At 38.2% G+C, this 288,358-nt stretch overlaps 2 protein-coding genes and 4 pseudogenes across 3 annotated transcripts; 3 read left to right on the plus strand and 3 right to left on the minus strand.

Annotated features, from left to right (window-relative positions):
• Nucleotides 1–29,085: 29,085 nt before the first annotated feature.
• LOC119511510 lies at nt 29,086–29,564 on the minus strand (annotated as a pseudogene).
• An 18,874-nt stretch (nt 29,565–48,438) lies between these two features.
• Nucleotides 48,439–94,607, minus strand: DTL (denticleless E3 ubiquitin protein ligase homolog). The gene is made up of 15 exons (XM_037811687.1): nt 94,469–94,607; nt 88,241–88,366; nt 87,348–87,446; nt 86,280–86,341; nt 86,073–86,187; nt 73,746–73,811; nt 73,093–73,205; nt 71,872–71,945; nt 70,487–70,590; nt 70,114–70,218; nt 66,338–66,450; nt 60,750–60,839; nt 58,150–58,285; nt 50,956–51,776; nt 48,439–49,213 (listed from the first exon to the last, which is right to left on the minus strand). The coding sequence occupies exons 1-15, from the start codon at nt 94,518–94,520 to the stop codon at nt 49,115–49,117; spliced, it is 2,175 nt and encodes a 724-aa protein (XP_037667615.1). The 5' UTR covers nt 94,521–94,607; the 3' UTR covers nt 48,439–49,114.
• On the plus strand, nt 76,599–77,632 carry LOC119527199 (annotated as a pseudogene).
• A 279-nt stretch (nt 94,608–94,886) lies between the features above and the next one.
• On the plus strand, nt 94,887–201,091 carry INTS7 (integrator complex subunit 7). Of its 2 annotated transcripts, XM_037824343.1 has the most exons (20): nt 94,887–95,067; nt 120,404–120,533; nt 121,360–121,506; nt 125,693–125,830; nt 132,666–132,712; nt 138,955–139,154; nt 139,626–139,748; nt 153,399–153,516; nt 158,133–158,267; nt 159,820–159,917; nt 162,483–162,722; nt 164,269–164,406; nt 165,556–165,762; nt 175,445–175,639; nt 176,181–176,284; nt 177,394–177,462; nt 190,492–190,624; nt 195,150–195,248; nt 196,561–196,746; nt 199,394–201,091. In XM_037824343.1, the coding sequence occupies exons 1-20, from the start codon at nt 94,974–94,976 to the stop codon at nt 199,679–199,681; spliced, it is 2,889 nt and encodes a 962-aa protein (XP_037680271.1). In that variant the 5' UTR covers nt 94,887–94,973; the 3' UTR covers nt 199,682–201,091. The 2 variants fall into 2 exon arrangements, with proteins under 2 accessions (XP_037680271.1, XP_037680279.1); XM_037824351.1 differs by lacking the exons at nt 190,492–190,624; nt 195,150–195,248; nt 196,561–196,746; nt 199,394–201,091 and adding an exon at nt 178,169–179,865.
• On the minus strand, nt 98,269–98,676 carry LOC119525588 (annotated as a pseudogene).
• LOC119527219 lies at nt 180,708–183,591 on the plus strand (annotated as a pseudogene).
• Nucleotides 201,092–288,358: the final 87,267 nt, after the last annotated feature.

Genomic DNA, 288,358 nt, shown 5'->3' on the forward strand with positions numbered 1-288,358 from the left:
TTCCTCCTTCTTTGAGGAAGAAATGGAGATGTCCTTATATAGATAGTGGTGATGGTGGTGAATGCATAAATATGTGATTATACAGGGAACCATTGATTGTTTACTTAGGATGGAATGTATGGTGGGTGAACAAAACTGTCTTAAATTAAAAAATGGGTTGATGGAGAAACCTTGAGGGCACTATATGGAGTGAAATAAGAGACACATAAGGACAAATATTGTATGATGTCACTGATATGAATTAATTATAATATGTAAACTCAGACATGAAATATAGGTTACCAGGATATTGAACAAGGCTGAAGAATGGGGAATAGTTGCTTATTATGAGCAGAATGTTTAACTAGGTTGAACTTAAGTGTTTGGAAATGGACAGAGGTGACCATAACATGTTATCATGAGAATAACTAAAGGTGCTGAATGGTGTGTGAATGTGGTGGAAAGGGGAAGCTTAGAGTCACGTATGTCACCAGAAGGAAAGTTGGAGGTTAAAACATGGGAATGTATAAAACAGTGAATCATATCTATGATTAAGTGTACAAATATTAGAAATCTCTCCCATGAATTAGAATAAATGTATGACACTATAACTAGAAGTTAATAATAAAGGGGTATGTAGAGAAAAATGTACTTATTGCAAACTATGTACTACAGTTAGTAGTATTTTAACATTCTTTCATCAACAGTAACAATTATACTATACCAATACTATGAGTTGATAATGGAGAACGGGGTGGTTAAGGGTATGGGAGGATTTGAGTTTTCTTTTTTTGTCTTTATTTCTTCTCTGGGGTAATGAAAATATTCTAAAAATTGAAAAAAAATTACTTGTGACGGATGCACAGCTGTATGATGGTACCATGGGCAACTGAGTGTGCACTCTGGATCTTTGGATGATTGTATGGTATGTGAACAATCTCAACAAAATTAAATTAAAAAAAGAAAGTAACTATGGGGATGCATGATCCCCACACAACTGTGGGGATGCACGAGTCCAAATTCCATAGGGCAGGCAGCAAACTGGCAACTCCAATGAAAGTGTTTGATGAATTCCTCAGGCAGTGAACTTGCAACTCTGATGAAGGTGTCTGATGCACTCCTCAGGAAATGCTTCGCTGGCTAGCTGAAGAAGAAGTGAAGGTCCTCTCTTTCTCTTCCTTAAAAGTCTTCAACTGACTGGATTAATCCAGATGATTGAAATCTCTCATTGTGGAAGAAACGACCTTCGTTGATATAATCAGTCACAGGTGCAGTCAATTAACTGATGATTTAATAAACCAGCCTTCTGGTTTATTAACCAGCCATAAATGTCCTTGCAGTAATGGTTAGGACAGTGCTTGCTTGACCAGACACCTGGACACCATCACCTGGCCAAGCTGACGCATAAACCTAACCATCAAACTGGTCTAAAGAGGGGCCCCGGGTCTAATATTACTATATATCAACACAAATCCTTTATTGCTAGGGGTATCAAAAAACAATTTTCAGTGGGATCAGAATTGCTCACAGTTTAGAGCACAAAACATTTCATCTTCCATCTAACCTTGCACTCACCTATCTTCTCCTCCATAAATAAAAACTGTATCAATTCTATTGAGTCTAGGAAGCATTCACTGAGTCATTGTAGACTAACCTAGGAGTCATCAAACTTCTTCTATGAGGGGCCAGATTGTAAATATTTTAGGCTTTGTAGGATGTACAGTATTTGTACCAACTACTCAACTCTGCGGTTGTAGTGCAAAAGCAGCCAGAGATAATGTGAAACCAATGGGAGTGGTGTGTTCCAAAAAAACTTTACTTAACGAAAGTAGATGGAGGGCTGGATTTGGCACATGGATTCTAGTTTGCCAAACCCTGAACTAATCTATCTCTCCCTTCCTGATCACATGCTGTTTCTTCTTTCCAGAACATTACTTAAGTGCCTATTATGTGCTAGGCACTGTATTAAGGATATTATTAGGTGTCATAATATTTAAGTTTTCCCATCTTTATTTCTTGTTTCTTCAATGAGCCAATAGCCTTGTTTTTTTCTGTATCCTCCATAAGGCCCAGCACAGTTCTGAGTTGAACATACTTTGATTTCTTATGATATTTATTGCTTCCATTTTTCTGGTCTTGAAATCAATGAGGGCATTAGTTAAATTTACTAAAATCCATCTATTTGTTTTTGATATTCAACCACCTTTCTTTTCATGCCCCTGCTTTCCTCATGGATGAAACTGCAGCTCTTGGCTACAACGCTTATCCTACAGAGCTTTGTTGGCAGTTAACTGTACTGACCACTTATTCAGTCAGTCAACATTTACTGAGTACTTGGTAGTAAACTCTAAACAATGTTGGTTAATGTGAAAGATATAAAAAAAAATTGAAGATTCAATTTCTACCCTAGAGTTTATAAACTGTGGTAGATATTGATGGCCCCATAAACCACACCTCTCAATAGTTAAACCCTTTTAAAGTACTTTCCCACATTGACTATGGGGTTGGTTGTGTGATTTCTTTGGCCAATGAGACATTAGCAAACACGAAAAAAGAAAAAAGTGCTTGCACATTGGGGCTCAATTTCGTGACACACTCCCTTTTCTAACTCAGCCACCATGCTCTTAGGAAGTCCAGGCTAAACTTCTGGAGAAAGGCCATGTGTAAAATCCCTGGAGAATGAGACACCTCATGGAGAAAGCCTCCCCAAATGATGTATCAGACATGTGAAATGCCCTCTTAGATCCTCAAGTCCCAGTTGAGCCTCTAGATGACTGCAGCTGTATGACGTCATCATGCCAACCAACGAAGAACCACCACAAACTGATCCCAACCCAGACGTATACTCATGAAACAAATATGTAGTTGTTTTAAGCCGCTAAGTTTTGGGGATGGTTTACCATGCAGCAATAAATAACTAAAAGGAGGAATATACACACATACATACACACAGAAGCCAACCAAGAAGGTGCACAAGGCCTTGGCTGCTGGATCAAAGATTGTACTAGCAAAAAGTGCTCAAGGGGAAGCCGCATTGGAACAAAACCAGTAACAAATTTCTCCAGGCCCAGAATGACTAAGATTTGCACATGTGGAGAAGTGGAAAAGAGCAACCTAAGCAGGAGGACTGCAAAAGCAAAGTTTCAATCCTCTCTGAACTATGTGCCTTTAAACAGGACATTTGACAGCTAAAGCATCCCTAAGGACTGACTCTCTAACAGTGGATTTCAGGAACATGACACACCAGGAGACATTTTTGATGTGTGGCTGAGGCACTCCCCTCATTTCTCTCAGAACACACACGTCGGTGACAACCTACTCCACATTATTCTAAAGCCAGCCATGGTAAAAATAATGTATTATAATTTTAGAAAACTCCTAGGACTAAATCTCCAGGACCCAAGAGGGGCGTCTTTCTAGGAGGAATACCCAGGAGCAGCTAGCGTAACACCTCCTACTTTATAAATGGTCAAATTCTGGGTCTCAGGCAGGTCTCATGAACCTATTATTATCTACCCCTGGTACATCTTGTTTACAAACATGCTTTGGTTTTTGTGTTGTTAATCTACTCACTACCTAATTTTTTAAGTGTAATTTCATTGAGATATGATTCACACACCATACAATCCATCCAAAGTATAGAATCAATGGTTCATAGTATAATTGCACAGTTGTGCATTCATCACCATGATCAATTTTAGGACATTTACAGAAAAAGAAATAAAAAATAAAAAAGAAGACCGCAAACATCCCACATCCCTTATCCACCTGCACATACTTATTTACCCCTAGTATTGCCCTCTACCCAATTTTAAGACTTACAATAAAGGTAGATTAACAAAGAAAGTGTAGTATTATCATATATATATATATATCAGTGGAACAGAATAAAACATCCAGAAATAGACAGAAGTAAATCAATACTGACTTTTTTTGCTATCTAGCTGTACAATCATTATCATAGATCAGGGCTACTGGATTACAGATCTACAATTTCTAGTATTTCCTTCTAGCTACTCTAATACACTAGAAACTAAAAAGAAATATCTATATAATGAGTCAGTAATCATAATCATTTGTTTAATCCTAATTTCTCAGTTACAGCTCCTCCCTCTCATTTGATCATTCAATCTTTAGGGATAGATAGGCGATGACCATTGTAACTTCTTCATGCTGGAAAGGGGTGTTGACCTTATGGGATAGAGGAATGAAACTGGCTCATGTTCTTGGAGAGAACATAGGAACAATTTGGAGGCCTTAAGTTTCTAAAAAATAAAAATAATAGGTAAAACCTTTATAGAGTCTTAGATAGAGCACATGATATTCTTTAGTGTTTTCAGGAATACTATTGGTTGGGGCTTGCTTGGCATACTGCAGCAATTTTCAATATCTGGCTGAAGCCTGCATAAGGGTAACCTCCAGAATGACCTCTTGACTCTATTTGAAATCTCTTAGCCACTTCAACTTTATTTTGTCCCATTTCTTCTCCCCCTTTTGGTCAAGAAGGCATACTCAATCCCATGATGCCAGGGCCAGGCTCATCCCTGTGAGTCATGTCCCATGTTGCCAGGAAGACTTACATCCCTGGTAGTCATGTTCCATGTAGTGGGGAGGATAGTGAGTTTATTTGCAGAGTTGGTTTAGAGAGAGAGGTCACATCTGAGCAACAAAAGAGGTTCTCTGGAGGTGACTCTCAAAGGACTGGAAGCAGTCCCTTGGAACTCTGCAAAAGCAGTATGTTAAACAGTTCTGAAAACTAAGTTTTATAAGTAGGCTTAGCTTAGCCATTGCAGAGATGAGTTTCATAAAGACAAGCCTCAACATCAAGGGTTTCGCTTATTAAATTGGGAGTCCCTAATGCTTGAGAGAATATCAGGAATTCCTCAGGTGGGGAAGTTTAATAGTTCTACATTTCCCCCCAGTCCTTCAAAGGAACTTTGCCAGTACTTTTTAATTTTCTGCCCAAAATATTCTGGAATGTATCGGGGTATTACCTTAACTTGTCCAAAGTAACAAGATGTCATATGATATTCTAGGTTCCATGTAATTTGTTTTTTTAAGATAAACTGTCCAGACAGGTTAAATTAGATAATCTGCTACAGAAATTTAAATTTTGGACCAAATAAACATCTCTTCCTTTGATCTCACACAGAAGTTGAAGTTTTTAAAATACAGACAATTATCACCCCTTTACCCTGTATTCTGATTTACCTGAGTCCTAATCATGTCCACATGTCCATTTCATCCATATCTCTAATTGAAGTCTGATCTCTTTTTCAGCTTCTTCAACAGTTCCTGTATGGAGTAACACTGACTTTCAGAGCTGCACAACTCTGAATCTCAGGTGTCACACTGTTACCCAAAATTTCAGGCAACTACCAGGTTATGCACAAAGAACACAGCTTCTCAGAATTTAGAAATTACAGTTAAAACTCAGGAATAGATGTGACTGCTGTAAAAGCTTACAATTTAGGAACCTTTACAATAAACCTTATTGAACATTCTGTACTCCTTAATCAGTTATCCAACCTCTGCCCACTTTCTATCCCTGAAAACCTATGCTCTTGAATTCAATTCTTGGAGTTTGCTCATTATAGTTAGTTTATATCCATGAGGCCGTACAATATTTGTCCTTTTGTTTCTGGCTTTTTTCACTCAAAATAATGTCCTCAAGGTTCATTCACCTAATTGCATGCCACATGACTTCATTCTTTCCTGCAGCCACTCAATATTCCATCATATGTATACACCACAGTTCACCCTTCCTTTCATCAGTTGATGTACCCTTAGGCCACTCTGTCCATTGCAAATCATGAATAATACCATCATAAACACAAGTGTGCAAAAGTCTATTCATGTCCCTGCTTTCAGTTCTTCCAAGTGTATACCTAATACTATGGTTGCAGAATCATATGGCAACCTTACACTTAGCCTCCTGTGGAACCACCACACTGCCCTCCAGAGGGGCTGCACCATTCTACTTCCCTACCAACACTTAATAGTTATATCTGTCTCTCCACATCTTCTCCAGCACTTGTACATCTTTGTTTATTTTTCAAATAGTTTTATTCACACACCATACCATCAATCCTAAGTGTACAATCAATAGCTCCCAGTATAATTACATAATTATGCATTCACCACCACAATTTATGAGAACCTTTCCATCCTTCTGCAAAGAAAGAAGTGGGGGAGAAAAAAAAGACGAGAGAAACAATAAGAGTACATACCCTTCCCTCTATATCCCCCTCTTATGCCATTAAGCTTTGGTAATTGCCTTTGTTACAATAATGAAAGATCACTACAACATTACTGTTAATCATAGACCCTAATTTGCATTGCAGATTTTCTATTATATACTCAGACCATTTTATAACACCTTGCAATGGTGATTCGTCATTTGTTCTCTCCTCATGTAAAAACTTTTTCATATTTGGTACATTTAATCACCATCATTGTCCACTCCAGGTTTCACTAAGTTATTCAGTCCCAGTTTTTATCCCCTAGCTTTTCTTCTGGAATCATACATGCCCCTGGCCTTCCTCTTTCAACCATTCTCTCACTCAGTTTTGTTCATTATAATATTGTGCTACCATCTCACAGGATTGTGCTATCCACTTCTTAATCTTTACAATAGATTCTGTTAAACATTCTGTACTCCTGCAGCATCAAATGTCCAATATCTACCCTCTTGCTATCTCCTGATAACCTGTGTTCTCAACTTTAACTCTCAGAGTGTCCCGGCCGGCGGGACGTTCAACGGAAGCTCCAAATCCTGTGAGGGAGGAATGGTATGGGACAAGAGACGTGAGGAACGACAGCAAGACAGGTTTCTGATCAAGCTGCAAAACTTTATTGAAGAGGCAGGGTATATATACCCTAAGGTAGAGGGAATGGCTAGTACGAACGGGTGGCGGCCTAGGATTGGTGGCTGCAAAGGCGGGTGGCAATCTAGGATTGGCTGCTGCTGTTGCTAGGGCGGATGGCAGATGTAAGGCTAGCACAGGATTGGTGGCTACTGTTGCTGGGGTAGAAGGCAGGTAGTAAAGCTAGCACTCTAGGCGCAAATCTTAGGCGCGAACGGCTATCACTTCCATAGAAGGCTGAGGGCAACTTAAGCCGCTATTGCATCAGCCCTAGCGGTCATGTTGCATATCTCCGGCATCGCTGAGGGTGGATTTTATACATGCTACCTTAATCGTCCCCAACATCAGAGTTTGCTCATTATAGTTAGTTCATATCAGGGAGACCATATAGTATTTGTCCTTTTGTTTCTGGCTTATTTCGCTCAACAGAATGTCCTCAAGGTTCATCCATGTAGCTGCATACGTCGTGACTTTATTCCATCTTACAGCTGCATAATATTCTATTGTATTTATAACCATTTTGTTTATCCATCATCTGTTGATTTACACTTGGGCCATTTCCATCTCTTGGCAACTGTGAATAATACTGCCATAAACAATGGTGTGCAAATATTCATTCATGTCTCTGCTTTCAGTTCTTCTGAGTATATACCTAGCAATGGGATTCCCAGATCATATGGCAATTCTATACTTAGTGTGCAAGTTTGAATGTATTATGTCCACCAAAACGCCGTTATGTTGATGTAATCTTGTGTGGGTAGATATCAGTGTTGATTAGATTGTAATTCTTTGAGTGTTTCCATGGAGATGTGCCCCACCCAATGTGGGTGATGACTCTGACTGGATAATTTCCATGGAGGTGTTACCCCACCCATTCAGGGTGGGTCTAAATTAAATCACTGGAGCCATATATGAGTGACAAACAGAAAGGAACTCAGTGCACCTGAGAGTGATGTTTTGAAGAGGAGCTATAGCCAAGAAGGACACTTTGAAGAATGCACAGAAGCTGAGAGAGTAGCTGCAGATGAAAGACAGTTCGAAGACAGCTGTTGAAAGCAGACTCTTGCTCCAGAGAAGCTAAGAGAGGACCAACACCCCAAGAGCAATTAAGAGTGACAGTTTTGAGGAACTGCAGCCTAGAGAGGATCGTCCTGGGAGAAAGCCATTTTGAAACCAGAAGTTTGGAGCAGACGCCAGCCACGAGCCTTCCCAGCCCAGAGACTTTCTGGATACCATTGGCCATCCTCCAGTGAAGGTACCCTTTGTTGATGGACACTTTATGGCCTTAAGACTGTAACTGTGTAACCAAATAAACCCCATTTTATAAAAGCCAATCCATTTCTGGTATTTTGCATTCCGGCAGCATTAGCAAACTAGAACACTTAGCTTCCTGAGAAACCGCCAATCTCTCTTCCAGGGTGGCTGCACCATTCTACACTCCCATCAACAGTGAATGTGTACCTTTTCTCCAAATCCTCTCCAGCACTAGTAGTTTTGTTGTGTTGTTGTTGTTGTTGTTGTGTTTTTCTATAATGGCCATTCTAGTAGGTGTGAGATGATATCTCATTGTAGTTTTGATTTGCATTTCCCTAATAGCTAGTGAAGTTGAGCCTTATTTCACATGCTTTTGAGCTATTTGTATTCCTCTTTGGAAAAGTGTCTTTCCATGTCTTTTGCCATTTTTAAATTGGGTTGTCATTTTGTTGCTGAGTTTTAGGGTCTCTTTTTATTCTGGATATTAAATGCTTATCTGATATGTGGTTTCTGAATATTGTCACCCATTGCGTAGGCTGCCTTTTTACTTTCCTGACATAGTCCTATGACATGCAAAAGCATTCAATTTTGAGAAGATCCTATTTATCAGTTTCTTCTTTCATTGCTCACGCTTTGGGTGTAAGGTCTAAGAAACCATCTCCTACCACAAGATCTTTAAGATATTTCCCCACATTTTCTTCTAAGTTTTATGGTCTTAGCTCTAATGTATAGATCTTTGATTCATTTTGAGTGAATTTTCATATAAGCTGTGAGATAGGGGTCCTCTTTTGTTCTTTTGGATAGGGATATCCAGTTCTCCAAGCACCATTTGTTGAAAAGGCTGCTCTACCCGGTTGAGTCGACTTGAGTGCCTTACCAAAAATCGTCTGTAGAGGAAATACAAATGGCTAAAAAACAGATGAAAAAATGTTCATTTTTACTAGCTATTAGGAAGATGTAAATCAAGACCACAGTGAGATGTCATCTCACAACAATAAGAATGGCTACCATCAAACAAACAAGAACTACACAAATGCTGGAGAGGATGTGGAAAAATTAGAACTCTTATTCATTGCTGGTGGGACTTTATAATGGTACAGCCACTCTGGAAGACAGTTTGGTGGTTTCTCAGAAAACTAGATATTGAAATACCCTAGGATCGGGCAATTCCATGTCTCGGTATATACCCAGAAGATTTGAAAACAGTGACATGAACAGACATTTGTACACCAATGTTCATAGCAGCATTGTTCAAATTGCTAAGAGAAGGAAAACAATTCAAGTATCCTTCAACAGATGAGTGGATAAACAAAATGTGGTATATACATAAGATGGAACACTATGCAGCAGTAAGAAGGAACAAGGTCCTGAAACATATGGCAACATGGATGAAATTTGAAGATATAATTCTGAGTGAAATGTCAGATATAAAAGGAGAGATACTGTATGTTACCACTTCTATGAACTATCTGAGTAATGTAAATCAATGTCTTATATATAGATATCGGGGACCTAGTGAGTAGCTAGTGAGGGGGATGATAATCTAATACGTTCAGATGTTAATGATTGTAAATTCAAAGGTATGGTAATGGATAGGGGTGACAATGTTAATGGGATTATAAGTAACAGAGCTATTGAAGGCAAATAGGATTGAAAGGTGTTGTTTATTTTTATTTATTTATATTTTGAAATAAATTCAAAGTTATAGGAACAGTTGCAAAAACAATACTAACCCCATACACAGAATTCCATCATACCCTGACCCCCCTCCCCCAATAGCCCAATCCACCAGCTTTAACATGCTGTCACATTGCTATTTCTTTCCCTCCCTCCCTCCCTCCCTATCTATCATCCATCATCTATTGCCCTGTCTTCTGAATATATGAGAGCTAGCTGCACAAATCCCTGAACATACACTATAATTCACGTATACACTTCCCATGAACAAGAACATTCTTTTATGCAATCCCATTAAGCACAGCTAAGAAGTACAAGAGATTCAACAATGATACAAGCTTACTTCTATATTCCTTTTCCGCATGTCTCAACTGTGTCCCTTTGAGCCTCCTGTCCTCCATCCTCCAATCCCATCCAAGTTCATCCTTGGCATTCAATTGTCATCTATTTAGACTTTTTTTTTTTTTTTTCAGTTGTGGAAACATATATAAAGCCTAAATCTTCCCATTCCACCCCCTCACTAGCCTTCCATTAGTGGGATTACTCACCTTTAGAATGTTGTAATGCTCTTTCCCACCATCCATTACTAGAAATTTCCCTTCATCTCAAACATCAACCCTACACTCATTTCTTAACTCCCCATTTCCCCTTCCCCCATTTCTCTTAATCCATACTCTACTTTTCATCTCTATGGTTATATTCTCTGATAGTTTCTTTGTGTTTACTGTGGGGCTTAAAATTAACCTCTTAAATCCATAACAATCTTGTTTTCCTTTGATACCACCTTCACTTCAATAGGACACATTAACTATGTTCCTATACTCCTCCATTCCCCCACCTTTACACAGTTGTCTAAAATTACATATTTTACACTGAGTTCAAAACCACTGATTTGTCATTAGAGTTTGTGTATTTTAAATCAGGTAGGAAGTAAATAGTGGAGTTACAGTTCAAAAATTATTGACTTCTATTTGTATTCCATTGTGGTTGGAGAATGTGCTTTGAGTATATTCAAAAAAAAAATTTTTTTTTTTAACTTCTTGAGGTGTTTTATGTCCCAGCTCATGGTCCCTTCTGGAGAAAGATCTGTGATCACTAGAGAAAAATGAGTGTCCTGGTGATTTGGGATGTAAGGTACTATATATGTCTGTTAAAATTCTCTATATCTCTTCTCCTTCTTTGTTTCCCTGTTGGTAGGGCTCCCTTTAGTATCTGAAGTAGGGCATGTCTTTTATTGGCAAAGTCTCTCAGCATTTGTTTGTCTGTGAAAAATTTAAGCTCTCCCTCAAACTTGAAGGAGAGCTTTGCTGGATAAAGTATCTTGGTTGGAAATTTTTCCTCTCGAATTTTAAATACGTCTTGCCACTGCCTTGTCACCTCCGTGGTGGCGCTGAATAGTCACAACTTAGTCTTATGTTGTTTCCTTTGTATGTGGTGAAGGTTTTCTCTTGCTGCTTTCAGAACTTGCTCCTCTCTTCAGTATTTGAGAGTCTGATGAATATGTCTCGGAGTGGGTTTATTTGGATTTATTATATTGGAGTTCACTGGGCATTTATGCTTTGTGATTTATTGTGTAGAAGGTTGGGGAAGTTTTCCCCAACAATTTCTTTGAATACTCTTTCTAGACCTTTACCCTTCTCTTCCCCTTCGGGACACCAATGAGTCTTAAGTTTGGACGTTTTATTTTATCTATTGTACCCTGAGATCCATTTCGATTTTTTCGATTTTTTCTCTCCATTCTTTTTGTTCTTTCATTTTCTGTTCTGTGGACTTCTAGGACACTGAGACGTTGTTCAACTTCCTCTAATCTTGTATTGTGAATATCCAGAGTCTTTTTAATTTGGCCAACAGGTTCTTTTATTTCCATAAGATCTTCTATTTTTTTATTTAGTCTTGCAATGTCTTCTTTATGTTCTTCTAGGGTCTTCTTTATGTCACTTATATCCTGGGCCATGGTCTTCTTGATGTCCTTTAAATCCTTTGCCATGTTTTCGTTCCTCGATTGTAGTTCTTTGATTAATTGTGCCAGGTACTGTGTCTCTTCTGATATCTTGATTTGTGTGTTTGGAGTTGGATTCTCCATATCGTCTGGTTTTATCATATGCATCAAGATTTTCTGTTGTTTTTGGCCTCTTGGCATTTGCTTTGCTTGATAGGGTTCTTTCAAGTTGTAAAAAAAAGATACCAGTCTAATGTTTCAGAAACACAGTTCGGTGGCATACACTTTCTCTAACTAACCAGCAGATGGCGTCTGTGAGTCACCTATACCCCTCAAGCCAGTTCTTCACCTTGTCCCCATGGTGTGTGGGGAAATGATTCTTGTGGGGTTCAGTTGGAGAACTCAGTTTGGGTGTGTTGCTGGAGTCATCTGCCCTGAATGTGGGGCATGTGTCCAGGTGGCCAGGGAGGAAGGGCAGCTTTAATATTCAAATCCCCCAGGTTCCCAGAGATTCAAGGCCACCACAAAAGTCTAAGCCTTCATCTCATTTCAGCCCCAGACCCTCTCTCTCAGTGTCCCACAAACCACCTGACTTGGCATAGCATCCCTGGGTTCTCCGAGCAGGTCCCCCCACCCAGCTGCAATCCTCCAGTACCTCTGACTAGGGAATGCTGTGCTACATCACCAGTGCACGCCGTCCCTCAAGGGAAGCCCCGGGCCGCCAGGCTGTGCAGCGGCGCTCTCAGCCTGATGCAAAGATGGCCTAACGGGGCATCTCCACACCCACCTCCTCGCACAGTTCCTCCTTCCCAGCTCCGGGACAACTGGCAGGGCTCTGGGCTGTGGGCACGGCCCCAGCAGGAGTTTATACAGCCCTCCGGGGAGCCAGCTGCTACCGTGGGGTTTCTTTCTGCTTCCGGCTCCCCCCTCCGTTCCCCTGGCCCCGAGGGTATCTGCAGTGGCCTATCTTCCAGGCCAGACACGGAGAGACTGGCCCAGCCCCCTCTTGCTGTGTTTTACTGTGTGGTTCCCACTAATGCAACTGCAGCCACTCTGGTCCCACCCCCTTTTTTTTAAAGAGCCAGATGGTCTCCAAATGCCAACCCCTGGCTTCCCCAGACCGCCGTGCAGCTGCGGGTCTTCCAGCCAGCTTACTCACTCGTTTCAGAATGCAGACTCCCGGTTTCACCAAGTATATGGCCCCCGTGGAACTAGCAGACCTCATCCAGCTGGCGCATTGCTGTACCCGGTATTCTGGATCACTTTCTGGTTTTTATCTAGTGTTTTTCATGGATGTTTTTTTTGCCCTGTCTACCTAGCCGCCATCTTAGTTCTCCTGAAAGGTGTTGTGTAAAGCCATGTTTTCCACAGATCAGCACCACAAATATAGATAGGTGTTTGCATGATATCCTTATAAGGTATGACATTTGTACAGACAATTGACAACAGAAGGCTATATGGGAAAAATCTACATATTGCATACTAGAGCCTATAATTAATAGGAATACCATACTAGTATTACACAAATACTAGGGACAAATAATTAAGGGCTGACAAGAGCTATGAGATGTTTTGGGTCATGAGCATTGTTTAAAATGGAGTGATGAGGATTGTACAGCTAAGTGATGATAATGTGAGATATGGATGGATTATTGTGGACATCACATATGTTATGTGAACTTTGTAAGTCAAGCCCTCGACATTGAGGCTTGTTCAGGTGAAACTTATGGTTGTAAAGGGGAGGCTAAGTCCACCTATAATTATGCTTAGGAGTCACCTCTAGAGAACCTCTTTTGTTGCTCAAATGTGGACTTTCTCTCTCTAAGCCTAACTCTGCAAATAAATTCAACATCCTCCCCTAGACATGGGATAGGACCCCCAAGATGAATGAGCCTCCCTGGTGATGTGGGACATGAATTTTGGAAGAGATTACCTTTTTGTATATATCCTATATTTCATAATAAGGAAATAACTAAAACTGTGGAAATATAACCTATAATATTCTTTGAAATTTGCTAACTACTTGTTAAATTGCACTTGGAAAGTTATCACTTCTACGTATATATGTTATACTCTACAATTAAAAAATATTTAAAAAATAAAAAAAATCAATTGTCTGTAGATGAAAGGGTCTATTTGTGAACACTCAACTTGATTTCACTGGTTAGTACATCTTATCTTTATGCCCATGCCATGCTGTTTTGACCACTAGCTTGTAATATGCTTTAAAAGTCAGGTACTGTGAGACCTCCCACTTCATTTTTCTTTCTCAACATATTTTTAGCTATTTGGGGGCACTCTGCCCTTCCAAATAAATTTGATTATTGATTTTTCTATTTCTGCAAAGTAAGTTGTTGGGATTTTAATTGGTATTGCACTGAATCTGTAAATCAATTTGGGTAGAATTGACACCTTAACTATATTTTTAGTCTTCCAATCCATGAACATGGTCTGTCCTTTCATTTATTTAGGTCTTTCTTGATTTCTTTTAGCAATTTTCTGTGTATAGGTCCATTATGCCCTTGGTTAAATTTATTCCTAAATATTTGATTATTTTGGTTGCTACTATAAATGGAATTTTTTTCTTGATTTCCTCCTCAGATTGCTCATTGCTAGTGTATAGAAACACTACTGATTTTTGCATGTTGATCTGGTATCCTGCCACTTTGTTGTACTCGTTCATTAGCTCTAACAGCTTTGCTGTAGATTTTCAGGATTTTCTACATACAGGATCATGTCATCTGCAAACAGTGAAAGTTTTACTTCTTCCTTTCCAATTTGGATGCCTTTTATTTCTTTTTCTTGCCTAACTGCTCTAGGTAGAACTTCCAGTAAAATGTGGAGTAACAGTGGGCATCCTTGTCTTGTTCCTGATCTTAGAAGGAAAGCTTTCAGTCTTTCTCCATTGAGTATGATGTTAGCTGTGGGTTTTTCATATCATGTTGAGGAAGTTGCCTTCAATTCGTATCCTTTGAAGTGTTTTCATCAAGAAATGATGCTGAATTTTGTCAAAATTACCTAATTTTTGAAGGCTAAATGCTTCTCTACTGTCTCAAATTTTGGTTCCCTGTTGGCAGCACCATTGACTAAGACCCAAAGCTGGACAATGATCACATCTTGTAGTTGAGTGTTCAGTTCTCTGCAATCCCCACCAAAGCACAAAATCCTCAAGGACAAAGATTTTTCAGGTTCAACTTCATGTCTCCAATGCTTATGCAGTGTCTGACATAGTGTGTGCAATAAATGTGTAATGAATGACTGAGTTAATGAATAAGGAACCTAGAGATATGATAACCAGAAAAACAGGCCAATTAGAATGGAAGACACACGAGGTATATTACATCACTAACATTTATTGGTATAACTCCACTCCAGATTCATGCTAAACACTTTACGAGCCTTTTGTTCTCTCTCTCTTTTTTTGTTTAGCCAAGTTTTAGTTTCATTTGGAGGTTAACTTACTTATCTGGAGAGCCAGAATTCAATCAAGCTCTAATATCTGATTCACAAGTTCATGCCACACTTTCTTTTGATATTGAATACTTGAGGGTTCACCAAATAGAGGCTGCAGATGGAGGGCAGATTGACGAGGAGTCTCCCTTATAGAATTTTGGCTTGGGCCTTGGGAAAGAACTTACTGCTGAGCTCCTACCCAGAGGAGTAGGATGCAGTCAGAAGAGGCCCTCCGAGCTTTTGTAGACCTTAACATTGGCACGGGGAGAAGGACTTGACACCCAATACTTGGCACCCAGCCTGTGGTGGGAGTAATGAGTCCCTCCCAGACTCCTCTTTTCTTCCTCAGGACCAAGTCAATGTTCTCTGGAAGGATTGATGGGCAGTGGAGGGCAGTCAGACCTGCCTATTCATAGTGTGGAGCAGTGTCTTGGCGTTGGGGATGAGGTAGACAAGGGAATCCAGTATTCACGAAGAGCAGGGTGAAGCTGGGGTGACTCACAGGGCAGGATCCAGTGTGGGGCTGTCTTTGGCAGGCAAGCACAGAACTGAGAGGCAGTGTCTAATTGCCTGTGGCTTTGCAAACACCATTTGGCAGCTGTAGGGCAGTGAGGTCATCTGTAGCTTGGTCTCTGATGTCCTAGGCTCAAATCTTAGAATGGCCATTTATAATCTCTATGATTGTGGCAAAATCATTTAACTTTTCAGAGATTACATTTCCTCCTTTTAAAAAATGAAATAAAAAGCTGGGTTGGGGTGACAAATAAATGAGAAAACATGATGAACATCATTCAGTCCTCCACCATCAGAGCCTTAAAGGTGAGCAGTGTCAGGAAAAGCGGCATTATGACTTTCATGGATCCTTGTTGCCCTCCTGGGTCCCCTTCTCCATTAAAAAATATTAAAAAATTCAGGCTGTATTTATCATACATACATATATATATATATATATATATATATATATATATATAAACACAATTTTATTGAGATATATTTACATACCAATCATCCAAAGTGTATAATCAATTGTTCACAGTATCATCACATAGTTGTGCATTCATCACTGCAATAAATTTTTGAACATATTCATTACTCCAAAAAATAATAATAAAAGCAAAAATAAAAGTAAAAAAGAACACCCAAAACATCTATTACTCCCTCCCCTCCCCACTATTCATTTACTTTTTGTCCCCCTTTTTTCTACTCATTTTTCCATACACTGGATAAAGGGAGGGTAAGCCACAGGGTTTTCACAATCACACAGTCACACTGTGTAAGCTGTATAGTTAGACCATCATCTTCAGGAATCAATGATACTGGATTGCATTTCAACAGTTTCAGGTATTTCCTTCTAGCTATTCTAGTACACTAAAAACTAAAAAAGGGATACCTATATAATGCATAGTAATAATCTCCAGAATGACCTCTCAACTCCATTTGAGATCTCTCAGCCACTGAAACTTTATTTTGTTTAACTTCTCTTCCCTCTTGGTCAGGAAGGCTTTCTCAATCCCACGATGCCAGATCCAGGCTCATCCCTGGGAGGCATGTCCCACTTTGCCAAGGAGAGTTATACCCCTGGGAGTCATGTCCCATGTGGTGGGGGAGGGCAGTGAGTTTATCAGCCAAGTGGGCTTAGAGACAGGCCACATCTGAGCAACAAAAGAGGTACTCTGGGGATGATTCTTAGGCACCATTATAAGTAGGCTTAGCCTCTCCTTTGCAGTAACAAGGTTCATAAAGGCAAGCCCCAAGACGTGACCAACTACTATGGTATTCCCCAATGCTTGTGAAAATATCAGGAATTCCCCAGGTGGGGAAGTTTAATGTTTCCACATTTTTCCCCAGGCCCTAAAGGGGGATTTGCAAATTTTTTATTTCTGCCCACATTACTCTGTGATATATCGGGGTTTCATTCTACACTATACAAACCAACCAGATCTCGTCCCCATTCAAGGTTCCATTTGAATAAAATATCCATTCAAGTTAAATTACGTAGCGTGCTGCAGAAGGTATAGATTTCACACCAAATAAACATGTATTCCTTTGGTTTCACACAGAAGTTAATGTTTTAAATAGTCAATACCATCCTATTATATATATATATGTGTGTGCGTGTGTGTGTGTGTGTGAATATATATACATACACACATATATATATAAATTCTGATTTTAGAATAAATTGAAATTAAAATATTTTATGGGCCCCTAAAAGATTGGTGGGTGCTTGGTGCTGTGCCTACTGTGCCTGGTGGATAAGTCAGCTCTGGTGCTGGGCCACAAGTCATTCCCGCAGGCTCGGGTCTTTTTCTTCTTCCTGCATCACAGTTCCATTGCATTCAGGATGGTTCAGGACTGTGAATTCACAAATGAAGATGCATTTTTCCCCTAAGGGGTTTATGTTGAGTCAGTGAGGGTAAGCGTTGCACGTGACTATGTATGGCCATGCTATGTTTCTTTCTCTGCCTATGGATGTTTCTGTGGTTTTCCTGGTGCATCTGCAATTCAGGATATAACTGTTCCACAGTGGAAGGGAGTTGTGTGAAAACCTAAATTATAAAGTTCTTGAAACTTTATTTGTTCTTTCAACAAACCTATTTTTGACTATTACTACATGTCAAACACTGCTATAGGAACTGGAGATGTATGGCAATAAACAAAAAAAGACAAAGTCTCTGTCCTCATGCAACTTACACTCTATTGAAGGGAGATAGCAATAAACCAAAACATTATATTTCAGGTGGAAAGTACTAAAGCAGAGTAAGGGCATAGGGAGAGTGCATGGTGATAAGGTGGGTATGGAGTTTGCTTTTGCATATAAGATAGCAAATATCTCTTTGAAACCATGACTCTGAATGAGATCACTAAGGAAATGAGTGTAGATAGAAAAGAGAAGTCCAAGGACTGAGCTCTTGGGCACTTAAATAATAAATATTTGGGGAGATTTGAGTTGTTTGTATCGAGTTGTCCCTTTCCTCCCTTCCCTACTCTGACAATTCTTTCTCTTTTTCAATTACATTCACAATGTTGTGCTGCCTTCACAATTCATTACCAAAACTTTTTCTGTGGCCTCAAAGAGAATCTCTGCATCCTTTAAGCAATAACTCCCCATAACCCCCATTCCTACCCCCTGGTAATCTGTAATCTCCTATCTGTCTCTTATTGTGCTGGTTTGAATGTATTATGTCCCCCAGAAAAAGCCATATTCTTTGATGCAATCTTATGGGGCAGACATATTAGTGGGGATTAAGTTGGAATGTTTGGATGAGGTTGTTTGCATGGAAATGTGCCCCACCCAATTGTAGGTGATAACTCTGCTGAGATATTTCCATGGAGGGATGGCCCCACCCATTCAGGGTGGGCCTTGATCAGTGGAGCCATATAAATGAGCTCACAAACAGAAGGAAGTCAGTGCAGCTGTGAGTGATGTTTTGAAGAGGAGCTACAGCCAAGAGGGACACTTTGAAGAAAGCACAGGAGCTGTGGATGATAGACAGTTTGAAGATGGCCATTGAAAGCAGACTCTTACTCCAGAGAAGCTGAGAGAGGACAAATATCCCAAGTGCAACTAAGAGTGACATTTTTGAGGAACTGCAGCCTAGAGAGGAACGTCCTGGGAGAAAGCCATTTTGAAACCAGAACTTTGGAGCAGATGCCAGCCACGTGCCTTCCCAGCTAACAGAGGTTTTCTGGACATCATTGGCCATCCTCCAGTGAAGGTACTCGATTGCTGATGTGTTACCTTGGACACTTTATGGCCTTAAGACTGTAACTGTGTAACCAAATAAACCCCCTTTATAAAAGCCAATCCATCTCTGGTGTTTTGCATTCTGGCAGCATTAGCAAACTAGAACACTGATGAATTTGATATTCTAATTATTTCATATCTGTATCTGCCCTTTTGTATCTAGCTTATTTTACTCAATATGATGTCTTCAAAGTTCATTTTGTATCATGTATTAGAACTTCATTCCTTCTTACAGCTGAATCACATTCCATTGAACGTATATACCACATTTTGTTTGTCCATTTTTCCACTAATGTACGCTTGAGTTGCTTTCACCTTTTGGCAATTCTGAATGATGCATTAGAAATGCTATAAGCATTTAAACCACTAAACCACTGGATTTCTATTCTATGAACATCAATATGCAAATATCTGTTCAAGTGCCTGCTTTCAATTCTTTTGGGTATATATCTAGAAGTAGGATTTCTAGGTCATATGGTAATTCTATGTTAACTTTCTGAGGCCCAATTTTCTCTTTCTCTTGTGACTGTACCCTTATCCTGTCTCCTCAATCAGCCTACACTTGCCACTTTTCTGGAACTGACCTCTGCTGACCTGTTCTGTCCTGCAGCTATCCAAGTCTGGTTCTGGCAGATCAGTTTCAGAACTGAATACTCTGCCAAAATATAGTGTGGGAATAAGGCAAATGGCCTGTGACTTCCAAAGTGAGCAGTGTCTTGGCTAGAACCCATTGTTAGCCTGTATCTCCCATGCTGAGAGCTCATAAGAATAGGGAAATATCAGATATAGCACCCTAGATCAAACCAGTAGTTTCTTCTGCCTGAGATTCTGTCCTGGACAGTGTTGTTGTGTATCTGTCCTCCAAGCTATCAGCCTCAAAAGATTATGTGTAAAATGAAAAAAAGAAAAAAGGAGAAAAGATAAAAAAGAAAAAACAGTAAAAGTTAAAACAAAAAAAAAGATTAAGTGTACACTCCAAATATCTTCAGTTCCCCCATAGTAATTTATTATTGCCTGGACAGTAGTAATTTAAGATTAGCCTCATTCATCTAGTCATATGCTAAAATGATTGTATAAGGATGTTCATCATAATAGTAGCGATAAAGAAAAATATTGGAAATAACCTACATGACCAACAGTAAGGGATTGAGTAAATGTTATGGAATATCTATAATTTACATCCTGTAAAATAATTTTGCAGATTTGGGAAGATGTTTATAATATTTTGCTAACGTAAGCACTAACATTTTCATACGGCAGTACAGTGCAGTGTTTAAGAAGAACAATTTAGCATAAAAAGACTTAAAGAGAACTCCATGCCTTGAAATCCAAAAAGTACTGGCTAGGTAGAGAAGGATGAGTCTGCAAAGGAGATTGAGCAAGAGTAATCAAAAATAGAGGAATTAAACAAGCAGAGTGTTGTATCACAGAAGAGAGGGATGTTCTTTTTTTTTTTTAAGAAGGAGGGAATGGTCAACAATATCAAATGCTGAGGATCCAAAATTAAGATTGAAAAATGATCATTGTATTAAACAACACATATCATTGGTGACCTTTGCAAGAACTATTTCAGTAGAGTAGTGACATCAAGATTGGATGGCTTGAGTGGTTAATAGGAGGTGAGAAAATTGAAATAGGAATTGTAAAAACTATTTTGAGAAATTAGATTGTGTAGACAATAAGGGAAAGAGGGTCATAGATTGAGGGGGATGGATGTTCAATGTTCAAAGATTTTTTTCTTTTAGAGAGATAAGCTTGTTTAAATATCTATGAGACAGCTGCAGTAAGAGAGGGAGACTATATACACAAACAAGAGAATGGATAATTTATAGATAAGGCTCATGAAACAGTAGGAGAGGATGGGATATAAAACATGAATGGTATAATTGTGCTTTGTTAGATAGAAGGAAGGAAAACTCTTCAATTGTAATAGGAGGAAAGACATTTGGTAACACAAAGAACTCAAAAGTGATGACATCTGCTGACAATGAGGATGGTGATCAGAGCATCAAAGGCTTCAGGAGAGTGGAAAATGTTTCTAATCATTGTTGTTGACAGTAGGAATGTGAGCTGTCCAGAGAAATTTAGCAAAAATTTCAAACACTTTTTGGTTCCATGTGGGGTTGGAGATCATGAATTACAGTGGAGCTAATCTACCTGATGGTGAGACAAACATTTCTCCAGGTGTCTTGGGTGAAGGCAAGAAGGGGTTGGAGTACTGCCAGACAGCAGAGATGAAAAGTCAGAGAAAGAGAGATTATGACAGTAATTAAAATTATAGACATGGATGTCCCAATGAGAACAAGTAGAGTCACAGTAGGCATTGAGCAGACAAGTTGGAAGGACAAATTGATGAGATCATAATTAGCTACTTGAAATCGTGGTTTCAGAGATAGAGAAGTTATGGATGAGGTCCAAGTTGTGGTGGTTGATACAGAGTGGAGGAGACAGGGTTCATTCCAAAGAAAGCTGAGGAAAGGTAATACTGTGTACCTTCAGGATCTAGGTTGGAGAAGTCATTGAATATATAGGTATGATAACAATACAGGGAATATTTTGAGTAGAGAAAAAGAAGAATAAATTCTAATCCCAGGAAAGAAGTTTCCAATCCAGTGACAATAAGCTTTTTTTTTGTTTGTTTTATTTTAACCCCAGAGAGTCAATTTATCAGCATACCATTGGTTCCCAGTAAGCTTTTTACCACCACTTCACAAACGTACATACCCAGACACTTGAGTCTCCTGCTTTCTCAAATAATTCCTCTTGCTTGCAGGCCTGGGTGGATAGGGATGAGCCAGCTGTCCAGCTCTTCTGTAGAAGGGCAGCCAGAGGGAAATGGGAAGTGGGTGGTGCCTCTGTCTTCACTAAATATGTTTTCCTGCAGTTCATCTTCAAACTTCCTGTCCTTGGAGAGGTGGCCCTTTGTTAGTCTGACAGATTCCCCATGTAGTAGAGTTCAACCCCCCATATGCTATTTGTTGCTTCAGCAGGCTTGTCAGGAACAATCCCTTTTCAGCCTTAAGAGAAATCTTTTTATATGTGCTGCTTCTTCATTCATACTGAGAGTAAATGGGAAGGCAGGGTTGACCTCCCACCCCCCCAGGGAAGGTCACCTTTAAGGTCTAGTGAAGACAAACAACCTTTTTAATGCTCCCAACTCACAAAATACCACAATCCCAACATTTCCCATAAGAAGCAATACGACTTCCCTTTCCTCTGGCCCTTGGGCTCTATGGGGAGCAAAATAAAATGGAGACACTTATTTTCCTCTGCTCTGGGCTTTTAACCCAAGGAGAAGAAACAGGGTAGCCAAATCATAATTTGCAAATGTGCAATGTTCCTAACATGATCTCTGGGCCAGAGTTGGCACTGGAAAAGGAAGGGCTGATGGAGGAGGATGGAAGGAGTGGTGGTATCAGGTTCCAACTCAGGCACAGGTATCAGCTATGGCTTCCACTGCTTGAGGAACAGAGAGAGTGAACACAGGGGCAAGCTGCTGATGGCTTTGCTGAAGAGTGGACAGTTCCCAAAGCAGGCTGTTTGTCTTTACGCCCTCTGGAAAGGGGGAGTCCCATTTAAATGACAAGTCACTGGCCAACTGATGAGGATTGGGAGACCCGTAGCCATTTCTGCGCCTGTTACATCATCTATAATCTGAGAGAGTTGAACAGTATGGTTTCTAAGGATTCTACAGTCTAAGTCTATGATTGAACTGAAATGACATTGGATTTTAACTGTTTCATGGTCATTGGCTTCCAAGGTCTTAATATGCATTGGATAATAAGCACAGAATCCAAGCATGGGTCCCAGGATTGTGGAGGAAGAGAATAATTGGGAAGCTCCACCTGAAGAAGGGATTAAGACCCCATGGCTCTGACTCTAATTCATAGGACTCAGTTTTCTTAACTGTAAAACAAGACTCTGAAGTACGGAAGATCTTTAAGATCCAGTTTTGATTTTCTGGGCTGAATCACTGTCCTTAAACAATTTTGAGCCTCAAGGGCTAAATACTTACTGAACTACTTGCCTGGCATGTGTGCAGTGCTAATGTGTAATATGGTCCTTGTCCTCAAGGACCTCACAATGTATTTTTTAAAAATTCTACATACACAGGAAAAGATAGTGTAACATGCCATGTGATCCATGACCAAATGAGTAATACAGGAACTGCAGGATGGCTCTCCCGAGGTGTGTCACATCACAGGCTGGAAGAAAACATGTATGGGCCAAGACTGGAAGCCTGCACTCCCTGAGCTTGCTTGCCCCATGGCCTCCTACTACCCTGACTTTCAGAAGGGGCACAGTGGGAGCCAGATGGCCTGGATTCAATCCTGGCTTCATCACTTACTTATACGTTTTAGGGAAATTACTCAACCTCTCTAAACTTCAGTTTCTTGATCTTTAAAATTGGGATAATAAAAGTACCTCCTCCTAGCACTCTAAAGATTACGATTATCTATGTAAAGTAATTAGCATGGTGCCTAACACATAATTAGTGTTCTGGAATGAATCCTTTCCCACTCCTATCCTACCCAGCTGCAAGGAAGTCCAGTTGTGGGAATGTGACTCTGGATTAAGGTGGGCTCAAGACAGTTGGTCTGGTCTGATATGGCCCCTGGGGTCAGGCTCAGTGCAAGATCACCCACTTGAAAGGCTAAGTCCATGACTAGATAAGAACTGCAGAAGCAGGGATAGAAAGAATAGATCATTTTCCTCCGGGCCTAAAGGTGATCCTTGCTCTCCCAGGAAAAAGATCCCACGCACAGGTAGAGAAGAGTCAGGTCAGGATAACGATAAAAGAAGGTATAAATACAAGTCAAAGAATGTCAGGGACTGAGGACAAAGACAAGGAGCCAGATGGTGGGGTGCACAGGGCAGGATGAGAACAGGCATGGAACTTGCCCCAGGTTCATAAGAGTTAGTTCTGTGTGCATTGGCATGGGTGATCAGCTCCCTTCTTTAGTTTAGTTGTTTAGTCCTAGTATCTACCCAAACTTTTAGAGTTGCCCTATTCCAGAATCACATGGCCCATGTTCACCCAAGTCTGGATATTACTGGCCATAGATGGCAAAGGACCTTAAAACTGTCTCCCTTCAACTCAGTTCTTGGCATGAAGAGGCCTTAAAGTCATAGCCAATGGGATCCCAGAGTATGGACAGCTTTTGAGTTGATCTGTGTGAAATGAAAGGGAATGCTGGCACCAAATTATATGTGAGTGTGTGTGTTTGTTTTTTATTAATAATGTGTTATGGAAGATGTGCCGGTTTGGATGTATTATGTCCCCCAAAAGGCCATGTTCTTTGATGCAATCTTGTGGGGGCAGACATATTAGTGTTGATTAGGTTGGAATCCTTTGATTGAGTGTTTCCATGGAGAATGACTCAATCAACTGTGGATGAGACCTTTGATTGGATAATTTCCATGGAGGTGTTACCCCACCCATTCAGGGTGGGTCTTAATTGAATCACTGGACTCCTAGAAAAGAGTTCACAGACAGAAGTAGGTGCTGCAGCCAAGAGAGAGCTGAGAGTGGAGCTGGAACACAACCTGGGATCAGCAGATGCCAGCCATGTGCCTTCCCAGCTGACAGAGGTTTTCTGTATGCCATGGCCTTCCTTCAGTGAAGGTATACTTGTGTTGATGCCTTCATTTGGACATTTTCATGGCCTTCAGACTGTAAATTTGTAACCAAATAAACCCCCTTTATAAAAGCCAATCCATTTCTGCTAGTTTGCTTAACGGCAGCATTAGCAAACTGGAACAAAAGGTTTCAGCTTTAAGGTAAACAGCACCTAGCTCAGTTCCTAGTATACAGTGTATACTAAATATGTTTTTTTCTGGATAAATGAATAAACGAACAAATGCATTATAGACACCCAGAGAGTAATGGCTACCTATCCTGGCTCACCTGTTTGAAAATGACGATACTATAATCATGTGCTGCCTTCCATATATAAAGTTGATATTCCAGACTCACCATTAAAAGGCATTCACTTTGCATTATGTGGGTGAACTGAGCTCTAGTCCTGGCCCTGCCATTAATTAGCTGTGTGACCTCAAGTAAATGACTAATTTTCTTTCACTATCTCCCTTTCTTTTTTTTTTCATTTTTAAAATTTTTTAATTGAGATTGTCCACATACCATACAATAATCCAAAGATCCAAAGTGTACAATCAATTGCCCATGGTACCATATTACAGCTGTGCATCCATCACCACAATTAATTTTTTTCCAATTTTTAGAACATTGTCATTACTCCAGAAGAGAAATAAAGACAAAAAAAAGGAAACTCAAATCCTCCCATACCCCTAACCACCCTCCCTCCATTGATTTGTAGTATTGGTATGGTACATTTGTTACTGTTGATGAAAGAATGTTAAAATACTAAATGTAGTATATAGCTTTCAATAGGTATATTTTTTTCCTATATGCCCCTCTATTATTAACATCTAGTTATAGTGTCACACATTTGTTCTAGTTCATGAGAGAGACTTCTAATATTTGTAGTTAGTCATGGACATTGTCCACCACAAGATTCACTGTTTTATACATTCCCATCTTTTAACTTCCAACTTTCCTTTTGGTGACATATGTGACTGAGCTTACCCTTTCTACCACCTTCACACACCATTTAGCACTGTTAGTTATAACAGTTCTAACAATGTGCTACTATCACCTCTGTCCATTTCCAAATGTTTAAGTTCACCCTAGTTGAACATACTGCTCATAATAAGCAACCACTCCCCATTCTTTAGTCTCATTCTATATCCTGATAACTTATATTTCATGTCTATGAGTTTACATATTATAATTAGTTCATATCAGTGAGACCCTGCAATATTTGCCTTTATGTGTCTGTCTTATTTCACTCAATATAGTGCCCTCAAGGTTTCTTCATCAACCCATTTTTTTTTAAGACGGTTTTGTTCACACACCATACATTCTGTCCTAAGTAAACAATCGATGGCTCCCTGTATAGTCACGTATTTATGTATTCACCACCATTGCCACTATCTATATAAGGACATCTCCATTTCTTCTACAAAGGAGGAAGAGACAAAGAAGGTAGAGAGACAAAAGAAAAAGAAAAAAGAAAGAGAGAGGGAAAAAACACACACAAAAAAACATGACAGCTAGAAAGCAACAAAAGGAAAGACAGCATTAAACTAAAGTAGAATAAAGAGTCAGACAACATCACCAATGTCAAGAGTCCCATACCCTTCCCCTATGTCCCCCCCATATGCATTTAGCATTGGTATATTGCCTTTGTTATATTAAACGAAGCATAATACAATGTTTCTGTTAACTACAGTCTCTAGTTTGCATTGATTGTATTTCCCCCCAATCCCACACCATTTTTAACACCTTGCAATGTTGACATTCATCTGTTCTACCTCATGTAAAAACATATTTGTACCTTTTATTACAATTGTTGAGCACCCTAGGTTTCACTGAGTTATACAGTCCCAGTCTTTATCTTTCGTCTTTCGTTCTGGTGTCCCACGTGGTCCTAACCTTCCTCTTTCAACCATACTCACAGTCATGTTTGTTCAGTGTACTTACATTGTTGTGCTACTATCTCCGAAAAACCTCTCACTCCCATCTTTTCCTTTCTGTCTGTAGTGCTCCCTTTAGTGTTTCCTGTAGAGCAGGTATCTTGTTCACAAACTCTGTCATTGTCTGTTTGTCAGAGAGTATTTTAAGCTCTCCCTCATAGTTGAAGGACAGTTTTGCTGGATATAGGATTCTTGGTTGGTGGTTTTTCACTTTCAGTATCTTAAATATACCTCCTTCTTGCCTTCATGGTTTCTATTGAGAAATCTGCACATGGTCTTATCAAGCTTCCTTTGTATGTGATGGATTGCTTTTCTCTTGCTGCTTTCAAGATTCTCTGTCTTTGACATTTGATAATCTGATTATTAAGTGTCTTGGTGTAGGCCTATTCAGATCTATTCTGTTTGGGGTACGCTGCGCTTCTTGGATCTGTAATTTTATGTCTTTCAAAAGAGATGGGAAATTTTCATTGATTGTTTCCTCTATTATTACTTCTGCCCCTTTTCACTTCTCTTCTCCTTCTGAGACATCCAAGACATGTACATTCTTGCATTTCATGTTGTCATTCAATTCCCAGAGACGTTGCTCATATTTTTCCATTCTTTTCTGTATCTGTTCTTTTGGTGTAGGCTTTCAAGTGCCTTGTTCTCCAGTTCCTGAGTGTTTTCTTCTGCCTCTTGAGACGTGCTGTTGTATGCCTCCATTGTCTTTCATCTCTTGTGTTGTGGCTTTCATTTCCATAGATTCTGCCAATTGTTTTTTCAAACTTTTAATTTCTACCTTATGTGTGCCCAGTGTTTTCATTATATGCTTCATCTCTTTTGCCATATCTGCCCTAAACATTTTGAATTGATTTAGCATTAGTTGTTTAAATTCCTGTATCTCACTTGAAGTGTAAGTTCATTCCTTTGGGCCATAATTTCGTTTTTCTTAATGTAGGTTGTAGTTTTCTGCTGTCTAGGCATCTGGTTTCCTAGATTGCCCCAATCAGATTTTCCCAGACCAGAATGGGCTCAAGTCTTGGAAGGAGGCAATAGTATCCAGTTTCCCTGAGAGTGTCTTAGAAGATTGATAACCCTGTGAGGCCTCAAGTCACTGTGCTTTTCTGCCCAGCAGGTGGCACCTGTCGGCCTATAGCTCCAGACTGGTGTAAGGAGGTGTGGCCCATGGTTGTTTTCCCCCAGGCTCTGGGGTCTGGTTCTGAATGGAGGGTGGGTGGTAGAGCTTGGCACCACCTTCTTCCCTTTAGGGAAGACACCCCCTAGGAAGAGGTCATTACCATTTGAATAGTCTCTCTAACTTTCCTATGTCCACCCTTGTCTGGGTCAGAGCACTGGGGACTAAAAATGGCTGAGGCTTTCTCCACTAAGCTGAAAAAGGCTGAGGCTTTCTCCACTAAGCTTTCAGAGGTGGTCTACAGCCCCCCTCAGTCACCCATTGGCCAGAGATAGCACCAGGCCCTCTGGGCTTCCCCTCTCTCCCAGTGAATTCCTCTGGCCCTCCAAAGTCAGTTGTCACCAAAAGCCTCTGCTTGTTGGGGATTCATAGCTTGCATTGAGCAGTCCATGTTTGTTAACTAGAACCCCAGTTGGAGCTCAGCTGAACTATATCCGCTTGCTCGGAGAGTGCTGCTCTCTACCACAGCGAGGCTTTGCAGTTCAGGCTGTGGGGGGAGGGGCTCCCAGCTCGGGTCTGCATTGCTTGCTTACAGATTTTATGCTGTGATCTCAGGCATTCCTCCCAATTCAAGTTGGTGTATGATGAGTGGATGGTCATGTTTGTCTCCCTGCAGTTATTCCAGATTATTTCCTAGTTGTTCCTGGTTGTTTATTAGTTGCTCTAGGGGGACTAACTAGCTTCGACTCCTCTCTATGCCACCATCTTCTTCCTCCCTGTTTTGTTTTCTCACCCCCTGTTCTAGTTTGCTAATGCTGCTGGAGTGCAAAATACCAGAGATGGATGGGCCTTTATAAAAGGGGTTTATTTGGTTACACAGTTACAGTCTTAAGGCCATAAGGTGTCCAAGGTAACACATCAGCAATCGAGTACCTTCACTGAAAAATGGCCAGTGGTGTCTGGAAAACCTCTGTTAGCTGGGAAGGCATGTGGCTAGTGGCTGCTCCAGAGTTATGGTTTCAAAATGGCTTTCTCCCAGGACGTACCTCTCCAGGCTTCAGCTTCTCTCCAAAATGTCACTCTCGGTTGCTCTTGGGTTGTTTGTCCTCTCTTAGCTTCTCCGGAGCAAAAGTCTGCTTTCAACAGCCATCTTCAACTGTCTCATCTGCAGCTTCTGTGCTTTCTTCAAAGTGTCCCTCTTGGCTGTAGCTCCTCTTCAAAACATCGCTCACAGCTGCACTGAGTTCCCTCTGCCTGTCAGCTCATTTATATAGCTCCACCAATCAAGGCCCACCCTGAATGGGTGGGGCCATGCCTCCATGGAAGTATCTAATCAGAGTTATCACCTACAGTTGGGTGGGGCACATCTCCATGGAAACACTCAAAGAATTCCAATCTAATCAGCACTAAAATGTCTGCCCACAAGATTGCATCAAAGATAATGGTGTTTGGGGGACATAATACATTCAAACTGGCACCCCCCCTTTTTTTCCATTTGTTAGCATTTAATGAACCTCCCTCCACATGGCTTCAAGGCACGAGGACACAGGCTTCCCCCCACACCCTTGATCTTCTCCTCAGCTCTTCTGCTGAAGAATTTGGCCTTCATGATGACAGGCTGATTTGGGAGCTTTCCCTTCCCCAGAACTTTGTAGTAGCCCGATTGCACCACATCAAGGATGGGAGCAACTCCAGTCTTGTTTTTAGCAGCATTTACCCATGTCTGCTCACTGACTAAGATCCAAAATTTATCAAGATTGACAATTGGACAGAACCTCTGGTTCCTCTTCAAGTGATAATGTCTCATACCAACCTTCCCAAAGTAACCTGGGTGATATTTGTCGAAGTTGATCCTGTGGGGATGCATGCCACCAGCGTTACCCCAGCCTCCCTATGCTTCCGGTGTTTGCCTATACGGCCATGGCCGTGGCTCACATGGCCCCGGAGTTTCCGGGTCTTTCTCAATCTGGAAGGCATGTCAGGAGCCGAGAAGAAAGATTCTCCCTTTCTTTCTAATCTATAAAAGGCACAGGCTGGACTGAGATAATTTTGCATGGAAGTGTCTTGTGATTTTTTTCTGCCATATGTGTCGCTAGATTTCAGAGATTTTAAAAAATGTGGGTAACCCCCAAATGGTTAAGAAATCCTTGAGCTTTTCAGAGAACAAGTGTAGAAACCTATGCTCCCAACACTATTGCATTTAATCTGATAAATGAGCAAGTCCCTATTGTAGCTATGGAAAACTAACGGAATTCAGAACAAAGGTCTTAGCATGTCTATTCATGAGACAATTACTCTGATTACAGATGAGTTTGAAACCCCTTGATGTATCAATGACAGAGAAAAACATCAGAAGCTCTCACTGCACAACAGTGATCTCTGAGCTGCACAGAATTCCATCCAAGTGGTATTATCACATACATGTAAAGTTCCCCAGTGTAATGAAGATTGCTACCTGATGGAGTGATGTTAAGACTCTGACAGAGAGTTGGGTGGCAGTGCTGGAGGAGGGGTTCATGTCTGAAGCCATCAAATGGCTTGGCTCCTTAATTGGCACAAACTCCCTTAGGATTTAATTATGCTCTGTTGTAGAGCTCTTATGACGATTCAGTGCAAACTACTCAACCTCCTTGGATCCCAATTCCTTTATTTCATAGGGATATTTAACATAGGAAAAGAGAAATTGAATTCCTAAGAGGAAAACCCAAAGAATCAGCAGGGTTTATTTTTCAAGAAAGGTGGGGGGTTATAAGAAGTCAAGATATTAAAGGGGGCTTACCTAGAGTGTATACTTAGGGGCCCTGACTGGATCAAAGAGGCATTAGGGATTTAGGGCAATCTGACCTAATTATCAAAAAGCAGTCAGCATCTCCAGGGCAGTCTTCAGATCCCCTGTCCAGCAGCAATTAACCCCACTGGCTCTCCCAAAGAGTCTCAGGGCCAGTTAGCTCAAGTTGCCCAAGCCCTGTGCTCATGAGGTCACATATTTGACCCTGTGTATATGTGACTAGTGTTCTGTTTCCACATTAGACTGAGCCCTCATTCCATCCACAGTCACACATATGCATCACTGGACATAGAAGGGTTTGGGAGAGGGTGGATGGTGGCTCAAAGTGCACTCTAGCTGAAAGTATACACCTTTGAGTGTATGTGTTCTGCATGTTATAATCATTTCACACATTAAAGAACACATGAAGAGGGAGAGAAAACAAGGGCCACTCCTAAGGTACTTCAGGCTCATGCACTAGCCTCGTAGGAATGACCTAATTTCACTGACTAGGCAATTCTCCTTTGAGAAGTAAGTATTCAGAATTCCCTGTCTTCAGGAAAATCAAAGAACTCTTCTTTCTGTCAGGACTTGTCTCCCTGGGCACTTCAGCCAGTGCCTGTAGGACCAGTCATCAGGGCTTGCAGTGATAGCCATAGCTGAGTGTCAGGCACACAGAAATGGAGGGCTAGGCCTTTTGAGGCAGGTTAGATAGAGAAGGAGGGAGGGGAAAGTGACTCTAAGACCCATAACAAAAGCTCCTTTTGGCACATGCACGCACATCTAGCCCTCTCCCAACACAACCTAGCACCTGAAATGAACCAATGAGAAGTGCAGCTCATCAATCCCTTATTAGCATAATCAAAGGGGGAAGAGCCCCTCCAAGTCCTTATAATGCAAAGATCCTGAGCTCAGAGGGCTTCTCCTCCTTTGGAAAATGCCTATACTCACCCCCTTCAGCATGTACTTTCACATTAAATTTTTTGGCTGTACACACTGACTAGTCCTTGAATTCTTTCCTGAGACTAAGTTAAGAAACCTCACAGTGCCAGCCTTTGGTTGAGGTCTCGATTTCTTCAAGAACTCCTGGGGCTGTCCGGCATCACTTTGACGACAGCTCCCAAAATAAGGTGCAAGCCCTACTTCTCACTTTTCCCTTGCACCCCGTGAGATACTGGCACTGCCTTTGGAACCTTTACTCAGCAGCCTGAATGTACAGAAATAGGACAAGCACACTGACTCAGGAGGCCACGGCTCCTTCCTCCAGCAGGGACCTGGTGTGCCTACCCTGTTTAGGAGTGGTGGCGCAGGCAGGGCTGTGTGGGGACATAACCACATCCTGTCGGGCAGTAATCCTGTTATCATACAGAGCTTCACTGTTGGGCTTTTGTGGTTTCTGGGCTTTTTAAGTTGTTTCCTTGCCCCTGGGCTGCAGAGCACTGGTTATCTAGTGAACACACTTCCTTATCTCCTCCACCTTTTCCACACACACTTTCCATCTTCTTATCCTGAATGAAAACATGGCCTGCCCTGTTCTCTTCCCCTTTCCAAAACAGGCAGCTCCTCCCCCTCCTCTGGTCAGGACCATGGATCCCCCACCCTTGTTTTGCACATCATCCTATTTTATTGGCCCCTTGTAGACCTCCCCCATGCCCAATACGTTTGACTGTTTACTGACAACCTAAGCATATTCTCCTGCCCTCTTCTGTGGCTTAATACTTGCCTCATAGCCTTCCTGGAAACTTCATCACCTGCTACTTGTTTTTACTCCTCTGATACCCTGGCCTCATTATTGTTTTTTTTGTTGTTGTTGTTATTTTTTAAAAAATGTTACTCTATTGTTTTTTAAAAGCTAAAAATGACCCTGAGTTCTGCTCAACTTAAGTCACTCACTGTGGTGCACATACTTTGGATATGGACACCAGAAGGCTCTACCCTAATAATCTCAAATTCTCACAACCCTACTCCAACTACAACCTTCTTAACTTCTACCTGTTTACCACTTCCTCACCTGCTCACCCTTCCCATAATCACACACTCCCTCTTCTCTTTGGCATAAAACAACAGAAATTTATTCTCTCACAGTTCTGGAGGTCAGACATCCCAAACCAAGGGATAATAGCGCCATGCTCTCTCCGAAACCCACAGAGAGAATGGATGAATCCTTCCTTGCTTCTTTTAGCTTCTGGCATTTTCCATCAATCTTTGGTGTTCCTTGGCTTGTTGGTACATCACTCCAATCTCTGCCTCCATCTTCTTGTGGTCTTCTGCCCTGTGTTCCTTGAATCTCTTGCTTCCTCCATATCCAGCCTGGACTCCCTGACCTGCCATTTCCAGGATGTCCGTGAATCACTCATGGTTTTGCTCTTCCCTGGTTCCTTCCTTGCTGACCTCCAATCTTGGGTGATCCCTAGTACTAGCTTTCTTTAGCTCTTCCTTCAGTTAGCTAATCTCTATTGGAACTTTATAAGCTTTCTGTGGTGTATGAGCCCTCCACAAACAATTCCATTAAGACCATGTGTGTCTGACTATCTTCCCCACCATTTGCTCTTCAACATATGAACTGGTCTCTAGTCACTTCAGCACCCTAATACGGTGAGGAAACTGTGGCTCGGAGAGATTATGTAACTTGCATAAATTACCAGAATTAGTAAGTGGCAGAGTCAAGATTAAGAAACCTGGGCTAGACGATATACTATGTCTCATTATAAGAACTCCATGTAAAGTTGCCCATTTTATAATTAGGCTATCTGTACTACTGTCATTGAGTTGTAGGATTTCTTTATACACGTAAAATATCAGTCTTTTGTCAGATACATGGTTTCCAAAATTTTTTTCCCATTGAGTTGGCTGCCTCTTTACCTTTTTGACAAATTCCTTTGAGGTACATAACTTCTAAGCTTGAGGAGTTCCCATTTATCCATTTTTTTTCTTTTGTTACTTGTGCTTTGGGTTTAAGGTCTAGGAAGTGGGCGCCTAATACAAGGTCTTGAAGATGTTTCCCTACATTATCTTCTAGGAGTTTTATGGTACTGCCTTTTATATTGAGGTCTTTGATCCACTTTGAGTTAATTTTTGTGTAGGGTGTGAGGTAGGGGTCCTCTTTCATTCTTTTGGATATGAATATCCAACTATTCCAGCCTCATTTGTTGAAAAGACTGTTATGTCCCAGTTCAGTGGCTTTGGAAAACTTATCAAAAATCAGTTGGCATAGATCTGGTGGTACAGCTCCAAATTCTCAATTCAATTCCATTGATCAATAGTTCTATCTTTGTGCCAGTACCATGCTGTTTTGACTACTGTGGCTTTATAATAAGCTTCAAAGTCACGGAGTGTAAGTTCTCCCACTTTGTTTTTCTTTTTTAGGGTGTTTTTAGCAATTCGAGGCATCTTCCCTTTCCAAATAAATTTGATAACTAGCTTTTCCAAGTCTGCAAAGTAGGTTGTTGGAATTTTGATTGGGATTGCATTGAGTCTGTAGATGAGTTTGGGTAGAATTGACAGCTTAATGACATTTAGCCTTCCTAGCTATGAACATGGAATATTTTTCCATCTTTTAAAGTCACTTTCTATTTCTTTTAGTAGAGTTATGTAGTTTTCTTTGTATAGGTCTTTTACATCTTTGGTTAAGTTTATTCCTAGGTACTTGATTTTTTTCAGTTGCTGTTGAAAATGGTATCTTTTTCTTGAGTGCCTCTTTACTTTGTTCATTTCTAGCATATAGAAACATTAGTGACTTATGTGCTTAATCTTGTATCTTGCTACATTGCTAAATTTGTTTATTAGCTCCAGTAGCTGTATCATCAATTTTGCAGGGTTTTCCAGATATAAGATCATATCATCTACAAATAAAGATAGTTTTACTTCTTCCTTTCCTATTTGGATGCCTTTTATTTCTTTGTCTTGCCAGATTGCCCTGGTTAGCACTTCTAGCACAATGTTGAATAACAGTGGTGACAGCAGGCATCCTTGTCTCATTCCTGATCTTATAGGGAAGGCTTTCAGTCTCTCGCCATTAATTACTATGCTGACTATGGATTTTTCATTTATGCTCTTTATCATATTGAGGAAGTTTCCTTCAATTCCTACCTTTTGAAGTGTTTTATCAAAAAGGGATGTTGGATTTTGTTAAATGCTTTTTCAGCATCTATTGGGATGATCATTTGATTTTTCTCTTTTGATTTTTTAATGTGTTGTAATACATTGATTTTCTTACGTTGAACCATCCTTGCATGCCTGGAATGAATCCCACTTGGTCATGGTGTATGATTTTTTTAATGTGTCTTTGGATTCAATTTGCAAGTATTTTGTTGAGAATTTTTGCATCTATATTCATTAGGGAGACTGACATGTAGTTTTCCTTTTTTGTAGCATCTTTGCCTGGTTTTGGTATTAGATTGATGTGTTAGATAGTATTCCATTTTCTTTGATGTTTTGAAAGAGCTTAAGTAAGACTGGTGTCAGTTCTTTTGGAAAGTTTGGTAGATTCCCGTGAAGCCACCTGGCCCTGGGCATTTATCTGTGGGAAGTTTTTTGATGACTGATTGGATCTCTTTGCTTGTTGTGATTGGTTGGTTGAGGTCTTCTATTTCTTCTCTTGTCAGTCTAGGTTGTTCATATGTTTCCAGGAAATTGTCTATTTCCTCTATATTGTCCAGTTTGTTGGCATACAGTTGTTCATAGTATCCTCTTATAATTTTTTAAATTTCTTTGGGATCCACAGTAATGTCACCTTTCTCATTCCTCATTTTGTTTATATGGGTCTTCTCTCTTTTTGATTTTGTCAGTCTAACTAGGGGCTTGTCAATCTTGTTGATCTCAAAGAACCAACTCTTGGTGTTATCTAGTCTATTGTTTTTTGTTGCTGTTGTTGTTCTCTGTGTCATTTATTTCTGCTTTAATCTTTGTTATTTGTTTCTTCTACTTGGTTTAGGATTGGTTTGTTGTTCATTTTCCAGCTTCTTCAGTTGCTCCATTAGTTCTTTGATTTTAGCTCTTTCTTTCTTTTTGATATATGCATTTAGTGCTAAAAATTTCCCCTTCAATACCGTTTTTGCTGCATCCCATAGGTTTTGATATTTTGTGTCCTCATTTTCATTTGTCTCTATATATTTAGCAATTTCTCTTGCTATTTCTTCTTTAACCCACTGATTGTTTAGAAGTGTGTTGTTTAACCTCCAGGTATTTGTGAATTTTCTATATCTCTGAGGGTTATTGACTTCTAACTGTATTCCACTGTGGTCAGAGAATGCGCTTCGATTAATTTCAATTTTTTTAAATTTATTGAGGCTTCTTTTATGTCCCAGGATATGATCTATTCTGGAGAAAGTTCTGTGAGCACTAGAGAAGAATGTGTTCTGGTGACGTGGGATGTAATGTTCTATATATATCTGTTAAATCAAACTCATTTATCAGATTGTTTAGGCTTTTGTTACCGGTTTGTATATATTATGTCCCCCAGAAAAAGCCATGCTCTTTGAAGCAATCTTGTGGGGGCAGACAAGTTAGTGGGGATTAAGTTGGAATATTTGGATTAGGTTGTTTCCATGGAAATGCACTCCACCCAACTGTAGGTGATGACTCTCATTGGATAATTTCCATGGAGTTGTTACCCCACGCATTCAGGGTGGGTCTAATTTAAATCACTGGAGCCATATAAATGAGCTGACAAACAGAAGGAACTCAGTGTATCTGTGAGTGACATTCTGAAGAGGAGCTACAGCCAAGAGGGACACTTTGAAGAATGCACTGGAGCAGAGAGAGTAGCTGCAAATGACAGACAATTTGAAGACAGCCGTTGAAAGCAGACTCTTGCTCTGGAGAAGCTAAGGGAGGACAAATACCCCAAGAGCAACTGAGAGTGACATTTTTGAGGAACTGCAGCCTAGAGAGGAACGTCCTGGGAGAAAGCCATTTTTAAATCAGAACTTTGGAGCAGACGCCAGCCATGTGACTTCCCAGCTAACAGAGGCTTTCTGGACACCATCGGCCATCCTCCACTGAAGGTACCCAAATGTTGATGACTTACCTTGGACACTTTATGGCCTTCAGACTGTAACTGTGTAACCAAACAAAACCCTCTTTATAAAAGCCAATCCATTTCTGGTGTTTTGCATTCCAGCAGCATTAGCAAACTAGAACAGTTATCAATTTCCTCATTGGTCTTCTGTCTGGTTGATCTATCTATAGGAGAGTGATGTGTGGAAATCTCTCACAATTATTGTGGAAACATCAATTGCTTCCTTCAGTTTTGCCAGTGTTTGTCTCACGTATTTTGTGGCACCTTGACTGGGTACATAAACACTTATGATTGTTATTTCTTGTTGAACTGCCCCTTTTATTAGTATGTAGTGGCCTTCTTTGTCTCTCATAACATCCTTGCATTTAAAGTCTATTTTATCTGAGATTAATATTGCTACTCCTGCTTTCCTTTGGCTGTAGCTTGCATGAAATATTTTTTTCTATCCTTTCACTTTCAATTTCTTTGTGTCCTTGTGTGTAAGATGAGTCTCTTGTATTCAACATATTGATGGTTTCATATTTTTTGATCCATTCTGCCAACCTATATCTTTTGATTGGGGAGTTTAATCCATATACATTCAACATTATTACCATGAAGGCTTTTCTTTTTTTTTTTTTTTAATTCAGTTTTATTGAAATTTATTTACATACCATACAATCATCCATGGTATACAATCAACTGTTCACAGTACGATCATACAGTTATGCATTCATCACCACAATCTATTTCTGAACATTTCCCTTACATCAGAATCAGAATAAGAATAAAAAATAAAAGTAAAAAAGGAACACCCAAACCATCTCCCCATCCCACCCTATTTGTCATTTAGTTTTTATCCCCATTTTTCTATTCATCCATCTATATACTAGATAAAGGGAGTGTGATCCACAAGGTTTTCACAATCACACCATCACCCCTTGTAATCTACATTATAATATAATTGTCTTCAGGAGTCCAGACTACTGGGTTGGAGTTTGGTAGTTTCAGGTATTTACTTCTAGCTATTCCAATACATTAAAACCTAAGAGGTGTTCTCTATATAGTGCATAAGAATGTCCACCAGAGTGACCTCTCGACTCCATTTGAAATCTCTGAGCCAATGAAACTATTTCGTCTCATTTTGCATCCACCTTTTGGTCAAGAAGATATTCTCAATCCCATGATGCTGGGTCCAAATTCATCCCCGGGAGTCATATCCTGCATTGCCAAGGAGATTTACACCCCTGGGAGTCGGGTCCTACATACGGGGAAGGGCAGTGAGTTCACCTGCCGAGGTGGCTCAGTTAGAGAGAGGGCCACATCTGAGCAACAAAGAGGTACTCAGGGGGAGACTCTTAGGCACAATTATATGCAAGTTTAGCCTCTCCTTTTCAGTAACGAGCTTCATAAGGGCAAGTCCCATGATCAAGGGCTCGGCACATTAAACCGCCAGTCCCAATGTTTGTAACAACATCAACACCAGTCCAGGTGAGGAAGTCCAACACTTCTGCACCTTCCCCCAGCTCCTTGGGTGGGGGGGGGAGGCTGTAAATATATTTTTTATTCTCTGCCCAAATTACTTTGGGATGTGTCACTATTTCACTCTAACCTATACTAACCTACCATATCTCACTTCCTATTCAAAGTTCCATGTAATTGTGGTGTTTGAACAAACCGACTATGGAGTTATACTGTTTAGAAAATATAGATCCTGCACCAAATAGACATCTCTTCCCTTGGTCTCACATGGAAGTTGAAGTTTTAAAAGACAGTCAGTTTCGACCCTTATCCTTTGGCCTGGTTTGCCCTAGTCTTAACCAAATCTGCTTCATTCATATCACTAATTGAAGTCTGGGCTCTTTTTCAGCTTTTTTTTTTTTTAACAGTTGCATATCTGCCGAGCTCTAGCTCTGAGTTTCAGGTGTCTCAGAGATACGCATTGTTCCAGAGACCAATCAGGTCATACACTAAGGGATCAGCATCTCAAAGTTTAGAGATAGGCATTACAATTCAGGAATAGAGTTGACTGTTGTAAGAGTTTACAATCTAGGGACTATTACAATAATCATGTCCACATTACGCTATGTTCTAAGATTTAATTCTGAGTTTACACATTGTAGTTAGTCCATATTGGTGAGGCATTATAGCGTTTGCCTTTATTTCTGGTGTACTTCACTCAAATACTGTGTATAGGATCCACTCACCTCGTTGTGTGTCTCATAGCTTCACTCCTTCTCGTAGTTGCTCAATATTCCATTGTATGCATATGCCACAGTTCACCATTCTGTCCCTCAGTCTATGGACCCTTAGGTCACCTCCACCCATTGCAAATCCTGATTACTGTCTCCATGACCAAAAGTTTGCAAATGTCCATTCATGGTCTCTGCTGTCAGATCTTCAAATGACATACCCCATAATGAGGCTGCAGGACGTTATGGTCTCCATATACTTAACTTTTTGTGGAACCACCACACTGACTGAAGGCATTTCTTGAATCAGCCATCCCATCCTTTGGTTTATGTTTGTCAGATATATTTTTTCCCTCTCTCTCTTAATGTCCTTTAACGTACGCATACTGAATCTCTTTAGTACTGAACCTTTCTCCATATCTCTCTCTCCTTTGTTTCTCTGTTGGTAGGGCTCCCTTTAGTATCTCAAATAGGGCAGGTCTCTTGTTAGCAAATTCTCTAAGCATTTGTTTGTCTGTGAAAGATTTAAGCTCTTCCTCAAATCTGAAGGAGAGCTTTGCTGGATAAAGAATTCTTGTTTGGCAATATTTCTGTCTCAGAATTTTAAATATGTCATGCCATTGCCTTCTCACCTCCATGGAGGCTGCTGGATAGTTGCTACTTAGTCTTATGCTGTTTCCATTGTAAGTGGTAAATTGCTTTTCTCTTGCTGCTTTCAGAACTTGCTCCTTCTCTTCAGTATTTGACAATCTGATCAGAATATGTCTCAGAGTGGGTTTATTTGGATTTATTCTATTTGGAGTTCACTGGGCATTTATGCTTTGTGTATTTATGTTTAGAAGGTTTAGGAAGTTTTCCCTAACAATTTCTTTGAATACCCTTCCCCTTCTGGAACACCAATGAGTCTTATATTTGGATGTTTTATGTTACCTATCATATCCCTGAGGTCCATTTCGATGTTTTCAATTATTTCCCCATTCTTTCTTTTGTTCTTCCATTTTCCATTCTGTCATCCTTGAGGTCACTGATTCGCTGTTCAGCTTCCTCTAGTATTGTACTATGAGTATACAGAATCTTTTTAATTTGGTCGACAGTTTATTTCCATAAGATCATCTATTTTTTTATTTGCTCTTGCAATTTCTTCTTTATGCTGTTCTAGGGTATTCTTCATGTCCTTTATATCCTGTGCCATGCTCTCATTGTTTGTCTTTAGTTCCCTGATAAATTGCTCCAAGTACTGTGTCTCCTCTGATCTTTTGATTTGGGTGTTTGGGTTATCCATATCGTCTGGTTTTTTCATATGCTTCACATTTTCTGTTGTTTTTGGCCTCTTGGCATTTGCTTAACTTGATAGGGTTCTTTTAGGATATGTAGGATTATTCAAAGACTAATCTCTAATTTGTCAGGTCTACAGCTTGGTGGAGTGCACTTTCTCTAACTAACCAGCAGGTGGTGTCCACGAGCCACCTATTCCTCTCAAGCCAGTTCTCCCCAACTTTGTCGTTGTGGTGAGTGGGGTTCTGAGCCTTGTGGGGGTCCAATTGGTGTACCAATTTTGCGTTGTGTAGTTGGTGCTGCCCGCCCTGAATGTGGGGTGTGTTTCTGAGCGGTTAGGGAAGGAAGGCAGCTTTAATAACCAAATCTCCCAGGTGTTCCTGGAGATTTAAAGCTGTTGCAAATGTCTAATCCTTCAGTTCAGTATCACCACGGTTTGTCTCTTCCACTGACCCACAAGTCCTTGGTATTGGCGTATGGTCCCTGGGACTTGCGAGTGGGTCCCTCTTCCAAGCTGTGCCCTCCCAGGGCCTCTGCGGAGGGAAGACTGTACTACGTCACAGGTGAGCGCTGTCCCCCAAGGGAAGTTCTGGGCCTCAGGACAGTGTAGGGGCATTCCCAGCCTGCTGAAAGGATGGCTGAGTGGGGTGTGTTAATTTCCCCCTTTCCACATAGGTCCGCCTTCCCAGCTCTGGGACAACTAGCTGCGGGTGCACAAAAGGCTATCGTCCATGCCAGATATTGTGGCGTGTGCGCCATGTTGTTGTTGTAAACACTTCCCATCACACTGGGTTTTTTGGGGCAGCATAGAGCTGTGGCGCTGGCGCCAGGCAGGAGCGTTCCCAGCCCACTGGTAAGATGGCTGTAAAGGGATGCCCACTTTTTCTTGGGAAGTTACGGTGTTTAGCAAATTTTCTCAGCCACTAGACATTGCTTTGTCCCTCAGAGCTATCTTAGCTCTGCTCTTGCCTGGGCTCAAATTGCAAGTCTTTGAGGCTTTCTGTAATGGGCTTCTTAGAGTAATTGTTTTAGAAAAAGATAAAAAAAAAAAAAAAGAAAAAGAAAAAGAAGGGCCCTCCTTGAAGATCTAATGGGCTATTGAAATGCTAAGAGACAAGGAGTTTAGGGCCATTAAGGAACAATCAAGAAAGCAGAGATACCGGCTCTTCAGACAAGGGTCCTCACCCTCTGGATTTGCATATGCACCTGATTCTGTTTGAGCCCTGCCTTTCTCCATTTTATGTTCACCAGAACTCCAAAAAGTCTGTTTTTATTTTTTTGCTGTTTTTGCTAGCTCTATCTCCTCTCCGCTGGGCTGACTGTTCCCAGATTCTCCAGTTTCTGGTCTCAGTCTATCTATGTTAGAATTTTTGATCAGCAGTCTGAGTGTTCAATCAGAGCTGCAACTGTAGTTCTCCCTCCTGGTTCCCAGCACCGACAGCCCCTCCTCCCACAGGACTGAGCCTGGCAGGGAGGGGTGCGGGAGGTTATTCTTACATATTATATAGATATCCCTTTTCAGTTTTTAGTGTATTGGAATAGCTAGAAGGAAATACCTGAAACTGCTGAACTGCAACCCAGTAGCCTTGATTCTTGAAGACTATTGTATAATTATATAGCTTACACTGTGATTGCATGATTGTGAAAACCTTGTGGGTGGCTCACACTCCATTTATCCAGTGTATGGACAGATGAGTAGAAAAATGGGGACAAAAACTAAATGAATAATAGGGAGGGCTGGGATGTTTGGGTGTTTTTACTTTAATTTTTATTCTTTTTTAAGATAATGAAAATGCTCAAATATTAATTGTGGTGATGAAAGTACAACTATATAATGGTACTGTGAAAAACTGTACACTTTGGATGACTATATGGTATGTGAATATATCTCAATAAAATTGATTAAAAAAAATCAGGTCTTTAAAAGCAGTCATAAGGAGGGAAACTATTCCAGGCAGAGGAAACACATTGAACAAAGGCAGATTAGTACAATACAGGCATACCTTTGTTTTATTGCACTTTGCAGATATTGCATTTTTTACAAATTGAAGGTTTGTGGCAGGCACCCTGCCTTAAGCAAATCTATCGGCACCATTTTTCCAACAGCATGGGCTCAATTCTTGTCTATGCTTCAGTTTAATTAAGGTCTAATTTAATTACACATAATGATATTGCATACTTAATAGACTGAAGTATACTATGAACATAAGATTTATATGCACTGGGAAACAAAAAAATTTGTGACTCGCTTTATTGCACTGTTTGCTTTATTGAACCTATAATATCTCTGAGGTATGCCTGTATTTAGGAGATTGGCTAGTAAATCAGTAGGGTTAGGATGCAAAGAATGTAGGATACTAGAATGGATTCTGCCACTATCTAGTTTTGTGACTGGTCAATTGGTGAACTTCACTGGGTTAGTTTCTGCATCTGTAAAGTAAGAGTTTGATTTCTATGGCCCATTTCTGCCTTGATTTGATGGTTGACTTTGTGAAAAGAAAATACTTAAATGGGGAAGGAGAAAGGAGAAATGCATATGGTGTGGAGTTGTAAAAGGTAACCAATTGCTGCAGTATTGGCAATGCTGCAGGACACTCCTTCTACCAGTCCTCCTTTTGGACTTTTGGCTCAGTCCTAGTTATGAACATCCCAAGCCCCATGTTTGAGCCACAGCATGGTTTGCTGAAGGCATATATCTTTTCTTTTAAACTGAATGAATATACTGAATCATGACAGTATATGAAGGCCACTTGGTTCTTCTTTCTGCTTTGAAGGAAAGTACCAAGACTCCACACAAGGGCCTCTAATAGCTTTTCCCTCTGAATAACTGTTATTATCAGTCTACCTAGAACTCCCTCATCCCCATCTCTTGCCTATCTTCTCCAGAGAACTATTTGATTTTCATTCCTTTTTAAAAAACTTTTTAAAACATTGTGGATGAAATAACATACAGAAAGTGCATAAAACAAACACAAAACATAATTATAGAACAAACTATGCAACTTTCCCATAATCTAGGAAATCCTGTGTTCTTTCTCAAGCATAACCCCCCAGAGCCAGTCTTAATTTACTGTAAAAATCACATCTGTTTTGTCTTTTATTTTACCACTCATGTATACAGCTCTCAAAACAAATTTAGCACTGCCTATTTAACAGTTGATATCAATGGAATCATATGGTATGCATTTTATTTCTTGCTTTTGTGCAATATTGTAAGGTTCATCCATATTGTCACATGTAACCAGTTTATTCTTTTATATTATATTTTTTTAGTTTTCTAGTGTCGTTAAAGGAATATTCCAATATATCTGTTCTACCATGGGTAGTCATATGGGTTGTTTCCAGCCTTTGGCAAGTATGCTGCTATGAACATCCTAGTACTTGTGCCTGGTGCATGTGAGTTTCTCTAAGGTACAGGGGCTAAATTGTTGGGTCAGAGGGTATGTAAACCTCATCTTCATTCTCTGCCTTGTATTTGTGGGTAAGCCTCTATTTGTGTGTGTGTGTGTGTGTGTGTGTATGTATAAAGAATTTTAACTTCCGTGCCCTTGGTCCTGTTTTTCTCAATTTAAATCATGTTTGTCAATCCTCTTTTGCTCCTTTAACACAATGGTCAACAGTAATTCTAGCTCTCAGCCCTGCATATTACTCTCCTCTTCTCTTGTAGTTAAAAATGGTTTCCCTTTCCAAGGAATAATCTGTGATTTTTTTTTTTCATTATCAAGTAAAAAAATGTATTGGGAAAATTTTGAAATTTGTTCTCTAGTGCACAAAGTGAAAGCAAATATTTAGTTGATGGAGGGCTGTCCTCTTTCTCAGAGGCACTAGGATATAGGAATTAAGACTGTGAGCTGCCGCTTGCTGGCTAAGTCCATGGGCAAGTTACTTAATTTCTTTATGCCTTAGTTTCCTTACCTGTAAAATGGGAATATTTATACCCATTCATAAGGTTGTTTGTGTGTTAGATGAAACAATCTATAACTTTGTACACAAGCAGTTTGTAAACTTGGTTTTCCAGAAGTGAGGAAAGGGGAAATGTGTATTCAGGATGCCTTCAAGTTGTGTAGTGAAGATATATACTATGAATTTGTATTCAGTGTTTATACTGAGCCTACACACTCTGTCCACACTTTTTGTGGGGTGGCTGGTCAGGGTAGCATGTAAGATGCTCCCTGGGACCACAGAGCACATAGAATGAAGTGAACTGGTCCATTTGGGAATGAAGTCCACAACCCTGGCTTCATGCACTACTGAAGTGAGTTCCATGGCCAAAAAGACATGGAGGACAAAGTGAATGGGATAGGAAATGCTGTTAAAATAAACAGGAAGGGAAGAGAACACCACAGGATAACTCAAATTAATGAGCTGCTCCGTTTGTATGATTTATTGTAGAGAGAGTTGGCAGAAAATGCAACCATTCCTCATCATCAAAGAAACCACACTCTTAATTTTCCTTATCCTGCAGGCTCTCCATGTACAACTCCAGACTTTGTCACTTACATTTCTCGGTTTTAGGAGATAATTTTCTAAAGGCAGATTTACTTAATTACAGGTGGAACATTTCAAGGCCAATGCCTCATTACCTAATTAGGGTGCTGAGAAAAGTGTTTATCATAACTACCCTTCTTCCTATTCCCATCCTTAAATTACTAATGTTCATGTCAACTAGTCTGCTAGTCAATCTATTTGCAAAAATGGATTTTTGGACTCTGAGTCCCTTATTCCCACATAAAGCTGTCTAAATCCAGTAAGGCTTTATTACTAAATAAATATAATTAAATAAATACAATTATCTGATGAGTCAAATGCTAACCCATTAGAGGCAATAATGCCTACTTTAAGTTTTATATTTTGAGTTCCCAAACCACTAATGTTATTTCACAGTCACACTCAATAAATCTTCCTATCATGATTCTTTCCAGATAGTTCTGGGAAATTGTGCAGGGCGTGGGAAAAAGGTGGAGGAGAAATTAAAAAGAGGAAAAGAGTAGTGCTGAATCAGATGTGGTATGACAATATTGCTAACTCCATGTCAACACAGCAAAGGCAGATGGTTCTATGTATAGTTTATTGTGTTGGTAAACATAAATTATCTGGTAAAATATTGCTAGAAGGAAGAGCTGTTTTATAAAATTACTTTTAGATCCTGACTTTTAAAGTGAACAAAGATATTAGGAGAAAAATAATCAGCCCTTAACATCTTCATTTGATTTGATAACTTTGGCACAAAACCATGAAGATGAATGCACGGTGGTGGGACTCTTTGAATGATGTAGATAACAGCACCTAATAAGAGAATGCCACATTCTCTAAGTTCCTGTAAATTGGAAAGCAGAGTCACAAATAGCAGCAGTGGCAGCATAATTTGGTGTTCAGATGCCAACTGAAATCCCAATATTGGGTTTGTCCACCAAAATTTCAAAGAAACATTCATGGCTAGCATTTTGGCACTAACGTGACAATAGCAACAAGTAGGTTACTGGCATTGAAAAGGAACTTGGGAAGCATCTCAAGTGAGAGCAAAGGATCTAGAAGATAGTGTACAAAATCCCCCTCAGCCAAGTTTGAACCTTCTTTTCTATCCGACAAAGTCAGAGCTACTAATGTAACAGTATGGTCTGTTTTAAGCTTTACCTTTTATTTGCCTACTCAGTGGCCAGGGATCCAATAGCCTAACAAATGATTGAAAGTTTCTTCTAAAAGCTAGTCAGCTGTACCTTCCCCAGAAAAGGTGAAGCACATCTTAACAATAATGTTCCGGTTTGCTAATGCTGCCATTATACAAAATACCAGAAATGGACTGGCTTTTATAAAGGGGGTTTATTTGGTTACAAATTTACAGTCCTAAGGCTATAAAAGTGTCCAAACTAAGGCATCAACAAGAGGATACCTTCACTGAAGAACAGCCGATGGCACCCAGCACACCTCTGTTAGATGGGAGGGCATATGGCTGGCCTCTGCTCGTCCTTTGTTCCCAGCTTCTGATTCCAATGGCTTTTTTTCTCTAAGCATCTGGGAGTCCTCTCTTAGCTTAGCACCTCCAAATAGCCTTCTGTCCGCATATCCAAGCATCTCTAAGCGTCATCTTTCAACAGCCATCTCCAAAATGTCTCTCTCAGCTTCTCTTGGGGTGTTTTGGCCTCTCTTCATTCTGTGTAAGCTCTCTTTAAAGGACTCCAGTGATCTAATTAAGACCCATCCTGAATGGGTGGGTCCACCCTCCATGGAAATAATTCAATCAGAGGTTCCACCCTAATCAACAGACACTTAAAACAAAATCATTAATTTTATAAACAAATTGGGTTGTATTCCTGTCATCAGATCTAGTGAAGCATTAACCTTACTCATGTCCATCCAAATGTTGCGTTCCGCCTGCCTATAATTTCCTACCAATACCTAAAGAGCCAATGCATAATGCAGGTTTTCCATAATCCCCAAGAATTTAATGAGTAACTGGTTAATCTGTGATGTGACAAAACTCAAACCTAAGGCAGGCAAAGAATTCTGTATGAAGACCCGTGTAGGAAGCTGTGAGAGCTACCAGTAAGCAAGAGCTCAAGGAGGGCTACATTCAGCCCTTCATAGAATTATGAAGCAGAAATCACCAGTGCTTAATTTCCACAAGGAAGACATTAACTCAGCCCTTCTAGTACAACATTCTTACCCAGTATCTCTTCTGATGCACATTTGTGAACTGTTGCCCATAATACCAAGTTGTAGAAATGATTCTCTCTGTGAGACTATTTGGCTTTTGCCTTAAGAACAATATGAAAGGAAGTTCAGACATTCTTAGGACTGGGAAAAGCAGAAAAAGACATAAGAGCAGCAGTGTGTCTGCTATATGATAGGCCATCAAAAAGCATTTGTTGAACTGACATGTGACCTATAAGATCACACTCATAGGTTAACTTCAAGCTGGGGGTTAAAGCAACATATACACACTTAAAAAGTTGTCTCTAGTCATCCATATTGCACACAAAGCCTCCTATACAGGGCATCCAAAAGCCTTAGTACAGTTATGAGTAAAGCTATGAGGGCTGTTAGGTGTGGGTGGGCTGAAAAGCCCCAACAGGGTAGGTTGTTAGACATGGACTTGATTTATCATCAGTTAAATGTGCAGCCCAGATTAAAAGAGGCATTTTTAGGGACTAATTAGTCAACCCTCAGAAAAGTAAATTAAGGGGCTGGGTTAAAACAGTCGAAAGGAAACTTTAAAATAGTGTGGTGGCAATAGTGCTTGGAGTGTATTCAAATGGAAAGGCTTGGGCTGGAATTACTTCCTTGGGAAAAGAATGACACCATGCTACCCTCCCTCCTTTATCAAGTAATTCAAGTCATCCTAAATGCTCAAGGTCTGACCAACCAAGATGTATTTTATTAAAACCTCTTTCAGCTTGAACTAGATCATATTTCTGGGAATAAACAAATTTTACTCAATGAATAAGAAGAAGGAATTCTTGATAACTACTATAGGTCTTTTGTGTAGACTGCTTTTAGGTTAATGCACAAAGCTCAGAAAAGAACATCAGATAAGGAAAATGCCTTTATTAATTTAGGGTCAGCTCAAAGTCTGACACTGACACAGGCAGGAATAATTATCTCATTACATTTGACCTTTGGCACCCATCTGAAGTACTAGTTTTCCAGGTGGGACACGTTACACCCAATAGACTGTCGGCACAGTTTGCGACAGCCACACTTATCCCAATTCTACTCAGTAGCTCTGCCTGCATATATGCAGGCTACAAGAAACAAAATCATTTACTTTACTTACTCTTTCCTTTTTCAAAGATTTTGGTCTCCCTGGTTTTCAAAGCAAGACAGATAGCATCACTGGTAGATATGGGTCATAAATAACACCTTCTTCCCACAGTCCAGCACTCAACAATCAAACCAAATGTAAGTAGAGTTCCTAAATACTCAGTTAATGGCTAAGGTGTACTTTGTTTTGACCACAGCAATTCTATGATTTCCCTTTATTGATTTTTCTCCTTGGGTAAAACCATGGAGAACCTATGCTTAACTGTCCTGTGCAGTTCTGGCTGCTACAAGCTTAATTTATAAGAATCAAAGGAATTAAAAGCTTTAATTAAAAAAAAAAAGTACACGGAGCTTATTCACATAGTTACAACAGAAAAAAAATAAACAGTGATACCTTTCAAGATGACTGATAACATAACTGTTGATTAAGGGGAGAGATGTTCATAATATTTTACACGTTAACTTAGAGTCAGTATATATACTCTATTAAACACCTAGAGAAGATTTTATGACTTTTTAGTTCAGGGTCATATTAGAAGGCCATTACTTTTTATGTACATGAAGAGAACCTAAGAAATGAAGTTAAGAAAAGCAATATTTATTATTCAGGTCTTAGATTTTCAGCTCAGATCTACCTTCTTTTATAAAAATATCAATTAGAAATCATTACTTTTTCTTAAAATCTGATGGCTTATTAAAAAAAAAAAGCTGTAGGCTCTGGAGAAATGAGTATCACTGCAACTGAATTTGATACCCAGCTTCAATGCATGATTACTGATTTTATATATCTTCCTCTGGTAAACAGCAAAAATCTTAACCTCCAAAAAAAAAAAAAAAAAAAAAAGTGCTGTTGGGGCTGGTAAAAATATGAGAACTTTAAATCTTACCAAGGAACAAGAAGAAACACCTATATTGGAGGGAAAAGATGAATAAAGCTTTTCATTGTTGTCCCAGTTGACCTTTGTCTTAGGTTTTAAAATAGAAAAATGATTTTAACACTGAACCAGTATAAATGAACTTAACTGTACATCATCTTTTTTTAACACAATACTTAAATAAAAACATAAAAAAGCATAGTGAAGAGATTATGTATTTCCAATAAAATTACTTGTTTGAGGCAGAACAGATCCAGGGGTCTTCAGCAGAGGATTTTCAGATAGGTCTACTGCTGTGGTCAGCAGATACTTATTCACTGTGTATATAAGATTTCAGCGTGACAAGAGGCATGTCTTATATTTTTGCCTCCATAAGCTAGTGTTATGATTATAGAGAGGATGCATAATTTAGAAAATGAAGACTATTCATTCAAAATGCTACAGAGTAATAAACTTTTACTTTATGAAATTTTATATACAGCATTCATCCTGAGGAAGCTGCATATGACACTATGGAAGTAGAACCAGAGTTGAAAGGATTTTCTCTAAAAATAAAAAGATGTAGCTTTCTTAAAGACCAGAATTATAGAGCCATTCTTTGTTATATTTTTACTTTGTTTTAGTCAACCACAGTTCAGTTAACTCACTCAGATTAGAATCTATAATTCTGTTGACTGTTCAGGACTACAGTAGTCATCTTGGGACTTTCTATGGAAGTACGTACAGATCTTCCTCATGGAACTGGGAGTAATAGCAACCTAGAAGAAAGTTTAGATTTCAGAGTTTTCTAAAATAAAGTTCAGTTGTTACTTCAACAAATTATCATGAAAGGATAGTTTAAGGTAGGATGCCTAGAAATTAGATTATTTATTTAGCCAGCTTTCAGTCCCAAATACCTTGATGGCAATATTTCTTTTGGTTGGATTTGTACTGAATATAGTAAAAATTAATAGTATGCAAGGAAGGAAGGTATAAACATTTCATGTGAATAGTTAAGCCTCCCCATAGGAACCAAAGAGGTTACAATTATTATCCTTTTTTAAATAAGTGAGTAAATCAACTGCCTAAATTTACAAACGAGACAGGTATTCAAATGGCAGCTGCTACCCTCTTCAGAAGTCTACATCATCATCATATACATAAAGAAAAAATTTCTTTTAAAGAAACTTTAGCTTCAAACATAGAAACTATAAAACCAGGAACATCTTAGACCATCACACTACTTTTTAACATCTCTAGGATTACACATTAGTGAAAATGAATTTTTCAATGAGACTGCTATTCTATTAACAGAGCTGATACCAGCTACCCTGAAAAAATGGGAGTTCTGGGTAGGGGCAAAAAGCAGAGACAACCATTATTTTGAGAGCAGAAAGAAAAGACTAATTGTTTTTTTCTCATTTTCTGTAGTTTATAAGCCTTGGTTGGAGTCTGTGATCCAAGCAGTCCTTAAAATATCTCTAGCTTATTTTTTGCAAACTTATGAGATAGGATTTATGATACTAGGCAGGGAGTATAAACACTTATTAAGCTAGAACCTAAAGTTTTCTAGCTTCTTCCCTTTAAAAGGGCATATCTTGTTGATCGTGATTCCTAGATTGGATTTCAATCATCTTACCACCTTCTCCTTAACAACACACAAGATCTATGATGCCTAACTTCAACAGCAACATCCTTAACCCAACCCAATTTTAACCTGCAAACTGACACCCATAACTCACTCAATGCTCACAACTACTTCTGCCTCTATTATGAGTCATACACTTTTCAAGTCCCCAAGCCTATGTCTGCCAGCAATATCTGTTACTGAAATTATTTAATTTAAATATTACGTCAACCAATAAAATGAGTCCTAAAAAGATAAGTTAAACTAAGCTGAATGCTTTAAAAAAGGGTAGATAAAGGTAAGTTGTCAAAAACATTGCTGCCAACAAGTGTGAGCAAGACAGCTGTAAAAGACTGGGGAAAAATCTGTTAAGATCTAGAAGGATTCTATACTTAAACTGCTTTGTAAATATCTAAGCTCCACTTGACCTGAAATAATCGTAAACTATAATTATAAACTGTAGTTACAAACTGGAATTCTACTTATGGATGCTGGCATTGTGAAACTAAACAACAGCTTTATCCATAAGAAGGGATGGCATATTGTAACAATGGGGAGGGGAGGTATTTTTGAATTGATATTCTGGAAGATGAGGAAGGCTTTGGAGAATGAGGCAAAAGGTTTGAGGAGTCTGGACCCTGACAGGAGGGAGATGGTTGCCAGATAAAATACAGGACACCCAGTTAACTCTGCATTTCAGATGAACAACAAGTAATTTTTTTGGTATAAATATGTGCCATACAATATTTGTCCTGTATTTTTAATGTGCTAAATTTGGCAACCCTAGGAGTAAATAGATTTACTTTTCCTTTTAGCATTCTGATTTCCAAGAAGAGATCTGTGTCTGGCTCCCTTCAAATTAAGAAATCTATGTTCCCACCACTGCTGACTTACCGGACCTGGTGACGTCTTTCCACTTTGTCTTCTGGAATTGGGGGTTTGGGATGATGGACTTCGTGGAGATGGACTCTCAGCCTTTCGTTTGGCTGCCATGGCCAATAACCAGTTTTTATTCTCTGGGGAGCTATTCTCTTTGCCTACCACTTCAGACTCTCCTCCACAAGATCTCAATGGAAGAGGCAGTGTTCCACAGCCTTCTGAAGTATAAGTACCGGCGGGAGAAGGAGTTTCTGTGATACTCACAGTAGCTCCTTCAATCCTGCTTGATTTGCTAAGACCTAGAGAGTCCTTATCAAGGTCTTCTTGGTTACCAGCAAGGCAGCACAAATCCAAATGAAGCTTTTCAACTCTGCCATCAAGTTCAGTTACACAGTTGCAACTTTTCACACACTTTTGTTTCACAGTCTCCAGACAACTTGAGTCTAGCCTCCTCTTAACTCTGCTTCTAGTCTCAGAGCAAGCAGCTCCTTGAGATGACTTCTGGCTCATAGGAATAAGGGCTTTTCTTGGAGATGTCATCTTGTTCTCAGAAGCAGGAGGAGATGAGGAAGGTGTTTGGGTCATCCAGTTTCTAATGGACATCCTGAAAGATGAGGGTGGCTTGGGAGAGACAGAGGAAACAGAGCCTCTTCTATTGATGGGAGACCTCGTATTGGCAGGAGGGGTTTTAACAGAGAATGTGGGAGTATTAGAAGGAAGAGGGAGGTCTCCGGCACAGCTTGGAGCACAAGCTGCTGATGATGGGGAGGAAATGGATGGACTGCTCTTTACCCTGGGAGCTTTGGCAGGAGTATTCTGGCCACTCGTTACCGTTACTGAAAAAGAAGAGAGGGTCAAGAAAATCAGAAGTGAAAGCTATAGGAAAATCCCTGAATTCTCATCAAGGACAATTATAGGTAACTTAATCATTCAGGGGTTGACTTGCCAGTGAGTGGATTATACAAATCATTTATTCTTACACCACTGTTTTAGAATTTTTCTTCCCCTTTCCCAATTGCCAGGCCCCCACCAGCCTATTGTAAAATGTCTACTTGTAAAAATTTAGAAAATATAGAAAAATACAAAGAAGAAAAATTTAAAAGCACTCAGGTTCAGGTAGAACCACTGTTAGTATTTTTCTTAATCCTTGTGGATTGATATATGTATTAAATACCTCAAATTTTTTCTATACAATGAGATTATAATATATATACTTATTCAGTGCTAAGGCTGAGAGGCACTGCACAAGGGCTCTCAAATAGGAATGCAGGTGTTACACCTAGCTATGTGACCTGGGCACATTCCTTCTTCCTTTGCCTCAATTTCCATATCTATTAAATGGCAATAATTTTTTTATCTCCACAAGAAGTCATTTTGTCAATTACTTGTTAAGGTTATCAGGTCTTTTCTGGCTTCCTATCTTAATTTACAAATGGCCACTATTTTCTACAAGCTAAAGAATGCCAAAGAACATCTCAAAATCTCAAGTCAGGTGCCTACTCCCTGTAGAGCAAATCACACGAGTGGATAGGGGCGTTCTCTATGTATTCTGTCCCTCTGTTTATACTTCAGGCAAATTTTTGTATACTTCATTCTTCTTACCTCTCTCCCACTCAGACTCCATTACAGACAACATTATATTTTCTCAATTTCTTTCTCAACTTTCTAGACTACTGAAATAGTGTTCCTGTCTTCAAATACCAAGGAAAGGGCATCTGTTTGTCAGTTACAAAGTCTTTGAATTATAATTCTGATATTTAAATTCAGTTTATTTATTGAACTATATCTATATGCAACTGAATTCAGGATGAGTTAATATACAAATGCATTTTCTTTTTTAGCTGGAACAAAGATTTGCAAGTACTAATCTCAGGCAGTTAATTACCTGGTACTAAGAACCTTTTCATTACTTAAGCAACCTTGTCTTGAAATAGAGAAATTCTACAAATCAACCTTTGCCTAGACTTTTCTCATCGACCATAAGTTGTTGTAGAACCAGCCAAAGTAATAATGCTGCTTCAATAATGATTATTAGTGGAAAACCCTATTTTGTGTCAGGTTTTCATTATATGCTTTAGAAAAGCGTTAATAACAAGGACCCATCCGTGGAACCTCTGGTTCGAGTTCTCACATTCATGTACTAGAGACTCATTACAATTATTATTTCAGGAGGAAACAAAGTTTTCATTTGCTTTACTCTTCAATGCAAGTGAACAGTCCCAGCACAGTCCCCACAGTCATTTGTTCCATTTAAGTGGGTGGAAATGTATGTATAGGGTAGAAAGTCCTAAAATAGTATAGGTTTTACAATATGCAGATTGTAAAATGTAAATAAAGGGGATAAGAAACTGCTGGGCCGGGGCAAATTAGATGTACAAGTTTGATAGAAGAGTGGCATATATTTAAAGTGTTTACTAAAAGTAAGCAGGAAATCTGATGTGTTGTAAAATTGAGGCATTTCTTCTCTTCCCTCAGGATGTTACAATGAGGGTGGGAGTGGATCATGGGGGTCAAGGAGACGTTGTTAACTTTGAAAGGCAGCAAAACTCTTGGTTAAATTTAAATCTTTTCTTTTTTAAAGTAACTAGATCATAAAAATCCAAAAAGTACAGAGGGAAATAAGATGAAAAGTAAAAACTCTTCAAGTTTCACTCATGTTCCTTTGCATCCCACAATTTTCTACATGTCTATAAGCACATACAAAGGTATATGTATATCATACCTTAAAAAAAACCCAGATTATATTATATATACAGCATTCTGCAACTTTGCTCCTTTTTCCAAATAGTACTCTTTTTTTTACTTTTTCATATATGTAATAAAGATCTACTGCATTCTTTCATTTTTTGTCAATTGATTTTTAAAATTATGGTAACATATTTAACAAAATTTTTGCCATTTTAACCATTTTTAAGTGTATAATTAAGTGGTATTCACTGCATTCTTTTTAACCACAGTTTGTCACTATATTGGCCTATACATTTAAATATGACATACACTTTAGTGCTTTATCTACCCAAGTGAATCAACCCCTTATTGATCCCAAGCAGTGTATGAGATCTGACATGGTAGCATAGATTGGGTTATTAGAAGGCTTCCTAAAAGTTAGTTTCCTTTGAGGAATACAGAGAGCTTACTTGTAGTTAATTTGCAAGTTATTTTGACTCAAGGGTTTGCCATCTGGCTTCACCCTACCTTTTCAGTCTTATTACTTAGTGTGCTACTTTAGGATCCAGTTACAGGAGGCTATGCTATGCACTGCTTCCTGAATAAGCCGTACACTGTCGCATCTCTGTCTTTGTTCAGATGGTTTTCTTGCCAAGTCTGCCCTTTTGCCAGGCAAAAATTCTCATGTTTCAAGGCTCTGATGACAATACTACATCTATGGTGAAGCATTCACAAATTTGTTTCCTTCTCTCTCACAGAGCTCCCCTTTCTCAGAAAAAGTGGATTCTCAAACCCCCCCCCCCCTTTTTTTAATACACAGCCAGAAGAAATGTTTATAATGTACAATAGTTTTTATATCTGCCTCCTGGACTAGACTGTGAGCTCCCTGGGGGAGAGGCAGGATGATTTACTCATCTTTATGCCCAGTACACCTGTAATGCCTAGCAAGAAATTATTAAACACTATTTTTATAGATTTCATTATTGCTAAAAGGGATAAGGGTAAAGCTCCAGGCATTAGACACAGACTCGATAATTCACCCCGTTGCCATGTAAGACTGCAGCCAGTCATTTGAGATAGAACAGGTAAGGTAACCTTCTCTTTAAGATAAGGATAATCTTCTTCATCACTCAATAATGCCTAGCCCAGAGGTTCTCAATCTGGGCTGCATAACAGACTTACCTGTAGCTTTATATTAAAAAAAAACAAATGCTGCTTGCCCCCGACCTGAGACCTACTGAATCAATCTCTGGGGACATAAAAACTTTAAAAAGCTCCACAAGTGGCTCTGATGCACAGCCAGGGTTGAGAACCACTGGCCTTGACTGTATTTTGAGATCTCTGGCTGAAACAAAGATAAAGAATAGTAAGCAATAGAGCAGGTACTGGCTGGAAAAAAGAGGGCAGAGGGAAAAGGGTCTGTGACTTGGCATTTCCAGTTGGTGTGTTAAAGGGGCCAGAAGAGAAGATGCATAGCCCAGGCCAGCAGTGAAGGGTTTATGTGGCAGTTAGAAATTTGGAAAAGCAGAGGAATATAATTTTCAACATGACAGTGTGGTTAGCAGCAGCCAACATGATGCTAGAAGCTGGCTTAGAGGGTTGAATGGCCAGTGTGTTAGCCTTTAGCACATCAAAAGATGCTCAACATCATCATCAGCCACCAGAGAAATGCAAATAAAAACCACGAGATACTACCTCACACTCACTTGGATGGCTATAATAAAAAAGACAATAACCAGTGTTGGTGAGAATGTGGAGAAACTGGAAGCTCATTTTTGGGATGTGGAATCCTAAAATTAGATTGTAGATGGTTGCACAACTCTGAGAATATTCTAAAAGTCACTGACTGTACACTTTAAATAGGTGAATTTTATGTAAATAAGTAAGTCTCAATAGAGCTGTAAAAAAACTCAAGGGGAAAAATGCCAGGAAATAGCTCCTACAAAATAAGAAGTCGACAGAAGAACTGTCGACTGAAGAAAAAAAATCATGTATACGATCTTTTTAATACCCTGGTTTCTCAGTTACTTGACCTCCTTCTACAATAATCTTATCCTCGCACTCATCAAAACCACTTATTCTTTGACCTTATTATTACCAATACCTGTAAATTCTCCATTATCTCAATTTCAGTTATCCCTATTTTCCCGGCTCCCTTTCATATTGCAGTTCCAACAATCCTTCAAACCCAGGGGACCCTAAATCCATTGATCCTTTACATGGTCCTCAGGTTCATTAGGTCTTCACTTCTCTCCTTACCCAGGTTAAATCCTATGATGAATCATTATAGCCACCCCCTCATACCCACCCTCAATTCCCTTGGCCCCCTTTCACTTCATATTTGCTATGCTAAACTACAACCCTGATTAAATAAAACTCCACCTACAGTATAGTTGTACACGTTCAGTGAAATATGGCTGAAGAAACCCACACAACTATGCTGACTACTCACTCTCAATTAATGACTACTCAAGTTGATTATTACTGTACAACAATAATATATCTCTGGCCCATTTTCTCTTCTATTATCTAGATGACTATTTCAGACTATATCTCTCCTCAAACCACTACCACCTCCACCCCCCTTGTCCTTATTCTCAGTTGATGACCTTGCTTCTGTAAAGAAAACGGAAGTTATCAGAACAAAAGGAAACTTCCACAAGTTCTGGCTACCCCAGCTATCCAAACCTTCTAATTACTTGGATGAACTATTCATGCTCTGAGCAAAAGCTTACCCTTCTACTTGTGTATTAGACATCACCCCCTCACACTTACTTGAGGATACTGCTCTAGCATATTTCCCTGCACTGATTCCCCACCTCTCTAGTGGACCTTTCCAATCACATACAAAATGCTATAGTCCCGTAAAAGAAAAAAAAAGAAAAAACAAAACAAAACAAAATAAAACAAAACAAAAAACAAAACAAAAAACAAACTTCAACCCTGCCTCTACCTCCAGTTATCACTTCACTTTTTTTCTTCCCTTTTATAGCAAAACTCCCTGGAAGTGTTGGCGATTCTTTGGTCTCCAAGTTCTCTTTTCCCATCTTCCTGAACTACAACCATCAGTCCACCACTACTCCACCAAAACTGCTTTTGTAAGGTCACCAAATAACTCCCTTATTGTCAAATACAAAGGTCAATTTTTAGGTATCACCGTGTTTGATGTGCCAGAAACACCTGACTAAGTTTATCCCTCTTTCACTCTTTAAATGCTTACTCAGCTTCCAGCACACAATTCCTTTCTGGTATTCTTCACTTCCTTAAGCTCTAATCTCAAGGTTCAGAGCCTAGAACTATTCTTTTTTCTATCTATAGCTACTTTCATCTATATGATGATGACTTAGTCCTAAATTTATAACTCTAGCAAGCCTTAAACTGTAGAATTACACATGCAACCACCTAACTGACATCTCCAGTTGGACATTTAATAATCACATCAAATAACCTAATAACCTATCCAAATAGAATCCAGTGGTTCCTACCCAAATCTATTCCTCCTATAGTCACCCCTACCTACATTAATGGCAAAGACATCCTTCCAAAAACTCTGGAGTTATCCTTGATAACTCTCCCTCACATCCCACATCTGATCCCTCAGCAAAGCCTGCTGTAAATATATCCAGAGTCTGATGACTTCATTACCACATATTCTGCTATCACTCTGGTCCAAGTCACCATAATCTCCTCTTCCAGGATTATTTCAATGGCTTTCTTAATGCGCTTCCTGCTTATCCTGATCCCCTTACAATTTATTCTCAACACAGGAGCAAGAATGATCAAGTTAAAAAAAGTTAGCTTATGACATTTCTCTGTTCAAAACCCTACAGTGGCTATTTTGTCTCTCAGAATAAAAGCCCAAGTCCTATAAGAACCTCATTTTTTTTTTACTACTATCCCTCTCCCTCCCTCTCTTTTGCCCACTCCAGTCACACAGGCTCAGCCACATTAGCCACCTTGAGGAACAGAAAACATGCCAGGCCTGCTCCTGCTTTAGGGCCTTTGCACTAGCTGTATTGTCAGCTTGGAATATTCTTCTCCAAAATATCCATATGACTCACTATTTCACTTTTTTCAGGTCTTTATTCAAATGTCATGCTCTCATCAAGGCCTTCTCTGGCCATCTCATCTAAAATTTTAACAGCCTGCTCCCCCATTCTTCCTTACCTGCTTTCCTTTTTCCCTTAGCACTGTCACCTGACATCTATATATTTTGCCTCTTTATCTTGTTTAGAAATGTAAGTTTCATTTATATCCTTAGGATTTCTGACTCCTTTGTTCATTGCTGAATCCCCAGCAACTAAGAACATGCCTACCACAAAGTAAGAAGTCAATAAATATTTGTTGGATAAACTCACACTGTATTCCCAGTGCTCTGTAAAAACCTTAGATACAGTGTTCAGAAAATATTCACAGAAAGTAATGAACACTATGACATGCTTCTTTCCTTTAAAAACAAGATCAAATCTAGTTTATCAATCTGTACTGGAGGGCTAAACCAATCAAATCACAAAAAGCTAAAAATCTGCATGGGATTCTTACCTAGGCCAGCTCTCTCTTCTTTTTTCTTTTGTGAGGCCCAGCCCACCATGGAGAACTTATCTCCTCCTGGTTTCTCCTCTAGGCCTCTATTCAAGCGCCAGATTTTCAATGTATTGTCATCAGAGCAGGTAGCAATCTGACAAGGAAAGCCAGGAAGAGTCAAGAAGTTTCAATCAAATATTGACAATAAAGTAAAAAGTAGATGGGTCCTAAGGACTCATGACCACAGAATTACTTTGGCTAATATAAAAAGTGATATCTGAAAGATCATATATTTTCATTCATTGCTTTCAGGAACCATTTCAGATTTCCAAAGAAGCTGACTCTCTAGTTTCTTTTTTATATACATTCTGTTGATATGCTTTTTATTACCAGTCAGTTCTTACCTAATCTTTTCTCACAAAGTTAGGCAAGTCATTATCTTTATCATCTTCCACAATATAACTGAAATATATAATTAAGACTCTATTAAAATAGACTCTTTTTACTTCCTCATTCAGTTAAATGAGCAATCAGTATATTTCATCAACATTCAATTTCTATGACTTCCTCCTGAATTCTCTATGTTTTCCCTTATTGCTAAAGTAACAGGATCATTTCCAAGATCAGACTTAGCCCATGACTTTAGTAGGCCATGACAAGTAAAATGAAATGAATCCTTTGAGAATCTTTTTCAGATAGGTAAAGGAGCAATCTGGGAAAACAACAAGTTCACTAGGCTGAAAGAAGCTAAAAATAACCTTTGCCCCTTTAAAAATATCTGACCATTCCCGATCTTGGTCCCAAGCCTTTTATGGCAGAGAAAGTCCTGCTTGAAGAGCTTGTGGCAAATGGCCACTGGTACCAGAGCTGTTCCCCAGCATTTGTTTATACAGTTTCTCTATTTCAGTTACTAAAGGGGGGCGGGGGAGAAAACACATTCTCTTAAGACTTGGCCCCCAAGAGACTGGTGCTTTTTCCTTTCCTTACTGGGAGGCCAAAAGAAGACACACATATTTAGCTGTTAAACAAGAAATGCCTGGAATCTCCACAGTCACTATACAGTCTATTAACAATAGTTATTATTTACTGAGTACCTATTATTTGGCAATTTACATTCTTTTTATTTTTTTAAGATCACAATAAAATATATAACATATAATTTGTCATTTTAATCATTTTTGAGTATTACATTCTTTATCTTACTTAATCCTCACAATATAAAAAGCCATGTAATGTAACCTCAACCTCATCTGCAAAATGGGAATAAAATTATTTGCCCAAGGTCACCACAATGAAGTGGCACAACTGGAATTTAAATCTGGCTTTCTTCAATTCCAAAGGCCAGCTCCTTTTTCACCATAGTTTACCTCTCTAACTCTAGGCTTGGAACAAAATTATTTTAAACAGCCTTTTAAAAACAAGGACACTAGTTAGTATAGGTAAACAGCCCTACCCTTGCCTTTGAGTCTTTTCCGTGCAGAGACAACGTATGATGGTTGAAAGATGACTCAATTAGCAGAATAATTTTAAAAAAATTCATCCTAATAAGTTGTACTACATGTAATACATGTGTAAGTATGACGATGCAATACTCCCTGTTAAAAGTATGTATTTTATTGGAACACCCAAAAAATTACATGGAATCTCATAGAAAAAAGTGCCAATGGGCTATAATAATGGGTAATTAATGATGGGGGGGGGGGAAGAGGTCTGCCATTAAGTCGACCACAGTAATGGTTAAAGGGATATAAATTTAAAAAGAAGTCCACTGTAGTACTGACAAGATAGAAGGGATACCATGAGTAGACCAGACCACGAAAGATTTCTGGAAGATGAAAAACAGTTGGGGACAGATAGGCAGAAAAACTTCAAAACCTTGTATGTGCGAAAGGAGACCTCCACAGAAGTGAGATTTCATATAAAACCCAGAATAATCCAAAGACAAAGGTAACGGAGGCTGGGAAAATGAATGGAACTTGGGCTACTATTATATGAAATTCCCATATACACATTGGTGGTAGTGGTATTTTATGTTTCTGACCTTTCAACATTTTTTTTTTTTAATTGTTGTTAAGTAGTCACATAAGTTATTCACTGTAAAAAAAAATAACTAACAGGTGGGTATATCTTCTTCTTTCAGAGTATCTAAAACATTTCAGACATACTTCTTACGTGGTTTAGCCACTGACAGACTAATAGGTTAGACTTTACAGCAACTGATTAGTTGGCCATATGTGAAAACCCAAATTGAACTGTGAAGAATAAAGATATCCTTCAATATGCCACATCAATAACATACAGAAAGTAAAAAAACTTGTTCTCATCTTGGATTTTAAGATGAAGTTTAATTCAATTTAAAAACTTAATTCTATGTTTAAGAAAGGACTGCCTTGAGTGAACCAGAAATCCACCCTAATTCCTTAGTACATAAAACAGTTTCTCTACTGGTAGAGAAAAAGCAGATGTGTGGTTCATTCTGATACAGATCCTTGTGGCCTGAAGATCTTTTAAATCTATAATCAAATATGTAAGTCTACATTACTCTTAAATGAACCCAGGGAAAACCTACAAACCTGTGATCCACTTTTTAAACCTACTATAGAGATTTGCTTACAAACCTTTGTGAAGTCTGACGGACACCAGCATACAGATGTGACCTCTTGAGAATGACCCAGGAGCACAGTAGGAGGATGCCAGGGTGTGGAGACCTATCCCACCATCAAAAAGAACAAACCAGTCAGCAGAACAGTGGTGGGTCTCCCCAACAGAGGCTTTGCATTTCTCCTTATTTGTCCCTTAGTGAACTTTAGGATTGTTACCCTAAGACCCCCAGACATGCCTAGTTATAGTTCAGAAAGAGAGTCCCAATGGGCAATGAAGTATCTATTTCTGTCACTAATCTAAGAAAACAAAATGAAAATAGACAAAATATGTAAATCATATGAGTTTAGATTCCAGGACAGTTTTATTTCAAACCAGGATGACTCAGCTATATATATTTTGACCAAAGTTCAAGCCTGGCATTATCCCTCACCTTTTAGAAGGATGAAGTTCAGCTTCTAGGTAGTGCACTTCAGGTGGAAAACGTAGTCCTTGTCTTACATAACCTACACATTACAGATCTTTTATAGACATCTACCTCCAGGAACACTAAATTAACTGTAAATTCTGAAGGTATATGAATGATGCTACCAGCTTTCTTGGGACATGAGTAGAGTCCTTCTTTCAAACGATACAGACTACAGACAAACTGGCTTTTGCCGAAGTCCAAAGTAATACCCCTTTATCTTGAAGGGGTATAGACTAGATTTTATGGCATCTTAATGTCCTTTTTGGAAAAAAATTCCTCTAAGATCTTATTTCAATTAATTTGCTTAAAGAAATTTTGAATTTTCAAGAAATTTTACCACATACATCTTAATGACTAAAGAAGGGTCACACTGTGCAGTACTATGCATGTGACTAAGAATCCTATTTTCCCCTCATTGGATGCCAGCAGTGATATGCATTTGACAGCATCATACAGCACACTCATTCAAGAGCTGTCAATCTTTCTCACAGGCCATGGGAATTAATCAGCACAATACGGAGTACAACCTTATATAACTATTATTAGCACAAGGTTTTAGAAAAAAGTAAAGAGATGGGGGCTGAGAGGTTATTCTCTGCATTTTCCTGAGGCTCTAAATCATGGCTGATTTGCATGAAAAAAGCGGAGTTGACTCCGGAAAGAGTATTTGAGAGAGTGACTAAGTGAACTTAATAGATTCCTCAGGTTGTAGTTAAGAGATTTCACACACTGATTCATAAGGTTATCCAACTCAATTATTACTCCTCTCTTGGGTTAAATAGCACAATGCAATGATTCAAAAAGCAAAAGAAGCTAAAGAGCAGAGACTAATTTGTGTTGTTGGGTTAATTAAAGTTTAACAGAAAAGGAAGCTTTTTCCTGAGTATTATCTACAAGGATCTTACTTACTGCCTACTCCAATGCCACAGAGACAAGAACTCATTTTCTACAAGGTAGCATCTTTTAGAAAAGATTTCTAAGATAGTCTTTACCCAGTAGTCAAAGAAATTCCCCTTCTTCATCCATTTCAGATGGCTCCAGCCCAATAAGTTTGTCTTCATACAAGGCCCAGGCTGCTATCAGCAAGTTAAAAGGGAGAGGAAATCTTCATGCCCACTTGACCCTAGGTTTTTACTTCATTGGCTTACCCTGCTTGTTCCCTCTAACTGTGCATTTCATAATATTGCTCCTTCCTTAGTTTCTATATTACAATATCTAGAAACTAAGTGTGCATACAAAGGATTAAAATAAGTCTCAAGAAAAAACAAACACTCACCAATAAATGTATATACATTTCTGCACTTATCTATAGGATTCAAGAGAAAAAACAAGAGTAGACCCATTGGAAAAACTTTTTACAATTTGATAATTGAGGTTGTAATAACAATAATGACAACAAAAATCAGCATTTGTTGAGTGCTTACCATGTGCTAGGCACTTTACACAGGGTGTTAAAAGTGGGAGAAAGCTTCTTCAAAAAGTTAAGATAAAATTGCCATATGACCTGGCAATTCCACTCCTAGGTATATACCCCAAAGAAATGAAAACAGATGTTCAAGCAAAAACCTGTTTGCTTCAAGGAAACATTATTCATAATAGCCCCAAAGTGGAAACAAGCCAAGTATCCATCAATAGATGGATGGATAAACAAAATGTGGTATCTCCATACTATGAAATGTTATTCAGCCATAAGAAGGAATGAAGTACTGTTATATGCTACAACATGGATGAACCTCGAAAACACTATGCTACATAAAAGTCAGACACAAAAGGTCACATAATTGCAGGAAACCATTTACATGAAATGTTTAGAATAGGTAAAACCAGATAGAGAGATTAGTGGTTGCCAAGAGACTAGAGGGAGGAGGGAATGCAGAGTGCCTGCTAATGAGTACAGGGTTTCCTCTTAGGGTGACGAAAATATTCTGGAATTAGTGGTGATGGGTGCACATTTTGAGTATATTAAAGTCACTGATTTGTACATTTTAAAATGGTGAATTTCATATGTGAATTTTGTCTTAATTTAAAAGGTAGGGGGGAAGGGCATGTTATGGGCCAAAATAATGTCCAACAAGTTTTTATAAACTTAAGTAATGAGTGCTTTGATAGTTTATGATTATCCTAAACTTGGTGATTACTTCAAAGAAGATTAATTTTTCTAATGAAACTCACATGGCTTTGAAATCCTTTTGCATTCAAATACATTTTTATTTATTATCAATTCCTTATTATAAAATTATTACCATAACTGCATGATTTCACTTTTTTTAAAGCCTCCCCCTCCTTTTAGTATGAAAAGATGAAGCCCAAGAGACATTTGTATCTATGCATTTTGGGGACAGTCAAACACAGAAGATCATCTTCTCTCTTATATGTTCTGAAGGATCCCCAAGTTAAACCCCATAGAACCATGAAAGTACTCTAGAAGTAACTGGCTTTAACCTACAGATGGTATAAAACATTTCGTACACTTAAAACATGAAAAAAAGATCAGTACCTTTCATCACAAAACCTCTTACTCTGCCCAGCTGGAAACCAAATCTAATCTTTATTTCTGCCATGAGATCATTTACACTTCCTAAAGTGTCAGGCTCAATGTTTCACCAGTCAGCGGCACAATGATTGCCAAATGAGTTTATTTATAACCATTTCAATACTATTTAGGGGCTATATCAGAAATGAACAAGGATGGTGGGATGGGGGTGGGGAGTGGAGGGGAGAGTCAAGTGGTAGGAAATCAAAAAGAAAAAAAAAATACACTACTAAATCTTTTTATTTTTTAATCTTGGGCCTGAGTACCAGAGAGTTTAAATATATTACATCTCTTCTTTGCTGGAGAGTGCTGAGGATTAAAAGGGTTTCCTCTTGTAAGATATAAAACTCCTTTCACTGTTTTCATGTACCCATAGTCTTTAGCATAGGGAAAATCCCAACACTTGAGACAACTTGCATGGAATTGCTTTTAAACTACACCCCCCCCCCATCTTTTATTGTAATGGAAAGGAAAAAACTAAGCCATCTCAACTAGGCAAATTCAATTTTAGGAGCAGCAACCTTGCCAGGATCTCAAATATCAGAGCCCGCACACTGAGTTATGTGTAGACAGGCAAGAGAACATCATGTCTGAACTACGTCATTCAGCATTGACATGTGACCCAGCAGAGGCATTCAGAAAGGGTCACACATGTACGTGATAGCCACTGATTGGATGTTGAAAATGGGTTATGAGTGAGAGCCAAGTATCTTTAATGCATGTCTCTAAAGGGAGGAAGTATCCCTTCAACCTCATTCTCAGAAACAATAAAATAGGGCTTTGTGCTAGGGAAGAGGGCTAGAGGAACTTAAGAATTGGCAAGAAAAAAAACATACAAACGTATGTATATGATATAATTATACACACAATTATATATATGCATAATTAAGAAACTGATTTAAAATGATTTTAAAAGAGTAATAGATGAGTGTTTTTTTTGCATAATATTTTATTATGCTTTTTGATATGTCTGAAATTTCAGTTTTGTTTTTAAAGAAAAAAATTTTGAATGATAAAGAGACTTTGGTAGGAATAAAGTTCTCTAGCTAAGTTGGGAGCTAAAGTAGAGAAAGGAATGTAGGTAAAACAGGGTGGAAAGGAGAACAGGAAACCAAAAATCTAGCAAAATAAGATTGTATAAGACCAGATTTAAAAGTGAAAATTTAAAATGTAAGATAGACACATTGGTGCTAGTGATTCCTAAACAAGCTCAGGTCAGAAGAATGTTATAGAGAAGAAGAGAGGTAAAAGTTCTTATCACAATATGGGGGGGGGGAGGGGTGGTCATCCTCAAATATGTACTTTACAAATAAATTTTCACTTAAAATTACAACAAATAAAAGAAAGAAATGTTCTTGCAGAGAAACAGGCAGGTCCAATATAAATGTATATTGGATAGAGAACTCCACCTTGTGATTAATTAGGATATTATATTACTAAAAGTTTTTAAGGTAGTGTTGCAGTTTCGCAGCTCTAGGTAAATAGAGAAATAATTTTTTAGCACTTTCCCCTGGACCAAATGAAATTAAGCTGAAAAATTAATTATGCTTCATGCCAGACAGGTTCTACTCTCATCCTGGGAAAACACTGTAAGATATGACTTCCAGAGGTGGCAGGATCAAGGATGCCATATATTTCCCTTGAGAAGAAAGGGATTTGGTAATATTGTACCTACGGTTCGATGAAGTTTTAAGACATAAAACTCTAAAACCCAAATGCATAAACGATGATCATTTCATCAATGTCAACAACATTTATGAACTCACAGGGAAATTTAAAAGATAAACAATTTTTAGCCCTAGGTAAAACAATGCTTTAATGCTTTCCTTTCTCTGAACTCCCAGCATATTTTATAATTCTCTCAAGAGCCATTTTTCCAGTGGTCAACAAGTGCTAATTGTCATATTAACATTTCAATTTTCTCCACTGGACTTCATAAAATGGACAGCTTTAAATTTCCTAGCTTACAGTAGTCACTTTAAAATCATGGTAATTATTTAAAAAATTATAAATGTGCATAACAGATTGAAATGAGAAATCTGTAAAATCAAGATGATTATCAAATTAACACTATTAAATATATAAAAAACTGACAAAGTAGCAACATTCATTTTAGTAGGTTAAGGATTATGAGAGAATAAAGAATATAATCATTATACAAATATTTTTGAGTGACTGTTTTGTACAAGGCTCTATAGGTAACTTAGGCATAGGATCCTAGGATCAAAATATTTTATTTTGAATGAATTCAAAAACAGGGCTGTAAGGCAATATAATATAGCATGTTTCTTCAGGCAGCAGGACAAAGTATTGGAAGCCCTTTCATAACTCCCTTGAATTCTCAAATTCCTGATAATCTGTGAAACTGTTAGAGGATATGAATGCCAATTTCTGAGAAGCCCTGGCCATGGAGAGTGTTGTATATTCTCTATCAATCTCAGTGAGGTTTGAGCTATGTTAAGAGTCAAGTAGAAACCTTTGATAAACATCTGTTGCAGAAAAAGTTAAAAGTATGTGTTTACATTAAATTTACCTCATCTTGGACAGAGAAATATTCATAAGAATACTTTACTCTCACATCTGTGGGGATTCGGGCAACTTACCTTCCAGATATAGGCAGCTTCATCACTTGAACCACTGATTAAAAACTGGTCATCTGGACTAAGACTGGATTTAACATAAAAAGTAGAGTTCTGGTGTCCATTGAAGGTAGCCACTACCAGAGAAAAAAGCCAAATTACTTGATTCTTGTTATTTCCAGTGTTCACATGACTGCAGATAGCATATTTGTTATAACAAGTTTTATTAGTGTATTGACTATCAAAGCAGATGGTCAAGCTATATAGGTCAAATAATAGGGGCTTGTACATTGGCAAAAAAATAAAAGTAACAGTAGAAAGAGGCTTTATATTAGCCCTGATTTCATGTTAGCCTGAATAATTGCTATGAAGCTGGCTATAGAGAAGAATGTGATGAAAAACATTTTAAATGAACAAGAAGGCAGCCAATGTCCAACCTTCTATAAAAATATCATTATTAGACCCTCTTCCTCCCAGGCAGGGCTTTTTCCATTGCATAATACATTGGTCATACTTCCACTTATACTTCAGGCCTCTTGAGGATAGATTTCATATCTTATTCTTTCCTCACTAGACTTTATAGTTCTTTGAGAAGAGTAAATTCTCAAATATTTGTTGCATGAAAATGTAAAAATCGGTAAAAACAATCACTCAAATTCTGGTTAACACTTATGGATAGCTTAGCTAGGATGTGAAAACCTTTTAAATCCAGTACTTTAAATAGACTAATCATAGAAGTAGCTAGTGGGGCAAATTATATGTTCATATGTTAAAATACTCCAACAAGTTAGGTTTACTATTTGGTTTAGACCTCTCCCGAACCACAGCAAAAGGCAAGTAATCCAATCTAGCAGTGTGCCTGACAGGTTCTTCTATCCTGAGGAGGCCAAAACTTGATGTCCCTGGCATCAGAAAACTAGGAAATACAAGAGCAGAATCTCAGTTACTGGAAGGATACATTTAATTGGGAAAAAAATCAAACTCTAATCTTCTAATAGAGGGAGAGAATATTAGTAAGGGACTAAACAGTTTTCCAAAAGTACTCACAGAAACCTCTCTTTTAGCCAGATTAAGACTGGAAAATAATTTTGTATTTATAGCTTTAAAAAGCCTACACATCAAATTACTCCCACAACAGACACTTTTACTATGAAAGTGAAGTGGATAGGCTGAGCCCACTACCATAGGACTTGCCCTTGGCAAGACTGTTGCTGCAAAGGAGAGGCTAGGCCTGCCTATAATTGTGCCAAAGAGCCTCCTCCCAAATGCCTCTTAGTTGCTCAGATGTGGCCCTCTCTCTCTGGCTAAGCCAACTTGAAAGGTGAAATCACTGCCCTCCCCCCTACGTGGGATCTGACACCCAGGGGAGTAAATCTCCCTGGCAACGTGGAATATGACTCCTGGGGAGGAATCTAGACCTGGCATCGTGGGATGGAGAACATCTTCTTGACCAAAAGGGAGATGTGAAAGGAAATGAAACAAGCTTCAGTGGCAGAGAGATTCCAAAAGGAGCCGAGAGGTCACTCTGGTGGGCACTCTTGTGCACAATGTAGACAACTCTTTTTAGGTTCTAATGAATTGGAATAGCTAGCAGTAAACACCTGAAACTATCAAACTACAACCCAGAACTCTTGAATCTTGAAGACAACTGTATAAAAATATAGCTTATGAAGGGTGACAATGTGACTGGGAAAGCCAGATGGACCACAATCCCCTTTGTCCAGTGTATGGATGGATGAGTAGAAAAATAGGGGCCAAAAAAAAAAAAAGGCACCCAGTGTTCTTTTTTACTTCAATTGTTCTTTTTCACTTTAATTTTTATTCTTATTATTTTTTTGTGTGTGGTAATGAAAATGTTCAAAAATTAATTTTGGTGATGAACGCACAACTATGTAATGGTACTGTGAACAACTGAATGTATGCTTTGTATGACTGCAGGGTATATGAATATATCTCAATAAAATTGGATTTAAAAAAGAAAAAGAAAGTGAAGTGGGATGTGAATCAATGCAGATACACGTTATAGATGTACTACAAAAATTCCCACTAATAAACAGGATCCTATATTCTGAACACAACTTGAAAACTCTAATTTTTCATCTTGTCAACTCTAAACTATGAATGGAAAAGTATGGACTGAATTTTTCACTAAATCTGTAAGCTTCTATTGCCCTCTGCTGGCCTACGAAAGGCTAGTGTCAATTACTTTGTAAATGTTTCAAAACTTGACAAAAATCCTTTTCAAATCTATATTGTAGTTAGTTCAATTTAATCTTTCTTTGATGATTTGGGCGTTTAACTTAAAGTGTTCAGAATCATTCTTATGAGTATCACTTAGTATTACACAATACTGTGAATAAAAAGTATGGTAATCAAGTATTGAGCCCTGCATTCTTTCTGAAGTTTAGAGAAAAACAACAACAAAAAAATAAAAACAAAAAACAGAAGCAATTACCAGATGTTAATATCAGAGAATTAGTCCTGTCTTCCCAAATACACAAACTCAAACACACACACACACACACACACACACACACACACACACACACACACACACACACACTGGTTTCACAGTTGACTGTCACTTGATTTCTAAAGAACGGATCTATCTGTCTGTCTGTCTGAAAGCCAACCCAATGATTTCAGGAGCAAGAAAAAGGTTACTAAATTATTAGTAAAGCAGTCTTGGGTATATTTGTTTGAAGACAGAGAGACAGACTAAACTCAAGGCCCATTTAGTGCCACACTAACAAAATGGCATAGAAACAGCTCTTGTACATCTCATAATATAATCAGGATTAGGCTTTTTATCTTTTGGGGAAAGATTCTGGAAAGCCTACATGAGTAAATTAGAAGCTGCCCGAATTCTGATTTCAATCACTAAAGTAGCAAAATAAGTTATCAAACTTCCTCCCCTTTCCAAACACTCCTACTTGTGTTTAGACAGTATCAGATCTAATCCAGGGCATTGGAAATATCAGTAGTGATGCTGCCACAGATATCAAAATGCCAATAATGGTTTGGCAGTTTCTGGAAACTTTTGTGCTATTTTGAGGTTTATTGTTTATCAGCATCTTACTTTAATGGGAATTGGGTACTTCTGGGAATTGCTACGGAATTCAAAGTCTGTTTCTGACAGCTATACCTGAAGAAGAATCACGTCAATATTAAGTAGCTTACTTCTTTAACTGATACTGTCCTTAGAAAATAATGTAAACCAAATCACCCTCTTACGGCATGTGTCAGAAATGAGTATTTACAGCCATTCTATGGCTTTTTAAAAATGACATTTATTTATTAAGTATCAGATTCTATTTTTAATTTTGTTGAGGAAAAAAATGGTGAGGACTAGGGGAAATATCTAGAGGTAATGGCTTCTGTCCAAGATTAAGGAGGAAGCTGAGGTAGGATGGAATTATTTGGGGGCCTGAAAAATTCACCCCTTAATTTTTAACTAACAACCTCAAACAAGACAAGAACTGAGCAGAACAGCCCTCTCTACTTCACAGCTTATTACACCAAAAAAAAAAACAAGATAATTCTAAATATAGCCTAAGAAGATGATTTCAGGTGAGACTCACTATTGAAATAAAAATAAATCACCATTCAGAGCAGGATTCTGTTTACTTGTAAGTTATCACAAGGAAAGTACACCTATGAAAACATCACTGAAACTAATAAAAGATTCCAAAAGTACTATGGCCTAATATGCTTGGTTTAGGAAAAAAAAAATCAACATTAAATTATCATTAACAAAAACCCTTATTAGTTTCCTGGCAAGAGTGACTTGAATGACTTACCTGGAGAAGTCTTCAATCCAGTCATATTGAACATATAGATGTTATCATCTGTGCAGTTAGCAAATAAAGTAGAGCCAGTGGAATCCAAAATCAGATTTGAGTATCCTGAAAAAAGGAAACTTTGTAGTTAGCATGTTCTGATGACAACGAGTAGACCTGAGGCTAAAATATGGAGGATAAAAACAGATCATTCCAGAAGAATAATCATCAGAATTCTGTTTCCCCCATATGTGTGTGTGTGTGTGTGTTATCTATTGAGCCTTAAAAAGATAAAACCACATATTAGAGTTTATCAAGTCTGTATTGCTGAAAACTACTTTGATATTTATTACTTATACTTCCAAAAAGCCCTACAGACTATGCAAAGGCTTACCTAGTTTTCTAGTGCTGCTACCTGGGTACAAGAAAGACTTGGATGCTATGGGTTCTTGTCGATAAGCAGTATAATTCTTACGCAAATCCCATACTTTGATTACCCTAAAAGCCAAGACAAAGAAATAGTTATTTTGTAGACCCTCTCTCAACTCCAACCTGCTTCAACTACACTGAATGTGAAATGAGTTTTAATCTAATTCCTCTGGTGTATCAGTGAGGTATAGTGAGGACATCTCATTGGGAAACAGATCGAACTATCTCATACTATTGCCTCCAATGTCAAGCTTACAATTCTGGCAGAACGGAAACAGATGTGATCTGACCTGTGAGTCTACCCCAAGGGAGAGGAAAAGGAAGATGAAGGCTTGATGCTGACAGTCATTGTCCCATTGTTTTTAGGAAAAAAACAAAACAAAACAAAACACTTCCTAGCCTTTAATACTTTGCCTTCAATATCATAAGTAACAAGCTCTGTCCCAATGGCTATGTTTCTATATATAACTCTTTAAATAACCTAGTCTAAAAAAATTTCCTGTGATACAGAGAAAAGTATCTTTTTCACTTCTTCTATTGGGATAATTATCTTAATCTCCGTTTAGTTTGTAGGCTACTTGAAAACACAAGCTTGTAAAAGAGTGGTATCCTTGGAAACAAACAGCCCATACTTTCAGTCATTCACAAGCAGGCCTAATAACCTACAGATTCCTTCCTTTGTGCCTGAGAATTTGGACTACATAAAGTTTAATGTCCAAAGGACACAATGGAAATCCTAGTTTAAAAAGCCATCAACTTCTTAAATCACTATTTTGAAGGGAGGGATGCCTTGGAGATAAAATAGGCAAATAAGGGGCAAAAGAGTATTTAAAATGTGCAGACTTATTTAGAAGCCAATGATTCAGACCAATCATGGACAGCAGGCAGGTGAAAATCATTAGGCTTTACTATCAATCTAGTTAAATTATTCCCAGAAATGTTAACTTCATGCCTAGAATCAAATTCCTTCTTTTATGATACTATTAAATCTGAAAAGGTAAAATCCAAAATAATAGAAATTTTATCCCTTAAAATAATAATCATACACTATATTATACTACATAAGACAAGCAAGCCAGCCATCCAACTTCCTCTCTATATCATCATCACTGCTAACACCGTTCTTATGTGCTCACAGCTACACTTCTGCTATCTCATTTAACTATTCCAGCAAGAATCCTAACTAGACATTTATAGTTCTAAATCTATAGTTCCTCTTCAACAGGGGTACTCATTATGTTGAAAGCTAAAAGCATACACATTCAAATATAATGCATGGTCTAGGTGACTTCCCCATTAGAACTCATGAAAGGGATCTCATCAAAAGAACCAAGAAATAAAAACTCTTACCCATCCACAGCTCCTGCTGAGACTAATATATTCTCATCCTGAAAGAGGACCACAGTAACACTCTGCTGAAAATCCTAACAGCACAAGAGATAAAAAGAAAAGAAGGAAGTTCATCTTGAGGATCACAATCTTCACCATTAAGCACCAAGGTGCTAAAATGATGGCTTATTTTCCAAGCACTGAGTTAGACTAAATCTTCCCTCACCAATAATCCTAATCAGATATGCATGTTAACCAAGAAATAATTTTAGCAAGGAAATGACCTAACCATCAATACGTTATAACATACAGTGTTAGTACTTTGACACAGGAAACAAACAGGTGATTTTAAAGATTTTACTTGTCTAAGCCTATTGGAAAAAGTCAAAGGGGCTCAGTGGAATTCTACCCCCCAATTGCTTTTAACAAGTCTACTTGGCTCAGAACCTGATTAAATGCCTGAAATATTATTACTCATTTTAACTTCATCTAGCCTCCACAGAATACAAACCAACCCTGTCAGTTTCCATTCATCTTTCATGTTTTAAGTTCTAAAGTTTCAGCAATCACTACTCCAAAATATTATCTTGAAGTCTACAAACCAGGAATACGGGAAAATTAAATACACTAAAGTGAGATTAATGGGTGATTTTTTTAAAAAAGAAAAGATATCTATTATGGACATTGTTTGAGCTTGGACTATAAGCTACTAAAGGCACTAAGTTCTACCCAAGTGTTTCTCAATATATTAAACAATATTTTGCCAAATATTAAAAAAAATACACCAAAAACTCACATCTTTTCCGTAGTTCATATTATGAAAACAACAGGGACCCCTCTAATAGAAACTGTATCATAGTACTTAATACACTTCTTTAAACTATCACCTCCCCCTTTTTCTAAAGAATTACATTATATTGTAGTGAGTATGTAGGCATGGGGAGAGAGTTGTTAAAAGTTCAGACCCTTGGGCCCTACCCCAGATCTACTAAATCAAATCTCTAGAGATGAGGCCCAAGAAACTGTATTTTTAACAAGTTCTCCAGGTTACTCTGATACACATGTCTGTGAACTACTACTGTAAGTACTGGATAAGTATTAAGCAATAACCATTCATATGAAAAGGAAATGATTTACATTCACCTAATCCATAGCTCTGATTTTAGTCCAACAAAGTCCCTGAAACGAGATTGTATACTACTGTTAAGATCTTCACACATGTACACATCTATAAAATCTTACCACAGAAGGAGCAAGTCCTTTTGAATTCTGTTTCTTCTTGGGTTTTGAAGGGGTTTGCTTGTCCAAGGCATTGTGAGCACCACTGATTTGATTCACTTGCCTATAAAACCCATCTGAAAGATATTCCAAGGAAACTGAGTTAGGTTTCAGAACTTTTGATCCAATAATGAATGTAACATTTGTACATAAAACCCCCAAATGAATTAATTTGTGATTAGATTACTGAATTAGAAAACAAACCAGCGGTACTTCATCTCCTATGATGAGATTATAATGTATAAAAAAGAAGTAAGCAGGAGATACATCATTGTTTTCTGCTTAATGGCATGGGGAAATGTGAGGTAACATTATCCAATTTTTAAAAACCAAACTAAAGGATTTAAATTAAAACAAAAGATAACATTTACCACTGAGTCCACGTATTTATAATTTGAATTCCATCAACAACTTAGGCAAATCATATTATAACCTAGAACGCAATATGAGGTAATATGTGAGGCGCAATCACTATGATACTGAGAATGAGAAGTGAGCAGAAATGGGGAACTGTGAACACATGTGCCTCCTGGTGGTCATAAAATGAAATCACTAACCCTTTCATTTAATTATGTGATGATTCCACATCTGGCAAAATTAAAACAGAACCAGACTACCTTTTTTGTTGCACCTAGTGTCCCAGACCATAATGTTGCCATCTCTTCCACCTGTGCAAAAGACAGCTGTGGGGAAATAAATAGTTCATTAAGAGGTCAACAAAACCAGCCAATGACACATGCATTTCAAATTAAGTTTCTTACAGTAGTATGTGCTAGGTACTGATTTGGGCCCTGGAGATTAAAAATGAAAAAACATTTGGCTCAACAACAAATAAAAGAAAACAAAGTTGTGAAGGGACAGGATTACAAATAGCTCAAGACATTATGTTGAACAAAAACATTATAGAACTATTCATACTATACGACATCCTTTGTGTAAATACTACATAAAGTTATAGTAAAAATAATGATAAGCAATAGCCAAAATATACTGAGTGGTTATCATATGCTAGACACTATCCTAAGCACTTTACATAAATTATCTCGATCCTTGTTATCAACCCTATGAAGTAGTTATTACTATTCCCACTTTACAGATGAGAAAACTAAGGCACAGAGAAGATAACTAGTCAAAGGTATGCTTGGCAGTATGAATCTAGAACCCATCTGTACTCCAAAATTCCAAGTTGTATTGTCTCAGTATAAAATGTGGACAAGATCCATACCAAATTTGTGGAAGTGGTTGCCCCTGGGATGGAAGATGGAGAATGGGATTGAAGTGGAAACTTCAATTTTATCCATAGTGTTTATTCTTTAAAATTAAACCAAAAAAGTTGTTTCCTATATGGAAGAGTGAGCAGTTAACAAATAGATCCTCTTGCATTCGCTATAAACTCTGGACAAAATACAAAATCCAACCACCTGAGGGTTTTGTGGAGACTGAACAAAATCATGTAACATTTTTAGAGGAGTCACCTGAACGAAACAAGTGACTGGCCTGGGGTAAGTTCTTGTAATTTCTTTTTATGTGTGCGTGAATATATCTTGAGCGCAGCTGTAGCTGCAGCATTGGTACCGGGCAGCTAAAACTCTAATGGAAAATCGGCCATCTTTCCAGATAGAGGAACCCGGATAGGGAGACTCAGGGCAATGACAGCTGCCACAAAGGGGGAACCGTGGAAAAAGCCAGTGAAAGGGAACCCGAATTCTGTGCTTAAATTCAGTCCAAATCTCTGGATGACTCTTGAACCATGTATATATGGAAAAAGTGAAAGGAACTTGCAACTAAGATTATAATTAAAAGAACTGAATTGAAATCTGACCTGCTGCCCTCCTGCAGGTGTGACTGTCTGCAATTTGAGTCTGACCAAATTAACTACTTGTTAAAACATCAACTCTTTTCCTAGTAAGATACAGAATCTGGAGTCCAACATATCATACACAATGCCCAGAATACAATCCTAAATTACTTGGCATATGAAAAACCAGGGAAGTATGAGCCATTCTCAAGGGAAAAGATAATCAATAGAAGCCAACACTGAAACAATGCAGATGTTGATTTATCAGACAAGGTTGTCAAGTAGATATAACTATGCTTTGTAAGGTAAAGAAATATATGCTTATAATCAATGAAAAGATGAGAAATCTCAACAAAGAAAAACACTTATAAAAACTTTACTGTGTAGGCTTAAGAGCAGAACGCAATGAAAAAAGAAACATTCAGTAAACCTGAAGGCAGATCAAGAAAAGTCATTCAATAAGAAGGAGTGTGAGAGGAAAAGAAAAAAAGACCAAACATTATGCTAAGTGAAAGAAACCAGTCACAAAAGCCTACATATTATATGATTTCATTTATGTGAATGTCCAGATTAGACAAATCTAAGAACTAACCCCCCCTCACCTAAGGCTCAGAGTGGGGAGTTCGGGGCAGATGGGAAGTGACTGCTAATAAGTAGTTTCTTTTTTGAGATCATGAAAACGTTCTAAACTTAGATTATAGTGTTGGTTGCACAACTCTGCGATACACTAAAAACCATTGAATCGTACACTTTACATGGGTGAATTTTAGGATATGTAAATTCTATCTGATTAAAGATGCTTTAAAAATTTGAAAAAAAATGAACAAAGCCCTTGTGGTTCATAGAGCAATTTCAAAAGATCAAACATATGAGTAATTGGAGTCCCAGAAGGAGAGGAGAGAGAGAATTTGGTAGAAAAAATATTTCAAATAAATAATTTCCCAAATTCAGTGAAAATATAAACTTATAAATTCAGAAAGTTCAGCAAATCTCAAAGAGGATAACTTTGAAGGAAACCATCTCAAGGTAGAGAAAAAGTCCCGAAAGCAGCCAGGGAAAGCAATACATTACAAAGAAGGGACGTGATGATTTAAATGATAGCAGAATTCTCAACAGAAATCACGGAAAAGATAATGGAGCAATATCTTCAACTAATGAAAGAAAAAACCTGTCAACCCAGAATTCTGTATCAAGCAAAAATATCCTCCAGAAATGAAGATAAAAAGACATTTTCAGGTGAATAACTAAGGGAACTGATTGCCATCAGACACATACTAAAAGAAATGTCCTTTCTAGAGCCTTCAAAATGGTAAATACATGGATAATTATAAAAGACTTTCCTTTTAAATTGCATTTCTTGTGGGGTTTATAAAATATAGAGAAGTAAGGCATTTAAAAATTATTTAACATAAAGGATAGAGGGAGTGGTAGATGGACCCATAAGACTGTAAAAATTTCTATATATTACATGAAGTGGTATAATATTAGCTCTATAGACTGAGAAAAGTTAAAGATTTATATTGTAATCCCCGAGTAATCACTGAAAAAAAGTGCAAGGGGCGCGCGTCAGAGTCTGACTGGAGGCAACCGCGGCGGAGGCGCAAGCTGCCGGATAATGGCTGCCTGCAGAGCCCATGAGAGGGAGAAGCGGCGGCGGCTACCCTGAGAAACCTCGACCTTGAAGATGATGAGTAGCCAGCAAAAGTACGATCTAATACAGGAGGTAGGCCGAGGTAGTTACGGTATTGTGTATGAAGCAGTCATCAAGAAGACCTCTGCACGGGTAGCAGTGAAGAAAATTCGGTGTCATGCACCTGAAAATGCTGAACTACCCCCTCCTGAGTTCTGGGCATTAGCAGTATCAAACGCCAACATCCAAATGTGATTCACTTGGAGGAATGCATCCTACAAAAAGATGGGATGGTGCAGATGTCCCATGGTTCCAATTCTCCCCTTTATCTACAGCTTGTATAGACTTCATTAAAAGGAGAAATTGTCTTTGATCCCAGAAGCACCTATTACTTGTGGTTTGTGATGGATTTTTGTGACAGAGGAGATATGAATGAGTATCTGTCGTCCAGGAAACCCAAAAGTAAAACTAATACCAGCTTCATGCCTTAGCTGAGCATGCCCTAGCTTTCTTGCATAAAAAACCAGATCATCCACCGAGATCTCAAGCCTGATAACATCCTGATTTCTCAAAACAGGCTGGATACCAGTGACTTGGAACCCACACTGAAAGTGGCCAATTTTGGTTTAAGTAAAGTTTGTTCGGCCTCTGGGCAGAACCCAGAAGAACTTGTCAGTGTAAACAAGTGTTTCCTTTCCACAGCACATGGAACAGATTTCTACATGGCTCCTGAAGTATGGGAGGGACATTACACAGCAAAAGCTGACATCTTTGCTCTGGGGATTATCATCTTGGCCATACTGGAAAGGATCACATTCATAGACACAGAGACAAAGAAGGAACTCTTGGAGAGTTATGTAAAACAAGGAACTGAGACTGTGCCTGTAGGAGAGGCACTTCTGGAAAATCCCAAAATGGAACTTCTCATTCCTGTGAAGAAAAACTCAATGAATGGGTGAATGAAACAACTGATTAAGGAAATGCTGGCTGCAAACCCTCAGGATCGTCCAGATGCTTTTGAACTAGAACTCAGATTAGTACAAATTGCGTTTAAAGATAGCAGCTGGGAAATGTGACACACATGTAATTTGCAAATATCTTGGATGATGTGCTGCTTCTATTTTAACAGTGATGCAACATTATATGGCTGAAAAAGAATATAAAAGGCTAAACTCCACCTTTAAGGGTTTATATTTATTGTGGGTTTTTTCCCCCCTCATTTTTCTTTAGTCTAGGATGGTCATTTAATCGTTAGTATGTTTTAAATGTGTATTACCAATGTGGGTGTAAATTTTTTTTAATGATCATTGATAGAAGTTTGGTCCAGTTTTCTTGAAATATGTCTCTAAGTATTTTAGACATTCCCTGTCAGTATTAGGAATTTCCACGGAAGAAAAGGTTTGCATGCTGGTAATGCAACCTTTGAAGCTTTGTAAAAGAAAACATATATTTATATATTTATGTATATGTAAGTATGTGAATGTGCATTTTGCATTCCATATGAAGAAAAGCCACTTCCGTTTAAATTATTTGATGTAGGCTTAGGTTTTTGAGATTTGCTGGTAAAATCACTGATGGAAAATAAAAGAATCTTCCCTCAAAAAAAAAAAAAAAAGAAATGCAAAGAGGTATAGCTAAAAAGCCAATACATAAATTAAAATGGAATTCTAAAAACAATAGTGAATTCAAAGAAGGCAGGAAAGAGATAAAAGAGCCCCTCCCCCAAAAAGGTGGGGGAGGACAAACAGAAAATAATAAAACAGCAGATATAAATCCAACCAGATCAAAACTACTTTAAACATTAATGGCTTAAATACTCCAATTAAAAGGCAGACATTATCTGAGCAGATTTAAAAAAGCAAGACCTAACTATATGTGGACTATGAAAGACCCATTAGCAGTATAATAAAACAGATAGGTTTAAAGAAAAAGAATGGAAAAAGATGTACCATGCAAACAATAAGCACAGGAGGCAGGAGTGGCTATACTAAATATCAGACAAAATAAATTTCAAGATAAACCGTATTAACAGAAATTAAAAGGGACATTTCATGACGATAAAAGGAACAATCCCTCAAGAGGACAAAACGGTTCTAAATAATAACAGAGCCTCAAAATACATGCATAATAACAGAGCCTCAAAATACATGAAGAAAAATTAATATAATTAAAAGGGAGAGATAGGTAATTTGGCAATCACACTGGCAGATTTTAATACCCATCTCCCAGGAATTGATACAACTGGATTAAAAAATCAGTTAAGATATAGAGCATCTAAATGACATTATTAATCACTTTGACCTAATTGATATTTATATAACATAACACATATAGAATAATACACATACCACTTATAGAATAATACAAATCTTTTCACCAAGATAGACTCTATGCTGGGCCATAAGACAAGTCTCAATAAATTTAAAAGGAAAGAAATAATACAGAGTATGCTTTATGACCACAATCAAATTAAGTAGAAATAACAAGATACCCAGGAAAACCCAAATATTTGGAAATTATATAATATAAGTCTAAAATATCCATTAAACAAAAAAGATATTTCAAACTAAACAATAATGAAAGTACAACATACCAAAATTTGTGGTATGCAGGCAAGGAAATGCTTAGAAAAATTTATAGCTTTAAATGCTTATATTAGAAATGAAAGGTATAAAGTCTAAAGACCTCTAAGATTTCACTCAATCTAGAGTGGAAGCTAGAGAATAGCAAAGTGAATCTAAAGTAGGTAGAAGGAAATAAAAAAGAGCCAAAATCAACAAAATAGAAATGGACAAGCCATACAGAAAATCGATAAACCCAAGAGCTGGTTCCTTAAAAAGATAAACAGCAGTGATAAATGCTGAGGTAGAATAATCAAGAAAAGAAAGATAAATCACCAATACCAGGAATGAAAGGGGGGTATTACTACAGATCCTACAGATAGTAAAATAATAACAGATTATGAATAACTTTATGCCAACACATACAACTGAGATAAAATAGACATATTCTTTGAAAGATACAAACTCTCCTAGCAATCTATAACAAGGATTATACATCATGATCAACTGGGGTTTATCCTAGGAATATAGTTTCAACATTTGAAAAATCAATGACTTACCACATCAACAATTTAATGAAGAAAAACAATACCATCATCCCAATAGGTACAATAAAAGCATTTTAGAAATTGTGACATGAATTCATGATAAAAACTCCCGGAAAACTAGGAAGAAAAATTCTTCAATTTGTTAAAGGGTATCCATTAAAAGCCTAGAGCCAACATCATAACAACTGGTATTATAATGCTTTCCCTCTAAGACAGGGAACAAAGCAAAATATCCATTCCTACCACTTCTGTTCAACATTGTAGGAGACATCATATACAATGCAACTAGGCAGAGGAAAATGATATAAGATAATAAAGGAATCTATGGAACAACTAATAGGTGACTTCAGCTTGCCACAGAATCAAAGTTAATATACCTCATTGCATTTTTTATAGATAGCAAGCAATTGGGAAACAAATTTTAAAAGTTCCATTTACAAAGCAACAAAAAAAAACTTAGGAATAAATTTTAAAAATTTGTGCAACTAAACTAAACCATGGACTCGAGTTAATAGTACAATTATAAAATGTGCTTTCATTTCACACCTAATCATGTCACTTTCACTCTTCATCAATCAACTAATGCAAGGTTTTAGTAATAGGGTGGTATATGGAATCCTGTATTTCATCTATGATTATTTTATAAACCTGCAACTTTTCAAATAAATAAATAAATGGGGGGGGGGGCAGGTGCAAGACTTCCATACAAAAATGGTAAACCCCTGCTAAAAGAAATTAAAGACCTAAATGAACAGAGAGATGTGCCATGTTCATTGACCCAATCAACGCTGTTAAGACATCAATTCTCTGGAAATTGATCTGTAGATCACAACCTCAATAAAAATTCTAGAAATTTTGGTAAAAATTGACAAGCTGATTAAAAAATGTATATGGAAATACAAACAATCTAGAATAGTCAAAAGCAATTTTGAAAAAGAAGAACAAGGTTGGTGGACTCACATGATTTTATTTCAGAACTCTAAAGCTAAAGTAATTGAGCAAATGTACTGGTGAAAGGCCAGTCACGTGGATTAATGGAACAGAACAGAGTGCAGAAATAGACCCACCCATATATGATCAATTAATTTTCAACAAAGCTGTGAAGTGATTCAATGAGGAAAGGAAAAGTATTTTCAACAAATGTGCCGAAATGACTGGATATCTGTATGGAAGAAAATGAACACCACTTTCTTCATACCATAAAACAAATTAAACTCAAACTGAATCGAAAAACTAAATGTAAATCTAAAATGATAAAACATAGGAAAAAAAACTTCATGGGTCAAGTGAAGAATTCTTATTTTAACACAAAAAGTATGAACCATAAAAGAAAAAAAGATAAATTTGATTGCATCAAAATGAAACTTTTGATCTTTGATCATAAATTTGATGTAATCAAAGAAAACAAAAAGGAAAGTCACAGAATAGGAGAAAATAGTCACAATATATACCCTTGATACAAAGGACTTATATCCAGAATATAAAAGGATTTTTACACTACAATAAACAACCCAATTAAAAAATGGGCAAAATTTGAACAGACACACAACAAACAAGATATACAAATGTACAATGAGTACTTGAAAAGGTACTCACCATTATTAATCATAACAGAAAAATTAATTAAAATAATGAGAAACCATTAGCTAAATGGCTAAAATTTAAACAGTTAAAATTTAAAAAGATGAATACAAGTGCTGTCAATAATGCGGAACGACTGGGAACTCACACACTGCTCATGGGAACATAAAATGGCATGAACACTTTGGAAAACTGTTTAGTGATGTCTTCAAAAGTTAAACATATACCTCCCATATGATCCAGCCATTCCACTCCAAGAGAAAAAAAAACAGGTGGACACAAAGTTTTTACATGAAAATATTTGTGACAGCTTTAGTTACAATAGCCTGAAACTGGAAACAACCCAAATGTCCATCAAACAAATTATAGTATATCCATACATTGGAATACTATGAACCAACTGCTGATACATGCAACAACATGGATGAATCTCAAAATCAGGCTGAGTGACAGAAGCCTGAGACGAATGCAAACTAATCTATAGTGATAAAACATATATTAGTGGTTGCTTGCGGTTGGGGGTGTGGATATATTAAGTTCCCCAAAAAGAGCCATGATCTTTTAAACCAGTCTTGTTTCGTGGAAACTTTTGATTGAGTGTTTCCATGGAGATGTGATTCAATCAACTGTGGGGGAAATGTCTGAATAAATTATTTCCAAGGAAATGTGGACCCCACCCATTCACTGGAGTCCTATAAGAGAGCTCAGAGCAGCTGAGAGGGACATTTTGGAAAGAAGCTAAGAGCTGACTGACACTGACACTGACACTGACACTTGGAGATGTTTGGAGATGTTAGCCCAGAGTTTGCTCTGGAGAAGCTAAGAGAGACAAGCCCAGAGACATTTTGGAGAAAGCCATTTTGAAACCAGAACCCAGAAGAAAAGGATCAGCAGACACCAGCTAACAGAGGTTTTCTGAACGCCACTGGCCTTTCTTCAGTGAAGGTATCCTCTTGTTGATGCCTTTAGTTTGGACAGTTTATGGCTGAAGAACTGTACATTTATAGCCTAATAAATCCCCTTTATAAAAGACAATCTATTTCTGGTATTTTGCATAATGGCAGCATTAACAAACCGGAAAAGGGATAAAAAGAATGGACCTCAAGGAGGCATGCAGAATGTTTTGGTGACAATAGAAATATTCTGTATGCAACTGACAAAACTCATTGAATTTTATACTTGGAACAGATACAGTCTATTGTACACAGATTATTTCTCAATGAAGTTGATAAAAGAAACTAAAGAAAAGAAATCCTAAGTCTAATATGGCAGTTTTAACACTTACTAACTCTAGGTATTAAGTGTTTGCTAATTATTTTCCACTTAAAAAAAAATTACAGCTATTGCCCATCTTTCAAGTGCTAACACACCTATGAAGAGGTGACAGTCAGGTAAACGTAATTATAATATAATGGGATAAGTACAATAAGGGGTTTATATGGCTATGAGGTAGCATTGAAGAGAGAGCATTCAACTTTTCACTTGTGTATTGTCAGGAAAGATTTCACAGGATTTGAAAACTTCAAACAGGACCTCACCAAGAAAATTGGGATATGGAGGGAGAAAAAGAATTTCAAGGAAAGTGACCAGCATGTTCAAAGGCACAATGGCAGGAAATAGCATGATGAGCTCAGGGATCTACAGAAAGATACTGCAGCAGGAGTGTAAAGTGCAAAGAGGAATACTGCAGAAGGTAAGGACCACATTCTGATCCTCCTGGAGCTTAAAGGCTAACCTACAAGCAGTGGGGTAGAAGGGAAGCCCATTAAAGAATTTTAAGCAGGGTAGTGATTATCAGAACAGCCAACAATAATGTAGAAAACAGGCCGGAAAGGATATGAAAACTGACAGAAATCCAGAGAAGGGCCATCAGTGGATATAAGAGTGGAGATAAAATACAAAGATATTCGGGAGATAAAAAAGGATTAAACATTGAATAATGGATGTTAATGCAGAAGGGTGTTTGTGATTGAATGGGTTATCCACTTTCAAGGGCAGGAGAAAGATGATATTGACAAGGGGAAGTCATGAGTTCACCTTTGTGTATGTTGAATTTGAAGTGCTTACAGGAGAGTTTAGGACTGAAAATACAGATCTGGATTGATATAGTAAAAGTGAAAAACAACCAGATTGGAACACATGAGACTGTCCAGGGAGAAGTTATAGATTGAAGGGAAAAGAAGGCCAAATATCAAATCCCAGGCCATTTCAACCCTTTGAGGTAGATAAAGAAAAGGAGCCTATAACCAACTATGAAGGAATAAACAGAAAGACTGAATGAGAAGCAAAAAGGAGTGGTATCACAGAATGCAAGGATTGCAGAAGTAGAACTAAGAAAAAGCCTAAAAAGTTTTCACCATTTCTGACAATTAGGTAATTAATGACCTTAGCAAGAGTGATTCAGGAGGAAAGCTGGTAGTAAAAACATTGAACCAAGTTGAAAGAAAAAATTTAGACAGCTTTTGACTACTCTTAGAAATTTAGATAGGAACTTAGAAACTTAGATAGGAAAGAAGAAAGGGTGGTAGCACAGGGCAAAATGATTTTTTTTGTTGTTTGCTTTTTTTTTTTGATAAGCCAGACATGCTTGAATTTTTCTTAAGTAGAAACAGCCAATAGAAAGAGAACTTGAAGATACAGGAACTGTGGGGGGAATAGATGATAGTTTAAGGTCTTTGATCAAGGATGTTGCTCAATACTAGCTGCACAGTGGAGTCCCTTGAGGAGCTTAAAAAAAATATGCCTGGCCCATTTTCCGAAGATTCCCATTTAATCAATATTTTAAAAACCTCCCAGGCCTAGGGGGAAGGACTGGCTTTAAACTGGAGAATGAAGAATCTTTCTTTTGAATAAGACAAAGAAAGTGCAAGTTTAGGAAGTTTGTAGCAGGGGAAATGGAAATACATTTATAATCAATTTTAATTACCCACACACATTTCTGGGTCAATTCCCTTGCTTTCAATTTCCTTTAAACTTAACTCCATAAAAATCACTAGTTAATATTCAATTGATAGAATGAATCATTGGAGCTAGCAGCTGGGCTAACCTGATACAGCAAATAGACTTTTGGAAGTGTCTTATAAAATGTAGACATTCAGGGAAGGCAAATCCTAGTAGAACAACTATTTCCAGTTAGGATTGTCTATAGCCTGCCCATGTAGGTCTAAAAAAACTGGACCAATAACCTTTTCTATCATGCTATCTACAAAACAAAAACAAAAACACTGAACATTTATACACTTGGTCCTCAGTCTTTTTTAATGCATTAATATCCCACCTCATTTTTATGCTTACAATATTTCTGTGAGTTAAGTAGAATAGATTACTAATCACATTAAGAAATGAAGACCTAGGGAGATAAAAATGACTGCCTTAGAGCAAAGTCAAGAATAAAATACTAAGGTTTCTGTGTATGGTTATAAAGGTTGTGCCCTATATAAGGACATTAAGCTGAAGGTGTGAGCAGGGTCTAAAATTCAGTCTGTGTTTTACTAACCAAACAAGGTGGGCCTTAGAGAAGGTGTCTACCTACACTAATTCAGTTAAGACACCAAATGGATTATTTATTGAGAGCTGTGATAAGAGCCACCTGCACCAGTTTCTAACTCTGTGCTTTTTCTACTAGACCACATTGGCAAAGATTCACATGTACAGAGTTTTAAAAATTAAGCAAAGGGACTAAAAGACATGGTGCTTCTCTTTCCCATTACTCTTTAAAACTATTTTCATTATCTTAAATTATTTTTATAAACTCAGGGTGAACTCTGACACAGGAGTATACTAAACTAGAACACAAGCATACCTAATTTTATACAACAGATGTGTTAATGAAGTTACGCAGTGATTAAAAAAATATCATACCATATATTTCCTCCTCAGGGTTCCAGTGTCAACAGCAGCCATAGTCAATTCAAACTGACATTTTTATTTTTGGCAACTAGCTCACCAACTCAGCTTAATATTCTGAATGCTCCAATGATAAAATGCAATATTCCTTTTAAAGTTAAAGTATTTTTTAATGATAAAGAGAACTGTAATGTTGTCTTGTTATTCTGGGATTAAAGTTTGTCATTCTATTTGTTTCTCACTAAAAATATTTTAGTGAGAAACAAATGGAGGAAGGAGAAAAAGAAAAACAAAACAAAAAAACCCCAGAAAATAGTGAGAAACAAATGGAGGAAGGAGAAAAGAAAAGAAAGAAAACAAACAAAACCCAGAAATAAAGAGCTCATTCAGATACCTCTACTAAGTTTTTCCCCAGATGCTACAGCTCTATTCCATGCTACATCACTCTTTAATCTTTCTCTCCATTTTAACAGTGAAGTAAATACAGAAAGATCAATTATGAGTAATAATAGTTTGAAACTACTAAGGGATTGGATCAATTAAAGTCATTACATGGTAAATTTTTTAGTAGATAATCATGTGCAGTTTTTTAGGTTTCTACCCCAGCCTTATACCCCATCTTTAAATTTAATAAGTAGAGTTAAAGTAACTATTTTACAAATAGAGTAAATGAGTGTCCAGTACAAGGTTTTGACTACAATGGACACTCAAAGTTGAATAAGAAACCTTTTGGTTGCTTATCTACAAGATTATAGAAAAAAAACTACCTGAAGACTCTTGATATTCAGGAACAAGTTGTTGATAATGCCCATAAAAATCAGACTGCAAATCAACTTAATTTCATTGAGATTTTCAGTCATACTAGAATCTCCATTGGTAAAGGAGCCACTCTGACAGGGGAAGGTAGAAACAATCGCAGCTTTTTAATACCCTACCATAAAAGAGGTTAAGAAGATAAAAAAGGATGGGCACAAACATACCTTTCTCAAATTTAGAAAAGGCAACTGACTTGAGGCTGCATTGATGACCTTTGCATGTTCCCATCAGCTCACCAGCTTTTACGTCCCAAAATTTGGCTGTTTGATCACCTGCCTGCTGTAACCTTTCAAAAGCAAGGGGAGCACAATTTAATATAACAACCATTTGCCAGTATTTACTCAGATCCCAATATAATCGAAGTCACTTACAAGTTTAAATTCTCCAGGGACCCAGGCCAGGTCAAAGACAGCATTCCAGTGAGCCATCCATTCTAAATAAAGCAAATGACGAATGTGAAAGGTCTAGACTGTGTTCTGTGGTAGCCATACCAACAGCAGTTTAAATGCCTTGGAAGTTGTAGTAAAAAGATCAGTGGTCAGCACCCCAGGGTACATGGGGTCAAAGAGAATTAGGGGACTGAGAGACATTATACAATTCCTTCACAATCATGTCTGAAAACTAGCACCTGATGTCAAATTCCTTTCCATGAGTTGACTAGTAACATATTCTCTATGATGGACTCTTTCTGAAACATTCTCCAGTTCAATAATCTTCATGATGCTCTCTGAATGGAGCGTTAACTACTTTAGTTGACCTTTAAGGTCCTGCACGCTTTGGTTTTTATCTCTGTTACAAGTCTTATCTCCCACTGTCTTCCATGTATCTCATTCCCGCCAAACTGGTTCACTCTCTATTTCTTTACCATTCTATGCGTTCCTATCTCTAAATTTTTGCTAATGGGTTTTCCTCCATTTGGAGCATTCTATTCTATCTCCATTGGTCTAAATACCTCAGTCTAGCACAAATGTCCCATCCTTCATGAAAAATTTTTCTGGCCATCGAGCTTTCTCTTTGATACCTATACCAATATCTTTTCTTTGTACTTCTGTTGCATCACTTATAGCCTTTGTTTTATCTTAGTTATTTCAACACTTGCTTTATTGATTCCAAATTGCCAGCTCCCTAAGACCAGTAGAACTTTGCCTATATATGGAAGATGTTTATCAATAGAAATATTTTAAAGCAATGTTTCCCTCAGCCATATTAAGTTTATAAGGTTAATTTTTAATCCTAAAATGTAGTTTTCTTAACTTTCAATAAAGGCATTGCCATAATTAAGTTATTGACAAACAGGCAGCACACCATCTACTTTTACCCTGGTCCCTAAACAGACTTAATTCTAAATGAATAAATTTGGAATGTATTCAAACAATAATTTACTTGAGGTTTTATGAATCTTAAAAATGTAAAAACAAAACTCATAGACCTAGCCTTACCTTTGAAGCACTTCTTTTTGCAAGTTTGTGATCCTGTGTCATATAATCTAACAAAGCCTTCTTCATTGGCAACTGCTAGTATATGCTCCATATTGGGAGCTAAGTAAGAAATAAACAAAATACATAAAGATTACTCAAAAATTTAAAATTGAGTGTAAAGATATATAAATAACAGACCAATTGAAAGCTACATCGTAAACACAAATAATCGATATGGAAATAGGGAAGAGGATTTTAACCAAATTATCATCTTATATGCTAGGGAGATAATTTGAATCAAAGATTGCTTAAAATTGGCCATAATATCTAATTCAGACAATGACTCAAAATCACCAAAATTATCTTCAGATAATCATTTATTTAGAGAAGGGCTAAATAAAGAGAAGTACTGACCAACGGCAAATAAAGGCAGGCAATGATACAGGACACCAACAGGCTGCGTCTATTAGTTTTAAATTCCCTTTCACAACCTTTCACCTTTTCTTTATTAAAGCATTAACAGTGGGGATAAGTATTTCTACATATGTACATATGTTCCCCAATGGATCACTGAAAGAGACAGATTCAACCATATCAAAAAGAGTATCTACTGGGCAGCAGTTTTCATGGGGCTGAACTTCTGCAATCCTTTTCCTTTATCAGTTAAAAAAATATTGCTATAATTGTCCTATGCACAATCCTATGCAATGTCTTATGCATATCGAATGGTGCCTAGAGACTAAGGGAAGTCTAATAAATCTGGAAAAAACAATTATTAGAAAAATTCTACCATCTACCTAACTTACTTTTCCGTGAAAGGGAGATTTCCCAGCATATTTAGGAGTATATCACTTTCTTTAAGTGTGATACAGATCATTTCTGTCCAGGCTTAGCCTAGACAGTAACTTCCTTACCAGAAGAGAAGGTGCACCCAAAAGGAGGGACTGGGACTCCTGTTTCTCCATAAGAAGTGTGCTCATCATTATAGCTGCATTGGTAACCAGTTAGAAGGGACTGTAAAGGGTACTGTGAAGACCACCCTAAAATAAGAAACAATTTCTTAAAAAAAAAATTCCAATATATCATCACATTTCAGCACTTTTAATAAATGCAAAAGTAAATATTTGTTCTTAAAAGGTTTTATATACTTAACATAGATTCACTCTACCCCTGGTGTTCTAGAATGTACAGTTTCTAATATTTTCCTAAGGGGTCCTAAGGAAGAAATGAAGAGCACCTCCAACTGCTAGTAAGGTATAGCTTTGGGTTTACCATCTTAATGGAGACTCTGGCTAGTACAGAGGGGTTGAAAAAACAAGAAGCATTTTCAAGTTAAAAAAGATTTTCCCTTTTCTTCCATCAAGGAAATAAGCATAAAAGCATTAACATTAAAACTACCTTTCACTTCCTTCAATTAAAATTTCATTACATTTCTGGAGTCTCTAAATCAAAAACACTACATACACTCAGAGGCTTGTTTTTATTATATGGATGTGTGGGTTAACACATTTAAATATATAAAAGAAATAGTCATTCAGCAAATACTGAGAAACAAATGTTCATTAAGCATTAGAGGAAACAAATCTATTGAAAGTTGTTTAAATAACAAAAACAGAATGATAGAAGTGCTGAAGATTAGTAATAAGAATCTGTGAGGCAGGAGAAACAACCACCATTTGTACCAAATAGAAGGTCAAGTTTTTCCCTAAACATGATCCCTCAAAACAGAGGAAATTTGCCTTCAATTTTAGTTCTTACATCCTCTTACATCTTAGGGCACTTGCAGTTCTTGCTTTCCAGCAAAAAGTACTCTTTGGAGAAGACATCAGCCTGACATGACCTCAGACAAATCTAGTGTTGGAAGTTCATAGAGATAACCTGAAAGAGTTAGTGAAAAGGAGACAATAAAATTTAATCCAGATTTAGTAATTATTCCTGGGAGTATTACCTCACAATTCCAAGGTTAGATATCCTTGTAAACAAGCCTTTAAAGACCACTAAAAGAAATACAGTAAGTGGCTATGTTGTAGAGTTCACATATATCCACCCACAGAATGAATTGAAAAAACAAAAGCCTCTAATGTAAATGTGTACTCATGGTTTGGAATAAAACAAAATAATCTAGTGACTGTAAGCCATGATTTCAAGAAGGGCTGAAACTCCATCAATTTAAGTGGAATTGAAGATGATATACTCTGGAAAATGTAATTTCCTTACAACTAAACAGTAACCCCTTAGGACTCATCGACCCAGAGACTAATAACCAAACACAGATGAAAGGCCTAGCACTGGCTTAATGACTGGGTCTGTCTCTCCCTCTATTTCAATACTCCCCACAAAACACACACTGTGTACCAGCCATTTTGAACTATTTTGGTATCATTATTGTGCTATGCTGTTTCCTGAATATTCAGAGAATGCTTTTCTCCATAACACTCACTTGGAAAAACCTATTCTTTCCTCAGCACACAATGAAGTCCCTAGGTTTACATGTAGATTTTTCAAGGGTTATGCGAAGGCAGTTTTCAGAGAATCAATTTCTAGACACTCAACTTCCACAAATATGTTTCTAAAATTGATGTTTGAGAAGGTTAAGGCTTTCCCTTTTCTCCTCTCCCTTCATCTGCACCTAGAGACTAAGGAAAGTCTATTTAATAAATCTGGAAAAAGAAAGGCATACCCACCCATGGATACTACATTTTGTATTGACCCAGGGTATAAAACCTGGGACCTCAACTAAGAGACAATGCGTAATTCCTTTAATAAAAGCACCATAAACACTCACTGAAATCCATCTCTTTAAAAGATGTATTCATTCACTTTCAATAGACTTGTTTCCTCTACTGCTTAATGAACATTTGTTTCTCAGTATTTGTTGAATGAATTAAAATTTTACTTTTAAATAATTACTTATCAAAATTAGTAGTCAATGCTACTAAATATACAAATATAAAAATGTTTTTGCATGTGGGAAAGCAAATGAATGTCAACCGTGTAGAAATTCGAAAAGGGATGGCATTCAGGAAAAAACATAATCAAAGCAAACTGGAGTCTATGGTCAACAGTAACATTGTAATATACCTCCATTAAATGTAACAAAGGCAATATGCCAATGCTAAATGTATATGAGAGGGGGATATAGGGGAGGAATACGGGATTCTTGGTAGTGGTGTTATTTGCTGTCCTTACTAGTACATTGTATTGTATGACATGTTATTTTTCTTTTTATCATTTTTTTCTTATTGCTAAAAAAAAAAAAAACAATTTTTCTTGTAGTTATCAGTATGTTCAAGTGCTGATTGTGGTGATAAATGTACCACTTTATGATGATACCACGAACAACTGATTGTACACTGTGAATAAATGTATGGTATGTGAATATAACTCTATAAAATTGTAGGAAAATACATATATAGGAGTAAAAGTGTTGGAGAAAATATGGTGAGAGGGATGATGCCTCACCAATATGGACTAACTACAATGTGTAAACTCAGAATTGAATCTTAGAACATAGCCTAACGTGGACACAATAATTGTAATAGTCCCTAGATTGTAAGCTCTTACAGCAGTTCACTCTATCCCTGAATTGTAATGCCTATCTCTAAACTTTGAGATGCTGATCCCCTAGCATATAACCTACGGAGCAATGCATATCTCTGAGACACCTGAAACTCAGAGCTAGAGCTCGGCAGATATGAATGTCAGTATTAGTGCATACAGCCACTGTCAAAAAAAAAAAGGCTGAAAAAGAGCCCAGACTTCAATTAGTGATATGAATGAAGCAGGTCTGGTTAAGACCAGGGCAAGCCAGGCCAAAGGGTAAAGGTTGAAACTGATTGTGTTTTAAAACTTCAACTTCCATATGAGACCAAGGGAATAGATATCTACTTGGTACAGGATCTAAATTTTCTAAACAGTACAACTCTACAGTCGATTTGTTCAAACACAACAATTGCATAGAACTTTGAATAGGAAGTGAGATACAGTAGGTTAGTATAGGCTGGAGTGAAATAGTGACACATCCTAGAGTAATTTGGGCAGACAATAAAAAATATATTTACAGCCTCCCCCTCCCCAGCCCCAAGGATCTGGGGGAAGGTGCGGATGTGTTGGACATCCTCACCTGGACTGGTGTTGATGTTGTCATAAACATGAGGTTTGATGTGCTGAGCCCTCGAGCATGGGACTTGCCCTTATGAAGCTCATTACCACAAAGGAGAGTCTAAACTTGCATGTAATAGTGCCTAAGAGTCTCCCCCTGAGTACCTCTTTGTTGCTCAGATGTGGCCCTCTCTCTCTAACTGAACCATCTCGACAGGTGAACTCACTGCCCTCCCCACTATGTGGGACCCGATTCCCAGCGGTGTAAATCTCCCTGGCAATGCAGAGTATGACTCCCGGGGATGAATGTGGACCCGGCATCGTGGGACTGAGAGTATCTGCTTGACCAAAAGGGGGATGCAAAATAAGATGAAATAGTTTCAGTGGCTGAGAGACTTCAAATGGAGTCGAGAGGTCACTCTGGTGAACATTCTTATGCACTATATAGATAACACCTCTTAGGCTTTAATGTATTGGAATAGCTAGAAGTAAATACCTGAAACTACCAAACTCCAACCCAGCAGTCTGGACTCCTGAAGACAGTTATATAATAATGTAGCTTACAAGAGGTGACAGTGTGATTGTGAAGACCTTGTGGATCACACCCCTTTTATCTAGTGTATGGATGAGTGGAGGAATGGGGATAAAAACTAAAGGACAAATGGAGTGGGATGGGGGGATGATTTGGGTGTTCTTTTTTCACTTTTATTTTTTATTCTTGTTCTGGTTCTTTCTGATGTAAGGAAAATGTTCAGAGATAGATTGTGGAGATGAACGCATAACTATGTTACCATACTGTGGACAGTGGATTGTATACCATGGATGATTGTATGGTGTGTGAATGTATTTCAATAAAACCAAATTTAATAAAAAATAAATAAATAAATAAATAAAAATAAAGCCAGATACAAAAGACCACAAAAAAAAAAAAAAAAGAAAAAAAATTAGTAGTCAATATTGTTTTGATCAATTGTGTACTAATACTAATTGTAATGATAATTCAATCCAGAGGAAACTTTTTAACACTTGGAGTCTTACGATGACAAAAAACATTAATATAGATATATTTTTGAAGCAGAGGAATATGATCAATAAAAGAATAAAAGAACTTTCAAGCCGAAAATTAAATTACATTAGGATAAATTCTTATGGAGGAAATTTAAAAATGGATTTGATTAAGAATTACTATAGTGTTTATATTCTACTAGATACATTTAAAAGACAGATGTAGCACTTTTATTTTTAAATGTTGATATTCACAATATGCCAGAAATTATATTCTCTGCATCTGTTTAAAGTTAATGATAAAAAATTTGAGGTTATCAACTTAAAAATGCACAAGAGTAATCAGATTTCTCTTTTAGAACAATCACTCGTAGCAATGTGAAGGAAAAACTGGAAAGGGGACAACTAAGAGGCCATCTGAGAGACCTGCAATAGCACAGACAAGAAGGAAGGGAAATGGGATGGTAAGGCTAGAACACCTTCAAGATAGGGTGAAGAGTGACTGCCAGGCTTCTGGTTGGGAAGACTCGTTTAAAATAATGGGAACACTCCCTAAAATAGGTAGTAAAGCAGGTTTGAGGGAAAAGTGAGTTCAGTTTTGGGTATCTGAGTTTTAGATGGCTTTGAGACTGACCGTCTTGGTGAAAATAGCCACATAGCTTTTACAGGAATGGGTCAAAAGCATAGGGCTTGGAAAATAGGTAATGGTGGAAGAAGCCCCAGTTATGGCTCTGATTATCCAAACAAGTGGGCAGAAAAAGGGGCCAAGTATGGAACACCAATATTGAAGAGGAAAGGAGATGGTCCTATAAATTGCAGTTTCCAACACAGCAATGAACGAATATTCGTGAATTGGAAAGAAAGAGGGGAAGAGGTAGACAGATTGGAGATTTCGGAGAAAATCCATCACAGAAGAGAGGCTAAGTATTAATAGTTTGCCTCCCTTTACACAGATAGTAAGGAGTGGAGCTGGAATTAGAACTCAGGCAGTTTAACTCCAAAGCCAAAGTGTTACACTACCACTCATGACAGAGGACAGAAACATTTAGAATATAATTTAAGAGGGGAGTAGTTAAGGGTGGTAACAAGTTTTAGACTAGGAGTGGGAACTTGAGGAATTGCTTCTCAACATTCTTTTCCTAGACCTACCACTTAAAATATAGATGGTTCTCTCCCTTACTGTTTTTCACACGGTTTCAAGGGAAAGAAAGACTCTAAATGGGTAGTAACTCCCTTATCAGAAAGTTTCAGGTTGATGACTTCCAAATTTAAGCAAAGGAGGGACTCAAGAAATAAACTGGATTTCTAACTAACATGGAAATACATTCAAGTGAGGCCAATAAAGTGAAAAACAAAACATTTTGATCCCAATTTCTGTAAATAACACCACTATGAATTACTTCTGGCATCGAAAAACATTTGGAATAATAAACAACCTATTAACAGTGGTTACCTCTGAGGGTGTGGTTGTGGGGATCGTTCGCATAATTTCGAATTTTTATGAACATATATTAATCATGGGGAAAAAAAGATTTTGACCCTTCTAGCAGCAGATGTCCTGTCTTCTCTGCTTGACAGAGTTCCTTAACATTGTTCTGGTCATATGCATCGGTGTACCCTCCAAACATAGCAAATAAGGGTTCATTAAGGTTCTACAACATTTAAACAATGAATACGCGTCCTGGCGATCTCACACGGTCGTGAAGAAAACCAAAAAAAACAAAAACCAAAAAAAAACAAAAAAACGCACCCGGTTCCCAATAGACGCGTAACGTTGACCTAAGGCCTGAAGGGAAGTTGGAGGCCAGTTAATTCACCTTTCCTCCCGCCTTCAACCTACTATTTACGATTTTTAAAAAAGTATTCTGAGGGAATGAAAGTATAGCTTACTTCAGTAGTCCGCATTAACACTAATTCACTCTTGCAGTGGGAAAAGTCAGCTGGGAAACAGAATTTGAGTCTGCCCTGGTTTGAGGTGTTGTGTTCGGGGAGATGAATCCCGCCAGAAGCAAGCAGCGGTTAAGACCGTTACTCACCATTTCTCGGGACGCCAAGCTGGGGTTGGCGGAGCACAGAACTGAAGAGCATCTGGGCCGGGAAAAAAGGTTCAACTGAGGGAAAATCTGTGGAAAAGCCCACAAATGCAGCAGAAATCGTGGCCTGCGCCCCTCAGAACACGACTCGTTGTTGCCTCCAACTCCCGCCACTGCAAGCTCCGGCCACCAAACTCCGCGCCAAACTGACGTAACGGCCTCTGATTGGCTTCTGCCGCTGCGTCCGGGCGCCTTAGATTCATTTCTCCCGCCCTAACCCCGCCTCCTTTTCTCCCATCCGCGGGAACCTGGAGCCCAAGAGCTCCCTGAGCGCCTGCGCGGGGGGCCGAACAGGCGCTGGCGAACCGCGGGGTGGCCAGGGCGCATGCGTAACACGGAAGGCCAACGCGCGGCAGAAAAATCCGCGAGAAGGTGGCGGGAGAAGATGGCGGTGCTGTACCCCCTTTTGCAGTTTTATAAATAGGTTAGGCGAGGAACTATTTGGGGTATGGCGTCAAACTCAACTAAGTCTTTCCTGGCAGATGCTGGCTATGGCGAACAGGAACTGGATGCTAACTCTGCCCTAATGGAATTAGACAAAGGTATTCAAAACAGCGAGCTGAATGGGGAAACGGGGGGGGGGGAGCGGGGGGAGTGGCGCCGCCAGCGGTGGTAGCCTCGGGAGCGTTGGGAAAGGCGCTTGCGCTTCTCTGGGCGGGGTCTCCCCCCCCGCCCTTGTGCGTTTGGTGAGGCAAGCGCTTTGGTCGTTTTGGGAAATTGAGGAAAGACTGCAGGATCGGCTGATTGGTCTTGCAGCGATGAACCAGTAGCGAGCTCTAGTGATGTCCCGTTTTGACCACTTGCAGGCATAGTCCTCTTATTTTCCCAGTAGAGTGACTAGTTTCTAAAAATGCTGAGGCAACTGCGAAATTGTTTTTCAGTACGTTCAGCTGAGACCTGGTCTTCACTGAGGGTGCTGAATAATCGTACACCGACTGTATAGAGAATCATTCGATTTCCTTAACTCTGTTACCTGTTCGTTGCAAGGCGGATTAAATACTGCTAAGAAAGTCCGAAAAAGCTTACTCTCTGCGGAAGAGGTCCACGAGTTCTATTTCCTTAACAGGGGAACAGCTTGGTGTAGTTTAGAATCCGCTTGCGGTTTAGACTGAGTTGAATGACAATTGCGGTGTGTTATGATCATGAAAAAGTCACCTAACTTCACCTGGTCTCAGTTTATTGTCTGCATAGTGGTTGCAGACCAATGACCTGGCAAGATTGTTGTAAATATTCTTACATGATTGTATGCAAAAGAGGCCTGTATTAAATGCTAAAGAGATGTCCTTTTCTTCTTATAAGTGGATGTGGAAGGCCAGATGAATATTTGTCAATAAATGAACTCAAGTATTAACGTTGAAACCTTTGTTTTATTGTACTGTAAGGATTTTTATTGTGTTGGGGAAAACTTATTTTGTATTTTACCAGTATACATGTATTGAGAACTGGACTCTAAGTCACAACTATCTGTCCACTTTGAGCCTCTTCCCAGTTCTCTTAGACATGTCTGTTAACTTTTTGGGGACTTGAGGTTTGTTTTGTTTTGTTTTGTCTAATCTCTAAATATTTTTAGTAGGTTGGTCTGGATAAGAGTTTCTCAGACTTCTCTTAGGCCTTTGTATCCTTTTGATCAGCATAAAAATGTCACAGCACCTCAATGGGATATTCCTTTGGTTGAGTCACGGTATCTTTAGTGCATCCCCATCAACCAAGAAAGTGATGTTACTCTGCTTTCTATTATCAAAGCTATAGGGCTTTTTTCCCATTGAGACATAAATTTATAATACTAAATATGCTTTTTAAACACTACGCTATCTTTCCTTCCCTATTCTGATATACTCCTCCTTTATTCCCCAGTGAGAGTTGCAGATCTGGGTTATATATAATATCCCTTTCATTTCTAAAGACACTTTCTACCACTCTGGTCCAATGGGACCTTGTCCCATGCTGGCAGTAGGACAGTGGTTGTTGAACATGGATCAGGATGGGACACAGAAGAAATGAGAAGTCTAGAATTGTTTAATTCCTAAACATTTGCAATTGTGCTAAGGAAAAAAGACTAACAAGTTTTTTTCTGTCTTAAAGAGATGAGATAGAAACATTTCAGATCTGTAAGAAATAAATGGCCAACCTTTGAGTGTTTAACTATAAACCAGACATCAGTCATAGATACTGAGTAAGTCATCTTCATTCCTCCCAGTGATGTGCTAGGTGAGTCTCAGGATGTGAAAGATAATTTGTACAAGAACAAAACTCTTGTCCTTACATCACCATACTGTACCTTTTAAATTAGGTTGTGGGAATAGCTGGTTTCATTAAAATATAGTTCAGCATTTTAAATATTGAATCCTATCGTCTTTTACTTGTTAGTGAAAGTATTTCTATTTTGTGAACCAAGAGATAATAGGGTCAAAAGGCTACAAGTTTTAACCTTCTTACAGTTCCAAAACTTCTAGATCACTTTCCCAAATTGTACTACTCCAAGGAATACCCTTTCTTTTCCTTTCCTTCCCTTTCCTTCCCCTTCCTTCCTTCCTTCCTTCCTTCCTCTCTCACTGTCTCACTCTCTTACTCTCTCATTGTCTTTCTCTTCCTTTCAGAAATTGTATGTGTATAGAAAAATCATGCAGAAAGTACAGAATTTCCATGTATCTCCCCCTTCACACACAGGTTTCCGTATTATTAACACTTTGTATTAGTGTGCAGCCTTCACTACAATTGGTGAGACAGTATTATTATAATTATATTATTAACTATAGTTCATAAACTGTTAGGCTTCACTGTCTTGTACAGGTGTATGGTTTGTTTTTTTTTTAATTTTATTTAAAACTTTTTATTTAAGAAAAACTAAAATTTCCCATTTTAACCACTTTCAAATGTACAAGTCAGTGGTATTAATTTCATTCACAGTGTTGTGCTACCATGGCCACAATTCATTGCCAAAATTTTTTTCTATCACCCCAAACAGAAACTCTGTACCAATTAAGCATTTACTCCCCATTCCCTATGCGTACTCTGGCTCCTAGTAACCTGTATTCTAGTTTCTCACTATATGAATTTGCATATTCTAATTTCCTAGAAGTGAGATCATACAATGTTTGTCCTTTTGTGTCTGGTTTATTTCACTCAACATGTCTTCAAGGTTCTTCCATGTTGTGGCATGTATCAGAACTTCATTCCTTTTTACAGCCGAATCGTTTTTCCATTGTGTGTATACACCACATTTTGTTTATCCATTCTTCTGTCAATGGATGCTTGTGTTGCTTCCATCTTTAGGCAATTTTCAATACTGCCACTCGGAACACTGGTATGCAAATATCTGTTTGAGTCGCTGCTTTCAGTTCTTTTGAGTATGTCCCTGTAAGTAGGATTGTTGACTCATATAATTGTCCACATAACTTTCTGAGTAACCAACCTCCAAACTCTCTTCCACAGCAACTGTACCATTTTACGTTCCCACCAGCAATGAATGAGTGTTCCTGTTTCTCCACATCCTCCCCAACACTTGTTATTTTCTGTGTTTTTTTAATAGTAGTCATTCTACTAGTAGGCATGAAATGGTATCTCATTGTGGTTTTGATTTGCATTCCCCTAATGACTAATGATGTTGAGCGTCTTTTCATGTGCTTTTTGGCCATTTATATATTTTCTTTGAAGAAATGTCTATTGAAGCCTTTTATCCTTTTTTTTTTTTTTTAACTTTTTATGGTTTTATTTCACACAAATAAAACTTGCACATGAGCTGTCTATTTGTTTTCTTCACTGAGCAGCCTGGCATTGGGATTGGTGACTCTGATGGCCAGCTGGGCAGCCCTTTCCACGATGGCTTTGCGGTTCTTGGAAGAAACGTTGTGAGCAATGTCAGCACAGTAAAATTTGTTGCACATCAGCAGCACTTCCAGCTACTTGACATTGTGGACCAGGAACTTTCGGAAGCCACTGGGCAGCATGTGCGTCATTTTCTTGTTGCTCCTATAACCAATGTTGGGCATCAAGATCTGGTCCTTGAATCTTCTCCGCACCCTGTTGCCAATGCATCTGAATTTCCTCCAGTTATACTGAATTTTGACATATTGGTCTGACTGGTGCTGGATAAACTTCTTGGTCCTCTTTTTGATGATCTTGGACTTTACGAGGGGTCTGAGGGCAGCCATGATGCTAGGTAGGAAACGACTGCCACCTCCGTGGGTAGCGCCGAAGAATAGAGAGGGCTTTTGTCCATTTTTCAATTGGGTTGTTTGTTTTTTTATTGTTGCAAGAAATACCATTTCTGAAGTTTTTTTTTTTTTTTAATCTTCATTTTATTGAGATATATTCACATACCACGCAGTCATACAAAACAAATCATACTTTCGATTGTTTACAGTACCATTACATAGTGGTACATTCATCACCCAAATCAATCCCCGACACCTTCATTAGCACACACACAAAAATAACAAGAATAATAATTAGAGTGAAAAAGAGAAGTATTTTAATAGGAGTTTCTCACACACTCATAACCACACACATACTTAACACATGAATTATTTTATCATGCTTGTACTGGGGATATGGCAGTTAACAAAACAAAATCTCTGCTCTCATAAAGCTTGTATTCTAGACAGAAGATACAGAAAATAAAGAAGTATAGTAAACATATTGTGACAGAGAATGATAAATATTATAAAGAAAATGAAATAAGGGAAGGGGACTGGAGAAAACTGGGTGTGTGGTTGGGGTTGGTTTTTTATTTTATATAGGATAATCAGGAAAGGCCTAGCTGAAAAAGCTGAGGAACAGCAAGCACAAAGCCTCTGAGGTAGGAACCTGCTTTGCATGTTATATCTGGAGCAGAGTGATAGGCAGTTAGGACAGAAAGATAGCCAGAGACCAGTTCATGTACGGCAGTGTAATTGAAAAGACTTTAATTCTGAGTGAGATGGAACCCATGGAGGGTTTTGAGCAGAAGTGTGACATGATCTGACTTAAATCTTTGAAAATAATCAGTCTGGTACTTTACTGAGAATAGATTGAAGAGAAGGCCAAGGACAGAAGCGGGGAGACCGGTGAGGACGCAATTGTAATAATCCAGGCAAAATGAAATAGTGGCTTGGACCAGGGTAGTAGCAGTGACGCTGATGTGAAGTGATGAGATTCTGAGTGTTCTGAAGATTAGAGCCACAGGATTTGCTAATGGATTCAATGAGGATGTAAGTGTGAGTGGTCAAGAAAACCTTACAGGATTTTTTGGTCTGAGCTACTGGAAAGATGTATTGTCATTTAGTGAGGTAGGGTGAAAATTGGATCGGGTTGGGACATGTTAAATTTAAGGTGTCTCTTACATATTCAATCTGAGAAGTTGAGTAGGCGTTAGGTATACTGATGTGACACTTGAACTCCATTTTAAAGAAATACCTTGTGGTACTAGTGTCCTGAGAAACATACTTGGGAAATGCTGCCATTTATTATTCTATTATATATTTATAATCTCTTATATTTTCTGTTGAGCCTGTTGAACAATTGTGATAGTAAGCTACTTGTTTCTAATCCTTATAAGGATAAATAGATGCTATTTTGAAGCTCATTCAAGTCCAGTTCTTCAGGATGTAGTTACAGAGGAAAATGATCATTTACGCTACAGCTGTTCAACACATTCTTTCAACAAATATTTAACAAATATTTACTGATCACTTATATTATGCTAGGTATTGTGTTCAGACTTGGGGATACATTAGTGAACAATACAGCCTTAAAGAATACAAAGGAGACAGACCCTGCCAGATCAAGAATGGCCTTGTTGTCCAGGATAAGAAATTGGGATTTTATGTTAAGTCCAGTTGGAAGACAGTGAAAGTTTTTAAACTGAGGGCTCATATGAATTGATTTACATTTTAAAAGATCAGTCTGGCTCCTTTGTGGGGGTCTTTTTGTCTGCCTTTTTTTAGTTTACAAACTGATTGTGCTGATTGAGCTTCTGTGAAAACAGAGCATATTTAAGCAGTTAAATGTCAATCAGATATAACTTACAACATTTATGTACATTTTGTGGGTAATCTTTCCTATATGTTATAGGCATGATAAAGGACCATCTCATATAAATTGCTCTATTTAGTGTGACTTTTTCTGTATTGCAGCTTCTTCATAGTCATTCTAGATCAGCTGACAGGAAGATGTCCTGATGATTTAGGAAAACTTATACAAGATCTTCTTCACTCTGGGGGAAGGGGAGAGAGTCTCCCATAAATGACATCACTCAGCCTCTCAGTTTTCATGTAGGTTGCTCTTGGAAGAGCAATCAGGAAGAATGCAGTGGCCCTCAATTCCTTTATGCAGCTGGGGAAATGGGAAGGGGAGAAATGTAGAGGGCAGAATTGCTGCTAGAGATGTTGGTGAACTTAATGCTGTGTTAAGAGTTTGATGGCGTGCTCAATGAAAAATTTAATTATGATACACAGAATTGATATTAATCAACTACCTGTTCTCTCTCATTTCTCACTTGATGCTAAAACGTCTGAAATTCTTAGACTGAAAGAGACCACAGTTTGCTGTTAAACCAACTATATTGGCACAGATAGAGTTGGTGTTACGATAAACAAGTATGAGGTCCCTTCTTCTCCATAGCCCCTGCCAGAAGCCTCGGCAGCAAAGTTTGTACCAGGTGATTAATCCCAGCCATAACTGATTGATTCAGGAGTAGACATGTGACCCACACTGAATCGTTTCTTTCTCTTGAGAATCTGTATTACTAGACAGACTGACAGTGTTGAGAAGTAGACCTATAAGATCATGGAGAATCAAGGCTGAGGGCACACTTTAGTGACTCAGCAGCTTCCAAGACCCTTCTTCGGTTCTAACTGAAATTCATAGACTCATTTTTATGTATGGCCAAGAGCTACTATCTTATAACTTACAAAGTGAGTTATTAAATATCCCTAAAAGTTGAAGTTCATAAGCTGAAATTTGTTTAGGATTCTAAATCAGTATTCTCCTGAGATGTAAATACAGCACAATTTTACATACACCCACTATGTATCTATGCAGACAAAATTTCCCAAATTTTGAAGAAGATGCTTTATTAATACATCCATCAGTTGAGTTTAACTGTCATTTCAGTTGTTCTCATTCTTTTTGAGTATAAATTCCCAAGTCTTTGTCAGTATCAGTTTAATAAACTGTGGGTCGTTAGGTTACCTTATACTGTTTCTTCTCCCTTCCATCCTTTTTTAATGACTAGACCTTAAGATGTGTTGGTATTATGGTTCAAGTTTGAATCATCCTTTCCTCCTAGCTAAAGAAAATTGTATATTCAGATTCTCCTAAAATGGGCTCGTATGGTAATGCTTTATTAGTTGTATTCTTCATAGTTGATATTACATTTTGGTGGTTGCTTAGCATCTTTTCAACACTCTTCCTGTGCTTGAGGAATTTCCCACATCATGAATCTTGTCCTTCTTTCCAAGGTGGAAGCCAAAACTAACTTTCCCAGCTTTCCTTGCAAAAGCGCAGGATGTGACATAGGCTCTGTGCGTTGGACATACATGCTCTAGTCTCTCTTATTTGGGAGTTAGAGATCCAAGAAAGAAAGGTTGAGTTTTACCCTTGGGAAGACGGTTGCTGCAAAGGAGAGGCTAGGCCTCCCTGTATTTGTGCCTAAGAGTCTCCTCCTGAATGCCTCTTTGTTGCTCAGATGTGGCCCTCTCTCTCTGGCTAAGCCAACTTGAAAGGTGAAATCACTGCCCTCCCCACTACGTGGGATCAGACACCCAGGGAAGTGAATCTCCCTGGCAACGTGGAATATGACTCCCGGGGAGGAATGTAGACCCGGCATCGTGGGATGGAGAACATCTTCTTGACCAAAAGGGGGATGTGAAAGGAAATGAAATAAGCTTCAGTGGCAGAGAGATTCCAAAACGAGCCGAGAGATCACTCTGGTGGGCACTCTTACGCACACTTTAGACAACCTTTTTTAGGTTCTAAAGAATTGGGGTAGCTGGCGGTGGATACCTGAAACTATTAAACTACAACCCAGAACCCATGAATCTCGAAGACAGTTGTATAAAAATGTAGCTTATGAGGGGTGACAGTGGGATTGGGAATGCCATAAGGACCAAACTCCACTTTGTCTAGTTTATGGATGGATGAGTAGAAAAATAGGGGAAGGAAACAAACAGACAAAGGTACCCAGTGTTCTTTTTTACTTCAATTGCTCTTTTTCACTCTAATTATTATTCTTGTTATTTTTGTGTGTGTGCTAATGAAGGTGTCAGGGATTGATTTAGGTGATGAATGTACAACTATGTAATGGTACTGTAAACAATCGAAAGTACAATTTGTTTTGTATGACTGCGTGGTATGTGAATATATCTCAATAAAATGATGATAAAAAAAAAAAAAAAAAAAAAAAGAAAGAAAGGTTGAAATGTCCACTCACACTTCCCTGCCCTGGCAGCATCAGTTGTTGTGTATTCTTTTTTTTTTTTTTTTTTAAGATTCAGGTTTTTTATTTATTGTAATGGGCACAAGCACATACGCCAGAAGATGACATAAAACTTTCCAAATGCTTTTTTTTAATTATTGTGGTTGTTCACATATCATACAATTATCCAGATATCCAAAGTGTACAATCAGTTGCCCCCAGTACCATCATACAGCTGTGCATCATCACAATTAATTTTTAGAACATTTTCATTACTCCAGAAAAGAAATAAAGACAAAGAAGAAAAAAAAAAGGAAACTCACATCCTCCCATATCGCTAACCAACCCCCCTCCATTGTTGACTCGTAGTATTGGCGTAGTACATTTGTTACTGTTCATGAAAGAACGTTGAAATACTACTCACTGTAGTATATAGTTTGCAGTAGGTATATATTTTTTTTCCTATATACCTGTGCCACTTTGAATATATTGTGTCCCCCAAACGCCATTATCTTTGATGTAATCTTGTGTGGGCAGACGTTATCAGTGTTGATTAGATTGTAATTCTTTGAGTGTTTCTTTGGAATGCACCCCACCCAGCTGTGGGTGATGACTCTGATTGGATCATTTCCATGGAGGTGTTGCTCTGCACATTTGGGGTGGGTCTAAGTTGAGTCACTGGAGCCATATAAATGAGCTGACAGACAGGGAACTCAGTGCAGCTGTGAGTGACATTTTGAAGAGGAGCTACAGCCAAGAGGGACACTTTGAAGAAAGCACAGGAGCTGCAGATGAGAAGCAGTTTGAAGACAGCCATCGAAAGCAGACTTTTGCTCCAGAGAAGCTGAGAGAGGACAAATATCCCAAGTGCAACTAAGAGTGACATTTTTGAGGAACTGCAGCTTAGAGAGGAATGTCCTGGGAGAAAGCCATTTTGAAACCAAAACTTTGGAGCAGACGCCAGCCACGTGCCTTCCAAGCTAACAGAGGTTTTCTGGACACCATTGGCCATCCTTCAGTGAAGGTACTTGATTGCTGATGTGTTACCTTGGACACTTTATGGCCTTAAGACTGTAACTGTGTAACCAAATTAACCCCCTTTTATAAAAGCCAAACCATCTCTGGTGTTTTGCATTCTGGCAGCATTAGCAAACTAGAACAATACCCCTCTATTAATAACTTCTAGTTGTAATGTCATACATTTGTTCTGGTTCATGAAAGAGATTTCTAGTATTTGTACAGTTAATCTCGGACATTACCCACCACAAGGTTTACTGTTTTATGCATTCCCGTCTTTCAACCTCCAACCTTCTTTCTGGTGACAAAAATGACTCTGAGCTTCCCCTTTCCACCACATTCACGCACCATTCAGCACTGTTAGTTATTCTCACAATGTGCTACTATCACCTCTGTTCATTTCCAAATACTTAAGTTCATCCTAGTTGAACATTCTGCTTATACTACACAATCGCTCCCCATTCTTTAGCCTTATTTTATGTCTTGGTAACTTATATTTCATCTTTATGAGTTTACATATAATAATTAGTTCCTATCAGTGAGACCCTGCAATATGTGTCCTTATGTGTCTGGCTTACTTTACTCAGTATATTGCCCTCAAGGTTTCATCATCAACCCATTTTTTTTTAAGATAGTTTTGTTCACAGGCCATACATTCCATCCTAAGTAAACAATCGATGGTTCCCTGTATAGTCACATATTTATGTGTTCACCACCCTCACCACTATCCATATAAGAACATCTACATTTCTCCCACAAAGAAGGAGGAAGAGTCAAAGAAGATAGGCAAAAGAAAGAAAAAACAGACAAACAAAAAAACATGACAGTTGGGAAGCAGCAAAAGGAAAGATAACCTTAGATCAAAGTAGAATAGAGTCAGACAACACCACCAATGTCAAGAGTCTCACACCCCTCCACTATGCCCCACTCTTATCTGCATTTATCTTGGTATACTGCCTTTGTTACATTAAGGGAAGCATAATACAATGATTCTGTTAATTATAGTCTCTAGTTTATGTTGATTGTATTTTTCCCCCAGTACTTCCCTGTTTTTAACACCTTGCAAGGTTGACATTCGTTTGTTCTGCCTTGTGAAAAAACGTATTTGTACACTTTATCACAATTGTTGAACATTCTAGGTTTCACTGAGTCCTACTCTTTATCTTTCCTCGTTTCTTCTGGTGTCCTACATGCTCCTCACCTTCCTCTTTCAACCATATTCATAGTTATCTTTGTTCAGTCTACTTACATTGCTGTGCTACCATCACCCAAAATTGTGTTCCAAACCTCTCACTCCTGTCTTTTTCTATCAGTCTGTAGTGTTCCCTTTAGTATTTCCTGTAGGGCAGGTATCATGTTCACAAATTCTCTCATTGTCTGTTTGTTAGAGAATATTTTGAACTCTCCCTGATATTTGAAGGACAGTTTTGCCGGATATAGGATTCTTGGTTGGTAGTTTTTCTCTTTCGGTATCTTAAATATATCACCTCACTTCCTTCTTGCCTCCATGGTTTCTGCTGAGGAATCCGCGCATAGTCTTATGGAGCTTCCTTTGTATGTGATGGATCGCTTTTCTCTTGCTGCTTTCAGTATTCTCTCTTTATCTTTGACATTTGATAATCTGATTATTAAGTGTCTTGGCATAGGCCTGTTCAGATCTATTCTGTTTGGGGTACACTGCGCTTCTTGGATCTGTAATTTTATGTCTTTCATAAGCGATGGGAAATATTCACTGATTGTTTCCTCTGTTATTGCTTCTGCCCCTTTTCCCTTCTCTTCTTCTGGTACACCAACGATCCGTACAGTCTTGTATTTCGTTTCATCCTTAAGTTCCCTGAGACGTTGCTCGTATTTTTCCATTCTTTACTCTGTCTGTTCTTTTCTGTCTAGGCTTTCAGGTATCTTGTTCTCCAGTTCCTGAATGTTTTCTTCTGCCTCTTGACATCTGCTGTTGTATGTTTCCATTGTGTCTTCCATTTCTTGTGTTGTGCCTTTCATTTCCATAGATTCTGCCGGTTGTTTTTTCGAACTTCCGATTTCTGCCTTATGTACACCCAGTGTTTTCTTTATACCCTGTGCTGGTTTGAATGTTTTATGTTCCCCAGAAAAAGCCATATTCTTTGATGCAGTCTTGTGGGGCAGACATATTAGTGGGGATTAAGTTAGAACGTTTGGATTAGATTGTTTGCATGGAGATGTGCCCCACCCAGCTGTGAGTGATGACTCTGATTGGATAATTTCCATGGAGGTGTTGGCCCACCCATTCAGGGTGGGTCTAAATTAAATCACTGGAGCCATATAAATGAGCTGGCAAACAGAAGGAACTCAGTGCAGCTGAGAGTGACATTTTGAAGAGGAGCTACAGCTGAGAGGGACACTTTGAAGACAGCACAGGAGCTGCAGATGAGAGACATTTTGAAGACAGCTGTTGAAAGCAGGCTGTTGCTCCGGAGAAGCTGAGAGAGGACAAATATCCCAAGTGCAACTGAGAGTGATATTTTTGAGGAACTGCAGCCTGGAGAGGAACGTCCTGGGAGAAAGCCATTTTGAAACCAGAACTTTGGAGCAGACGCCAGCCACGTGCCTTCCCAGCTAACAGAGGTTTTCTGGACACCATTGGCCATCCTCAAGTGAAGGTACCCGATTGCTGATGTGTTGCCTTGGACACTTTATGGCCTTGAGACTGTAACTGTGTAACCAAATAAACCCCCTTTATAAAAGCTGATCCATTTCTGGTGTTTTGCATCCGAGCAGCATTAGCAAACTAGAACATAGACTTTATCTCTTTTGTGATATCTTCTCTAAACTTTTTGAATTGATTTAGCATTAGTTGTTTAAATTCCTGTATCTCACTTGAAGTGTAAATTTTTTCCTTTCGCTGGAACGTAACTTCATTTTTCTTAGTGTAGGCTGTAGTTTTCTGTTGTTCAGGCATCTGGCCTCCTTGGCCACCCAATCAGGTTTTCCCAGATGAGAGCAGGCTCAGGTTCCAGAAGGAAGAAATATTCACTATCCGGTTTCCCTGATGGTGTGTCTTAGAGGATTGACACACCCTGTGCTTTTCTCCCCAGCAGGTGGCACCTGTCAGCCTGCCACTCTAGACTGGTGTAAGGGGGTGTGGCCTGCAGCTCTCCTCCCCCAGGCTCTGGGGTCTGGCCCTGAAGGGAAGGTGGGTAGTAGAGCTGGGCCCCACCTCTTTTCTCTTGGGAAGCTGTGCCCCCTAGAGAGAGGTCATTTGCATATAAATAGATCTTTGTTTCTCTGACTCTCCTATCTCCACCGTTGTCTGGGTCAGAGCACTGCGAGCTGAAAATGGTTAAGACTTTCTCCACTGAGCCACCCAGGTTGACAGAGAGACAAAGAGACAGAAAATCCCTTTTCAGGGTCAATCTTTGGTCCCCAGATTCACCCGTCAGCCAGAGACAGCACCCGATCCTTTGGGCTCCCCGTCCTGAGACAGATATGTCCCCTGACTCTCCAAGGTCAGTCGGCTCCAAAAGCCTGTGTCTGCTTGTTGGGAATTTGCAGTCTGTATTGAGCAGTTAACATTAAAACCCCAATTGGAGCTGGGCTGAGGTATATTTGCTTGTTTAGAGAGTGCTGCTCTCTAGCATCGCCAGGTTTCCATGAGGGAGGGGCTCAGCATGGGTCTGCAGTTTTTACTTACAGATTTTGTGCTGCAATCTCGGGCATTCCTCCCAATTCATGTTGGTGTATGATGAGTGGACAGTCACTTTTGTCTCCCTGCAGTTATTGCAGGTTATTTACTTGTTGTTCCTGTTGTTTATTAATTGTTCCAGGGGGACTAACTAGCTTCCACTCCTCTCTGTGCCACCATCTTAGCTCCTGTCTGTTGTTGTGTATTCTTAATGTACAGTAGCAGCAGATACGGCTGCAACATGAAGGTAACAGTAGAGCTAACTGTAGCATTTGGTGTTGACTAGCAACAGTGCTGTTTCCTCATCTAACCAGTCTGGCAGTGGGGTAGTAGCTGTTGTTCCTAGAAGTTTAGCCTTGAAACTGTTTATTAGTCTTTTAATAAACTTATTTTCTGCCTAGTCAGCCAGAGTCAGCTTCTGTTACTTGCAGCTAAGAACCTTACTAATACATATTACCTGGAAGTTGTGCTATTTTGAGAACTTGGCTAATGTATACCACAAACCCCACATTTACCATAATTTATATTATTCCTCCTCAATTCCCTGTAATTTGTCATTTTTAGAATTATACTACTTGAAATAAATAATTCATATAGCCCATTCTTTAGTCTTAAACTCTGTACTTCCAGTTGTTTGCTAGAGATACATTTTAGCATAATGGTTAGGACCATAGACATTGGAGCCAGATATGCCAGGATTCTAACCAAGTTCTGCCATTTCATTAGCCACTGGATCTTAGGCAGTTGCTGAATTGCTCTTTACCTGTTTTCTCATCTGTAAAATGGGGATGATAATAGTACCTGACTCCTATGATTATAGTGGAAATTTAATACATGTAAAGTGCTCAGAGTGTCAGGAAGTGTAAGCACTTAATATCATCACATCGTTAACTGTTATTTGGACCATTTTTTATTTTCTTTCAGGCATCCAATATACTTTCCCCTTTCCATTTTTACTTCTTTATCCAGTTAAAATTACATAGTTCCTCATTTCATTAACTTTCTTACCAGTTCTTTAAAATCTCATCCGATACTCTATTCTAGTCATGTGTTCCCAAAGGCAGCCAAACATTGCAGGAGGAAATCATACAATAGAGTAAGTGACTGATCATAAATGACCTCAAACATTGTGCTTGTCAAATGAAACCATTCCGAGAACCAGATTCAGCAACTTACTAGTTTTCTAACTCCAGAATAATCAGTACAGGCAGGCCATCAAATAAGATGTCAAGTAGTAGAGGTTAGCTTGAGGGTCCAGGTGCCTTTCTTCAAGCAGCTAGCAGATGGCCTGGGCTCCTGTTTGCCTCAGAGATTCAGGAGGTTTGGAGTGGAACCCTAGTATACCTATTTTTGAAAAGCTTTGCAAATGTTTCCGAGGCAGAACTAGAGCTGAAGACCACTAGCCTGGCAGAATGCTCTGCACATTTTAAGTGCTAAATAAGTTTAGAATCGTCAGTGGTTTTACTGTTGCCAAATGAATTTTGAATGAATAAGTAATTTACATTCAGCCTGTTTTAGTTTCCCCTAGTCTACCTGCATGTTGCAACTGAATTAAGCACTGTTAATTCAAGCACTAAAAAGGAAAAGAGAGCTTTTTCTTTGGAGGAATAATAAAAAGTAAAATACAGAAACAGCAGTCACATCCCTCTGCCTTAATTTTATCACCAATCTCAAAATCCTATGATCAGGGTATTCTTCCTCAAGTTGGGTGTAGGCTAGCAACACAAAAAGTGAGTAACCCCACCCAGCCCTATCCTCTTAGACCAGGATTTGATTGTGCTGAGCTCCTTCTTTAGGCTTGATTTATATTGGAGTCAAAATTGACCTTAGAGTAAGCAAGATGGATACCATAGTTGCCCCAGCCTAGGATTATTGCGAAGGCCTTTTAAAACATGTTTCCCTTTCTCTTTCACCCTAGCTCCTATCCTACAGAGCCAGACTAGCTTCCTACTTCCTCTCTCCTAAGGCTGTTACATCAGAAAATGAAAAGAGATTTACTATTCTTTACCTTGTTTACCTTGATGGCCCTATTAGGGGAATGAGGATCTACTTTATCTTGAAGGAAAGTACGAGTGGCAATACTAGAAATCAGAATTATCTTTGGTATATTTTAAACCAGCATGTTTAAACAAATTCATATGGTTTATGATAAAGTTTTCAATGGCAGTTAAAAAAACACAATTGTATTCTGTAGAGAAGACTCTATTCATGGGCTGCTTCTTTCTTTATGTTTTTTTTTGTTGTTGTTTTTTGTTTTGTTTTTTTTCCCAACCAAGGTTAATTCATTACAAGTAGAACTTTATATAATCCTTTTCATTTAACTCACCTACTGGCAAGAAGGTGAAGAAAAAAAGAGGAAGGAAAAAAAATTCCTATTACTATGGATTTTCCAACAACTCCTTCTTCCAGCAAACACACATAAGTAGAAGTCTGTTCCTTCTCTCTTCATCTCACTCCCATCTGCAGCCTTTGCCCTTCTTCTCCCCTTCTCTTGTGTTCTTCATTGTCCTATCTGTGTTATCTCTTGACCTCTTTTTCCTGTCAGACCTTTCCAAAAGTCTTCCTCAGGCTACATGAGCCACTGCCAGCCATTTAGAGTGTCCCTATTTGCTTTACTCTCCCTACTGGGTTTAGTGAGAAGAAGGCTCCTAGCGGTTCTGTGGCAGTTATTTTTGTATGTTTGGGGGTAGGGTGAGGAGCAGGTGAAGGAGGTATATGTTCTCAATATCTCAAGTTAAAAATGTAACTTAACTTTGAATTAATTTTCTATGGAAACTTTTATTATAAGTGGTTATTAGGTTCTATAAGTACTGAAATGCAGTGTATCCCATGAGGAAATATGTTTCAAGTACCAAACAACTAATTGTGCATTTACAGAACATTATGTGTTAGTACGTTGTAGAAATTGTCTGTGTAGATTTAGTTTGTGATTGTCTTTTTTTTTTTTTTTTTTCTCATAATAACCCTTGGTTGACTTTTTTTTTTTAATCATCATTTTATTGAGATATATTCACATACCATGCAGTCATACAAAACAAATTGTACTTTCGATTGTTTACAGTACCATTACATAGTTGTACATTCATCACCTAAATCAATCCCTGACACCTTCATTAGCACACACACAAAAATAACAAGAATAATAATTAGAGTGAAAAAGAGCAATTGAAGTAAAAAAGAACACTGGGTACCTTTGTCTGTTTGTTTCCTTCCCCTACTTTTCTACACATCCATCCATAAACTAGGCAAAGTGGAGTTTGGTCCTTATGGCTTTCCCAATCCCATTGTCACTCCTCATAAGCTACATTTTTATACAACTGTCTTCGAGATTCATGGGTTCTGGGTTGTAGTTTGATAGTTTCAGGTATCCACCACCAGCTACCCCAATTCTTTAGAACCTAAAAAGGGTTGTCTAAAGTGTGCGTAAGAGTGCCCACCAGAGTGATCTCTCGGCTCGTTTTGGAATCTCTCTGCCACTGAAGCTTATTTCATTTCCTTTCACATCCCCCTTTTGGTCAAAAAGATGTTCTCCGTCCCACGATGCCGGGTCTACATTCCTCCCTGGGAGTCATATTCCACGTTGCCAGGGAGATTCACTCCCCTGGGTGTCTGATCCCACGTAGGGGGGAGGGCAGTGATTTCACCTTTCAAGTTGGCTTAGCCAGAGAGAGAGGGCCAGATCTGAGCAACAAAGAGGCATTCAAGAGGATACTCTTAGGCACAAATATAGGGAGGCCTAGCCTCTCCTTTGCAGCAACCGTCTTCCCAAGGGTAAAACTTATGGTAGAGGGCTCAACCCATCAAACCACCAGTCCCCTATGTCTGGGGTCATGTTAGCAACCATGGAGGTGGGGTAGGCAAATACCCCTGCATTCTCCACAGGCTCCTCAAGGGGGCACTACATCTTTTTTTTTTTTCCTTGTTTTTCTTTTCTTTTTTTTTTAACTTTCCCTTCTTTTTAAAATCAACTGTATGAAAAAAAAAAGTTAAAAAGAAAACAAACATACAATAAAAGAACATTTCAAAGAGACCATATCAAGGGGGTAAGAAAAAGACAACTAACCTAAGATAACTGCTTAACTTCCAACATGTTCCTACTTTACCCCAAGAAAGTTACATAATATAGCAACATTTCTGTGAACTTGTTCCTACTATATCCATCAGAAATTAACAGACCATAGTCATTTCTGGGCATCCCCATAACGTTAAATAGCTTATCTGTTCTTCTTGGATTATTGTTCCCCCTTCCTTAATTGCTCTCTACTGCTAGTTCCCCTACATTCGACATTATAAACCATTTGTTTTACATTTTTCAAAGTTCACATTAGTGGTAGCATATAATATTTCTCTTTTTGTGCCTGGCTTATTTCGCTCAGCATTATGTCTTCAAGGTTCATCCATGTTGTCATATGTTTCACAAGATCATTCCTTCTTACTGCCGCGTAGTATTCCATCGTGTTTATATACCACATTTTATTTATCCACTCATCTGTTGAAGGACATATGGGTTGTTTCCATCTCTTGGCAATTGTGAATAATGCTGCTATGAACATTGGCGTGCAGATATCTGTTCGTGTCACTGCTTTCCGATCTTCCGGGTATATACCGAGAAGTGCGATCGCTGGATCGAATGGTAGCTCTATATCTAGTTTTCTAAGGAACTGCCAGACTGACTTCCAGAGTGGCTGAACCATTATACAGTCCCACCAACAATGAATAAGAGTTCCAATTTCTCCACATCCCCTCCAGCATTTGTAGTTTCCTGTTTGTTTAATGGCAGCCATTCTAACCGGTGTTAGATGGTATCTCATTGTGGTCTTAATTTGCATCTCTCTAATAGCTAGTGAAGCTGAACATTTTTTCATGTGTTTCTTGGCCATTTGTATTTCCTCTTCAGAGAACTGTCTTTTCATATCTTTTGCCCATTTTATAATTGGGCTGTCTGTACTATTGTCATTGAGTTGTAGGATTTCTTTCTATATACAAGATATCAGTCTTTTGTCAGATACATGGTTTCCAAAAATTTTTTCCCATTGAGTTGGCTGCCTCTTTACCTTTTTGAGAAATTCCTTTGAGGTGCAGAAACTTCTAAGCTTGAGGAGTTCCCATTTATCTATTTTCTCTTTTGTTGCTTGTGCTTTGGGTGTAAAGTCTAGGAAGTGGCCGCCTAATACAAGGTCTTGAAGATGTTTTCCTACATTATCTTCTAGGAGTTTTATGGTACTTTCTTTTATATTGAGATCTTTGGTCCATTTTGAGTTAATTTTTGTGTAGGGGGTGAGGTAGGGGTCCTCTTTCATTCTTTTGGATATGGATATCCAACTCTCCCAGCCCCATTTGTTGAAAAGACCATTATGGCTCAGTTCAGTGACTTTGGGGGCCTTATCAAAGATCAGTCGGCCATAGATCTGAGGGTCTATCTCCGAATTCTCAATTCGATTCCATTGATCTATATGTCTATCTTTGTGCCAGTACCATGCTGTTTTGGCAACTGTGGCTTTATAATAAGCTTCAAAGTCAGGGAGGGTAAGTCCTCCCACTTCGTTTTTCTTTTTTAGAGTGTCTTTAGCAATTCGAGGTATCTTCCCTTTCCAAATAAATTTGATAACTAGCTTTTCCAAGTCTGCAAAGTAGGTTGTTGGAATTTTGATTGGGATTGCATTGAATCTGTAGATGAGTTTGGGTAGAATTGACGTCTTAATGACATTTAGCCTTCCTATCCATGAACATGGAATATTTTTCCATCTTTTAAGGTCCCCTTCTATTTCTTTTAGTAGATTTATGTAGTTTTCTTTGTATAGGTCTTTTACATCTTTGGTTAAGTTTATTCCTAGGTACTTGATTTTTTTAGTTGCTATTGAAAATGGTATCTTTTTCTTGAGTGTCTCTTCAGTTTGTTCATTTCTAGCATATAGAAACATTACTGACTTATGTGCACTAATCTTGTATCCCGCTACTTTGCTAGATTTGTTTATTAGCTCTAGTAGCTGTATCGTCGATTTCTCAGGGTTTTCTAGATATAAGATCATATCATCTGCAAACAATGACAGTTTTACTTCTTCTTTTCCAATTTGGATGCCTTTTATTTCTTTGTCTTGCCGGATTGCCCTGGCTAGCACTTCCAGCACAATGTTGAATAACAGTGGTGACAGCGGGCATCCTTGTCTTGTTCCTGATCTTAGAGGGAAGGCTTTCAGTCTCTCACCATTGAGTACTATGCTGGCTGTGGGTTTTTCATATATGCTCTTTATCATGTTGAGGAAGTTTCCTTCAATTCCTACCTTTTGAAGTGTTTTTATCAAAAAGGGATGTTGGATTTTGTCAAATGCTTTTTCAGCATCTATTGAGATGATCAATTGATTTTTCCCTTTCGAGTTTTTAATGTGTTGTAATACATTGATTGTTTTTCTTATGTTGAACCATCCTTGCATGCCTGGAATGAACCCCACTTGGTCATGGTGTATGATTTTTTTAATGTGTCTTTGGATTCGATTTGCAAGTATTTTGTTGAGGATTTTTGCATCTATATTCATTAGGGAGATTGGCCGGTAGTTTTCCTTTTTTGTAGCATCTTTGCCTGGTTTTGGTATTAGATTGATGTTAGCTTCATAAAATGAGTTAGGTAGTGTTCCATTTTTTTCAATGTTTTGAAAAAGTTTGAGTAAGATTGGTGTCAGTTCTTTCTGGAAAGTTTGGTAGAATTCCCCTGTGAAGCCATCTGGCCCTGGGCATTTATTTGTGGGAAGATTTTTGATGACTGATTGGATCTCTTTGCTTGTGATGGGTTGGTTGAGGTCTTCTATTTCTTCTCTGGTCAGTCTAGGTTGTTCATATGTTTCCAGGAAATTGTCCATTTCTTCTACATTATCCAGTTTGTTGCCATACAGTTGTTCATAATATCCTCTTATAATTTTTTTAATTTCTTCAGGATCTGCAGTTATGTCACCTTTTTCATTCATTATTTTGTTTTTATGGGTCTTCTCTCTTTTTGATTTTGTCAGTCTAGCTAGGGGCTTGTCAATCTTGTTGATCTTCTCAAAGAACCAACTTTTGGTGATATTTATCCTCTCTATTGTTTTTTTGTTCTCTATGTCATTTATTTCTGCTTTAATCCTTGTTATTTCTTTTCTTGTACTTGGTTTGGGATTGGTTTGCTGTTCATTTTCTAGCTTCTTCAGTTGATCCATTAGTTCTTTGATTTTCGCTCTTTCTTCCTTTTTAATATATGCGTTTAGTGCTATAAATTTCCCCCTTAGCACTGCTTTTGCTGCATCCCATAGGTTTTGGTATGTTGTGTTCTCATTTTCATTCGTCTCTATATATTTAGCAATTTCTCTTGCTATTTCTTCTTTAACCCACTGATTGTTTAGGAGTGTGTTGTTTAACCTCCAGGTATTTGTGAATTTTCTAAGTCTCTGATGGTTATTGACTTCTAATTGTATTCCATTGTGGTCAGAGAATGTGCTTTGAATAATTTCAATCTTTTTAAATTTATTGAGGCTTGTTTTATGTCCCAGCATATGATCTATTCTGGAGAAAGTTCCGTGAGCACTAGAAAAGTATGTGTATCCTGGTGATTTGGGATGTAATGTCCTGTAGATGTCTGTTAAATCTAATTCATTTATCAGATTGTTTAGGTTTTCAATTTCCTTATTGGTCTTCTGTCTGGTTGATCTATCTATAGGAGAGAGTGATGTGTTGAAGTCTCCCACAATTATTGTGGAAACATCAATTGCTTCCTTTAGTTTTGCCAGTGTTTCTCTCATGTATTTTGTGGCACCTTGATTGGGTGCATAGACATTTACGATTGTTATTTCTTCTTGCTGAATTGCCCCTTTTATTAGTATGTAGTGGCCTTCTTTGTCTCTCAAAACATCTCTGCATTTGAAGTCTATTTTATCTGAGATTAATATTGCTACACCTGCTTTCTTTTAGCTGTAGCTTGCATGAAATATTTTTTTCCATCCTTTCACTTTCAGTTTCTTTGTGTCCCTGTGTCTAAGATGAGTCTCTTGTATGCAACATATTGATGGTTCATTTTTTTTGATCCATTCTGCGACTCTATATCTTTTAATTGGGGAGTTTAATCCATTTACATTCAACGTTAAAACCGTAAAGGCATTTCTTGAATCGGCCATCTTATCCTTTGGTTTATGTTTGCCATATTTTTCCCTCTCTCTATTAATATCCTTTATTGTACCCATACCGAATCTCTTTAGTACTGAACCTTTCTCCAAGTCTCTCTGTCCTGTCTTTGTTTCTCTGTCTGTAGGGCTCCCTTTAGTATCTCCAGTAGGGCAGGTCTCTTGTTAGCAAATTCTCTCAGCATTTGTTTGTCTGTGAAAAATTTAAGCTCTCCCTCAGATTTGAAGGAGAGCTTTGCTGGATAAAGTATTCTTGGCTGGAAATTTTTCTCACTCAGAATTTTAAATATATCGTGCCACTGCCTTCTTGCCTCCATGGTGGCTGCTGAGTAGTCACTACTTAGTCTTATGCTGTTTCCTTTGTATGTGGTCAATTGCTTTTCTCTTGCTGCTTTCAGAACTTGCTCCTTCTCTTCTGTGTTTGACAGTGTGATCAGTATATGTCTCGGAGTGGGTTTTTTTGGATTTATTCTATTTGGGGTTCGCTGAGCATTTATGATTTGTGTATTTATGTTGTTTAGAAGATTTGGGAAGTTTTCCCCAACAATTTCTTTGAATACTCTTCCTAGACCTTTACCCTTTTCTTCCCCTTCTGGGACACCAATGAGTCTTATATTCGGACGTTTCATATTATCTATCATATCCCTGAGGTCCATTTCGAGTTTTTCAATTTTTTTCCCCATTCTTTCTTTTATGCTTTCATTTTCCATTCTGTCATCTTCCAGGTCACTGATTTGTTGTTCAACTTCCTCTAGTCTTGTACTATGAGTGTCCAGAATCTTTTTAATTTTGTCAACAGTTTCTTTAATTTCCATAAGATCATCCATTTTTTTATTTAGTCTTGCAATGTCTTCTTTATGCTCTTCTAGGGTCTTCTTGATTTCCTTCATATCCCATACTATGGTCTCATTGTTCATCTTTAGTTCTGTGAGTAGCTGCTCTAGGTGCTGTGTCTCTTCTGGTCTTTTGATTTGGGTGCTTGGGCTTGGGTTATCCATATCGTCTGGTTTTTTCATATGCTTTATAATTTTCTGTTGTTTTTGGCCTCGTGGCATTTGCTGAACTTGATAGGGTTCTTTTAGGGTTTGTAGACCTATTGAAGTCCTTATCTCTAATTTATCAGATCTACAGCTTCGTGGAGTACACTTTCTCTAACTAACCAGCAGGTGGCGTCCACAAGCCACCTGTTCTCCACAAGCCAGTTCTCCCCTGCTTAGCCTTTTTGGTGAGTGGGGGAGTGAGTCTTGTGGGGCCCAATTGGTGTACCAAGCTTGCGTGTGTAGTTGGTGTTGCCTGCCCTGTATGTGGGGCGTGTTTCTGGGCAGTCGGGGAGGGGGGGTGGCCCTAACAATCAAATCTCCCTGATGATCCTAGAGTTTTGAAGCTGCTGCAATAGTCTAATCCTTCAGTTCAGTCCTGCCACAGTTTGTCTCTGCCACTGACCCACAAGTCTTTGGTATTGGCGTATGGCTCCTGAGACTTGCAAGTGGGCCCCTCTTCCAGGCTGTGCACCCCGGGTCCTCTGTTGAGGGATGACTGTGCTATGTCACAGGTGAGTGCCGTCCCCCCAGGGCAGTTCTGGGCTGCTGGGCTGTGTAGGGAGGCTCCCAGTCCGCTCAGATGATGGCTGAATGGGGCTTTGTTAATTCACACTGCTCCACCTTCCCAGCTCTGGGACAATCAGCTGAGGTTGCAGGGAAGGCTGATGTCCACGCCCAGTTTTGTGGTGTGTGCCTGTTATTTGAAGCACTTCCGTCACACTGGGTTGTCTGGGGCAGCTCTGGGCTATGGGGCTGGCGATGGGCAGGAGTGTTTCCTGTCCACCAGGATGGTGGCTGTGAGCGGACACCCCCCTTTTCTTGGGAAGTTGTGGTGTTTAGTGAATTTTCTCAGCCACTGGATTATTGCCTTTTGTCTCAGAGCTCTCTTAGTTCTGCTCTTGACTTGACGTGCCCAAATTGCAATTCTTTGAAGCTTTCTGTATTGGGCTTCTTAGTGTAATTGTTTTACAAAAGGAAAAAACGATTAAAAAAAAAAAAAAAGGGCCCTCCTCAGAGATCTAATGGGTTATTGAAATGCTAATAGACAAAGCAACCAGGGCCATTAAGGAAAGGTCCACAGGGCAGAGAGATCAGCTTTTCTTCGGGATTTGCATATGCGCCTCAAGGCCTGAGCTCCGCCCTTCCCCTTTCTGTGTCCACCAGAACTCCAAAAATCCTCTGCTTTTATTTTGGAGTTTTTCATGTTATTTTTTTTTTCTATGCCTGTCTCCTCTCTGCTGGGCTGGCAGCTCTCAGATTCTCTGGTGTCTGGTCTCAGTCTATCTATGGTTGGAGTCTGGATCAGTAGAATGAGTTTCCGAGAAGGGCTACCACTGCAGTTCTCCCTTTTCCTTCCCGGAGCTGGCATCCCCTCCTCCCACGGGACTGAGCCTGGCAGGGAGGGGCGCAGGTCCCCTGGCTGCAAAAACTTACAGATTTCGCTGATCTCAGCAGTTCGACATTTTCATGAGTGTTGTATGAAGTATGCCCAAAGACAGATTGCTCTGTGGTGTCCAGTCCACGCAGTTCCTGGCTTTTTACCTACTTTCCTGGAGGAGTAACTAAAACTTACAGCTCACCAGTCTGCCATCTTGCCCCGCCTCCTCGTGATTGTCTTTTATATTGAAGCATAGTAGTAGCCAGTATAAAACCTTCAGATAAATATATTCTTTGTCATTTTTTAATGATGAGCAAAGGCTACTTAACAAAGATATTCTAGTAAATTTATTTCTTGTGCAGATATAATTTATTCCTTGTTTATTTTTTTAAATCAAGTTTAAGGTATAATTTATGTGGTAAAATTCATCCTTTATTAAATGTATAGTTTGATGAATTTTGACAAATGTAAGCAGTCAAGAAATTTCTAGCACAGTCAAGACATTTGAACATTTCTTTCATCTCAGAAAGTTTCCTTTTGCCCCTTTGCAGTCAGTCCTATCTCCTCAGTCCCTGGCAACCACTGATCCCTATAGTCTTTTTTTTTTCTTCCCTATAGTTATCCGTTTTTCTGAATGTTATATTAATGGAATCGTACTTTGTGTAGTCATTGGAGTCTGACTTTTTTTTACTTAGCATAGTGATTTTGAGATCCACCCCATTGTCACCTGAAACAGTAATTGGTTCCTTTTTATTGCTAAGTGGTATTCCATTGTATGGATATGCCAGAATTTGTTTATTCACTCACCAGTTGATGGACTTTTGGTTGTTTCCATTTGGGGGCTATTATGAATAAAGCTGCTGTGAACATTTGTATCTTTGTGTGGACATACATTTTCATTTCACTTGGATAATTATTTAGTAAATACCTTGAAATGAAATTGCTGAGTGTAAGGTTAAATGTATGTTTAACTTTATAAGAGGCTGCCAAATTGTTTTCCTTAGTAACTATAATTTTACATCCCCACAAGCAATGTATGAAAGTTGTGATTGTTCCACATCCTCTATAGCACTTGATATTATCAGTCTTCTTAAATTTTTTACCATTCTAGGGGTATGTAGTGGTTTTTAATTTGCATTTCCCTGATAGCTAGTGGTGTCAAGCATCTGTTCAAGTACTTATTTTCCATTCATATTTCTTCTTTAATGAAGTTTCCCTTCAAGTCTTTTACCTGTTCGAGAAATTGGGTTGTTTGCCTTACTATTGAGTTGTAGGAATTATGGATGAAATCCTTTATTAGATACATGTTGTGTAAGTATTTTCTTCCAGTATATAGCTTGTCTTTTCATTCTCTTAACAGCATCTTTGAAAAGCAAAAGTTTTAAATTTTGGAGTTCACTTACACTTTTTAATTTTGTGGTTCTTGCTTTTGTGTTAATTTTTCATCTAACCCAAGGTCATAAAGATTTCCCCTATGTTTTCTTCCACACGGTTTATAGTTTTAGTTCTTAAATTTGAGTCTGGTTCATTTTGAGTTAATATTTGTATATGGTACAAGTTAAGGGTTGAAGTGCTGTTTTTGATTTATAGATGCCCAGTTGTTCCAGAATCACTTGTTGAAAGATATCCTTTCCACATGGAATTATCTTGGCACCTTTGTTGGCTCATTGGTTTGAGGTTTTTCTTTTCTAATGCAGACATTTAATGTTAATGAATGTTCTTTGAAGCACTCCTTTAGTTGTATCCCACAGATTGTGCTTTCATTTTCATTTAATTCAAAATATTTTTCTTATTTCCCTTCTGGTTTCTTCCTTGACTCATGGGTTATTTATTTATAAGTGTTTTGTTTAATTTTCAAATATTTGGGAATTTTCTACATTTCTTTCCCTTCATTTCTAATTTAATTCCATTGTGGTCAGAGAAAATACTTAGTGTGGTTTCAGTTCTTTTTAAATTTTTTGAGGTTTAATTTATGGCCTAAATATTCTTAATCAATTCTTAATCTTTTTTTTTTTAAAGTTTCTTCTTCAATATACCATGTATCTAAAAGTGGCAATTGACCAAATAGCTATTTTATATACCATTTTTATTTTTAAAAGGTAATGAGTAACAGTTGTACTTTATTTACTTAATTGCTAAGAATGACTAAGAAATTGTTACTTTATTGTGTAATTCATTGGTATTTGCATTTTTGCATTGTAGCTACAAATTTGCGATCTGTTCTCTCCTTTATATACTTTTTGTAGGTCTAAGATCTGGCAAACTTGGTGAACAATGTGAAGCAGTTGTTCGCTTTCCCAGGCTCTTTCAGAAGTATCCATTCCCTATTCTCATCAATTCTGCATTCCTAAAGTTAGCTGATGTTTTCAGAGTTGGGTAAGTCTTTTAAAGCTTCAGTGTCCTAGAGCACTTTGTTTATAATTCTGTTTTATATTGTGGTCTTTGTTCTTTTTGCCTTTTAGGATTGCCACGTGACTAATTACAATTTTAGTGGACACGTGTTCAACACTTTGGTGTGAGATTTAATGGGGTTTCAAGCAAAAATGAAGAGTATAATTCACACCGTTTCTTTGGATAACAGGATAAATCAAATTATAACAATTTTAATATATTACTGTGTATTTTGAAAAAATCTTTGGCTTCATTCAGATTGTTTTGAGAAGTTTCTGATTTAATTTAATAGCTTGTTTTGTAACATGAAATGCATGTTTGTGAAGTGCCTGAAATAAATCCCAATTCTTTTTTCTCCCTACCATTCTTCCTCACTCCCCTCCTTTCTTCTATTCCTTATGTACTGATGTGCGCATGCACAGACACACACACACACACACACACAAACACAAACATGCTAAATCAGACTTGAAGGAGAAAAGTTCTTGTAGGAATAGCCTAAGAGAGGAGAAAGACTATCTGACCTCTCGGCCTTTGTTATAATATGAGAGGAGATTTAGTTCTGTTCCAGTGCTCCTTCTGTGTTACTATCATTTTGGTGTCCTGCAGCAGGAACTAAGTAAATAGCTAATTGATTATGCTTAGTACCTACCTAAAGTATAAACTTTAGGTAACTCCTTTAGTGGTGAGTAAGAGTGAAAAAAATTTGCCTGTTGCTAAAATATAATATCATTAGTATTGCTTTGATCCCTAGTTAAATAAGTACTTCCCTAACGTGGTCTAATTTATTTTATCTGTTTTTTTTTCATAGGAACAATTTCCTGCGGCTATGTGTTCTTAAAGTTACCCAGCAAAGTGAGAAACATTTGGAGAAGATTCTAAATGTGGATGAATTTGTGAAGAGAATTTTCTCTGTGATTCATAGTAATGATCCTGTGGCAAGAGCCATCACTCTCCGGTATGCTGTGTTGCTATAATTATTTAACTCAAGATAGTTTAAGCTGTAATTATCTATTGAAGAGGCAGTATATTTGCTGTTTTCATTCTGAATTTTAAGGATTTATTTTTGGTTTATGAACTAAGATTCAATGTGAAAATGTGATAACTATCCCATTCTGTAAATTATTTTTAGTTAATATCTATGATACTATTTTAGTTGTAAATAGTAGCCTGTGTTTGAAATCTTCCCCTTTGTAGGTACACTGATCAAATAACTTAATGGATCTGAATACAGCTTAGCCTCAGCTCATTTTGAACTTCTGCCTTCCTGACTCTATTCTCATTGTTTCCAGTCAGTTTTTTTGTATTAATTCATGGTTATGTACTAACTTTTGTATGCCATAATTTATATTTGATCTCATTGGAGAATACCAGATATAATCACCAGAGTATCTTTAGCCTTTCTTTTTCTTTCTTGGCATTTAAAAAAATAATTTGTTTTGTTAGAATTTTATTTTGTAAGCCATCCAGCTTGAACCGTATTCTTTTTTGCTCCACTGCCTGTGGAATCATATGTATAATTTTTTCAGATTTTTTACTTACCCTGCCCACACAGATCCCTTTTTATTCATGGAGTCCAATATGTCACTTCTTCCTTAAGTTTCCATTTTCCCACAACAGGAGCCAGTTCTTCGTTCTTGTTCAGAATCAAGTCCCGAGTACTTTTGTTGTTCCTCTGCCTTTTGAGTAGTTATATTATAAGCAGCTAGTTGATATTTTAAAGTCAGTTATTGATTTTCTCGTTTTTGAACTACATTCAATAGAATAGAATTTAAATTTAAGATATTCTTACCCTATGATTTAGCAAATTCACTTACAGGAATTTTTTTTTATAAATCGTTTTATAAATTGGTGAATATTTATTTTATATATAAGGATGAGCACCGTATCATTTTTGTAAAAAGTGAAAAGTTGGGAAAAAATCATGTGTCTATCAATATGAGAAAAGTTACTTTAGAGACTACTAAATATATAATCATAAAGAATATGAGGTAAGAGTATACTGACATAGAGATACTAAGTTAAAAAAAAACAAATGTCAGTTGGTATCCATTTTATTAATTTATTTTTGTCAGTAATATATGTTTATAGATACTCAGAAAAGAATCTGGAGGAATGTATTCTGTTAACAGTGATTATTTTTGGCAGGGTTTGGCAGTGGTCATTGGATTATGGATTATAGGAGACTTTTCCATATGGTTTTGTAATGTTTGAATTGTTTTTACAAGCGTGAATTGTCTTTAATCAGAAGACAAAAATAAAGAAGAAAGAGAGATAGGAGAAATTAAGTGGTGGAATGAATTGGCTTTTTTGTGTAAAATTTACTTAAAATGAAATGCACAGATCTTGTGAACATTCCCTGAGTATTAACAAATATCTTGTGTAACCCCACCCTTATCAAGTCATAGAATTTACCCTCACCCCAGGGAGTTCCCTAATGTCTCTTCCCAGTCAGTTCCTACACCCACCTCCCCAAAGGCAGTCCCTGATGTTTTTTTCCTCACCACAAATTAGTTTTTGTCTGTTTTCAAACTTCATATAAATGGAGTCATGCAGTCGGTATCCTTTTATGTGACTTCTTTCACTAATCATAAGTTTTTGAGATTAATCCATGTTGTATATGGTAATTCATTCCTTTTTATTACTGAGAAGTTTTCCCTTGTATACTACTATTTCTATCACAGTCTTTCCATTCTATTGTTGAATACCTAGTCTGTGTCTGATTTGGGGCTTTTATAAATAAAACTTCTATGAACATCCTCTTACAAGATTTTTTGTGAACATGCTTTCATTTCTTTTGAATATAGGAGCAAAATTTCTGGGTCATAGGGTACGTTCATGTTTAATTTTATAAGAAACTGCAAAATCTTTTTCCAAAGTAGTTTTTACCATTTTATATTCCCATCAACAGTGTATGAGGATTCTGGTCACTTCACACCTTCACTAACTTTTGGTGTTGTTGGTCTTTTAAATTTTAGCCATTCTAATGGGTGAGTAGTGGTTTTGATTTGTATTTCCAAGATGGTGATGATGTTGAACACTTCTTCATATGCCTTTTGGCTGTTCACATATCTTATTTGGGGAAGTGTCTGTTCAAATCCTTTGCCCATTTTTTTCATTAGATTATTTAGATTTTATTATGTTGCTTGTCTTTTTGTTATAGAGTTGTAGGAGTTCTGTATCTATTCCTTTGTGAGTTACATGTTTTGCAAATCACATAGTAAATAGATGAGAACTTCTCTCAGGGCCTAAAAACCATTGTCTTAGTTTCCTGGCTGCTATGACATATACCACACAGTGGGTTGGTTTAAAAAATGGGAATTTATTGCCTCGTGGTTTTGGAAGGTAGAAAACTTGCTTCTTTTGGGATGGGTAGCATTCTGGCCAGCTGGTGTTCCTTGGCTTTCTTGGCTTTCTGGTCACATGGCAGTGTCCTTTCCTTTCTCTTCCAGATTTCTGTTTTCCCTAACCCAGCTTCTACTCCTCCCTTGGCTTTTTTCTATAATAAAGCCTCTAGTAATTGGATTAAGACCTACCCTCACCTTAACTAAAAATAACATCTTCAAAAGGTCCTGTTTACAGTGGGTTCATACCCACAGGAATGGATTAAGATTAAGAACACATTTTTTGGGGGGGCACATAATTCAACCTACCACACCATGAACAGGATTACTACCAATTTTATGCTTTTTCTTAAGTTATATTTCAATATCATTGTTCCTTTTGTTTTGTCTCTGTAACTCTAAATTGAATAATATATGCCTCAGAATAAAACAGTTTCAAGCTGTGCAGCTCTCAAAACCACCTCATCTACTGGAAATGTATAACCAAGTGACCAAACCATGAATGTGTTTATCTTATCTCCACTAACTGTTGCATATGTTCTTTCAGTTTGTACTATGAGCTTTTCAAAATGTTCTGCTCTAAAAAGGGAAAAGTAATTTAAGTAATTACTTTCACAATTTTTAACAAATGATGTATCCCACTCTCCCAGTAACACTCTTTAATCCACATTTGGGAAGCAGTGGCCTAGTCAACTGGAGAAAAATTTAGCTAGTATGTGTACGGAGACTTGGGTTCCAAGCCCCAACTCACATTCTAATGCACACACATTTAATAAATCACTTTCTTTATGCAAAATGAGAAAAATAAAACCTACCTTAACAGATTCTTTTATTTTCTATATGATAAATTGCAAAATTATGCAAAAAAAGTTTTAACATCACTATGGAAATGTCAAGACTCCGTCTCCTGAAATGTATCTTTGTTAAAGTATTGGGCTTATAAGTGAATACATTTTCATTCCTTCCATATGCAAGTGTTTATTTGACTATAATGCTGTTTTAATAAAGAAGATATGATACAGGAAGAATCTTAATTTTTATAGACACATGACGTTTTGTTGAGAAGGATTTTGTTAAGGAGAAAAACAAACTCGACAAAGAAAAGGTTGGGGCTGATGAATGATGAGACCATTGAGAAGAAGGTCCTGTACAGTGTATTTTAAGGAAGATAGATGAAAGTTGGGAAACTCTGACCTCAAGCAACTTAATTTCTAGTGAAATTTATTAATAAGAAGACATGAAGGAAGGGGACAAGTGATGCCTTTCAAACACTAAGCAGTTTTTAGAGTCAGAATTATTTGAACATAAAGAAAAGAGGAGTGAGAAGAGGGAAGAGAACATATGTTAAAGATGTTTTGCTTTTTACCCATTACCTTACACTTATAAATTAAGACAAAAAATAAAAGAAAAATCTGGGAGATAGTCACTGTGTTTGAAATGTAGTGCTAAAAATATTTATATTATTAGTGACCAGTGAGATTATACTTTTAGCCTTTTTGTATTTCATAGTAACAAATTGTTAATATTAGCCTAATTTTGTTATATAAAATATTAGATTAATAGACGTTTATTATTTATTTTGAAAAATAACTCATCTAATTTTTCTTACATACTGACATATGTATAAGTATTTAGAATATGAGTCACTGCTTCATCCCTAAAGCTGATGCTTTATTAGCCTGAGATTTATGGAATTATCTACAAGCTTTAATTTTGGTAATCTAGTTTTGCCTTGGTTCTTCCTTTCCTTACCTGGAATTTATTGTGTCTCCATTCTCCTTGGGTTTCTCTTTTCTCTAGGATGTTGGGAAGTCTGGCATCAATAATTCCTGAAAGGAAGAATGCTCATCACAGTATTCGTCAAAGTCTGGATTCACATGATAATGTAGAAGTTGAAGCTGCTGTTTTTGCTGCTGCAAACTTCTCAGCACAGTCTAAGTAAGCATAGGCCTTTTAATAATTTGGCTTCCCAGGAAGAATTTTTTGAGAAATGACTGACCAGTATTTATAAACATTAAAGGATACAGAAAATCTAAATGGCAAAGTTTATTTTCCAAGAGAGTTTATATATTGAGGAGATGACTTGAAACAGAAAACTGGAGTGCAAAACGTTGGCATTAAACTGTAAATGCAATAAGAGTTTCCAGAAGGATGGGATTGGTACATATTAGAGTAGTTGGGGAAGGCTTCACTGGGAGAACAGAAACTTTGTCAGTTGAAGGGCCTTCCCCGAACATAAACATCCCCAATACTAAATTACTACTTCTAATGTTAAGCTTTGGCATGTAGAACTCTATGCACAGTTTGAGACTTAGGGCAGTAATTTGAATTGAAACTAGTTTTAAACAAATTTAACTTAGGATGTCATGTCCCACACTATTATCTTACAGAATAGTTTCTTTTTTTTTTGAACGAAAAGTTATTTTGTTTGACTTGACTGTTTACCCTCTGTAAAAATATAATATACTCCCTTTGCTGACTGGTATCAAAAGAAGCATTGCCTTCTGTGGATTGCTTTGGTAAGGAGTATAAAAAACCTTAAACACCCAGAAAATCCACTCTTAAGAATTTATCCAAGGAATCAACAATGTGTACTTATATTCATTAACAAGGATACTAGTTGTAATTTAATTATAATAACAAGAAATTAGAAGCAACCTAAATTCCAATCAGTAGAAAAGTACTTAGATAAATTATATGATTGTATAATAGAATACTATATTAAATTATAATATGATTGTATAATAGAATACTATATTAGCTTTTAACAAATATAATTTTTTAAATATTTGCATGTGATCTTCCAGATTTGTGTAAAAAACACAAAAATAAGTATTTGCTTTTTATGTGAACAGAGAAAAGACTAGAAGGATATATATAAAAATGGTATCTCTGGATGATAGGATGGTATATAATTTTTATTTTCTTATCATGAGCTAGTTTTGGTTTAATTCTCAGATGAATAATAAATGTGGTTTTTAACATTAAAAATAGCATTTCCATAACCTCTTCTAAATTTGGATAAGACTTGAAATAGTTAACCACCTTTCTTCAGATTTTAATTATATGCATATTTTTCTCTGTGTTGTCCTGGTCAAACCTTCAGAATTACAGGATTACTCACTAGAAAGGGAGAGTAGGGATAGAAAATATATAATTTTAAATTTGCTGCTCAAAATTAATAGGAGTGGCAGTCATAGGGAGAGAAATAGGTGAGTAAATACAGTTCCTATTTGTGCTTTTGAAAATATGCTTTTTTCTTCTTACTGAGAGAATTTTTTAAAATCTCTTTAATTGGATAAGGAATTATATCTAGTGAATGTTTACCATCTCATTACCACTGCCAAGATTTCAGTGCTTTATGATCTGTCAGATTAATATATACTTCCAGTGCTTCTAGAAATAGTTTTCTCAATTTAATTTCTAAATTTAGGAGGTTAACTTGTAATTTAGTAATTAAATTTCACATATGAGAATCATTTTTAGTTTAGTTTTTCTCTTGTGTTATTTTCCTAAACTAATTTTATTTCAGCTGTGGGATTTCTTATCTGACTTGGAAATCATTAACACTAAGTAACATATAGCAAGATTCGTCACTTATGGAATTGATGACCAATAAACATCTAAATTCTTATTTATGTGGAAGTAATTTTTAACATACCAGACTTCAGTCTGATACTGTAATTTGTGCTATTAAGAAATACCAAATTAGTCCAATAAGAATGCCTGAAAGACCAATCTAAAAACCACTATATATCAGAGTTTAACTTTAAAGAAATAGATTTTTTTGATGTCAGTGTTTATCTCTTGCCCCAGAAATAATGCCTGACTTGAGATCAAATATTTCAACAATACTGATGTATTTTTGTTTTAGTATCTCTATTTATTAATTTTGGAATTTAAACAAATCAGCGGAACTGGATAAATAAGCCTTTGAGAATTTATTTAATCCTGTCCTTCCCCTGTATACTACCATAACCACATATAATTTGTTCTAAAAAAGTTAAGATTTCATACTTTTAAAAACCTAGTCCCTGGGTCCTAAAATTAAGAGTTACAAATTCAAATGCTTTTGAGTGCCAACCAAACATTGTCAATGAGGAAAGTGTCCTCTCATGGCCACTAGGGTGAATTGGAGAGGGCGTGTACCTTCTGAAAATGGTAGCTGCCCCTTGGCACCAGCAGATTGTTACTATGTAGGAATGTATGTCTGATGTTGTCAGATCTGATTTTTTTTTCCAGGAGAAACTGGAAAATGAGATTTTCTATTTAGTCTCAACATATATAAATGTTAATAAGAAAAAAAAATTAGAGAAAAAAAGCCTTCAAGACCTGAGCAGATTTTTAAATTTTGAGTTGTTATGTAAGTTATTGTATAGTTAGAATACTTACTGAGTATCTGCTGTGTCTATACACTATTCCAAGCAACCGGGAATGCAGAGGTGACAAAAGTAAGGCCTTATTGTCATGTCTTGATGTTCTAGTGGAATAAATCAGATGACATACAGTTGATCCTCATTATTCCAGATTACACATTTGCCTATTTGCTGAAAATAAGTATTTGCATGCTTTCCCACTTTTTCTCAGAGATGTGCAGTGCGTAGAAAAATTTGAGTCACTTGATATACATTCCCAGCTAAGATCAAACAAGATGATGGTCTACCTTCTTGTTTCAGTTTTCATGCTATAAGCATGTGTCCTTTCAATGTGGTACTAAATATAACCGTGCTTTTTGCATTTCTGTTCTTTTTTTGGTGATTTCATTGTTTAAAATGGCCCCCAAACATAGTGCTAAAGTACTATCTAGTATTCCTAAATGCCAGAATGCTGTGATGTACCTTGCAGAGAAAGTACATGTGTTAGATAATCTTCATTCAGGCATGAGTTAATAGTGCTGTTGGCTCTGAGTTCAGTGTTAATGAATCAGCACCTTCTTTAATGAATTCCATTTACCTGCCCCCCCCATGTGATTTATGTTTATATGTGCTTAAATTTGTGTTGAGAGGCTTTGTTTAAATGTTATAAAATGTTCTGAAGGCAAAGATAACTATTTCTAGGTGAGGTTTAATGAGGGCAGACTCTGAAAGCTGGTGAAAACTTCCTGGTGAATCACTGTGTGCATATTTGAGGAAGCAAAAAATATAAGGTGTCTTTAAACAGAAACATATAAAACAAGATTGTTTATTGCTCTTATTAAGGCTCAAAGGAACCTAACACTGTATTTCCACTAGGGGAAATGGTTCAATATTTACTAATTCACTGAATATAGAACAAAACTGCAAATAACAAGAATTTACTGGATATGTAAATACATAAAATAATTTCAGGTGCTTGTTAGAGTTATGAGAAAATACAACGGTATTATGATAGGACCTGAGTTAGCTGCTTTAGCTAGGGTGATCAGGGAAGGCCTTTTTGAAGAGTTGATATTTGAACTGAATCTCTGTGATAAGAAAACAGGCAGCCATGCAGAAATCTAGAGAAAGAACATTCCAAGCAGAAGGAATAATAAGTGCAAGAGCTCTTTGAAATGAGAACAAGCCATCAATATATCTCATATACTTCTTGCCTTATACTTTGAAGACATTTATAACTTACTTTTTCTTATGTGAATGTGAGACTGATACCAGCTTTTTGGTATCAGAATTCCTTCACATGTTTAAACACTACTGAAGTCCTCAAAGAGCTTTGTTTATGTGGATAATATTTATTGATATTTACTATATTAGAAATTTAAAATGATAAATTTAAAATATATTTATTTTAAATATAACAAACCTATAATATGTTAACAAAATATTTTCATGAGGATAACTCTTTTCCACAAAAAAAAATTGAGTAACATTGCTTTACATTTTTGTAAATCTCTTTAATGTCCATCCTAATCAAAGACTACCTGGATTCTCACATCTGCTTCTATATACCTGTTGTGATATATTATTTTGGTTAAAATATATGAAGAAAATTCAGCCTTACACAGATATATAGTTGAAAAGGGGAGGACTATTTTTAAAGACTATTGATAATTATGAATATTCTTCTTTGATACTTTATCAAAGCAATAACAGTTGATAATTTCTTAAAGGTAAGTTGCATTATGGACCCTGAAACCTTATCAGTGAATTTTTTGTACTCCGTTATATTGCAATCCATTGAGATTTTTTGCCTCTGTATGATTTTATAACATTATGTATTGGTCTTTTAGAAAATACTGATTCACTGTGTTATGCAGTTCTTCTACATGCTGACACATTTCATTATATAATATCAAAAGATCACATTTGTTAATATCACCAGTCTTACTCAGAAAGTCTTTTAAGTATTAAGCTGTCAAATTTATTATGACAGATAGAAGCTTCCTGAAATTCTGGTTTTTGCTTTAAAGTGCAAATGTTATAATTGGCAACAAATATACCCAGTTATTTTTCTTGAAGTTAAAGCTCACTTGATTCATTTTTCAAGAAAATGTCTGCTAAATAACCAAGTCTAGTAACTACGGTATTTTATGAAAAACAGCCAGTTCATCTCATAACTCAAACAATGGAACTGGTACTTTTTCTGGGGGTAATAATCATTGTGGTACTTTATATGTACTTTCTATTTTGTCAGAGAATATAAAGAAAGTACTCAAGCATTGAGATTTAATAAAATTAGTAATTTTTGCTGTTTTACCAAGGACATTCTTAAGTGAAACTGGCTTTTTTCTTTTTTTTGTCAGTGCAGAGTGATAAAGATTACAGTGACTTCTAGTACAGTTCAGTGTCACTGCCTCAGTTCTTGCTAAGGTGCTAGTAGTTTTATTCACTGTTGCTTTTGCAGCAAAGGTGAAAATATCAGTATTGTTGTTACAGAATAAATTGTGAGGTTAAAAAGTACTCACTTTAAAAATTTCAGCATAAATTGTGCTCACTACCAAGAATTCATGTAAACGGAGATGTTCTGTGATCAGATAGTGCTGACATCAGACATTTACAAGCAAAATAGCACGTTCAGTAACATCTGTAAGGAAAAGTGAAGTTGTGTAGGTGAGCTATTAACATTCTTCATGTTTATGGCTGTCTTTAATCTGACAGATTTTTGTATTGTTGGAAAACAACAATTCCTTGATTTTGTTTATTGACTTTTCATCCAGCAGGCATTCAGCATTGTCAGTTGTACAGGTCTCTCACCTGTTATGTGCACTTTACCTTAATGCATTACAATAACTTATCCTGTTATCATATCTAGTGTGGAAAGCTGTAACAAACAATTTTTTGCTTTTGAAGAGCGTATCACATCTGCATTTAAAATATTCAGTTTCCTGTTTCTTTAAATTCTAAATTGTTGGTCTCAAAATGAAGCCATAGTATAACTGGCAACATAATGCTTTTCAAAAAATGTTTTGTTACATAAGGTACAATAAGGTAAATCATTAACATCTATAAAGTTGAGGGATAACTTTAGTCATATTTTTGTTTCTTATTTACAATTTTGCCATTTTCTTTAAAGTAGATTATTCCCTTCCATGAGTTAGAAAACTCTCTGAATATGTCCATTCATCTTTTTCAGCAACTTCAGACCTAGATGGTACAGCTTCATTTGAGAAAATGAGTCTTCTAATTTCTCTTTTTAAAGCTAATAATTCACCCTTAAATATAAGAGAAATATACAAATATTTTATAAACTTTCTTTTACTTTAGAATAAAATATTGAGAAATTTTTAAATAAAAATAATTTTAGATAATGTTAAATTTTATCAGAATCTTTCAAAACTTTATTATAAAGCAAGGCAAAGTGTACTTTTTGTCAGGATTTCAAAATGATGTATTGGATGATGATGTTACAGAGATTATAGCAGATTTAATTGAAGATAGTAAGAGCATAGTAGAATAATTGAGAACCAGCTTACTCTCAGAAAACACATTGATATCCTAAACCAACTCCCTTATAATATACTAGAAAACACAAGAATGCACTAGCATACATTCCATTAGCTGTCAGATGACATCATCGCATGTCATGTAGCTTCAGGAAAATACTGTACACTTGTGAGACAATGAAAGTTATAAGGCAAATAATATTTTAATGACAAGAAATATTTTATTTAGATATACATTGGGCCAAGTCTGATCGTATTATCTCTAGCATATTTTCTTACATATTATATAATATTTTATCACAAATGTTTGTAAAATTTTGCAACATTCAGTAATATTTATATTATGATAGAATCAATAGTCATACTGAACCAAGCAATGCTTTGGAAAGTACTTTACACATATATTAAAAAAACATGACTAACTTTATGTAGTTGTGCATTTATTAAGATTCTCTTATATTTGCTACTGCATTTCTACTACTTCATATGTACTTTTTACAATTCAGAGTATTAGAAATAGATTTTTGTTGCTTATATAATCACAATTTGCATGTTAAAAGCCTTTCTTGAGAGTATATCCTAAAACATCATAGACTGAGATAGTGAGTGATACTAAATTTTTTAGTGACACTTAGCAAATTAAAGCAGTACTAATACATCTTTCCTTTAATATTATGTAACAGTGATGTTGACATAAACCTCCTTGGTGGCTGGACTTTTTGTTTTGATTGTCTTTCTTACCTTGCCCCAACCCTGCAACAGCACCTGCCTCTGAATATTAGTTATGATTTGGAGTATTGCATTTCTAGTGTTCTTTAGTTTGCTATTTGTGCTCTGTCTCTTTTAAGTCCTTGGAAAACTTAACCAAATTTAATGTTTTTGTTTTAAAATTTTTACTATTCTCTTTTTCCAAAGGGATTTTGCAGTGGGAATCTGCAACAAAATCAGTGAAATGATTCAAGGTATGTATGCTTCATTTAGTATTATGAAGTGACTCATTAGAATTTGTATTAGTAGTAGTTGCTAACCTTTATTAAGTACTTACTGTATGATAGGCACCATTCATTCATTCATTCAAATAATATTTATTTGGTCTCAAAATGAAGCCACACAATGGCTGTAGGTGCTGAGGATACAATAATGAACAAAATAAAATCCTTATTCTCATGTAATATACATTCTAGTGTTGGGGCTGGGGGGAGCAATAAACAACAATATGACATGTTTGCTTTGGAGAAAAAAAAACAAGGTAAGTGTAGAGTCCAAGAGTAGATAGCAGAAGGTTGGGGAGACTTTTCTGTTCCAGATATGTTGGTCAGGGAAGACCTCTGCTGACGTGGTATTTGAGTGGGACACGAAGGAGGGAAAGGAATGAGCAATGCAGATATCTAGGGGAAGAACATTCTGATTAAGGGAGGAGAATGATATTAGGAACTCTGTGGCCCTCTCTTCATTCTTATGATGTACCTCTAGTGGCTTCCAGTTGGAACTAGAATCCAATCCAAATTCCTCACCATGGTCTACAAAGCCTGGCTTTCAAATCTTATCTGTCATGCCATGCTTAATGTTTATCCTCATAATGTTCATAAGAGGGAGCTCTGGGCTATAGCATTTGCACAACTCTGGAGAGCACCACTTTCTTTGTATTCTTATAAATGGCATTCCTTTGAATTATGCAACTTAGCAGCTTTGGAGAGGTAATATTATTATCACCATTTTATGTAAAAGGAAATGGGGCTCAGTCATTTGTCCAGGATCACACATATAAAATTGCATTCTGGTTTTGAGGCCCATGCTTTTTTTTAAAAAAAAAATAGTTTTATTGAGCTATATTCACATACCCTACAAGCATCCATGGTGTACAATCAGTTACTCACAGTGCAATCATATGGTTGTGCACTCATCACCAAAATCAGTTTTTGAACATTTGCCTTACTCCAAAAAAAAATAAAAAGAAAAGTAAAAAAGAAAACCTAAAACATTCCATCCCCCCCCATCCCACCCTATTTTTCATCTCGTTTTGTCCCCATTTTTCTAGTCATCTGTCCATACACTGGATAAAGGGAGTGTGAGCTACCAGGTTTTCACAATCTCACAGTTGCACCATGTAAGCTACATAGTTATGCAATCATCTTCAAGAATCAAGGCTACTGGGTTGCAGTTTGACAGTTTCAGGTATTTCCTTCTAGCTATTCCAGTACACTTAAAAACTAAAAAGGGATATCTATATAGCACATAAAATGCCCTCTGGAGTGACCTCTTGACTCCTTTTGAAATCTCTCAGCCATTGTAACTTTATTTTGTTTCATTTGCTTACCCCTTTTGGTCAAGAAGATTTTCTCAATCCAGCGATGCCAGGTCTAGGCTTATCCCCAGGAGTCATGTCCCACGTTGCCAGGGAGAGTTACACCCCTGGGAGTCATGTCCCACATGGCGGGGAGGGCAGTGAGTTCACCTGTAGCATGTTGAGGCCCATGCTTTTAACCAAGATACTATTTTGCCCTTCTAGGGCATGAATTTCTTAAGGTAATTATGGTTTACTTGCATTTAAATTGTCTTTCAATTTAAAATTAAAGAAAACTTGCCCATTTTGCGTAAATAATGAAAATCACTTACTTGATGGCCAAGATACAGTGATTGAGCTTTTGTCCTATTCTCTTTATTCCTTTGTCTTTTTTCCCACTACTAGAAAAAGGCTTTTCTAAGAAAGGACTTTCTTCATTATCTAATCTTACTTTTCTCCCTCCCATCTCCTACTGGGCTCTCCATTGACCAAACTCAAACAGAGGGCAAATAGCAAGAAAGCTCGTGGATATAAACTCCTGAGAGTGTTCTGTACATCTGGGTGATGGTTATGTGGGTATCTTCATTTGTAGAAATTGATTAATTTGTACACTTAAGATTGAGCACAGTGTTTTTTATAAATATTCCTAAAAAAGAAATTAAAACACTGAGGAGGAGAGGGGATATGAGGCAGGGGTCTGCCGTGGGGAAAGGCCTTAGTAGGGAAAACACTGAGGAGACTTTTGCAATGATCAATGTAACAACAGCCACACTAACATTTATGTAGTGCATTGCATGTATTCAACCCTGTACTAAGCATTTTACATGTTTTAATTTCATTTAATCCTCATGATTCTGTGACATAGATGTAACTGGTATGTTGAATCATATGAAATTGCTAATATTCCAGTAATTTAATATGATTCATTGATATCCCAGTTATATACATGGAGAATCAGAAACTCAGAGAGGTTAAATAGCTGAAAGGGAGTAAACACTTTGACCTCATTCTCCTCCCTCTCATCTCTTATAGGGCTCTCTTGGCCCAAGGTCACATAGAACTAGTAAGCAAACCCAGACAGCCTATTCCAGAATCTAAAATAATTGCTATGCAGTACTGCCTCATTCCTTTCATGCCATCAGTCATACACATTTACCTACACTGATAACCCGTCTCTTGCTGTGTTCCTCTGTGTCCTCCTAAGTCCATAAAGTCTGTACTGTATCCTGACTCCTTTCAGTAAGATTTAAAAATACCATACTCTCTCTTCCATGGTAATTCAAGTTTTCTTTGTGACATAGATTCATCAGTCAAGAGTGAGGATGTAACTGATGGAATCAGAGGTTTAAGAGAGAGGAGGTTTGATAGCCATTTTGAGAATAGGAGAAAAATTGACTAGGGAAACCTGTAACGATTGCTGGGGAGCAATGAGGATCCTGTTGTGGTTGGAGACCATGAATATTTAGGTATTATTTGAAAACTATTTCATATTCCGCTAATTCTGCTACATCTCTAGCCTTTCCCTCTTCTCAGAACTCTGGAAACACATGTTCAACTTCCTGTTTGGCCTCTCCATTTGTATATCTAATACACGTCTCAAACTTACTATGACCCAAACAGAAAACCAAATCTACTTCTTCAGTCTTCTCCATCTTAGTAAAGGACATCACTATCTTTCTAGTTCTTCAAGCCAAAAATGTCTACATAATTCTTGAGTGTCCTCTTTTTACCCACCACATCCAGTCTTTCAGCAAATCTAGTTGACTCTTCACCTAAATTATATCTTAATTCCATTTCTTCTTTCCACCTCATATTATTATCCCCTTAATTCACGTCATCTTCTCTTTATTGGATTACTGTTCTAGCCTCTTAATTGGTCTTTTTGTTACTCTTCTTATTCCTCTACCATCTATTCTTCGTATAGCAGCTTTTAAAAAGGCAAATCAAATCATAGCATTCCCCCTTTTAAAACTATCCAGTGGTTTCCATTTACATTTAGTCTAAACTCTAAACTTCTCCGCCTTGACTTACAAAATCTTACATGGTACCTCTCCCGTGCCTGTCTCTATCCTTGTCTCCTATGCTTCCCCTTAATACCAGCCACACAAGGCTTATTGTCCGTTTCAGAGCCTTTGTACCAGAACACTCCTCCCTTAGAATACCTTATAGTTAGCACCTTCTCATCTTCAAGTTTCATCTTAAATGTTACCTCCTCAGGCTTTTGATACCGTTTTATTTAATGTGATCACCCTTGCCCTTAGTTAAAATCATTATTTATTTAATGTTTCACATTATCCTATTTTATACTGTTTGCATGCAACTTTTTACTATCTTATTTTTTTCTGGTTTATCTCTTTATTGTCTTTCTCCCCAAAAGAATGTAAGCTCTTGTTCACCACTTCATCCTGAGTACCCAGAACCATTGGCAGACATGTAGGTTGTTCAAATATTTGTAGAAAAGTTGGATAGATGGATGAATTTTGTAGAACATGGCATGCTTATTTTGCAGTTGCCTTCAGGGTTGTATTTCATTATCGACTTGATTTAGAATTACTAGTACCAGCCCAGTTATCCATCTTATTTACCAGATTTGGCTCCATTTTATTTTTCCTGTTTCTAAAAGTATACCTACCCTCAAACACTGATTTGCATCTATCGAAGATATTTCCAGCAACCAGTCACCAAGTGCTGTTTACCTTTTTGATACCTCTTAAATGTATCTTTTCTCCATCTCTCCTCTTTAAGCGAAGCCATCATCTCTACCTCAGCATTCTACCAACTGGTCTTCCTAGCCCCACTTTCTCTCCATATAATCCATGCTGCTTATACTGCTTGTCATTTGCATTTCTGATTAAAACAGGGGTTTTTTTTGGCTCTCTATTACCCTTAGACTCTGGTCCACATTTCTCAATAACATCTTTTTTGGTGTGGTCTCTGCCTGTGCCTCTAGCTTCATCTCATACCGCTCTCCGTTTCTAACACTATACTCCAGTCATACCAAACTTCATTCCATTCCTTGGTTTCTCTCAACTCCTAGTCCTTTCATTTTCTGTTCCCTTGTTTAAAACAGACACACGCACACCACACTGAACTGCCGTATTGCTTGCCTAATTCCTTATCCATCAAGTTTCAAATTAAACATTCTCATAGAGGCTTTCAAAAAAAAAAACCCCAAACCATAATGTAGGGAAACATTGTAAACATAAATCGTATGTACAGAATTTTATTTCAAATGTAGCAAATAAATCTGTATGTTCTGAGACAGTTGAATCTTTTCATGTGATTCACTTAAGCAGCCAATAAAGAAAAGTGTGAATAAGATGTATGTTGTTGACTTACTGAAAATTAGATTTCAATTAGACCAGGCTATACATTTGAAATAAAGTGAACTGTCTGGAAAACCAACTGCATTTTCTAGGATGGACAAAATAATTTTTTGGGGTTAAAACTGAAAAATTTTGTCCCTAACAGCAGAAAAGAGGCCAAAATGTTATGGTGATGTCGTTTAAAGTTTCACTCCTTTTAGCAAGAACAAATAGAAATCAAACTATTGTCAAGAGACTGTTTTTACATCCATAAAGTTAATGATGATAATGGTGGTCTGTTTAGTTTGCTAATGCTGCTGCTACGCAAAACACCAGAAATGGATGGGCTTTTATAAAGGGAGTTTATTTGGTTACAAAGCTACAGTCTTAAGGCCATAAAGTATCCAAGGTAAAGCATCAACAATGGGGTATCTTCACTGAAGGATGGCCATTGGCATCTGGAAAACCTCTGTTAGCTGGGAAGGCACGTGTCTGGCGTCCACTTGCTCCTAGGTTGCATTTCAAAATGGCATTCTTCAAAATGTTGCTCTTGGGGAGTTTTGTCCTCTTAGCTGCAGCTCCTCTTCAGAATGTCACTCTCAGTTGCTCTGAGCTCCTTCTGTTTGTTAGCTCATTTTTATGGCTCCAGTGATTTAATTCAGACCCACCCTGAATGTGTTGGGTAGCACCTCCATGGAAATTATCCGATCAAAGGTCTTGTCAACAGTTGATTGAATCATATCTCCATGGAAACACTCAAAGAATTCCAATCTAATCAACACCAATACGTCTGCCCCCACAAGATTGCTTCAAAGAATATAGTTTTTTCTGTGGGACATAATACATTCAAACTGGCACATGGTCAGAGACAGAAAACAAAATATTGGCAGAATTCCTTTATCAGATGACACTGTTGGATATCAGAATACTACAATGTGTTCACACTGACAGTTACTTCACGGTGGGAAAACCAGTGATTTGCAAAATATTAATTGGCTTTTGGCATATATGTAATACATTATAATTGAGAAGTTTTTGTTCTCTATCACTGCAAAGCCATGCTGTAGAAGAAAAGATTTCATTTGTTTATTTAGCTGCAACATTGACTGGAAAAGATGCCTTGGAATTGGTCTTTGTGGCATCCAGTTGTGTATGCAGTAAAGAACTGCATTGCTACACAAAGTTCTGAGAACTTAAAAACATTCCCCACGTGGGCTATTCATAGCCTGATCTTGATTCAGTGTTCAAGGAAATAATTTAATATTTAAATATAAATAATTTGCAGCCAGAGAGAGAGAGAGAATGTCTTTTTAGTGTGTTATAAGAAATAAGTGTAAATATAAGACTGCTTTCTACCATGCCTTTCAAAGGCATGTTCTATTATCAGCATGTATTTTTATAATTACTGAAAAGTTAATGTTGTTAAAATAAGTACTTTTGAGCAAAACTGTTAAACTTACTGATGAGCTCTAGTATAATTTTAATATTATAAGCATAATATTTTGATGGTATTTGTTTTTAAATAGACATTTTGTCGATTGAATTATTCATTTAAATTCTGAAATGTTATTAAGGATGATGATCAGAAATTGCCAAGAATTCTTTTTTCATTTAGGTTTAGCCACACCAGTAGACTTGAAGCTGAAGTTGATCCCCATCCTCCAGCACATGCACCATGATGCAATCCTGGCTTCCAGTGCTCGTCAGCTTTTACAACAGCTAGTCGCATCCTATCCTTCCACCAAAATGGTGATTGTTTCTCTGCATACTTTTACTCTGCTTTCAGCTTCATCTTTGGTGGATACACCTAAGCAGGTAATTTCATTTTCTTCTTTAAACTGCCTTTTCTTCAGTAAACTTGCATATTGAGTACATGGTAAATATAGGTGCTCTTAAGTTTTGGTGACATTAAAGTCTTTTTCCCTGATAAAGATCAAGTTAGTTTCTTTTTGCTTAATTTTTGCTTCTCTTTATTTTATAGAATTTATTCTTTCAGCTCTTAAGGAAAATGGTCTAGCAAGGGGGAAAGGAGATATATGCCACGGCATGGAGTTGGCAGTAAAGAAAAGAAGGAAGAATTGTCTTTAAAATTCCAGGCCCATGGTTAGAATCCTCCAAGTTCAATGATGGTATCATTGTTTTACACACAAGGAGAAAGAGGCTCAAACGTGCTATGATTGCAACTATCCCTTTTTCAAATCTAAAAATTTCACTAAACCACACTGCTGTCCCTAATGATAATATCCTTGATAATATTGTTCATGGAATGACCTGCTTCCTTTGTAGATCCAGCTTCTATTGCAGTACTTGAAGAATGACCCAAGGAAAGCAATAAAGAGACTTTCTATTCAAGATCTGAAATTACTTGCTATTAAAACACCACATACTTGGAGTAGAGAAAACATTCAGGTATATAGAGTTTTGAACTTTGATGTTCTGTATAGAAAAACAATATAATAAAACATAATAGAGTAAATTTATTTATATTTTATGTCATTTTTATCATTTAAGTGGATGAATATGATATTTGATACATTGTTAAAACGATTGTTGATATTTGTGGCAAAAGTTGTTTTATAAGTAGCCAAGTAAATATCAAAACTCCTATTCTTCAATGTTTAAGTTTGTTTTAGAGAGTTAGACTTGCCTCTCAATTGCTTGTTAATTTTCCCATTGCAGCACTAAGGCTAATGGAGCAGCTCAATTAAATTGTATTATTTTATTCCTCTCTCCTTTAGTCAAATTAGGGAGAACAATTTAAGCACTCACTATGATTTATTATGGAGAAGGTGCTGAATGGATAACTTGGCAAACTATATTTCTTCTTTTCATGGAGAGCAAGAGACATTGTTAAGTTTTCTTTTGTAAATGCAAGAGCAGACCTCAGTCTCTAGACTTCTAATGTGGCACCTTTTCTATCATTTCTTAGGTTAAATTAATGTTTACATTTATTTTTTCTTCAAAACAGAAGCCTGTTTTTTTTACCCATTACCAATAACAGATATGCCATTTTCTAAATAATGCTATTTAAATAATGACAGAATGTTAGAATTTGGCCTTTAATTTTCATGGTTTATTATTGTTTTTAGTTTTTATGGGGTTTTTTGTTGTTTTTATTTACACATACTCCATACCCATCATATGGATTATATTTTTATCTCTTGGCAATGTCATGGCTTCAGTGTAACATAAGATTTTTGAATTTCAAATGATGAAAACTAAGCTGCTCTTAATCTTTTCATTTGTAATTTTCTAAGCACATTTTCATATAATTGATTTGGTAGTCACAAATACCCCAAGAGATAAGAGCAGTTATTAGTATCTGCATTTAATAGATGAAGAAACTAAGGTCCAGAGAGGCTTAATATGCCCAGGGTCATACAGAATTAAGAGAGCATCTGTCCTCAGATCCCTTGTCTAGGGCTTGTCTACCAAACAATACTGTCTTTTTAAGAAGACAATGTGCCCAGCCACTTCAGACATTTTAGGGAACTTGTGCATGAAACCAAACCCAGTTAACTTGAAAGAGCAATTAAAAGCATTGTATTATTCCTTCTCATTTTTTTGTTATTGTGAGATAGATCATATATACAGAAAAGTATGTGTATTCAGTAGTTTAAATAAAAATTGTAAGTGAAAACCCATGCAGCCACCATTCAGCTAGAAATGAAACATTGCAGGATCATAGAACCCTAAGTCCTCCTTTGCTCCCCTTTTCACCAATAGTCCTCCCCTGATCAGAACCACATACCTACCCAGAGGAAACCACTATTCTGACTTTTCTGATTATCATATCTTGGCTCTTTATAGTTTTACCATCTTTGTATGCCTTTCTAAAACATATTGTTCAGTTTTGATTTTGCTTCTTTTGTTCAATACCATATTGGTAAAACTTATTTATGAAGCATGTTTATTCTCTTTAATTGTTGTCTTATATTCCATTGTAGGACTGTACCACAGTTTATTTGCTCTTGATGGATTATTTCTAACATGGGGCAGTTGCAAACAGTGCTGATAGGAATATTCTTCTGTCTGTCTCCTGGTGCAAATGTTCAAGTGTTTCTTTAGTATATGCTTAGGAGTGAAATTGTTAACATAGAATTTTCAGTTTTATCATATAATGTCAGGTTGTTTTCCAAAGTGATTGAACCAATTTACATTTCCAACACCAGTGTATGATGAGAATGCCCATTGAGCCACATCCTTGCCAACACATAAAATTTTCTGACTTTTAAATTTTTGCCAGTCTAGAAGGTGTTTTTTTAAGTTTGTATTTCCTTGATTACTAAAGAAGTTGAAGCTCTTTTTAATACATTTTTTGACCACTTGGATTTCCTCTTTAGTGACATGGCTATTAAATGTCCCTATTTTTCTGTTGGTTTGTAGTCATTCTTTATATAGTCTGGATACTCATCCTTTGTTGCTTCTTGACAATTCTACATAAATTTTAGAATCAACTGGTAAATTATGCACACACAAGCCGAAACCTGTTGATAACTTGATTGTGATTGCATTGAATATAAAGATCAATTTGTAAAAAAATTCATGTCTTTACAGTGTTAAGTCTTCCAATTCACAAACATGTTATAGCTCTCCATTTATTTTGGTCTTTTTAATGTATTTTTTGCCTTAGACTGTTTTGTCTGTAATTAACATAGCTACTTGAACTTTTTTCTGAATGTACTTACATGGTAAATCGTTTACCATCATTTTACTTTCAATCTTTATGTTCCAGATATTTCTTATAAACAGCATTTAATTGGATAATTTTTAATCCAGCTCTGCAGTCTTTGTTATTTTTAAATGGAGCATTTGGTTCATTTTCATTTACTGTGATTATATATTGGGTCTTCCGGTTTGCTAATGCTGCCGTTATGCAAAATACCAGAAATGGATTGGCTTTTATAAAGGGGGTTTATTTGGTTACAAATTTTTACCATTCTGAAGCCATAACAATGTCCATATGTTCTAGTTTGCTAATACTGCGGAATGCAAAACACCAGAGATGGATTGGCTTTTATAAAAAGGGGGTTTATTTGGCTACACAGTTACAGTCTTAAGGCCATAAAGTGTCCAAGGAAACACATCAGTAATCGGGTACCTCCACTGGAGGATGGCCAATGGCGTCCGGAAAACCTCTGTTAGCTGGGAAGGCACATGGCTGGAGTCTGCTCCAAAGTTCTGGTTTCAAAATGGCTTTCTCCCAAGACGTTTCTCTCTGGCAAGCTTGCTCCTCTTCAAAATGTCACTCACAGCTGTACTGAGTTCCTTGTCTTTGAGTCAGCTCATTTATATGGCTCCACTGATCAAGGCCCACCCTGAATGGGTGGGGCCATGCCTTCATGGGAATATCTCATCAGAGTCATCACCCACAGCTGGGTGGGGCACATTCCAAGCAAATCTAATCAGCACCAAAACATCTGCCCCACAAGACTACATCAAAGATAATGGCGTTTGGGGGACACAATACATTCAAACTGGCACATCAAATAAAGGCATCAACAAGAGGATACCTTCATTGAAGAACAGCCAATGGCATCCCGAACACCTCTGTCAGCTGGGAAGGCACGTGCCTGGTGTGTGCTGGTCCTTTGCTCCTGGGCTGTATTTCAAAATGGCTTTTTCTTCTTAGCTTAGTATCTCCAAATGTCTTTCTGTCCACATCTCCAAGTGTCTCTAAGCCTCAGCCAACATCTCTTTTTGTGTCGGCTCTTTTTAAAGGATTCCAGCACACTAATCAAGACCTACCCTGAAAGGGCAGGGCCATACCTCTGTGGAAATAATCTAATCAAAAGTATAACCTACAGTTGGGTGAGTCACATCTCCATGGAAACAGCCTAATCCAAATACCCCACAAGATTGGACTAAAAACATGGCTTTGGTAGGGGGTGGGGGGATGGGTATAATGTATCCAAACTGGGTTTTAAATCTACTGTCTTATTTTGTGCTTTCTCTATTTCCCCTATTCCCTTTCTCTCTTTTCTTGGGGGGGGGGGGGGGTCTGTATTATTGTTTTTTTAATATATTTCCCTTTTTTTTCCTTTGAATGATTTGGAAGTTTATATTTTTTTTATTCTAGAAATAAATATCCATAGTTATTTCATCAAAGTCTAAAGTTAATACTAAGAAAAATGAAGTGGGAGGACTTACACTCCCTGACTTTGAAGCTTATTATAAAGCCACAGTTGTCAAAACACCATGGTACTGGCACAAAGATAGATATATTGATCAATGGAATCAAATTGAGAATTCGGAGATAGAGCCCCAGATCTATGGCCGACTGATCTTTGATAAGGCCCCCAAAGTCACTGAACTGGGTCATAAAGGTCTTTTCAACAAAATGGGGCTTGGGAGAATTGGATATCCATATCCAAAAGAATGAAAGAGGACCCCTACCTCACACCCTACACAAAAATTAACTCAAAATGGATCAAAGATCTCAATATAAAAGAAAGTACCATAAAACTCCTAGAACATAATGTAGGGAAACATCTTCAAGACCTTGTATTAGGTGGCCACTTCCTAGACTTTACACCCAAAGCACAAGCAACAAAAGAAAAAATAGATAAATGGGAACTCCTCAAGCTTTAAAGTTTCTGTACCTCAAAGGAATTTGTCAAAAAGGTAAGGAGGCAGCCAACTCAATGGGAAAAAAATTTTGGAAGCCATGTATCTGACAAAAGACTGATATCTTGCATATATAAAGAAATCCTACAACTCAATGACAATAGTACAGACAGCCCAATTATAAAATGGGCAAACGATATGAAAAGACAGTTCTCTGAAGAGGAAATAAAAATGGCCAAGAAACACATGAAAAAATGTTCAGCTTCACTAGCTATTAGAGAGATGCAAATTAAGACCACAATGAGATACCATCTCACACCAATTAGAATGGCTGCCATTAAACAAACAGGAAACTACAAATACTGGAGGGGATGTGGAGAAATTGGAACTCTTATTCATTGTTGGTGGGACTGTATAATGGTTCAGCCACTCTGAAAGTCAGTATGGCACTTCCTTAGAAAACTAGATATAGAGCTACCATTCGATCCAGCGATTGTACTTCTCGGTATATACCCAGAAGATCTGAAAGCAGTGACACAAACAGATGGTCTCTTTGAAATGTTCTTTTATTGTATGTTTTTTTAATTTTTTTAATTTTTATTTTTTATACAATTGATTTTAAAAAAGGGGTTTAAAAATAAATAAAACAAGGAAAAAATTATGCAGAGCCCCCTTGAGGAGCTGGTGGGGAATGCAGGGGTGTTGGCCTGCCCCACCTCGATGGTTGCTTGTGTGCTCGCGGACATAGGGGACTGGTGGTTTGATGGGTTGAGCCCTCTACCACAGGACTTGCTCTTGGGAGGACTGTTGCTGCAGAGGAGAGGCTAGGCCTGCCTAAAATTGTGCCTAGGAGTCTCCCCCTGAATGCCTCTTTGTTGCTCAGATGTGGCCCTCTCTCTCTAGCTAAGCCAACTTGAAAGGTGAAATCACTGCCCTCCCCCCTACATGGGATCAGACACCCAGGGGACTGAATCTCCCTGACAATGTGGAATATGACTCCCAGGGAGGAATGTGGACTCAGCATCGTGGGATGGAGAACATCTAATTGACCAAAAGGGGGACATGAAATGAAATGAAATAAGCTTCAGTGGCAGAGAGATTCCAAAAGGAGCTGAGAGGTCACTCTGGTGGGCACTCTTACACACAATATAGACAACCCTTTTTAGGTTCTAATGAATTGGGGTAGCTGGTGGTAGATACCTGAAACTATTGAACTACAACCCAGAACCCATGAGACTTGAAGATGATTGTATAAAAATGTAGCTTACGAGGGGTGACAGTGGAATTGGGAAAGCCATAAGGACCACAGTCTTTGTCTAGTTTATGGATGGATGAGTAGAAAAATGGGGGAATGAAACAAACAAACGAAGGCACCTAGTGTTCTTTTTTACTTTAATTGCTGTTTTTCACTTTAATTATTATTGTTATTTTTGTGTGTGTGGTAATGAAGGTGTTAGGGATTGATTTTGCTGATGAATGTACAACTATGTAATGGCACTGTGAACAATCGCGTGTATGATTTGTTTTGTATCAATAAAATGAATATAAAAAAATAAAGTTAATACTGCTACAGAGATCTTAGAATACACTTAACTCCATTTGCATCCTTCTACACTTTTATTATCATTTAATTCTGTCTCTGTATGATTTTTTGTTCTTATTGTTTTTTATATTTAGTGTTCATTTGCACCTTCTACTCTCTTTGCTCTTCTTTCTTCCTGCACCTTAGGCTTGGAAAGTTCTTTGGTGAAGGTCTTGTATTAGTAAACTCTCCCAGTATTTGCTTGTCTGAAAATTTTTTCATTTTGCCCTCATTCTTGAAAAAATATTTTGCTGGTTTGTATATATTATATTCCCCAGAAGAAGCCATATTCTTTAATGCAGTCTTGTGGCAGCAGACGTATTAGTGTTGATTGGGTTGGAATCTTTTAATTGTTTCCATGGAGATGTGACTCAATCAACTGTGGGCAAAACATTTGATTAAATTATTTTCATGGAGATATGGACCCCCACCCATCCAGGGTGGATCTTGATTTAATTACTGGAGTCCTTTAAAAGAGCTCACAAACAGAAGGAGCTCAGAGCTGCTAAGAGGGACATTTTGGAGAGAAGCTGAGAGCTTACACTGCCACCGACACTTGGGAATACTTGGAGATGCAGGCAGAAGGATGTTTAGCTAGGAGATGAAGCCCAGAGTTTGCCCCGGGATATGCTAGGACAGGACCCCCCAGGTGCCTGGGAGAAAGAACCAGGAATGCGCAGGAGCTGAGAGAGGAGCTGAAACACAATCCGGAATCAGTAGATGCCAGCCACGTCCCTCCCGAGCTAACAGAGGTTTTCCGGATGCCATCGGCCATCCTTCAGTGAAGGTATCATTTATTGATGCCTTAGTTTGGATACTTTTACGGCCTTGGGACAGTAACTTTGTAACCAAATAAACCCCCTTTATAAAAGCCAATCCATTTCTGGTGTTTTGCATAACAGCAGCATTAGCAAACCAGAACAGATACTTTGTCTGGGAGTGGAATTCTCAGGGTATGGAGAAGACTTCTACTGTCTACTGGCTTCCGTTATTGCTTAGAATTAGCAACACTTTTGAAGGAATATTTTTACTGCTTTTGAAATCTTCACTTTGTTTTGGTATTCTGCAGTTTCATTGTGAAATGTCTGGTTGTAGTTTTATTTAAATTATCGAGACTTCATTGGGCTTTTTGAATCAGAAGATTGGTGTCTTTCAACTGTTTGTGGAAGTTGTCAGCCGTAATTCCTTCAGATATTGCCACTGTTTCTTTGTCCTTTCTTCCTGGATCGCCAGTTGAATGCTTGTTAGCCCTTCTCCATTTATTGTCATTGACGGCCGTCATGAGAGCAATTTTATTGGAGTATTATAGGTGAAAAGACTGAGTAGAATGGGTTCAGAAGAAAAACTAGAGAGAAATTGGAGATCATGGATACAGACAACTTTTTTAACAGTTCTCTAAAGGGAGTAGATAAATGAGTTGGTATTGCTAAGGGATGATGTCATTTGCCGTTAGTTTTTTCGTAGGAGGACTGCATGTTTTATATCATGAAAGGACCTAGTAGAGGGGAAAAAATTGTAGGTGAGACTGGAAGGGATCTAAAATACAAGGATTCACATAGGAATGGGAAGGAAGACAGAGTAGTATCTGGGTACTAATATAGGTGTGTAGATAGATGTGGAAGAAAGTCTCTTGTGATTGTTTTTATTTTTTTTTGTTAATTAGGAAATGTGGTCATTAGCTGTGGGTGAGAATGAGGGAGACAAAGCTAGAGGTTTGAGGAAAATAGAAATGCAAATAAAGTAGGGAAATAAAAGATTACCAGGTAGTTAAGACATTAGAGTGAAGTAATATATTTAGTATCTGGCACATATGTAAATGCTTTTATTAAGAGTAGCTCTTAAAAAACTATGTTAAAGATTAAGGTTATTTTGTAGTTTTCCTTTTTATGTACTTTGACAGTAGGGTTAGGGTTATACTGTTTTAATAAAATAAATTGGGAGCTTTCTCTTTCTATGCTTTGGAATGGCTAAGAACTATAGCATAGAAATTCTGGTTTTTGAGGATGTATCTTTAAAATTACCATAAAACTGTCTGAAACCTACATCTTTTTCCAGGGATAGTATTTTGACCACATTTCTGATTACTTAAGTGGTTATTGCCCTGTCATGGTTTTTCTTTTAATCTCTTCCTGAATCAATTTTGATAATTTATTTTTCCATTTAATTCATTTGTTAGATTAATTCGTATTAATATAAAGAATCCTTATAAATATTTATATCTTTGTATTTGAAGTTTTCTCTTTATTTTTGTTCCTAACATTACATATTTGTGTTCCAGTTCCCAGTTTCTTGATTAGACTTGCCAGAAACTTAGCTTTTTTATCATCATTCTCAAGTGTTGGGTATGGTTTTTTTTTGTTCTTTTTAATGAAAGCACTAAGGCTGTTAATTTTGAGTATTTTTTAATAGTGTTACATAATCCGTTTACATTTATTGGTATAACTGAGATTTTTTTACTTTTTTTTCCATCTTATTTTATGCTTTCTGTTTCCTTTGTTATTTTTTATCATTTTCTTTGTTCTTTTATTTTCCACTGAATTAAAATTTTTAAATGTGAATTAAACATAATACTTTTGTTTTATCTGTCTCTGAATTCAATATATAAAAATATAAGTCCTTTATATCTCTATAAACATTAAGAATGAAAAGCGTGTTAGTTGAAAATGTTGCAAATTTTTGCAGACTTGAATTCTCTTTCCTGCCCTCTCCTTCCCTATCTTATTAAAATAATCAGGAGTTTAATTACCAATTATCATTTTTTTACACTGTGAAGCTTCTTTTTCATAATAAATCTTTTTTTGTTCCAGTGATATTTCATAATAAATCTTTTTATAATATTTGCCTTGCACCTGCAACCACATAACAGTTACTTAGATGTACCATATATTCTCGTATCTTGGTTTTTTAATTCTGATTTATCTTTCTTATGGATTTTTCCTTTGGTTATTTTTTTCCAGAAAAAATAGTTGATAATAGGCTTCCTGCATTCTTAAATGTCTGAAAAATGTATTCCTTTTCCTTTCACATGTGAATATAGAATTCTTGATCACAGTCATTTTCCCTCAGAGTTTATATTTTTGGTGTCTTTGTTCCCAATTGAGGTTTTGTTTTTTTAATTGAGATAGAGTTATTTTCATAAGTATTGATCATTATTAGAAAAGACAGAAACTGATTTGTATAGAAGTACCCAGAAGTATTATAACCCTTAAAAAAGTTTCAGTATCTTTAAATCAATAAAGATTATATAATCTATTTAAGACTTAATTGAAAATATGTGCCTGTAAATGTTTGTCTCTCCCACAAGGAATTTTTTCTCATTGTGGCTGAAACCTGAGTATATTGATTATGATTAAATGGATGTGGTCGAATAATTATTTTTTTAAGTCTATACATATTTTTGACAGTATTGAAATACAGCAGGGGAAATTAGCATGTTCAAATGTTTTAATCTTTACAAAGTAATAGTGTGTTGATTTCAAATTTGAATTTTACCCTCAGCTAACAAAAGTATTCATTATTCTTCTAAGGTGTCCTTTGTTCCCCACCCCCACCTCCACCCCCGCCACTTATTGGTGATTGATTTTTGAGTTTTGGTTTTGATTTTTGGCATTTCAGGCTCAAATTGGGTCCATACCATTGCTAATTCTACTGGTATGTTGTTTGGTATTATAATTTCCAGGTGGAATCAGATATCCCATGCTTAAAGGAAATACTTTTATTCTGAATGTTTTAAAAACTTGAAGAAAGGAAAGCCTAAATCAAGGCTCGAGCTTAGTATATTATTATTGTTGTTATTATTATTAAGATAGTCAAAAACATAATTATTTCATAGGAACAAAAATATATTTAATGTGTTTATATTTTCTTTCAGATCTTGTTATGCCTTGCTAAAATATCTATTTTAATGTCAACCTTTCAATAGCTTATAATATTCTAATATTATATTCCTATTTGAAGAGGATATTTTATTTAATCTCCTTGTTACAAAGGAAAAAGGAATTATTTGTTCTGGATATTCTTAAAGATATAATTTTATTTTTGACCTTTTTCTCTCCTGGGAGTTTCTGATTTGTACCTTGCCTGGCAGTAGGAGGAATGACAAGTTAAGCCTGAGAAATAGTTCTTTTAGTAATCTTTTTCTTTGCAGTTAGTATGGTGGAAACAGAAAGTTTAGAGGCATTATGTCACTGATAGTACTTTTAAATGTAACATTTTCTTTTACCTTAAAGATTACAACGTTCTTTTTACCATACTTTTCTGGAACACATCCCTGATGGCCAGTCCCATTCTAGGGTAGAGGAGAAGCCCCTATTTAGGGACTGACCCAGAAAACAGTAATTCAGGACAGAGACTCTGTTTGAGTAGTGTGTTGAGCCAGCCTAGAGAGAGAAATTCTGTCTAAACAGTCTGTGTGAGAAAGAAGGTGGTGATGAAGAAGACAGGGGACTCCAGATGAAGACAGTTTTTACCTTGTGTTGATAGGAAAAATAGTCCTGGCAAGAACAGTTTTGCAATATGTCCTTGAAACAGGAACTTGAACCAGAGTTCATCATTGAAATATGATTGATGGGCCATCTCTGGGGAACTTCATGATTTGCTCTATTATACTTACTAATAATTTGAATTACTGAAACTTTAAAATCAGAATGTATTTACTGAGAGCATTTTAGGTACCCAGTATTGTGCTAGGTGCCAAGAAATCAAAGATGGCATTGTAAATAATTTTATCAGAAGATTTTCCAAACATTTTGTTCAGTTTTTCGAATGGTAAGATTCTTCTTGCTTCTTTGAAATTATCAATATCTTTATCACCTTGCATAAAATGGCTCACGTGCCTTCCTGGTTATCTCAGATAGTTGGATGTGTGTATTATGCACAGAGCACTCTGTAAGACATAGTATGGAGATACATAGAAATACAGGACATGGCTATTTGGTTGGGACTCCTGGTAGATATTTCTTCTTGGACTTCATACCTCCTTCTATTTTCTGTCTTTCCTCTAAAATCAGCTTATTCCCAAATTCTCTAACTTCATAAATGGAATCATAATTCTGTGGTCACCAGGTATGAAATTTTGTAATGGTCATTGAATCCTTCCAGTTCTTACCCTCATATTAATCTCCTTCAAAATCCTCACATAATTCATCCTGTTCTCTTCATTCCTATAGCGAAGTTATAGTTTACCACCTGCCTGAATTACCTAGATTGGCCTCCTTAACTCTCAGGTACCTTTGTTAATTTGTTCTGTTTACCATTGCCAGAATAATCTTCCCTAACACTTGAGATGCCATTTTTCCCCTCCAGTGGCTTTCTTTTTCCATTTTCATAAAGTTTAAATTCTTCTCTCTAAATTTTATGGCTCTCTATAATCTGACCTAATCTTACTTATTCAGCATTTATCTCCCTTTGTTTCCTTCCCTTTTGGACATATCACCTCTTTGGCCACAAATAAATATCCCATATTCTGGCATTACTTCCACAGTTCTTGTATGCATTACCTAACCTGTCTTCCCTTCCATCACCAGAAATCTACCCCAACTTTCAGGTGCATTTCATTCTTCCCATGATAATTTTTGCTGCTGCTCTTTCTATTTTTAACTAGGTTTTCTTTTATTTGAAAAAGTAATACATTTACATGATAAAAAATGCATCGAATTTTAGATTGGGAAAGTTAAGTCTTTTTTTTCCATCTTCATACCTTCTCTGCAGAGGTGATTCCTGTTACTAGTTTCTTAACGTGTCCTTCTGGATTTATTTCATCCATAAGCAAGCATATATGTGTGTGTCCTCTTTTTTCTGTACAAATAAAAATATTACTATATACATGTTCTGAACCTTTTATCACTTAATGCATCTTGGGGAACATTCCATATTAGCAGAAATAATCAGCTGCCTTCTTTTACCAGCCATGTGATGCTCTCTATATATTTCTAGTTCTTTCTTTAGAGTTGTTTCCAGTAGTCTTTGTGTTATTATTTACATTGCTGCAATGTCTACTTTGTAAAAATCATCATTGTGAACATAAATTTCTAGAATAGGAATTTCTGGGTCAAATGACTTGACATTTTTAATTTTGATAGTTAATAAGGTTTACACCGTTTTACCCTGCTGTCAACTATGTTAAAGCAACTGTTTCCCTTATATGTTGTCAAACTTTAATCTTGACCAATCTGATAGTGATTTTAATTTAAATTTTTAAAATTATGAGGCTAAGCTTCATATTTAAGACACATTCTTGTAGGTTATTTCTACTGAACTACTGTTTTACCTTTGGGTTGTTTGCCTATTTACTAGTAAGAGCTTTTTATTATTGAGGTTATATATTAGTATAATAATATAATAAATTAATATTTTAAATATCAAGTCCCTTTATTGATCTCATGTGCTGTGGTTTTTTTTTTCTAGTTTTGTCAATTATATTTTGACCTGTTAGGCAGCTGTTTATTTCTTTATTATTATTATTTTTTTAACATAATAAAATTTGTCACTTTTTTTTCCTTTTTGGCCTCTAGGTTCTGCTTAGAAAGGCCTTCTTCATGCTAAGATTTTTCCCCCATGTCAATGCATGGTACTTTTTGCAGTTTTGTTTTTATTTACCATAAGGAAAGAAACAGGGATCTAGTTTCATTTTACCCGGATGCCTGATCAGTTGTCTTAGCACTGTTTACTAAATGTTTCCTCTGATTTGAAATGCCACTATTATAATATATTAAATTCTAGTGTTTTTTTTAATCTATTTCTGGGCTCAATTCTTGTTCATTGATTATTCATGGGCAGGTAAAAAATTTTGATTTGTATAGGTTTATTACACATTTTAATATTTGTCAGGGCTTATTTTGTCCCTGATTATGCCTTGTCAGAATTTTTAAATATTTTTTCTGATATGTTATTTTTCCGTATGATCTTTAGAATCAGATTGTCTAAGTCCCTTCCTCCAAAATCTTGTTGATTATTTTGATTGGGATCATATTAAATTATTTATTGTTTAATTTAACCCTTTCGGAAATTTTGATACCCCTCCCCTCAGCTCCTGACTTGGTTTTCCTCATTTCTGAACCTTTGTCTTTGTGGGAGTATGGGTATTAGTTTAATTTGACAAGGTGGTTATTTGACTATTTGTATTACACTTAGTCGTGATAATGAGTCCTAAGTAAATATACAGGATGAGGCAAGAGTTACTTGTACTATGAGCATTACAGCTCAGTGCACTGAAAGAAAAACTTAGCATCTTGTTTTTGGTAATACCTCAGATCACTTAGCCAGGAGTAAAGTAAGTGATCAGAAATAGGAGGAGCATAGCTTACTCACTTCTAAACTAGATAGAAGTACCATATCTTCTGTTATTTTTTTAAATACACATATATGAACTAATATTCATATCTGTTAAGCAGAAATGTGGTAGAAGTTCTGATTGTGAGGACTAAACAATACATATTTCAGAATAGTCATAATAAAAGGTCATTGACATGATAACTTTTTTTTTTTTTAATAGACTTCATTTTTTAGAAGAGTTTTAGATTTACAGAAAAATTGAGAAGCTAGTACAGAGGGTTCCCATATACTCTGTACCCAGTTTCCTCTATTATGGACATCTTATGTTAGTAAGATTTTTTATTACAATTAATGAACCAGAATTGATATATTGTTATTAGCTAAAATGCATGCTTTTTTCAGATTTCCATATTTTTAACCTAATATCCTTTTTTGTTCTAAGATCCTCTCCAGGGTACCTTATTACATTTAGTCATCATGTTTCCTTGGGCTCCTCTTGGTTGTGGAGGATTGACTTCAGTTTTTTATCATGGAAAACAGACATTGATATATAAATTTTCTAAAATCTAGAAAATGAACTGAGACCATTAGAAGAATATTGTTTAAACCTCTATGTTTATTCCTCTTCTGCATTTCAGGCACTCTGTGAATGTGCCCTCCAGACTCCTTATGACAGCTTAAAACTAGGGATGTTGTCTGTCCTTTCCACATTGTCAGCGACCATTGCCATCAAACATTATTTCAACATAGCTCCAGGTGAGGAGGAGAAAGTAGATAACATTTGGATAATTTTGGTAATTGCTTCATTCATGTTGATCTTTCAAGTTAATATAAGTTGGGTCCGCTATAAAAGTTTTAGAATCAGGAAGGTTTCATTTATTTGATTTATTTGAAAATAATTTCTTAACAATGCCTGTGATAAAATCTGTATCATTGATCTTAACTCAAGGATACCATTTTTCTAGATTTGCCCTTTTATGAATTATATGCAAGTGATTACAGTATTTTAAGATGCTTAAAATAGCTGATTTGCTTTTATATGTCTCTGACTCAAAGTGCCCTTTGAATTTAAGTACATTTCAAAGGCCAGGTGGTTGTAAGTTTTAAAAGCAAATGTGATATGCTTCCTTTTAGGTGTGTGTTATCTCTCTGGCAAATGATTAAAATAAAATTTCACCCCAATTCAATAATGCTTTCCTAGTTGCCTATTTAAGATGACTAACTAAAATGCCTTCATTAATGCCCAGTGAGCAACTTGCTTATCTAACATATTTAAGGCTAAAGTTTTTTTTTAAATGGAAGGTTTGCATTATAGAATATGTATTGCTTTCTAGTCAATTCATTTTAATTTAATTTATTAAAGAACTATAATGTACATTTGTTTTTTTTTTGTTGTTGTGGCTGCAAAACATGTGAACTTACTTTCTGGGTGAAAAGAGTTTTCTGCCATGTAAGTCTTCATAGAAAGGGAGCTGAAAAGACCTGATAGTCTATTGCCAAACCTTCCTGCCAGCTAGAATGCAAATATGTGGCCTGGACTCAACTCATCATTTCCCATGCCACAGATCAAATTGGGAGTAAGTGACAAAAAGAGGTAGAGACAAGGGAGAATCCATTCTGGTGATACAGCAATGACCATAGGAACATCCGGTTTCCAGGGCACATGGTAGCAGAAGCTGTTTGCCATGTCTTGTACCTGTGGTAGTAAGGTAAGCTCTGTCTCCAAGTAATCAGTAACAATGGCTCCAGTGTCTTCACTGGACCAATTCCATGGCCTGATTTAGGCTGTGATCTTGGTTGCTCTAGCCTCACCTTGTCCATTTTCTGAGCTTAGTTTTCCAGCCTTCCAGTAATTCTGTAAAAGCCACCCTGTATCAGTTATCTATTACTACATAACAAATCATCCCAAAACTTAGTGGCTATGCAAGTCTGTTTAATAAAAGAATGCAAAACTTAAAACAGCAACAATTTAATGGCTTAGAAACATGACCATTTTATTTGCTCTTATTTGGGAGTCAGCAAATTTGAGTTCAGCTGGGCTGTTCTCTTCTCACCTGGGATCACTCATAACAGCTGCAGTCATCTCAAACCTTGACCAGAACTGGATGGTCTAAGATGTCCTCAATCAAAGCCTGACAACTGAAAGGCTTTGGCTGAGTCTCTCTTCCATGTGATTGTCTGGTAGGCCAACTTGGGCTAGTTTACATCATGTTTGCAGGGTTCTAGCTATAGCAGAAGGCAAACCACCAACACATATGCATTTTTTAAGGTTTTCCTTGCATCGTGCATTTCACTGTCTGATGGGACAAAGGAAGTCACATAGCCAGGCCCAGATAAGTGGAGAAATAAACACCTCTTGGTGGGAGGAATGAGAAAGTCACATTGCAAAGAGATATGCCTGCTAGATAGGAAGAGACTATCACAACCTTCTTTATAAGCAATCTACCATATACGCAGTGTGCTTTCAATAAATTTCCGCATAACTCAGCCAGTCTCAACTTCTTAGCTTATAGTTAATATCCTTGACTGACATCATACTTTGAAAGATCTGTAGTAGGCAAGGTATTAGTATCTCATAACTTAAAAGAGCTTTTCCGTATAAGGTCTTGTTTAGTCTTTACAAATAGTCTTTTCAGTGAAAGTGAGACAGCTGCAAAGGACTTTATAAGTATTGAAACTGAGGCTCTCAAAGGTTCAATAATCTGTCCAAAGTCATATATTTATAAAGTGCTTAAGCCTAGACCTGAACCCAAGAGTTCTGAGTCAGTGTTCTTTTATACATATATATATCAAACTGACCTAGATGCATGCTGCCTTGCCTTTTCATTGATTTTTAGTTCCAAACACATTTATAAGCATTGGATCAGTTTATAGTATTCAGGTACTCTTCAAACTAGTTATTCTGTTGTCCTCTTATTGAAGTTTGTTGAATTATAGTATATATATGGAATTAAGCAAAAGGCTTAAATAACTAGACTAGGTAATGTTCCTAAGAAATAAGAAGTCATGACTTTTCTAAAGTTAGTTTATTTCCATAGATAATAGTAAATGTTACTATAAATATATTTCCATTGATTAGGTTTTTAAGTATAACCAGAAGAAACAGTTTATAAAACAAACTTAAATTTAGTATGTCTAAATTATCAGTAACAAATGGCTCATAAACATATAAGATCTTGAATAGCATGCATATCTAAGAAAAATGAAAATTAAGCAACACTGAAATACTATTTTTGAATCTATCAGATTGGCAAAGATTCAGATGTTTGATAACATGCTAGTGTCCACAGGGGTGTGGGTAATAGCTACTTTTGTTCCAAGCTGATGGGAATGTAAACCATTAAAATTCGGCATTTGCGATTTGTAATTATTCATAAAAATCACGACTGATCCTGAAATTCTACTTCTAGGAATTTATCCTGTTGGTTGACATTTGAAATATGACATATGTACAAGGTTGTTAATGCATCATTGTATGTTATAGCAAAATACTGTCCATCAGTAGGAGATGTAATAGTATGAAAACTTCCATCAATAGGGGACTCATTAAAGAAATTGTGATATACAACTAGAATAGAAATTAATACAATTTGTTTAAAAGAATATACTGGCATAGAACAATCTCAGTAGTATGTTTAAAGGAAAATAAAACAAAGGGCAGGACAGTGTGTAAAAAAAGGAAAGAAAGAATGTATGTTTGCAAATTTATGGACTCTCTGGATTGATACGAAAGTACTTGATAATATTAGGTGGATAAGGGACAATGGACTAGGAGGAAGACTTTTTACTCACCTGTTAGTTTTTTCTGACTTTTGTAAGAACTTTTTGAGCTATGTGAATTTATCTTAGAAAATCATTTCAAAATAAATAAAAATTAAATAAAAAATTATTTTTTCCCTACCAAAGTTAACAGAAATACGATTTTTAAAATATTGTATATTACAAGCAGGATATTGGCTAATATATACATGCACTGATTTTGTATGATCTTTTAAATTGTATTGGTGTACTAAAGGGGGAAAGATTCAAAATTAATATTCCAGAAAGTTAACAGTAAGGGCATTCTGGTTTGTATGATTTGGAATGATTTTTGTTTTCTTTTTTGGCTTTTTCTGTTTTGTTTTGTTTTTTTCCTGATTTTCCATGATGAGTCTTGATAGGGAAAATAAAAAGGTAAAAGCAAGTGGCAAAACGTAAAAGTGGAAAAAGAAAGAAAAAAATTTATGTTTGTAAATTTATAGATGTGTCTGCATTGTTCATATCACATGGACAAGAAAAAGAATGGAGAAGGTACAATTTCCATAATTTTGAAAAAATGAACATACAATTTCATCTTTCTTACCTATGCCTATTTTTAAAACACTGAGGCTTTCACCTAAGCTGGTATTTTTATGTTAAAGTGGAAATGAGTACAATGACCATATGTCCCACTTTGCCTGGGATAGTTTTGGTTTATGCCTGTTGTAGGTATTAATACTGCCCCCTTCAATCTCAAAAATATGGTCAACCTTGGTATGGAGTGGACAGTGAATCATGGAAAGATAAGCAGGGGAAAGGAAGACAGGAATGAGAGGTTCTTCGGAGAGGTTAAATTAGCTTTGCTCTCCTCATTCTTCTTGAAGCTTCTTTACTTATAATTTAGAGCTTCTCTACTATAAATAAAAATATTCACAACAAAAAGATTTACATTACAGAATTTCAAATGTGGATTTTAAAAGTTGCTGCAATCTATAGCTCAGAACTTAGGTATAAAGAACAAGAAGTAATGCTTAACTAACAAGTTTATGACCTTCCTAATAAGGTACTTAATATTTTTGGGCTTTGATTTCTTCTGTAAAAATAACATTGACTCAGACAATCCCAAAATCCTTTCCAGCTCTAAAATCATGAATTCTCGCATAAACCTTTTAAGGTATAAATATAAAATATACATGCCAGCAATCTGAGGCAGGAAAAGCAAACTTAAAATTTTTGGCTTCTCTTTTCTCTCCTCTCCTAAGGTATGGTTTTATCTGACAAGAAGCCTATAATGACATCGATTTTAATCAGAATCCATTTGAGCTCCCAAGATACAGTCTGTAGTTGTTTTGGTTTTTACAGTTTCTCAGACACTTTCTATTAATACTTTTACAATAAAGTCCTATGTTGATTTTAGATCTTGGTTATCATAAAACAATTGGCACACACATAAATACCTTAACAAAGGTAAGAGAAATGGTGATGTATATTGATGATGGGGAAGAAGTAGTAAATTTTGGTCAAGTTTTCTATTGGAGATTTTCTTTTGAAAATGAGAAAAGTAAACCAATAAGTTGAAAAGCTTTTGAACTATGTAAGTGAATTCCCATTTGTGCTTTTTTCTGCTTTTTTAGGAAATGTGGGTTCTTCCCCCAGGTCATCTGATTTAGTCAAGTTAGCCCAGGAGTGCTGTTACCATAATAACAGAGGCATTGCAGCTCATGGAGTGAGAGTCCTAACTAATATAACTGTCTCTTGTCAAGAAAAAGGTAAGTTTGATCAAGACAGATACGTACAAACTTTTGACTTGGTGCTTCAGGCAGAATTTTGTGGTTTTTGTTTTTTTAATCCCTTGTTATTTCTAGCATGTGAGCTATGATCTGTTACAGTTGCCTCCTTTCAAAGTGTTTTTAGAGCAAGATTTTTCAAGCCTCCTTAATCCTTGTGAAAAATTAAAAATATGTGGACCTCAGGCTTGCAACTGTGGAACTGAAAGTTTTTGTGAAGCATTGCCCATTTACTCTGACTGCTTATCTTTATGGTGCTGTTGGTAGGTGTCACGTATGACTGCCCCTGTGATGTAAGATAGTCTGTTCACACATACAAAAACCTGGAAAGTTTAGGAGAAAATATCTTACGTTATCAAGGGGCTTAAATAACTAGTTTCACCTACAGGTAGATGACTTAACAGAGCAATGTTAATAAAAATTGCACAGAACTTATTTCTAGCCCTCTGTAGTATTAAACTGACGTGCATAGTTAACTGATGTGCATAAGAAAATAATGTACGTATTTTATTGTATTCTTAGCGTTTTTGACCTTAAGACTGGAAAAGTTCTGCAGATATTCATACACAGAACTTGCATTTTGGATCATCCATCTGTTTCAGTGCTTATTTTGATCTTTATGAAGGATCATAAGCTCAACAGTTTCTCTTATCCCCACCAGCCTTCATCACTTCTAGTTCCTATTACCAATACATTTTTTAGCACCCTGACCTTCACTAACCTTTACAGTGTTGCCAGACTCCTACACTAATGCAGGAGTCATTTCTTAAAGTTGGATGTTGTTTCCAATTTGAGTAATTAAACCTGGTTTATTTTTGGCATAGTAATGAATATTTTTTACCATGTAACATAGAAAACTATAGTATGTATTCAAAGCTAACATATCTTAAATGCAGTTAACTAATACCATTCAGAATTTTCTGGAACCTCTGGAGAAATGTTAGCCCTAAAGTAGTGAAAAGATTCTGGTGCTATTATATGAGGTATCTGAATGGTTCATTCTTTATGGTCAGACTTATTACATTAATTGGATTATATAGTGTCTTCATTATTTCCTAAAAACAGTTCAATTTTCATTAGAAGCTGAAAAAAATTCACGTCCTTGGTGAAAACAGTCCTGCATAATTTATTTCTGGTTAGGAAGAGTAATACATACCTTTTGTTTGATGTTCCTAGTATTTTCCTTAGTAAACTATTTCATTTATTTATAGCTTTGCAACTTTAGCTCATGCTTTAAAGTGTGTGTGTGTGTGTGTGTGTGTGTGTGTATATATATATATATATTTTTTTTTTTTTTTTTTTTTTTCCCTAGTCTTCAATAAAGTGGTGGAAATACAGCAGTCTGAAGATAGCCTTTATATTTCAGAAGTAATGCCACATATGCTTTTTCAGGAAGATTAAGTTTATGCATTTCAGTGTTTATCTTAGGCTCCTTAATTTTTTTGTTTTGTGTGTATCTTTGTGCATGTGCATGCATGCATGTGTGTGGTTAATCCTTTTACTTGACCATTAAAAAACTTTGTTTTTCCTCTAGACCTTTTGGCCCTGGAACAGGATGCTGTGTTTGGTTTGGAATCCCTTCTGGTACTTTGTAGTCAAGATAATAGTCCAGGTGCTCAAGCCACTTTAAAGGTGAAGCCATCAGTTATTTTAGTATAATGTCTATTTTTATTGTCTAAACTAGGAGTTGGCAAACTTTCTGAAAAAGGTCACATAGCAAATATTTTAAGCTTTGCAGGCAGTCTGCTGTCTGCCACAACTGCTCAGTTCTACCATTGTAGGGCAAAAACAGCCATAGAGATATGTGAAAGAATGGGTGTGGCTGTGTTCCAATAAAACTTTATTTACAAAAACAGATGGCAGGCTAGATTTGGTCAGTTTTCAGGTCTCTACCCTAAATAAACATTTGCACTTGATCTTCACTCTGAAAACTGGCCTTTATTAAGTCGTAATAGATACATAAGATACAGTCCTAGACAGTATAAAGCAAAGTTAAATAGGCAACGCTCTTGAACTCTTAGAAGTTTATAATCTGAGATAATAGCAATAAGAACACAAAAATCTCATAGGTGTATAAGTATTTATTTCCTGAGTGTAGAAGCTGTACTTTTTAGGCCAAGGGAGGAATTATTGTAAAGAATTTTCACCTTCACTTAATTACAGAAATACGCTTGGAGATGTTTTAAGATTTTTTAAATGGGAAATGAGACTACTCACATTGGATGAAATATGAGCTATAATTTGTTATGGTCCAAAATTAGTAATTAAAAAACAGAGTTAATAGAAGTAAAGGACTATTAGGTAGACATTGGAGAATGTAAGAACTTTAGATTTTCTAAGGTATGGTTTAAAGGAAGTTGTGACTGATTTTCGCAGGTTAAAAAAATAATGTGGTCTTAGTGATGTCATAGCTGATAGTCAAGAGGTGGCAAAAAGAAAGGAAGTGGGCAGCATATGTTTGGCAAGTAATTCATCCCCAGAATCCCTTGGAACCACAATATATTTAATTTTAAATTAGAAAAAAAAAAGCAAAAATAAATCCTATCCCCCCAGTTTTAGGGGTGTATAAAACATTGGACTGGGAACATAGATGATAAGAAAGATCCCTACTCTCAAGGAGCTTCCCATCTGGAGTAAGATACTGACTTTATATAAGGGACTATAATACTAAGCAGAATGCAGTAAGTTCTCTGGTAGTAAAAACAAAAATGTATTTCTAATGAGAGGATAGAGTGTTAGTGATTAATTCCACTAAGGCTATTAGGGAAGACTTCAGGAAGCAGATGCCTTGAAAGACGGAGTAGAATTTTAGTATTAGGGAAAGATCATTTGAGCATGAGGGACCACTGTTGTAAAAGGCATAAAAGTAGAAATTATCTGTTTTATTGGAAGAATGATGAATGGCCTGCTATGGCTGAATGAAATAGTAACAATGAGGTTGGAAAAGTAGTCTGTAGCTTGATCATTTAGGTTATCAAATATGCTAAGGAACCTGGCCTTGATTCTATAACTAATAAGGAAATATTAAAACTTTTAAGTAATAGACATGCCCTAAGCTTTGTTGTAGTTATTATTGTTGTCATTTGAGTGTCTTTTATGTGCCAGACTTTGTTGAAGTCTTGTATGTATCTTTCTTTCAATCTTTACAGTAACCCTAAGGTGAAATTTATCCCCTCTAATATTCATGAGGAAATTTAGACTCAGAGAGAAGAAGTAAATTGCTCAAAGCTACCCAGCTAATAAGGGACAAGCTGAGCTTCAGCCTTGGGTCTGTCAGACTCCAAAATTCATTTTGTTTTTCCTGATACCACATGGAAAGCTACATGGTTGTAGTGTGACGGATGTGTTGAGGCAGCCATCTCTTCATGATACTGGAATCAGGGAGAGATTTATGTTGTGATAGACAGAATGGAAAGGAACTAAAGAGGTGACTACTTGTCAACAGTGGAAATGTCTAGAATTAGCAACCAGTAGCAACCAGCTGGCTTCGTAAAGGTAAGAAAACTACTGGGTTTCTAGTTTTGGTGGCTGGTATATTAGTGAGGCCATCAACTAGACTTGAGTAGGAGAAGCTCTAAAGCCAGTTAGTTTTTAGATTGCAGTTGAGAAATGAGAAAAAATTGGAAGTCTCTCCCCCATTTCAGTGTGTGCTGTGTTTAAGGGTCACCTAGGTCATCTTTTTAAAAGTGCAAAGTCTCAGCACCCCTCCCCCAATTAAATTTGGCATGGGCAGGGACTAGGAATAAATATATATATATGTTTTTATATTTTTATATATATGTGTATGTGTATATTTTATTAGCATCCTGGGCGATGCTGGTGTAAGTAGTTTACAAGTCACACTTCAGAAAAGTAATGAAAGTGCAGCAAGTGGTCATGTTTAAATTTGGGATATATTTGCCTCTTTGGCATTATTCCTTATAATTTTCTTCTCAAGTCTTTTTTTTAATAGTTTTAAATTGAAATGAGTGGTAGAGCCCTGACTTGGTGTTTAGTTTTAAATATGGTATACTTTGCAAATCCTAATGTGGGATTCAATACATAAAGTTTTCATTACCAAGAAAAATGTTATGCCTACAGAAAAACCTACACTTGATTTTTCCCCAGTAAATGTAATAAAGTTCTTTTCTTTAAAGCTTCCCTTAATAGTTTCAAAGTGTTGAAAGTTGGCTGGCCCGTTTTCTTTCTAATGTACAGATTGCTCTAAATTGTATGGTGAAGCTGGCCAAGGGCAGGCCCCATCTTAGCCAGTCAGTGGTTGAGACCTTGTTGACTCAGGTGCACAGTGCCCAGGATGCTGCCCGGATCTTGATGTGCCATTGCCTGGCAGCCATTGCCATGCAGCTGCCAGTGCTGGGTGATGGAATGCTTGGTGACCTCATGGAGCTCTACAAAGTGATTGGACGATCAGCCACAGACAAGCAGCAAGAACTTCTGGTAAAGAGCCACTTTTTGAACGTGTTGTGGGTGAATAGGATCTGGTTGAGTGGAATTTTACCTAAGAACAAAACAAACAAGCATACACACAAAAAATAGATTAAAGTAATTATCTAAGATCAAGAGCTTGCTGAAGTCAAAACAGAATTAGAACCTTTTCACTTTTGATATAGAAAGCCCTCTTCAGTTCAGATTTAAAACTTTCTTCCTCTGCCCTGTTCAAGGATGCTTAGTGAAGCCAGAGCCTTCAATCTGATGTTTCTGTCTTATTACGAAGGAAAAAATGATTTTTTTTATCTTATACAAAGAAAATAAATAGTGAACTAAGCCTGTTTTGTACTTCAGAAAATATAAGTTAAAGATCTATTGATAACAATGAGTATAAATTAGCACTAATTCTTCCTTTCTTAGTTGCTTAGAATCCAACTTAGGCGTCTGTATATGTTTGGGGTTAGGAAAGGTGGATAGTTAGAATGACAGAGAAGCTGTGGAAGTTATAATGTTTAGTTATAAAGTCCTCCAAGGCTAAGAGTAGTCTACATTCTAAATAGGCATAAATTATTTGTAAGCCGTAAGTTGCCTACTCCGTGTTGTTCCAGTTCATCTGAATTTAGGGCTTGGGGGAAAAAAGTCATGAAATCGCATGTTCAAACCTGTTTTATCTTTAATCCTTCAGAGGGCATTGTGTAAAAAGATTGCCTCCATCTCATCATTTCCTATCAGAAAAGGTTACCCTGATGACTAAATGGCAGTGGTCCTGGAAATGACAACATAGTTACACAAATAAGTGTGGACCTTTTTATGGATCAGTGTTTGAATACTGAAAAGCAGTTAGCCAGATTTATTTTTATTGAAGTGGCATTTTGAGCATTTTTTTTAGTACTACTTTAAGGGAATTTTAAATTATGAAACATAACTATTCAACAAATGTAAGGAATAATGCAATGAAAATTCTGTATCTACCACCTAGCTTAAGAAAAAATATATATATTTCCAATACAGTTGAATCCCCCTGTGTACCTTCCTGCCTGATGGCATCTTCTCCATACTCCCAAGGTGTAACCACTATCCTGAATTTGGTATTTATCATTCCCTTGCATGTTGTTATACTTTTACTACATAAGTATATATCTCTAAGTAATATGCAGTGTTTTGCCCATTTTAACTATATAATATTAGGCTACATGTAATCTTTACCATTTTGCCTGTTTTTGCCTATTTTGTGAGAATCATCTTTGGTCATATGTATATATCTCTAGTTCATCCATTTCACTGTTAAATAACATAAGCAATTTCATTGCTGATTATATCATAATTTATTTCTCCATAATTATGAGCATTGTTTCCAGTTATTTGCTGTTATAAGCAATGTTCTGAGTCAATGAAATAAATTGCTTAACAACTTCCAAATAAAAAATTAATAAATGTCAGCGGAAAACAAATTTTGTTCTTTTTTGATGGGCTCAAATTTATTTTTTCCCTTTTGGGTAGGTTATTTTTTATAAAATTCTATGATTTCCTTACTTTGCTTTTTATTCAATGTTAGGTGAGTTTGGCTACTGTGATTTTTGTAGCCAGTCAGAAAGCGTTATCTGCTGAAGTAAAAGCAGTAATTAAACAGCAGCTTGAAAGTGTCTCTAATGGATGGACTGTATACCGGATTGCCAGACAGGCATCCAGAATGGTATGTATGATCATTTTACGTGGACTAGATTGGTAGAAATATCAGATTATAAACCTTAAATAGTGTGATTATTAGTCAGAGTCAAAACGGAAAATAAAGATGGGAGTACCTTTTAGTCATGGGTTTGAAAGCCATCAAGGAAAGGACCTAATTTTTAACTTTTCATATATATATTAATAGTGTAAATTGTGTATTAATAGTATATGTATAAATGTGTTGTAGGTATAAATTAGGTAAAGTTCCACAGGAATATCAAAAATCTGAGCTCTTTCTGGCTATTGGATGTTAATGCCACTTTGATTTTGCTGTATATCTTCATAACGAAGGCTACCTCCCACTACTGCTTCTGTCTGCCTTTATAAATACACCACGTCTTTCTTATCATCCTCTCTCCACTGGATCATTGTTTAGTAGAAACGGGAAAGATGTAGTATGCTGTACCTTTCTCGGGTTTGAGAGGAAATGTTGAGCTTTGAGAGGACAAAATCCATTGGGGAGAAGTCTGGAGGGCAAAGTTTGAGAAGCAGTACTCTAGGTGATTGGATTGAAGCACATGTTCTCAGTTTTGCAGTGTTTCTCAGATAGGAGGGGGTGCACTATTGGCAAGATAATTCGCTGTACCAGACTGTCTCAAGCATCCAAGCATTGCAGGACATTATTAGCATTCCTGGCCCCTAGGCATTGAATGGCAGTCATACACCTACTCCCCCTCCCCACCCCCAGTCATCTGGAGAACCAAAACCAGCTTTATATGTTTATACAGTCCTGCCCCTCTTAATAATCACTTGATGGAATTTACTGGAGTTCCCCTCACCCCCACTAAATAGCTTACCCAGAAAGACATACAATAAATATTTATACTTTATTTTGGACTAAAATTTTGGACTTAGGTTATAGTTCCTTCTGTTTTTTTTTTGTTCATTTGTTTTTGTTTTTTTTGTCTTTTAATAAAGAACTTTAGGCACTATGTTACATAAAAGCAGCTCAGCATATTTTCTCTGAGGAAATATTTAGACTGCATCTCAACGAATTATATAATAGGAAGAATGATAAAACTTCTCCAAGGTTTCAGTTTGTCTTTTAGCTGCTGCATCAACTATTTCAAGTGTAAGAATCTCACCATATGCCTCTTTTTTTTTTTTCCCCCAGGGTAATCATGACATGGCCAGAGAGCTTTATCAGAGTTTGCTGACTCAGGTTGCCTCAGAACACTTCTACTTCTGGCTGAATAGTTTGAAGGAGTTCTCACAGGCAGAACAATGTCTCACTGGATTGCAAGAGGAGAATTATAGTTCAGCACTTTCTTGCATTGCTGAGTCTTTAAAATTCTACCACAAAGGGATTGCTTCCTTAACAGTAAGTCCTTTTAATTGTCCTTTAGTGATGATGACTTGTGTGCAAATGGTCCCCTTATCTTTTTGAGTTACCCTTTTTTAACTACTGTGAAAAACTTCTAATGTATATAATTTGGCAATATCAAATAATAAATAGGGTCTGGAAGTAAACCTTAATACACCCTCCCAACATCCATAGCTTCATATAAAAGTTTACCATTTTGTTTTTATAAAGTATTGGATACCACAGTGAGAGGATTGCTGAATCCATGCAGAAAGTGTAATTGGTATAGATCTGGGATCCTTTCTTTTCCAGACTTCTATTAGTAAGACCCCAATCTGGATCACTACCACCATCAAACATAAAAACTCGCCCCCCTCTCCCATCTCTTATGCCATTTTCTCTGGCAAAAAAGTGAAGGAGTTGCAGAGAGAGCAGACCCTTAACATTTCTTATATTGTCTTGAAATTAGTTAAATTACCAAGTAAAAACCTATTCCATAAAATGAGCATTTTCTGAATTAACTCAAGGAGTTTTTCCTCATAAGAGTAGAGTTTATAAAGTCAACATTAAACATTTAAAAAATATTGTCATACAACATTTAAAATTATATTTGTTTAAATAGGGCTATAATACTTTCAGTACTTAATCACATACATTTATCACATACCTAAAATATTTTAATGGTGTGCCATCCCAAAAGAAATGCTTCAAAGTAGAACAAAGATTAAGTAGATATCACAAAAGAGACAAAAAAATTCTGTCTACTATGGGGCACATAGTTTTTGAAGTATGATTTTTTTTTTTACAAGGATCAATTGCCTAATGTTTAAGACAATAATGTCTCCTCTCCATTTTATTTTTTAATGCATTTTTTTATTGTGAACTTTAACATGTATACGTAACAGTGATAACTTTAAAAGTATGACTCAAGAAGTAGTTAGAGAATCAATTTCAAAGAATGTCATGAATCACAGTTCCCCAACTTCAGCTGTTTCCATTATTGTAAAATATAGCATATGTTCTAGTTTGCTAATGCTGCTGGAATGCAAAACACCAGAGATGGATTGGCTTTTACAAAAGTGGGTTTATTTGGTTACACAGTTACAGTCTTAAGGCCGTAAAGTGTCCAAGGTAACACATCAGCAATCGGGTACCTTCACTGGAGGATGGCCGGTGGTGTCCGGAAAACCTCTGTTAGCTAGGAAGGCAAGCGGCTGGCCTCTGTTCCAAAGTTCTGGTTTCAAAATGGCTTTCTCCCAGGGTGTTCCTCTCTAGGCTGCAGTTCCTCAAAAATGTCACTCTTAGTTGCACTTGGGATATTTGTCCTCTCTCAGCTTCTCTGGAGCAAGAGTCTGTTTTCAACAGCCGCCCCCAAACTGTCTGTCATCAGCAGCTCCTGTGCTTTCTTCAGAGTGTCCCTCTTGGCTGCAGCTCCTCTTCAAAATGTCACCCTCAGCTGCACTGAGTTCCTTCTGTTATGTTAGCTCAATTATATGGCTCCACTGATCAACTTAGACCCACCCGGAATGGTGCAGCAACACTTCCATGGAAATTATCTGATCAGCATCATCACCCACAGCTGGGTGGGGCGCATTCCAAAGAAACACTCAAAGAATTACAGTCTAATCAACACTGATAACATCTGCCCACACAAGATTACATCAAAGATAATGGCATTTGGGGGACACAATATATTCAAACTGGCACAACATACATACAGAAAGGTGTCAACTTTCGATGTACAGCTCAACAAGCAGTTATATAGGTAATTTCAAAAATTGTTATGGGTTACAGTTCCACAGTTTCAGTTCTTTCCTTATTATGCAATATAGAGTATACACAGCACAATTCAACAAATAGCAATAGAGCAAATTTCAAAGGATGCTGTAGGTTACAGTTCCATGTCATCTACCTCCTTCCAGCTGGTCTACACCCCAGCATCCAAATATATATATATATATATATATATATATGTAAGTTTCAGTATTCATAGAGCTCTGTCAAATCCTATCATGCCTGTTGCTACCCCTTCCTCTCAATCTCCTTCTCCATCTTCAGGGGTGTCTAGGCAGTGGACACCCTAACTTGTTCATATTGAAAGGGGATGTCAACAGGCTGGGGAAGGGGGGCTGCATCTGATTGTTCTTAAGGAGGCTGCTGGATTTTAGGACTTGTCTGGCATAGGAACAATGGTGGATTTAACTTCCTGAGAGATAAAACTTAGTGAGTGAATCTTTTAGAGAATCTCAGGTACAAACCTAGGCATTTGGGGACTACTTTTGGTAAGGGCATAGCATACCGTGACCATATGGGATATCTAGCTGGAGCTTGCAAAAGAGAAACCTCCAGGGTAGCCTCCCAACTCTATTTGGGGTCCCTTAGCCACTGTGACTTCAGCTTATTACCTTTCTTTCTCCCCCTTTTGGTCAAGTAGGCATTTTCAGTCCCTCGCTGCCAGGGCCAGGCTCATTCCTAGGAGTCATGTCCCACGTCACCAGGGAGATTCATTCCCCTGGGAGTCATGTCCCTCATAGGAGGGGAGATTAATGAATTTATTTGCCAAGTTGGGCTTAGCAAGAGACAGGCCACATCTGAGCAACAAAACAGGTTCTCTGGAGGTGCCTCTTAGGCGTAATTATAGGCGGGCTCAGCCTCCCATTTACAACCCTAAGTTTCACAAGAGCAAGCCTCAAGTCAAGGGCCTGATTTATTTAGTGGGTTCTTAATTTCACTTAATATGTATTCTATCCCAAGATAAACAGTTAGTTTCTTACATTATCTTCACTTACTTGTACAATCCTCATCACTATCAACTTTGAACGATTATCATAACATAATGCATCCCAGAGCTCTTATCAACTGCGAATTATTCATCCCTAGTATTAGTGTAGTGTTGGTGAGATACTCTTATTAAATATAGTCTTTAATTTGTAATGGGTAGTTTTTCCATATACCAACCACTCTGTTTCCTCTCCATTTTAAAGGGTAGCATTGACTCCGTGAATTCTTCCCTCTTGATTATTCTGGGAAAAAGGTTTGTTGCCCATGGCAAATGGTTCAGATTAATAGGATTATTTCATTTTCTAGTTTATGTGGAATATAAAATTATTATTCTGCCATGATAAGTAATGGTAAGAACTTTGAAACAACGGGCTCCCAAAACAGTGAAGCAGATACAATTATGTTTTTTTAAAATTCTGTTGAATATTTAATACTTTTAATGATTTATGTGGTATGTCTTTAATGAGGCTTGGCAGTAATTAAGGACTGAATTCTGGCATAAGACAAAAGCACTCAATTGACATCCTTGTCTTCGTCTACATTCTGCCGTTAATACGGTGTGACCATAGGCAGGGCTTTGGGCCTCAAATTTTCTCCCTTTTTTTTTTTTTTTTTTTTTCCCCCTTTTAATTTTTATTGAGATTGTTCAGATACCATACAATTATCCAAAGTTCCAAAGTGTACAATCAGTTGCCCCTGATACTCTCATACAGCTGTGCATCCATCACCACTCTTAATTTTTGTTCAATTTTAGAAACTTTCAGTACTCCGGACAAGAAATAAAATGAAAGATGAAAAAAAAAAAAAAGAAACTCAAATCCTCCCATATCCCTAACCATCCCCCCTGAATTGTTGACTTGTAGGGTTGGTATAGTACATTTGTTACTGTTTATGAAAGAACATTTGAAGTACTACTTACTGTAGTATATAGTTTGCAATAGGTATATATTTCTTCCCTATATGCCCCTCTATTATTAACTTCTAATTATATTGTCATACATTTGTCCTGGTTCATGGAAGAGATTTCTAATATTTGTACAGTTAATCATAGAATTTGCCCACCATAGGATTCAGTTTTATACATTCCAATCTTTTGATCTCCAGCTTTCCTTCTGGTGACATATATGACTCTGAGCTTCCCCTTTCCACCTCATTCATGCACTCAAATTTTCTCCTTTTGAAGTGAAAAGGTTTTTTTTATTCAACAGACTTTAAGCACTATTTTTCAGACACTGTGCTTTGGGGTATAAAAAACAAGGAATGATTTTCCACTTGAGAATAGTCTAGAGGGAAAGGCAGTGTGATCCTTACAGGTATTTGAAACTTCCCACATTTCTGATTCTACCACATTATCAGTTGATAAGCTGTTCATTTGGCAAATGTGGGTTTGACAGTAGTTTTCAGTCTCTTTAACTGAGCAGATGTGAGCATGGGGGAGTGCCCTTTTACTTTCTGATGCATGAATAATCCATACTTGAAATCGTGCAGCTGTGAGGATCAAGCTTTTTATGTGCTTTAGCCAAACTAAACAGTCGCTCAAAATTCTGTGCTTATGGGAACCCTATAGCAGCATTGCACATTTAATTTCCTAACACAGTGATTAATAGACTTGTCTTACTTCTTAAGAATGAAAATTTAAAAAGCATTTCTATTAGTTTTTTATGCTGTGTAACAAATTACAAAGTTAGTGTCTTAAAACACATTTGTTTATTATTTCACAGTTTTAGTGGGTCAGAAGTCTGAGTGTGGCTTAGCTGGGTCCTCTGCTCTTGGTCTCACAAAGGTGCAATCAAGGTGTTGGCCAGGGCGAATCTCATCTGAGGCTCAGGGACCTCTTTTAAGCTCGTGCAGTTGTTGGCAGAATTCACTTTGTTGCAGCTGTAGAGCTTGGGGGAGCTTGCGTCTTCAAGATCAGTAGGAGAATCTCTCATTTCTAGACTCTCTTTTAAAGGGCTCTCATGATTAGGTCAGGTCCATCCAGAGTAATCTCCCTTTTCTTTAACTTGAAGTTAGTTCATTAGGAACCTAAATTATATCCTCAAATTCAATCACTTTTGCCATATTCCATTAGTTAGAAGCAAGTTAACAGGTCCTGCCCACACTCAAGGTTAGAAGATTATGCAAAAGTATGAATACCAAAAGGTGGGAATCATAAGAGCCATTGTAGCATTCTGCCTAAATGGTGTTTTTTATTTTTGTTGTTGTTAAATATTGACTTAAATATATACATATTTTGTAGGGTATGAAAACAAACACTACAACACCCCATTTAGTAAATGGATCATTGAAATTCCTTAGTGCTCCTCCATGTTTGTGTACCTTTTCCTACCCCACAAAGGTAACCATTGTCCAGAATCTTGTATTTGCCATTCCCTTACCTTTCTTTATAATTTAGCATCCTTTTTTGGTAACTCTAAATAAGGTGTTGTTTTATGTTATGTGTTTTTGAGTTTTTTATAAAAAAGAATTACATGTTTTTTCTTTGACTGGTTTTGATCATCTAAATTATGTTCCTAGAATTCATTTGTCTTTTTGCATGAAGCCGTAGGCCATTTTAACTGCTGTGTACTTCTGCATTGTATGACTGTCCATCAATTTATTTTCCTATTCTAGGGTTGATGAACATTTGGGGTTTTCTAGTTTGGGGAGGATTACAGACAGTAGTGCTGTGTACATTCTTGCATGTTTTTTGATGCACCTATGCAAGGATTCTTGAGGTCACTAGTTGTCAACCAGGGATTGTTTTTTGCTGCCTAAAACATTCTTATTCTTACTCTTCCACCTTGTCCTCCTCTTCCTCTCTTTTACTTGATTAACTGCTATGTATCCTTCAGGTTGCAGCTTAAATGCTACTTTTTCCATGCAAGACCTGATCCTTTTGGACTAGGTTCTTCCTTGCGTCCTATAAATCTTCTTTCATAGCACTAACCATACTTTATAATTGTGGCTTGTTCTGTTGTCTTTTTCTCTGGACGCTTGAGTTCCGTGAGGATAGAGACTGCGTCTGTCCTTTTCCTTATTTTGTACAGAGTACTTAGTAAGGTGGCAAAATCTGGGTTTAGTAGGATTGATCCTATCATTCATTATCATTACACCAATTTCCTCAAACAATGTGTCAGTCTTTCATCCATCTTATTCTAAGCAGAGTGTCAGATACCTACAGAAAAATACATAGCTTGGTTAATAAATCATAAAGAAGACTCATTGTGCCCCCCTTCCAGTCACAGTATTCACCCTTCTACCTAGAGCCAACCATTATTTTGATTTCTAGAACTATAGATTGGTGTTTGTTTTTTCAACCTTATTTAAGGAATCATGCAATATGTTTTTTTTTTATTCTAACTTACTTTACTTAGCATTATGTTTGTATGTTTCATTCACGTTTTCTGTTGTATATTATAGTGGTTCCTTCTCTGTGGTATTTCACTGTATAACTATTATACAATCTGTGTTTCCATTTTATTGTTGAAGAACATTTAGGTTATTTCCAGTTTGGAGCTATTGAGAAGAGGCTGTGAATGTTCTTATACACATCTTTTGGTAGAGGTGTCCATTTCTTCTGGGTGGTGGTGCTGGGTTATAGGAAATGCTTAGGTTCAGCTTTTATAGATACTGCCAACAGTTGCCCATGGTATTTCCAACTTACACTCTTACCACTATGCCTTTTGGGGTTCATAGTGCTTCTTGAATCTATAACTTGATGACTTTGCCCAGTTTTGGAACATCTGGCCTTTGTCTCTTCAAATATTGCTTCTGGTGCCTTTCTTTTTCATTTGGGTCTCCCAGTAAACATATGTTAGTTCTTTTTACCAGGTTGTATAAATCTCTTAACATTCTTTTCTGCATTTTCCATCTTTTTTTCTTTTTATACTTTACTCTAAATGTTTTCTTCTGACCCATTCAGTAATTTTCTCTTCAGCTGTGTCTCCTATCAACCCATTCATTGGATATGTAATTTCATTTATTGTATTTTTTTTACACTTCTGGAATTTCCATTTGATTCTTTTATATTTTCCAGTTCTTTGACAGGATTCTCCACCTTGTCATTTAATTTATTTAACATATTGATCATAGTTCTTTTTAAATTCGTGTCTGATATCTCTTGTGGTTTGTGTTTTTTTTCCCTTTTTCCCCCCTTGGTTTGATGAAATTTGTCCTTTTTGAATGCTTATTTTGTACTATCTTTTGGACAGAATACGTGAAAATCACAGTGATTACATCATCCAGAGCCTAAGTATTCTTTCTTTGCTCCTAGCATGCAGTTAGGCTAAGGACGGATCATCTTAATCCAACCAAGAATTGAACTAATTCCAAGCTAGACTTAAGTCTTTGTGAAGCCAGTATATTTTTGTTTTGTCTTGACTCCTAGGGGTATAGCCCTTTGTTCTTTCAACCAGAAGCCTGACGTGTTTGTTTTCCATAGCCGCTCTTTCTAACCATGTGAGACCACCAAAAATGCTGCTTAATTTCTCATCCTCCCAGTAGAAGTTTTCAGATTAACAAATGGCACCAAATGTCAGTTTTGCTTCCTTGAGTTTCCTTCCCTTCTCTCCATGATATGGGCTGTATAGTTCTTGCTGCCTTAGTAGTTCTTCAGTGCTTTCAAATACATGTTTTTAATATTTTGTTCATTTTTCATAGTTGTTCTTAGCAGAGGGTTAGTTCTAGTTCACCATTACTTGAAGTTTGGCTTTGTCTCTTAAAAACTGAGCTTATCAGGTAGTTTTTTCTTCAACCACACTGGTTTCTTTAGCTAGTCCATTTAGAAAACAGAATGTTGTACTACAAATCAGAAATTCAGTGAAATAGTATTATGTGCTAATTTAACACAAATTTAACTCTGCGTGTTTAGCAAAAAGAAAAGACATAAAGAAGAAAAACAACAGTTGAAATAGGGGAAGAAAAATAGCAGTTCAAGTAGTGAGAACGCTTTGGCTAGCCATTCTTCTCTATTAGCTTATATCCCAGAGTGAGCATTAGAAGGAAACTTTGAGTCTGCTGTTCCCTCATCTCAATAGACTGAACTTGCTGGAAATAATTCTTTCCTAAAGAATTTCAGGAGTAGTTTTGATTGTATACAATTTTTGTTTTTCCTGCTGACCTTAGAACCCAACATCCATTTAAGCTTTAACTACACTGTAAAGAAAAGTAAATATATATTCCTTTTGTTTCTCATTGGTATTAATCATTTCTGTAATTTAAATTTTCTTTTGCCTTTATATTGTCTTTTAAAGTCTGTCTATTATGTAAAATCTATCTTTTCTCTGTTTTTTTTGAACACATATGCTGTATCTAGAGTTGCTTTCTTCGGTATAAAACAGTCCAAGACTGCACAATTATTGTCAAGGTTACTATCTTATATCATCAATCAAATATTTCTTGTTCGTCAGAAATAAATCCAGAGTGACAGCAAATCTCCCTCATTATCTATATCTTACCTCTCTTTCAGTTTTACAATGTGTGGTAGAACAGTTTTCCAGTGTTTTTTTTTTTGTGTGGTAAGATGGTCTGTACTATATTTATAGTATCCTATACATCTCCTTGTACCCCTGAACCTTCTAAAGTTGCTGACAAGCAGTAAATTGAAAATAGCAAGCAGCAGCTTAAGGGACTTGGGGATAAGGGTTGGATTTATCCTCCCATAAGATCAAATCAAATCTAACTTAAGAAATTTAAAACAACTGGAATGATCTCTTTAATTAGGCTATTTCATGGCTAAAATAAAACATCCCAAAAGTCTAAAAACCATAAAGTTAAATATATTCAGTATACTTATTATCTCTAGCTTAGATAAAATACTTCAAGGGCCTTTGTCATTTTGAGAGAGATAGTAGATCAAGTGTGTGTTCTGACAAAGGATGTACAGAGTGGCTTGCTATTTTGAAGAATAAAATTTGACCGCTACCAAATATTAAAACCTATCACTTGACAATTAATAGTAGAGAGAACTACACTAAGGTAGATATGTGCTCTTGACCAGACGGATAATATTGTAACTGACTTCTAGAATCCCAAAGCCACATGCCTGGCTCTCCTGCTAAAAGAATAATATGAGAGTACATAAGAAACAGTATCAGCACGTTTCAAGTAGTTGTGTCATAGAGGAAAATTAATTTCACTATGCCTCCATTTATTATTAAATTAGCAAATTTTAGTATGTTCCTTTTATTGAAAGCACAGTGGTAGGTTCTCTGCTAGGGCAGTTGGTAAATAGTTGGATATTACTTTAGTTCTTTGCCCACACTGGCTTGACTAACCGTTCTTTAACCCTTCTACCTAGTTAATGCTACTGTTGGCTATCCATAACTTAACTCCTGTCACCCTTCAATACTGACTGAAAACATACTTGTATTATATATAAGCTATTTTTCCTTAGTTGGCCTCTCTGTGCTTTCTAAAATGTGCACTCAGAAATCATTTTTAAAATTAATCTGGACTAGCAGTCTAAGAAGGCAGTTTTGAGGCAATGTTCTTTTTAAATGATTGTTTGGAAACACTTTTTTTTCCCCTTATCTTTCTTTTCCTCCTCACTCCTCCCCGACTTTAAAAAAAAATCTGTTAATGACTCAAGTGATAGGAATTTCAGATTAGAAAGGTGTAAGGGTATTTGGGGGGAATGATGATGTCCTTACAGCATCCCTTATAAGATGATATTTTGTTAATGATGGTCTAGCCACCTCTTGAGTTGTAGGGTCTCTGTGAATGTAGGAAATAAGGAGCCTTTGAATGTTATTGGAATGCCCCGTTTTTCAGTGCTGATATAAATAACAGTAAGTTTTTCTTTCTAACCTTACATAATTTCCCTTATAATTTATGTGTTGATCCATCAGTGTTAGTACTACTTCTCATTTGTACAAACTGACAAATACTTAGTACTGTACCACTGTTGGGTTCACTTTGTCTTAATTTTTTTTTCCAGGCTGCCAGTACACCACTGAATCCTTTAAGTTTTCAGTGTGAATTTGTAAAACTCAGGATTGACCTTCTGCAAGCCTTCTCTCAACTTATCTGTACTTGTAATAGCCTAAAGACAAGTCCCCCACCTGCAATTGCCACAACAATTGCCATGACCTTAGGAAATGACCTTCAGAGATGTGGTCGCATCTCCAATCAGGCATGTCTTAACTTTATTTTCAGTGCAGTTTTTATTTACGTTTCAGAGGTTTTTGAGGTTGGTTGTAAGATAAGAAATTCTGAAAGTCAGTGGTTAGACTCATAGATATTAAGCGTCAAATGTTTATTAACTCATCTGTCTTGCCAGAAATAGGCTGTTACTAGAGAGTACGACAAGGTGATTGATGATGTCTCACTAGCTGCTATGTATTTATATAAAAAGAAAAGGTTTGCATTTTAGAGTAATTTGAGAATGTTTATAACTCTGTTAATTATTTCAATGGAACTTGAAGCTAAAAATGCAAATGTTTCTTTTTCTGTATATCACATATAACTTGTGAACATGCATTGTTTTGTTTGCCATCTTTATGGATTTTATTTAACAAGGTTTATAAAAATGAATGGAATGACAATGAAAGAGTTCAGGTGTTTTTTTGGATTTTTATTGTTTGAGTATGGTTTTTGTTACATTTTGATTTTTTTGTTGTTTATACAATAATGATAATATGTTTGTCATAATTGATCATTTTCCTTCTTTACAGATGAAACAGTCAATGGAAGAATTTCGAGGCCTTGCATCCCGATATGGGGATCTTTATCAGGCATCTTTTGATGCTGATTCAGCAACTTTGAGGAATGTAGAACTATATCCTATTTTCTTATTTGGGGAAGGAGTCCTTTTAAATGTAGAGTAAATACTTCAGTTATGCTTAATTACAAAATTACATAAGCCTACAGATTTATTATAATTAATAATGTCCCCTTTGAAATCTAGTATGAGCAGTGTATGTTTACTTTTTAAATCCAACCAAGCTTTAAGAGAAAGTGGTGACCCACAGGTGATCTTTTGTCACCTCTAGGAAGAGCATCCATACACATATCCTACCAGTGTTACATAGTGTGTGCTCATTTGTGCTACAGAGGACAACACAGTACATTTTTCCACTAGACAACCATTTTCTGTTTTACTTTTTTGCATGGTTAACAGCTCTGGTTCCCACCACCTTTATTAATCATCTATTCAATATTTTAGTCATTACTTTAATTCCCTAAACCCTCTTTAAGTTCTCCATATTTACTTATTAGCAGCCTCAAATCCTCTTTGAAACAAGGCAAGAAAAATCATTTTTTAATTTATAGGACTTATAAATTAGTAGTTCTTGGCATTTTGGTTTATTGATTGAAAATCAGTGAATGCTCTGGATCCTCTGCCCTACAAAACGTGTGTGTATATACATATGTGTGTGTGTGTGTGTGTGTATGTGTGTGTGTGTGTGTGCAAATACACCCCAAAATTTGCATGTAATTTCAGAGTTGTTGACTGATCCCTTGAGTCTCAGTATATGAGCCTCTGGTGTAAAAGCATTCTGAAGACCATTGATTTTTTTAAACTTTTATTAGTGAAACCTTTTTGTTTGTTTGATTCAGAGTTTTACCCAGAAACCCTCTATATCTAAAACATTTAAAAAAAAAAAAAAAAAAAAACAGTTACTGTAATTGAATCAAGGGAGCCTAGCGCCTGTTGTTTGGTTTCCTCTTCCCCCATGAGACAACCTTTCAAATGTCCTTCTTGGAGCATTTTGAGAACCACTATTATAGACAGCATGTTATCCCTTAAATGGAAATTGAACCTCAGACCCTTTGAGTCAAAAACATTGTGGTTACCATCCTAATCTTGACTGTCATTTAATATTCAGATGATAAAATCTATAGTGGATTTCTTTATTTTCATGTATAACCTTAACATTAATCCAGACAGCAGCAGAGCTGTTTACTGATATCTCACACAATTGAAGCCCTAATTTTGGATCCAGAAACAGCAAGGTAATTCTAATAGTTTACATTACAAAAATCTTTCAGATATGCCAGTTTGAAACTGTTATGTACCCAAGGAAAGACTATGTTCTTTAATGCAATCTTGGCGGGGGGAGGGGGGAGCAGACTTATTATGTGTGGGATCTTTTGATTAGGTTGTTTGCATGGAGATGTCTCTCACCCGGTTGTGGGTGAGACATTTTGATTAGATTATTTCCATGGAGGTGTGGCCCCACCCATTCAAGGTGAGTCTTAATTAGCTTACTGGAGTCCTTAAGAGGAGCTCAGAGGCCAACATAGACACAGATGCTTGGAGATGCAGACACAAAGACATTTGGAGATGCTGAGCTAAGAGATGCAGCCCAGGAATAGCTAAAGAGGGTCCCCAGACCCTTAGAGAGAGATGCCGTGAGAGAATAAGCAAAGATGCACAGGAACTGAGAGAGAGAAGCTAAGAGTGACAGAAGCCCAGAGACTTTTTGGAGAAAGCCATTTTGAAACCAGAATCCAGGAGCAAAGGACCAGCAGATGCCAGCCACGTGCCTTCCCAACTGACAAAGGTGTTCTGGATGCCATCGGCTTTTCTTCATTGAAGATATCCTCTTGTTGATGCCTTAGTTTGGGCACTTTTATAGCCTTAGAACTGTAATTTTATAATGTAAAAAATCCCCTTTATAAAAGCCAATCCATTTCTGGTATTTTTGCATTCCGGCAGCTTTCGTAAACCGCAACAATTACCTATTCATCTACAACAATGCTGTAGAAGGAAAAGATACTATAGAAGAAGAAACAAAAAGGATGATCTCCACCAGCATTACCCAAAGACACATACTAGTGTCCAAATCTAGCTCCATTATTTACTGGCCTCCTGCCTCTTTTTTTTTTTTTCCTAAATACTAATTTGGAGAAATAATCGAGAGGGACTTCTCTATCCTATTTAAACATTTTCTATTATATACTTAATTAAACTTTGCTGTGGAAAAATTGAGCTAATAATACAATTAAACTTTAACTTGAGATTTTTATTCTTTGGTTTCCCAAACAAAAATTCCTTCTTTTGCTTTATTACAGTTCTTCTCCTCTCCCCATTAACTAAATAATTGTTCAAAACATTTTTGTTAATGAATGAGCCTTTCATTTTTCTCCATTGTAGTATTCTGTTTTTGAATAGTGGAATCCTATTTATAATAACAATCTAGTATGACCTGTGATTCTAAGATCAGCCTCCTCAAAGAAAATATAGTCAACAAAGCAGTTTAAGTGTCTCTCCCCTAAAGCATTGACTTGCCATATCTTTTCAAAAGGGTAATAACAAGATCCTTAACTTCTGTTTAAAAGTAGTAGCTATTCTCAGACTAAGTCACTTGGTCCCTCCTCATCTAATCTATTTTAATATCTTTGTGACATACTAATTTTCAGGTTTTTTTTCCACTTATCCTACTCTTATCTGTGTTTGTTTTCCCCTCAAACATGGAATATTCTTTTTCTGTAAGCCAAGTTACTTCCCTTTTAAATTTCAAAATTGTCCTTGAATAATTCACATCTTTCACAGAGTTTTTCCTAAGTAATTAGTATATCTGGCTCACACTATCTTTGATCATGCCATACTCACTTTACCTCTTCAGTACACATATGTCGTTGTATTATTGATTATTGTGTTTAATGTTTTCCCTAAATGACTTTACCAGAGAGATAGGTGCATTGTCTGCAGGAATGGTATAAAAGGAGTTATCTATACATCTCACACATCCCCCAGCACCCCTTCCTACCACCCTTTTCTACTCTTCTCCATCCCCACCCATCCTTAAACCCATTCCCCTAGCCTCTGCCCTTCACAGCAGTGAAAAATTAGAAAATTGGAAAAAAAAGCTTTTACCTTGAATGATAGTGCTTTGGGTCTCTCATGCTCAATAATGTACAACTGCAAGGTGTGGAATCCTTCTGAAAGTTCTGTTCTTAGTATTGTATACTATTGTGACTTCTAAATAAAGAAGGACCTGCTGCTGAGAAGAACCTTGAGAAGGTGAAGCATACCCAGAATTATTCTCTAAAAGTAGAGTTAATTGACTGTATCACTATGGTTTTTATAAAAGTCTGTCTATCTCTTCTATAATGTAGATGATTTTGGGGGGAGAGGAGACCTTGTCTTGTTCAACTTGTATCTCCAATAACTAACATAGTGTCTGAGCCAGTATATTCAATAAATGTGGCCCGGAAGGGGTAGATGTTTGTGACTTAGGAATGTTATCATCCATCTTACACCATCTTTGCAAGATTGTCAAGAAAATGTATTTTGAGATACTCATCTATTATGTCCTTCTACGCTAGCTTTTTCTTCACTCTTTATGATTCCTTTGCACTTAACATTTATTTCCACTGCCTATTAAATAAGAAAATGACTACTAGCCATGACAGAGCAGGTAGTACTAGACTTTCCTTCCTGCTGTAAACAACTAGAAAACTGGATAAAACATGAACCATCTGTTTTTGGACATTGGACAATAGGAAGCACAGGAATGTAAGCACTGGGAGAGACACAAATGAGGTAAGACCTACCACAGTCCCTGCTTTCTGTCTGGAGGCACTTTATAAACTGCTGCTAAAGGAGGAATCCAAGCAGAACATGGTGGTCTTGCTTAGTTGAAGATGCAGTGATCAAGGTTCGGAGAACCTGAGGAAGCTAGAAATTGCAGGTAAGGGTACAGAAGGGGGAAGAAGCTTCCCAGAGAAAGAGTTTCAGAAATTCAGACTAGAATACCAAACTGAATACCAGACTGTGTTGGCTAAATACCAAACTGTGAAACCTTCATAGGCTAAGCAAACCATGACTACTAGGAAAAGAATAATTACCAGGAAACTATAAGCTGAACAATTATCAGAGCTGATAAGGACTGAGTCATGTTTGAGTTCCAACCAGCCAAATTGGAGAGAGCTTCGGAACACCCATGGTACTGAGGAGACACATAAAGGGGCATGACACATGTGTAGCAGGACAGCAGTAGTTCTAAAGTAAAGACTACTCTATACCTGTCCTAACAAAGCTTTTAAATAAACTTAGAAAAAATTCAAGCTGATGTACAAGTAACTTGACTGTCTACCAAAAAAAGTTAACATTCATTAAAGATAACAAAAACCAAAAGCTCAGCACTATAAGAATCACAAGAGTAGTATCCAATTACTAGGCATGTGAAGAAGCAGGAAAATATGACAAGTTACCACAAGAAAATTTAGTGAATTAGAAAACATACTTAGAAATGACGAAGGTAATCGAATTAACAGGCTCAGACCATAAAATGGCTACTATAAATATTACCAGAGATTTCAAGGTAAATGGTTAACATAATGAGAAGAACCAGATGGAATTTCTAGAGCTGAAAAATACAATATTTTTATTTTGCTTTTCTTTTTGAGGAATAATTTTGATGGATATAGAATTCTAAGTTGACTAGGTTGGCCTTAACAGTAAATTAGATACTGCAAAAGAAAAGATCAGTGAACTTGAAGACATAGTAATAGAAACAGAAACTATCCAAACTGGAACAGATTAAAAAGACTGACAAAAAGGAACAAAATCAAAATTGACCTGAGGCATAATATCAACTGGACTCAATACCATGTCATTGGAGTCTTAGAAGGAGAGAAAAGGGAGGCCAGGAAAAATGTTTTAAAAAATAATAACTGAAGTTTCCGAATTTAATTAAAACTATAAATCCACTGATTTGGAAAAGAATCCCAAGCAGAATACACATAAAACCACAACAAGGCACATATTATAATCAAGTTGCTGAAAAACAATGATAAAGAAGTGGCCAGAGAAAGAAGACTGTTATGTACAGGGGAAGAAAGGTAAGAATAACCATTGATTTCTCATTAGAAATAATGTTAGCCAGAAGAAAATTGGAGCAACATCTTTTAAGTCCTGAAAGAAAGAAAAAAAATGCCAAACTAGTGTTTTATTCACTAAAAATATCCTACAGTAATTAAGCCTAAATAAAGCCACTTTCAGACAAAATATAAGAAAATTTGTCACCAGCAGACGTGCACTACAGAAATGTTAAAGGAAGTTCTGGCGGAAGAAAAATTACTTCGGATATAAATTTAGATTCACAAAATAATTCAAGAGCACTAGAAATGGGGTGAATATGGGGATAAATTTTTATAACAGATTGTTCTTCTCGTTCTTTAATTTTAAGAAAAACAAGCAAAAGTAATAATGTTTTTGGGGGTTATAACATGTAGAAGCAAAATGTATAAAATAACAAATGAAAGGAAGAGGGAAGTGACAGTAATATAGTGGTAAGATTTTTACACTTTACATGAATTGGTATATTATTTGAAAGTAAATTGTGATAAATTAAGAATAAATATTTTAAACTCTGTGGGGCAACCACTGAAAAATAAACAAGCCAGTAGAGGAGATAGAATGGAATACCAAAAAGAAAAAAATATATGCAATCCAAAAGAAGGCAGAGAAAGAGGGAAAAAGGAAGAGAACAAATGGAGAAAGTAGAAAACAAATCATGAAATGGTATACTTAAACCCAGTCATACCAGTAATTACAGTAAATGTAGATGGCCTTATTCTAAATAGATTGTCAAAATGAAGACAAAAGCAACAACCTCTATGCTTACTACAAAAAAAAAAAATTAAGACCCAGATGGATTAAAACGGGGGCAGGAGGCTGGACAGGAGTGTGGAGGGACTGATGGACACTTGGTCAGGTAGCCTGGCATCACGGAGTGCAGGCCATGGGCTGGGGGGATGGGCTGGGTGGGTCTTCCCACTTCACAACATAGAGACAAGGCTCTGAGGCTTCCAAGGGCTTGGCTTGGACCACAGTTGGCTGGGCTGCAGTTTCCTAATGGAGCTCTTGTCTGGGTCAGTAACTGGGGGGGACTCTTCCACCTGCCCATGTCTCAGGGCATCCACACCTCCCCTGCCAAGTGAGGCAGGGCAGTGTTCATGGCAAGGAGCACAGAAGAGGCCCACCTCAATTCCTGTGCTCAACATGAATGCCCTGTCAGTGAGCAGACTGCGGCCATTGCCACCAAGCTCCATTGCCACCATGCTTACCTTCCTGCCACTGGAGGTCATCTAACTTACTGGTGCCTGAGCTTAAGCTGGGACCTGGCAGGGCAAAGCCACTCCTTTAGGGACCCTGACGGTCTTTGTTGACAGCCCCTCTATCTGACCAAGAACCGGGACTTCCAGTACAGCCAGTGGAAACTCAGCGCCATCAAGGTCCTTCTGACCAAAAGCAACTCAAACAATTGCATTGCTTGGCACCAGGTACATGGTTATTTTACCACGGTGGACCTGGGCCAGGTGAGCAGCTTCTACATCAACCAACTTCATCTTTGGCTACTCAGGCCACACCGAGAACTCTGGCAAGCCTTTGGAGAGGAACTTCTACACAGACATTGTCTCTGCCTGACAGGCTCTGTGTACATAGCATGGTATCAGCCCCAACAGCATTATCCTTTATGGGCAGAGCATCGGCAAGGTGCCCACTGTGGACCTGGCATCACATTTCTAGTGCACTACCGTCATGCTGCACTCCTCATTCACCTTTGCTGACACCAGGAAGACCTGCTTCGACACTTTCCCCAACATTGAGGTGTCCAAACACATTGCCCATGCTCATTATGTATGGCATGGCGGACGAGGATCATGGGCTGGCAGTTTACAAGTGCTGTTACAAAGCTATGGAGCCACTGTGGGTGAATGGCACTAGACACAATTAAATTGAGCTCTATAGCCAGTACTTGGAGCACCTATGCTGCTTCATCTCCCAGGAATGCCCCACCAGCATGCCTAACCAGGCCTGCATCTGCAAGCCACACAGGGACTGCTTCAATAAAGAACCCTACCCCACCCTGCCTCTGAACTGCATGAGAACCCCCTGCTGCCTCAAGCTTGAGACAGCAGGTGGGAAAATTACCTTGTCTGGACCCAGGGGCCATTGACCAAGTACATCTGACCCCTCCTTTCCTTTTGGAAACAAAAAGAAAAAATGTGAAAACAAAAGATTTAATTTTTTTTTAAGTGAAAGAACGGAAAAAGATATATCATCCTAACCTTAATAAGAAAGCTAGAGTGACAAGCACTATTGTGAATGATAGAATACATTTCATCATGATAAAGGGTAAATTCAATGGGAAGACATAATCCTAAACACTTACGCACCTACTAACAGAACTGAAAGAAGAAACAAATAAATCCACAATTACAGTTTGAGATTTCAGCACTTTTTTTCTGAGTAATTGATAGAACAATTTGAAAATTGGTTAGGAAATTGTGTTATTCAGGGTTCCCTAGGGAAGCAGAACTGACAAGATATGTGTTTGTGTGTGTAAATATGAGATTTTTTTAATAAGAATTGTCTGATATGACTGTGGGGATGGGCAAGTCCAAATTCCATAGGGCAAGACACAATCTGAGAAAGTTCTCAGTGAATTCTCCAGGAGAAGCTGGCCGGCTGAGGTAGAGATGGAAATACTCTCTTCTAACTGCTGAAGTAATCACTGTTCCTTTTAAGGCCTTTGGCTGATTGGATAAGACTTTTCTCATTGTTGAAGGCAGTCTCCTCAGTTGATTGTAGATGTAGTCAGCCATAGAATTACTGATGATTAAAATCCACAAAACAATCATCACAGTAACCACCAGGCCAGTGCCTGCTTTACCAAACAACTGGACATCAAGTTGACACATGAATTTAACCATCACAGTTCACCCCTTGTCAACTTGGCAACCATACATATCTCCTTAAACCATACTTAATCTAAATAAAAACAATAACTAGTATTTTTGCCTACAATACTCAACTCCCCTTCATACAACCAGAATGTACTAACATTCTCCAGCATAAGGTGCAAGTCCTTGGGTAATATGCACTCTTAAACTTGATATCTTATATTTAAATACTACAGTGTGAAGTTAATACAACTTACGTCATATAAGGGGATAAGTTAGGGGAAAAAAAACAAAGATATTTGCTTTATATATATATACAAACATACTCATAACAAAACAAGGAAGAAATATTCATAACCATTACAGTTCTCGTTTCTGTAACCAGTCACATGGTTGAAGCTCTTATTTATAACTACCTTCTCCCACTACCCACAACATATTCCCTTTACCCTCAGCAAGCACCTCCCAGCTGGCCATGTTTCTTTCCCTGGTGGGGTTATCCAGACCTTCATTCCTGAAGTTTTTGGGCCATTAGTAGTCCTGCCTGGATTGGATTGTTGCAGTTTTCCATTTACTTTAATCACAGGGCATGGTAGTACTAAGAGATATCCTAGGGGGTTATCCTGTATTCCAGGCAAACTCTTCTTTACCTCCAATGTGTAGTAGCAGTCCTGTTTCACCTTGACAATCAGGATCAATCATCCCAGCCAGTACAGTAATTCCCTTCTTTGCTTGTTGATTCAGAGGCATGAAGAGGGTACTAAAGTGCCCGGATGGCAGTCTTAACTTCCAGTTCTATGGGATTGTTATTGTTTCTCCTGGTGGAAGCACTGCTCCTTTTGGAACTAAGATTTGTAGTCCAGGAGAGCTTAAAATGGCAGAGACAGGAAGCAAAACTTTTTCTAGCGAACACTAAGGGTAATACTGACTGGTACCACTCCAATTTCCACCCCTTGATTCCTGAATCCTGGCTATGGGAGAAACAGCACCATTGAGTGGATGCTGATTTAGAGCATACAAGCCTCCTGGAGAACATTACCCCAGCCCTGCAATATATTGCCAACTAGTTAGTGCTGTAATTGAGTCTTTGAAAGGCCATTCCACTGGTCTATCAATTCACCTGCATCAGGATGATGGGGAACATGATAAGAACAGTGAATTCCATGAGCATGTGCTCATTCCTGCACTTCATTTGCTGTGAAGTGGGTTCCATAATTAGAAGCAATGCTGTGTGGAATACCATGATGTTGATTGAGGCATTCTGTAAGTCCAGGGATGGTAGTTTTGGCAAAAGCATTGCATGCAGGAAAGCAAACCCATATCCAGCATATATGTCTGTTTGAGTTAGAACAAAATGCTACTGCCTTCCATGATGGAAGTGGTCCAGTGTGGTCAACTAGCCACCAGGTAACAGGCTCATCACCTTGGGGAATGGTGCTGTATCAGTGCCTGAGTGTTGGTGTCTGCTGCTGACAGAGTGGGCACTCAGCAGTGGCTGTAGCCAAGACGGCCTTGGTGAGTGAAAGTTCATGTTGCTGAGTCCATGCATAACCTCCATCTCTATCACCATGGCCACTTTGTTCTTGAGCCTATTGGGCAGTGACAGTAGTGCCTGGGGAAAGAGGCTGACTGGTATCCACAGCAAGGGCCATCTTATCCACTTGACTATTGAAATTGCCCTCTTTTGGAGTATAGCACACCTCTTCTTGGGGCCTTTTGGGACTTAGTCTAGTTATAGGTCTGAAAAAAAGAGGGGTGGAGGAGTGGGTCATGAGAAGAATTGGAATTATCTTGCAAGCCAACTATCTCAGGGCATTCCATTGCAGTTTCATCTGGTGAAACAAAGATTAACCTTTTCAGACAGGAATGAAGACTGTTTCCTCAGGGGAGGTGGCTACAGGTTTATCAGACACACCAGGTTTAATCTGTTTGGTGGAGGTTGGATGGCAGATTCCTCAGGGCAGACCATTATAGGTTTATCTGGCAAAAACTAAGAAGAATCTAGGGTTTCAACTTCCCCACCGCCATCAACCCATGTCCCCATTCCAGTATTCAGGGTCCCACTCCTTTCCAGTCAATGCCTTTACTTTAACAGCAGACACCCTGCAAGGTTGGAAATTTAATTTACATTGTGATTCAGCCATTTGCACAATAAGACTCAGGGTCTGGTTCTCAGACTAACTCAAGTCTGTAACTACACAAAAGAAGAGTTTCTTTCAGGGCACACAGAAACTTTCACATCCTTCATGCAGTGCTTAAGTCGGGAATTTGAAGACTTGAGCTTTCTTTTATAACTGTATCCAGCGTATTTATGAACAACCAGCCAACATCATATCTTTTAACTCCACAAAACTCTGTTAAGGTGTTAAAAACACTCTCACCCAGAGCCTTGCTTCTTTTTATTTGAGTAGCCATATCTAGTGGTCATGGTTTGTGTACTCCATTGCCAGCTCACACCATGGACCATCAGTGCCATTTTGATTGCTGGAAAGAGAGTCATTAGTGTCTTTGAATCTAGTAAGATTAGAGATGAATTCCAAAAACCCCAGAACCAGTTCAGAAATCTCATTCTTAAAGGATTCTATTTCTCAGGAACCTCTACCAGTACCAAAGCTTTATTAGTCCGCGTTCTCTAGGGAAACAGAACTGACAGGAGATGTATATATAATGTAAAAAATTATGAGATTTTTATAAGAACTGTCTCACAGACTGTGCAGATGGACAAGTCCAGATTTTTTAGGGCAGGCACAATCTGGGAACTCCAACGAAGGGAGAATCTGGCTGGCTAATGTAGAGATGGGAATTCTGACTTCTGACGACTGAAATTGCTCTCCTAAGGCCTTCACCCGATTGAATGAGACTTTTCACATTGTTGAAGGCAGCCTCCTCAGTTGATTGTGAATGTTGTCAGCTATTGATACAATCTACTTACTGATGATTAAAATCCACAAAATAGCCCCACAGTAGCAGGCCAGTGCTTGCTTGACCAAACAACTGGACACTATAACCTGGCAAGTTGACACATGAACTTAACCATCATAGATACAGAAGATGAACAGCATTATCAGCCAACTAGATATAATTGACATTTCTGGAAGACTATACCACCAACATTAGCATACACATTGTTTTCAAGAGCATTTGGAACATTCATCAAGATAGGCCATAAAACAAGTCTCAGATATTACAGCATTTAAATCATGCAAAATATGTTCTCTGGAAGAATTAAATTAGAAAAGAATAATGAAATGATCACTGGAAAACCCCCAATATTTGGAAATTAGACAACACTTCTAAGTAATTCAGTAGGTCAGAGAAGAAATCAAAAAGGAAATTAGAAAATACGTTGAAATGAATTAAAGTGAGAATAAATAAAAAATCATAGGATGACTCTAAAGCAGAACTTAGAGGAAAATGTATACCCTTATATATTTATATTAAAAGAACTTTTAAATAATCCAGGCCTCCACCTTATGAAACAAAAAAGAGCAAATTAACTCAAGATAATTAAAAAGAGTAAAAATTAATAAATGAACAAACAGTAGAAAAAACAATGAAACAAAAGTTTGTTCTTTGAAAAGAGCAATAAAATCGATTAAACTAGCTATAGCTAGTCTGATCAAGAAGAAAAAGTAACACAAATTACCAATATCACATAAAAATAAAAAATAATAAAAATAAATGCCTATAGACATTAAAAGCATAATAAGGGAATAATAAAAACAACTTCATGCCAATAAATTAGATTATTTAGATAAACAGGATAGATTCAGATATTCTTCAGGAACATAGACATAAAAATATTTAAGAAAACATTAACAAATTGGATCCAGCAACATATAAAAGGATAATACATATGACCGAGTAGGGTTTATCCCAGGAATGCAAGGTTGGTTTACATTTGAAAATCAATTAGTGTAGTTTGCCATATTGAAGAATAAAAGAGGAAAACTGAAGTGGGAGGACTCACTTCTGATTTCAAGACTTAAAAAGCTAGTAATCAAGATGATACAATATTTGGCTTAAGAATAGACTGGCAATAGACACTCATATGTATGGTCACTTGATTTTTGACAAAAGATGCAAAATAATTCAATGGATGAGGGATAGACTTTTCAACATATTGTGCTGAACAACTGGATATGGGGGTGGGGATCTTAATCTTGACCTTTTCTGAGACCATATACAAAAATTAATTCCAAATGGATATTGATCAAAGTGTAAAAGGTAAAACTCCAAACTTTCTAGAAGACTACATTGAAGAAAATCTTCATGACCTTCAGGTAGGCAAAGATTTCTTAGGATGCAAAGAGTAGTTACCATAAAAGAAAAATTTGTTAAATTGAATTTAAAAATTCGAACATCTGCTCTTTAATATATGCCATATAAGAAAATTAAAAGACAGGTTACAGACAGAAAACATTCTGTCATAGGACATGTATCAGTATATATAAAGGCTGCATAAACTCAAGATAACTCAATTTTTTAAAATTGACTAGAGATTCAAATAGGCACTTCAAATAAGTAGATATGCCAGTGTCCAATAAGCACATGAAAAGATGCTTAACGTCATTAGTCATCAGAGAAATGCAAATTAAAATCACAGTTGGCTCCCACTAAACACCCACTAGAACAGCTAAAATTAACAAGTTCTTCATTATCAGCTATTGGAGAAGTTATGGAGCAGCTGGAATTCTTACATTGTTGGGAATGCAAAATGATTCAGCCACTTTGGGAAGCTGTTTGGCATTTTATGATAAAGGTAAACATGCTGTTCTGTATGGCCAGCAACTCTACTCCTAGTTATTTACTCACAAGAAATGAAAACATATTTCTACAGACTTATTTATGCAGAAACATTCATAGCTGCTTTTTTCATAATAGCCCAAAACAAGAAAATCTCAATATCCCTCAACAGGCAAATTGATAACAAATTTTAGTGTATCTGTTACTACTCAGCGGTAAAGATGAATCAGTCTGTTGATTCAGTCTGTTGATGGAAAAATACTTGAACAATTCTCAGAAACATTATGCTAGATGAAAGAAACCAGACACAAAAGAGTACATACTGTATGACTTTGTTTACATGAAATACCAGGGAATGTATGTCTCATTTATGGTGATAGAAAGTAAATCTGTGATTGCCTGAGGCCAGGAAGGGGAACTCCAAATGGGTACATTTTTGTAAATAATTTGTATCTCAATAAAGTTTATTTTTAAAATTAATAAAGGAATGATCCTTTTGTAGGAGGAAAATTTAGCCCCTTTTATTACAAGCACTTTGTAAAAACACTTTAACTTCTTTATGTTTTATTTGTGTAGCATAGTTTTCCTTAAAGTCCATCATATAAATGAGATTCAGTTCTTGCCTTAGTGGGACTTAAGATATACTACTGTGTAGGAAATAGAACTTTGGGGCCAGGTGGACATACAGCTTGCTCGTAGTTGAATATATGCTTGTTATTTCATCACACTGAGCTATAGGTGTCTCATGCATAAACTGCAGATAGATAATGATGCCTATCTCCTAGAGAGTCTGTACAGGTTAAATGAAATCCTATATTAAGTATCTAGCTAAAGTGCCTTCACATAGTAGGCGTTAAAGGTATAATAAGAATAGTTTTCTTCCCAGCACAGTTGAATTACCTAAACTGCATTTTCAAATAGTCCTCTTAAAGTTTAATTAAAATACAAAGAGTATCCCTTTTCTTACTTCAAAGCATTTTTAGAAAGGTTTTTGAGTTTGAAGCCAAGTAGAGAAAAAAGGAAAAAATCTCTGTAAAACTTGATCTCAAACCATTTTCCAGCATGCTGTCATAAAGAGCTTTAGATTCATGCTGTTTCCCCAGCCATGAATGGCCTACATACTTTCCATTTCTCCAGATTTTATCCGTACTACTAGCCTAGTGATTTGTTTGACTCATCTTTTCTATGACACTCCTTGGCCCTTTTCATATTCTGATCTTATTGTTCATATATTTTTTGTTGGTTATTCAGCACCTGTTTCCTGGCTTTATTGATAGTTATCTTTTCAAATGTCTTAGGTCTCTTTCACCTTACGGTTGGAACTGTCTCAAATGCTTTTTACCAACTAACCAGAGTGGTTAAGACTTACAATTTGGAGTCATATATGGGTTTCAATTTCGGCTTGCCAAATTGTTATGGGACTATAGGCAAGTAACTTAACCTCTCCAAACCTCCGTTTCCTCATGTGTAATATAGAAATAACATGCCTATTTCATTATTTTAAAAGTTTAAATGAGAATGAGTGGAAAGTGCTTGACACATTATACGTTCAAATAGTTACTGTTTTGGTTGATTAATTTATACTGATTTTGACTTCAGTTTCCAGGAATACGGATCTACTGGAGCAGCCCATGCTGATAGTGAATATGAGAGAAGAATGATGTCTGTATATAATCACGTTTTGGAGGAGGTGGAATCACTCAGTCGGAAATATACCCCCGTTTCTTACATGGCAAGTGGTATTTGTTTTATTGAGTTTTTATTATGTTAAAGTGGATATTTATGCAACCCTGGCACTTCAAGATAAAATGCCAGTGCCTGTGTTCTCATCTACAAAACAGTATTCATTTAGTAACTAACCTTATCACATCATTGTGAGGATGAAATGAAATAATCCGTATTGGCTGCCACATAGTCACATTAGCAAAATCTGTTCTACCAGAATGCAGATAAAATTTTTCTTTTTTAACAATTTAACCAAAGTAGTAATGGTTCTCAGTCCTGGTTATATTTTAGAATCACTTTGAGAGCTTTTTAAAAAATACATCAATAGCCCAGCTCCACACAGACCAATTCACTCAGAATGTCAGGTTGAGGCCCTGTGTCTTAGTTTGTCAGGGTGCTATGACAAATCCCACACAATGATTTGGTATAAATAATGGGAATTTATTGGCTCACAGTTTTGAGGCCAGGAGAAGTCCAAAATCGAAAGCCTCAGCAAGGCATTTTTTTTCCTCAAAGTCTGTAACATTCTGGTTCTGGCTGCTAGCGATCCTTGGGGTCTGTTGGCCTACATTCTTGCCTTGTGTCACGTGATAATGCCCTCTCTTCTCTTCTGGGTTCCATCAGCTACTGACTTCTGGCTCCTCCTCATGGCTTTCTCTTCATAAAGCTTCCAGTAATCTGATTGACCTACCCTGGTTCAGTTCACCGACCTCAACTTAAAAGTATCTTCAAAAGGCCCTATTTATGATGAGGTCACACACACAGGGTCATGGATTGAGATTAAGAGCATGTCTAAATTGGTACACAGTTAAACTTAACCATACCCAGGCATTGGTACTTCTAAAAGCTCCCAGTGATTCTGTCATGCTACCAGGGTTAAGAACTGCTGGCCAATTGGAACAGAAAGAACTGGGCTTGTTTTCTGACTGACAATAAATCAGTTTCTGCCAGATGATGATATTAATGTTTTTTAGTGTACTTTCCATCTTTTAGCCTACCGAATCTCTGCTGTCTTTGACGCTGTTGAGCACTCCCTGTTTATCAAATCTTCTCCCCTGAATTCCCAATCACAGGACAGACTGACACATCCTTACCCAGACGTTCTTCTCCCTGTCTGGCCATTCACCAGTCTTCTTTAAACTTTACACTTCAGAGAATTTCTCTTCCCCTTCCCATGAGTTAGATGCTTGTACTTCCTATAGCTCTTTCCTGGCTTCTGCTCTTCTTCATTCTGTACTGTTACCATTTATCAAATTTTTGAAAAGAAATTGGCAGGATGTGTTAAAGAGTCAGATTGGAATTAAGGAAGGGTACATTCCGTGACATACTGCTTTTTAATAAGATTGCCAATCTGTATTAGTTGAGTTGAATTGATACAGGGCAATGTGACACTGAGATTGATTGCTAAGAGAGATTGTAAAGACTGTCTTTGAAGGACATGCACACATCTCTGTAAAACAGTGATAAAATTATTTTTATATCCCTATCAGCTCTACCCTATGAAATTAAATATTACCAAACATTAACTTTAGTGTAAAGGAGTTGAATCCATTAAATATAATGGAGACAGAGAGAAGATTTGCCCAAAGAGACACAAGACAAAGAAAAGAGCCCTAGGTTCATTCAGAACCAGGTTCAAATTCTGGCTCTGCCTTTCAGCATTCTGTGACTTGAAATAAACTTAATATCCTTTTCTATAAAATGGAAGTAATACCTACCTCATGGGGTTACTGTGAAGTTTAAAGGAAATAATGCATATTGCCTGGCACATAAGGAGTGGTAGTAAATGTCAGTTCCCTTTTTCTCCCTTCCCAAATTGTTTTTCATAGATATGATACCTTTTAAGCACCAAATTCAATGCAAGTATTTATTGAATCCTAGGAACAGAAAAATGACAGTGTCTTCCCTTAAGATGTTCACAGTCTGGTAAGAAAGGTTTTATAAACAAATCAACATAATAGAATATGTGTGCAGTAATAGAGTTCTGCACATGGTAGAGCTATAGCACAGAAAAGGAACTGGGTAACTCATGTCAAAAGATGGGGGAGGGGAGATAAGGGGAAATGGGGTCGTGGTACAATTCTGAGACCAGATGTCTTCGAATATGAGTTTTCCAGGCAGGTAAGAAGGGATAGGGAATTTCATGCAGACAACAAGGTGTTCGAAAGCAGAGGCTTGCAATAGCATGGTGTCTTATGGGAATAGTGTATTATTGCTACAACATGGAGTATAGTCTTGGGACTAGAGAGGTGAGACTGGAGAGGGGTAGGCATTTGCCAGATAACAAAAAGCTTTGTACACAGTGTTAAGGAACCTGGATTTTATTCTATAGGCACTGGGGAACTTTTTAGGAACTTTAAATGGGTGGGAGAGGGAAGAGGTTAAGATACAATGGTATGTTAGTAAGTTATGTGTACACAGAACTTGGAGGGCATGAAATTAAAGGAATGAAGAGTGGTTACAAGGCTTTTGCAGTAATCCAAGATAAGAACCAAATTAATATAATGGTAGTAGGAATGAGAAGAATAGATATATTTGAAAGATATTTAGGGGCAATATTTTCATTAGATGACTGCTAGGTTTCCAACTTGAATGACCAAGTGCACAAGTGGCTGACCCTTTACTGAGAAAGAGAATATAGAGGGATGGTAGAAGATGATGAAGTTTTCATTTTGAGGCATGTGGTCTAGTGAAGCTGTCTTATAAGCAGTTGGATAGTAGATCTTGTGTCAGAAGAAAAGATTGGCTGGGATGCAATGTAAGGTCATCACAGCATAAAGGTTCTTAAAGTCTTAGGGGTAGAGGAAATTGCCTGTGAAAAACATACAGATGGAGAAGAAAAGATGGCTACGGGAAAACATCAACATTTTAAGGAAAAAAACAAAAGAAAAGGATCTTAGGAAAGAAGATGGAGAAGGAAAGAATTTTAAAAGTAAGGGCAGGGACCATTAAATGGAATTTCAAGTGTGTGGTCTGCATTATCAGATGTCACAGAGATATAAAAAAATACATAACTGAAAAGTGTCTCCTGTATTTGACAATTCAGAGAGTGTTGGTGATGAGTTAGTTTTGCTGATTTACTAATCGATAATTTGTAATTTCACATCTCCAGGCTGTTACATTTTTTTTCCTTTTTTAAAGTACCTTTATTAAAAGTGGTTAAGTACACAAGCTATTTGTGTTTGATTTTTTGAATTTTGTGACTATATGAGTTTAATGAGTGTTTCAGAGTTAATGTGCTTTTTTGGTAATTGTTTGGAATAAAGTTTGCTTGTTTTGTTTGTTTGCTCTTTTTTAAAAATGTGTCTTCTTTGTTCTTCTCTTACGGTTGGGTAGTTTCTTATTACTAGCACTTTTTGTGTGTGTGTGGTAAATTAGTCTGTTAGTTTTTTCATTGATAAAACATGGAGCACACAACCTTGGCTCTCAGCAACCTCACCTGGGGACTTGGTAGGTAGAATAATCCTGTTGATCCATCTTGTTTGGATTCCATATAAATTAATTTTCTGGATAGCTTACCTACAAAGCATTTTGTTTTTTAAAGGTTTTTCTCAAATATAATAAACTTTCCTCACTGAGTACCTGATAAGGACTTGTTTTTGGTAAGGGAGCAATTGCCACATAATGCCTTCTAAAATTCCAATTTGAGGTAGTAATTCATAATGAGAAGCTGTAATATCCCTAAATTTACATTTAGAATTGATACAAGGGGGTGTTTACTGTTGCTGGTGAAATGGCCATTTATAGCAGACATAACGCTCTGGACAGTAGAGTGAGGGAAGCATGTAGACAGCATTACTCAAGGTGTGACCAGAATGGATCCTAGGAGATCTGCACAGCTGCAGAGACCTCAGTCCTCCCAGAGACTGGCTCCCATCTTAATCCATTTACCATCTGAAGTTGTCAGTTAGAGAAATTTTTCCCCAGATGAATGTACCACAAATTGAATGGCTCAAAGCAAGAGAGATTTACTTTCTCTCATTCCTGGAGACCAGAAGTTCCAAATGAAGCTGTCAACAAGGCCGCACTCCCTATGAAAACTCTCAGGGAGGATGCTGCATTGCCTCTTTGAGCTTCTGATGGCTCCTGGTAATCCTTGGTGTTCCTTGACTTGTAGATGCATCAGTCCAGTCAGATTGTTACTTTTAAGAGTAATCTGCTGACAGATGTACCTATAGAGGTGTGCCCAGAGTGCTAGTTGCTTCAGAGCTAGTCCAAGTATTACAAGTGGAGAATTGCAAAATATACGTCCATTCTTTTAAAAGGTAAAAGGGTGACTATCTGACGAGAAACAGCCTGGGGTCATTTGTGGTCCTCCAGGTCCACCTTTTAAAGATATTTTTCTCCTTAAACACTATGGTAACATTAAAGGCTCCACAGGTATAGTATGATTCTGCAAATGCTTCCCAGATTTCTAGTTACAGCAAGATTAATAGTGCACATTTGTAGTTTTACTTCTTCTTGAAAGTACCATTTTTTGGTGGAATTTTAAATTTTGTTTTTATTTGATGTGTTTTTCTTTTTTTCTCCAGCACACAGCATGCCTCTGCAATGCCATCATTGCTTTGCTGAAAGTTCCTATTTCATTTCAAAGATATTTTTTCCAGAAACTGCAGTCTACCAGCATTAAGGTATGATAAGAAGAATGTTAAGGTGAATGTCAGTTAAAAGCTTAATTATGATCTCAAGATAATGAGACATAGCTCTACTTCAGTATTTGACATTTGCTTTTGAAAAAACTTATAACCTCTAGTTGTAAGCCTTTCTTTTATCAAGTGACTTGGTGAAGAGGGTGAGATTTGGAAGTTAAACTCTCTCCCTTTTTAACTGTCAATTCAAATGCAGTGAGACATTTGTTACCTGGAGTTCTGTCCCTTACTCATAACTCTAAGAATAAGTTGAGTAGTTGTCATCATAGTTACTTATAAGATTCTTGAACTGAGTCCATAGCTGATAAACCTATTCATATTCAACTTAGAATTAATCAAGTCCAGTAAAATATCACCAGTTCCACCTCCTAAGCACTTTTGCCTTTAAATAACAAGTTTGAGGAGCTGGCCTCTCAGTAGAACTAGTATTTTTAAATGTTTCAGCCACTCAGAATTCCAAAGCTATTTTTGGTTCAAAGAATGTAATTGTTGGGAAAGGGTAAAAATTGTCATTTCTGAAATTTCCTGGATTATCCCTGTCTGTAAATGTCTTCAGTGCACTTTTGCATCCATTTGAATGCTTTTGATTATAAATAATACAGTACCCCATTTCAAAACAACATAAAAAATAAGGAAAATAGATTAGCTAAGAAGTCCTATGATAGTCTCCAGGGATGACTTAATTTAGTGGCTCAAGAACATCATCAAAAGACCCAAGTTTTTTCCATCTATTCATTCAGCAAAATTGAGCTTTCTGTAACTGCAGTATTAGGTATTTGGGTTTTCAGTATGTTTTTAAAGAAAAACTAATGAGAGATTTTAAATGTCATTTGATTCATCTGAAGAAATTGACTTGATACTGTGGTGACCTGATTGTATAAACAATCCTGGAATTTTAAGTTCATTTGTATTCAAATTTAGTCTACTTAAGATTTCTTATCTAAGACCAGAGAAACATCAACTGAACTTGAAATTTTACACAGTGTATTTCCCTTCGGGAAGCATTTCAGTGTCAAAAAAATGCCCCACCACAAAAATTGGGAGAACAGTGTACCCTCATTTTTCTCTAATCCTCTTTTGTCTTCAAATAGAACTGAGAGTTGGGGTAAAAAGCACCCATGTCTGGTTAGTCCCCGCACAGTCATGCCGTCAGTATTTTGTGCATGTTGTGTGTGTGTGTGTGTGTGTGTGTGTGTGTGTGTTTTAACTTGTAACCAGTGTTTACCACAAACATGTTTGTTGGAAGGATGCTTATTCTTGGATGTTGACATTTATTTTAATGTTGGTATTCTAGCTTGCTCTGTCACCATCCCCCCGGAACCCTGCAGAGCCTATCGCTGTCCAGAATAACCAGCAGCTGACGTTAAAGGTAGAGGGAGTAGTTCAGCATGGATCTAAACCAGGACTCTTCCGTAAAATTCAGTCTGTCTGTCTGAATGTTTCTTCCACACTACAAAGTAAATCTGGACAAGACTACAAGGTAATTTAGAAAAGAGGCAGAATTGTGAAGCTGATTTTATCAACTCAATGATGAAAGTTTTCCCATGTTTTTCATGGTTAAGCAGATGGCAGTTATACCTCCAATGGGATCAAATGAACATAAGTTAAAAGCACATACAGGATCTGAGCAGGCTGATAAACAATACTTCTCTTTTCTCATCCTGAGTTCAGAAAAATTTGATAAAGAAACAAACTTCCAGGCATACAGAGGTCAAAATTTGAGTTTATTGCTTTTAGGGGCTGTCAAATAACCTGGCTTAGATCCTTGACAGCAGGGACTTCCAAACCTTATGCCTCTGAATTGAACTTTCCTATCCAATCTCAGCCTGTACATGAGAGCCTGCCCCCATAAAACTTTTGACAGGGAAGAGCACCTTGATACCCAAAGAAAAAGAGAAGGTTCTTCTTCCTGTCCTGAAATTTGCCAGTCAGAAGAGCTCACCTCTTCCCCTAGAGGCCAGTACTGTTAAGCTGATGAAAGTTTGCTCCACATGGAAGGAAGTATCAAGAGTGGGGAATGTGTGTCCCCAGCCCATCCCACAAAAAAGCACTCATCTGTTTTTCTGTTTTAAATAAATTCTAGTATTTTCAAAAAGAAAGTATATGGTAGCATTGATATGTAGTCAGATAAAATAAAACCTTTCCTTAATGGTATAACCATAGGAATTTGCTGTTTTGAGAAGTCACGAGGTAGGCAAATATTAAACAAAGACTGGCTTACTTTGTTAGCCAAAGCTAAGATTCTGAACTTACACCCATGAAATACCAATGTTCCAAATATAGAATTCTCTTTCTTTAAACATCTTCCAACTCCCTGGTGGTTTATCCACAGTGAGTGGAGCAAGGGAACAAATGCATAGTTGTATGAGCAGAATTGTTCAAATGCCCAAATTGGCTATATCCAGGTTTATTATCGGCCTGCCTTCACGGAACTCAGGTCATATAGTAAGGAAAGAATATCAGTGATGATATTAAAAGAACAGCATCTAGTTCTCTTCAGAGTTTTTAATCTAAAAAGCCAAGGGAAGGTCTAGTTTAAGCCACCAGTACTTTCTTTACTTTGGTAACATAATCTCTCTGGGACTCTGTCAACTCTCTTATAAGGCTCAGCCTTCATTCTTTCTCTTCCTCTCTTCTTTTGACTTCCATAACAAAGCATGGTGCTTTATATAGCCATGCAGTAAAAAATTTGGTGAATTTATTTAAATGATACCAACTAGTGTTTATTGAGCATTTGCTGTAGAGTACAACTTTTAAAGTTGAGTCATCTCCATTGTTAGAGAAGGTTGTAATGAGAATTTATATAGTTAAACTTATCCCTGTCTTCACCTCTCTCCTCACTTTGAGTTTGCAATGACACTAAGCAAGATTTTCTTTGTGCCTTGTATATAATGATTTCTACTGTTAAGAAAATATCATTCAAACCTAGAAGTTGTGGTCTTCTGTTTGTTGACTTAACCCTCAAGAGGCATTGGTTAAAGACAAGAAGCTGGCATAATAAGCCATCTAGCACCTGATAACTTTGTAATGTTAGTGATTTTGCAGCCATCCATTCAGGATGATCAGACTGCCTAAGCCTGTTCCTCCACCTTTTAAGGATGTTCTTGTTTAGTAGGCATATTCTCTAGGGAAATTTAAAAGCCCTACAGAAGTTGAAAGTGCTAAAAAAAATAACTTAAAAAAAATAACCTATATTATAAATAGATAATTCCAAGATCTTGTATTGGTTGGCAGTTTCATTAATGTTACAAGTAAATTCCTCTGGAAAACTGACTTAAAACTGCTTATTGAGTTACAAAGCTTCAGGGTAAATTTAATTACACAACAGAAACACTCATATAAACATAGAGCAATCTGATCAAATATTCATTAAGATTACCTTCATGTGCATTCTCATAATAAGTCTGTTGACATGGTTCATCTTGGGCACAGATAAGAGTACACTAGCAGGTTTTATTCTGTTCTTTGAAGGACAAAGGCATGAGTTTCTGGGTAAGTAAATGAATGAGCCCATAAATCTGTTTTATAACATATCCAACTGCCATTCTGTACAAACCACTGTTCAAGTAAGCAGTGTACAGCTCTAAAAGTAATTTGTTAAGGGAGGGAGGAATCCCTACGTTATTTAAATAACTAATATAAAATCAGACTAGCGGGGGCGGGGGGAGAACCTAGCTTAAATTACTTAGTGTTTTGTTCTTTTTTGTCCCTTAGATTTTAAACTCCCTAAAATGGGTGGTTGCATTCTGTTTCTTCAGAACATCTCTTCACAGACTGAAGAAAGATGGGGATTGGAGATGGGGGCGAGTAAGCAAAGAAGAAAGACCAGCATACAAAGGGGCTGAAAAGGGCTTCGGGAGCTTGTTCTATCTATTCAAGGATAGTGTGGGCTCTGGAGTTAGCCTTCCTGGGTTCACATTCAACTCCACCATTCATTAGCTGTGTGACCTTGGAGAAATTACTTAATTCTCTGCCTCGGTGTACTCATTGGTAAAGCAAGGTATATAGTAGTAACTGCCTCTTGGTTGTTGCAAGGATTAAATAAGCACTAAGAACAGAGCCTAGTCTATAGTAAGCACTCAATAAATTGTAACTATTGTTATTATTTAACAATTCTTTCATTCCAGATACCTATTGACAATATGACCAATGAGATGGAGCAGAGGGTTGAGCCTCATAATGATTACTTCAGTACTCAATTTTTGTTGAATTTTGCTATCCTTGGAACACACAACATTACAGTGGAATCTTCAGTGAAAGATGCCAATGGTATCATGTGGAAGACTGGTCCCAGAACTACAATATTTGTAAAATCCCTGGAAGACCCTTACTCCCAGCAAATTCGCCTACAACAGCAGCAAGCCCAACAACCCTTACAACAGCAGCAGCAACGAAATGCCTACACACGGTTTTAACCATGCAATGAATACACTATTGACTTTAAAGGGACTGATCAAATTGGCAAAAATAATTTGCTTTTTTTATGAGTTAAGATATGAACATTATATGGAGCTTACTTATTCATTGATTTCTATAATGTAATGTTCTGGAAAATTATTTTTTACTTATAAGCTTTTGAGAATTGGGTTCCAAGCCAGAAAGATTTTTTCTTCATCCTTAAACCAAGTCTTTTACCTCATTTTAACATTTTCAGTGTTTTGTTGGTTTGTTTTAACTGTTGCTGGGCTTTTTCTTTCAAAAATGTAGTTACATATTTGGATCTTTGAATTAGTAAATCTGATTACTTCTCTACCAAAATACATCCTTTGCTGCCTGACACAGAGCTGAAATTCTGAGCTTGGCAACAGGAAGTTCTGATTAGTAGGTGTGAGATTTACTCCTAGTGGTAAAAACTAAGACCTTCCGTCAGTGGACTTGAAAGCATCCCTTTAAAATATCCAGTTTTCTCCTTTATGAGAGCATGCAATCTAGCAGGTTTGAAATAGCCTATTGGATTATTTCAACTATTTACCTATCGCCTCCTGTGCTAAAGCAATCTTAATTTATTGTTCTAGTGTTTAATTGTCCCAAAGAGCAGCTAGCAATTACATAGAAAGATTAGAGGTTAGTGATATCTTTGTTTTTTCTATTATGTATGAGGCTGTGTATAATACAGACTTTTTGCATTGTTTCTAAAAGTGAAAAAAATCACTCACATTTAATATCTTAATGTTTTAAGTTTCAGGTGAAGAAATGATCTTTTCCTTTGATTTGGTTTAGTTTTCTGCTTGATGAGTTGTGTAATATTGGACTTGATTGTCTAGTAAAAACAATCTACTTTATAACACAACCTCAATTAGTTGGGATGCTCAGGGAATAGAGTTTTCTGGTTAACCAGAAAACTCCTTTTTATCAATTTCAATACTGGCTGTAAACCATTATAAAGTATAAAAATATACTTGCTTGTTTTAACACAGTATACTAGGTATAATTTAACCTTTCTTTTCTTAATTTGGGATCATTTAATGCTTTAGAGTCATGATTTCTAAGTATCAGGGATCATAGGCTTGCAGAGATTGATAATCCAGGCAATTAGGCTGCATCCTAAAAGGAAGTAAGGCACAGTCCCTGGAAGTTTCTTTTTTAAATGAATGTCTCAACTTATTTTGCTTGTGTTTTTCTCTTCAAAGTTGATGCTGATTCAAAGGAGGATAGGGTTTAAAAGAAAATGAGTGCCTTTCTTCTCATCACGTGTCCTCTAGGAGTGAGAAGTAATTGGAAACTCAGGTTCCTCCAAGATCACTTGGCTTTATGAGCTACTGACTCAGTGCAACACACTTTACTGCCAATGGCCAGAACATTGTCATAAATCCTGTGTAAATCTCCTGTCTGCTGTGAATGACATCCCTTTAGATGTGGCCCAGTTGTACACAGTGTACAATCTCTATAATCAAAACAGCATCTGGGAACATACGCCTTCGGAAAAACTGCTGGAGCCATGTGGAGGATGCGTGGAGAGCCTCTTGCCCTTTTACTGGGTGTAGAAAGATCTGAATCAGAAAGCCTAGGTTCTACTTTCGGCTCTGAGAAGTTAGCTCTGTGATCTGGGGCAAGTCACCTTATCTCTCTAGACCGTAGTTTCCTTGTCTATAAAATGACTGAGTTGGAACAGATTTCTTGACTCTAGTCTAGAGTTTTATTATTAGATGACTGAAAGATTAAAGATGACCCCCAAAAAAAAAAAGTTCTTAAGTTGGGAAAAAGACTTTATTTTTTCTTTTCTTTTCTTTTTTTTTTTTTTTTATTAGGTTATTTTCAGAATGAAATTTTACAATGTGGGTTTCAAGTTTCTGGTGCTGTTGTTTCAAGGCAGAATTCTCCAGGAGAAGGGTAGCAAATCTTGTAAGCCACCAATTCCCCTAATCCCCTTTGAAACCTTCCCAAATTTTATTTTTTTTAAAAAATAGATTTTCATAGCTGTGGTTATAAACTCTGATTTGGTATACTACAAAGCCCCTGACACAAACTTAAAAAGGAAATACTAGAATTTAAAAAAAAAAAAAAATCCAAAATCCAGCCAAAGTAGTTCAGAGTATGAAGAAGACTATCAAACAAAAAGACTAAATTTTTTATTTCAATATATCCATTAGATGCAGGATTGAAACTTTGTCTGATTTTATGTTTGATATTATATCTACCACATTTTTGGCATAAATTGTTAAACAATTATGTGAGGTGGAGGGAAACTGTAAAATTTCAATACTAGGCTAATGAGTAAAAAGAAAAAGAAATAAAAGTGCAGCAAAGAAAGATAAGCATACTAACTATGAAGTGAACAAGTTCCCTGAATTAGAACTATGAATAATAAAGGGTTCTGGCTGATGAAATCTAGGAAGACAGGACTAATTTCCCAGTGTTTAGTGACTTTGCAGTGTAACAGGGTAGTTAACAGCGCAGCCACTGGAGCCTCACTGCCCAGCTTCGTATCTTAGCTCTACCTTTGTGACTATGAACAAATTGCTTAATCTCTATGCTTCAGTGTCCTCATTCCCATAAAAGTACTTCATGGGGCAAGTGTGACATTTAAGTGAGTTAATATAGAATTTATATTATGTAAAGCACTTAGAAGATGCCTAGCACGTAATAAGCAAATATATAAATGTTTGCTATTATTATTATTACTACTACTATTATTATCTTCCCTGGTATTATTTTTCATAATGTTGGATCAGTTCATGATCTTGCCATTTTATTTATTCCAAGTAAAGTTACCTTTTCTCTGCTACTAAAAAGCTATCATCCCTCATCTTCAATTTGAATATGTTGAGTAATAACAAAATAACTTTAATGGCGACCTAAACAAAATGGAATTTCCATCTACCACAGTGCTGGAAATCTTATTTAATTAAGTACTTAAAGATAAATATACAAAGAAAATCATGTAAAATACTTTCTAAAGCTACTGATCACCTCCAATGCTAACAGCAATAGTAGATTGACTATTTAGAAATTAAAGTACTATTGTATTCCAGCTAAAACTAAAGAGATCTTCTGACAAGAACTTGCAGGTAAACAAACGAAGATGGCAGATAATTTGCAACTAGAGGCTGTAAATCACTTTTCACATTAAGACATGATCCAGAGAACAAACCAACCAAGCAAGATTCTTAGTCAAGGATCCCAGAGATGCCAGTTTAAATCCATTTATAAGACTTCACTTGCCATGGATCTTAGTTCACTTGATCTTTCTGTGCCAAGATCTCCCAGCACTACATTAAGAATAAAAGGATTCTTCCACTTGATAAGTAGTTTATTCAGTGCTGTCCAATAGAACTTTCTTTGATGATAGAAATGTTCTGAATCTGTGCTGCCCATTAACAGCCACCAGCCACATGTAGCTGTTGAGAACCTGAAACATGGCTAGTGTGATTGAGGAACTGAATCTTTTGTTTGATTTTTATTCATTTAAATTTAAATGGGCTTTTGTGGCTACTGTCTATAGAATTGGGGAGTACAGGGAGTGAAAAGAAATGAGGACTCACTGTTATTATCTTAGAACCTAGGTAACCCTTAAGTAGGTTTCTAGAGAAGAGGGACTACATTCAAATTATTTGATGCACCAAAGGTTTTGGGTAGAAGAGTAGGTGGATATTAATGAGGATATTCAGAGTTTGTGTTTTCTTTGCTAATGGTAACACAGTGCTGTTGTTCAACCAAACACCTAGCTCTGTTTCCACAAATCCCCTTGTGTTTAGCCTTTATCAGTCACACAAACATTAAAAGTATGATGGGATGTAGTGAGAAGTCCAAAAGTCTGGTGAGTTGGCTTAGGTTTCCTACCAGCAGCACTTAAGCATGAGGTTATGGTCTTTTCATTTCTTACCCAAGAGCACAAGACCTTTACCACATGTGCTGTGTATTTTATTGGTTCAGTTGGAGCCAGTCCTTTATCCTATGGTATCCCCCAGTCTGAAGCACACTTTCCATGGGTAAATTTGATTTTGAAAGATAATTGGTATTTAAACCAAGCAAGTCATGGTTTCCTCCTTAAATGACACCAAAACCTGGAGCCATTGATTTCCATATTCTAGTGAATACTGATGTTCTAAATTTTCTTAGTTTTCTAATCTACTACAGTTACAAAACATTTCTCAGGCTGTATCTTTTTTCTTATTCCTCCCGCTTACTTGCTAAAATCTTCTAAAGCAGTTTTGCACAGTCAGGTTTGTTGTGCAAGAACCGTGTATCCCCTTTGTTTATTATGTAGGTCTGGCGAAAAACTGAAACTTGGTGAAGTGAGTTCACAGGATGTCTTCCTTATAGATCATGTCTATAGGTCTGGCTTTTGTATAGTGACACCTAACTGACAAACTAACACTAAAAATACTGTTTTATTGTTTCCAGGTAATTTTTTCTTAGTAAAATTATAAAGATGGAATAGTACCAATGAATTAGAACAATCAGGAAAACAAACATCAACCAAATACCCTTGAAAGTCAGGATGGGTTAAAGAAAATCAGGTATGCATAGAAGAAAAATTCTCTACCTCACCTTTCTCTGGTTTTCTTGGAGATTTCATTTGTGGGTTTTGATGAAGTTTAGTTGTGGCTATGAATCAAAAATATTTAAAATAGAGGATTAGGACAAATAAAGCAGAGCTAAATTAGACTGAAGAATTACGCGAAGTTAACAGTGTCTAGTTCTCCTGTTTCTCAAGAATATGGAAAGTAAAATAGGCTGTGCTGCATTGCTTTTTCCCCAATTGGAGGCAGTACAGCTAATGAAGCTTTTTTGCTTATGTATCTTCTCATCCTGGCAGCATGAAATTCTAGTGAGATGAGCAACATGATTATAATTGTTAACACTTATGACTCCTGCCTTGCCTTCTCTTTCCTATCCCACCCACCAACAAAGGCAGAGATCATGTGATAAGAACAATCAGCTCTGAGGTCTCCCTACTTGACAGGAGAAGTAAATTAAAGAACGGTAGAAATCAAAGTTGGGGTGGGGGGGAGCAAATGACAGAGAAGGACTTTTCTGGTGTGAGCCACACAATGCCAAGCCCTGAACAGGAAACTTACAGGGAGAGTCCTCAAGCAACTTGTAGTTTCATTTGATAGAAAAAGACCTCTATTTTGAAAGAATGTGGAGACAGCATTTAAAAAAAAAAAAAAAAAGACGCTATTGACAGCGCAAAAGAGTGCCATTTCTGAAATTCTAGTTGTATCCACTTCTTATATATATAGCATTCAGGGAAGAATTTTAGTAATTAGAAAACTGGTGATCATTTGGCGTTTTCTTCTTGCAGTACTTGGAATGCATGTGTCCCTTCTCGGAGAGCCTCTTGGCATAATCAGGGACAAAAGAACATTTGGAAAAAAGATATACCCCCAAAGTGTAAAGTAAATATCCAGTCTTGAAAAGGTAGCAGCTTACATTCAGAAAGAAATACTGTCTCATGTTGCAGAAACCGCTGCTGCTTCTGGCCAGGCTGTTGGATGACACAGATCTCTCAATGTCACATTTGGGGTACCAGGGCATTAGGAAGAAATAATCGTAATCATAAAACCACTTAAGCAACATCAGATCTGTCCTCTTAATAGTGACTGTGTCCCTTGGGATGCTCAAAAGCACATTAGCCCTGGCTAGAATTGTTCACTCAGGGAGTGCGTGCTCACCTGGAATCTCCTTGAGGGCCCTTACACTGAGAGCCCATGTGTCTATCCTTAGCATTACATCCCCCATTGCCTCACCCCATACATACCAGAAGTGGCTGACCAGCTAGCTGATGGAAAGAACTTTTCCTTCATCCAGAGCACCAAAGGTAACTTAGCTGACGTCACAGGGCACTGTAGCTCAGTCAGCAACATTTGTCTGAGCAGTGACGTCACAGGGCACTGTAGCTCAGTCAGCAACATTTGTCTGAGCAGGAGTTTGTGAATTTGGACACATTTCCCGGATCTATGCCAAAAGTAGGGCAGGCAGGAACACAATTTTGAAAATGAGTAACCTTTGATTGATTCACTAAATGTATATTGAATATCTACAGTGTACCAAGCACCAGGAATGTAATGATGGACAAGCTCCTTGGGGTCACAGTCCGTGCCACTTCCTCTTTTTGCACAGACCATGAAAAGGAGGGTGGTAATCCACTCGGCTTTGATTGCACTGGGTGAGCCTGAGTTTCATGTGGTTGACAGTTTTCACCAGTGAAAGAAGAAAGGAATGGGTTTGGAGAGGACCACTGGTCATCCTGTGCTATTCCCTGTGTGGCTCTTCAGAAAAGCTGTCTCCGCCTGAGTGTTCCCTCCTTCGGTATTTAGCCATCTTTAAAGTTTAGTAAGATTTTCCTTATACCCATCTAAACCCCTCACTGCAATTTTACACCTCCTGTTTCAATTTTGTGTTTGAGGGAGATGGCAAACTCTTTAAAACCTAGGTCATTAGGGAATAGATCTAATCAGAATGCTGTCTCCCCCAACCCCAACTACTACACACTGAAAAACCCATCTGTCCCTCCAGACCCAGCAAAAGCACCCTCGCCCTGACCCCTACCAAATGTGATATTTTGTATCCTGTGACTGATACCATAATCCAGGATGGTCAGTCTGCCTGGCCCTTGGGGCCAGCATAAATGTGGACAAATAAATGGTGGCTAATATTATCATGTCTTGTTAATAGGAACAAACAATTCTTTCCACTCTTACACCCCCCATCAGCCCCCTGGCTATTCTCTGAGTCTCAGTTTCTTCTCTCAACATCTCTCTGAGCTTTGGCTGCTTCATCCATGAAATAGGAATAATAACCACCCCACTGAAGAGTTGTGAGGAATAGTTGTGATAATGTGCACAAAGCCTGGTATTTGGCAGATGCCCACCAAATGTTGGTTACCTTCCCTGTCTTCGGTGGAGTGGCCAGTTTGGCTTAGTGGCCCAAAGAACAAATGAGAAACTTAAAGCCTTATCACTTACAGTGATGTTTCAAGTCATTTCAGCAAAAAAGGATGATGATCCAGGTCATTGAGGACCTAAAAGGGACTAAAAGTTCTTAGATTCAAGAGGAGTTTCTTCTCTTTTCTTGCGGGGAGGGCATTTCCACCTCCTAGGCTTCCCTAACTGCACAAAAGTCTTGAACCTTGGGGGTGGAAGAAATGGGAGAGGTGTAGCCAGCCCAGTGAGCCAACCCTGGCTTCTCTGTCATTCTTTCTGAGTCTTATTTAGTCAACTGCAAAATAAATGGGGTTATATCCAAAGTTAGTTTATGCTATCAAATCTATTGGACATAGCCCTATGGTAGGCTTATGAACACTTCAGACCTGATCTATCAGAACTGTTTCCCTCTAGAGCAAGGTTGTTTTTTTTTTTTTTAATCATCATTTTATTGAGATATATTCACATACCACGCAGTCATACAAAACAAATTGTACTTTCGATTGTTTACAGTACCATTACATAGTTGTACATTCATCACCTAAATCAATCCCTGACACCTTCATTAGCACACACACAAAAATAACAAGAATAATAATTAGAGTGAAAAAGAGCAATTGAAGTAAAAAAGAACACTGGGTACCTTTGTCTGTTTGTTTCCTTCCCCTACTTTTCTACACATCCATCCATAAACTAGACAAAGTGGAGTTTGGTCCTTATGGCATTCCCAATCCCACTGTCACCCCTCATAAGCTACATTTTTATACAACTGTCTTCGAGATTCATGGGTTCTGGGTTGTAGTTTAATAGTTTCAGGTATCCACCACCAGCTACCCCAATTCTTTAGAACCTAAAAAGGTTGTCTAAAGTGTGCGTAAGAGTGCCCACCAGAGTGATCTCTCAGCTCGTTTTGGAATCTCTCTGCCACTGAAGCTTATTTCATTTCCTTTCACATCCCCCTTTTGGTCAAGAAGATGTTCTCCATCCCACGATGCCGGGTCTACATTCCTCCCCGGGAGTCATATTCCACGTTGCCAGGGAGATTCACTTCCCTGGGTGTCTGATCCCACGTAGGGGGGAGGGCAGTGATTTCACCTTTCAAGTTGGCTTAGCCAGAGAGAGAGGGCCACATCTGAGCAACAAAGAGGCATTCAGGAGGAGACTCTTAGGCACAAATATAGGGAGGCCTAGCCTCTCCTTTGCAGCAACCGTCCTCCCAAGGGTAAAACCCACGGTAGAGGGCTCAACCCATCAAACCACCAGTCCCCCATGTCTGTGGTCATGCCAGCAACCATGGAGGTGGGGTAGGCGAATACCCCTGCATTCTCCACAGGCTCCTCAAGGGGGCACTACATCTCCTTTTTTTTTTTTTTTCCTTGTTTGTCTTTTTTCTTTTTTTTTTTTTTTTTAACTTTCCCTTCTTTTTTAAATCAACTGTATGAAAAAAAAAGTTAAAAAGAAAACAAACATACAATAAAAGAACATTTCAAAGAGACCATAACAAGGGAGTAAGAAAAAGACAACTAACCTAAGATAACTGCTTAACTTCCAACATGTTCCTACTTTACCCCAAGAAAGTTACATAATATAGCAACATTTCAGTGAACTTGTTCCCACTACATCCATCAGAAATTAACAGACCATAGTCATTTCTGGGCATCCCCAGAACGTTAAATAGCTTATCTGTTCTTCTTGGATTATTGTTCCCCCTTCCTTAATTGCTCTCTACTGCTAGTTCCCCTACATTCTACATTATAAACCATTTGTTTTACATTTTTCAAAGTTCACATTAGTGGTAGCATATAATATTTCTCTTTTTGTGCCTGGCTTATTTTGCTCAGCATTATGTCTTCAAGGTTCATCCATGTTGTCATATGTTTCACCAGATCGTTCCTTCTTACTGCCGCGTAGTATTCCATCGTGTGTATATACCACATTTTATTTATCCACTCATCTGTTGAAGGACATTTGGGTTGTTTCCATCTCTTGGCAATTGTGAATAATGCTGCTATGAACATTGGCGTGCAGATATCTGTTCGTGTCACTGCTTTCCGATCTTCCGGGTATATACCGAGAAGTGCAATTGCTGGATCGAATGGTAGCTCTATATCTAGTTTTCTAAGGAACTGCCAGACTGACTTCCAGAGTGGCTGAACCATTATACAGTCCCACCAACAATGAATAAGAGTTCCAATTTCTCCACATCCCCTCCAGCATTTGTAGTTTCCTGTTTGTTTAATGGCAGCCATTCTAACCGGTGTTAGATGGTATCTCATTGTGGTCTTAATTTGCATCTCTCTAATAACTAGTGAAGCTGAACATTTTTTCATGTGTTTCTTGGCCATTTGTATTTCCTCTTCAGAGAACTGTCTTTTCATATCTTTTGCCCATTTTATAATTGGGCTGTCTGTACTATTGTCATTGAGTTGTAGGATTTCTTTGTATATGCAAGATATCAGTCTTTTGTCAGATACATGGTTTCCAAAAATTTTTTCCCATTGAGTTGGCTGCCTCTTTACCTTTCTGAGAAATTCCTTTGAGGTGCAGAAACTTCTAAGCTTGAGGAGTTCCCATTTATCTATTTTCTCTTGTTGCTTGTGCTTTGGGTGTAAAGTCTAGGAAGTGGCCTCCTAATACAAGGTCTTGAAGATGTTTTCCTACATTATCTTCTAGGAGTTTAATGGTACTTTCTTTTATATTGAGATCTTTGGTCCATTTTGAGTTAATTTTTGTGTAGGGGGTGAGGTAGGGGTCCTCTTTCATTCTTTTCGATATGGATATCCAACTCTCCCAGCCCCATTTGTTGAAAAGACCATTATGGCTCAGTTCGGTGACTTTGGGGGCCTTATCAAAGATCAGTCGGCCATAGATCTGAGGGTCTATCTCCGAATTCTCAATTCGATTCCATTGATCTATGTGTCTATCTTTGTGCCAGTACCATGCTGTTTTGGCAACTGTGGCTTTATAATAAGCTTCAAAGTCAGGGAGTGTAAGTCCTCCCACTTCGTTTTTCTTTTTTAGAGTGTCTTTAGCAATTCGAGGCATCTTCCCTTTCCAAATAAATTTGATAACTAGCTTTTCCAAGTCTGCAAAGTAGGTTGTTGGAATTTTGATTGGGATTGCATTGAATCTGTAGATGAGTTTGACATCTTAATGACATTTAGTCTTCCTATCCATGAACATGGAATATTTTTCCATCTTTTAAGGTCCCCTTCTATTTCTTTTAGTAGAGTTATGTAGTTTTCTTTGTATAGGTCTTTTACATCTTTGGTTAAGTTGATTCCTAGGTACTTGATTTTTTTAGTTGCTATTGAAAATGGTATCTTTTTCTTGAGTGTCTCTTCAGTTTGTTCATTTCTAGCATATAGAAACATTACTGACTTATGTGCATTAATCTTGTATCCCGCTACTTTGCTAAATTTGTTTATTAGCTCTAGTAGCTGTATCGTTGATTTCTCAGGGTTTTCTAGATATAAGATCATATCATCTGCAAACAATGACAGTTTTACTTCTTCTTTTCCAATTTGGATGCCTTTTATTTCTTTGTCTTGCCGGATTGCCCTGGCTAGCACTTCCAGCACAATGTTGAATAACAGTGGTGACAGCGGGCATCCTTGTCTTGTTCCTGATCTTAGAGGGAAGGCTTTCAGTCTCTCACCATTGAGTACTATGCTGGCTGTGGGTTTTTCATATATGCTCTTTATCATGTTGAGGAAGTTTCCTTCAATTCCTACCTTTTGAAGTGTTTTTATCAAAAAGGGATGTTGGATTTTGTCAAATGCTTTTTCAGCATCTATTGAGATGATCAATTGATTTTTCCCTTTCGAGTTTTTAATGTGTTGTAATACATTGATTGTTTTTCTTATGTTGAACCATCCTTGCATGCCTGGAATGAACCCCACTTGGTCATGGTGTATGATTTTTTTAATGTGTCTTTGGATTCGATTTGCAAGTATTTTGTTGAGGATTTTTGCATCTATATTCATTAGGGAGATTGGCCGGTAGTTTTCCTTTTGTAGCATCTTTGCCTGGTTTTGGTATTAGATTGATGTTAGCTTCATAAAATGAGTTAGGTAGTGTTCCATTTTTTTTCAATGTTTTGAAAGAGTTTGAGTAAGATTGGTGTCAGTTCTTTCTGGAAAGTTTGGTAGAATTCCCCTGTGAAGCCATCTGGCCCTGGGCATTTATTTGTGGGAAGATTTTTGATGACTGATTGGATCTCTTTGCTTGTGATGGGTTGGTTGAGGTCTTCTATTTCTTCTCTGGTCAGTCTAGGTTGTTCATATGTTTCCAGGAAATTGTCCATTTCTTCTACATTATCCAGTTTGTTGCCATACAGTTGTTCATAATATCCTCTTATAATTTTTTTAATTTCTTCAGGATCTGCAGTTATGTCACCTTTTTCATTCATTATTTTGTTTATATGGGTCTTCTCTCTTTTTGATTTTGTCAGTCTAGCTAGGGGCTTGTCAATCTTGTTGATCTTCTCAAAGAACCAACTTTTGGTGATATTTATCCTCTCTATTGTTTTTTTGTTCTCTATGTCATTTATTTCTGCTTTAATCCTTGTTATTTCTTTTCTTGTACTTGGTTTAGGATTGGTTTGCTGTTCATTTTCTAGCTTCTTCAGTTGATCCATTAGTTCTTTGATTTTGGCTCTTTCTTCCTTTTTAATATATGCGTTTAGTGCTATAAATTTCCCCCTTAGCACTGCTTTTGCTGCATCCCATAGGTTTTGGTATGTTGTGTTCTCATTTTCATTCGTCTCTATATATTTAGCAATTTCTCTTGCTATTTCTTCTTTAACCCACTGATTGTTTAGGAGTGTGTTGTTTAACCTCCAGGTATTTGTGAATTTTCTAAGTCTCTGATGGTTATTGACTTCTAATTGTATTCCATTGTGGTCAGAGAATGTGCTTTGAATAATTTCAATCTTTTTAAATTTATTGAGGCTTGTTTTATGTCCCAGCATATGATCTATTCTGGAGAAAGTTCCGTGAGCACTAGAAAAGTATGTGTATCCTGGTGATTTGGGATGTAATGTCCTGTAGATGTCTGTTAAATCTAATTCATTTATCAGATTGTTTAGGTTTTCAATTTCCTTATTGGTCTTCTGTCTGGTTGATCTATCTATAGGAGAGAGTGATGTGTTGAAGTCTCCCACAATTATTGTGGAAACATCAATTGCTTCCTTTAGTTTTGCCAGTGTTTCTCTCATGTATTTTGTGGCACCTTGATTGGGTGCATAGACATTTACGATTGTTATTTCTTCTTGCTGAATTGCCCCTTTTATTAGTATGTAGTGGCCTTCTTTGTCTCTCAAAACATCCCTGCATTTGAAGTCTATTTTATCTGAGATTAATATTGCTACACCTGCTTTCTTTTGGCTGTAGCTTGCATGAAATATTTTTTTCCATCCTTTCACTTTGAGTTTCTTTGTGTCCCTGTGTCTAAGACGAGTCTCTTGTATGCAACATATTGATGGTTCATTTTTTTTGATCCATTCTGCGAATCTATATCTTTTAATTGGGGAGTTTAATCCATTTACATTCAACATTAAAACCGTGAAGGCATTTCTTGAATCGGCCATCTTATCCTTTGGATTATGTTTGCCATATTTTTCCCTCTCTCTATTAATATCCTTTATTGTACCCATACCGAATCTCTTTAGTACTGAACCTTTCTCCAAGTCTCTCTGTCCTGTCTTTGTTTCTCTGTCTGTAGGGCTCCCTTTAGTATCTCCAGTAGGGCAGGTCTCTTGTTAGCAAATTCTCTCAGCATTTCTTTGTCTGTGAAAAATTTAAGCTCTCCCTCCAATTTGAAGGAGAGCTTTGCTGGATAAAGTATTCTTGGCTGGAAATTCCTCTCACTCAGAATTTTAAATATATCGTGCCACTGCCTTCTCGCCTCCATGGTGGCTGCTGAGTAGTCACTACTTAGTCTTATGCTGTTTCCTTTGTATGTGGTGAATTGCTTTTCTCTTGCTGCTTTCAGAACTTGCTCCTTCTCTTCTGTGTTTGACAGTGTGTTCAGTATATGTCTCGGAGTGGGTTTTTTTTGGATTTATTCTATTTGGAGTTCGCTGAGCATTTATGATTTGTGTATTTATGTTGTTTAGAAGATTTGGGAAGTTTTCCCCAACAATTTCTTTGAATACTCTTCCTAGACCTTTACCCTTTTCTTCCCCTTCTGGGACACCAATGAGTCTTATATTCGGACGTTTCATATTATCTATCATATCCCTGAGGTCCATTTCGAGTTTTTCAATTTTTTTCCCCATTCTTTCTTTTATGCTTTCATTTTCCATTCTGTCATCTTCCAGGTCACTGATTCGTTGTTCAACTTCCTCTCGTCTTGTACTATGAGTGTCCAGAATCTTTTTAATTTGGTCAACAGTTTCTTTAATTTCCATAAGATCATCCATTTTTTTATTTAGTCTTGCAATGTCTTCTTTATGCTCTTCTAGGGTCTTCTTGATTTCCTTTATCTCCCGTACTATGGTCTCATTGTTCATCTTTAGTTCTTTGAGTAGCTGCTCTAGGTGCTGTGTCTCTTCTGGTCTTTTGATTTGGGTGCTTGGGCTTGGGTTATCCATATCGTCTGGTTTTTTCATATGCTTTATAATTTTCTGTTGTTTTTGGCCTCGTGGCATTTGCTGAACTTGATAGGGTTCTTTTAGGGTTTGTAGACCTATTGAAGTCCTTATCTCTAATTTATCAGATCTACAGCTTCGTGGAGTACACTTTCTCTAACTAACCAGCAGGTGGCGTCCACGAGCCACCTGTTCTCCACAAGCCAGATCTCCCCTGCTTAGCCTTTTTGGTGAGTGGGGGAGTGAGTCTTGTGGGGCCCAATTGGTGTACCAAGCTTGCGTGTGTAGTTGGTGTTGCCTGCCCTGTATGTGGGGCGTGTTTCTGGGCAGTCGGGGAGGGGGGGTGGCCCTAACAATCAAATATCCCTGATGATCCTAGAGTTTTAAATCTGCTGCAACAGTCTAATCCTTCAGTTCAGTCCTGCCACAGTTTGTCTCTGCCACTGACCCACAAGTCTTTGGTATTGGCGTATGGCTCCTGAGACTTGCAAGTGGGCCCCTCTTCCAGGCTGTGCACCCCGGGTCCTCTGTTGAGGGATGACTGTGCTATGTCACAGGTGAGTGCCGTCCCCCCAGGGCAGTTCTGGGCTGCTGGGCTGTGTAGGGAGGCTCCCAGTCTGCTCAAATGATGGCTGAATGGGGCTTTGTTAATTCACACTGCTCCACCTTCCCAGGTCTGGGACATTCAGCTGAGGTTGCAGGGAAGGCTAATGTCCGCGCCCAGTTTTGTGGTGTGTGCCTGTTATTTGAAGCACTTCCGTCACACTGGGTTGTCTGGGGCAGCTCTGGGCTATGGGGCTGGCGATGGGCAGGAGTGTTTCCTGTCCACCAGGATGGTGGCTGTGAGCGGACACCCCCCTTTTCTTGGGAAGTTGTGGTGTTTAGTGAATTTTCTCAGCCACTGGATTATTGCCTTTTGTCTCAGAGCTCTCTTAGTTCTGCTCTTGACTTGACATGCCCAAATTGCAATTCTTTGAAGCTTTCTGTATTGAGCTTCTTAGAGTAATTGTTTTAGAAAAAGCAAAAAGGATTTAAAAAAAAAAACAAAAAAAACAAAAAGAAAAAAAAGGCCCTCCTCAGAGATCTAATGGGTTATTGAAATGCTAATAGACAAAGCAACCAGGGCCATTAAGGAAAGGTGCACAGGGCAGAGAGATCAGCTTTGCTTCGGGATTTGCATATGCGCCTCAAGGCCTGAGCTCCGCCCTTCCCCCCTCCGTGCTCACCAGAACTCCAAAAATCCTCCGCTTCCACTCTGGAGTTTTTCGTGCTGTTCCTTCTCCATGCCTGTCTCCTCTCTGCTGGGCTGGCTTCCCTCAGAGTCTCTGGTGTCTGGTCTCAGTCTATCTATGGTTGGAGTTTGAATCAGTAGAATGAGTTTTCGATAAGAGCAGCCACTGCAGTTCTCCCTTCTCCTTCCCGGAGCTGACAGCCCCTCCTCCCCCGGGACTGAGCCTGGCAGGGAGGGGCGCGGGTCCCCTGGCCGCAAAAACCCACAGATTTCGCTGATCTCAGCAGTTCCACATTTTCATGAGTGTTGTATGAAGTATGCCCAAAGACAGATTGCTCCGTGGTGTCCAGTCCACGCAGCTCCCGGCTCTCTACCTACTTTCCTGGAGGAGCAACCAAAACCTACAGCTCACCAGTCTGCCATCTTGCCCCGCCTCCTGGATATGAGCAAGGTTTTTAAGACTCATCTCCCCCAAACATAGACCATGAAGCAAGAACACTTAAAATTGCAGTAAGAAGTTTAGGTTGAACTATAAGAAAGAACTTAATGAAATGTGCAAATAGTTAAATACTAAAGGAAGGAAACATGTGGACTGTGAGATTTCTTCTGAAGGGCCTTGAGACAGGAGATCTGCTCAAACACAGGAATGTTTGCCAAGAACCTGTCTGGAATTAGAGGGATAGATTATATGACCGCTAAGTCCCATTAGATCAGGAGGATCTCCAGGAGGCTACAGCTGCTTTGCCTGGGTGCTGGGGATGTGGCCCTTCTCCCCACCAAACCCATGCCCCCCAGACAGGGCTCAGGCAGTGCAGATGTAGATATAAATAACCCCATGACTTTCTGTCTTTGAAGCAAATGCCTCCAGCCATTGCCCAAATGGGATTGAGGGAACAGGAGAAGGGTGCACAGAGGAGGGAAAGTGTGTGTGTGAGGGGGAGACAATGCAGGGAGGTTTCTGAGAAATGAATGATGGTGATGAGGTTTTGTTTTATCTCACCTCCTAAGTGTGTGTCTATGTGTGTTTATATGAGTTATATGCCTATTCAAGGAGAGCAGCTGTCCTACTTTTGAGGAAAGGGGTGGGAACGTCCTCCAAAATGTTTCTTCCTTTCTTTTCCCGCTACCATCATCCTAATTCACGGTCTCATTTGTCTTCCTAGAATATTGCTCTAGCTTCCAATTTTTCTGGCTGCTAGTCTCCGTCTCTGAGTAATCCTTACTTAACATTGTTTCCCAATTCACCCTTCTGGTCAAAAACTTTAATTCCCATTGTGTTCCAGATGCAGCCCAAATTCCTCAGTCTATCATTTAGGACCCTCTATAATTGGACCCCAGCCTAGCAGCCTAGACTCACCTCTTTTTCCCCTACTGGGTGTATCCCAGACTGCAGGAAAATTAGCTTCCTGAACATTTCATTTTGTACTTTTGCACCTTCATAGCTTTGCTCATATTTTGCCTTCACCTAAATACTCTCCCCTCCACCCATAAAAAAACCTGTCCATCCCTGTATGTGCTGAGTCCTCTGTCTCCCTCCTTGGCCAGTATGGCAGTGTTCAGTCTTGTGTAAAGTAGGCCACCTGGCCCTTGGGCCAGCATTAATGTAGACAAATGATGGCATATGTTACCATATTCTGTTGATGAGAACAAGCAGCTCCCTCCACTGTCCCACATCATAGATTCTCTGGCCTCAAGCCCAGGTTCACAACCCTGCATAGATCAGTCCTGACTGATCCATCTGTTGACCATACCTGTTGTTTACCTCTAGACAAGAGGGTATAGAATAAACTTTCAACCAGCTCCCAACTTGGAGCAGTGTAAAGGCAGGAGCATAGCTCACTGGTATCGTAGTGGCCCAGTATAGGCCTAGAGTGCAATGAAGTCTCTGGATCTAAGGTTTCAGCAGGAAAGAATAGACTGGTGACTAGAGCGCTCAGAAAGGTGGGGAGGGAGCGGATGCTCATCTATCTATTTATATATATATATATATATCTATATATATATATATATAGATATATATATATAGATAGATAGATATATATATAGTCATTCTTATTCTCCTCCAGCAACAGCCTTTTCTTGTTCAGAATTTAGAATGTGATGTTGCATCTCATGCTTTGGGTTTCACTGTTTCCAGCCAGGTTCTTCTCTCTCTTCCCTCCCTCCCTCCCTCTATCCCTTTCTCTCTTCCTATCTTCCTTTCTTTCTCATGGGTGGATTGAGTGCCTATTATTTGCAAGAGATGAAGTCCCTGCTCTCAGGAAACTTCAGAAATTATATATTCAGCGTGATTGGCAAGTGTTTGTCCATGGCAGGAGGATCTAGCTGAGGTGGCAAAATCTCACTGAGGTGAGATTTAAGAAAGACACTGCATTATTATTCTCTTTGATGAAAGAAGTACATAAAACACTGCCTGGAAAACCATGTGGAAAGGGGAGTGGGCAATGGAGGACACAAAGAGAAAGACAAAGGGCAGGATGTCAGAGGTGTCCTTCAATTTCTCACCACTCCAGTCCAGCCTGACTCCAGAGCCAGATGCAAATTAGAAGCTTAAGGCTCAAACCTGATGTGTTAACCACCGCTATATTGGCCATCTGTTAGGTTGCTTGCCAGCTTGTGTTTCCCCCTTGTTTTAGTTTCCTGGCTGCTAAAACAAATACCATACAATGGGTTGGCTTAACAACAGGAATTTATTGGTTCACAGTTTCAGAAGCTAGAAGGGTTGCTTCCCCCTGAGGTTGATTTCTTCTAGCTAGCCAGCAATCTTTGGGGTTCATTGGCTTTTCCATCACATGGCAGTGCACATTGTGGCATCTTTTCCTTTCTCTTCCGGGTTCCATTGACTTCCAGCTTCTGGCTGCTCCCAGTGGCTTCTTTTCTCCATGTCCAATTTCCTTTGCTTATAAGGACTTCAGCCATATTGGATGAAAGCCCACCCTCATTCAGTTTGGCCTCACCCTAACTAATGACATCTTCAGAGGTCCTATTGCCAAATGAATTCACAGTCATAGGACTAGGGGTTGGGACATGAACATGTCTTTTATGGGGGGCATGATTCAGTTCCCAATACCCTTCTTACCTCATGCCCCAGCCCATTTGGTCTGCTTTCTACAGCTCCCTTCCGTTCCAGAAGCTTTGGACCGCAGGACCTCCTGGGTGGCTGGACCTGTAATGGGTAACATTGGGAGTGGTCAGAGGCCATGTTCTCTGCCTTATAGATAGAAACGAAGATTCAGTTTGATTTCTGCCTAGAGTTCCGTGACTGCCCTTGAGTCCTTATAATGCAGTGAAATATTAATCTTACGTGTTTTTTTTATGTGTACTTCCGATGCATGCATGATCTTTCCCTAGCCAGACGCTTCCACAATGCCCCAAAGAGAAGCAGAGGGTTAAAGCAATAATGCAAAGATAAAAGAACAATGTTCAAAATAAGATGTTGAAAATAAAAAGGGATAGAGTTTTTACCATCACAATAGGAAGGAAAGAACAGTGAAATAACCAAGTCACTTTAGATGTGTTGATTTTCTCATTGTTCCCTGAAATCTAACACATTTCACACCTCTGTGCCTTTACACATGCTTTGCTTCTGGGCAGGCAATGCTCTCCTCCCCTTAGCTCTGCTCAGCAAACTCCAGTCCATCTTTTAAGATTTACCCAGGCCAAAAGTCCTCTCTAAGAAGCTTTCCCTGAAAGCTCTACATAGCTGGGTGCTACCCTAGCCTTCTGTTCTACTCTCCATTAAAGCACTCTGCTTCTTATAACTCCTTATTTACATTTTTGTCTCCTCCTCTAGGCTGTAAACATCTGATGAGAGGGATTTGGTTCTTCGCCTCTGCATTCCTCATCCCAGCATGGTGCCTGACACATAGTAGGTAGTTGATGAGAGTTTTTTAAATTACTTAATGCAGAATTCAGTTTCAAATGGCCTAGTCTTATTGCAGTTTCTGGTCCTAGGAACCTAGTCACTGAGAATTGATTGTAAACACTTGAGCCATGGCCCAACAAATTCCTGGGCATTTCTGGTTTTCAGTCCTCAACACAATATCAGGTGGCCCTAACCAGGATTGCAAAGAGCCTGGCACTCACTGCCGCGTACTCTGGCAGCCTGATAATAACTACAGCCACTGCACTTTCTAGGCAAAGTGAGAGAGCCCAGACTCTGCAGCCTCCTTGGTGACCAAGAAGAAGCTTTTCATCCCTGTCTCTGGGCTTCAGTTTCTCCATCTGCCATGTGGCTGTGGGTCCTAATTAGAAAGCTCTTAGAGATTGCTGAAAGGACTGTTACTGTACAGCAGTACAAAGGGTATTATGTCACAGTGGTATAAGAGTACAACAAATAATGTGAACTAGGAATAATAAGGGCATTTATCCTAGAAGCGCATTGATTTAAACCACAAAAGCTCTTTGGAACAGGGCTTGAGAATTATAAAAGCCTGAGCAATCAACAACCCCTGTGGGAGCAGGGCTCAAGCCAGGCTGTTGCTGGAGAGTTCATTCAGTCTTTATTGGCCAACCAGTTTTGTCCCTCAGGTATTCTCACTTTGGTGAAATTTTCCTGCTGTAATGGGTCCAGCCTGTCTGCTGGGTTCTGGGGAGAAACTACGGTTACTTCCACATCCCTTGCATAAGAAGCAAAGAATTGGTTGGAGTGCAGCTCAGTTGAATTTTTGTTCTCTGTGTGATGAAGACAGGTCTCTAGATAATGAAAAAGTAATCACCACTTTTGCTTCTAAAATCTGGATGGCAGAGAGGTCATCTGGGTCGCACCTTGACCCAGCCATTACTATCTCTAGTCAGCAACTTGGGAAAGCCACCCAGATACACAGTGTCTCTGCAAAATAAAAAGTCACCCTAACAAGTATATCATCCTGGAGTGGAAATGTACATTTAAGCATGGCTCCAAGAGCAGAAAGAGCAGAACATGGAAAGAAAAAGAATTGTGACTGTGGTTGCACAAAAATTTAAAACTTCCAAATGGTAAAAAAGCATCATAAAACCGACTACAAGATAAAAAGAATAAACCGTAGGGGATATATTTGCAACATTTGTAACAGACAAGGAAGTAATATTCTTAATATATAAAGGTCTTTAATAAATAGTTAAGAAAAAGACCAGCACTCCAACAGAAAAAGAGGCTGAGGACAAAGAGAATCCACAAAAGAAAAAATGCAAATGTTCAAACAGTTGCTAAAGAATTGTAATAATGAAAGAACTGTAAATTTAAACAATGAGAGTTTGTGGGGTGGGTGGGTAGGTTGGTACAATTTTTCTAGATGAACGAGTGTGTCAAAAATCATGTAAAGATTACACTTCTAAGATGTTTTTCCTAAGACAATGATTAGATGAGAGAGCAGAGATACGAAAGGATATATATGAAATGTGGTTTATTAAGACAAAAATTGGAAATAATTTAAAGTTTTAACAGTAGGGATTGATCAAAAAAGTCTGCTAATGCCATACAATACAATTTAAGACTGATGATGATGTACATCTGCTGATTGACATGGAAATACGTCCATGATATATTCTTGAGTTAAAAAAAAATAAGGTTATAGCGCAGTGTAGTATTTTTTTAAACTATATATTTAGTTTGCTCTCAAAAAATTATGTATTTATATGTATATGTGCATAAGTAAGCATTTGAGAGGTCTGTCAAAATAAGGTCACTATTTCTAAATAGTGCATGTATTACTTAAGTAAAAGAAGCAATCAAAAGGTTTGCTTTAATTTTTACATGGGCCTGCAGTTAAAAAAAAAAAAATCACCTCAGCTCTGCGACTTACTTGCTAACATATGTTTCAGGCATGTAAAATAACTTAAGAATACATTTCCTTATGACTCCAATCCTGAAACATGAATGGAAGTCCCCCAAAATGCAAGGCCCATTTAAATTATATACGGTCTTTAGAACAGCGCATATGCAAATACCTGTTTACGCCACCTCCTTTGTCTGGGCCAGGGCCTGGGAGATGACGGCAGGCTCTCTGGACTGCCCTCTGCACTCTTCCCTGTGTCTTTAAGATATAATCCACCGGTTTCATCTTGGGGATCTCAGAGAGGGCATACATAGCCCTGGAGTTGGGAACATGAGGTAGTAAAGAAGGCTAGGAGCAGACAAAGAGCTGGAGAGAGAGGCATGGAAAAGGGACCATAGCAAGGAGGAAATAGGAAATGTCCCTAAGTCAACTCCGTTTTCATCTTTTTTATTTTTAAAGCACACATGCTTACCTAATGGCTGCCTGTTTCCTAAATCATAAAATAATATCTGGACACAAGGAAGGATGGGTGGTTAAATTTAAGTATAATTTTAGTATTGTTTACCCCAGAAACATGTAAATTCGCTATTTTCGTCTGTCAGTATTGTCAATCGAATGTATATCAACCTTCATTGAGTGCCTGTGGAGGGTATAGGATTGGTTAGGCCTGTGGGAAGTACCAGGGTGAGTACATTCTTGCCTCGGGCCCACTCATGATGTTATAGAAGTTCCTGAAATGTGAGACAAAATGCAAGCTGTGATAAGTGATACCACAAAGAACAACAAAGGAAAAGATGAATTCACATCAAAATTCTGTACATGCATTCCTGATTTCTAATTCCATCAATATTGTGTGTGCATATGTATTTTAAAGAGGCTGGTTACTTCCATGTAATAGTTATCTGTGTTGTACTGGCCCCAGGAGGGACAATTATTGGAGCAGACTAGGGTTTGCAGCAGCTTGTAGTAGTGGACTTTCCCTCCAGGGGGCTGCCATTAATGGTCTTACCTCCCTAGACAACTCCCTTTCCTTGTATCTCTAGTTGAAAATTCCACGTTCCTGGAAGAGAGAATCTGGCTGGTCTAATCTGGGCAGGTTAGGGTATAAAACATGGTGGCCTGAAAGCTCCTAGGTGTGTGGTGGTTGTGTGTATGTCAGAAGGTGGGAGGGGAGGTTGAACTGTTCCCCCAAAAAAGCAGCTGAGAAGATAACCCACTGGGTGTCCACTGCAATTCTAAGTATGTATCTACCTTTCCTATATGCGTGTCTTTAAGTCACTCAAATGTGAAAACAGACGGCATGGAGATGCCCAATGATTGCCTTCAAATTTTACATTGTGTGGTATGTTCCATTTAGTTTACCTCTTTTCTGGCAGTAAAAAGCATCATGTGATTACTTGCTGTTTGTTAAGTGATAGTAGAGTCTGACTGCTAGGTTGCCTTTCAAAAGTGTGCTACCCGTATATTTAGGTACTATTAGGATCATGTATTCAGATGCTTAGTCATTTGCTCAAGCAAACACTGAGTAGCAACTACGTGTTTGATCCATGGTTGCTTTGCAGTCTAGGGTGGGAGTCCATGATACATATAACAGTGAAGTGATACAAGCTATAAAAAATTAAAATCCATCTTATCTTTTAACTCCTTGCCTTGGTTATAGATGATATGCAAGAAATATCTATTTCCAAACAGACAAGCTTCCTTAATTGGGAATAAACACAGCTGGTAACTGCAGCAGCAAGCACAATAACAAATTTCATTGCAAATCTACAATGCACAGAGCCCTTAATACAACTTTTAGGGCATCAGAGAGAAAGAGGAGGTCTATTTCTGGCCCTAAAGAAGGAGCTGACAGTCTCAAAGGAGAGATTGTGCCGGTGGCTCAGAATTTCCACAGAGGAAGGGCTTGGGGGCCTCATTTGGTTGGGAGGGAGTGGTCTTGGGAACCTGGCTTGCTGTATTTGCCTGAAATTGGGAAAATACTAGCATGGCAAAGAGGGAGGTGAATGTGTAGTGGTGGAGTGGGGTGATGATGGAGATTAGATGCGGTGGCTGAAGCTTCCCCAACCCTGCCCTAGAAATCAGCACAAGACATGGGTAAAAATATATCATACATATACAAAAGAAACATTGGGAAAATGCAAGTGGGAATCAGGGAACTTGGCCTCTGGTACCAGTTTTGCTGCTGACTGGGGCAGGTCTTCTGGACCATGGTCAGAGCTCTACAGCCTGCCTTCTTTACTTCAGGAGGTTCTGAGGACAGATGTGAGAGCAGATGTGATGTGTAAGATAATCAGATAAACCTTGTCAAAGCAACCTTGGGTAAGGACCTCTATTCACTTGGTTTACCTGGTCAGGGCACCCTGATCTTGATTTCAACAGCGTGGCAGAATCTACCCAGTTCACATATGCAGCGGCTTTATACAATGCGTAAAGACAGCAAAAGGAGTAGATGAGAATAACTAAATCTGCCTGACTGAAAGAGAATTGCTTTGCTTAATTATAAATTTACCCAGCCAACCCCTAATAAAATACGATATATGCTATTATATGATACAATATGATCAGTTTGCTTCCAATTCCCTTCTTACTAAGAGACCAGAAAAGGCACTTGATCAAGCATGACTGAGATGAATGTAGAGGCAGGGTTGTGTATGGCAAGGAAACAGAGACTGGAGTCACTGCAAAGTGTCTAGCATCCCAGCTCTGCCACTGACCAGTTGTGCAACTTCAGCCATGTTAGTTGAGCTATCTGGGCCTTAGTTTCCTCATTTATAAATTGGAGATAACAGAACCTGTTTCGTAGGGTTATTGGGGGGATTAAAGATTAACAGAGACATAAAGTGTGAAGGATATACTAGATGCCAAATAATAGTGGCTATTTGCTTCATTCTTGTTTGTAATAAATTATTTTTCCTCTTGCTTGTTCTGAGTTTTCCTAGTCCTCACCTGGGTATACTCTGCTGCTCATGACCCTTGTCAAACTGGGCAACAATGTTCTTTTCTTAATTTAAGGTCCCTGATTCTATATGAAGTATCTGGTTTTAGACACTTGTCTCAACTCTTAGACCGACCAACAGAGATCTGAGTGCACCATCCCAGCCTCCTGCCTGCAGGGATGGGAGAGTGGTGCGTGACCAGGGGTCCCAGCTGAGTGCTGGGTCAAGTGAAGAGAGGGATTGGGGGTCAGCCGTCCTAATTAGGAGTAAGCTGTAAGGTTGCTTCCCAGCCTGAGATACATGATTTAAATTTTTTTCTCTGTTTACCTCATTGATCCAAAGAGACTAGCCAAAACCTAGAGAGGCCAGCTGACTCACCCAAGGTCCCACATTGAGCAACGACTGGACTGTGATTAGTAGGTCTGGCCTTTGGACCATCATCACAGAGCTGGAAGAGACCTTGAGCTGTTGAGAACAGAGCCAGCTCCCAGTGGAAACTAAACTCATGAATGCAGCATTCAGTGGGCTAACAAAATGCCACATTGATTGGTAAAATATTTCTTGAGAAAATATATAACTTGATAAGAAAAAAAATGCAAATAGTTTTTACTATGTCCATTCATTTAACAAAATATTTAGCAACAACACTAGGCAACACGTAATGCCCATTAAGTTCTCTTTGAGAGTGTTTCCTCCTCTTGTAACCCTTCCTAATTGGAGATTAGGAGAGGGAGGCTCTGGGGATGACTTCCGAGCATGTTCTTGAACTGGGGATCAGCCTGTGTTAAATCTCCAGGCCTCCTGCCAGACATAGACTTGTGATTGGGAATGGAGAGGAGAAAATAGTGTGAAAGTGAACCAGGCAGAGGTCAGAGAGAAGATTGCCACAGATCAGGGGTCAGCTGAGAGGTGAGCAGGAACAGTGTCAGTCTCTAGCAGAGACACATGGAGATGTAGTGACCAGAGAGGAGGGGAACAACGGAGATAGGAGGATTGGGTATGGGCCTTAAGCAAAGAAAGGAAGCAGGAAGCTTCTCTGTCAGGATCCACCCAATACAATTTGTATTAGTCAGAGTTTAATCACAGAAGCAGAACTATTATGAGTATTATGGAATAAGGAATTTATTATGAGAATTAGACCTTACACAATTGTGGTAGGAGCTGGGGAAGTAGAGATCTAAAAGGGGAGTTGAAGGATTATAGAAAGGTCACTAACAAGCCCAGCCAGGAGAATGGGGCAAAATTTGCAGAAGGCAAGGCAGTTCTGGCTGCTGTAATGGGACCACAAAGGGGCTGGTGTAGAAGTCTTTGGAAGAATGTTGACCCATTGTGGCTCCTGCCTCTGTGGGTTCACAGCTTCGCATCTGATGGTGACGTGGGGTCACTGTTGATCAGCAGGTCTTGTAGTCACAGCAGGGGAGAATGAGGACAACCAGGAGCCACCTGCCTCTCACCGCCTCTAACCAACGATGACCTTCAGAGTGAAACAACTGTTGTGTCACTCTTGGCCACCTCTAACCCAGAACCATAAGGGAAGAGAGTTCTGAGAAATGTAGTTTCCAGTGTAACCAAGGTATCACTAGAACACTGCAACACTGGTCAAGGGAAGGGGAACAATCTCAGTTCTTAGACACATAAAGACTCAAATTTTTGAAGTTTAAAAAAGTGTGTAGTAGAGAGGAAAAGTTTGTCAGAGTATTTTTGTTCATCATGATCAAGACTCCTTGGGCTATAAGTGACAGAAATTCTAAAACAAACTGGCTTAAGCAAAAAGAGAGAGAGAGACCACTTTGGGGAAAAACTCTTGAAGTAGCTCAAAGAATCCAGAGACTAGTTGTCAGATAATGCCACGGTGGTCAGACATGACACCACAGAACATATTCTCTTCCCCTGTTTCCCTCTGTCTTTCATTGTCTCATCTCTGCTTCTCTCTGGTTGGTGACCTCATTCTCCCAGTCTTCTCATGTGGCAGCTCTGGGGCTACATTTATATAGCTCCATGACCAGAAAGGAAAGAAAGTTTTCCCCCTCAGCTTTATTTAGAAAAATCCCTGGTTTGGGGGATCAGTCCTTGGATGAATCCCCAGACCACTGGCGAGGTGGATAGGATGCTATTTTGCTTAAGCCAGGGCCACATGGCCGCCATATCTGTGACCTGGAGAGGAAGGGGCTAGGGTTATTTTATCAGCAGCCTCCCAGAACCATATGAAGGAAGAGAGGAGCAGTTCCCCTAGGTTGCAAGCTCTGTTCCCAAAAGAGGGAGAGTGTGAGGCAGACAAAAGTAGCAGCTGTCCATCTTGGTGTTCCACTGACTGGATGAAGTATTCCTTAAATTCATTCTTCTCATTCTTTAATGTTATGACCACAGCAGCAAGTCTCTGATATACTCCACTGGCATTCCAAAGATTGCAGCCACAAGGAAGGAAATACTTCCCACAGGTGATGATCAGGTGGTAAGAAACATCTCAGAGCCTTAGAGAGATTGAGCAACTTGATCAAGGCCATGTGATTATTCAAAAGAACTGAGATTGACAGAATACCCCATGGAATAAATTAGCAATCTGCTTTATAGATCGCTTTGTGGAGATTTGTGCTTCCATGAATACATTTTCCAAGGCCTGATCAGATTATTTTGCTGACTGGAAAGAGCAGACAGAGGCCAGAGTGATTACTGAGAGGTTAAAGAACAAAAGACATTACTTGGAATCTGAGTTCAGGACGCAGGCAGGTGAGGATTACTCATGGCGTGTGTGTGTGTGTGTGTGTGTGTGTGTGTGTGTGCGCGCGCGCGCATGTGTGTGTGTCTGTGTGTGTGTGTCTGTTTGTGTCTTTAGACTGCTAGATAAGAGAAAAGTCATTGAAGTCATAGACATCTTTTTGAGGATGATAATAAATCCTGGGATTAGGATGCCATGCCCTGAAAAAGGTGGGCAATTTGTCACAATTTGTGGCTGAAGTTACCAAAGCCAAAGTGCTACCTAAGAGCAGCCCTGCTAAGGACATAGAAGGCCTGATTTTGGCTTTAACCTAATGTGGGTTTAACTGCATGTTAGTCCAGAATTTCATGGTCTTCTGATCCAGAAAAAAAATAGCACTTCCACTCCAACTAATGCAACAGCCCTCTCTGCATCATACCCATTGGTCATTGAGGGTTTGCTTGTACTAACCTTATGGTGATAAAGAAATTTGAAGTTTTTGATGGAAATCATTTGCTATGTCAATACTACAACAAAAGTCTTCAGTATAATTTATTTCCTTGCTTGCCTGACATGGTATATATTATTAACAATTCAGAGAAATTCTTCGTAGCAAAACCAAGTTTCCTTTCATTACTTAGGTTCATCCTACATGTACTTGTACCTGTTAAATAAAGAGTATGGAAGTTTCCATTTAAAAAAAAAAGGTGATAGGATCTCATGGTGCCCTGGCTGGCCCTTCCACCACCCTCACTGGCTCACTGCTGGTTCCTGTTCCCAGCACTACAGGGAACAGAGTAACTTGTGCACATACTGGGAGCATGTATGTCTGGCCCAATGTATGTCTGGTGGTGGCCTAAGGGATTCAAGGTCCCTGAACTTGCCCTGCATCTAAAAGGCAGTGCACTGAGTTTTCTTTGGGAACATTAAGGGTGGGCAGACAAGTGACTGCCTAGGGCAAGGGATTGCTGCTATAGGATATTCGGTACAGTGCCCCAGGCCATGAGAAAACTGGTACCTAGGGAAGAGGGGATATTCATATCCATGTAAATGGGGGACTTCCCAGGGTCAAATGTGCATGCCCAAGACAAGAAGAATGCTCAGAGAGGATCTGTGCGTATAAGCCTTGAAGGAGAGTATTTCCACAGGTCAATCTGCAAAGACTGGGAAGACTGAGAAAGTCTTTTTTTTCTTCTTTTTTTTTTTTTCTTTTGTTTTTTTTGGGGGGTTAGCTCCTGCTGTTCATGGAAAGCTCTGCCATAATACTAGCTTGGATTCAAACAATAACACATTAAAATACCAAAATGTCCAGATTTCAACAAAATATTACAAAACATACAAAGAAAGAGGAAGTGATGACCCAGGCAAAGGAGGAGATTAAAACATTAGGAACAAGGAGGATCAGACCTGGGACATACCAAACAAAGACTTTTTAAAAATGATCTTAAATATGCTCAAACAGCTAAAGGAAAACATGGACAAAGAATAAAGGAAGTTCTGGTATATGACAACATGGATGAACCTTGAAGACATCATGTTGAGTGAAATGAGCCAGACACAAATGGACAAATATTATATGATTGCACTGATATGAAAAAATTAGAATAAGCAAACCTATAGAATCAGAATCTAGAATAAAGGTTACCAGGGGTGGGTTTGGTGGTAAGGAATAGGAAGTTAAGGCCTAAAATGTACAGAGTTTCTATTTCGGACAATGGAAATGTTTTGGTAATAGAAGGTGGTGATGGTAGCACAACAATGTGAATGTAATTAATAGCACTGAATAATATATTTGAATGAGGTTAAATAAGGAAATTTTAGGTTGTATATATGTTCTAGAAAAAGGATTTTTTTTAAATCCATGGACTGCACAACACAAATTGTGAACCTTAAGGTAAACCATGGACTATAGTTAATAGTACAATTATTAAAAATGCGCTTTCATCAATTGTACCATATATACTGCACCAATGCAAGGTGTTAATAATAGAGGGGTATATGGGAATCCTGTATTTTATGCAGGATTGTTCTGTAAAACCACGGCTTCTCTAATAATAATAATAAAAAGAACTAAAGGAAATCATGAAAATGATAGATGGACACAAAGAGAATATCAGTAGAGATATGGAAATTATGAAAAGGAACCAAACAGAGCTGAAGATCACAATAACAGAAATTTAAAATTCCCTAGAGGGGTTCAACAACAGATTGGAGCTGGTAGAAGAATCAGTGAACTTGAAGATAAGACAACTGAAATCATTCTATTTGAGAAGTAGAAAGAAAAAGATTGAAGAAACATGAACAGAACCTGAGTAACCCATTGGACACCATCCCAGAAGGAAAAGAGAGAAAGGAACAGAGAGAATAGTTAAAGAAATAATGACTGAAAACTGCCCAAATTTAATGAAAGACATTAACAGACACATCCAAAATGCTCAAAGTACTCCAAACGAGATAAACCCAAATAGACCCAGGCTACTGCGTATTATAATCAAACTGTCAAATGCCAAAGGTAAGAATTCTTAAATCTGCAAGAGAGAAGCAATGTGTCACAGACAAGGGAGCCTCAATAAGATTAAGTGTCAATTTCTCTCCAAAAACCGTGCCAGCCAGAGGCAGTGGGATGACATATTGAGAGTGCTAAAAACAAAAAATTGTCACCCAATAATTCTATATCTGGAAAAACTGTCTTTCAAAAATGAGGGAGAGATTAAGATTTTCCCAGATGAACAAAAGTTGAGTAAGTTTGTCATCACTAGCCCAACCCTGTAAGAGATAACTAGAGTGTTCTGCAGTTTTAAAGGAAAGGATGACAGATAATAGATCAAAACTGCATGAAGAAATAAAGATTTCTAGTAAGGATAATCATGGGTAAATATAAATGCCAGTACTGTTGTAATTTTGGTTTGTAATTCTACTTATTATTTCCTACAGGATCCAAAGGGCAAATGCAAAAAATGTAATGAAAAATCAGTGATTTGGGACTCATACGTATAAACATGTAATTTGTGACAAGAACTACATAAAGGTGGGAGATAGATGGATTTAGGAATATAGTTTCTATATAGTATTGAAGTAAAATTGGTATGGAAGGAAACAAGATGATTATGGATTTAGCATGTTAAATTTAAGCTCCATGGTAACTACAAGAAAATATCAGAGAACATGCAAGCTTATTGAGACAGAAATTATAGTACAGGTTGCTAGGGGTGGGGGCACAGGGAATGGGGAGTTAATGCAAAATGGGTGTGGGGTTTCTTTTGAGGAGATGGGAAAGTTTTAGAAGGTACCACAGCATAGTGTATGTGATTAATCCCATGGATTGGTAAGTGTGGGAATGGTTGAGATGAGAAAGTTTATGTTGTTTTTATGTTCCCACAGTAAAATTAAAAAAAAAAAAAAGCCACTAAAGAGAATTATGATTAAAGGCAATACATGATTCTGGATGAGATCTAATAAGGAAGAAGAGAAGACTCAAAATGACATTATTGGTTCTTATGAAAAATTGGAATATAGACTGCAAGCTTTATATCAATGTTAAACTTCTTGAACTTTATAATTGCACTTAAGGTGGTTTCATCAGTGAATATTTTTGTCCTTAGGAAATATACATGGAAGTATTATGTGTTCAAGGAGCATGATGTATACAGACTATACTCATGTTTTCAGAAGATAGATTGACAGATAGATAGAGACAGCAGATGGATAGATAGATAGATGGATTGATAGATTGGTGGATGGAGAAAGAGCATGATACAGCAAATGTGGCAAAATGTTAATATTGGTGGATCTGAATATCTGGGGGCCTAGGGGTATGTTGGAGTTCTCTCTGTGGGTTTGTATTACTTTTGTAACTTCCTGTAAGTTTGAAAGTATTTCAAAATAAAATGTTTTTGTAAAAAATCATCTGTTGAGTTAAAAAAAAAATTCCAGATATCAGGACCCACCCCAATTTGGAGCTCCATGGAGAATTCCCATGAATGGGCAGGGCTGAAAACAACTCCTTATGGTGCAAAATGCTCTTTACCTTTCAGATAGACTTTATGTGCTTTATTTTCCTGACACCTCACAACTCTGGGGTGAAGGTCCAGCTGGGATACTAACAGCAGTTAGGTGGCATATTTAAGTTCAGAAGACTGTAAGTGGTGGAATCAGGACTAGAACCTGGATTATTTCTCCTCATCCAGTCAAAAAGGGCCACCTAGGGCTTGGTCTTATCCCACTGTAAGGGATAAGAGGAGTAACACATAAAAAGCCATAACTAATTAGAATAGGACCACATTTCTAAGTAATATGATCAAAGTAATACCCTTGGTTAGCATTCAAAAATCAGCATGTCCCACAAGTACAGCCCTTCCTAAAATGTACTACCTATGTACACTTTCCTTGTGGAAGATGGCCTCTTTTCTTGTTCTGGCAATTATTGCTGTGTGACCCTTGGAAATTTGCTTGATCTCTCTCTTCCTTAGTTTCTTTTTCTATATATTGATAGTGTTGGACTTGGGCCCTCTCTACTCTTACCTGAGATCATTATATCTGTTCAGGGACTAGCCCTCTGCTTTCTTAATGTCTGCTGATACCTTCTTCATAGGACAAAGCCTTTCATGTGCAATATGGTATAAGTAAAAACTTAAAAAGTGATGATTCCTACAAAAGACTCAGTCTCAGTTAAGTAAAAAATGGCAGTGATTGACAACTGGGGGAAGGGGAGCATGCAGAAGAAATTAGGGAGGATGCAAATCCATGAAAGGAGCAAGGAGATATGGCTGGAGAGTACCCTCAGGGGCTGCAGTTGACAAGAAAAGAGGGGTGGTGGCAGCAAATGTAGCTGAAGTCTTTCAGTTTTACATAAGCAAGGGGACCTTAGATAAATTATTTGATAAAATTTGAACTCTGAGCTCTTACTTCTGCCCCTGCCTTTCTGGAAGGTCTTGATTGAGATCCTTTTCCCCAAGTGTCCTGCTATCTTGAGCCCAGTAAGCACAAAATAGTCACTAGTGTCCTCAATGAATGAAACATTCATGTTGGCCCTTGCCCAGCCCAGCCACAAGAGATGGAAGGAGGAACCCAGAAGATAAGAGATATAAAGAGAAGCATAAAACTATTAAAATAGTCTCAGGAAGGTTAAAGCCCTGACAAAGAGGGGGCTTGCAATAGAAGGGTCATGTTCAGAGGAAAAAGATGGACTTGACCCCTGGCTTGGGAAATAGTATAGTTTTAACAAATGTCAAAGAGGAGCCATTCATCTCCTGTAATGGTTAGGTTCATGTGTCAACTTGGCCAGATGATGATACCCAGGTGTCTGGTCAAGCAAGCACTGGCCTAACTGTTGCTGCGAGGACATTTGTGGCTGGTTAATAAACCAACAGGCTGGTTTATTAAATCATCAGTCAATTCGCTGCAGCTGTGACTGATGATGTCAACGAAGGGAGTGGCTTCCATAATGAGAGAATGCAGTTGGCTGGATTTAATCCAATCAATCAGTTGAAGACGTTTAAGCAAGACAGATAGAGGACCTTCACTTCTTCTTCAGCTAACCAGCGAAGCGTTTCCTGAGGAGTTCATGGAAGTTGCCAGTTCATTTCCTGAGGAGTTCATCCAACATCTTCATTGGAGTTGCCACTTTGCTGCCTGCCCTATGGAATTTGGACTTGTGCATACCCACAGTTGCGTGAAATACTTTTATAAATCTTATATTCATAGATATCTCTCGTTGATTCTGTTTCCCTAGAGAACCCTAACTAATACAGCTCATAAGTCACTTGCTTTTTTTCCACCATAGGGGACACAGGCAAGTCTCTAAATACCCAGAGCTCAGGGCTTGACGCATAATAGGAGTAGAATAAAAGTTTGCTCAATGGATAAAGAATGAATGGGAAGAAATAAAGAGGAGAATCCTCTTCAAGATGAACAGATTTCCCAAGACGGTTGAAGAGATCCTAATGAAATTGTGCCAAAATGTCATTGTGTCAAAGGTCATTGTGATAGTTCCCTAAGAAATTGACCCTGAGATGGAGATTGTGTGCAGGAAGTTTACTGAGGAATGTCCTTGGAATCCACGTTTATGGGGGAAGTGAAGGGAGTAAAATGGGCCAAAGGAAGACTTAAATTGTGATGTAGAAATGACAAAGGCTTCAGGTCATTCCCATGGGATGTATCTTCAGAGGTGACCCACTTGAGGCAAGGGGCCTGGGTCTTTATACCTCTTCATCAACCAGTCACTGGATATAGGCTACACCCTTGGAGGAGACATGACCTTGTACTACCTGTGAACTGTCAGCAGCCAACACTCCCGGCAATTGAGGGAATGAGTGAATCAGCCTTGAAAAAAGACTCTGTGGACTGCTCCCTAGCACCACAGCATCCACTAATGTATGTAATCCAACTGCCTTATTTTACAGATGAAAAAAAATCAGAAATGAACTCATATAGCTGGTTAAGGGCATAGCCAGGACATCTCTCCCAGGATTACCAGAGGATTCCCCCCCAGCCTTAGTTTACCTGGAATTTGGATGGGATTTGATAGTGCCATCAATATGGATAAGGAGAAAAGGAGATTAGATCAAAGGGTCTCAATCCTAGTTGCCTTTGGAATCATATGGAAAGCTGGTAGAATAAAAATTATAGGACCCCATTTATAAAGATTCTATTCCTGGAGGATTTGGGCAGAGCCTGAGAACCTGTATATTAATAATTGCCTCAGGTGATTCATACATTGCTTGTCTCCTGGCCTGCAAGTGGGAACCAGCAGCTAAAATAATAGAGTTGAGAAGATTTCATTTTGTTGGACAATCTATACTTAAAGAGTATTGCCAAATGATGTCACTTTGGAAGGAGATCTCAGGTGGGTCCAAGGGGCTCACTCCTGAGCTGTCCCATTCAACAAACATTATCAACAACTTGAAGACATTAATAGACTGTATATCCAATGAAGATAATTCCCAAACTAGAAGAGTGCTAATTCTTTGGATGATTGAATCAAGATTTCAACAGATTTCAACGTGTAGCCCTTAAGTATGATATTGTAGACTGACATGTATTGACATTGAAAGTTGCTCATACTATCTTAAATGAGAGTGGCATAGAGGCAGGGGAATATGATGTTTAGAGCACAAACTCTCGAACCTAATAGACTGCCTGACTTCAAATCCCAGCCCCATCATTTACTTGCTGTGTGACCCTGGTGAGTTACTTACTTCCCTGTGCCTCAGTTTTCTCATGTGTAAAATGGTAATAATAATATCTAATCAGAGTGCTTACCTCAGAGGGTTACTGTGAGGATTATGTGAGTTAATATGTAAACAGCATTTATAACTTTGCCTAGCACATAGTAAGTACATTATAAGCATTGGCTGTTATTATGTGTTGTTTTTTGTCATCTATTGCTGTTGTAACAAATTACCCCAAAGCGTAGTGACTTAAGATGACAGTTTATGACTTATGATTCTTTGGGTTGGCTGGGCAATTCTGCATCGTGTGTTATTGACTTGTGCTCTGAGACAGTTGGGAGGTCCCAGAGGGCTTCATGCACATGGTTGGTTGATGGTTGGTGCTGGCTGTCATCTGGGAGCCCTGATGGTGTTCTCAGTTGCAAGCTCCACTTCTCTCCTACAAGTAGCCTTGGGTGTGGCTGGCTGGGCTTCCTCACAGCATGGTGATGAGTAATGAAAAGAGTCTTCCAAGGGATGAAAGCAGAAGTTGAGCTCTCTTAAGGCTGACCCTGGAAGTTACCTAGTGTTACCCCCCTGCTATATTCTATTGGTTAAAACAAGTGTCACACCCAGCCCAGATTCCAGAGGAAATAGACCCCACCTTTCAATAAGAAAAGTGGCAAAAAATTAGCAGCCATTTTAATTTACCACAAATGTTTAATCCCACTTTTATAAAAGTGTGTATATGTATGTGTGTTTATGCATAGAAAATGTCTGGAAGGATATACAACAAAATGTCAACAGTAGTTATCTTTAAAGGTGGAATTATGGTGTGGTTGTTATTTTCTTCTTTATCCTTTAATGTTTTGTTTGTTTGTTTTTTCACCTGAATTTTCCATATACACTTTGTGTATTGCATTTATTAGAAAAAGCAATTTCCATATTTGAAAAAGTATAAGATTTTATAACTTCATATGAACTAAGATTGTAATAATTCTATTTAAAAAAAAAATAAACAAAAACCTGGCACAAATTTACACAGAGTTAATAAAATCACAGTAGCTAGATCTAGAATAAAGAAGGTCCCAATCCCAGTCCCCCATCAACTAGGCGACCCTGGAGTGTTACATGCAGTGCTGGGCTCTGAACACTAAGAAAGATAGGCAAAGGCAAACACAATGTATCAAGGTGCAAAAGGGGAGGCAAAGGGTCTGTGAACCGTTTCTCATAGAGAAAGAGGCTCAGAAGAGACACGACAGTGAAACTGGCCCTCCCTCAGCGTGTGTGGAGAGCTGCTGTGGGGAACAGGTATTATTAGCTCTAGTCCTGCCGGATTAGGAGCATTGAGTGGAAGTAATTCAGAGGCAGATTTGAGCTTCACACAAAGAACTTTCTCAATTGTAAACAGATGAAGTAGGAACAACAAGTTTCCTGTTCCTGGAGACAGAATGCCCAGGTCTCCGGTGTCCTAGAGAGAGGAATCCCACCTTGGGCAAGTAGCTGACCTAGAAGACTTTCCAAGTGCCTTCCAAACCCAAGGTTATGTGACAATAGGCTTATGTGGGAGTGGAAACAAAGTACATGGTCATTTATTTAGGAAGCTTAAATCATATCCAGCTAAAGGCAGTGACCTGAAATAAATGAGTTCTTAAGATTCCTTTTATGAGTCTATAAATGGATATTACCCTTGCTGTGAAAACATGATGAATTAACAAATATTATCAAGTCAACACTAGGTATACAGCAATGTCCTGGGTGTAAAGATGCAGTCTGTTGGTCCACAGGTTTACAACTTAATAGAGAGGAAAAACATAATCACCCTATAAAATTAACACTCCTAATATAGTCATTACGCGTGAGTACAAGGGTCCTGTGAGGGTGGCAAGGTCCAAAGAGTAAATGATTGCTTTGTAATAGCAAAAAAAGCCTGAGGCCTACGGAGGTGGGAGCCTTAAGTTGTAACCCAGAGGTGAGCGATGAGAGGAGCCTGGGCTGAGGCTAAGCAGGAGAGGCCTTGCCCTGCTCCTCTACATTAACATAAACAGCCTTGGTGGAGGAGGGAAGCCTGCATGCCGGTGTCCTGAGTTGGCTGTTCCTAAAAAGTCCACCTTGTGTCTTTACTGAATAATATAATAATTGTAATCACTTCCATTTACCGAGAGCTTAGATATGGTGGGTTTGTTACATGGATTAACTCATCAAATAAGTTCAACAGCCACGTAAAGCACTGACTGTTATCTCCAGGGACCAGGGTCCAGAGATATGAAGACCTATGGTTGACCTCTTTGGGGGTGCCTGTCTCACTCCCAAGAGCCCTCTTAAATGTCCTTTGTGCGCAGTGACAGCTCCTAGCAGCCATCCTTCCAGCGTGAACCTTGCTGTCTTGACCTCAGCTGAGTCAGAGTCCCTTCCCCAGAGTCCCTTCCCCAGGCATCAGGAATTGTGACCTAAAAGAGATCCAGGCCTTCCATGTAATGAGAGCTGCAATATAGAAAGAGGGCACTGTGGGCAGCACATTCCACTCTGAGGAGAGAGAGCGAAAGAGACAGAGAGAGATGAGGCAGATGGCCAAAGAGAAGTCAGTGGGCAGTCATCCACTTTCTCGATTCTGTGATCTGGGTGCCTTCCTGCTCTCGGGTTTGAGACAATCCTGTATCTTTACGCTTATGCTGTCTTGAGTGTCTGTTCCTTGCAACCAATAAGTTCTTACTAATACAAGTATTTTGTGCTTCTGTTAAGTAAGGAGCCAGGCTTCCAACTTAGATTTATCTACCTCCAGAGTCAGTCAGTCCATGGGGGCCTCCTAGACCTCTCAGCAGTTTTAGGGTGACATTTTGTAAAAAGAGGTCTGGTGAAATAGCTTGCACTTTGATTCAGGAACGTGGATCCTATGCCAATTAGTTTGTCAGTAGCCTGATAACCTGATAACCAGCTGCTCAGATGAGGGCAGGAGGTTGACCAGCCACGATCCAACTAGAGTATACAGTTCACTAGTTCCCCATAATTACATTCTTCCTATAACAGTGTGCACCTTTCCTATAAAGTTATTGTTTTCCAGGTTTTAATGACATACCACAGAAGCAGTTCCTTTCGGCACTAGAGTTTCTAAGACTTTCCCAGCTGCCCCAGCATGACCTCAGCCTCCCACCCCCACAGACTCTGCACACAGCTCTTTACACGCTGCAGGTCCCTCACCTATCAGAACTCTCATTCCCCACCCCTTCTTGCAAGTCTCCTTGTGGCCTCTGTCCACAGACTCCCCACCTGGTTGGAACTGATTGCCTTGAAGCTTGTCCCTATGTATAATGTAGCACTGATGACATGCTTGTGCTCTGACTTCTTTGCCCACCTGTCTCCCTGTGCCTCTGGAAGGCAAAGTCTATGTCCTGCTTGTTTTTGTCCCTATAGCAGTGAACAGCATACAGTTGGTACTTAAATGTTTGTGGAGTGAGTGATTGAATAAATAAATGAATAAGAAAACAACAAGCTCACTCTTTCCCAGATTCATTTTATTTACTCTCTCTATAGTCTAACACATTGAATATGCTATATTTTACTGCACTTGCAATGTTTCTTTTAGGATAATTTTTCTTACCTGTTTTTTTTCCTTGTCCACCTGAAGGACTATGAAGGGAAGTCCTTCTGGCTCTCCTTCCCTTCCTACCACAAGGCTTTATGTACAGTTGGTATCAATTCATGTTTTGAGCGTGTGTGTGGTTTTGTTTTTGTTTTGCAGAACTCAGAATAATAGGAATCCTTGTGCTTGTTCTTTGCCAGGGAATTTCTTGGCTGGCTATTTTTTTTTACTGTTCTGTCCTTTTCCCTCCTCTCCTAGAGGCTGGCCACCTCTTGACAGTGGACATAGTGCAATACAGGGCCTTAGATTCAACATGAGTGACCTTTGGCTTAGACAGCCCAGACAGGAATTTACTCAAACATGCAGAAATAGAAGCATCGATTTTATTGTCCTGATTGCACTTGGGCAAATCTAAGACATCACATTCCTGCACATTCAGACTTGCCTGAACAGAACAAACAAGAACCCAAGTGACCTCTGGGACATCACCACCATCCTCGCCAGTTCAGGCAGCAGGTGCGTGCAGTACAATGGATGAATGCCCCCGGGGGCCATATGAGCCCTGCTTTCACTCCAGCTCTTACAGGTTTTGTTTCCTTTCCACTATAAGGTGGAGATAGTGGCTTGGCAAAAAGAAATTGACAGACATTGACTAGGATGTGGACAAGTAGGAGCCCTCATGCATTGTTGATGGGAATGTCAATTGGTGCAGCTACCATGGAAAATAGTTTGGCATTTCCTCAGAAAGTTAAGTATAGAATTACCATATAACCCAGCAATCCGAATTCTAGATATATACCCCCAAAAGTTGAAAGCAGGCCTCAAACAAGTATTTGTACATCAGTGTGCATAGCTTGTACATCAATGTGCATAGCAGTATTATTCACAATAGTCAAAAGATGGAAGCAACTCAAGTGTACATCAACTGAAGAATAGATAAAATGTGGGGTATGTACACAATGGAATATGATTCAGCCATAAAAAGGAATGAAGTCCTGATATTTGTGACAACATGTATAAGCCTTGAAGACATCATGTTGAGTGAAATAAGCCAGATCTTACTTCTACAAAATAACCAGAATATGCAAACTCGTAGAGACAGAAAGTAGATTACAGGTTACCAGAGGCAGAGGTGGAGGGGGAAATGGGGAGTTAAAGCTTAATGGATACAGAGTTTCTGCTTGGGGTGATGGAAAAGTTTTGATAATAGATGGTAGTGGCAGCACACTATGAATGTAACTAACTTCACTAAATTGTATACTTGAATGTGATTAAAATGGGAAATTTTATGTTAAATATAAGTTACCACAATAAAAACTAAACAAACAAACAAAAACATGGAACTGTATAACACAAAAAGTGAGCCCTAATGTAACGCTATGGACTTTAGTTAATATAATTATAATATTGGTTCATCAGTTGCAGCAAATGTACCAATTAATGCAAAATGTTAATAGGGAAGACTGTGTGTAGGGGTGGTGTATGTGGGAACTCTATACTTCCTGCATAATTTTTCTATAAACCTGCAACTCCTTTAAAAAATAAATTCTATCAAAGCAAGAAAATAAGGAAAGATAAGAAGTAATTTGACCAGAAAGTAAATGAGGCTAGAGAGGAGAGAGGGCTGAGAAGAGGGTTGCCAGCCAGGAGAGGCCTGGGTGAGAGGAAGGCTCTATGGGTGTTCACAGTCGCCGCCACTTTGTGGTGTTCAGGTCTCCTGGACCACATCACCTTCATTTAGGTAAGCCAGGGCAGCCTCTGGAGAGGAATAAATGTGCTGAAAAGGAACTCACAAGGAAGGAAAACTGACCTTGAAGTGCCTGCTTTATGCTGGGCTTTGTGCTAGGCTTTTCTTTTCATTTTTATTAGGAAGCATATTGAAGAAATTTTATATATATATTACATTAGTAATAATGGGCTCTGCACAACTAATTTCCTGTTGCCAGATCTAGCTTGCTAGGCATTTTTCAATATTTCAATTCCCTACCATTTCGGCAAGATGTTTGTGAAACTGCTTGGCTCTTTTATAGATAATGTTTGTGAGAGAGCTTGCTCTTGTATTTCTGATCTTCTGTGTAGCTCTCATTTTAGTCAATATCCTGAGTCTCATTCTAGTCCCAAAGCTGCAAAGTAACTCGAAGGCTTGAGATTGAACCTTTTTGGCTAATATGGCTCTAGTTGTCCACCAAAATCTGTTCTTGCCCTCAACCTGGTCACATCTCCCAGCCCTCCTTGCAGTTAGATATGGGCAAATGGCTAAGTTTCCTCCAAAGGAATGTGTGCTACTTCCAGGTCTATGCCTTAAGACCTGGGAATGTCTCCTCCCTGTTCTCTTTTCCCTACGCACTTGCTGGAACCCAGATACTGTGATGACTCGACCTTGGCTATGCAGTAACATCAGGCCAAGGGAATGGAGGAACAACAAGGTGCAAGAAATCTGGTGTTCTGGTTTGCTAATGCTGCTGGAATGCAAAACACCAGAAATGGATTGGGTTTTATAAAGGGGGTTTATTTGGTTACACAGTTACAGTCTTAAGGCCATCAAGTGTCAAAGGTAACACATCAGCAATTGGGTACCTTCACTGGAGGATGGCCAATGGTGTCTGGAAAACCTCTGTTAGCTGGGAAGGCACGTGGTTGGCGTCTGCTCCAAAGTTCTGGTTTCAAAATGGCTTTCTCCCAGGATGTTCCTCTCTAGGCTACAGTTCCTCAAAAATGTCACTCTTAGTTGCACTTGGGGTATTTGTCCTTTCTTAGCTTCTCTGGAGCAAGAGTCTGCTTTCAACGGCCGTCTTCAAGCTGTCTCTCATCTGCAGCTCCTGTGCTTTCTTCAAAGTGTCCCTCTTGGCTGTAGCAGCTTGCTCCTTCTGCCTGATCTTATATAGTGCTCCAGAAATTTAATTCAGACCCACCCCAAATGGGTGGGCCAGCACCTCCATGGAAATTATCCAATCAGAGTCATCACCCACAGTTCGGTGGCACATCTCCATGGAAACACTCAAAGAATTACAATCTAATTAACACTGATAGGTCTGCCCACACAAGATTACATCAGAGATAGTGGCGTTTGGGGGGGGCATGATACATTCAAACTGGCACACCTGAATTCCTTAATGATCAGGTGCCGTGGAGTCGCCCTGTGCCTGGAATCCTCACCGTGGACTATTTCGTGAGATGAAGCTATCTACCACCTTTAAGTTATGGGATTATTGATGGGTCTCTTTGTTAGAGCAACCTAACCTTACCTAACTAATACAGAAACTGGTACTGAAAGTATAGTACTGTTGTTACAAAAACCTAAAATATGTGGCATGGGCTTAGCAGTTGGGAGATGAGAAACTTGATATTATAGACCGAAAAGCCAGTGTCCCTTGTTATGCTGAAACAAAAACTTTTGACAAAACCATTACCTGTAATGATTTGAAAGACAGACCACTTGCCTACTAATATCTAGAGATATTGTAGTGGAACTTATCAATCTCTTTATTCCTCAGTCTGTATCCTTCAGTGGTTCACATTCAGAATCTCTGAGAGATGATCTAATTGGTTGTCCAGGCACACAGTAGGGGACAAAATGATTGGGTGACACTCTCGTGCCAGACCATTTCCTAGGTCCTGGGCAGCCAATAGACACCTGCCTTAGGGTTGGTGCCAGTCTCTGGCCCTATTGGTTGTATCTAAGGTAGGGGACTACCATCTTAAACAATAAATGATGGAGGTCAGAGGATATTAGCCTAGGGATAAAATATTCAAGTTAAGAAATAATACTCATCACAATAAAACTCTTAATAATCTGCATCCAGGGATGAAGAAAATAATCAATAGGAAACTTTTTAGAAATTATGTCACATAGCATGGGACTTTACAACTCAAATATTTGATGATTGGATACTTACTAGCAATAACCCAACCTAAAATGTGATTTGTTGACAGTTAATTGATTAGATTAAGGTGGGTCCAAAGTTATCATTAGGAAGTAATAAGCTTAAAACTTCATGAATCTGCTAAAATGAAAATTACAATTTCAGTCTAAAAGGTGGCAGTCCAATGTCTAGAATAAGGAGAGTCAGTGAGTTAAGATTTGCAAGTGTTCACTGAAGAATTTCCAAGAGAGAGCTGGAGTGGATAGATACAAACAGTCCTGTCACTTCAGGAAGCTCTGCTTCATTTTTCAAAAATGACAACTGACTCCTACCAGAAGCCTCAAGCTCAGATAGGGAGGGAAGCTGATGGGAACTCGCTGCCTTCAGTGTAGCAAAATGACTCTTCTAAACACCAAGATTTACAAGAGAGGCAAGATCTTATGGAGGTTCACTTTAAAAGCAAGACACTTCTTTCCCAGAAGCAAAGCTTGCCTCATTTTCTGATTTTCTGCTGGTCAAAACTGGATCACATGCTCTTCCAAAACCAGTCCTTGTGTCCAGAGAAATGTCATGCATTGTTTGGTTCAGAAACCCAGGCCTGAGCTAATTGCCTTGGCAAGCAGCACGGGATTTCCTCTAGATAATAAAGACCCACCTCTGGAGTTGGGGTGTGAGGTGATCATCCCTTAAAACTACTGGGCCAGTGAGTAAATACCTGAGTGAAAATTGGGGTACAATCAGGAAATGGCAGAAAGAATTCTGTGCCATCTTCCAGAAAGTGTCCCCTACAGTCTCTTTCTGCAAGGAGTTTATAATTAGAGGGGAGACATAATTGAACTTTACTCATAAACAAGCTTATATGAGAGATATAAAGTGCTATGGGAGATCAGAGAAGTCCATTTATAGCACCTGGTCAAGGAGCTGGGCCATGACAGATGCATTTTTGAAAGGTACGGAACTAGAAGAACATTCTAGACTAAGAGAACAACATGAACTTTCACTAGAATTGAAAGCCCCGGAGGTGAAGTGGTAATTTAGGGGTGGCAGGGAATGAGTTTGTATTTGAAGTAAAACAAACATCTAAGTGAAAATATCTAGAGAACTTTTGAGGCAGGATAGGGCTGTAGAGGTAGTGTTAGATGACATCAGCATAGGAGCAATCATCACAATAAGAGCTTCTGTTTATCAAATACATAATATTTATGTCAGACCTGTTCTAAGCACATTATTCATATTATTTATTTTAATTCTCACAATCCAGTAGAGATCTTCCTGTGTCAGTTTTCCAAAAAAGACAACTGACATTCAAAAAAGTAATTCAGCAAAGCCATTCAGCTTATCAATGCATAGGATTCAAATCCATATATCTGGAGTCTGGATGCTGGAGCTATGAATGGAAAAGAGTATGTTTCCTCTCTTTATTTTCAAAATGTAGCAATCTTAAAACTTTGACTTTTTATTAGTATATTTGTCCAAATGATTTTGTTAGTCCATGTTCCCCCCTCTCCCCCGCCCCCCGCCCTGCCACCACCCCTACATCACTTGGGATCCTTTTGGCTACAAGTAACTAGAAGCACTGACTCACAAGCCAAAGCAATAAGGAAAAAGTATTACCTCATATAACAAAAAGTCCCAAGGTAGGGAAGCCCCAGGGTTGATTAATTCAGTGGCTCAATGTCATTAAGAACCCTGGTTATTTCCGTATATCCCATTCTGCTGCTTCGGCGTGTCCGATAGGCTCATAAGCTAACTCCCCTCATGGACGAAAGATAGCTGTTCAAATCAACACATCTCTATATAACAACAGCCAATGGGAAAAGTCAGGCCATCTCTTCCTGTGCGTCTTTTACTAGTCAAGAAACCTTTCCCTAAAACCACCTGGCAGATCTGCCCTCACATCTCATTGCCCAGGGTGGTATCACAGGCCCATTCCTAATCAATCACTAGCAAAGAGAATGTGATAGGCTGATTGGCCTAGTGAAGTACATGACCAGGTGGAGGACTGGATTAATCAAACAGAATCAGCGTTCTCTTAGGAGAAAACAGTGGGCAGGGTTGAAAGGGTAGGGTAAGGGATAGGGGGGTGAAGGAGGTTGGCAATAAAGACATTGGGTAGGCAAACAACGTCTGTTACATTTTTCATCTAATCATGCATTCACTTCCAATATTGCTGCCAAGAAAGTGAAAAATGGTTGTGTGGGTGGAGAGGATTTTACTCCTTTTATATGTAAAATACAAATATCATATAGCACATAAACAGATATACAGTATAACTATAATACTAGAAGTTCACTGTGGGTCTGTTAAGGAAACAAGTGTCTAAAAAGACTCAGGGGTGATAAATGAATTTTTAAAAAGGTTAAGAAACACTGATCTACATCAGTGTGTCTTTATTCAGAAGTGAAGTCTCCTGGAGAAAATGAACTGTGCTGAAATCCTTCTGGGCAGTTACTTAAAGGCAGCATTTTAAGGAAGTATGTAAATAGGACTTTCGTCGAGGCATCCAATGGTGTTGATGGTGATTATTGTAATAAGACACTAATACTCTGGCCTCTCAGTATCTTCTACCCCCTTCTGTCCAGATCTATAAATAATACAGCAGCCAACATTTATTGAATGCTTTATTTATACCAGTCGCTCTCCTGAGTACTTGACATGCATTAATAACTTGGTATATCTTCACAACCAGTGAAGCAGTTACTATTATTATCCCATTTGACAGGTAAGGAAACTGAGGCACATGAAAGTTAAATAATTTTCAGAAGAAAGTGGCTGAAAGAGGGTTAAGAAAAAAAAAAAAACATTGAGTATTGAAAAAAGTTTAAATACATGCAGTCCTGACTTTGCATGGTAGTGCAGAACCATAAAAATGATCATGTAACCTGAAGCCATGCAAAGCAACCTTAATAATCAACAGAAAAAATTATGATTGTCTTGTGCCCTTTAAAATTTTTTGTGAAAACATTAAAAACTCTCTTACTATCAGTTATAAAAATATAGGGAAATGAAAAAAAAGAACACTAAAATGAATATATAGTTAGTACACTAATTTAAAACAATAGAACTTTGAAAATAAGTGTTTTATTTCTTTGTAAAAAACTTAGAGTAGTTTGAACAGTGCTTGTTTTCTTTCATAAAGTAGTATGTGGAGTGAGCGTCTTTTCTACATGATGAATTGTGTTCCTCTTTTCTAAATTTGGATCAGTTTCCAACATTTTATCCTTTGTGCTTTTAGTGTTGTGAAATACCTCCAAGTGTCCCTTTAAGGTGAGTGTGTTATCTGGACTCGCTTTCTTTGGGACGTCTTCACCCTTTCTGTCACAACTACTTTCCTCTTTTATGTCGGTGAGCGCGTCTTCACTGAGTACCTCTGGCTGCACATGTAGTTGGTGGCATTGTCAGCATTCCCAAGGCCAGCTATTACTTCTATAATTCTATTTACAGTTGGCTCGAATTTCACTTCCAGTATTAGCACTCCTCATTTCTTTGTGGAAGTTTCATCTTTGTTGGCCAATTCCCTTTTCTCAAATATCTGTTTTGTAAATGTCACATGAGTTTATCTGAAGAGAGAAGAAGGCCACGTGACTACTATGCTTTCCAGTCTGTGAGTGCCAGCCATCAATAGATTCTGAAAGAGGCGACATGACTGGTCATAGGTCATAACGTGCCTCTGTTATTTATAAAGTGATTTGTGGACTGAAGAGCCAGCAGCAAAGTTTGTGTTTTGCTGCACTTACCATGGTAACTGAAATTTGAACCATGTTGTTTGGGGACTGGTATTATTTAACTAAGTCATGGTAACTGAAGTCCGTGCATATCTGGACATGCAAAGTGAGAACTACCTGTACATTCAAAGTAGGCAGATTAGTATAATAAACCCCATGTATCCATCACCTAAATTCAACCACTGACAACTCATGACCAATCTTGTTTCTGCAACAACCCCACCCATCCCCCCTTCCAGTATTCTTTTGAAGCAAATCCCAGACTTCTGATCATTTCATTCATAAATATCTTATTCATAATGCAGAATGGATTTGAGCCCAGCTCTTTCAAATTCCAGATTCTAAGCTCTAAACAATTATACTCTGTATCTTCCTGGTGGAGGTAGTAGACACAGAAAAATAGAATAGCCCATGAACAGCTCCTTTAACCCTGACAACAACACCGTGAAGTATAATTGTCTGTATTTTTTCAGATGAGGAAATTCAGAGACAGAAGAGTCGAGCAACTTGTCCAAGATCACACAGCAAGTAAGTAGTTGAGTCTGGCTTTAGATCCAGATCGCCTGATTCCATGTTCTGTTCTCTTTTCTCTATATCACAACTGTACGGAAGGAGATTCCTTAGCCTCCTCCATGTCCGGCTCTCTCTGTGCCCAACCTCCTCCTGCTCTGGGTAGCTCCCAGTTATGGCCAAGAACTTAGGGAACCATATATTACCTCTTTTTCTCTGCACTCCCGACTTATTGGAATATGCTTTCAATGGTGGGGGTGGGGGTGGGGAAGAGGATGCGTCATTAAACTGTGCACAGGTGTTGACTCTTCCAATCCTGGAGGAATGGCTCCTACTGGCTCTGAAGGCGTTGCTGGTGCTGCACTTGTTGAATGCTCCGAAGGTCCCAGAAGAGCCCTGGCCTATCACCACCCCCTCCCCACAAGTGTCCTCTCTGCCACTGACTCAAAAAAGTCCTCGCGGAGCACATGGTGGATTGAATTCTGGTATGTCCCCAACTAGGCCTTATCTGGGCCTAGGTTTAACTACTCTCTGCTTCCTGCCCAAGCACCTCAGCTCTTGGCTGTGGCCCATGTGCTGGCATTGGAAGGAATGTTTGCTGGAGCTCTCTGATACTGTGGAAACAGCAGACAGAAGGAGGAAGAGGAGGAGGAGGAAGAGGAGGTGAAAGAGGAGGAGGAGGGGGGGAGGAGGAGGAAGAGGAGGAAGAGAAGGAGGAGGAGGAGGAGGGGAAGAATGAAAACAAAAAAGACAAAAGAAACCCTCCCTGTCACTTTATCAGCACCTCCCTGAACCCTGCCACTAATTCTAATGGGATTTGCCCTGCTCCAGCACATAATTCCTCAAGCACTAGGAGCCTAGGCTCATTATGGCTTCTCAGTAGCCTCTTTCCTTTCTCTTCTACCACTGCTTTCTAATTTCCCTGCAAATCTTCCTTCTATCCTGAAGCAAATGCACGTTTTCTCTTCTCCTGGAGGCAGTCACGGAGGACAGGGCCCTGTCAGCCCCCTTGGCTGCAGTTTCCCCACAGGTTCAGAAGTGACTCTGGGTGTGGCTGGGACAACAATATCTGTGGAAGGAGGAAGGAGGTACAAAGAGCAGAGAGATTAGGGGCTGATAGATGAAGCAGGAAATGGGTGACTCCATTTAATATCTATTTAGGTAGCAGGTGCTGTAGCCTTATATATGGCATCTTTATTGAAATGTACAGCTGCTATTTTGTCTGCCCCAGCACCTCCCTCCCTTATTTTTGGCAACAGCATTCATCTACACACACTCTTTCCTCTGGGGAATTTTCTCTTTCGGTTCCACATGGTTCTGGTGAGACTGCCAATCGGAAACCTCTTCTTCACTCACCACAGATGCAGGCATGCAATCCAAACCTAAATAATCAGAGCCTTCCCTGGTTTTGTATTTACTGATACTGGGAAAGAGAAGCCTCTTTCCTTCTGGGGTTGCTAGTGTAAGAAAGGAATAAGTTTCGTTTTCACATAGAGACAGCATGGAATAAGGGAAATGGAGGCAAAACCAGTTTAAACAAGCCCCAGACAAAGAGAAGAGAGAATCTGCCTGATGTAAAGAGACATGAGGTAGTATCAGAGGCGGGAACTCACAGCAAAAAAATAAAAATTTGGGGGGGCATTGGCTAATCAGTTCAAAATCTCAATAATGAGCTAGTTGGCTCTCTGGGATTGGCTGTACAAATTAAAATCTCAAAAGATGAATTAGTTAGTGTTCTCGGATAGGCTGTAACCTCTGTAGTACCCAGTCAATGGGGAAACAGGGGAGGGACTTGCGAATTAGGAGTAGGAGATTTAAACATCGCCATTCTCTTCCTCTGGCGCGCCAGCCTTCCGTGTGTTTGGCTGGACGCCCCATCTTGCAAGATCGTAAATAAATTCTTTTCTCCTCCAGAACCGAGAGAGCGTTTATTCCCTTACAGGTACCACTTTATTTCCGACAGCTAGGAAGAAGTTTTAAAAAAACTGGAACTGTCTGCAACCATTTGCAACCATTGCCACCCCTTGTATGGAGGAAGTTCATTTGAAGTAGCAAAAAATGAAGAGCACAGAAAGAAGCCGAGTTGATTGCTCATGTGTGTGTGTGTATATGGGAGAGAGAGAGAGAGAAGAGATACATAGATAGATACATAGATATAAAGAAAGAGACCTGACAACTTTAGTCTTTGGACTAAGTCATAACATAAACTAACAGTACCTCTGTAAAACAGTAAATTCTCTTTTCTGGCATAAGCTAGTTTGGGTTGGGTTTCAAATACTTAGAACAGAGAGTCCTAATAGTCTCCTTCAATCCTCACAGCAATCCTATGAAGTGATTGAGGCTCAGAGAAGTCGCTTGTCTAAAAGCCACTTAGGCAGTCACTTAGGAGCCAGATTCATACCAGGTCTCTCTGATCCCACAGCTCTGCTGCTGGCACTCTGCCAAACTGCCTTCCAAAGATGGGTAAACCTGGTTGTTCTGGTTTGCTAATGCTGCCCGTTATGCAAAACACCAGAAATGGATTGGCTTTTATAAAGGGGGTTTATTTGGTTACAAAGTTACAATCTTAAGGCCATAAAGTGTCCAAGGTAACACATCTACAATCAGGTACCTTCACTAGAGAATGGCCAATGGTGTCCGGAAAACCTCTGTTAGCTGGGAAGGCACGTGGCTGGCGTCTGCTTCCTCCCAGGTTGCGTTCTAACATGGTGTTCTCCAAAATGTCTGCATCAGCTTCCAATGGCTGTCTTCAAAATGTCTGCCTTAGCTCCAGCAGTGAGCACCTTCTGTCTGAGCTTATATAGTTCTCTAGTAAACTAATCAAGGCCCACACTGAATGGGCATGGCCATGCCTCCATGGAAATACTGAACCAATAGGTTCCAACCTAATCCACACTAATACGTCTGCCCCCACAAGACTGCATTTAAAGAATATGGCTTTTTCTGGGGGACACAATGTATACAAACCAGCACACTGGTCCTTCCCCAAAGAAACGAAGTCTGCAAGGTAAGTTAGACATTTTATACAACTATAAAGCAAGACAGAACACAATGCCATAACAGAGGTAGAAATAAAATTCAATAGGGCCCCCTTAGGTGGGAGTGACCACAATTGTGCCTCAAGGCAGCCCAGGCCCAGCTTTGGGGGATTCCTGAAGACTTGGATGCCTAAAGAAACCCCAAAGTGACCAGTCTCCCAAAGTTGCTTTGGGTTTTCATGGGCACTGGCCATTGACTGATGTGAGACCAGCAGCTTAACAGAACCCTGAACAGAAATTTATTACAGCAAACTGTGACCACTATTTGCAGAGGTTGGTGTCTGTGACTGTTTGTGCTTAAGCAAGTACCATGAAATGGTTAGGCTTAAACAATGGGAATTTATTCGCTGACAGTATGAGGCTGGGAAAAAGTCCAAGTCAAGACATCATCAAGGCAATGCTTTCTCCCCGAAGACTGTGACTGCCAGCAGTCCTTGTTTCCTCTGTCACATGTCAAAGCAAATGACAGTGTTTCCTAGTCGCTCTCTTCTCTTCCAGGTTTCAGCTTCTTGCTTCTCTCTGTAGAATTTCATTCTCTTATAAAGGACTCCAGTAATAGGATTAAGACCCATCCTGATTGAGGTGGGTCACACTTAAACTGAAGTAGCCTCATCAAAAGGTCCTGCTTACCATGGGTTCACACCCACAGATGTGATAAGATTTAAGAACATGTTTTTCTGAGGAACATAAAGCTTCAAACCACCACAGTGACTTTGCCACTTGTATTTGCAGTCACTCTGAAACCTTAGCTCTGGGAGCTAAGGCCTGATCGTTGCTCTGTTGCCTGCTCACTCTGCCTCCATTACTTCCTGCTACAATCTCAGTGAGCCTGCAGCTGAGTGGGGGATGGAAAAAGGTAAGTGCGGATATTTATTTCCCTGGCATCTATCTAGGAAAATGAGTTTGTGCAAGATATTTGCAAACTATTTGCATAGTGTGCAGGTAATCAGTTGTTTTCAACTTTTTTTTTTTCCTACTAGATCCCACTTTAAGGGGGGCAAAATAACCCACAACCAATCTATCACATCCTCTCTCACCTACCAGTGGAAAAATAACTTAAGGATACTGTTGGAGGATCAGGTGTACATGTGTTTTAGCAATCAAGGAATAAATGATTCAGTTTCAAACTGCACTGCATAATTGTCTTTAGGTATAATTACTGGAAAATTAAAGGCCAGAAATTCCACTGAAGCAAATATGCATCATTACTCACTTTAAAGTTAAACAAATCCAACCTAACTTGATAATAATGAAGCAAACTTAACAGTGAATTATAATTAAAGCGAGAATAGCAGCAATTGGAGACCTTATCCTACACATGAAAACAATGATAAAGCATCAGTCTGGAGAATAGCAGCTATGGGCAATGCTCCATCACAGCTTTCTGCCAGACCTCATTCTATCCAGAAGCCAGACTTCTTGGTGGAATACTAAATTGGAATTCTCAATAAAATTTGGTAACTCATTAATTTTGGTTCATGAATTCCAAATTGGATTAACCTCTAATAATTTACTTAGCAAGCTATGAGTAAGTAGGTCTTAGATATAAATTAAAATAAAATTATATGGTTTTGTAAATCATTCATCCCAAAGGGCTGAAGGAAGAATTGCTTTCTGGATCAGTTTGTGGCCTGCCAGGGTTGCATTTTAGAAAAAATTAATTAATTTTTAGAGCGCCTATAGGTTTACCAAAAATTCATTCAGAAAGTACAGAGTTCCCTTATACCTCCCCATCACAATTTTCCATCATTAATATTTTGTATTAGTGAGGTACCTTTGTTACAACTGATGAACCAATATTATTAAAGTTATATGATTAAAGTTAATAGTTTCGAATTCACTCTTTGTGTTGCATAATTTTATGATTTAAAAAATTTTTATGGTCGTTATATACTACATAAAATTTCCTGTTTTAACTACTTTCAAGAATACAATTCAGTGGTATTAATTACATTCACAATGTTGTGTTACCATCACCACCATCCATTACCAAAACATTTCCATCACCCCAAGAAGAAACTCTGTATCCATTAAGCATTAACTCCCCATTCCCATCCCCACCTCCATCCCTGGTAATCTAGAGTAGACTTCCTGTCCCCATAAATTTGCAACTTGTGGTTATTTCATGTTAAGTGAGATCAAGCAATATTTGTCCTCTTGTGTCCGGCTTATTTCACTCAACATGATGTCTTCCAGTTTCATCCACGTTATAGCATGTATCTGAGCTTCATTCGTTTTTACGGCTGAATAATATTCCTTTGTGTCTATATACACATTTGTTTATCCAGTCATCTGTTGGTGGACACCTGGGTTGTTTCCATCTTTTGGCAATTGTGAATAATGCTGTTATGAACATCAGTGTGCAAATGTTTGTCTGAGTCCCAGCTTTCAATTATTTGGGGTATATATGGCAATTCTATGCTTAGCTCTCCAAGGAACCACCAAGCTGTCTTCTCATGGGTAGCATTTAGATAATCATTGGCCAAAAGGCATGGGGAGCACAGCTAAATTGTTGTTCATTGGGGTCTCAGACCATGGCAGAAGCTGAGACCTGAGAGCCAGTGATTTTTCTTCATGTTTTCTGCAATAAGAGTTATTATGCCAGGACCTCAGGAAAAAGTGCATGTTGCAACCTGACACTCTCAGTTAGGTTAGCATAGAGGTTAATGTGACTTGGAAAATTTTCACACTTGCTAATTTTAAAAAGGTACCCTCCTCAAAGCAATGAAGGTGGAGGCTGGCAACTCACAGTTGAGTTACAATATTTTATTTGTGACTTAAAATTTAGATGAAGGAAAGACTAGCAAGCAGTCTGCCAGCTAACCTAGCAGGCAGTACCAATTCCAGAAGCCCCCAATGCCTGGGTCTTTCTACCTTAGGAAACAACGGTTTACAATTGGGTAATACTCTTAAACTCTCAAAACACATCTGCATATATTACTTTAATCTTCAGCAGAGGGGTGTGATTTTTGAGGTGACCTGAGGCAGTGTGCCGCTCCCTGACCTCTTTTCTTTCCTTTCTTCAACCCTTTCCTTCCTTCTCCTTGGGTCCATGTCCTTCTATATTTTTCCTTTCTCTTTTGTTCTCTCTGTTCAGTGTCTCAGCATCTACTTTAATATTGCACTCAGGCCTCGCTCATCCTTGGGGCTGGGCCTAAAGTACTTTGCAGGGCTGCTCAGAGTTAACGAGATGGCTGATCCTGAAATCACAGTCTCAACCTAGATTTGTCAAGTCCTTTTTTTAAAATCAAAATAAATGGCTTTTCAATTGAAGCAGATAGGACCCCACAGGTGAAGCCCATTTGCTCCTGGATAAGTTTTCTTAAAACCGAGGTTTACTTGTGAACGACTCGCAGCTCTCCAGCGAGTCCAGGACACTAATTTTTTCCTACCTTGACACCAGATTGTTTTAAGAACTAAATGAACGAATAGATATAAAAGCACATTGCAAATAGTTAAAGTGACACTGAAGATGAAAGGGATTGGTATTAATATGGTAACATTCCCTGGCCACCATGTTTAAAAATCACCCCCTTCCTCATGTACACATGCTGGCTCCCCTTCCTTGATTTATTTTTAAAAACTTTTTATTTTGAAATACTTTCAAACTTATAGGACAGTTACAAAAATAATACAAACCCCGTACAGAGAACTCCAACATACCCCCATTCCCAAATACCCTGATGCAGCAATTTTAACATTTTGCCACATTTGCTGTTTCTATCTATCCATCTATCAATCTGTCTGTCTATACATATAATATCTATACTTCTGTCTGCCTATCTATTTATCAATTCACTTTCTGAACACTTGGGTGTTCATGCTTCTTGAACACTTAATACTGTCATATGCATTTCCAAAGAACAAGAATATTCACTGATGTAACCACATTAAATACAGTTATCAAGTTCAAGAATTTTAGCATTGATATAAAGCTTACAGTCTATATTTGATTTTTTTTTCATATGTCCCAAAAATGTCCTTTTAGCCTTTTCTCCTCCATTATCAGATCTTATCCAGGATCATAGATTGTATTTTATTGTCATTGTCTCTTTAGTTTCTCTTTCTCTTTAAAGTTTTTACTGTGTGAGCATATAAACAACATAAACTTTCCCATCACAACCACTCCCAATGTGTGGAATTAATCACAAATTTTTATGTTGCAGTACCCTTACCTGCATCCGTTACTAAAACTTCTCATCTCCCCAAATAGAAACCCAACACTCATTATGCATTAACTCCCCATCTCCCTGTCCCCCATCCCTGGCAACCTGTATTCTAATTTCTGTCCTTATGAGCTTGCATATTCTCCAGTACATTCTTGTAGTTACCATGTGTCTTAAAGTTAGCTTCTTAAATCTGTTACAGTCTCGTTTGATCTGATACCAACTTAACTTCAATACTATATACAAACTATGTTCTTATACCCCTCTGCACTACCCCCCCCCACCTTTATGGAGTTCTTGTCACAGATTACGTATTTATACATTATGAGTCCAGAAGCACTTATTGATCATTATATTTTATGCATTTGCCTTTTAGATCCTGTAGGAAGTAAAAGTAAAACAGTACTGGGATTTATATTTATCCTTGTCATTACCCTTACCAGTGATCTTTATTTCTTCATGCAGTTTTGATCTATTATCTATTGTCCTTTCATTTCATACTACAAAACTCTCTTTAGCATCTCTTGTAGGGCCAGTCTACAAGACTGATGAAGAACTCCCTTGGCTTCTGTTTATCTGAGAACCTCTTAATTTCTCCCTCATTTTTGAAAGAGCGTTTTGCCAGATCTAGAATGCTTGGTTGGCAATTTTTTGCTGTCAGCACTCTAAATATGTCATCCTACTGCCTTCATGCCTCCATGGTTTCTGGTGAGAAATCGGCAATTAATCTTACTGACGCTCCCTTGAATAGAACACATTGCTTCTCTTGCAGATTTCCAAAATCTCTCTTTATCTTTAGCATTTGACAGTTTGATTATAATATTTGGGTTTATGCTAGATGTGTATATTAAGGTCTTTTATTAAATTTGGGAAGTTGTCAGCCATTATTTCCTTGAATATTCTCTCTGCCCATTTCTTTCTTCTCCTTCTGGGACTCCCACAATGCATATATTTGTATGCTTGATGGTGTCCCACAGGTTGCTCCGGCTGTGTTCACTTTTCTTCATTCTTTCTTCTCTCCACTCCTCAGACAGGATTATTTCACTTATCTTAATATTAGATTCACTGATTCTTTATTCTGCCATCTCCAGTCAGCTGTTGAACCCCTCTAGGGAATTTTTAATTTCTGTAACTGTGGTCTTCAGCTCTGTTTGATTCCTTTTCATAATTTTCATCTTTCTATTTATGTTCTCTTTGTGTTTGTTGTTTTCGTGACTTCCTTTAGTTCTTTGTCCATGTTTTCCTTTAGCTCTTTGAGCATATTGAGGATCATTTTTAAAAAGTCTTTGATATGTTCCAGGTCTGATCCTCCTTGTTGGTGATGTCTAATGCTTGAATCTTTTTTGCCTGAGCCAATGCCTCCTGTTTCTATGTATGTTTTGTAATCTTTTGTTGAAACCTGGACATTTTGATGTTTTATTGTGTTATAGCTGGAATTTAGACTCTGAGGTATCTGTTCATTAGGCTTGAATCTAAGCTAGTGTTATGACAGAGCTTTCCTTGAATGCCAGGAGCTAACAAAAAAAAGGGGGGGGGGGGATTACCTTTCCCAGTCTTTGCAGATTGACCTGTACAAGTGATCTCCTTCAGAACTTATCCAAAAATGAGTTTAGATAATATCTCAAGGCTAATGCATAGGGTTTTCTCTGCTCCTTTCTGCACATGTGTCTTGTCTTGGGCATGCATATGTGGCTGTAGGAATTCCTCCATTTACATGGATGTGAATGTCTCCTCTTCCCTAAGAAACAGTTTCCCATGTTCCCAAGCACTGCACTCTATATCCTACAGCAAGCAATCCCTTGTCCCAAGCAGCCACAATTTGCCTGACCTCCCATAGTATTGTGTATGACTGCTCCATGAGATGACTGCTACATGCAGGACAAGTTCTGGGATGGTGAGTCCACGAAAAGTATCCTGGTTCAGTCCTTCATGCTGCCACCGGAGATATGAGGCCAGACATCAGTGTTCCCAGTATGTGCACAAGGGTTACTCTGCTTCCTCCAGAACCAGAGCTAGGGATCCACGCTGGGAGTGTGGGCCAGCTCTGTGTTGAGCCAGTGAAGGGATGGGGAAGGGGCCAGCTAGGGTGCCTCAAGATTCTACCTCTTTTTAGTTGCCTTTTTCCTGATTCAGTGCTTGCCCTGTTAATGCAATCCTTTAACTGTTAACTGGAGCTTTGAGAAAGATGTTTCTGTTGGTCCTTGCCAGTTGTTCTGTGGAGGGAAGGAAGCCGGAAGCTTCCCACTGCACCATCTTGATCTGATTTATATATATATATATATATTAGTATTTATCACCTTCTAAGATACTATATGTTTTACTTGTTTATTTTGTTCACGCTCTATCTCCTCCCACTAGGAGTAATGCTTGTTGAGGGCAGAGATGTTGTGTTTTGCCCACTGCTATCTCCCCAGCACCTAGAACTTGGCCTGGCATGATGAGGTACATCCTCAATAAATATTTGTTGGATCAGTGATAACTGTACATTTATATCCTCTCATCTTCAACAGGCTATTGCCTTCCAAACATTTATGACCTAGCTCAGGTATCTCCTCCCTCAGGAAACCTCCCGTGGCCTCTTTCCTCTTCCCTGGTTTGGGGCTCCTCTTCCACTATCTTAAAGAGATATTCTCAGCATTTTACTGGATATATAGCATTTCAGTGACTCCACTGTGGGCTCCTTGAAGGTGTGTATATTCTGGCCATGGGTGGGCACTTGGTACATGATTGTTGAATGAGCCAAAACTGAGGAGCAAAGGAAGGGCGTGGGCAGAGGATGGATCAGAATTGGCTCACCTGGGGCTACAGAACTTCTAGTACTATGCCCATGAGCTAAACAGTCAACAATATTGAGCTATTCAAAATGAAGCCCACCATGACATATTGTTGGGGTGCCACAGAGGGAACAATACATGGAGAACAGTGCGCCATGTACTTATTTATTTATTTATTTTACCCCTAACCACCCCCCTCCTTTATTGACTCATAGTTTTGGTGTAGTATATTTGTTCCTATTGATGAAAGAATGTTAATATACTATTAACTGTAGTACATAGTTTGCAATAGGTATAATTTTTTCCCTTTATACACCACTGTCTTTTGAGGCAAACTGTGAGGTTTACAAATTGTGGATTTGTAAATAAAGAAATAAAATAAAAATCAATAAATCAGAACAGAGACACACAAAGCAACTTTAAAGATCCAAAATGAAAGCCTCCTAGATATTCAAAACAGGAGTCTCATCTGATTAATATATTGTTTGGTTTGCTAGAGCTGCTGTTATGCAAAATACCAGAAATGGATTGGCTTTTATAAAGGGGATTTATTAGGTTACAAATTTACAGTTCTAAGGTCATAAAAGTGTCCAAACTAAGGCATCAACAAGAGAAGGCCGATGGTGTTTCGAATACCTCTGTCAACTGGGAAGGCACGTGGCTGGCGTCTGCTGATCCTTTGCTCCCCGGTTGCATTTCAAAATGGCTTTCTCCAAAATGTCTCTGGGCTTCTGTCTCACTCAGCTTCTCTGAGCTCCTTCTGTCCATGAGCTTTTTTAAAAGACTCCAGTGATCTAATTAAGACCCATCTGGAATGGGGGGGGGGTCACATCTCCATGGGAAAAATCTAATCAAACTTCTCACCCACAGTTGGGTAAGTCACATCTCCATTGAAACACTCAATCAAAAGGTTCTACCCAGCAAGATTGGATTAAAAGATGATGGATCTTCTGGGGTCCACAACAGTATCATTAACATAACTGAAGGGGCATGGAGTCGGGAGTGGGGGTTGGCCACAGAATGGTTAGGAAGGAAGAACTAGAGGGCTTTCCTTTGTCAGCAGAGGCCCTGGATTGAGAGTGCCCCCTGGACTGGGGATGCAGATATAAGAACTTTCTGGAATGTTTACTTGGAATTAAACCCCATAGGTGGGAGCAGGGCTCTTCTTGGGAATGGGAGAGGTTGTGGGACCAGGAAGTAGTGGTGAGGTGGGGCTCAAACATAATAAAGAGAATCAGGATAAGAATTCTCTGCCTCATAAGGGCTGTATTGCTCTTTGCATTTAAAAAGGAAAAGTACGGGAAAGAAAATCTTTGAAAGTCATTGTGCTCTGAGTAAAGAATTAAGGATCTTTGGCTGATACTTCTTATCTTCACAGAATCCGGAAAGGCATCACTTGCTTGCCAAACTGATACAACTTTGGGCTTTCACAATGCTGGGGTGGGGATGAGGATGGGGGAGCAGGGGTCTGTGGTTACCCTTTTGTTTGTTCATTTATTCGTTGAAACAGTTTTTGAGCCAGACCCAGTGCTAAATCCTGGGGATGCAAAAAAACAAATGTTAATAACTATCCACTAAGAACATTAACCTTCTGTATTTGTATAATCTATAATCCAGTCTGCACCAGCATTCTCTTGATATCTCCCCGTGAGGTTTAAGAAGGGCAGCTGTAACACAGGGAACAGCAAAGCAATTCAAGCAGAGAAGTCTGGTTAGAGGAGTAAAGCGCCAGTCCACAGCGGGGAGCCTGGGACCAAAGCATCACAACCTCTTGCTGGGAACCTTGACTGGGGCCCATTAAAGCAGAAATACAGCCCCAGTTAGGCTACAGGCATTGTCACGCATAATCACTTAGCCAAAATTATCACTGAGCTAAAGGAGAGAAGAGTTTAGTTAGGCAGATATTTCGAGAATGCCTGCAGAACCACTGGAATGGTTGTTGACTTTCTTCATCAATAGTGAAAATTTTACCAGAGTTCCTGTGACAAAACAAATGTTTATGATGCCTTTCCTGACTCCCCAAAGACCTACTCACTTGAAGCAGAAAGATTAAAGGGATCACAGGCCACCCTTCCTGATATTTAAATAAACATTCTCTGGGTTTTAAAAAGTGAATTTCTCCCAGATACACTTTACACAAATGATTCCCTAGCCTGTATGCATTTTGTATTCTTTTTATATTCTGTAAATATTTTGCATGTTAGAGACAAGGAGATATTCACTGTCTACTTTGGATGTAAAGGGAATATAAATTGAGAAGGAGAATAGGAAATCATTGTCCAATCTCTGTCCAAGTTGTTGTCTGTTTTCCATTCATTAGAAATTTGTTAGGGGTCTGCTCTGTTCAGCGTTGTGCTGGGTACCAGGGTGATGGAACAGGATGGGAGGGGAAGGTAGATACAGAGAATGCAGCAGCTGATTCTAGTCTAATGAGGGTGTTAAAGGTTAAGTTCTCTGGGTCTGAGACAGAGATTTCAGAGCAAGAAGTTTATTGGGAAGTATTCTCAAGAACACCACTGGTGTGTGATTTAAGGCAGCAGAGATGGTGGGGGATATGGTTCAGGTGTTGAACTGTAATGAAGCAAAAGTCTCAGTCAATCCCACAGGGAGCTCTGAAGCTGAGATGACCTTTCAGAGATGTCCTGAGATGTCCTTGCCTGAGGCAAGGGATATGTGCTTTTGCACCCCCTTACTGAATGTCACTGGGTGAGGGCTTCCCACTTGGGAGGGCAAGACAACTCCCATCTGTGGAGGGAAATTCCTGGGAAGGGACTTAGCTGTGAACTTTGAGCAGGCAACACCCCCAGAAGCTGGGGGAATGCATGTCTTGGACCTGAAGAAGGTAGGGATCTGGTTGGCACACCACAGTGTCCACTACAAGGGAGTATAACACAACAATTTGAATAATAACAACATGCAATATGACAACATGGTGCTCTAATGAAGGCACAGGTACAGTAGAATAAGTAATCAGAAGGTGGAGGGATCACATCCGATAGGGCCTAAGGAAAGCTTCCTGAGGAGGTTGAGGTCACTGGGCATGTGCAAGCCCCCACCCCTCTGCCTTCCCAAGAGAAGAGCAAAAGTGATGGAATCACCCATTCCCAAGTCATGAGGAAGGAGACTGGAGTAGAGGGGAGGAGGAGACACCTACAATTTTCTCCTATCTCAGCACTTCCAGAGTCACAGCCCAATTGGCAATCACTTCTAGCTCCAGCGTTAAATGGGCTCCTCTGGATCATAACCCCTGACAGTACTGGTGGAAGGCTGCCCACAGTGGGGCTCTGAGATACATTCACAGACTGCCCGGCTGACTGACTGGCTTACCTGACTGAGCAATCCTTTTTCAGTCCACGAACAAACCGAGTCCAGATGGCACTTTGCCAAGACAGTGGCATTTTCAAAGTTATTTATCCCTATCAAGGCAGGTTGTTCACCATTTTCAAGGGTGAGGGTCAAGCTAGGAAGCTCAGAGCCACCTTTCTCATTTTATAATTCTGCTCAGTTACACCTCTGATAATTTCCATTTGGGCAAGGCAGAAAAGCTGAATAATGGTTTCCCTCCCAGTGCCTTGCATAAATTTGTGAACTGCAACATACAACTTTCCATGCTAAAGTTCAAAAGCTTTGCTCCAAATAGGCAAAATTAAGCAAATGAAGCAAAGCACTTTAGCCACGTTCCAGATAGGGCCTGAATTTCCACAACAGTCTCTGAGGGCTGCGCCCTCCCATGCTAAGAGTTGCTGAATTATATTGACCTGAAACAACTGAATTGAGACCCATTGGATGGTGTAGTAGTTATCTATTGCTGTATGACAAATTATCCCAGAACTTGGTGTTTTAAAACAATATTTTCCCACAGCTTCTTTAGGTCAGGAATTCAGGAGCAGCTTAGCTAGATGGCGCCTGGTTCATGGTCTCTCATGAAGGTGTAGTCAGGATGTTGACATTTAATGCTTGACTGGGGCTGGGGAATCAACTCCCAAGACGGCTCACTCACATGGCTGTTTGCAGGAGGCCTCCATTCCAGGCAACATGGATCTCTTGCAACACAGCAGGTGGCTTCCCCCACAGCAAGTGATCCAAGAGACAGTGATCACTATGGAAGTCACAGTGTCTTTTGTGACTTAGACTCGAAAGTAATACACTGTTATTTTTGGCCAGTTGTGTCTAAAGGAAGTGAGTCACTAAGTCCAACCCATGCTCAGGAAAGAGTATCAAACTCCACCTCTTAAAGAGAGGCATATCAAAGAATTAGTGCACATATTTCAAAATCGCCACAGAGGGGAAGTGAGGGAGTGTTACAAAGAGCCCTGAACAAAATTATGGATTCTCATCTTGTCAGCAGTGTCACCCCAGTGCTCTTGCCTCTCAGATGTGTTTCTCACCTCCCCTCATCAGTCTAGCCTTTTATTTGACCCCTTTCTAGGCTCTCTGTGTCTTCTAAGGAAGTGGTTAATAAGCTGAGGCACTAATCCCCTCCTAAGTAACACCAATATTTCATTAGTGGAACCTTCCTCTGCTGGTGAAAGTGAAAGTTATCCTTGAAGGAAGAATTAATTTGGATGGCAGATCCCTAGATAGCATTGTGGGAGTGACTGCCCAATGTACTTATAAATCTAGGGCCTCTTCTAGGACGTTTTCATGCAACAAAGGTTCTAGAATAAATGTCCAACATGCTGTATTTTCCCCCAGACTGCTCTGCTCCTTTCTGACCTCTGTGATAGAATCAGCATCAGGCCTGGTGATGGCTCCCTTCTGGGAAATCTCTGTTTTTGATCCTACGTTGGGATCACATTCCCAAGAGATACGCTTCGAGCCCCTGCTAAGCAAGCATAGTTCTGTTCCCTGAGAACCCCCTGCCCTCTACCCCACTTTTCAACTATTGAGGTGAATCATCTTCCATCCTAGGGTGGGAATCAGACTCAAACCATTCCTTAGCATCCTTCTGGATGCTCCTCCAGGGCCACTGTTAATAACTATGCACTCTCCGGGCCCTTCCCTGTCAGGTCTGGATTCAGCAGGAACACAGCTGGACCTGCAGCTGGTCAATGATTTTAGATTTGGCTTCAGTGGTTGGTTCCAATCAACAGATGATGAGAAAAGCCTTGCTCATGCTCTTCTGATGTCCAAGGAAGGAGTCCTCCTCTCTTCCCAAATCAGCTCCTCCAACCAACCTTCTTGTTTGTGTTAAGGCCCCGCCATTTTCCAGCTTCCCAGCCTCTCTCAGATGGCTCCAGGACCAAACTAATACCCATCTATGCTGAATGCTAATGGCTAGATCTCCTCCTCCATCTCTTGCTTTCCCTCCTCACCATTGCCATGCCCTGGGTCAGTCTCTAACCAGATAATTAATTGCAGGAGCCTCCTAACTGTCCTCCAGGTTCTGCTTGCTGCATTTCAAGCTACACAGTGTTGCTGGCTTGCTCCTCAGGTTATGCCCCTTGAAAACTTTCAGTAGTTCTTTAGTTGTTAAGGATGCACTCTACACCCTGGCTTTCTAGCCTCATTTCCCACCATTTGACTTCCTTTGTGTGGCTAACCAGCTAAATAAAACTATAAGTTGTTTTCCAAATATATTCTGACATTTTCCCACCTCTTCTTTTGTTGTTCTCTCACCTGTAATGTCTTCCTTCCTCTCCCTACTTCCATTTCTCTTTCTCCTTCAGATTTCCTCTCACTTTTGTTTTGAGCCATGTACCTCATGAACACATATAAAGAAATCTCACCACAATTTTGGATATCAAATCCAACAACATATACAAGAATGATCCATCATGATCAACCAGTGTCCACCCCAGGAAAACAAGGTTGGTTAAGGATTCGAAGAGCAATCGATGTAATTCACTGTAGTAATTTTCTCTTGCTGCATAAAAAATTACCACCCACTTAGTTTAAAACAAGATGAATTTATTATCTCATAGTTTCTGGATAGTGTGACTGGATGCTCTGTTCAGGGTCTCACCAGGCTGAAATCAAGGAGTCGGCCGTGGCTGCAGTTCTCATATGGGGCTCAGGGCTATTTTCCAAGCTTAGTGGTTGTTGGCAGAATTAATTTCCCTGTGGTTGTAGAATTACATTAATTGTCTTGCTGGCTGTCAGCCATGGGTGGCCCTCAGCAACTAGAGGCTGCTTTTGAGTCCTTTTCTTGGGGGCCACTCCATCTTCATGACAGTATTGTGATGTTGAATCCCCCGTGTGCTTCAAATTTCTGACCTCCTCTTTTGTTATCAACTAGAATAAGTGCTTTGCTTTTAAAGGACTCCTGTGATTAAGTCAGGCCTATCCAGATAATCTCCATACTTAAGGTCAACTGATTTGTGATTTAATCTACCAGATCTTTTTGCAGCGGTGCCTAGGGGCAGGGAGGGTGCATCTTAGAATTCTGCTTACCACAGTCTGTCCTCTGGATCCCGAAGATTCATGTCTTCCATAATGCAAAAGACATTCACCCCCTTCCAAGGTCCTCAAAAGTCTAATCTCATTACAGCATCAGCTCAAGTTCAAAATCTCACCTAAATCTCAACAACTTAAGGGTCCAAAATCCCATAATGTAAATCATATAAATCAGTTTTGGATGAGGCTCTTAAATAAAATCCATTGAATACAATACTTGGAGCACAATTTCACTCCACCTGTGGACCTGTGAAACTAAAGAGACAAATTATTTGACCTCAGCACTCCAAACATACAATCATAGGACAGGCATAGGATAGCAGTTACAGAATTCCAGTTCAAAAAGTGGAAATATGGAAGGTAAAAAGGAGTTACTGTTACAGAGCAGTTTTGAAATACAGCTGGGCAAACTTTTTCAGAGTTCACTGACCAGGTTTTAAGGCTTGGGAATAATCCTCCTTGGCTCTAGGTTCTGTCCTCTGGGTTCTTGTTTCCACTTTCAGGGTCATTGTTCCTTTATTATAAAAGACAACAGAGTAGGAGGAATATTTGCTAATTATATCTCTGATAAAGATCTGGAATATATATAAAAACTTTCAAAACTCTATAATTAGAAAACAGACAATGCATTTTTAAAATGTGCAAAAGATTTGAATATACACATCACCAGAGAAATTATACAGATGGAAAATAGCACATGAGAAGATGCTCAACATCATTAGTTATTGGAGAAATACACATAAAACCACAGTGACATACCACTACAAAACTATTAGAATGTCTAAAATTAAAAAGACCAACCATGCCGAGTGTTTGCAAGGATGTAAAGAAATAGAACTCTCATCAACTGCCAATGAAAATGAAAATGGCACAATTATTTTGGAAAACAGTTTGCAGTTTCTTAAAAAGTTAAGCATATCCCTATAATTTAATCCAGCCACTATACTCCTAGGCATTTACCAAAAAGAAATAAAACCTGCTTTATTTGCAATAGCCCCAAACTGGAAACAGCCCAATGGTCCATCAACAGTTGAAAAGATAAACAAATTGTGATATGTCCCTACAATGGAATACTGTTCATTATTAATATAAGTATATACTAACGCCTCTAGCTGGAGTTTAATCCCCCCTCTCCTTCCCTATCCTGCTTTCAGTTACTGGATTTAGTGACCTGCTTCCAAAGATTAGAAAGAAAAAGTAGTAACTTTATGGTAGAGATACTTAGCACACACCACCTTAATCAAGTGGTCAAGGTTGGTATCACCAATGATGATTCATGTAGATATCATGTGCCACCCCCACCACCCATATGATTTTGTGAGAAGTGCACTTCACCTCTGTGGTATTTTTCCCCCAAACTCATAACCCCATGCTAATCATGAGGCAAGCATCAGACAAACCCAAGTTGAGGGACATTCTACAAAATACCTGGCCAGTACTCCTAAAGACTGTCAAGGTCATGGGAAACAAAGAAAGACTGGGAAACTGTCATAGACCTGAAGAGACTATGGAAACATGGTGATGCATTGAGATCCTGGGCAGGATAACTGGTCAGCATTCAGGAATAGGGATGGTGGGGCCAGGCAGTCAAGAGAGACATACTTCACAGTCAGCACAATCATCCTCCATGCATTCCTGAGAAACACCCATTCCCAGGTCTGCCCAGAAACCAAAGAAACCAGGCAAAGAATGGGCAGGCCACACAGTCATCTAGCAGTCATAGCTAAGATACCACAGACTCCAGGACTTAGAGAGTAGACTGACTGACTTCTCAACCCCATGTAATGGGGCTGTGGGGAGAGACTGAGCTTTTAAAATATCAAATATTTCCTCAGGATGGGTTCAAGAATGGGGTATGAGACGTGGCTAGGACTGTGTGTAGGATTCAGCAGTGAATTCAGCTGTGATTTGCTGGGAACGGGAACTGCAGAGGGAGAGAAAACGAGACCAAGGCTGACATGGTAAAAGCCACTAGACAGAAGCCCTTTTGCTCTTATGACGGAAGGTGGAGCGAGGTGAGCCCTGCAAGCTCTTCATGACATTGGCATGGGGTAGGGGAGATTAGCCCTCACCCATGGAAGCATCATGAATCCCGCCAAGAGAAAGAGTTGAAATTAGTTGTTTTCTAGACCCACGAAATAAAAAAGGGTTGGACCCACTGTTATCGTCTTGATTTGGGTTGACCAGATACTTGTTTTATGAGAACTGGGGATAGGACTACTTGTTTATGAACTTTGCTCCTCAAGATTAGACTGGCACACCAAGAATTACCTAGACCATTTCCACTAATTGCCATCTTTAGCACTATTAATAGAGAGTGTTTACATTATCAATATTATTACTGCTGTCATTCCAGTAACCAAGATTCCTGACAAGTACTATGTCTCCATTCTAACAAGGACAGACATCTTTTTGTTCAGAATTCCTCTGATTCTTGACTGCTGAGTGGAGTGTTGACTGAGGTTTGGGAAGAGATTGATGATAGCATGTGTGATCCCATCAGGGACAAGGCAGAAGAGGGGGTTTTCCTGACTGTCTCCCCTAGATATCAGTGCTTATCTACTCATCCCACCTGTGCTGACACCAGTTACCCATGAGTTGCTAACATGTGCTATAATCTTTAGATTATAAACCTTCAGAGAAGAGGCAAGCTGCAAACTAGAAAGGCATGTTTAGCTAATACCCTCGTCAAACAAGTCATCCCAATGAACCAACAGAATCCTCATCCTGACTCCAAGTCTTCTAATCGTGAGCATTTGAAACACTCAGCTAACATAGAAAACTAATTTTAACTAATAATTTCATCTTCCTCCCTACTCTTACCAAGTCTTTTATCAAAATTTCCATTGAGACATGGGTCCATCTCCTTCTCCCTTTCCTGGGAATGCTTTAAATGGGTAACAGAGTGATCCAAAACAGGCAATGGTAAGAGAAAAGCAATGAGTCTGAATTCAGTTTCTCAAACTAGAACTACAAACCGTCTCTTAAGCATGAGGACAAGTTGTATAACATTAGAAGTAGGTCTTTTTGTTTTTCTCCCAAAACAATTAAAATCTTCCCTGTGATATTCTATAATTCTAGAAACTCATGTTTCCTATGGGCAGCTATTATTTTATTCCTCTGTTCTTTCAGGTTTGTTATTTGCAATAAAGAAGAACATTCAGATCTTTCCATGAATTATGTTAATTCTCTAACATTGTCTCTTTCTATTCCTTCTCTTTTAACCTCTCTGATACATGTTAGAGGCCTCAGATTTCACCCCGCTTCCCCACAAATAAGATGCTATATCCACAGTGCACATAAAGGAAAGTTTCTAAAGAGTTAGAGGATTGGGTTGTGTACCTCATAAGAAAATCTCTTGAGTTGTTTTTCCATCTGTGCTAGGATCTGATCCTGAGTCAGTCAGAGCCAGACTTATCTCTTTCCACTCTATCTCACTGTCCATTTTCATAAGAAAAGGAGAAGCAGAGATGCTACAGATGGTTTGCTTTTGAGGAATTCAGCATCAGCTTTTCATACTTTTGGTTGTAACTCCCTATTAAGTTATTAATAATTAATAAGGTAATAGCCTACAAATATCTGTAAGTTATATAACAGGATTATTATAAAGATACTATAAATATTTAATAAGGTAGTGATACCTTATTAATACCTAAATATTATTAAAATGTATCTCACAGAGTTGTAATGAGGGGAAAGATGATGCATGTAAAATGCCTGACTCATCAGGGATATTTGACAAATAGTAATTATTATGGATACCATTAATTTGGTAGAAACATATGCTCCAACACTGGAGTCAGAGTCAACTCCAACCAGAGTTTGAATCCTAGCCCTTGTGAGTTTGGGCAAATTATTTGAAGTCAGAAAGCCTTGGGTTCCACGTCTAAATCGTAGGAAATAGTTCCTACTTCATAGTGTTAGAAAGATTAAATGCAGTAGTTTTATGATTTAGCATTGTGCCTACCACATAGTAAATGCTTAATAAACGTCAATTATTATATTATTGTTATTTTGAGGCCCATATAATTCTAGTTTTCTTTGGTTGTCCCTAATGGCATCACACATGCTATTTCCTTGTTAATGACCCACATTAACATTTTCCGTTTTGAAAAATCTATGATTTAAAAATTCTGAAATCGACTTGGAAGAAATCCATTGGATTCTTTCTGATTTTTATGGCTTCTATTTTGATTGTTCTTCATTTTTCTTAAATTCTCTAGGTCCTCTCTGTTTGCCATTATTATTTTAATTTAGGACACTCTTGATGTACAACCCATAATTCAGAACCAGCACATCTTGTGACTTGGAAACTTTTTGTCTAATAACAGTCATGCCCTTGATTATAACTATAATACTTGATTATGTCTACAATTGTTTTTTCCAGTCTTCTAGTCTGCCTGCCTTGGAGCCCCTCTAATGCCATGAGAAAGGACCCACCATTGTTTTCATATGATCTTTTATATGTTTATGTTATGAACTGGTACCTTTTCCCGTTTACATGGATGGTCTCCTCTCACTCGGTGGCTGTCATCCCAGTTTGTTTCTATTTGTTGTCCAAGAGTCAGGAAAGCCTGTTTTCTTTCTTCTTGTCCTCCTCTTGCATGCAGATTCTCCATTTTTTTTTTTTTTTTTTGAGACTATAATCTGATTAAAACATTTGTGCCATTTACTAAGCACAAATAAAGAAATTCTTAGTTGGCTAGCAAGAAGATATAAGTATTCTATATTATACAAGACTACATCTTATAAGATATAAAGTGAGTTTTTGTGATAAAATTCCACTTTAAATATTCTAGGGGAGCTCACTATTTCCCATAGTAAATTCCTTTGTAAAGTAGATAATTGCCCACTAATGTATGTTTGTACATAAAAATATGAGAATATTGATATTGGTTCAGATCATAATTCATTTGGGATTCTGTTTCCAGGAGAAGTTTATGAACATTGTCAGGTCCACTGAAACTCTAGCTGTTTCAGTTCACTGGCCATTATTTTTTAAAATGATGATGCATGAAAAATAAATAGACTTCTGGGTAACCTAATGGATTAAATGCATTTGTTTGTTTCTGTTCTCTCCCAACAAGGGGACCACAGCAAATGAGAGTTGTCAGTGACATTTTGGAAGAAGGGAAATAGGTAGATGATTATAACTATCTTAGTAGAGAGGAGAAAGCAGAAATACTAGTACCTTAGGTATCAAGAAGAAGCAAGCTAATGCCTAGGCAAAACACCAGAAAGAAATTGGAGGTACATGATTGGAGTGGAACTGAAAACCAAAGAACTGTGTTAAAGTTTGTATATAGAAAAGTTAGACTCCCCCAAGATTGTCTGCTACTCCCACCATGACACAATCGTATCCCTCGCCAACCCTCATGTCTGGACTACCTAAAGTTTTACTCTTTGGAGAGACTGAACTAGAGAGGCTTAGATGCTTGATGTGGCTTAGGTCAGAAAGTAAAATGCTTTATAAAACCAGGAGAATAGTTTTAGTATGTTCAGTTCCCAGGAGGCTGCCAGCCATCTTTATCTCCTATTAAGCAGAAGATTAGAGGATTCTTCCTTGGGAGACTGACCGCATCTCCTCCTAGAAAACTGCAAATAAAGATATTTTGGGGCTCCCCCAAAACTGCTATATTTTTGCCCAATAATCCTACAGATAAACCAGTCATCAATTACGCTTCCTACGTACACACAAAGATAGCTAGAGCTTCAATCAACAGTTTAGTGCCTCATTCTTATACATGCATGGATGACCAAGGATCACAAGAAAATTTGGGGGAAGTTTCTAACATGAAAGATAGATAAAACAAACAAAAACAGGAAAAGGGGACTTGGAAGAAAGGAGGCAATTCAGAAAGTACAAGAAAGACATATTTCTCAGAAAGATAAAAAGATACTCATCAAAGAAGAGACAGAAATGTAAAAGATCATTAAAAAACAAAAATTTCCCAATACACCTCTTATTATTATGGGAATTTTGTATTTTCTGCATGATTTTTTCTGTAAACCTACAACTTCTCTCTATTCAAAAAAAAAAGAAAGAAAGAACAAAAATTCTTAAATATATACAAGAAAATTATATATAAGACATGAAAGAATAGCAAAAATCAGAATTTTAAAAACTTAGAAATTAATGACAGAACACAGGAAAAACAGATATAAAAGAAAAAATAATTTCAGAAATGAAGACTAAACTAGAAGGAATACAGTGCTGATAAAGACAACAGAGATAGTGTATAGTATATGACGGCTATGTGCTCAGGCAGTATAGATGTGGCACAATCACAAAAAATGGGGATGGGTGGAAATGGAGAGCATATGCATGAAAAGTAATTTTTAAACTATTCTCAGTAATTATATCTGTAGTGGTAGTATTAGTATTGTTTTTCTGAGACTGTGCCTGTAATGTTGAATAAAATAAATGAGTTTTGGAATTTAAGAATGGGTTTTAAACATTGTATTAGGGTTCTCTAGGGAAACAGAATCAATAAGCGGTGTCTCTGACTATCAGATTTGTAAAAGTGACTCACACAACTGTAGGTATGCATGAGTCCAAATTCTGTAGAGCAGTCAGCAAACTGTCAACTCCAAGGAAGATGTCCGACGAACTCCTCAGGCAATGAACTGGGATCTTCAATGAACGTGTTTGATGATCTCCTCAGGAAACGAACTGGCAACTTCGACGAACTCCTCAGGAAACGCTTCACTGGGCAGCCAAAGAAGAAGTGAAGGTCCTCTAACTGTCTCGCTTATAAGTCTTCAACTGATTAATTGGATTAAATCCAGCCAATTGCATTCTCTCTTTGTGGAAGACACACCCTTTGGTGAGTCATCAGTCACAGCTGCAGTCAATTGACTGATGATTTAATAAACCAGCCTGTTGGTTTATTAACCAGCCGTAAACTTCCCCTCAGCAATTGTTAGGCCAGTGTTTGCTTGAGCAGACAGCTGGGTACTATCACCTGGCCAAGTTGACACATGAACCTAACCATCACAAACATATTATTGGAGACTTTTATAAAAAGAATGAATACAGAAAGAGAGAAAGCCACAGAAGCAAGAAACGGAAATCTGGAAAACAAGGGAGAGACTAGGAGATGCCACCATGTGCCCTCCCATGTGGTAAAGGAGCAAAGGATCACTGGCAGCTGGTCTTTGGGAAGAAAGCATTGACTCGATGACGCTTTGATTTGGACATTTTCTCCGTCTCAAAACCATGAGCAAATAAATTCCCAGATTAAGCCAAACTATTTTCTGGTATTTGCCTAAGCAATTTAGGAAACTAAAACAGAAGCCTAAAAAATGACCAATCCAATAACAATGAGCATCCCTAGCACCCAGATTACAGTTTTGAAATACCATTTCCCACCAAAAGAACCAAAATTCTTAGGGAAATAGTTGATTCCAGGTCTGTGGCAGATTTACAAAATGCACCTGGAACATACCAGATAGCAAGGAAGCCATTAAAGATTACTAGAGTAATTTCACAAGAACTCAGGAGCCAGCTTGAAGAGTCTCTCACTGGCTAAAGATGAGATCATTTGAGCTTCCAAAAGGATAAAATTGGTTATTGACTGAAACCCATCAAATATGTGGCTTAAATTCATGTGTGAATTCATTACGCTATAATGATAGTGAAAAACAAAATTAACTGACCATTTTCAAAAGATAATAGGGAACTGTATTTGTCAGGGTTCTCCAGAGAAACTGAACCAATAGATGTGTGTGTGTGTGTGTGTGAATATTAAGAGATTTTTTATAGAAATTGGGTCATGTGGCCACAGGAATTGGTAAGTCCAAATCCCATTATAGGGCAGATTTCATGTTGGAAACTCAAAAAAGGTGACATTGAATTCCCCAGAAGAAGCTGACTGAAGTAGAGATAGAAATTCTTCTTTTTGACTGCTGACTTCCTCAGTTTTCACTTTAACGCCTCTGGCGATTGGATAAGGAGACTTCTCTCAAAGCTGAAGGCAATCTCCTTTGTTGATTGTAGATGTAATCAGCCATGGATCCAATTCAATTGACTAATAATTTAAATTTACCTACAAAATATCCTCATAGTACCAATCAGGCCAGTGCTTGCTTGACCAAACAACTGGACAAGTTGACACATGAAATTGACCATCATAGGAATCAATTTGTTATATTGAAATCTAGTAAATAGAAGGAAAGAAGCAGTCATTTATCCTTCCTTCATTATATAAATTTTATATTGGACAACCAAATAGTTGATGAGGGAAAGCATCTCTTTCTAAGAGTTCTAACTAATAAATGAAAAAGAAATGATAGAATTAGAATCTCAATATTTTGTAACCCCCAATGAATTAATGGAGCTTCCAGGCAATGAGCATTAACAGACTGCATGTGTCTCCTAATGAAAAAGCATACCACCACCTTTGGCCTTGCCAAAAGGATTGTGCATGAGTCTGGTCAAGCTCCTAGATTCAGCTGACAACTTGCAGAACAAACAGCACAGAAGAACATATTAACTGCACCATGAGGATGCGATCAACCAAATCAAGACTGTGATAAGTGCTACAGGTCAAATGTCCCAGGTTATTCAATTGATACATTGTAAGGAAATTAAAGGGATGCCAAGAGAACTTGTAGATCAAAGACTTAAAAGACTTAAAGTTTTAACAAATGAGTAAGAGTAAACTAGAGCATCTAGGAATGAACACGTGGATGATCAAACGCAAAAGAAATGCAAGTCAGGATTCTGATTACTGTTGGTGGTGGAAGGGTGTTGGGTTTGGAATGGGGCAATGGAGCTTTTTCTGGGATGGTTTTCTTGACCTAGATGGTGGTTACCGTAGTGTTCATCTTATAATGACTCTAAGTGATATGTTTGCTTTGTCGGGATTTTATTTTATTTTATTTTATTTTTGGATATTTATTTAACTTTATCAAAAAATTAAAAAAACATTTCAAACAAAACAAAGGAATAAGAAAAACAAATAACCTAAAATAGCTACATCGCTTCCCACATGTTCCTGCCATACCCAAGAAAATTAAAAAGTCATAATCATTCCTGAACATTCCCATAACATTAAGATTACCCTCAATAGCTTATCTGTTCTTATTAGATTATCATTCCTCCTTCACTAGTTGCTATCTATCTCTAGGTCCCCTACATTCTACAATATAAAACTTTTATTTTACACTTTTCACAGAGTTCACATTAGTGGTAACATACAATCTCTCTCTTTTTGTGTCTGGATTATTTCAGTCAGCATTATGTCTTCAAGGTTCACCCATGTTGTCATATGTTTCACAACCTCATTCCTTCTTACTGCCACATAGTATTCCATTGTGTGTATATACCACATTTTGTTTTTCCATTCACATGTTAAAGGACATTTGGATTGTTTCCATCTCTTGGCAATTGTGACTAATGCCACTATGAAAGTTGGTGTGCAAATATCTGTTCATGTCACCGCTTTCAGATCTTCTGAATATGTACCGAGAAGTGAAATTGCTGGATCGTAGGGTAACTCAATATCTAATTTTCTGAGGAAACGCCAGACTGTCCTCCAGAGTGGCTGTACCATTATACAGTCCCACCAACAAAGAATAAAAGTTCCAATTTTTCCACATCCTCCATCATTTGTAGTTTCCTGTTTGTTTAATGAGCCATTCTAATTGTCGCAAGATCTCTCACTGTATTCTTAATTTGCATCTCCCTAATAGCTAGTGAAGATGAACATTTTTTTCATGTGTTTTTTAGCCATTTGTATTTCCTCTTCAGAGAAATGTCTTTTCATATCTTTTGCACATTTTATAATTAGGTTGTTTGTACTATTGTCATTAAGTTATAGGATTTCTTTAAATATGTGAGATATCAGTCTTTTGTTAGATAACATGGTTTCCAAATATTTTTTCCCATTGAGTTGGCTGCCTCTTCACCTTTTTGACAAATTCCTTTAAGGTACAGAAGCTTTTAATTTTTAGGAATTCTCATTTATTTTTTCTTTTGTTGCTTGTGCTTTGGATATAAGGTCTAAGATGCGACCTCCTAATACAAGGTCTTGTTGGTGGTGGAAGGGTGTTGGGTTTGGAATGGGGCAATGGAGCTTCTTTTGGGATGGTTTTCTTGACCTAGATGGTGGTTACCATAGTATTCATCTTATAATGACTCTAAGTGATATGTTTGCTTTGTCGGGATTTTAAAAACTCTGTTTTATATTGTAATAAAAAGGTTAAAAACAATCAAAGGAAATTTCCCAGAACTGAAGGATGGATTGCCATTTTAAGTACTTAGTCCAAGGTATGAAAAAGACCCATATCAAGGAATATCAGGAATACAGAGAAGATCCTCAATCTTCCATAGAGAAAATCAGGTACATACAAAGAATCATGAACCAGTATGATATTGGACATCTCAACAACACTGGAAACTGGAAGACATCTCAACAACACTGGAAACTGGAAGACAGTTGTTCTGGTTTGCTAATGCTGCTGTTATGCAAAATACCAGAAATGGACTGGCTTTAATAAAGGGGATTTATTAAGTTAAAAATAATCCTAGTTCTAAGACCATAAAACTCGAAACTAAGGCTCAACAAGAGGAAATCTTCACTGAAGAAAGGCTGATGGTGTCCAGAACACCTCTGTCAGCTGGGAAGGCATGTGGCCTACATCTGCTGGTCCTTTGCTCCCTGGTTACATTTCAAAATGGCTTTCTCTAAAATGTCTCTGGGCTTCTGTCTCTCTTAGCTTCTCTCTTGCAGCTCCTGTGCATCCTTGCTTGTTCTCCCAAGGCGTTTCTCCCTAAGCATCTGGGAGTCCTCTCTTAGCTTCTCCAGGGCAAACTCTGGGCTTCAACTCTTAGCTTAGCATCTCCAGACGTCCTTTTGTCTGGATCTCTAAACATCTCCAAGCATTAGTGTCTGTGTTGGCTCTTGAACTCTCTTAAGCACTCCAGTGAACTAATCAAGAGCCACCCAGAATGGGCGGAGTACACACCTCCATGGAAATGACTTCCATGGAAATGATGACCACAGTTGGGTGAGTCATATCTCCATGGAAACACTCAATCAAAAGGTTCCACCCAACAAGATTGGATTAAAAGATCATGGCTCTTCTTGAGTCCATAACAGTTTCAAACCAGCACAACAGTGGACCAATATCTTTAAAATTCTGAAGGAAATTATTTATTACCTGGAATTCTTTATCTGGCTACAATATTTTATTCATAATGCTAATTTGAAGGTTAAAGGTGACTTTAAAGTGGTTAAAACTAGAAATTTTATGTTGTTATATGTTGCCACAATAAAATTAAAAGAACAAAACAAAACAGAACTATACAACAAAAAGAGTGACCCCCTAATGTAAACTATGCACTTTTATTAAGAAATAATTATGATAATATTGGTTCATGAATATAACAAGTGACCACACTAATGCAAAGTGGTAATAATAGGGAAAACTCGGTGGGGGTAGGGGGGTGGTATATGAAAACTCTGTATTTTCTGCATGATTTTTCTGTAAACCTAAAACTGTTCTATAAATAAATAAACAAATAAAAAGTTAAGGGTGTTTTCCTATCAATGCAAACTTTCATAAGAACCCATTATAAACCCAAATTTTTAAAATTAGTGTAATAAATAAATAAGTCATGGAATGTTTATAATACTTGGTACATTCAAACTAAATAGTCATTAAAATGAATGTATTAGAAATGTATATTTAGACATTGTATATTAGACAAATGTATATCAGAAATGCTAGATCTTGAAAACAATGTGGAATGACAATACCAAGTTTTACAATATTATATATAACAGACTTTTTTTGCATTTATCTATATTGTTTAATGACATTACTTATGCAGCATATAAAATCACAATAATAGCAACCTATGGGAAAAGAAGAAATAGAGTGGCTGGGACAGTGGGACAGAGCATAGGGGACTTCAACTTTATTTTCAAGGGTTTCAAAAGAATCTATAATGAAACAACTTCTTTTTTCCTTCTGAAGGGCCCTGAGAACAAAAGTTCTTTAAGTTTCCTGGCTACTTTGTAAGAATAAATGAATACCTACAAGCATAACCACTGAAGAGAGAGATAATACATCATTATAAAATGTGTTACGCAAGAAATTAATTAAGTTGTCTTTACTAGCCTCAAACTAACATCAATAACATGGAGGGTCTGGTTATGTCATATCACATAGATTATCTGTATTACCCACAAAATAAAAGACATTGTTCAGAATTACTAAGAAAAGGGTTGGGGGGTGGGTGGGTAGGGGGTGGAGGTGAGTAATTGTATGTTAAGCATGAAGGTGTGTTGTGGTTTTGGACGTAATAGCAGCTGTGGTTACTATGTGATCATCTTCTGTATTATCTAGGGAAATAGATGGAGAGACTCCTTGACAAATCAACAAAGAGAAAATTCAGAATAGTAAAAGGCTTATTTCCTTTTTTGACCACTTAGGTTCTGAGGCCTCTTAGAGCAGAAAGTGGCTAGTCAAGTATTACTCAAAGTGTGGTCCATCTCACCAAGAACAGGCAAATGGGATCTGGTTGACAAATATGGTGGCATAAGACACTTCAGGGAGCTGTTCCCCTACTCTGAGCAACTAGCAAAAACTGGTAGAGCTATCTTTCTCAAAATTCTGGAAAAAGATTAAAGGGTTGCAGTATCCAGGTAAATGCTGAATCAAGAAAACACAGCTTGAAAAATGGGAAGTGAAGCTCGCGGCACCCTTGTTAGTCTCTCGCCAGTGCCCTCCCGAGCATGGTGTGAGCCAACCTGTGCACCCATTGTGGGTCACTGGCCCTGTTCTGGGGGGACCAGAGTAACCCCTATGCACATACAGGAGCGCCTGTAAGTCAGGCTTGCCCTCCCAGAACTTGTCCTGCAGGCAGAAGCAGCTTATAGACAGCTAAAGCCATCTAAGACACAACTAAGCCGAAGTGGCCTGGGGCAACAAATTGTCTGCATTAATGAAGTCATACAATACAGCACCCAGGAGGGAGAAAAAGATTATTTCACAGGGAGTAAAAGGGTCATTCAAATTCCTGTAAACATGGTCATTCCTAAGGCCAAAAGCAATCACAAGTCCAAGACAAGAAATAAGATCACTGAGGGGATCCTGCATTTTGCACACACAGAGGGCTGATCTTCTTAATAGGAGGCTAAACTCTGAAGACCTCCAAGCAAAGCAGAGCCAATTTGCAAAGACTGTAAAGGTATTTTTTTGCATTGATTTGTTTGATTTTGTTAGTTTCTTGCACTCAAGGAAATCTGTGTGATATCACTATCAGGATGCAACCCTAAGGAACAGAGAACTCAGGAACTAAATCCCAGAGATAATATGTTAAAATATTAAGATATAAGTGTAGAGTGCAGCTGTGAGTGATGTTTTGAAGAGGAGCAAGCTTGCTAGAGAGGAACATCCTGGGAGAAAGCCATTTTGAAACCAGAACTTTGGAGCAGACGCCAGCCACATGTCTTCCCAGCTAACAGAGGTTTTCCGGGCGCCATTGGCCATCCTCCAGTGAAGTGAAGACTTCCAGTAGGATGTTGAATAAGAGTGGTGAGAAGTGACATCCTTGCCTTGTTCCAAGGGAAAACCTCCAGTTCCTGGATGTTAGCTCTGTGGTTTTTTTGAACTTTGTCTTCAGGTTCTTCAGAAGTATTCATCAAAGCGCATCTGGAGAGGCGGGGCAAGATGGCAGACTGGTGAGCTGTATGTTTTAGTTACTCCTCCAGGAAAGGAGGTAGAAAGCCAGGAACTGCGTGGACTGGACACCACAGAGCAATCTGACTTTGGGCATACTTCATACAACACTCATGAAAACGTGGAACTGCTGAGATCAGCGAAATCTGTAGACGGAGACCAGACACCAGAGAATCTGAGAGCAGCCAGCCCAGCAGAGAGGAGACAGGCATAGAAAAAAAACAACACGAAAAACTCCAAAATAAAAGCGGAGGATTTTTGGAGTTCTGCAATTACTCTAAGAAGCCCAATACAGAAAGCTTCAAAGACCTGCAATTTGGGCAGGTCAAGACAAGAGCAGAACTAGGAGAGCTCTGAGACAAAACGCAATAATCCAGTGGCTGAGAAAATTCACTAAACACCACAACTTCCCAAGAAAAGGGGGGTGTCCGGTCACAGCCATCATCCTGGTGGACAGGAAACACTCCTGCCCATCACCAGCCCCATAGCCCAGAACTGCCCCAGACAACCCAGTGTGACGGAAGTGCTTCAGATAACAGGCACACACCACAAAACTGGGCGTGGACATTAGCCTTCCCTGCAACCTCAGCTGATTGTCCCAGAGTTGGGAAGGTAGAGCAGTGTGAATTAACACAGCCCCATTCAGCCATCATTTCAGCAGACTGGGAGCCTCCCTACACAGCCCAGCAGCCCAGAACTGCCCTGGGGGGACGGCACTCACCTGTGACATATCACAGTCATCCCTCAACAGAGGACCAGGGGTGCACGGCCTGGAAGAGTGGCCCACTTGCAAGTCTCAGGAGCCATACGCCAATACCAAGGACTTGTGGGTCAGTGGCAGAGACAAACTGTGGCAAGTCTGAACTGAAGGATTAGACTATTGCAGCAGCCTTAAAACTCTAGGATCATCAGGGAGATTTGATTGTTAGAGCCACGCCCCCCTCCCTGACTGCCCAGAAACACGCCCCATATACAGGGCAGGCAACACCAACTACACACGCAAGCTTGGTACACCAATTGGATCCCACAAGACTCACTCCCCCACTCACCTAAAAGGCTAAGCAGGGGAGAACTGGCTTGTGGAGAACAGGTGGCTCGTGGACGCAACCTGCTGGTTAGTTAGAGAAAGTGTACTCCACGAAGCTGTAGCTCTGATAAATTAGAGATAAGGACTTCAATTGGTCTACAAATCCTAAAAGAACCCTATCAAGTTCAGCAAATGCCACGAGGCCAAAAACAACAGAAAATTATAAAGCATATGAAAAAACAAGACGATATGGATAACCCAAGCCCAAGCACCCAAATCAAAATACCAGAAGAGACACAGCACCTAGAGCAGCTACTCAAAGAACTAAAGATGAACAATGAGACCATAGTACGGGAGACAAAGGAAATCAAGAAGACCCTAGAAGAGCATAAAGAAGATATTGCAAGACTAAATAAAAAAATGGATGATCTTATGGAAATTAAAGAAACTGTTGACCAAATTAAAAAGATTCTGGACACTCATAGTACAAGACTAGAGGAAGTTGAACAACGAATCAGTGACCTCGAAGATGACAGAAGGGAAAATGAAAGCATAAAAGAAACAATGGGGAAAAAAATTGAAAAAATCGAAATGGACCTCAGGGATATGATAGATAATATGAAACGTCCAAATATAAGACTCATTGGTGTCCCAGAAGGGGAAGAAAAGGGTAAAGGTCTAGGAAGAGTATTCAAAGAAATTGTTGGGGAAAACTTCCTAAATCTTCTAAACAACATAAATACACAAATCATAAATGCTCAGCGAACCCCAAATAGAATAAATCCAAATAAACCCACTCCGAGACATATACTGATCACACTGTCAAACACAGAAGAGAAGGAGCAAGTTCTGAAAGCAGCAAGAGAAAAGCAATTCACCACATACAAAGGAAACAGCATAAGACTAAGTAGTGACTACACAGCAGCCACCATGGAGGCAAGAAGGCAGTGGCACGATATATTTAAAATTCTGAGTGAGAAAAATTTTCAGCCAAGAATACTTTATCCAGCAAAGCTCTCCTTCAAATTGGAGGGAGAGCTTAAATTTTTCACAGACAAACAAATGCTGAGAGAATATGCTAACAAGAGACCTGCCCTACTGGAGATACTAAAGGGAGCCCTACAGACAGAGAAACAAAGACAGGACAGAGAGACTTGGAGAAAGGTTCAGTACTAAAGAGATTCGGTATGGGTACAATAAAGGATATTAATAGACAGAGGGGAAAAATATGACAAACATAAACCAAAGGATAAGATGGCTGATTCAAGAAATTCCTTCACGGTTATAACATTGAATGTAAATGGATTAAACTCCCCAATTAAAAGATATAGATTCGCAGAATGGATCAAAAAAAATGAACCATCAATATGTTGCATACAAGAGACTCATCTTAGACACAGGGACACAAAGAAACTGAAAGTGAAAGGATGGAAAAAAATATTTCATGCAAGCTACAGCCAAAAGAAAGCAGGTGTGGCAATATTAATCTCAGATAAAATAGACTTCAAATGCAGGGATGTTTCGAGAGACAAAGAAGGCCACTACATACTAATAAAAGGGGCAATTTAGCAAGAAGAAGTAACAGTCGTAAATGTCTATGCACCCAATCAAGGTGCCACAAAATACATGAGAGAAACACTGGCAAAACTAAAGGAAGCAATTGATGTTTCCACAATAATTGTGGGAGACTTCAACACATCACTCTCTCTTATAGATAGATCAACCAGACAGAAGACCAATAAGGAAACTGAAAACCTAAACAATCTGATAAATGAATTAGATTTAACAGACATATACAGGACATTACATCCCAAATCACCAGGATGCACATACTTTTCTAGTGCTCATGGAACTTTCTCCAGAATAGATCATATGCTGGGACATAAAACAAGCCTCAATAAATTTAAAAAGATTGAAATTATTCAAAGCACATTCTCTGACCACAATGGAATACAATTAGAAGTCAATAACCATCAGAGACTTAGAAAATTCACAAATACCTGGAGGCTAAACAACACACTCCTAAACAATCAGTGGGTTAGAGAAGAAATAGCAAGAGAAATTGCTAAATATATAGAGACTGTGCCGGTTTGAATGTATTGTGTCCCCCAAATGCCATTATCTTTGTGGTCTTGTGGGACAGACGTTTTGGTGCTGGTTAGATTTGCTTGGAATGTGCCCCACCCAGCTGTGGGTGGTGACTTTGGTGGGTTACTCCCATGGAGGCATGACCCCACCCATTCAGGGTGGGCCTTGATCAGTGGAGCCATATAAAACATGCTGACTCAAAGAGACTGGACGGAGTGCAGCTGTGAGTGACGTTTTGAAGAAGAGCAAGCTTGCTAGAGAGGAATGTCCTGGGAGAAAGCCATTTTGAAACCAGAACTTTGGAGCAGACACCAGCCACGTGCCTTCCCAGCTAACAGAGGTTTTCCGGATGCCATTGGCCATCCTCCAGTGAAGGTACCCGATTACTGATGTGTTACTTTGGATACTTTATGGCCTTAAGACTGTAACTGTATAGCCAAATAAACCCCCTTTTTATAAAAGCCAATCCATCTCTGGTGTTTTGCATTCCAGCAGCAATTAGCAAACTAGAACAGATTTTGGTACCGAGAGTGGGGTGCTTTTGCTGCTGACTTTGCAAACACCAAACATGTTAGAACGGCTTTTTAAATGGATAATGGGGAGTTTCTGGAAGAGTTGTGAGGAGCTTGATAGAAAAGGCCAAAACTGCTTTGAAGAGACTGTTTGTGGAAATATGGACTCTAAAGATACTTCTGATGAGGCCTTGAACAGAGATGGTCTATGTGTTGTTATGAACTGGAAGAAAGGCAATCCTCGTTTTAAAGTGGCAGAAAATTTGGCAAAATTGAGTCCTGGTGTCAGATGGAAGGAAGAATCTGGAAGCAACCTGGAATACTTAGCTGAGGAGATCTCCAGACTATGTGTGGAAGATGTCCCCTGGCTTCTCCTTGCAGCTTATAGTAAAATGCGAGTGGAAAGAGATAAACTTAGAACTGAACTCTTGGGTTCAAAGAGACCAGAAGCTGAAAATTACGAGCTTCCAGGGGGTGGAATCCCAGAAGCTACAGCCCAACGTGAGGATGTAACTGAACATGGAACCCAGCCGCCATTTCAGTACAAGCCAAGATTGGAGATGGAATTATCCAGAAAGGATTTGTGGAAACTCCTACTGTCTGATGGCTTTGACCCCTGTGTGCTTCATGCAAAGCCAACAGAATTTTTTGCGAGATCTTTATAGACAGAGCCATTGCCGGTCTGGACTGGAGGAGACAGACAAGGAAAAAATTAAAGGAAAAATTTCTTCAAAGACAGAGCCATGGAGGTTGAGGTCTGGAGTCAGGAGGTCTCGGGCTGGGAGAGCGGAGGAGCCCACATCCATGGAAAGGGTGAGTTTGCCCTGGAGGTCGAGGGCGGGCTTTCCGCCTCGATGCTCTGGAAGAGTTTTGCCACCTCAGGTCACAAAGAGGTTGGAGCACATTCCCAGGGAATTGGGGAGAGCCTGGCTGCCACCCCACTGTTCTGAAGGGGTAGAGCGTGTGCCCCGGAGATGGAAGGGAATCCGGGAGCAGCCCTGATGTTTGAGGAGGGTGGGGCCGAGAAGGTGGTCTCCCCAATGTGTGGGTATGTTGGAGCACTCACCTAAGTGTTTGGAGAGGAAAGGGCTGCCACAAAGGCCCTTAGGAAGGGTTAGACTCCCGCTCTCTCAAGCCCCAAGGATGCAACGTTATTCTGTTAATGACTCTCAGACTTTGAAATCTAATGGAGTTTGTCCTGCAGGTTTTAGGAACTGTTTTGGTCCTGTTAAACCTGTTTTCCTTACTCTTTCTCCTTATGGCAATGGGAATGTGTATCCTATGAATGTCCCTCCTTTGTATATTGGAAGCATATAACTTGTTCTAAGTCCACAGATCCAAGCTAAAGGAAGAGTATGCCTTAGGACTGACCACGCCTATATTTGATTTTGATGGGATTTTGTACTTAACTTTTGTTACTGAAATGGATAAGTTTTTGTGATATTGTGATGAAATGAATGTATTTTGTATTTGGAAAGATAATGTCATTTTGGGGTCCAGGGGGTGGAATGTGCCGGTTTGAATGTATTGTGTCCCCCAAATGCCATTATCTTTGTGGTCTTGTGGGACAGACGTTTTGGTGCTGGTTAGATTTGCTTGGAATGTGCCCCACCCAGCTGTGGGTGGTGACTTTGGTGGGTTACTCCCATGGAGGCATGACCCCACCCATTCAGGGTGGGCCTTGATCAGTGGAGCCATATAAAACATGCTGACTCAAAGAGACTGGACGGAGTGCAGTTGTGAGTGACGTTTTGAAGAAGAGCAAGCTTGCTAGAGAGGAATGTCCTGGGAGAAAGCCATTTTGAAACCAGAACTTTGGAGCAGACACCAGCCACGTGCCTTCCCAGCTAACAGAGGTTTTCCGGATGCCATTGGCCATCCTCCAGTGAAGGTACCCGATTACTGATGTGTTACTTTGGATACTTTATGGCCTTAAGACTGTAACTGTATAGCCAAATAAACCCCCTTTTTATAAAAGCCAATCCATCTCTGGTGTTTTGCATTCCAGCAGCAATTAGCAAACTAGAACAGAGACGAATGAAAATGAGAACACAACATACCAAAACCTATGGGATGCAGCAAAAGCAGTGCTAAGGGGGAAATTTATAGCACTAAACGCATATATTAAAAAGGAAGAAAGAGCGAAAATCAAAGAACTAATGGATCAACTGAAGAAGCTAGAAAATGAACAGCAAACCAATCCTAAACCAAGTAGAAGAAAAGAAATAACAAGGATTAAAGCAGAAATAAATGACATAGAGAACAAAAAAACAATAGAGAGGATAAATATCACCAAAAGTTGGTTCTTTGAGAAGATCAACAAGATTGACAAGCCCCTAGCTAGACTGACAAAATCGAAAAGAGAGAAGACCCATATAAACAAAATAATGAATGAAAAAGGTGACATAACTGCAGATCCTGAAGAAATGAAAAAGATTATAAGAGGATACTATGAACAACTGTATGGCAACAAACTGGATAATGTAGAGGAAATGGACAATTTCCTGGAAACATATGAACAACCTAGACTGACCAGAGAAGAAATAGAAGACCTCAACCAACCCATCACAAGCAAAGAGATCCAATCAGTCATCAAAAATCTTCCCACAAATAAATGCCCAGGGCCAGATGGCTTCACAGGGGAATTCTACCAAACTTTCCAGAAAGAACTGACACCAATCTTACTCAAACTCTTTCAAAACATTGAAGAAAATGGAACATTACCTAACTCATTTTATGAAGCTAACATCAATCTAATACCAAAACCAGGCAAAGATGCTACAAAAAAGGAAAACTACCGGCCAATCTCCCTAATGAATATAGATGCAAAAATCCTCAACAAAATACTTGCAAATCGAATCCAAAGACACATTAAAAAAATCATACACCATGACCAAGTGGGGTTTATTCCAGGCATGCAAGGATGGTTCAACATAAGAAAATCAATCAATGTATTACAACACATTAACAAGTCAAAAGGGAAAAATCAATTGATCATCTCAATAGATGCTGAAAAAGCATTTGACAAAATCCAACATCCGTTTTTGATAAAAACACTTCAAAAGGTAGGAATTGAAGGAAACTTCCTCAACATGATAAAGAGCATATATGAAAAACCCACAGCCAGCATAGTACTCAATGGTGAGAGACTGAAAGCCTTCCCTCTAAGATCAGTAACAAGACAAGGATGCCCGCTGTCACCACTGTTATTCAACATTGTGCTGGAAGTGCTAGCCAGGGCAATCCGGCAAGACAAAGAAATAAAAGGCATCCAAATTGGAAAAGAAGAAGTAAAACTGTCATTGTTTGCAGATGATATGATTTTATATCTAGAAAACCCTGAGAAATCGACGATACAGCTACTAGAGCTAATAAACAAATTTAGCAAAGTAGCGGGATACAAGGTTAATGCACATAAGTCAGTAATGTTTCTATATGCTAGAAATGAACAAACTGAAGAGACACTCAAGAAAAAGATACCATTTTCAATAGCAACTAAAAAAATCAAGTACCTAGGAATCAACTTAACCAAAGATGTAAAAGACCTATACAAAGAAAACTACATAACTCTACTAAAAGAAATAGAAGGAGACCTTAAAAGATGGAAAAATATTCCATGTTCATGGATAGGAAGACTAAATGTCATTAAGATGTCAATTCTACCCAAACTCATCTACAGATTCAACGCAATCCCAATCAAAATTCCAACAACCTACTTTGCAGACTTGGAAAAGCTAGTTATCAAATTTATTTGGAAAGGGAAGATGCCTCGAATTGCTAAAGACACTCTAAAAAAGAAAAACGAAGTGGGAGGACTTACACTCCCTGACTTTGAAGCTTATTATAAAGCCACAGTTGCCAAAACAGCATGGTACTGGCACAAAGATAGACATATAGATCAATGGAATCGAATTTAGAATTCGGAGATAGACCCTCAGATCTATGGCCGACTGATCTTTGATAAGGCCCCCAAAGTCACTGAACTGAGTCATAATGGTCTTTTCAACAAATGAGGCTGGGAGAGTTGGGAAAAAAAAAAAAAAAAGATATAAGTGTACAACAAAAAATTACAAGACAAGAAAACAAAGAACAACAACAACAATAAACAGGAAAAAGTGGCCAATACAAAGAAACAAGATAAGAATCCAGAAAACAATAATGAAGAGGACCAAACTTTGGATATTATGGAAAAAGACTTTTTAAAAAAATGATCCTCAGTATACTCAAGGAGATAAAGAAAAACATGGAGAAAGAAATAAAGGATATGAGGAAAACAGTTAATGAACAATATGAGAGTCTTGATAAAGAGATAGAGATTTAAATAGGAACCAAACAGAAATACTAGAGTTGACGACCACAAATTCCCTAGAGGCTTTAACAGAAGATTGGAATTGGCAGGAAAAAGAATTGGCAATCTTGAAGAAAAGGCAGTTGAAATGATTCAAGCTGATGGGCAGAAAGAAAAAAATTTTAAAGCAAACAGAGCCTAAGAGACCCATGGGACACCATCAAGTGTATGAGTATATGCATTATGGGAGTCCCAGAAAGAGAAGAAAAAAAGGAAGGGGCAGAAGGAATACTCAAAGAAATAATGGCAGAAAACTTCCCAAATTTAACGAAAGACTTGTATATGCATATTCAAGAAGCCCAATGAACCCCAAACAGGATAAACTCAAAGAGAACCATGCCTAGTCACATAGTAGTCAAACTCAAATGCCAACATTTTGGAGAATGCCATTTTGAAACACAACCTGGGAACAAGCAGATGCCAGCCATGTGCCTTCCCAGATAACAGAGGTTTTCCAGACGCCATTGGCCATCCTTCAGTGAAGGTACCTGATTGTTGATGACTTATCTTGGATACTTTATGGCCTTGAGACTGTAACTGTGTAACCAAATAAACCCCCTTTATAAAAGCCAATCCATCTCTGGTGTTTTGTGAATGGCAGCATCAGCAAACCAGAACAGTTGGTATCAAATTAAATATGACTGTTATAAGATTTAGGATATTAAATTTTAGTCCCATGTAGCCACAAAGAAAATATCTGAAAAATATATTCAGAAAGAAATGAGAAGGGACTTAAAATGTTACAAAACAGCTACTCAAATAAATATGAATGTAAGCATAAGTTGGAAAATTGAGGGACAAAAAAGGTATAAGACTTACAAAGACAGTTAGAAAATGACAGAACAAAGTCATACATTTCTAGTAGTTACTTTAAATGTAAACAGATTAAACTCCCCAAACACAGAGATTGGCAGAATGCATGAAAAATATGACCCAACTATATGCTGTTTAAATTCAGTGACACCAGTAGGTTGAAAGTGAAAGGACAGAAAAAATATATAACATGCTGTGCCAGTTTGAATATATTGTGTCCCCCAAATGCTATTATCTTTGATGTAATCTTGTGTGGGCAGACATTATCAGTGCTGATTAGATTGGAATTCTTTGAGTGTTTGCATGGAAATGTGCCCCACCCAACTGTAGGTGATAACTCTGATGAGATAATTTCCATGGAGGCATGGCCCCATCCATTCAGGGTGGGCTTTGATCAGTGGAGCCATATAAATGGGCTGGCAAACAGAAGGAACTTAGTGCAGCTGCAGCTGTGAGTGATGTTTTGAAGAGGAGATACAGCCAAGAGGGACACTTTGAAGAAAGCACAGGAGTTGCAGATGAGAGACAGTTTAAAGACGGCCATTGAAAGTAGACTCTTGCTCCAGAGAAGCTGAGAGAGGACAAATATCCCAAGTGCATCTAAGAGTGACATTTTTGAGGAACTGCAGCCTAGAGAGGAACATCCTGGGAGAAAGCCATTTTGAAATGAGAACTTTGGAGCAGACGCCAGCCACGTGCCTTCCAAGCTAACAAAGGTTTTCCAGACACCATTGGCCATCCTCCAGTGAAGGTACTTGATTGCTGATTTTTTACCTTGGATACTTGATGGCCTTAAGACTGTAACTGTGTAACCAAATAAACCCCCTTTATAAAAGCCAGTCAATTCCTGGTGTTTTGCATCCCAGCAGCCTTAGCAAACTAGAACACCTCCTAACTGGAGGATCTAGAAAAAGAAGAGAAAACTAAATCCAAAGCAAGTGGAAGGAAGGAAATAAAAATTGGTAGAGATAAAGAAATTAAGACTAAAAAAAAAAAAGTAGGGAGAATCAACAAAACCAAAAGCTCCTTATTTTAAAAGATTAATAAAATTGACAAACCTTTATCTAGACTGACAAAGAAAAGAAAAACTTTCTTATTTGAAAAGATTAATAAAATTGAGAAACCTTTAGCTGGACTGACAAAAAAAGACGGCACAGTGTGCTGGTTTGAATCTATTATGTACCCCTGAAAAGCCATGTTCTTTTAATCCAATCTTGTAGGGGCAGACCTATTGTGGGTGAGACCTTTTTATTAGGTTGTTTCCATGAAGATGTGACCCTGCCCATTCAAAGTAGGTCTTAGTTCCCTTGCTGGAGTCGTTTATGAGAGGATAAAAGGCAGAGACATTGTGAAGAGAGCTCAGAGAAGCTAAGGAAAACATGCCCCAGGAGAAGCAAGAAGGACCCACAAGAGAAGCTAAGACAGAAGCCCAGAAACATTTTGGAGAAAGCCATAGAAACTGGAAGCTAAACCCAGGAAAGGACCAGCAGACTCTGGCCATGTTCCTTCCCATCTGACAGAGGTGTTCCAGATGCCATCAGCCTTTCTTCAGAGAAGGTATCATCCTGTTGATGCCTTAATTGGGACATTTTCATGGCCTTAGAACTGTAAATTTGTGAACTAATAAACTCCTATTGTAAAAGCCAATCCATTTTTGGTATATTGCATTTCAGCAGCTTTAGCAACCAAAACACATAACTAAATCAGAAATAAAATGAGAGACATTACTACCAACACTACAGAAATGAAAAGGATTATAAGAGAATACTGTGAACAACTTTATGCCTATAAATGAGATAACCCAGATGAAATGGACAAATTGCTAGAAACACACAAACTACACTGACTCATGAAGAAATAGAAGATCTCAACAGACCAATAACTAGTAAAGAGATTGAATCATTAATCAAAACTTCCCAACAAAGAAAAGCCCAGGACTGAAGAATTTTACCAAATATTTCATGAAGAATTAACACCAATCCTACTCAAATTCCAAAAAATTGAAGAGGAGACACTTCCTAACTCATTTTATGAGACCAACATCACCCTAATTGCAAAGCCAGATAAAGATACCACAAGGAAAGAAAATTACAGGCTGTTATCCCTAATGGATATAGATGCAAAAATCCTCAACAAAATAGTAGCAAAATGAACCCAATATTACATAAAGAAAATTATACACCATAATAAAGTGGGTGTTATCCTATGTATGCAAGGGTGATTCAACATAAGAAAATCAATTAATATAATACACCACTTTAACAGAACAAAGAATAAAAACACATGATCATCTCAAATGATGCATAAAAGGCATTTGAAAAAATCCAACACCACTTCATGAAAAAAACACTTGAAAAACTAGGGATAGAAGAAAACATCCTCAACATGGTAAATATGTTAGAAACCTACTGCTAACATCTTAGTCAATGGTGAAAGACTGAACTCTTTCCCTCGAACATCAGGAAAAGGACAAATATGCCCACCTTCACACTGTTATTCAATATTGTACTGGGAGTTCCAGCCAGACTTATTAAGGAAGAAAAAGAAGTGACAGCATCCATATTGCAAAGGAAGGAGTAAAACTTTCATTTTTTGCAGATTACATGATTTTATATCCAAAAAATCCTGAAACCACAACAAAGCTAATAGAACTGATAAACAAATTCAGGAAAGTGGCAGGGTACAAGATCAACATGCAAAAATCAGGAGTGTTTCCATACAATAGTAATGAATAATCTGAAGATTGTAAAAATTCTATTTACAATTGCAACTAAAAGAATTAAATATCTAGAAATAAATCTAAGCAAGTGTTGCTGACAGGGCAGCGCAGTTATGAGACACAGACACAAAGTTAAGAATTAAGGGAGCAGGGGGCCCACTGCATCTCATGCTAAGTGGATGATAATGCATCTTTGCTCCAGTTATTTATTTCAGAAGATCAGGGAGTATATGCTAAATGTCCTCAGGCTCGGGAGAGCCCACCAGATACCTATGTTTACGTCCTGTTGCATATCAGAAGGAACAATCTAGGTTTAGGACAATGGTAAACGTTGTCATAGTCACAAGACACATATCTTTACAGGGCAGGCCCGCACGGCATTCCATGCAGGCCTGTGGCTTAGCGTTCCAAGCCACCACCCTAGATATGCCTCAGGCAACGTGGAAGACTCAGTTTCCCATAAGCAAGGATGTAAAGGACTTGTACACAGAAAACTACAAAACATTGCTAAAAGAAATAAAAGATGACCTAAATAAATGGAAGAACATTCCATGTCCATGGATTAGAAAACTAAATATGTTTAATTCCACCTAAAGTGATTGATGGATTCAATGCAATGCCATTCAAAATTCTAACAGACTTCTCTGTAGAAATGGAAAAGCCAATCATCAATTTTATATGGAAGGGTGAGTCCCCAAATAGTCAAAGCCATCTTGAAAAAGAAGAATAAAGTTGGAAGACTCACACTTCCCAAATTTTAAATTTATTATAAAGCCACCGTAATCATAACAGTATGGTACTGGCACAAGAACAGACATAGATCAATGGAATGGAATTGAAAGTTTAGAAATAAATACTCAAATCTATGGCTAAGTGACTTTTGAGAAAGGTGTCGCGTCTACTCAATTGGGAAAAAATAGTCTCTTCAACTAATGGTGCTGGGAAAATGGGATCGCTATATGCAGAAGAATGAAAGTAGACCACTAATTCACATCATACACAAAAATCAACTGAAAATGGATCAAGGTCTTAAATACAAGAGCCCGATCTATCAAATTTCTAGAAGAAAACATAGGCAAGCATCTTCAGGACCTTGTGTTAGGCAATGGTTTCTTAGATTTTACACCCAAAGCACAAGCAACAAAAGAAAAAGTAGAGAAATGGGATCTCATCAAAATTAAAAACTTTTGTGCATCAAAGTTCTCTATCATGAAAGTAAAAAGACAGCGTACAGAGTAGGAGAAAATATTTGGAAACCATGTATCCACATATCTTATAAGAGTTTAATATCCAGAATATATAAAGAAATCCTATATTTCAATGACAAAAATACAAATAACCCAATTAAAAATGGGCAAAAGACTTGAATAGACATTTCCCCAAAGAAGAGATAAAAATGGCCGAAAATCGTGTAAGAAGATGCTCAAACATAATTAGCCATTAAGGAAATACAAATCATAACCATGATGAGATACCATCTCACATCTACTGGAATGGCTACTAGTACAAAAACAAAATAAGAAGCATTAGAGAGGATGTGGAAAAAAGGAACACTCATTCCTTGTTGGTGGGAATGTAAAATGGTGTTGTCACCATAGAAGACAGTTCAGCAGTTCCTCAGAAAGTGAAGAATCACCATATGACCCAGTATTCCCACTTCTAGTTATATCCCTAAAAGAATTGAAAGGAAGGACTTGAATAGGTATTTGCACACCAATGTTCATAGCGACATGACTCACAATTACCAAAAGGTGGAAGCAACCCAAATGTCCATGGATGAATGGATAAACAAAATGTGGTGTATATACACAATGGAATATGATTCAGTCATAAAAAGGAATGAAGTTCTGATACATGCTACAAAATGGATGAACCTTGAAGACATCATGGAGAGTGAAATAAGCCAGACACAAAAGGACACATATTGTATGATCTTGTTGATATGAAATAATTAGGCCCACACTCATAGGGTCAGAAATTAGAATACAGGGTTCCAGGGGCCAGGATCATGGAAGGAAATGGAGAGTTAACGCTTAATTGATGCAAAGTTTCTATTTAGGGTGATGGAAATTTTTTGGTAATGGATGGTGATGATGGTTGCACAATATTGT

This window comes from Choloepus didactylus, chromosome 2 (assembly GCF_015220235.1).
Source record: "Choloepus didactylus isolate mChoDid1 chromosome 2, mChoDid1.pri, whole genome shotgun sequence".
In the NCBI taxonomy this organism is placed as follows: Eukaryota; Metazoa; Chordata; class Mammalia; order Pilosa; family Megalonychidae; genus Choloepus; species Choloepus didactylus.

What these genes read in the sequence shown, in the direction of transcription:
- DTL (XM_037811687.1), bottom strand. Translation starts at nt 94,520, where the DNA reads ATGCTCTTCAGTTCTGTGCTCCGCCAACCCCAGCTTGGCGTCCCGAGA. An exon ending in CTTTTCTAAATTTGAGAAAG is followed by an intron (nt 73,812 to 86,072) that starts GTATGTTTGTGC and finishes ATTTCCCCACAG; the next exon opens with CTGTCTTTTGCACAGGTGGA. An exon ending in CACTAGGTGCAACAAAAAAG is followed by an intron (nt 73,206 to 73,745) that starts GTAGTCTGGTTC and finishes AATATCTTTCAG; the next exon opens with ATGGGTTTTATAGGCAAGTG.
- INTS7 (XM_037824343.1), top strand. Translation starts at nt 94,974, where the DNA reads ATGGCGTCAAACTCAACTAAGTCTTTCCTGGCAGATGCTGGCTATGGC. An exon ending in AACTTCTCAGCACAGTCTAA is followed by an intron (nt 125,831 to 132,665) that starts GTAAGCATAGGC and finishes CTTTTTCCAAAG; the next exon opens with GGATTTTGCAGTGGGAATCT. An exon ending in CCAGACAGGCATCCAGAATG is followed by an intron (nt 164,407 to 165,555) that starts GTATGTATGATC and finishes TTTTTCCCCCAG; the next exon opens with GGTAATCATGACATGGCCAG.